Source organism: Mobula birostris, chromosome 11, assembly GCF_030028105.1.
Source record: "Mobula birostris isolate sMobBir1 chromosome 11, sMobBir1.hap1, whole genome shotgun sequence".
NCBI lineage: Eukaryota > Metazoa > Chordata > Chondrichthyes > Myliobatiformes > Myliobatidae > Mobula > Mobula birostris.
Genome location: NC_092380.1, coordinates 4,165,514 through 4,400,214, shown reverse-complemented (window position 1 = coordinate 4,400,214; position 234,701 = coordinate 4,165,514). Strand labels below are relative to the sequence as shown.

The 234,701-nt window shown below is 44.0% G+C and overlaps 3 protein-coding genes across 5 annotated transcripts; 1 reads left to right on the top strand and 2 right to left on the bottom strand.

Annotated features, from left to right (window-relative positions):
* Positions 1-7,599: 7,599 nt before the first annotated feature.
* On the bottom strand, positions 7,600-45,605 carry LOC140204758 (cathepsin D-like). The gene is made up of 9 exons (XM_072271518.1): positions 45,411-45,605; positions 27,788-27,938; positions 23,971-24,094; positions 22,467-22,585; positions 17,633-17,832; positions 17,383-17,505; positions 15,316-15,460; positions 12,699-12,797; positions 7,600-9,825 (listed from the first exon to the last, which is right to left on the bottom strand). Exons 1-9 carry the CDS (start codon positions 45,470-45,472, stop codon positions 9,664-9,666), a joined length of 1,185 nt encoding a protein of 394 aa, XP_072127619.1. The 5' UTR covers positions 45,473-45,605; the 3' UTR covers positions 7,600-9,663.
* A 13,159-nt stretch (positions 45,606-58,764) lies between these two features.
* On the top strand, positions 58,765-112,787 carry fuz (fuzzy planar cell polarity protein). 3 transcript variants are annotated; one of them, XR_011887700.1, is made up of 12 exons: positions 58,765-58,872; positions 68,091-68,212; positions 72,717-72,801; positions 77,287-77,355; positions 78,907-79,011; positions 85,538-85,735; positions 94,808-94,903; positions 95,838-95,944; positions 97,883-97,962; positions 100,785-100,886; positions 108,384-108,763; positions 112,478-112,787. XR_011887700.1 is itself a non-coding variant. In XM_072271515.1 (11 exons), exons 1-11 carry the CDS (start codon positions 58,789-58,791, stop codon positions 108,581-108,583), a joined length of 1,248 nt encoding a protein of 415 aa, XP_072127616.1. In that variant the 5' UTR covers positions 58,765-58,788; the 3' UTR covers positions 108,584-112,787. The 3 variants fall into 3 exon arrangements, 2 of the variants coding, with proteins under 2 accessions (XP_072127616.1, XP_072127617.1); XM_072271515.1 differs by having other exon boundaries at positions 108,384-112,787; XM_072271516.1 differs by lacking the exons at positions 68,091-68,212; positions 72,717-72,801 and having other exon boundaries at positions 108,384-112,787.
* Positions 112,788-120,913: 8,126 nt separating this feature from the next.
* Positions 120,914-223,021, bottom strand: ap2a1 (adaptor related protein complex 2 subunit alpha 1). Its single transcript, XM_072271514.1, has 22 exons — positions 222,820-223,021; positions 206,716-206,784; positions 200,801-200,943; positions 198,920-199,113; positions 196,989-197,118; positions 188,108-188,209; positions 179,754-179,862; positions 177,792-177,942; positions 176,460-176,628; positions 172,578-172,715; positions 168,195-168,377; positions 166,671-166,768; positions 159,065-159,296; positions 154,438-154,605; positions 150,638-150,777; positions 133,142-133,224; positions 132,298-132,387; positions 129,323-129,446; positions 126,477-126,593; positions 126,111-126,180; positions 122,849-122,983; positions 120,914-121,827 (listed from the first exon to the last, which is right to left on the bottom strand). Exons 1-22 carry the CDS (start codon positions 222,884-222,886, stop codon positions 121,750-121,752), a joined length of 2,790 nt encoding a protein of 929 aa, XP_072127615.1. The 5' UTR covers positions 222,887-223,021; the 3' UTR covers positions 120,914-121,749.
* Between the last annotated feature and the right edge of the window lie 11,680 nt (positions 223,022-234,701).

The window sequence follows — 234,701 nt, the reverse complement described above, 5'->3', positions numbered from 1 at the left end:
GAGTCACAAGCTTCAGTAGCTGAGATGGAAGAGACTGCGCATACAACAACTGTTGCCCGGGTGCTTCACCAGTCACAGCTTTTTGGGAGAGTGGCAAAGAGAAAGCCATTGTTGAAAAAAAACTTACATGAAATCTCACCTAGGAGTTTGTCAGAAGATTCTATGGATTGATGAAATCAAAAGTGAACTTTTTTTTTAAAACCATCAGATTAAATACAAATGCAAATACACATCACCCCTACTGTGAAGCATGGTGGTGGCTGCATCATGCTGTAGGGATGCTTCACTGCAGCGAGCTCTGAAAGACTTGTGAAGATAGAGGGTAAAATGAATGCAACAAAACACAGGGAAATCCTGGAGGAAAATCCACAAGAGAACTGTGACTTGGGAGAAGATTTGTTTTCCAGCAAGACAATGACCCCAAGCATAAAGCCAAAGCAACACAGGAATGGCTTAAAAACAACAAAGTTAATGTCCTGGAGTGGCCAAGTCAGAGTCCAGTCTACAATCCAACTTTGAATTTGTGGCTGGACTTGAAAAGAGCTGTTCACTCATGATCCCAATGCAATCTGACAGGGCTTGAGCAGTTTTGTAAAGAAGAATGGGGGGGGGGGGGAATTGCAGTCTCCAAATGTGCAAAGCAGATAGAGACCTACCCAACCAGACTCAAGGCTGTAATTGCTGCCAAAGTTGCATCTACTAAATACTGACTTGGTTTCTGAATATTGATGCATTTCTATCAACATTCTGTGTTTATAGATTGGATGATGGAATTTTTCAGTGTTTTGTTTTTTATATTTTTGCCTGTTCTTTCTTGTTTTTTTTGTGTGGGGAGAGGGGGATTTGGGGGTCAATGTTCTTGTGACATTTTGTGAGAGCAGATGGGGATTTGGGGTTTGGGGTGTTGATCATGTTGCATTTTTTTGTGGGAGGGGGTGTTGGGGGGGTTGGTGATCATGTTGCCTTTCTTTTTATGTGTGGGCGAGGGATGGGTTTGCTGTTTCTCTCTCAAATGGCTTCCTTAGTTTTCCTTTGTTTTGTGACTATCTGGAGAAGACAAATCTCAGAGTTATATACTCCATACATACTTTGATAATAAATAAACCTTTGAAACTATTACTAAAAGGAGGAAAATATCAATTCATGCTGTCCAATTCGCTCACCTAACACAGGAAATGTCACATGGAAAATGTATGGATTGGTACTGGGCAAACAAAGCAGCTACCGGCCTCCTAGAGTAATGGGATTGAGTTTGAAAGCTTAGCAATTAAGTTACTGGGCAACAGCCAGAATTCTGGACCATAGATCTATTTGTGTTTGAAGCCTAACCTGGGAACTGGGGAATTTGAATGCAAATAATTAAATCAGTTTTAAATTTTAATAGAATTAGTATTAGTAACAATGACGATGAAATTATTGGTTTACAATAAAAATGCATTTGGTTCACCAATGTTACTTAAGCCCATCACCCCTACTGGGCCACAGGCCACCGATAGCAACAAGAGTCTTCTGTCCTGGACCAGTCTTTCAAGTTGTCCCCTTGTTCGAAGATCCTTTCTCTCCTAGCATAACGTCTTTGGAACTTCTTGTAGCTTTGAGTTTTTACATGATGGGGTTGCTAGCCCCATGACCAACCCTTCTCCTTTTGCGGCTGGGCTTCTATATCATATATTTTTTTATATAAATAAAGTATATTTTTTTAAAAAAACAGATTAAGAGGAAGGTTGTGTGGACTCCAAACCCTAGAAATAGCCAGATGACCTATTATCAGCCCTTAAAGCGGAGAAGTAAGACTGTAGATATTGGAATCGAGCAAAAACTTTGAGGAACTCAGCAGATCAGGCTGCATCTGTGGATGGAAATATACAGTCAAGATTTCAGGTCCAGGAAATTTCATCTAGATTGTACAGTCCAGATTAAGAGTCTTGAATCATCGACTGCCCATTTCTCTCATTTGAGCTCCTGCCCTTAATAACACATATCAAAGGGCATTTAAGGGGTGTGGCTTAGCTGCTAAGCCTGGTGGATCTGTTTCTACTGACAGGAGAAGGGGCAAAGGCGGGTTACTGGTGCCTTAAAGCCGGTCACTTTGGACAGATGGAGCTGGTCGGCAGCTCATCTAGCAGAAGGGAAACTCTGATCTCAAACCTCCACTGCCTTGGGGAAAGCTTCAGGAGTAAGCCCTGAGGGAAAAATCCGGAGCTGGAGCCCCTAAGGCAGTCGCACGTTGACCAGCAGCTCCTGCAACGCCGTAGGTGCCAAACTGTATTGGTCCCTGCCGTTCCTTTGGGTTCATCGGCTGCATGGAGAGGGAAGCCTGCTACATGGACAACAGCTCGCTCTCTACATCATACTGTCCTGGCTTCCGTACTGGAGGACCACACCCAACCTCACAATTCACCTCATTATGATCTTGCACTTTATCATTTACCTGCATTGCATTTTCTCTGTAATTGTGACACTCTATTCTGTTACTGTTTTACCTTGTTCTACCTCAATGCACTGTGTAATGATCTGATCTGTGTGAACAGTATGCAAGGCAAGCTCTCCATTCAGCACGTGACAATGATAACCCAATACTAATACCAGGACCAAAACACTAAATGCCAAACCCCACTGCCTCAGTAAAGCAGCCAACATCATCAAAAACTCCAGCCATCCTGGGCATTTACTCTTCTTCCTTCCCCCAGTCAGGCAGAACATATGAAAGTCAGAAAGCACATATCACCAGGCTGAAGGACAGGTCCATCCCACTGATATCAAATGCTTGAACAGACCTCTTGTCCATTAAGATGAACTCTTGGCCTCACGATCTACCTCATTATGATTTTGCCCTTTATTATTTCACTGTACTCTTTTGATAGCTTTTACATCTTATGCTGTGTTGTCATGTGCAATCACAAGAGGCTGAACAAACTTGGGCTGTTTTTTCTGGAGCGGCAGAGGCTGAGTGGAGATCCGATCAAGGTTTATAAGATTATGCGAGGCAGAGAAAGAGTAGACAGGGAGCATCTTTTAGCCAGGGTAGAAGCATCTAATACCAGAGGGCATGCACTAGGTGTTCTTGTACATCAGTCACTGAAAGCAAGCATGCAAGTACAGCAGGCAATGAAGAAAGCTAATGGCATGCTGGCCTTCATAACAAGGGGAATTGAGTATAAGAGCAAAGAGGTCCTTCTGCAGCTGAACAGGGCCCTGGTGAGACCACTCCTGGAATACTGTGTGCAGTTTTGGTCTCCAAATTTGAGGAAGGACATTCTTACTATTGAGGGAGTGCAGCGTAGGTTCACAAGGTTAATTCCCAGGATGGTGGGACTGTCATATGTCGAAAGATTGGAGCAACTGGGCTTGTATACTCTGGAATTTAGAAGGATGAGAGGGGATCTGATTGAAACATATAAGATTATTAAGGGATTGGACACGCTAGAGGCAGGAAACATGTTCCCGATGTTGGGGGAGTCCAGAACCAGAGGCCACAGTTTAAGAATTAGGGGTAGGCCATTTAGAACAGAGTTGAGGAAAAACTTTTTCACCCAGAGAGTGGTGGATATATGGAATGCTCTGCCCCAGAAGGCTGTGGAGGCCAAGTCTCTGGATGCTTTCAAGAAAGAGATGGATAGAGCTCTTAAAGATAGCGGAATCAAAAGTTATGGGGATAAGGCAGGAACTGGATACTGATTGTGGATGATCAGCCATGATCACAGTGAATGGCGGTGCTGGCTCAAAGGGCCAAATGGCCTACTCCTGTACCTATTGTCTATTGAAGGTGAGGGAGGTAGGTTAGAGGGGAATGTGAGGGGGAAGTTGTTGTTTTTTTTAAAACTCAAGAGTGGTGGACGCCTGGAATGTTCTGCCTGGTATGGTGGTAGAGACAAATGCATTGGAGGCTTTTACAAGACATTGAGATAGACACATGAATATGAGAAAGATGGACATTGTGTAGGTCAGAGGGATTCGTTTTGGGGGTTTCCCCCCCAATTTATTTTTTTTTAGCTGGTTTGGTACAACATTGTGCGCCAAAGGGCCTGTCTTTGTGCTGTACTCTATGTTCTTATTTTACCTTATTCTAGCACAATACACTGTGTAAGTATTTGATCTGCATGACAGTATACAAGGCAACCTATTCACTGTATCTTGAGATATTTTACAGTAATAATCCAATACCAACAGATCTGTTTGGAGGCAGGATTGAACCTGCCCAACATGGCCACTCCGAGCCTGCAGATTTGGTGGATTTTGATATTGGGACTGAACATCTTGATTGTCACAGGCATGGCCTCCCCCAGAGTCAGGAGTCTGTATGTATCCAATATTGTGACAGGCATTGCCTCCCCCCGTGTCAGGAGTCTACGTGTGCCCAATATTGAGACAGGCACTGCCTCCCCCCGCATCAGGGGTCTGCACATAACTGAGATGCAGCCAGTCAATACACTCTCCACTACACATCTATGGACGTTTGTGAAAGCTGCATCTTTGCAGACTCTTAAGGAAGTAGAGATGCTGCCGTGTTTTCGTCGCAATAGTATTTACACGCTGGGTTCAGGACAAGTCGCTCAAAATAGTAACACCCAGGAGTCTGAAGTTGACTACCCTAATTTGCATTAAACAATATACAGGGATAAACATCGGTGTCACGGCAGTGGGAACTGAAATCAGTTTCAAACTCCTGGGAGTGCACATCACACACATGGTCCCTGAACACATCCTATACAGTCAGGAAAGCTCACCAATGTCTCTACTTTCTGAAGAGGCTGAAGGGAACTGGACTTTGCACATCATTCTACAGATGCACAGTAGAGAGCATTCTAACAAGCTGCGTCACTATATGGTGTGGAAACTGCATGGCAACAAACAGGAAGGTTCTACAACAGGAAGTGAAAACTGCCCAATGTATCACCGTCACCAGCCAACCCACCCCACCATCAAGGACATATGTACAGAAAGGTGCCGGAAAAGGGCCAGTAACACCATGAAGGATCCCACCCACCCTACTCACCAACTGTTTGCCCCACTCCCATCAGGGAGGAGACTACATAGCATCCACACCAGGACCACCAGACTCAAAGTTCCTTTCCCCAAGCAGTAAGGCTGATCAACACCTCCACCCACTGACCCACCCCTCCATACCCCCAACCGCCACTACTTTATCATTTCCTGTCAGTCACCTTATGCACAGACACACCTGTACCTAGCATCACTTTATCAATCTATGTATATAAGCTATCTTGTGTATTTAGATTTTTTATTATTATTTCTTTATCTTTAATGGGTTTTTTTTTGCGCTGTATCAGATCCAGAGTAACAATTATTTTGTTCACCTTACACTTGTGTACAGGAACCATTAAACAATCTTGAACTACTGTCTTTTCAATTCTGCAAGTGAAACAACAAGTCTTTGAGTGACAGTTTGGCTTTCAAAGAGACAAGATAGAGAAACTATTTCCCAATAAGACAATTACTACCCCTCAACCATCAGGCTCTTGAATGAGAGGGGACAACTACACTCAAATTCACTTGCCCCATCTTTGAGATGTTCCCACAACCAATGATCACACTTTTTAAGGACACTATCTCAGGTTCTTGTTATTTAGTGCTATTTATATCTGCATTTGCAGTTTGTTGTTGTCTGCGCTCTGGTTGATCTTTCAGTGATCCTGTTATAGTTACTATTCTCTAGCTTTGCTGAGTATGCCCACAGGAAAATTAATCTCAGGGCTGTATGTGGTGACATGTATACTTTGATAATAACATTTACTCTGAACTTATCCATGGATTCAGGTCCCATTGGGCATGGGTCAGGTATTCATGCTGTATCTGCAACATTTCAAGATCTTTGTTTTTCAAACTTTTTGCATTAGTAGATAATTTATCTGTATAGAAATTTTTATGCATTGTACCGTACAGGTGCTACAGCATATGCTAGTTGTAATAAAGCCGATTCTAATCACATGCACACTGCTGGCATTTCACAGCATCTTGGTACATGTGACACAATGAAACAATGGCAAATCACGTGAACTCGGGTCCAAAGTTCAATTGCACCACCAATGGACAGCACCATTGTCCGAGGTGTTGGACATCTTGATAAAGATGTTAAAATTAAACCCTTGAAGGGGTGAGGAGATGCCTTCGATTGGACTAATATTTATCCTTCTGTGTCACTGTAGGAGACACGTATCTGTTTTTGATCTGTATTGCATTTTGTGTTGCGCATTTAATATGGGTAGTTATTCACATGAGAAGGGGCGTAGAAGTGAAGAGTTTAGATTAGATTAGAGTTTGTTACGTTTTTTTAAATTTTTTTTTGAGATGCTGTGCAGAATAGACCCTTCCTGCCCTTTGAGCTGCCCAGCTGCCACCAATTTAACCGTAGCCAAACCACAGGACAATTTACAACGACCGATTAACCTACCAATCACCAGATCCTCGGACTGTGGGAGGAAACCAGAGCACCCAGAGGAAACCCACACGTTCACAGGGAGAAAGTACAAACTCCTAACAGACAGCGGCAGAAATTGAACCCAGGTCGCCCGTACTGTGAAGCGTCATGCTAACCACTACACTAGTGTGCCACCCTCCCATTCATGCTTTGAACTTTAGGGTAGTTTAGTTTTGTGGAGAGCTAAGGGACTGAGCTAGGGGGCGGTACCTTTTTTTTTTGTTGACCACTTAATTACATTTAAAATCAGTTAAGTCTGCTTAAATACATTGAAGAAAGCGCAAGTACTTCTATTATGCTAACACTATTTTGTTATATTGCTAATTTTAGTTTCATTAGCTTTTAATTGCTTCAAGACTATTGGTCTAGTTTCTTAATAAAAGATTGAACATATTTTTTGACTTTGTTGTTCCTCTCCGTGCCTCATGGCGCATCGGGCAGCAACCCTGCCGTTCCTTAGTATTTGTTTGTGTGTGTTTTTTTTAAAAAAAACAAGGCCAATTGCCAGCTCAACGCTCAACCCAGCACTGATGGAAAGCGTGCAAGGAACCGGCTGGATTCGAACTCAGGCCTACTTGCCTTGAGGTCCGGTGCAGATGCCACTACACCACGGGCCAGCTGATTCCTTGACTGTGGGATCTTGTTACTGGCTTGGATTGGAAACTGCATCACATAGGATCAATCCCGCCCCCCCCCGCAACCCCCACTGGTAGCTGCTACAATCACCATTAACTGATAAGTGTCACTGAACCACACGATCACACTTCCAACGTCATAGTGACCCACACCACAAAGGCCTGACAAGCGAAGGCAGCCCCAAAGGGATGAAACTTGCTGCCAATTTCATGAGGATATTTCTTCTCAAAAATATCAGCTGGTTTTGGGTAGAAGAGACACGAGCTCCAGCTTCCACCGGTACCAAGGATTCAGATCTTTACCGTAAATTCCTCTTTAGTGTCAGTGAATTCAAAAAGGTGGCAGGCACGAGAAAACAAGTTGCAGGGAAAATGGCAGAGATAGGATTGCCAGGATGGGTCAAACTGCCTCCTGAACCACAATAGGTTGCATCACATTCCAATGTATGCTGCATGTGCCAACTTACAAGAAACTACGCAGTTCTCACAAAATATTCTATATAAAATAGAAACTCAGAAATTCAGTAACTGAACACAAACTTCATTTTATTCTTAGTTTAAATACAAAGTTTCTTTTCATTGTTATTACCTTCAAGAGGACCACAACCTTGCCATGGTTTGGGAATGTGTGCCTCAATGACCCGGAGAACTAGTCAGGGCTTCATGCTTTGGCTCTTGGTCGGGTCACCCATGCCAAACAGGTCAAAGGGCAGAGGCCAGACTAAGAGTGGCCCACCGGTCCTCCGGGTTCAGCTCAGGGCTAACAACCCTGACTGGTCAAACAATTGTTATGGAAGCAGCAATGAAGAATTCTTATACATCTGAATACAATAGTATTCCTGAGTCCCCACTCTCAGCCACGCAAGGCCAGAATGAAAACTGAGAGGAAGCCACTGGCCCAATGAAGGAAGCCGTGGACACCGCCAGAGAAGGAGGACCTTCACTGCTGCCCTAAACACCAGCAGCGTAACATGAGAAGTAAGCAGTCTTTTGATTAAGTGAGAATATTATATCACAAGCTCTTTCTCTGTGGATGTTACAATCAACTCAGAGGGTTAAAACGATTACAGGCAAAGATATTACATGGTGGAGGAGTGATAGATGGCAGACCTAGGATCTAATTATATTAAAAAAAATCATTCTGAATTCCCATTGAGTGGCAAAATTGTGGAACTCACCCACTGCTCTAGATTCCAAAACCTGCAGTCTTGTGTGGTAGTCCGTGAATTTAAAGCAGAGGTCGTTAGGGTCTTGATGAGCAAGGGCAAAGATTACAGGGAGAAGGCAGGAAAATGGGGTTGACAGGGATAACAGGTCAGCTGTGATGAAATGGTGGAGCAAACCGATAGGCTGAATGGACAAATTCTGCTCGTGTCCGAGGGTCACTGGAGGGAATGGGGCAAAAGTAGATTTCGAAAGCTGGATAAGGATGCGAGGATGAGACAGTGAGTATACAGAGGGGTGGAAGGCAAAGTTTAAAACACCAGCAATGACTTGGGCTGCCCACGTTGAAGACTTCCAGCTTTTTTCTTCAACCAGCTTCAACCGGTACTACGATTATCTATTCCACAAGTGAAATGTTGTTAGTGCTTGTCCAAAACAAACAAGGTACTTAAATTAGATGAGAGCCCTTGAAAACTTCCCTCCAAACCCAAACAGAGGGTCAATGACAGGAAAAAAAGAAGATGCAGAAATGGTCCATTGACCCAGGGACAGAGGACAGCGCAGATTATTGCAAGTCCTGGATAATTTCAGATACAAAAAGGGAACTTACTGAGAAAGCTTCGTCTGCTTACATGCAGCCACAAATTGAGGTATAATTTATACATTCTTTGACAATAAATGTGTTTTGAATCTTTGACTTTTAAAAAATGAATTTTTCCCTCATCCTCGGGAGGAATTTTAATCATTCCCAAACCATGCACAGTGGACATCTGTACATCACTTCAACCCTTGTTTTGGAAGCCACATTGAGCAGTCTGCAGTAAACTTCAGAAAGTGTTACTCTACGAGACCAAACTGCTATGTCCATCTTGATCTTACCATTATGGTGCCTCACCCCAAAAATCCATTGCACCTAAGGAAGGATAAAGTGGGCATAGCTTGATACTGATAGAGGTGTCTGCAACCAACAGCTACACACAAGCTCAGCAGCCTAATATGTTCCAGGGATTCAAATGTCTGAGCTAGCCAGGGCAAGTGGGTGGGTGAGATTACCACCTTGCTTCATGAGGACTTGGGCAGAATGAGGAAGGTAGAGGTGTCGAATTCATCAACTCCAACTTAAACAAGTTCACCATGCTTCAAGGAGAAAGACACTCACTTCTAATAAAGCGGGAACAGGAAGTTAGGAGGGAGCAGGGGGTGTTTTATACAAGAGCAGGCAATCTATCCAGGAGTGCCTTCAACATCAAACCCAAGAATAACATGGCCGCCTGGAATCAGCTCTCTGACACTGGGTTTAGGTAGGGGTTCTAACCAGGGCGATAGGGCTCACGGAGGTGCGGGGTTAGGGTTGAGCTACAGACAGCCTGATAATCAGGGACACGCACGGAAAACAGCAAACAGTCTCAGATTCTGAAGAATGCTTTACACTGCTGTAGCGAAACCCACGCGGTTGTTGGCGCGGTCAAAGACGCTGTAATAGCGGCCAATGAAAACGTCGCCCAAGATCCAGACTGGTCCAGCGGGCGGTGGGATGTCTATGGCCATGAATCCACTGAGGCACATAGTCCTTCCAAACTTGCTGATCTAGGGAATGAAGAGATTAGAAGTTAACTATCTGTGTATACCACAGAGGTTCCCAACCTTTACATTGAACATAGAACAGTACAGCACAGTACAGGCCCTTCAGCCCACAATGTTGTGCCAACCCTCAAACCCTGCCTCCCATATAAGCCCCCACCTTAAATTCCTCCATATACCTGTCTAGTAGTCTCTTAAACTTCACTAGTGTATCTGCCTCCACCACTGACTCAGGCAGTGCATTCCACACACCAACCACTCTCTGAGTAAAAAACTTTCCCACCTCTTACCTTAAAGCTATGTCCTCTTGTATTGAGCAGTGGTGCCCTGGGGAAGAGGTGCTGGCTATCCACTCTATCTATTCCTCTTATTATCTTGTACACCTCTATCATGTCTCCTCTCATCCTCCTCCTCTCCAAAGAGTAAAGCCCTAGCTCCCTTAATCTCTGATCATAATGCATACTTTCTAAACCAGGCAGCATCCTGGTAAATCTCCTCTGTACCCTTTCCAATGTTTCCACATCCTTCCTATAGTGAGGTGACCAGAACTGGACACAGTACTCCAAGTGTGGCCTAACCAGAGTTTTATAGAGCTGCATCATTACATCGCGACTCTTAAACTCTATCCCTCGACTTATGAAAGCTAACACTCCATAAGCTTTCTTAACTACCCTATCCACCTGTGAGGCAACTTTTAGGGATCTGTGGACATGTACCCCCAGATTCCTCTGCTCCTCCACACTACCAAATATCCTGCCATTTAGTTTGTATTCTGCCTTGGAGTTTGTCCTTCCGAAGTGTACCACCTCACACTTCTCTGGGTTGAACTCCATCTGCCACTTCTCAGCCCATTTCTGCATCCTATTAATGTCTCTCTCAATCTTTGATAATCTTCTACACTATCTACAACACCACCAACCTTTGTGTCGTCTGCAAACTTGCCAACCCACCCTTCTACCCCCACATCCAGGTCGTTAATAAAAATCACGAAAAGTAGAGGTCCCAGAACAGATCCTCGTGGGACACCACTAGTCACAATCCTCCAATCTGAATGTACTCCCTCCACCACCACCCTCTGCCTTCTGCAGGCAAGCCAATTCTGAATCCACCTGGCCAAACTTCCCTGGATCCCATGCCTCCCAACTTACTGAATAAGCCTACCATGTGGAACCTTGTCAAATGCCTTACTAAAATCCATACAGATCACATCCACTGCACTACCCTCATTCACCCTTACCATTAACTGGAAACCCCTGGCCCAAAGCAAGTCCAAAACAAAGATTGTGGATATTAAAGAATTCAACCTCAGCTCAGAAGAGGTAGAAACCAAACGACCCACTGCTATATGACCCAACCTTTACAGGGATCTGCGTTTTATAATGCTAAAATGGACACAAAGACATCTCCACTTGAACTCTACTCATGCAGCAATTAATCCATTTCAAGAGCAGGTCACAAAATCCACTAAGGAGAACCACAGAACTTCGCTACCCAGCAAGAACCTGGGACTTGATCCCAAAGGGCACAATTCAAAGAGCATTTATAATGAAAGAGTGGGTATATTATACAATCTTGAGATTTGTTTACCTACAGGTCGCCACGAAGCAAGGAACCTGAAAGAATCCAATTTTAAAAGACCAACCCCTAACCCTCCCTGCACACAAAGAAAAAACAATAGAAGTGAACAACAGCATCCTGAACCAAATTGAGTCATTAGATCCAAATCCCCAGAGTAGGCCCAAAGCCTTGGTATTCATCATATTAGTGGGACAAAACGCTGCAAAGTTCGTAGGCACGAAGCGCAGCGGCTGGGGATGGTCTCCACGATGACAAGGCTGTGAGAGGCTGTGAGACTGCCCTTGGCTGCTGTGCTTTGTGTATTGGATTGAAAACAGGCAGATGTAGGTGGAAGCTGGACAAAACGGGGGTAAAAATTGGGCAATTAGGATGGGGGGGGTGGCAGAACACTTGAGCCCAGGTGGCTACTTGCTGAGCAGCAACACGAGCAGAAGGGTCAACATAACCCCTCCACAACAGATTAGAGTGCTCCACATCTGTACACAGATCTTACAGGGTGGGGCAATAGATTAAACCTCTGCTTCCCATCCACGGATTTTAGTCAGAACAACCTAACCTGGTAGCTAAACGCAAAGGCCCAGAGGACAACTTGTGAATCGCAGACCAATGATGTCATGGAAAATTTTATTGGTACTCGATATCAGAGAGATTGAGGGTTGGGTGGAGGTGGGCACAGGGTCACCCAGTCACAGCCTTCATTCACCTTCAAGTTCTGTGGCCCAGACAGATTCTCTCACCCTGGAGAAGGGCCTTTTGGCTCATTGGGTCCAAGTGATCAGCCACACACTCATACCAATCCTACACCAGTTCTATTAAATTCTCTCCTCCTTCCCATCACCTCCCTGCCCCCAGATTCCAGAACTAGTCGTAGTGCGATCACTCGAGTCGAGTACGATGACCTCCTAAGGGGTTGCCAGTTGGTGGGTCCTCAGATAGCCGTAGCTGGCCGGAGGGTCTAGTGGAATCAGCACTGGACTTTGATGCGAGTGGTCCCAGGTTCTAATCTGGCTGGCTCCTTGCACATGGCAAGAACAAGCCATTTTAAATGAAACAGCTGTTTTGTTTGGGGGATCTTGCTGTACAAAAATACCAACACAGGATTGTCGTCTCAAGTAGCGACTTGCTGGAGCTGAGGCACCTTGTACTTTAATAAGACAAGTTGGGAAATAACAGCTAGAAATGGAACGCGTCCCATTCCCAGAGCTATTTAGTGCTCATCTTAATCAGAACGGCAGAGAGAAAAAAAAGCAGCAAAAATTAAGCCACGTGGCCACAGGCAATTAACTGGCCAGCTGCCTCACCTTCAACACGTAATCCTCCCCAGTCAGCAAGAACTCCTTGCCTCCCAGCGTGAAGGTGATAGCGGGGAGAGTCGGAATCTTCGCGCAGTCGATCATGTACTGTCGATGGAAAGGGAACAAAACATCAGTGCAAACTTTTACAAAGAATTGTGTGCCGACAGTCAGCACCTCAGCACATCCCTTGTTCAATAAGACACTTGTTCTACCAGTCTCCGCTGCAGCCAAACCCAGCACCAACTTCCGAAAGCAGCAAGCAAGTAAAATTACTAAGTATGTACGCGTCACCATACACCATCCTGAGATGCATTTCCGTGCAGGCATTCACAGTAACATAATATAATCAATGAAAAACTTTCACATAATACAGACAGACATACAACCAATCTACAAATAAAAATTATGAAAGTAATGAATATTGAAAGCAAATCCATAGGTTGTACAATCAGTTCAGTGCTGAGGTGAGTGACGTTATCCTCTCTGATGACTGTAGGGTAATAATGGCTCCCAAACCTGGTGGTGTGGGACCCCGGCCCTGCCCACCCCAAGAGGCTCCTGAACTTCCTTCCCATTGACAGCACTAGGACTAGCCATTGAGTTGGAGACGACCCAAACACAATACAAGGGGTTGCTCCTCCACCCTGATGGTGCCCTCATCTGGGAGGTCATGGACTGACATCAAAATGGGAATACCCAGCAAGGCTCAGATAGTCATAGTCATACTTTATTAATCCCGGGGTAAATTGGTTTTCATTACAGTTGCACCATAAATAGTAATAAAACCATAAATAGTAATATGTAAATTATGCCAGTAAATTATGAAATAAGTCCAGGACCAGCCTATGGGCTCAGGGTGTCTGACCCTCCAAGGGAGGAGTTGTAAAGTTTGATGGCCACAGGCAGGAATGACTTCCTATGACACTCTGTGTTGCATCTCGGTGGAATGAGTCTCTGGCTGAATGTACTCCTGTGCCCAACCAGTACATTATGTAGTGGATGGGAGACATTGACCAAGATGGCATGCAACTTGGACAGCATCCTCTTTTCAGACACCACCACTGGAGAGTCCAGTTCCATCCCCACAACATCACTGGCCTTACGAATGAGTTTGTTGATTCTGTTGGTGCCTACCACCCTCAGCCTGCTGCCCCAGCACACAACAGCAAACGTGATAGCACTGGCCACCACAGACTCGTAGAACATCCTCAGCATTGTCTGGCAGATGTTAAAGGACCTCAGTCTCCTCAGGAAATAGAGACGGCTCTGGCCCTTCTTGTAGGCAGCCTCAGTGTTCTTTGACCAGTCCAGTTTATTCTCCAGGTATTTGTAATCCTCCACCATGTCTACACTGACCCCCTGGATGGAAACAGGGGTCACCCAGTACCTTAGCTCTCCTCAGGTCTACCACCAGCTCCTTAGTCTTTTTCACATTAAGCTGCAGATAATTCTGCTCACATCATGTGACAAAGTTTCCTACTGTAGCCCTGTACTCAGCCTCATCTCCCTTGCTGAAGAAACTGATAAAGAAACAGACAAAGATTTTAGCAACAGCTGAGGTGAGGCTGCAGTGGAACCTCAAGCCTTGCTGATTCTGGTACTAATCTGCACCACAGGAAACAGATCTTGCTCAATAACGTGGATGTGGAAGCTTTAGAGAGGGTACAGAGGAGACTTACCAGGATTGCTGCCTGGATTAGACACCAACAGAATCAACAAACTCATTCGTAAGGCCAGTGATGTTGTGGGGATGGAACTGGACTCCCTTACGGTGGTGTCTGAAAAAAGGATGCTGTCCAAGTTGCATGCCATCTTGGACAATGTCTCCCATCCACTACATAATGTACTGGGTGGGCACAGGAGTACATTCAGCCAGAGACTCATTCCACCGAGATGCAACACAGAGCGTCATAGGAGGTCATTCCTGCCTGTGGCCATCAAACTTTACAACTCCTCCCTTGGAGGGTCAGACACCCTGAGCCAATGGGCTGGTCCTGGACTTATTTCCTGACATAATTTACATATTACTATTTAATTATTTATGGTTTTATATTGCTATATTTATACTCTATTCTTGGTTGGTGCAACTGTAACAAAACCCAATTTCCCTCAGGATTAATAAAGTATGTCTGTCTGTCTATCAGAGAGCATGTCTTACAAGGATAGGTTGAAGAAGCTAGGGCTTCTCATTTCAGCAAGAGAGAATGAGAAATGACTTGAAAGATGTACACGATAAGATGCTCAGATAGGGTGGATAGCCAGGAGATTTGTTTTCCCCTAGGGCAGAAATTGCTAATACGAGGGGGCGTAGTTTTGAAGGCAATTGGAAGTATTGGAGAATTTCAGAGGCAAGTTCTTTACACAGAATGGTGAGTGCATGGACACCCTGCCAGGGGTAGTGGTAGAAGTAACATGAATGACTGAAAATGGGGGGTTATGTCAGAGCGAAGGGGTAGATTGAACTTAGTAAGCTAAAGGGTTGGCACAACATCGTGTGCCAAAGGGCCTGTATTGTGCTGTAGTGTTGTTCTAATGCTCCTGCAGATCATGATTCACTATAGCAAAGTTGCCAAGTAAACACAATTATTCATTGTCCAACTTAATGTAAGAGGGCTCCACGTACCTCTCCCCCAAAGATGGGCAGTGCACCAATGGCCTTCTGAAGGGCTTCGATCTCTTGCACAGGCCCAACAATGAGCGACGTTCCTGTGTCCACTATCGCCTGGCAGCCTCCCTTGCACAGGGTCAGCTGACTGCCTACGGATACCCTGCATGGAAACAGCAAAAAAAAAGTACAGGAATGAGAGATTTTCGTTCAACATGGCCAAAGAAATTTGCTTAAAATTTTCTCCAAGGCAACAAATTTTCCACTATCCAGCCATTTGGCAGTTTGGTCACAGGGAAGACATGCAAATTCCATGCAGCCAGCATCTGAAGTCAGGTTTGAACCAGAGTTGCCAGGGCAATGAGGCAGCAGCTGTATTACTTTAAGTCATAGGAGCAAGTTAGGCCATTTGGCCCATTGAGTCTGCTCTGGCATCCCATCATAGCTGATTCATTTTCCCACAGAACCCCATTCTCCCACCTTCTCCCTACAAATCTTTGATACCTTTATCAAGAAACCCAACTTCCCTTTTTAAACGTACCCAATGGCTTGGCCTCCACAGCCATCTATGGCAATGAATTCCACAGTTTCACCACCCTGTCCCTAAAGATATTCTTCATCTCTTCTAAAGGGACATTATTCTTTTCTGAAGCTGTGCCCTCTGGACTTAGACTCCCCCACCATAGGAAATACCCTCTCAACATCCACTATCTAGACTTTTCAATACTCAATAGGTTTCAATGATAATTTTCCCCACCCCCCTCCCCTAATTCCAATAAACTCTAGCAAGTTCAGGCCCAGGACCAGCAAAAACTTCTCATACATTAACCCTTTAATTCCCAGGATCATACTCAAGAACATCCTCTGAACCCTCCCAAATGCCAGCATATCCTTTCTCAGTCACGGGGCCTGAAGCTGCTCACAATACTCCAAGTGCAATCCAACCAATGCCTTATGAAGCCTCGGCATTACATCCTTGCTCTTTTATTCTAGTCCTCTCAAAATGAATGCCAACATTGCATTTGCCTTCCTCACCACCGACTCGACCTGCAAACTTACCTTTAGGGAACCCCACGAGGTTCCCTTGAGGCTTACTTAAAATTTACCGCACATGATGGCATAACTCCTTTAAAAGTGTTGGCCGTATCAATTGGAACAATATCCAACAGTCTGGAGAGGGTCTGCCAATTCAGCTCCACAAAATTTCCTGGCGTTGGATTAATGGAGGTGTACTGTGTATGAACTCTGAACTCCAAGATGACTTTGGCTTCTGAAGTGCCCCCAACCCTCAAGGCATGCCAAGGTCAAGATCAAGGTCCCTGCTCTGGCAAGCATTACAAGTCCAGTAGAAGTTCTGAGCATGTTTCCTACAAAGGTTGTGGAAGCTCCCATGACTGAATAACTGGCTTCTGCTATGAACGAACAAGATTTTAGGGGAAGCAGTGAGAGATAGTTCCGCCTTGGACAGTCCCAAGCTTGGCTGAGAAAGGAAGAGGGTTGGACATCAAGGCTAGCAACCCCATCCTGTAAAAACCCAAAGCTACAGAAACACCAAAAGCTGCAAGGACCTCACTCCTGGGACAGGAAAGATCTTAAGCTGAGCTACAGGGCCAAGCAACCTTCTATTCGGCCCAAGGCAGAGGTCTCTGGTGAGCTGCTGTTGGTGTCCTATGCCCCAGTAGTGATGGGCCCCAAGCATTGAGAAGCACCTACTGCACCTGCACATTTGTGAAACAAGACACTTTGCAGATGCTGGAATTCCGCACACAGACAATGCTGGAGGAGCTCAGCAGGTCAAGCAGCATCCATGGAGGGAAACAGTTGATGTTTTGGGACAAGACTCTTCATCAGGACTGGAAAGGAAGGGGAACAGAAGCCAGAATAAAGGTGGTGCGGGGGCAAGGAGGGGAGGAGCACAAGCTGGCAAGTGAGGGAGCAAGTGGGTAGGTGGGGGTGGTGATGGGCAGAGGCAAATTGCCGCCAAGTTCCTCCAGCATTCTGTGTGCGTTGCTCTGGATTTGTATCCAGGAGGCAAGAGCTCATGGAAAAAAGACCACACAAGGGCCAAAGCTGGCCTGAACTTACTTGTCAGCCTTTATCTGCCAGTAGGCCTGGCGTGTGATATTCAAATAGTGGAAGGTTCCAGTATAGTACTTGGGGTCAGTCCCTCCCAGCAACAGTTCACCTCCAGGCTGAGTAGTTGTGTTCCTGAAACCGAGAAACGGAAGGCAGCAGGGGCATTAGAAAATGGTAAAAGATTAACACAACAAGAAGATTCCGAGATTAGGGAAGGAGGAAAATGAACGGAGCAGGATACGCCACAGACAAAACCCACCTGTTCAGGTAAAAGGAGAAGACATCTTTTTCCAACAGCTTTTGTTTCATCATGTTATCAAAGACAGGCAGGACACCGTCAACAGAAATTTTTGGGTAGGCCATGCCAAGGATCCCATCGAACTTTGCAGAAATGAACATCAATCCCGGCTGCTTAACTGCCTCAGCAAAGATCTGCTTCGGAATTTTCAAGTCACCAATCTGGAAAATCAGAGTGAACCAACCATTATTACCCGATAACCATTAGGCTTTCGAACAAGCATGGATATCTCCACTCACCACACTGAACACAACCCATGGACTCACTTCCAAGGACTCTCCAACTCACGTTCTTGTATTGTTTACTTATCATTCATTTCGTATTTGCACAGTTTGTCTTCTGTGGCACACTGGATGCTTGACAGTCTGTATCACAAACACAAGAAAATCTGCAGACGCTGGAAATCCAGAGCAACACACCAAAATGCTGGAGGAACTCAGCAGGTCAGGTGGAAATGATCAAACAGTCGACATGTCGGGCAGAGACCCCTCATCCTGATGAAAGGCCCAAAACACCGACCGTTTATTCAATTCCACAGATGCTGCCTGACCTGCTGAGTTCCTCCAGCATTTTGTATGCATTGCCATAGTCTCTGCATGCAGCTTTTCCTCAATTCTATTCCATTTGTTCCACTGTGAATGTCCACAAGAAAATGAATCTCAGGGTAACATGGTGACATAATATACAAGCTTTGATAACAGAGTTACTTTGAAGATCAGGGCTTCTCACTGGCCAGCTAGGACAATTCGGCTCGTAACAGTAACTTCCTTTGTTCCGCTCTTCCCCTCCGACACAATCTTTAAAAGCTTGTTTCAGCTTACAAAACCTTTTCACCTTCCCCAACTGTGCAGCTTTCTTTCCAAGGGAGTGCCCCTCCATTTCTGGACCCTCAACTTATTCAGTTCATCTGTGGTCATGTCATTATCTGCCATGACCCCAGGTCTGGAAATCCTTCAAACCTCCCCCTCTTCGACCAAAAGTGGTTTCTTTTTTTGTTTACATAACATTTGGGTCAAATTTTGTTCAGCAGTCACTTGACTCCTTAGAAGAATTAGCTCCAAGAAACGCACTGCACATTTGCAGCCCATTTCATAGAAACATAGAAAATAGGTGGAGTAGGCCATTCGGCCCTTCCAGCCTGCACCGCCATTCAGTATCATCATGGCTGATCATCCAACTCAGAACCCTGTACCAGCCTTCCCCCCCATACACCCGATCCCTTTAGTCACAAGGGCCTTATCTAACTCCCTCTTAAATATAGCCAATGAACTGGCCTCAACTGTTTCCTGTGGCAGAGAATTCCACAGATTCACCACTCTCTGTGTGAAGAAGTTTTTCCTCATCTCGGTCCTAAAAGGCTTCCCCTTTATCCTCAAACTGTGACCCCTCGTTCTGGACTTCCCCAACATCGGGAACAATCTTCCTGCATCTAGCCTGTCCAATCCCTTTAGGATTTTGTGTGTTTCAATAAGATCCCCCCCCCCCTCAATCTTCTAAATTCCAACGAGTATAAGCCCATTTCATCCAGTCTTTCTTCATATGAAAGTCCTGCCATCCCAGGAATCAATCTGGTGAACCTTCTTTGTACTCCCTCTATGGCAAGGATGTCTTTCCTCAGATTAGGGGACCAAAACTGCAAACAATAATACATACATCCATACCTATTCCAAGTTAGGAGAAAGTCACCTGTGCTTTGTCTAGAAGGCAGAAAACCAAAGAGAACCACCTTCCGGGACACTCAAGTATCCTATACAGTGAAAGGGCCCACTAACTCCCTCTCCCCCACGGCATAGTGGGCATCAGCAATGTCGCCCTTCCCCTCCGGGCTACTGCCCTTCCAGTTTACTCTCCTGCAGCTACAGTGGAATGCATGAAGAGGGAGGGAAAACATAGAGCATTCTCCCACCACTTTCTCAGGAAGCTGAAGAAATTCAGCATGCCTCTGTCAACCAAACAATTTTTAAATCAATGCACCACAGAAAGCATCCTATCTGGATATATAATATTTCGTGTGCAAGAAAGAGAGTTGTGGACACAGCTCAGCACATCAGAGCAACCAGCCTCCCCTCCGTGGACTCTGATTCTGCTGGCTGCTTTACTGAGGCAGTGAAGTATCGATGAGAGCCCTACCCAGCCCAAACATCCTCTTGTCTCCCCTTGGGTGTTAAATACAAAAGCCTGAAAGCACGCATCACCAGGCTTGAGGACAGCTTCTACCCACTGATATTAGACTATGAACCACTCGTCTGATAAGAAGGACTCTTGGCCTCTCAATCTACCCAATATGATCTTATTGTTTACGTGCACTGCACCTTTTTGGTAACTTTTACACTTTATTCTGCATTCTGTTATTGTTTTGCCTTATACTAGCTCAATGCATCATATAATGATTTGATCTGTATGAACAGTATGCAAGCTTTAATTTATTATTGGGACACAGTGCAGAACAGGCCCTCTAACCTACAGCACCCAGCAACTGCCAATTTAACCCACAATGACCAATTAGCCTAGTACCCAGTACGTCTTTGGACTGTGGGAGGAAATCAGAGTACCAAGAGAAACCCCCACATTCAATAGGGAGAACGTACAGACATTGGAATTGAACTTTGACCCCGGCTGTAAGGAGGGGTTAGAGTTCAAAGTTCAATTCCAATTCACTTCTTGAGATCGCCTTGAGGCTCTTAGGCTACCCAAATGTTTTCCCAATTGTTCAGATGGTCTGCATGTGGATCTTCTTGGTGGCATGGTAGCCAACTATACACTTCTCACTCTACCTTGCCACGTGTGACAATAACCTAATACCAAGTGAATGCCAAAAGAACATTCAAGTCAGCGTACAGAGATCTTCTCATTGCCACTGGTTCATCTGCTAGAGTGTTTAGTTAGGGACTCTTCACCTCCTTTACTGGACCTACCTTGTGCTTATAGCAAGTATAACATGCCCATTTCAACAAATTGACTATAATAGCTTCAAACACTCCCGGGATTAGAAGCAGCATCCATCAACGATCCTCCATTCCCTGCGCGCCCCCACCACCCAGGCTATACCATCTTTGCTACAACCACTGGGAAGGTACTAGGAGCTTTAGCCCCGCACCATCAGGTTCAGGAACAGTCACTACCCGACCATTGGAACAGTTATTATTCTACAAGGGGTGATTGATAAGTTTGTGGCCTAAGATAGGAGGAGTCAATTTTAGAAAACCTAGCACACTTATTTTTCAACATAGTCCAGCGGTCATGGAGCATACGGATCCCTTCTTTGTAGAAGTGGTCCACAGCAGGGTTGAGTGGTAAGTTTGTGGCCCAAGATAGAAGGAGATGAGTTATTAAACTTCAAACTTTCTGCATTATCACTCAAAAAGTTGAACTGCACATGCATGTAACGAGAGCGTCTTGGACCTCCAGGTGGTCCACAGCAGGGGTGATTGAAAAGTTCGTGGCCTAGGGTAGAAGGAGATGAGTTACACAGCTCTCGTTACATGCATGTGCAGTTCAACTCCGAGTGAAAATGCAGAAGGTTTGATGTCAATAACTCACCTCCTTCTACCTTAGTCTACGAACTTATCACCCCTGGTGTGGACCACATTTTGGAGGTCCAAGACACTGACTTCTACCAAGAAGGGATCCGTATGCTCCATGACTGCTGGCCTAAGTGTGTAAATCTAGGAAAAATAAATCTGCTAGGTTTTCTAAAATTGACTCCTCCTATCTTAGGCCACGAACTTATCAATCACCCCTCATTCTTTTAGTCCCCTGAAGCAGTGTGGATAAAGCCAATGGCAAAGTAGACTTAATGGTCTGAATGGCCTAATTCTGCTCCTACATCATGTTCTTATGGGCTCTAGACAGCATTCATGCAGATGCAGGCATCTTAGGTCTCACTGCCCTGAGCTGCATTTTAAATCTAATCTGTAAACCACATTCAGATCTGAACATTGGTCGCTGATGAAATTAACATTTGCTAACTTCCAGTTAAGATTGCGCCACTAAACTCATGCAACAGCTTTCTGGTAGTTCAAAAGGCAAGAAATTCAACTAAAAACATCTTTTCTGAAGTAAATTGTGTTGTGTTAAATTATCAGTGAGTTCAGGGGACGAGCCATGCGGGTGTGTTGCAGAATTGAAGCCGATGAAACAAACCCTTCAAAGAAAAGTCAGAGCAGAGGAGCTCCAATGCCTTTGCAACTGGCTTTGGTGCGAGGTCGGTCAGATCACTCAGGGCGCCAAGCTGATCTGAAGAGTTTGAGAGTGGCTTTGGGCCGGGTGATGTGGTCTGGGCCCTGAGCCCTTTGCAACAGTGGCCCCAGGTCCTAATACGAGGTACAATCTGCTGTTTGGCCAATTTAAACACCAGCCCATATAGACTGGAAAGACAGGGCATCAGGATCAGAGGTGAGAGCCGATTTCTGCCTCACTGCTCTGCGACGTTTACTCCGCTCTTCCCTGCATTGAGACTGAGGGCTGCTCCAGGCCTCATGACTACGGACTTGCTTTTGTTCTGAATGCTGTGTGCTTGCATGATTTGTATTCCTCTCTGCACATTTGCTGTTTTATTTATTTAAATTGGTTCTTTTGTGTTTGTTTTGTGGCTGCCTGTAAGGAGATGAATCTCAAGGTTGCATAATGTATACATACTTTGATAATAAATGTACTTTGAACCAAAAACAGCTGATATAAGAAATGAAACCACACTATAGTATTCTATGAAATATTATCCACAGCTTTGTTACAAAACTCTTAAATGCTAACCAAGGAATGACTTAAACCAAGAGCACGAGACAGTTTTACTTACAGTTACAGTGTCCTGGCTGAGGAATCCACTGAGGCTCCCAGTTCCATAGCGAATAGCAAATGCTGTTCCATTCTTCACGTAGGTGCTGGATGCATCTGATTTATACTTGTGGTGAAACCCTAAGTGGAAAGGACTTCACTTAAAAAGAGCCAACTTAATCTTTATTCTTCTACTGACACTACCAAGTAATTTCAACAACTGTGACTTGTAGCCTCTGGTGTTCAAATCTTAACAGTACCTTCTTTAAAGAATCTTCTTTCCCCCAACCGCCAACCCCCCCGCCTCCCCTAGGGACCAAAACTGACATGAGTAACTTCCACACCATCCTAAACCACCAGGTTCAGGAACAGTTGTTCTTCTAACTACCAAACTCCTGGACCGATGAGGACGGCTTCACTCACCTCGTCACCAAACTGATTCCACAACCTGTAAACTCACTTTCAGGGACTTTGCAGCACATGATCTCAGTATTATTTATTTTATTTTTAATCACTTGCACGATTTGTGCTCTTTTGCATGTTTTAAGTCCTCATGGATTCTATTTTTTTTTAAATTTGGGCGTCTTGTAGGTGCCTGCAAGATAATGAATCCCAGGGTTGGATATTATATGGCAGCTGTCCGTCATAACTGACAATGATAGGAAATGTGTGTGGGAGAGGTTGTGTTTTAAAAAAGGTGAAAAAGATGTTGCAGCAGGGCAATTCCACTCTCAACAAGTCCAGGTCCAGTGGAACAAGTAGCTGTCACAACTGGGGTCTTCTGTGGGTGCAGTGGATGACCAGTGTTGCCTCTAACACACACATCTTTTGCTACTAGCCCACAAAGGAATTTAGACTGCACACAAAAGGTTGTTACCCTCTACCTTGTTGGCAAGTATTTCACGACTGTACACAATCACATTTCCTTTTCGGCTTGTGATGCCGTTTTATTTCTCTTAATGAACAAACTTGACTTGGTAATTTATTGTCTTTAGAATAGCTTCAGGTTTATTTCTAATTAAAATTTCGGATTGCCCATGTTGTCGCCAGTGGGCAAAAAGTTGCACAGCACAAGACCTTTGCTCACACTGGTCATTACAAATCAGATGGAACATTGTCGATGACCACAACTTCTGTGCCTTGTCACACCCTTTGTTCTCTGAGAAGTGTTGCAAAACAGCCTTCCTGACTGTTGGATCTCACCCTCCCGGTCCACCAGAGCTAATTTTGCATGTCAGGACAGCCATGTGCCAGTTATGTTCTACAAACTTTGATAATAAATTTACTGGAATGCTCCCAGGACAGGGAAGATCCTGGGAGATTTTGGGATGGTGTGGAAGGTAGACAAAGGTCCTTCTGCACTGACCTGGAATCGACTCCCAGGGCAGGACAGCGTACTCTACCTTCCCCAGTGAGGCAGCAATGATTCTAGTAGCTTCATGATGACTACGTAACAGACAATACCAACCTAGAACTATACCCAACCCAAAGATTTAAAACACCACAAGCACATTTGCTTCACTCACAACATGCAAAGTCCCAGAAGGAGCAGTGGGATGAAGGCACCCACAGGTTGGACGATCCAGTGTCAAAGACCACGGTGAAGAGCTGTGGTGGAGTGCCAATGCCAATCTGGCCGTAGTACTGGGCCTGAAAGACAGGAACACTAGTGAGCACCCTGGGAGAGTTAAAAATTGCTCAGAACAAGTTCTGAGGGAAAAACGGCAAGAAGCAACCATTCCCCTGTCCCTTTATCCTACCAGCCCCTCCATCTGCCCATCACACACACACTCCCACCCTTTATTCCATGGTCTGCTGCCCAATTAGATTTCACCTTCTTCAGACCCTTGTCACTTCCACCCATCACCTCCAAGCTTCTTACCTTTCCACTCTCCTTCCTTCCCATCAGTCCCCTCTCCATAAGACTTAGGAGCAGAATCAGGCCATCTGGCCCATTGCGTCTGCTCTGCCATTCTGATCCTTTTTTCTCCCCTTCTCAACCCCAGTTCCCAGCCTTCTTTCCATAACCTTTGATGCCATATCCAATCAAGAAGCTATCAATCTCTGCCTTAAATACAGCTGGCCTCCACAGCTGCATGTGGCAACAAATTCCACAAATCCACCACTCTCTGGCTGAAGAAATTTCTCTGCATCTGTTATGAAAAGGTGCCCTTCTATCCTGAGGCTGTGCCCTCTTGTCCTAGACTCTCCCACCATGGGAAACATCCTTTTCACATCTACTGTCTAGGCCTTTCAACATTCAAGAGGTTTCAATGAGATCCCCCCCCCCCACCCATCCTAAATTTCAGTGAGAACAGACCCAGAGTCATCCTTGTATGATAATCCTTTCATTCCTGGAATCATCCTTGTGAACCTCCTCTGGACCCTCTCCAATGCCAGCACATCTTTTCTAAGATGAGGGGCACAAAACTGTTCACAATACTCAACTGAGGCCTTACCAGTGCCTTATGAAGCCTCAGCATCACATCCTTGCTCTTGTATTCTAGACCTCTTGAAATAAATGCTAACATGGCATTTGCCTTCCTCACCAACTCAACCTGCAAGCTGATCTTTCTGTTCTGCACAAGGGCTCCAAGTCCTTTTGCATCTCAGATTTTTGGATTTTCTCCCAGTTTAGAAAATAGCTCACATTTTTACTACCAAAGTACATGACCATGCATTTTCCAACATTGTATTTCATGTGCCACTTTCTTGCCCATTCTCCTAATCTGTCCAAGTCCTTCTGTACTCTACCCATTTCCTCAACACTGCCTGCCTCTCCACCACTCTTCATATCATCTGCAAACCTGGCAACAAAACCAGCTACTCCATCATCTAAAATCATTTAAATACAGCATAAAAAGTGGCCCCCAACACCTGCAGAACACTAGTCACTGGCAGCCAACCAGAAAAGGATTCTTTGATCCCACTCGCTGCCTCCCACCAATCAGCCAATGCTCTCTGTTAGTAACTGTCCTGTAATACCACAGGTAAGCAGCCTCAGAACACTACAGCACAGAAAACAGGCCATTCGGCCCTTCTAGTCTGTGCCGAAACATTATTCCGCTAGTCCCATTGACCTGCATCCAGTCCATGATGTGTGGCACCTTGTCAAAGGCCTTCTAGAAGACCAAATATGCAACATCCACCACATCGCCTTCATCTATCCTACTTGTAATCTCCTCAAAGAATTCCAACAGGTTCGTCAGGCAGGATTTTTCCTGCAGGAAACCATGCTGACTTGGTACCATCTTGTCCTGTGTCACCAAATACTCCATCACCTCATCATTAACAATTGAGTAACATCTTCCAGCCACTGAGGTCCGACTAATTCATCTACAATTTCCTTTCTGCTGCCTTCCTCCTTTCTTAAAAGGAGTGAAGTGATATTTGCAGTTTTCCAGTCCTCTGGCGCTATGCCAGAATCCAATGATTTTTTTTTGAAACATCATTTCTAATGCCACCTCTTTCAGAACCCTAGGGTGCAGTTCATCTGGTCCGAGTGACTTGTGTACCTTTAGGTCTTTCAGCTTTTTGAGCACCTTCTCTTGTAACAGTAACTGCACCCACTTCTCTTCCTTCACACACTACAACATCAGGCTTACTGCTAGTGTCTTCCAGTGAAGACTGGTGCAAAATACTCATTTAGTTCATCAGCCATCTCCTTGTCCCCTGTTATTATTTCTCCTGCCTCATTTTCTAGTGGTCCCATGTCCACTCTCATTTCTCTTATTATTTTTTTTTTAAAAACATACTTGAAAAAAACTTGCTATCCACTCTGATAGTATTTGCTAGCTTGCTTTCATCCTTTGCCTAATGATATCTTTTTTTATATAAAAGTTGCTCTCTGTAGGTTTTTAAAACCTTCCCAATCCTCTAAATTCCCACTAATTTTTGCTTTGTTGCATACCATTTCTTTTGCTTTTACAAGAGCTTTGACTTCCCTCGTCAGTCACGGTTGTATTATACCATTTTACCATTTGAGTATTTCTTCATTTTTTAACACATATCCTGCACCTTCCTCATTTTTCCCCAGAAACACCTGTTAGGTCTTGCTCCAATGCTCCCCTAACCCCTTTAATACTGGCCCATCTCCTCTTTCCTTCCAGTCCTGATGAAGGCTCCGAAGATCAGCTGTTCACTTCTCTCCATGGGGAAGGCACAGTAGCATAGCTGTTAGCACAGCACTTTACAGTACCAGTGACCCAGGTTCAATTCCCGCCACTGCTGTAAGGAGTTTATACACTCTCCCCGTGACCATGAGGGTTTCCTCTGGGTGCTCCAGTTTCCTCCCACAGTCCAAAGACATACCGGTTCGTAGGATAATTGGCCACTGTAAACTGTCCCATGATTAGGCCAGGGATTTAAGAAAAAAAAACAACAGCATTGCTGAAAGGGCTGAGAGGGACAACTCCATGCAGTATTTCAGTACTAAAAAAAAATTCCCTGACCTGTTGACCGCCTCCATCTTTTTATGTTGCTCCAGATAAGAGAGCAAGGAGGGCGACATAAATCAGAAACAGCATAAAGTTAGGAAAGGAGTGTGTAGAAATGATAATCCAGAGACAGACCAAGACCACAAGATACAGGAGCAGAATTAGGCCATTTGGCCCATCAAGTCTGCTCTACCATTACACCATGGTTGGTCAGGGCATGAAATGATATGGGGAGAGGAAAACTGAATCAAGATTCTATCAACCTCCACCTTAAATATACATAAAGGCTTTGCCTCCACATTTGCCCATGGCAAGGAGCTCCACAGATTCACCACCCTGCTTATACGTGGGAGGGGGAGGCTTTAGGGTTCTAACATTTAACTGTCATTTATTCTTTGGGGCATTCCTATTTTTTGTGGATGTTTGCAAAGAAAAAGAATTTTAGGATGTATATTGTATACATTTGACATTAAATGTACCCATTGAAACCTTTGGATAAAGAAATTCCTCCATCTCCATTCTAAAGGGACACCCCTCTATTCTGAGTCTGTCCCCTCTGGTCTTAGACTCTCCCACCATAGGAAACATCCTCTCCACAGCCACCCTATCTAGGCCTTTCAACATTTGATAGGTTTCTATGAGATCATCCCTCATTCTTCTGAATTCTAATGAATACAGGCCCAGAGCAATCAGACACTCTTCATATGACAAGCCATTCAATCCTGGAATCATTTTTGTGAACCCCTTTTGAACACTCCAATTTCAGCACATCCTTTGGAAGATAAGGGGCCCCAAAGATGCTCACAATACTCCATGTGAGGCCTCACCAATGCTTTATAAAGTCTCAACATTACATCCTGCACAGACTGCAGTGGACAATCCTTGCTTAGCAAGCACCTGTACTCACATCCAGGTAGTTTGAGAGGATTTCCGGAGTATCTCCCGAGGACTCAGTGTACTTCCCATTCCCAAGCTGTCCGGCAGCAACAAGATTCTCAACAGAGACTGCAACATCCGTCAGCGAGTGGCGGATGGATTGGAATTTTGTCAGCGGAATTCTGTCAAACAGTGAAAGATGTTAAGTACTTTTCCCCTTAAGCACTGTCTTCACCCCCTTCATGTACTCCCCAATTCTAGTCTTCAACCACCCCTCCATGTTTTCCCCAATCCTTTCCCTACAGTCTCTTGCCAAAAAAAAAAACAACACAACTATATTGTCATTTACTTATATACTGTCAAACAAGACAATGTTTCTCCAGACCAGGGTGCAAAGCACAGTAGTACACACAACTTAGGAAAATAAGAATTAAATCTACAGATGAATTATGCACAAATTATTCTCAATCATTGAGAGCTGAGACGAGAAACTTCACTCAGGGGTAGTGTTACTAATCAGGGAAAATATCACAGCAGTGCTCTATCAGGACAGACTAGAGAACTCAACTAGTGAGGCTGCATGGGTAGAACTGAGGAATAAGAAAGGTATGACCACTTTAATGGGGCTATATTACAGATCATCCAAAAGTCCGTGAGATTTAGAAAAACAAACGTAAAGGGATCAGACTATTGCAAGAAACACAAAGTATTATAGTAGGTGATTTTAACTTTCCACATATTGACTGGAAATCTTACTGTAAAAGTATTAAATAGGATAGAGTTTGTCAAATGTTTTCAGGAAATTTTCCTTCATCAGTGCATTCAAGTCCCAATGAGAGAGTGTGTGATACTTGATCTGCTATTAGAGAATGAGACAGGGCAGGTGATAGAAGTTTGTGTAGGGGAACACTTTGCAGCCAGTGACCACAATACCATTAGTTTCAAAGTAAGTACGTAAAAGGATAGGTCTGGACCATGGTTTAAGATTCTAAACTGGAGAAAGGCCAATTTTGATGGTATCAGAATTGATCTGGTAAATATGGATTGGGACAGGCTGTTTTCTGGCAAAAGTGTACTTAGAAAGTGGAAGGCCTTCCAAAAAAAAAGTACAAAAGTTTGTCTGTGCCTGTCAGAATGAAAAGGTAAAGGTAACAGGTTTAGGGAGCCTTTGTTTTCAAGAGATATTGAGGCCCTGGATAAGAAACTAAAAAAAGGAGACGCCTAGCAGGTATAGGCAAGTAGGAACAAATGAGGTACTTGTGGAGTACAAGAAATGCAAGAGTACACTTAAAGAAATCAGGAGAGCTAAAAGGTGGCATGAAGTTGCACTAGCGGACAAGGAGAATCCCAAGGGAATTCTTCTGGCATGTCAAGAGCAATAGGATTGCAAGGAGCAAAACCGGCCCTCTGGAAGACCAAAATGGTAATCCATGTGTGGAGCCAAAACAGATGGGAAAAGATCTTAAATACGTTCTTTGCATTTTTATTTACTCGGGAGATGGATAGTGTCCATAGAATTGAAGCAAAAATCAGCATCAACTTTGTGGACCCCGTATAGTTTGCTACCCTGAGGCAAATCAGGGTGGATAAATCCCCGGGGCCTGACAAGGTGTTCTCTCAGACGTTACAGGAGGCAAGTACAGGAATTACTGAGGCCCTAGCAACGGAAGAGGTACCATAGGATTGGATGATAACTAACGTGGTTCTATTGTTTGGGGAAAAAAGGCTCTAAACATAAACCAGAAAATTATAGGCTGGAGAGTCCGACATCAGTTGTGGGAAAGTTATTGGAAGATATTCCAAGGGACCGGATATACAAGTACTTTGACAGACATGGACTGATTAAGGATAGTCAGCATGGCTTTGTGTGTGATAGATCATGTCTAACCAACTTAGAGTTTTGAAGAAGTTACCAGGAAAGTGGATGAAGGCAAGGCAGTAGCTGTTGTCTACATACACTTTGGAAGTTGGTCAAGAAGGTTCAGTCGCTTGGCATTCAGGAGGAGGTAATAAATTGAATCAGACATTGGGTTTATGGGAGAAGCTTGGGAGTTGCCTCTGACTGGAGACCTGTAACTAGTGGTGTGCTGCAGGGATCGGTATGGTCCTTTGTTGTTAATCTATTATCATCCAGTTAGATGATCATGTGGTTAACTGGATCAGCAAATTTGCTGACGACACCAATATTGCGATTTAGTGGACAGCGAGGAAGGCCATCATGGCTTGCAGAGGGATCTGCATCAGATGGGAAAATGGGCTGAAAAATGGCAGATGGAATTCAATACAGACAACTGGGAGGTGTTGCACCAATGAGTAGGTCTTACAGTAAATGGTAGGGGACTGAGGAGTGTGGTAGAACAGAGTGATCTGGGAATAATAGATCCTTAATTCATTGAAGGTGGCATCATAGGTAGATAAAGTCGTAAAGAAAACTTTTGGCACATTGCCATTTGTAAATGACAGTACCAAGTACAGAAAGTGGGATGTTACATTGAAGTTGTATATGATGTATGCAGTTTTGGTTACCTACCTACAGGAAAGATGCAAATAAGATTGAAAGAGTATACAGAAAATTTATAAGGATGTTGCTGGGACTGAGGACCTAAGTGATATGGAAGGATTGAATAGGTTAGGACTTTATTCCTTGGAACATAGAAGATCGAGGGGAGATTTGATAGAGGTATACAAAATTATAAAGGGTATAGATGGAGTAAGTGCAAGGAGAGTCCTCACCAACTAAGGTTGGGTGGGACTACAATCAGAGGCCATGGGTCAAGGGTGCAAGGTGAAGTGTTTAAGGAGAACAAGGGAAACTTCTTCAGTCAAAGGGTGGTGAGAGTGTGGAACGAGCTGCCCGCACAAGCAGTGGATGAAATTTTGATTTCAACATTCAAGAGAAGTTTGGGTATGTACATGGAATGGCAAGGGTATGTAGGGCTAAGGACTGGGTGCAGGTTCTTGGAACAAGGCAATTTAAATAGTTCAGCGCAGACTGGATGGGCCAAAGTGCCCATTTCACTGCTGTAGCTTTCCATGACTATTACCCATTGGACACAAGTCCAAGTTGTTAAAACATTTAGGGATATGATAGACACAAGAGATTCTACAGAGCTGGAAATCTTGAGCAACACACAAAGTGATAGAGGAACTCAGCAGGTCAGGAAGCATCCAAGGAGGGAAATGGATAGTCAACGTTTCCTGATGAAGGGTCTGGGCCCAAAACAGTGACCATTACCCTCCACAGATGCTGCCTGGCCTGCCGAATTCCTCCAGTATTTTGAGGGTATTGTAGGAAGGAGATGAGATAGATTTATATACCATTGAAGATATGCAATTTCATTGAAAGTTCAATATGGTTGATTTTGTTTTAAAAATAACCATGATGGGAATGCATGTCTGAACAATCTCAAAGGGTTGAAGGTACAGATGAACCATCCCCCTCTGCTCATACACAGCTCCTCTGTAGAGTTAACAGCACCGAGCCCCTGGGAGTTACAAAAGACCGCACTTTTGTTCCTCAATATCACCTCCCTGATTAAGGCCTAGCAGCACTCCACTTCCTAAGAAAATTGAAGCAAGTGAGGCTGCCCACCACCACTCCCCCAGTCATCTTAACCAAATTTTACAGGAACAACATTGACAGCATCCTGACAAGTTGCATCTCCACCTGTTACGGGAGCACTGGACGGAAGTCCCTACACAGGACTGAGAATGGCTGAGGGGATCACAGGGGTCACCCCACCATCCACCGGGGACATTTATCAGGAGTGTTACATACTCAGGGCCCTTGGTGTTCAAGGGTCCCACCCATCCAGCCAGCATCCTCTGACTTTCTACCATCAGGTAGGAGACCCCAATGCATAAAAGACAAGAATGGTCAGGATGGGAAACAATTTCTTTCCCCAGGCCAACAGGCTTCTGAACTCCCCACCGCATCCGAAATGTCACTAGATAATCTGTACTATCCCCCTACAATATTTAATTACAGCCATTAACATCAGGACAGATACCGGGAGCACCATTTCACCCTAATCCAAAAAGCAAATATTCACCTCTCTTCTATCTGCACAGCAAGATCAGCGTTTGATTCCTGCAGCTGTCTTTAAGGAGAAAGTACATTCTCTTCATGACCACGTGGCTTTCCTGAGCGTTCTAGTTTCTTCTCACTGTCCTGTACAGGTTAGGGTTAGCATGTTGTGGGCAAGCTAAGCTGGTGCTAGTAGCATTGTGACATTGCTGATTCACTGAGTTCAGGACTTGGATTTCTTTAGGATTATCTGACCCTAGATCAAAATCCACCAAGAATACAGACTCAGAGTGGATGTTCTGGGAAGATTCAATCCTGTCCAAGCAGACCTGATTTTGGTATATTAGCTCAAGTTTAATTATCATTCAACCATACACATTCACACAGCTAAATGAAACATCACTCCCCTGCGAGGGCCAAGGTGCAAAACACTACCACACAGCATATCTAGACACAAAAATATGAGCACCAATCCCCAAGCCGAATGGCCTGAAGATTGGATATTGGCCTGGAGCCACTTTTCTGCAAGAACAAGAATGTAGCAGTTGTTCTTCTTGCACTGATAAAGCAGATGGACAGAAAGCAGCATGTCTCGTGCTGGGTCAACCTCAAGCGTCCCAGCTTGTATTGCAAGCACCGAACACTAGAGGGCAGCATTGGCAAGGGGCCAGTCTCCAACCTGCTGTGACTCTGTTCTCTCCCACATGGCCTCCAGTACTTCCTCGCCTGGAAGGCTATAACAGCCACACCAGGGCACGAGGGTCTGGTCTGTACAACAACCCAGGACACACACACCTGCCCCGCCATTTTCACCAATGAACCAGTAGCAGTATTTTACATTACCAACATCCAACCAGGTCTTTAATCAGTAGCATTTAAGGCATATTATTGCCACAAGTAGCAATATGCAGTGAAAACTTTGTCTTGAATATTGCGCATATAGATCAATTCATTACACAGTGCATTGAGGTAGAACAAAGTAAAATAATAACAGAATGCAGAATAAAGTTTTAAAGCTCCTAAAAACAAAATGCAGTGCAATAAAGTAGAAGATCATAAACAAGACAGACTGAGGCCAAGAGTCTATCTTATCGTACAAGAGGTCCTCTCAAGTGTGATAACAGAAGCCCTGAGCCTGGTGACATCCTTTTAGGCTTTTATATCTTCAACCCAATTTTTTTTTGAGGGGGTAGAAGAGAAGAAAACAGGAGAGAATGTGCAGAGTCTTTGATTGTGCTGGCTGCTTTACTGAGGCAGTAAGTAATGACAGAATCCTATAGAGGGAAGACTGGTTTCTGTGATGTGCTGGGCTGTGCCTACAACTCAAAGATTCAACATGCATTATCAATGTATACAGTATACAACCAAGATTCATCTTCGCCACAGACAGCCATCAAACAAAGAAAACCATGGAACCTAATTCAAAGAATAAACAAACACCTACCCACACACATGCAAAACAGCAACAATTGAGTGAGAAACAATCAAATAGAATCCAGGCATATTCAGTCCAGCTCAGTGTTCGTTTTTGGTAGGCTGCCCCGATTCAAAACAAATGCCCAGGATAGCAACAAAAAACACATCATAATGTGAACTATAAGTCCAATCCACAAACTGCACCAATTAAACCTTGCCCTTGACCCAGGATTCCAGCATGATCCTCAGTCAGCATCGAGCGGGACAGAAAAACCATCTGAACGCAGGGACCTTCCTCAGTCAGCATCGAGCGGGAGAGAGAAACCATCTGAACGCAGGGACCTTCCTCAGTCAGCATCGAGCGTGAGAGAGAAACCATCTGAACGCAGGTATCTTCCTCAGTCAGCATCGAGCGGGAGAGAGAAACCATCTGAACGCAGGGACCTTCCTCAGTCAGCATCGAGCGGGAGAGAGAAACCATCTGAACGCAGGGACCTTCCTCAGTCAGCATCGAGCGGGAGACTCTCCAGTTTGAGGTCTTGAGCAAAGCAGTTGCTGTACATTATGCACCCCGGTAGAATGCTTTCTATGGTGCATCAATAAGAACTGGCAAGTGCCAACGGAGACGTGCTGAATTCCTTTAGCATCCTGACATAGTAGAGATATTGACGTGCTTTCTCCGCTGTGACAGCAACGCCTCATTAGAATTTAGAGTGGTGATGCAGAAGAGTGATGAACACTCAATGTCCCCCAGAAATTCCCCAAAGTAAAAACATTCCAGGGGACTGCCCCTCCCACACCAATTATATTTTTCATAGAACAAATATTTTTCATGGAGTGATTCACGCTTCCTGGCTCTTTACTCAAAGTGCCAAAAGGCCAGGATCAGGGGTGTCAGGGAGAGGGATGGGCCAGTTCAGCTCACTGCTCCATGACGTTCACTCTGTTCTGCACTGAACTGAGGCTGCGGCTTCGTATCTGTGGACAGACTTTTTCCATCAGCATCAGCTCCGAATGCAAATTTATTTGTTTCTATTGTTTTCTCTGCATGTCTAATGTTTGTCAGACTTGTTGTTTTAAAAAAAAGTCATTCTGGGTTTCTTTGTTTTGTCTACAAGGAGACGAATTTCAAAGTTGTATACACTATACAACTTTGAACATTGAAGATTTCCCCCCTTCAAGAATCCTATCAGATTCTCTTTTCAGTTACGCAGGAGCAAAGGAGTTAGGGTGACAGTAGTACAGGGCCAGTGACGCAGGCTCGATTCCACTGCTGTCCTTAAAAGGAGTTTCTACGTTCCCGCGTGGGCTTCCTCCCACATTCCAAAGGAGTTGGTAGGTTAATTGGTCACGTGTGTAACTGGGAGGCACAGGATAGCCCCCCCCATTTGTCACATGCACATGGTGAAAAAAATGAAATGTATCATTTGTGTCAAATCACATCAGCAAGGACTGAGCACTGCTGGTGCCAACATAACATGCCTACAACTTACTAACCTTAACCATACATCTTTGGAACATGGGAGGAAACTGGAGAAATGTGAGAGAGCCTGTGGCATGTCAAAGTGCTGGGTTATGGACTGTAGTGTTTTTTTTAAATGGACTTAAATCATGGTGCATTTGAGGATTTTTGCTATTGTTTGCATGGAAGTTGGTGGGGGTGGTTGATGCTTCCTACTGAAACAAACGGAGGGAAGGTTGATGGTGTACGCGTGTGGCTTTGAGGTTCCAGTGTTTTCCCGTCATTCAATCTTTGGAGCTTTTCTTCTGTTTCGTGGATGTCTGTGAAGAGCAAGAAATTCAGGTTGTATACGTTCTGAAATTAAATGGAACCACTCAATGTGGAAGGGTCTGTAAATGTGCAATATTTACAAATAAAAAATAAATACCCTTCCCCAATCACTCTCCTGCTTATCATTGTCCTTCAAGGGAGCCAGCCAAGTGAGTCATCTCAGTGATATAAGATTTGAGTAGAAGAGGGATAAAGTGAATGAGAGAGTGTGTGAGTAGCCTGCCAGTGCTTGTGACCACAAGCAACTCCTACACTTAATTGCCTCAATTATTCACCCTGCGTGCCCTCCACTAGGTGCAATTTACAGCAGCCGGTTAACCCAGCAGGCCACCCAGTACCCAGAGGAAACCCCACACAGTCCCAGGGGAAAAAATGCAAACGTCACACAGTTCCCAAAGTCAGGGTAGAACCCAGTTCACTTGACCCAAAGTGGTGAGCCACTGCCACCAATTGTAGGAAAGGGCATAGCTATTTATTAGAGGTTCCCCTTTTTGTCATCTGTAGTTCACAGCACAGCAAAATGCATTCCTTGCGTCAACCAACACAGCCCGAAGATGTTCAGGAGCTGCTCACGGGAGTCTCCACACTTCCAGTGCCAATATAGCATCCCCACAACTTAATAACTCTTGATCCTGTGTCTTTTAGAATGGGGGGGGGGGGAGGCAACCAGAGCACCCAGAGGAAACCCACAGTGGCAGGAAGAATGTACAAATTCCTTACAGAGTGGCAGGAATTGAACCCCGGTCTGTTAGTTGGTGCTGTAAAGTGTTACAGTAACTGCTATGACACGGCATTTCCAAAAAGTACTGCACGATTTCAAGGTATTCACAAAAAAGACCCACAAGTGAACACCAGAAATTCAGGAGAATTATTATTTTTAAATAAAGAGCACCGGGAAAGTGGAACTCACTCACAGAAGTTGTTGGGGGGCAAACAGCATCAATGCATTTACGGGAAGAAAGTAAGGGGGAAGGGAGTTGAGCCCAGACTCTTGTACTCCCTCCCATCCACAATTCTTACAAAAGGACAGTCAGTTCATCCAATCTACGTCAGCTCTGAGTAATCCTGCTCCTACCATCCACCTACACACTACAAGCAGATTACAGCAACCAACTGAATGGCCACTGGGACAAGAGGGGAAACTAGAGCACCCAGAGGGAGAAAGTGAAAACTCCACACAGACTGTACAGGTCAGGTTCAAAGTAAGGTCTAGAGAGATGACAACTCTACCATCTGTGACACCCACACACCAGAATCAGATTTAGTATTGTTAAAGCATATTCTGGACTTGGGAGTGTATAGCAAAATATTAACTTCAGCAACCAATCTTTTGAGCTGAACATGGACAGTACATTAAATTTAAAATGCAGCTCTGGACAATAGGCTCCAAGAGCTGTGAAGAACAGTCAATTGAAAAACCAGACAGGTGATTAACATTGTTTGGAATGTGGATGCAATGAAGATGGTGTGAAAGTTGTATGCAATTCAAAAAGTATTGCAGATACACAGTAAATATAGAACTGTCCTTTGATCTTTGGCATATAAAATGTCATGTAATGTTGGGTTTGACATTACAACAGGAGCCAGGAGCAGAGTGAAGACTTAAGGGCTTCGACTCAACGGGCTTAGGCTGAAACAGGCGAGGCGAGGGAGGTTTGGCATTCATTTTCTGTTGTTATTTGAGGAGAGGGGCAGTATGAGTGTGAGGGCAGTTTGCTGTTCTCGGTGTCGGATGTGGGAGGCCCTGGAGTCTCCAAGCCTCCCGGACGTCTGCATCTGCGCCAAGTGCATCGAGATGCAGCTCCTTAGGGACCGCGTTGCGGAACTGGAGCTGCAGCTCGATGACCTTCGTCTGGTCAGGGAGAGTGAGGAGGTGATAGAGAGGAGCTGCAGGCAGGTGGTCACGCCGGGGCCACGGGAGGCAGACAAGTGGGTCACGGTTAGGAGGGGGAAGGGGAAAGGTCAGGTAATAGGGAGTACCCCGGTGGCTGTGCCCCTTAACAATAGGTACTCCTGTTTGAGTACTGTTGGGGGGGACAGCTTACCCGGGAGAAGCGGCAGTGGCCGTGCCTCTGGCACAGAGTCCGGCCCTATAGCTCAGAAGGGTAGGGCAAGGAAGAGGAGGGCAGTTGTGATAGGGGACTCGATAGTAAGGGGGTCAGATAGGCGATTCTGTGGATGCAGTCCAGAGACCCGGATGGTAGTTTGCCTCCCTGGTGCCAGGGTCCAGGATATTTCTGATCGTGTCCAAGATATCCTGAAGTGGGAGGGTGAGGAGCCAGAGGTCGTGGTACATATAGGTACCAATGACATAGGTAGGAAAAGGGATGAGGTCCTGAAAGGAGAATATAGGAAGCTAGGACGGGAGTTGAGAAAAAGGACCGCAAAGGTAGTAATCTCGGGATTACTGCCTGTGCCACGCGACAGTGAGAGTAGGAATGCGATGAGGTGGAGGATAAATGCGTGGCTGAGGGATTGGAGCAGGGGGCAGGGATTCAAGTTTTTGGATCATTGGGACCTCTTTTGGCGCAGGCGTGACCTGTACAAAAAGGACGGGTTGCACTTGAATCCTAGGGGGACCAATATCCTGGCAGGGAGATTAGCGGGGGCTACTGAGGTGACTTTAAACTAGAATGGTTGGGGGGGTGGGAATCAAATTAAAGAGGCTAGGCGTGAGGAGGTTAGTTCACTACAGGGGGATGGGAACCAGTGCAGAGAGGCAGAGGGGTGTAAAGTGAGGGTAGAAACAAAAAGTACTATGGAGAAAAGTAAAAGTGGCAGGCCGACAAATCCAGGGCAAGCATTAAAAAGGGACACTTTTCAGCATAATTGTATAAGGGCTAAGAGAGTTGTAAAAGAGCGCCTGAAGGCTTTGTGTGTCAATGCAAGGAGCATTCGTAATAAGGTGGATGAATTGAAAGTGCAGATTGTTATTAATGATTATGATATAGTTGGGAATCACAGAGACATGGCTCCAGGGTGACCAGGGATGGGAGCTCAACGTTCCGGGATATTCAATATTCAGGAGGGATAGACATGAAGGAAGGGGAGGTGGGGTGGCGTTGCTCGTTAAAGAAGAGATTAACGCAATAGAAAGGAAGGACATAAACCGGGAAGATGTGGAATCGATATGGGTAGAGCTGCGTAACACTAAGGGGCAGAAGACGCTGGTGGGAGTTGTGTACAGGCCACCTAACAGTAGTAGTGAGGTCGGAGATGGTATTAAACAGGAAATTAGAAATGTGTGCAATAAAGAAACAGCAGTTATAATGGGTGACTTCAATCTACATGTAGATTGGGTGAACCAAATTGGTAAAGGTGCTGAGGAAGAGGATTTCTTGGAATGTATGCGGGATGGTTTTTTGAACCAACATGTCGGGGAACCAACTAGAGAGCAGGCTATTCTGGACTGGGTTTTGAGCAATGAGGAAGGGTTAATTAGCAATCTTGTCGTGAGAGGCTCCTTGGGTAAGAGTGACCATAATATGGTGGAATTCTTCACTAAGATGGAGTGTGACATAGTTAATTCAGAAACAAAGGTTCTGAACTTAAAGAGGGGTAACTTTGAAGGTATGAGACGTGAATTAGCTAAGATAGACTGGCAAATGACACTTAAAGGATTGACGGTGGATATGCAATGGCAAGCATTTAAAGGTTGCATGGATGAACTACAACAATTGTTCATCCCAGTTTGGCAAAAGAATAAATCAAGGAAGGTAGTGCACCCGTGGCTGACAAGAGAAATTAGGGATAGTATCAATTCCAAAGAAGAAGCATACAAATTAGCCAGAGAAAGTGGCTCACCTGAGGACTGGGAGAAATTCAGAGTTCAGCAGAGGAGGACAAAGGGCTTAATTAGGAAGGGGAAAAAAAGATTATGAGAGAAAACTGGCAGGCAACATAAAAACGGACTGTAAAAGCTTTTATAGATATGTAAAAAGGAAAAGACTGGTAAAGACAAATGTAGGTCCCCTGCAGGCAGAAACAGGTGAATTGATTATGGGGAGCAAGGACATGGCAGATCAATTGAATAATTACTTTGGTTCTGTCTTCACTAAGGAGGACATAAATAATCTTCCAGAAATAGTAGGGGACAGAGGGTCCAGTGAGATGGAGGAACTGAGCGAAATACATGTTAGTAGGGAAGTGGTAAATTGAAGGGATTGAAGGCAGATAAATCCCCAGGGCCAGATGGTCTGCATCCCAGGGTGCTTAAGGAAGTAGCCCAAGAAATAGTGGATGCATTAGTGATAATTTTTCAAAACTCGTTAGATTCTGGACTAGTTCCTGAGGATTGGAGGGTGGCTAATGTAACTCCACTTTTTAAAAAAGGGAGAGAGAAACCGGGGAATTATAGACCGGTTAGCCTAACGTCGGTGGTGGGGAAACTGCTGGAGTCCGTTATCAAGGATGTGATAACAGCACATTTGGAAAGTGGTGAAATGATCGGACAAAGTCCGCATGGATTTGTGAAAGGAAAATCATGTCTGACGAATCTCATAGAATTTTTTGAGGATGTAACTAGTAGAGTGGATAGGGGAGAACCAGTGGATGTGGTATATTTGGATTTTCAGAAGGCTTTTGACAAGGTCCCACACAGGAGATTAGTGTGCAAACTTAAAGCACACGATATTGGGGGTACGGTATTGGTGTGGGTGGAGAGTTGGTTAGCAGACAGGAAGCAAAGAGTGGGAATAAACAGGACCTTTTCAGAATGGCAGGCGGTGACTAGTGGGGTACCGCAAGGCTCAGTGCTGGGACCCTAGTTGTTTACAATATATATTAATGACTTGGATGAGGGAATTAAATGCAGCATCTCCAAGTTTGCGGATGACACGAAGCTGGGTGGCAGTGTTAGCTGTGAGGAGGATGCTAAGAGGATGCAGGGTGACTTGGATAGGTTGGGTGAGTGGGTAAATTCATGGCAGATGCAATTTAATGTGGATAAATGTGAAGTTATCAACTTTGGTGGCAAAAATAGGAAAACAGATTATTATCTGAATGGTGGCCGATTAGGAAAAGGGGAGGTGCAACGTGACCTGGGTGTCATTATACACCAGTCATTGAAAGTGGGCATGCAGGTACAGCAGGCGGTGAAAAAGACGAATGGTATGCTGGCATTTATAACGAGAGGATTTGAGTACAGGAGCAGGGAAGTACTACTGCAGTTGTACAAGGCCTTGGTGAGACCACACCTGGAGTATTGTGTGCAGTTTTGGTCCCCTAATCTGAGGAAAGACATCTTTGCCATAGAGGGAGTACGAAGAAGGTTCACCAGATTGATTCCTGGGATGGCAGGACTTTCATATGAAGAAAGACTGGATGAACTGGGCTTGTACTCGTTGGAATTTAGAAGATTGAGGGGGGATCTGATTGAAACATATAAAATCCTAAGGGGATTGGACAGGCTAGATGCAGGAAGATTGTTCCCAATGTTGGGGAAGTCCAGAACGAGGGGTCACAGTTTGAAGATAGAGGGGAAGCCTTTTAGGACCGAGATTAGGAAAAACTTCTTCACACAGAGAGTGGTGAATCTGTGGAATTCTCTGCCACAGGAAACAGTTGAGGCCAGTTCATTGGCTATATTTAAGAGGGAGTTAGATACGGCCCTTGTGGCTACGGGGGTCAGGGGGTATGGAGGGAAGGCTGGGGCGGTGTTCTGAGTTGGATGATCAGCCATGATCATAATAAATGGCGGTGCAGGTTCGAAGGGCCGAATGGCCTACTCCTGCACCTATTTTCTATGTTTCTATGTAATGAAGGGTTTGACCAACGCGCATCATTATTAGCGGGAGAACAAAGTGCTGCATTTCCTTAGTGGAGACATCACAACTGAAGGACTGGGATTAAGATCGACAGATCAGGAGGAAGTTAAAACAGATGCTCACCACCAGCATTACTCACTGGAACAAAATACATGAAAGACCAAAGGGAGGGAAGTACCTTCATTCTGAAGTACTGGATGTGATCTGTCATATTATAGAGAGCTGGTTTCATCTGAATACTTGGTTTTTGACTAGAATGGGTACAATGAGCAAAAAAATCCTCTATATTATAAATAGTAGATTCTGGTTAATTGGGATACATCAGGAATAGTACATTTTAAGCCTAATTTAGCAGCTACCCCAATTGGCCAAAGTTTCATGGTTAAATATACATATTTAAAAAAAAGACAAACTACAAATTAGGTTTTTAAATGAAAGACAGAACAAATTAGAATGCTACCAATACTACTACAGTACTATAAAACTATATTAGTTCCTAATTATCAACAGGGGAATTCATCTGGTGCCATGTTATTATTGTAAATCAAAGTAAATTATATTATCAAACTACTTGCAAGTCACCATACACAAACCTGAGACCCATTTTCCTGTGGACATACCCAACAAATCTATAGAATAGTAACTGTAAAGAGGATAAATGAAAAATCAAGAGCACAGAAAACTGTGCAAATGCAAATATAAATAGATAGCAATAACTAACGAGAACATGAGATAAGAGTCCTTAAAGTGAGATCATTGGTTGTGCAAATATCTCAATAGATGGGCAAGTGAATGTGGTTATCCCTTTTGTCCAAGAACCATCAGGCTCTTACAGCAAGGATAAAATCTATTGATGAATCACATAAATAACTAAAGTACATTAATACTATTGTAAGGTACAGAACAGATAATCAAGGAGACAGATGCTTAAAGCTTGCTTTTCTAAATAACATTGCCTGATAAAGAAAATCACTTTGCTCATTCAATATTTCAAATCAACATTTGCACTTTCAAAGAAACAAAAATTACCAGGATAATTTACACTGAACTTTGAACTCAGTCATTTATCAACTACTTTGCCAAGTTTGGTGACTATATAAAGCTGATTCAGTAGGCTGAACCTTTCACTGGCATCTTGATTTGCAGGAACTCAAGCCACAAGCTCCCCAGGAGCAGAATCCAATACATATAATGATTCTCTTATGTCACAGAAGATACTGAATATTAGGAATGGAGTTTTATTCATTAAATGCAAACAGGCCTTTGGGTACACAGGGCTCATCTGCTGTGGTTGGAGAAGGAAAACCCCGATCTCAAACATGTGCTGCCTTGCAGTTATACCCACTCATTGAAAAGGCCTCGGGAATAAGCCCCAAGGGGGGAAAAAATATCTGGACCTGGAGTTCCATGTTGAGCTCAATGCTGACTGGCAACTCCTGTGACAAGACTGGTTCCAATCTGCATTGGTCTCTGATGTTCCTTTGGATTCCTCAGCTGTGTGGAGAGGGGAAGCCTGCTTCATGGGTAACAACTTACTCTACATATCGTACTGCCCTGGCCTACATACTGACCTGCATATCACTAAGACAGCTGACACCCAAAATCCAAGGCTGACCATGACAATGGAAGGCCTCAACATACAGGCCATTCAGCCCATCACAACCATACTGACCAACAAATTTCAATCTACATAGCATGCCAATCAGTGCCAAGCCTATAATTTATAATACAGGCATAACATTTATCAATGCCAAGTCCAATATTAAGCAACCTTATGTATTTATCATCATGGTGTATGGCTCGGTCGAGTCATTCTCAGATCTCAGCAATTTACTCGCGAGCGTTTTGTCACCATGTGAAGAGACACTGTCAGGGCACTGGTGATTGTGGTGTGTCCTCCGAATGCTTGGCCTTTATATACTTTTCAATCAGCAGATTGTACATCATTTCAGAAACATAATTGTGACGTGGGGGAGGAAATCTTGTCGCCGATTGGCTGTGGGTCAGGAATGTTGTCCACATCAACTCATAGTAGGATAGAGATCCAAGTGGTTACAGAAAACCACCCTTTATGAATTCTCATGCATGACGCACATTTGCTCACATTATCACTCTCACCGATGCCTAGTCAAACTTGTTCCCTCTCGATCTGCACCGGTAGAGAATAGGGAGAGTTGGTCGTGCCACTTTACAGCCAGTTGATGTTCATGGATCCTCGTGGACAGACTGGCCAACATTTCCTGCAGTCCCCACATTGGATTTCGTAGACCACGTTGGTCTTGTCCAATAGCCTGGCTCATTCTTTTGTGAAGTAGTCACCTCAATGTTGCTGCTGGCTTGTGAGTGACTGAAATTCTATATTCTTAGAGCAGTCAGGCTGTCATCTGAGATATTTCAAAATGTATGAAAAGACAACCCACTTGGTCACTCCTTGGATGGTGCATTGTTGACCTCGCATGAAATTCTGTGGGTATCTGTTTCCTTCAAGTACTTTAAGATAGACGTCTCTCCTCTATTCTTTAGTTCCACCATGCTGCAGCGCGTCTTTGCTCTTCCGAACAAAGTTTTGATACAGCTCCTCTTGTGTGCGTTTGGACGGTTGCTGTGGCATGCTTTTTTAATTACTTTCTTATGGTTTTTTCCAGATACTAAGATCCAGAGTAACAATTATTTCATTCTCCTTAGTTGTGTACAGGAAATGACATTAAACAATCTTGAAAACAAGCTTTTTTATGCCTTGGTGATTCAAGTACCAATCTAGATACTTAATGTTAAAACCACAAGACAATCAAGTCTGTTTCACCAATTCATCCTTGCTGATTTATTATACCTCTTAACCCCATTCTCCAGACTTCTCCCAGTATCCTTTGACACTGACTAATCAAGAACCCATCAACCTATCCCAATGAGTTGGCCTCCACAGCCATCTATCACAATTTCCACAGATTTCTCACTCGCTAGCTACAGAAATTCCTCATCTCTGTTCACTCCTTTCTGGCAGTGGTTTCCAGATCCCAATGCATGCCCTGGGTGAGAAGATTCGTCCTTACACCTACTCTACGCTCAACACTTCTGTACTCTCTCAGGTGCCCCACCCTCCAACTTCAGTCTCTTGCATAACAGGGAGGAAAAGGCTTCCTCCAATGCAAATAAGTCCTTCCTGCAAGGCAGTGACCAAAACTACACTGTGCTCCAGCTGTGTCCAAACCTGTGTTTTATAGTGTGGAGACAAAAAATATGTAGAAGCTGGAAACTGGAGCAGCAAAAAAATAAAACCTTGCAGAAACTCAAGGGTCATCTGGCAACATCTCTAGAGCAAAATGGGCAGTGAAGACCAGATGTAAGGTCTCAACTCAAAACATGTACCGGTATTTCAATGCAACACACACACACATGCGCTGGAGGAACTCAGCAGGCACCTTCAACATTTTGTATGTGCTGCCCAGATTTCCAGCATCTGCAGATTTTCTCTTGCTTGCTACTGGTCATTTTCCTCCATGGATGATGCCTGGACCAGAGTTCCTCCAGCTTTCTGAGTCTTTTTTTAATATAAAACTGTACTGAAAAATTCTCTACTGTCTCTTTATTCCCCACTCTGGCATCTTGCCTCTTCTCAACTGCTAGCAACCTCTTCCTGATGCCCCTCCCTCCCAAGTTGTACATTACATACATACTTTTCTGCCAGTCCACTCGACTCTCCAATCAGATTCTTTCTCCAGCCCTTTATCTTTCCCACCTACTTATCACCTCCTAGCTAGTCTTCCCTTACCACCACCCCACCCTTTTATTCTGGTCTCTTCCACCCTTCCTTCTCATTGAAGAGCCTCAGCCAAACCGTCAACAGTTTATTCCCTGTCATAGATGCTGCCTGACCAGCTGAGTTCCTCCAACAGAGTGTCTGTCTGTGGAATACCAGCAACTGCAGAATTTCTTGTGTCCGTGCAGCTGTGAATGAACTATTAAGAAGGCCATAAATGAAAGAATTAAATGAAAAGGGACACGAGTTTAAAAAATAAACTAAAAGCTTAGAACCTGTTGCCCAAGAGGCACGGGAAACAACACCTGGATCAGCAATTGAACTGGACTACCTAATTCTCCTCAAAGAACAGGAATTCTGCAGATGCTGGAAATTCAAGCAACACACATCAAAGTCACTGGTGAGTCCTGACGAAGGGTCTAGGCCTGAAACGTCGACTGTACCTCCTCCTAGAGATGCTGCCTGCGCTGCTGCGTTTACCAGCAACTTTCATTTGTGTTACCTAATTCTCCTTCACGTTTGTATTTGCATACTATGTTTACTTACATAACGTACTGGAAATGATTAAGCAATCTTCAACAGGCTTAAGCAGAAAGCAAGCTCCATTTCAAAGACCACAGTAGGCCAAGAGGTCTTTTGCTCCTTTCACTTCAGTGAGTTTAGAAATGTTAGAATTTTACATGTCGAACCCTGCCATGGAGCTCAAAGATGTTAACCCCGCCCAGCACTGACCAACCGTGCCAAGAATTAAACATTTTACTAGAAGCCCATAAACCCCGTGACTCCTCCACCCTCAAGCCCCAATACAAAGCACCACCTTACAAAAAAAGAGTACCTCAAAGTCGCTTGCAACACCTTAAGGTGCCCAAATTAATAATAAACCGCCCGGCTGCTCACCTGACAATGGCATCAGCAGTTAGCCATAATTTGCAAAGTAACAGCAGCTGGGCCCAGTTCATAGCTACTACACTTTATTTTGCAAAGCTCCACCCGGGCTCCTTCCTTCGCTCTGCACCTCCCGCCAGGACACGAACCCCGACCGGAGCTCCGCGACTCGACTCGACGAGCCGCCACCAGACCCCGCTCCGCAACGCCGATTGGCCCGTTCCTGCTGCCAATCATCTCGGGTCATATGACATCGCCCGCCTGCCGCGGTCACGTGACACGCGCGGTCATATGCCGGATCAGGCGACCGTGCTGAAGGTCGTTCCGAGCCGGGCGATGAATTCTGATGAGCGCAGATGTGCTGACACGGCGTGTTTCCACCAGTGTCCTGAAAAACCTCTCTGGAAGGAGTTGTCGTCTTTCTAACTTCCTTGATCACTGGTGCAGGGCGGAGGTTTAAAATGAAAAAAAATATAGGCTAGGGCGTAGTCTTTTATAGTGAGCTCCCGTCCTGTTTTAAGGCGTAGGAATCAGAATTATATATATATTATAAATAATATATAATAGTTATGTACTTACTACAAAAATAGAAATAAGAAAAGTAGTGAGTTAGTGTTCATGTCCATTCCGGAAATCTGATGTCAGCGGGGAAGAAGCTATTCGTGATTGTTGAATGTGTGCCTTCGGGCTTCTATACCTTTTTCTGATGGTAGCAATGAAAACAAGGCATGGGTGATGGGGGTTCCTTAATAATGGACGCCGCCTTTTGGAGGCATCGCTCCTTAAGATGTCCTACTGTGGAGGCTGGTGCCCATGATGGAGCTGACTGAGTTTACGAGTCTCTGCAGCTTACTTCAATCCTGTGCGGTAGACCGCACCCCCCCCCAACACACACACACACACACACACACACACACACACACACACACACACACACACACACACACACACACACACACACACACACACACACACACACACACACACACACACACACACACACACACACGCACACGCAGTTAGAATGCTCTCCGTGGAACATCTGTAGCAATTTGCGCGTCATTGGTGATAAACCAAATCTCCTTAAACTCCTAATGAAATATTGCTGCTGTCGTGCCTTCTTTGTAACTGCATCCATACGTTACGTCCAGGTTAGATCCTCAGAGATATTGACACCCAGGAACTTGAAATTGCTCACTCTCTCCACTTCTTGATCCCTCTATGAGGACTGGTGTGACTTCCCTCGACTTACACTTCCTGAAGTCCACAATCAGTTCTTTGGTCTTACTGACATTGAGTGTAAAGTTATTAAATTTCATGACACATTTTGTTTTGACCAATGTGTTTAAAACCGTCTTTGGAAGGAGCCGTCTTGCTTCTAATTCCTGGGTCACCGGTGCAGGGCAGAGGTTCAAAATGGGGAAAAAAATATACAGACTAGTGCGTTATGATATGCACGCAGTCTTTGTTACTGGGAGTTCCCGCCCCGTTTTCAGTTGTGAGACATCGCGTGGCAAAGGTTTCAAAGATCATTAGCGATGATCTTTTTCCCCCAGTGGCCCTTCTGGTGGTGGTGGTTGTCCGAAACCTGTGCCGGAGAGAGGAAAAGCTGTTGTACTGAGGCAGTTCCGCTCTCTCGACCTCGGAAGTCCGGGTCCAGTGAGTACAACTGGGGTCTTCCTTAGTTGCAATGGATGACCATGACTTCTTCTGTGCATCGTCATGCTCTTGGTCATTGTAAATTGTCCTGTGATTAGGCTAGGGTTAAATCGGAGGGTTGCTGGGAGGCACGGCCAATCAATCAATCAATAAATAAGTTGGTCACGTGGGTATAATTGGACAGCACGGGCTCGTTGGGCCTGTTGCCACGCTGTATCTCTAAATAGTAAAATTAATAAAATCAGGCAGCCTGTTTAACACGTGGGTCCCCCAGCTTCTGTCTACTCTTTGTCTTCCTCCTCCGCTGGGACAACACAAGGTCCAGCACCACCAATGGTAGCTGCAGCGGCCAAAGATTTTCTTCTGATCCTAACTTTGGGAAGAGTGCAGAGTCCGTGTCATCTGCCGAAGTGCCACACAGTGAAAGCGCACTGAAAGTGTTTGAACTAGTGATAATATTTACTGCGGGCCGGCACAGCAGCATCGCCACTGAACACCTACTCGCCTCCCGCTCTTGTCCTCCCTGATTTCAATCTTGCTCGACGCTTTAATCAGGTGGGAAATGAGGTCAATCACGGGCTCGCGGTCTGTCTCCAGGCTGCACACTCCAATCCAAACCTCACCTAACTACGCGTGCATGTGACAAATAAATCTAATTGTTCTTTCTTTAAATAGCTAATGTGGGCATAAACAGTTCTGGATCAGTTCCCGTTTTCCATCTCTCAGGTCACTGTTGCTTCAGTCAAAGATGCACTGAAGCTTTTGTCTGATTCCAGATAGATGACTTTGTTCTGGACATATATTTTACGGTAAAGACATTTTAAAACTTTAATTATATCTGAGTCTATTGAATAATGGATGTTGAATTGGTGGAAAAAAGTAGCAATCAAATGGATCATATCCTTTGGACACCAGTCATAGTACCTTACTCTCAGTGGCCACTTTATTAGGTACAGTTTTGGTCCCCTAGTCTGAGGAAAGACGTTCTTGCCATAGAGGGAGTACAAAGAAGGTTCACCAGATTGATTCCTGGGATGGCAGGACTTTCATATGATGAAAGACTGGATCGACTAGGCTTATACTCACTGGAATTTAGAAGATTGAGGGGGGATCTGATTGAAATGTACAAAATCCTAAAGGGATTGACAGGCTAGGTGCAGAAAGATTGTTCCCGATGTTGGGGAAGTCCAGAACGAGGGGTCACAGTTTGAGGATAAAGTTTAGGACCGAGATGAGGAAAAACTTCTTCACACAGAGAGTGCTGAATCTGTGGAATTCTCTGCCACAGGAAATAGTTGAGGCCAGTTCATTGGCTATATTTAAGAGGGAGTTAGATATGGCCCTTGTGGCTAAAGGGATCCGGGGGTATGGAGGGAAGGCTGGTACAGAGTTCTGAGTTGGATGATCAGCCGTGATCATACTGAATGGCGGTGCAGGCTCGAAGGGTCGAATGGCCTACTCCTGCACCTATTTTCTATGTTTCTATGTACCTCCTGTATCCAATAAAGTGGCCACTAAGTGCATGTTCATGGTCTTCTGTTGCTGTAGCCTTCAAGGTGCGATGTGTTGTGCATTCAGAGATTCTCTCCTGCACACCACTGTTGTAACGTGGTTATTTGAGTTGCAGTCGCCTTACTGTCAGCTTGAACCAGTCCGAGCATTCTCCTCTGACCTCCCTCATTAACAAGTAACACATACAAAATGCTGGAGGAACTCAGCAGGCCTGGCAGCATCTCTGAAAAAGAGTCGACATTTTGGGCCAAGATCCTACAGCAGGACTCCAGCATCTTGTGTGTGTGTTACTTGGATTTCCAGCATCTGCAGATTTTCTCCTGTTTTTCTCTCATTAACCAGGCATTTTTGTCTACAGAGCTGCTGCTCACTGGATAAGTTATTTTTTTTTGTGTGTTGCACCATTCTCTGTAAACTCTAGGGACTGTTGTGCATGAAAATCCCAAGTGATCAGCAGTTTCTGAGATACTCAAACCACCCTGTCTGGCACCAAGAATCATCCCACAGTCAAAGTCACTTCGATCACATTTCTTCCCCATTCTGATGTCTGGTCTTCACAACAACTGAACCTCTTGACCATGTCTGCATGCTTTTATGCATTGAGATGATGCCATATGTTTGGTTGATTAGATATTTGTATTAATGAGCACCTAATAAGTGTATATTTCTGGAACTGTGGGCAGTGATCGAGTTGCTGAACCCATTGAGGTCCAGATCTTTAGGTTTGTTGTATGACTGGCTGACAAATGGTTGGCATGATGAAAGCATCCTGGCTCATTGAAAGTGCTGATGACTAACAGACTGTGCTTCTCAATTCCCAACTTGTCTGAGGCAACAGAAACTGACTTTTCATTGCTTACTACCAACTGCAGCTTGGCCTTTGGCCCGGTACGTTTTAACTCAGAAATTTCTACAGATATACCATGGAGAGTACTCTGACCAGCTGTATCGCCATCTGGTATGGGGAGGGGCTACTACACGGGTTTGAAGTCAGCTGCAGAGAGCTGAAAAATTAGTCAGCTCCATCATGGCCACTAGCCTCTGCAGAGTCCAGGACACCTTCAAGGAGGAGCAGTGCCTCAGAAAGGCAGCGTCCATCATTAAGGACCCACCATCACCCAATACATGCCCTCTTCTCATTGTTACCATTAGGGAGGAGGTGCAGAAGCCTGAAGGAACCCACACAATGATTCAGGAACAGCTTCTTTCCCCTGTCATCCGGTTTCTGAATGGACTTTGAACCCATGGACACTTTCTCACTACCTAATATTTATGTTTTCTGTGAAGGGTGAGGATGTCCAGTTGTATACTCTGTACAATCTCTGATACTTTATACTTTATTGTCGCCAAACAATTGATACTAGAGCGTACAATCATCACAGCAATATTTGATTCTGCGCTTCGCGCTCCCTGGAGTACAAATCGATTAAAAATTTAAATTATAAATCACAAATAGAAAATAGAAAAGGGAAAGTAAGGTAGTGCAAAAAAACCAAGAGGCAGGTCCGGATATTTGGAGGGTACGGCCCAGATCCGGGTCAGGATCCGTTCAGCAGTCTTATCACAGTTGGAAAGAAGCTGTTCCCAAATCTGGCCGTACGAGTCTTCAAGCTCCTGAGCCTTCTCCCAGAGGGAAGAGGGACGAAAAGTGTGTTGGCTGACATTAATCTGACCACTGATTAAGCTTTCTTAGTTGTTTACTACTGTAATTCATTACGGGTTATATGTAAAATGGTATACATCATTACGCCTGCATGTCAGAAGTGTGCACCTCACTAAAGTATAAACTACAAATAAACGATGTACATGAGCTATCTGTGTTTTCCTTTCAATTAGCTTTATGCTTTGGAATTACAAAATGTAACTCAGACTTCCGAGATCGAGAGAGTGGAACTGCCCCAGAACAACGGCTTTTCCACTTTAAAAACTCTCCTCCACACACCTCTTGCCCTGGGTACAAGAGACAGAGAGACTTGTAGAAGAATGGCATTTTCATTTACATCCAAGTTATAATCGTAGAGTTACAGCACTGAACTGGGTCCACGTCAAGTCAAGTCAAATCAAGTTATGTTGGCTGCCACATGCACAAGTACAGTGAGATGCAGGTAGAATGAAATAGCTGTTTGCAACTGCATTACAATTCTGCAGGAGATTCTGCAGATGCTGGAAATCCAGAGCAGCACACACAAAATGCTGGAGGAGCCAGCTGTAACAGGCTGGGTTGATCAGACCCAAAAGACTCAAACTGCTTCGAGTGTGCAGGGAAATGTGGTAATAAGCAACAAGCACAACAAAGTAACTTAAACATAACTTAATATCAGAAAACAGAAAGCTCAAATAAACCACACTGAATACTACGTAGTCAGTTACAGAGATTCCTGGGCTCACGATCTTTGGTCTCCACTTAATTGTTGCCATCGTCAGGGGACTTGATTGTCTCTGTTGTTGGGGGAGCTCTGAATTCTGATTTGTGAAATCACCCTTGGTCCGTCCTAGGCACCAATTGATCGTGATTCCTCAATCTAGATGAGGTCCCAAGAACTGAGCGAAAGGTGCCTCAATAAACAGGTGTTCAATCCACAAGCATAGCGAGACACACAGAGGCAGGCAAACTATTTGATGTTCTGTTCTCATGCCACTAACCCAGCATGGTTTCATTCATTCAAACAACTCATGCATTCATTGACAGACATCCTGATGCCACTGCGCCTGAGGCCAAGGAAGACTCCAGCCGCTATCAGCAAACATTTAACAAACCTACAGTATTTAACTTGTATAGACACCTTACATGCTGCGAGCCCACAAAGGGTTAAAGTGTCACTTGAAACTGTTTGGATTTTCATCTAATATTTTTACAAAATTTAATACACCACAACAACAGCATCTATGGTTCACTAGGTACATTCAATGTCAGAGAAATGTATACAATATACATCCTGAAATTCTTTTTCTTTGCAAATATCCACGAAAGCAGAGGAGTGCCCCAAAGAATGAATGACAGTTAAATGTTAGAACCCCGAAGCCCCCCCAGCTCCCCCCCATGCACAAGCAGCAGCAAAGCAACGACCCCCCCCCCAACTCCTCCAGTAAAAAAGCATTGGCGCTCTCCATCGAGCACTCAAGCGTGCAGCAAGACTACTCATTCACCCAGTAATTCGACATACCACAGGCTCTCTCTCTCCCCAATAAGGGAAAAAGGGGAGTCACTGTTTCACAGCGAGAGGGGAGACATAACAAACAACTCACTGACTTATGATATTAAAAGTCTGTTGCGTCACTTTTTCCGAGCTCTGCACCCAGAGAATCGGCCCCGGAAAGGCTCAGGTCTCTGGACACACAATCAGCAGCTAACCCGCTGCTCTCGATGTTCCGCGTTCTCCCGTGATGCCTCGGTCGGGAGCACCAGCCTTGAATCAGCCCGTCTCCAGAGCCACGAAAATCCGGCATCCTGAAGACACACTGGTCTTCCAGGTCACGCCCTTTGGATATCACAAAGCAGCCGGTCACGAGCTCCCGAGAGTGGGTCCCATTCCCACAAAGAACCAAAGTCAGAATGCAACTCCATGTCAGGGTCTTCAAAAGAACCTTGAAACGGAAAAAAAGAGATATCAAAGATGGAAATAGAGCAGTTTCCGAAGATGCAAGCAGAGGAGTTGCCGTTTAGCGCCATCTTGACTTTGCTTTGCCCCGCACCAGGAAAGGAATAAACAGTCAATGTTTTAGGCCAACATCAACTGCATATTCCCCTGCATAGATGCTGCCTGACCTGCTGAGTTCCTCAGAATTTTGTGTGTGTTGCAGCAGCATTACGTGCACGTCCAATCAGACAACACACAGGAAATAAATTAAGATTCAAGATTCAGAATACAACCTTATTTATCACAGTTACATCAAAACATACAGAGAGATGCGTCATTTGTGTTAGTAGCCCACACACCTGAGGGCGTGCTGGAGGCAGTCCGCAAGTCATAGAACATAGCGTCAAAGAAAAGTACAGCACAGAAACAGGTCCTTTGGCCCATCTAGTCCATGCTGAGTTATTTAAGCTGCCTACTCCCATCAACCTGCACTGGGACCACAGCCCCCCATACTCCTACCATCCGTGTAGCCATCCAACCTTCTCTTCAACGTTGAAATTGAGCTTGCATGCACCACTTGTGCTGGCAGTTCATTCCACACTTACAGGACCCTCTGAAGGACGAGAACAGCAGATACCTGGGAACACCACCACTTGGAAATCCCCCTCCAAGACACACACTGTCCTGACTTGGAAACATATCACCGTTCCTTCATTGTTGCTGGGTCCAAATCATGGAATTCCCTCCCTAATAGCACTGTGGGTGTACCCACACCTCAGGGACTGCAGTGGTTCAAGTAGACAGCTCATCTGCACCTTCTCAAGGGATATGCAATAAATGGGTTTCAGATGCTATCAACATTGAAATGTTCCCACAACTAAGCACCGTCCATTATTAATGACCCCCATCACCCAGGATATGCCCTCTTCTTATTTTTACCATCAGAAAGGAGGTACAAGAGCCTGAAGGCACACACTCAATGATTCAGGAACAGCTATGTCTGCTCTGCCATTGGAATTCCAAATGGACACTGAACCCATAGACACTACCTCACTTTTTTATTATTTCTGTTTTTGCACTATTTTTAATTTAACTATTTTATATTTATTTATTTAGTTACTGTGATTGATTTATTTTTCTATATTTATTGTCACGTGATTGGCAACAATGAATATATCGATTCAGGATTTATAAACAAACAAGCATTTATTAAACCCTGATAAACAATGAAGAAAAAACAAACGAAACCCCTAAACGGAAGTAAACGGCTATGCGGCCATTCAGTAAACCGCTACTCAATACTAGCTCTTAAAGTGATAAATGTGAAACCAGTTCTTAAAGCAATAAATTCAAACACAGTTCTTCGAATGATAAATTTTATAGTCCAAGAGATTTATATAGTCAATTGGGAGAGACTTTCATGAAGTAACGAATTCCTCGAAGACATGACGTCACTGCCACTCCCAGCCAGATCCTGCCTCGTCCGCAGGATTCACGATGACGGAAATAAAACGGTTTTAAAGGCACTGACCTTCCTTCTCCATAGACTAGATCCTGCACAGCCTTTTCTGCTTCCTTTTAGCAGAGGCTATCTCATGCAGATCACTCTTTCTTGAACGAATTCAATAAGGGTCGATCCTTTCCAAACCCATTGAACGTCTCCTTCAGGGTCCGGTCTTCACTCTCCAATGTTACTGAAAAGATACATTAACAAACTTGGCAGTGATTGGTCAAACTGCCAGCCCAGACTTCTGTACCTTACAATAGAACATAAAACTCAGTTTAAAATCAAAACTGCGTCATAATGCAAATATGCAGCGGAGCAGAGTATCGCGTTGACGTTCTAATTGGAAAACTAACTGCGTCACCAGGGGTCTTCCCTTTTATACCCGTGGTGAACATGTCATCACGTGACCTCACATTGGCGGGAAAATTACATCAAGTGACAACCAAAAGACCATTACATCATTCTCACAACAAAGTCACAAGATCTCCATGAGTTATGTAACATTATCATGTATTGCATTGTACTGCTGTTGCTAAGTTAACACATTTCACAACATGATTTGATTTGTGTGCTTTGACCTTTACCCTACTTGCTTTATACCCATGACTGTGAGGCTCCAATGCCACCCTTACGTTTGCTGAAGACACCACTGGTGTTGGCCCAATCAAAGGCAGTGACAAATCAGCATTTAGGAGGGAGATTGAAAGTCTGGTTGAATGAAGTCAAAACAACAAACTCTCACTCAACGTCAGCAAAACCGAAGAGATAGATGACTGTCGACTACAGGAGGAAGAAACCAGAGGTCCATGAGTCATTTCTCTTGAAGGGATCATAGGTGGAGAGGGTTGGAATCTTTCATATCAGGGGGTTTGTCCTGGTACCAGCAAGTAAGTGTCATCACAAAGAAGGCTTGACAGCACCTCTGCTTTTTCAGAGGTTTGCGTAGGTTCTGCAGGACATCTGTAACTTTGACAAACTTCTATAGATGCTCTGTGGAGAGCATCTGACTGGTTGTATCACTTCCTGGTATGGAAACATAAATGACCAGGAATGGAAAACTCTCTCTTTCATTCTTTCTCTCTCTCACTTTCCTTCTCTCTCTTTTTCTATCTCTCTTTCCTTCTCTCTCTTTTCATCTCCCTCTCTCTTTCTTCCTATCTTCCTTCCTTTCTCTCTTTCTTTCTTTCCCTCTCTCTTACTTTCTCCCTCTTTCTTTCTCCTTTTCTCTCTCTCCCTCTTTTTGACCATCTGCCTTTCTTGCTTTCTCTCTCTCTCTCTTTATTTATATATTTTTTCTTTCTTTCCTTTTTCCTTCCTTCCTTCTATTTTTCTCCCCTTCCTATATAAATATAAACTGTTAGTTTATTGGAGTTTTTCTGGCCAATACACCACGATCAGTTAAACAGATAATCTGCAAGATGAAAATCAGATTTATACAGGTTCAGTCAATGTTATGTGATCCCCTGTGTCACTCTATGTGTGACAGAGCAGGTTGGGGAGTAATTGGAGGAGGGATTTGGGTGTAATTCATTTCCGGTGTTATGAATCCACAGTCCCTCAGGATCTCTTCATTATAATTCATAATTTGTATATTCAGAGTTCAAAAGGTATTGTCTGTGAAGTATAGAATTTAAGTACAGGCAGGTTATACTGGAGCTACATTCATAAAACATAACTTAAGCTTGAATAACTTACATAATTCATACACCACTTTAAAAAAGAGATATGATTGTCTGGGGAGACTGCAGAGATCTCCATTATGTCACCAGCACCTGAAATCTAGATGAACTGATGTGGTTTTTGTTAGATTTTTTTTGTTTGAAGAGGGAGGTGGGGTTTGGGGACTGAAGGTCTTGTTGTCTTCCATGTGGGGGGAAGGGGATTTGGGGGTCGATGTTCTTGTGTTCATGTGGGGGAGCTCGGGGGGGGTGTGGTTTGAAGATTGTGATGCCATTCTTTTTTTTTCCATGGAGGGGGTGGGTTTGCTGTTTCTCTTTGAACTGACTTCCATGGTTTTCTTTGTTTCATGGCTATCTGGAGAAGAATAATCTCAGAGTTGTAAATTGCATACATACTTTGATAATGAGTAAATAAATGAACCTTTGAAGCAGAGGAGGCCGAAGGGAGCGTGGATACACGTATATCAGATTATGGAGGGTTTATATAAAATAAATAGCCCTAGTAGAGGGGTTAAAATACAGTGTGATTGCATTAAAAATAACTTAACTCAAGATATTAAAGGAATTATTTTCTGCTAGGTGTTATTGGGAGTCTGCCTGAAAAAGGAGCGGAGGCAGAGAAGTTCACATCATATTTAAGCGTACTTGGTTGTGCGCATAGAGTCATAGAGCAGGCCCTTCAACCCATCTAGTCCATGCTGGACTGTTATTCTGCCTAGTCCCATCGACCCGCAGCTGGGCATAATAAACTGTGACATGCCTCCCAGTGACTGAAGATTGGAACTTGACCAACATAGATATCTAGGCCAAATAGCCTCCTGCCTGTATAGTTTCCACTATTCTGTTCCACCTGCAAGTAATAACAACACAGTGCTCTTATGAGGCACAATTAAGTGTAACATCTTTATATCAAGTCAAGTTTATTGTCATTTAACTATATACATGTCTACCATCAATCGAGACATTTCTCTGGACCAGAGTGTAAAGTACAGTAGTATATATAACACACAATAACTTGGTAAAGTAAGAATTAAATCTACAAATGAATTACAGTACACCTAAATAAACAAAGTAAAGTGCATAAATTAAATATTATAGGGTGAAGTACAATTTATTCTGTGACACATTGAATGCGATATGGCAGGGAGTTCAGAAGCCTCCTGGCCTGAGGGAAGAAGCTGTTTCCCATCCTGACCGTTCTTGTCTTTATGCATCGGAGTCTCCTGCCTGATGTTAGAAAGTCATAGAGGATGCTGGATGGATGGGTGGGAGCCTTGATAATACTTAGGGCCCTGTGTACACAGTGCTCCTGATAAAAGTCCCTAATGAATGGTAGAGAGACCCCTATGATCCTCTTGGCCATTCTCACAGTCCTTTGTAGGGACTTCCAGTCCGATGCTTGACTGCTCCCATACCAGATGGAGAGGCAGCTTGTCAGGAAGCTCTCAATGGTGCTCCTGTAAAACTCAGTTAAGATGGGGGGGGGCAGGCGCTGGGCAGAACTGCTTGCCTCAGTCTCTTCAGAGAGTGGAGGCGCTGCTGGGCTTTCTTAGTCAGGAAGGTGATATTAAGAGACCAGGTAAGCTTGTCCATGATGTGAACTCCCAGGAACCTGGTGCACTTAACTCTTTCTATGGAGGAGCCATGTATGTGCAGAGGAGGATGATTCACCTGCACCTTCCTAAAGCATGCAGAGTTATTATTTCACTCTTTCATATTAAGGACTCCAACCATCTGGGCCATGCCCTCTTCTTGTTGCTGCCACTTGGCAGAAGGTACAGGAGCCTGAAGACCTGGTGGTGGCATCCGTTAGTCTCGCGAGACCATGGATCTGCGCCTGGAAAGTCTTGCTTCAGTCTGTGTTAGAGCAGCATCTGTTGTGGCTGTAGAGGCCCACACAGGAGTGACAGTCTCGGCTGCAGCGACTGCACTTGAAGGCGCTGTCCTCCAGTGTTGTCTTGGTGCTGTTTTTCCGACTAGTGCGCTTTTCTTCAGCAGCAAGCCTCAGCTTCTCTTCTCCTCTTTTTAGACCTCTGCGTTGTTCCAGCCTCCAGTGAGAGAGATCGCTTGCAATGTCCTCCCACCTCTCGACGTTCCTGTTCAGTGAATTCATGTCTCTCTTGTAGACATCTTTGAAATGAGGATGGGGCCGCCCTTGTGCTCTCTTGCCGGAGGCCAGTTCCCCGTACAGCAGGTCTTTCGGGATCCTCCTGTCTGACATGCGGTGTACATGGCCCAGCCAGCGGAGATGGTGTTGTTGGAGCAGGGTGAAGAGGCTGGGTATCTGGGCGCGGGCCAGGATCTCATTGCTGGTGACTCGGTCAGCCCACTTGATGTCCAGGATACATCTCAGGCTGCGAAGGTGGAAGGCGTTGAGACGCCACTCTTGTCTGGAGTAGAGGCTCCAGGTCTCGCTGCTGTAAAGCGGTGTGCTGAGGACGCAGGCCCTGTAGACTGCAGCCTTGGTGTGCATCGTCAGCTTTCTGAAGACCTACACCTAGGCATTCGACAACAGCTTCTTCCCCCATTGCCATTCTTAAACTCGATAAAGAGATCACGGAAGACTGTGGATCCATAAAATGAAGAGGGAATTATACCAGAAGCCCTTCCATCTTGAACAGCCCTGAAAAAGCTCAAATTGACCTTGAACTGTATTTTCCCCAACTTGCCCAACATGTCATTATGTTTATATGTGTTTTGTTGTGAAAAATTATGTTAATTAAATATTGTGCAAATTATGTTTGTCCTGTGGTAAGGTTAGGGTTAGGGCAAAAAGCTAGTTTTCATGACATTGATATGGATATGTATGCTTGACAATAAGCTTGAATTTTTGTTTAAATGTTAAAGTTAACAAGAACATAACAGCAAGGTTTTTAATGTATTATTTCCCATCATACTTTTATTGATTTACTAACCAAAGAATCACTTTAATTGATTTCAAAGCACTGGCCAAACTTTGAATTCACGACCTTTCATCTGAAATTTCACTCTTAATAGTCAATCAAATCTATATTGCTGGCGATTGTTTTAATAACTTGTTCAATTTTCTAACTTTCTAAAACCTTTGTTGTCAAATTGATAGAATATTTGCTCGAAGGGGTTTACATTTATTACCTTTAACTTTCTTCCATGCACGCCCAGGGAGAAAACTTCAAATGACATTATGCTTTCGTTTCAGTTTGCTTTGTTCATCAGTTGAAGTTTATTATTTGTGCATCCTTAAAAACAAAAGTAGGGGCAATTCCATTAATTTGAGCCTGGATCGATCTCGTGGCAATCGAACTTGACCGCACAGGAGAATGCCCATTCCATTTTGCACAACTACGCGTGCGCGGGGAGTTGTCAGGCGGGCCTGGCGGTTGCCAGGGCAATCGGGTGACGCCGGTTGCCGGGCGACGTTCGGTTTGATTTCCCGGCTTGCACCGGGAAAGGGAAGGCGGCATTGGCCGAACAAGATGGCGGGTAGTGTCCAGTTACTTTGCTTGGCAACCAGCAGTGGCGTGCCTCTGTACTGCAGGAGCAAGGGGGAGAGCAGGCAGGTACAGTAACTCACTCACTCAAGTTTCACAAAGCCTGTCGGTTTAAAATGATCTTTTATTTACAATTCTGTTGATCATTAAATATTGCACAGCTAAATTGCACGCTCTGTCCGCCAGAGAAAGCAGGATCTCCCAGTGGCCACACATTTTAATTCCACATCCCATTCCCATTCTGACATGTCTGTCCACGGCCTCCTCTACTGTAAAGATGAAGCCACACTCAGGTTGGAGGAACAACACCTTATATTCCGTCTGGGTAGCCTCCAACCTGATGGCATGAACATCGACTTCTCTAACTTCTGCTAATGCCCCACCTCCCCCTCGTTCCCCATCCGTTATTTATTTTTATACACACATTCTTTCTCTCTCTCTCCTTTTTCTCCCTCTGTCCCTCTGAATATACCTCTTGCCCATCCTCTGGGTCCCTCCCCACCTCCTTGTCTTTCTTCCCGGACCTCCTGTCCCATGATCCTCTCATATCCCTTTTGCCAATCACCTGTCCAGCTCTTGGCTCCATCCCTCCCCCTCCTGTCTTCTCCTATCATTTTGGATCTCCCCCTCCCCCTCCAACTTTCAAATCCCTTACTCACTCTTCCTTCAGTTAGTCCTGACGAAGGGTCTCAGCCTGAATCGTCGACTGCACTTCTTCCTAGAGATGCTGCCTGGTGAACAACTTTGATGTGTGTTTCTTGAATTTCCAGCATCTGCAGAATTCCTCGTGTGCACAGCTAACTTTGTTTGTAATGATGGCCAGTGTAGGGATTGGATAATTATGTCTGCGGGCAGGAGCAAGCATGAACAAATTAGGATATAAACACCTACAATGGTTGATACATAGGCTTATATACAACATTTTGGACCAGTGGAAATGGTCCAGAAGGGTTATATGGAAACTGTTATTACCATTTTTCTTAACAACTATTTCCATTATTTAGCCTAATAGGTTAGATTTACCACAGTACATAATTATCTATTTAAATGTTTATTTTCCTTTTATATCATCTCAATGTGTACTTAAGAATGTATAAATAATTGTAGTTTTATACATATAAAAAAATGGAAAAGGTTATATGTGTGAAAAAAGTACATGATATTTGTGAATTCCTTATCCAAATAAAAATAAAATTTAAAAAAAAGTTTATCAGTTATGTAGACGTTTATAATCATGCAGGACGATAAGTGAGAGTCCTCTACATAATTAGAATGAAAGTAGAAGATATGATATCTACTGGAATTACCATGTCTGATTCTCTTGGTCTGGCTAATCACTCAATTATGATTATGAGGACACACAGTCCCCTTTTATTGTCATTTAGTAATGTATGCATTAAGAAATGATAAAAATGTTTTTCCAGAATGATATCACGAAAATACATGACAAACCGACTTAAAAACTAACAAAAACCACATAATTATAACGGATAGTTACAACAGTGCAAAGCAATACTGTAATTTGATAATGCAGTGGGCACGTGGCCAAGTGGTTAAGGCATTGGACTAGCGACCTGAAGGTCGTGAGTTCGAGCCCCAGCCAAGGGAACGTGTTGTGTCCTCTGGCACTTAATCACACATTGCTCTGCGATGACACTGATGCCAAGCTGTATGCCCTTCCCTTGGACAACACTGGTATCGTGGAGGAGAGGGGAGACTTGCAGCATGGGCAACTGCTGGTCTTCCATACAACCTTTCCATACAACCTGGAAAGTGAAGACTTTCCAGGCGCAGATCCATGGTCTCACAAGACTAACGAATGCCTTTATTTTGATAATTGAATCAAATCAGTAATTGAATCAAAAATAGTCTTATTTAAAAAAAGAAGCTATTTCATCTACGGTTGACATGATAGAAAGACTGGTGTTAATTACTGAACCCAAACTACCCTGGGGGGAAAAAGTGGTCATGAGTTGTCCCCTCAGGTACTTGTGAAGGTCCTCCAAAAGTGTGTAGGAAGTTATAGGATTTAGATCCAGTGGTGAATAAGAGAACAGGGATATGCTTCTAGATCAAGTTGGTTTGTGACTTGGAGTGGGACCTGAAGATAATGGTTATACAGACTTCTCCGTGGCACATGAATTGGATTCAGAGAGGCAAGATTGAGTAGCCTCTGTCAGTTGTCTATTGCATCTTGTATATGTTACAACCAATATTCATTCTAATTTGTAATGACCAGTGTGCACAAAAATCTTTTTGCCCAGTGACAACATGTGTGCACTGAATAATTTCCCCAGTAAAAAGAGTATAAATAAGCCAGTTCTAAAATCTTCAGACAAATCATCGCAAACTCCACCTTCCGCATCAGAAACCAGAAAAGGAAATGTGATGTGTACAATAGTGAAATATGCTTAACGTGCCAATGAGGTAGGGGGTGACAACCTTTTGTGTGCAGTTTAAATTCCTCTGTGTGCCAATAGTAAATGATGCGTGAACGCACACACGCCTTAGCGGGAGCATTGGTTACAACCATTGTCTGCTGATAGGGAGGGATGTGGGTGTCAAGGTTATGGTTCAATTGCTGATTGAGCTGGATTGGTATATAAGTTGTGAGTCATCCAGTCTCAATGTAGCTACCTGTACATTGATGAGATGGCCAAGCACAGAAGGCCTTGCCAAACACCTGTGCTCTCTGTCTGTCATAGCCATCTGGAGTTCCTGGTTGCAAGCCATGTTAATTTGCCCCTGCGTTCTCACAATATCTGTCCTCAACCTCCTCCACTCAGTGAAGCCAAATGCAAACTAGATATTCTCTGCCTGGGTAGTCTTTATAACCTGATTGTATGAGCATTGAATTCTCCAATTTCAGGTAACCTGATCCCTCTTCTGTCACTTTCCCTCTTTTTCTGATCCACCTAGGTCCCCATCAACCAATTTCTTTCCATTTCCACCAACTGCTCCATCTGCTCATCTTCCATTGTTCTCACCTGCCCACCCTACCTCCTCTATTTGGGTTCACACTCCTCCTTCCTTTCTTATCAGTTTTCACCTCCAGCTTGTTTCCTCCGTCTCGTAATATCTCCAGCTCCCAAGGTCTTGTTGATATTCCCACTCTTTCCTTCCCCCACCAGATCCGATCTGCAAATCGGCCCTCTTCACCTGGATCTAACCGTCCTTTGGCACCTTTCACTTCGATGGTTCAATTTAATTCCAGAGAATGTGTACAGTATACAACCTGAAATTTGTACTCTTCCCAGATATCCATGAAACGGAGAGAAAAAACTCAAAGAAAGAATGACAGAAAACCATTAGAACCCCGAAGTCCCCCTCCCCCTCCCATACACAAGCAGCAACAAAGCATCAACCCTCCACACTCTCCCTCCCCCCACTTGTTGCAGCAAAAAGCATCAACCCCTCCCACCACCAACCATTAAAAGCTATTGTCCATCCCAACACTTCGACATTTGAGCGGGCCCACTCTCTCCTGCCACAGCGAGTGGGGAGGCCATCAGCTCGCTGTCTTGATGTGACAGTTTGCAGCGTTGCTTATTTTGAGCTCCCTGACTTGAGAATCAGCAAACTCTCTCACTGTCGAGAGAGCGAGCGAGGGCGGTTGCTGGAGTGCAGAGCCCCCCGACAGCCATACCCACTGACTTGAAATTTTGATCTCCTGTGATGCTTGAGTGGGCAACATCGGCGAGGAATTGTGTCGTCCAAGGTCACACCCAAAGACGCATGTCTTCCAAGCTACTCCTGGAGATTCTGAAGTGCCAGTTGCCCGGCAAGTTCCGAAGAGCGAGAACCCACTGTTCATGAAGAATGCAATTTGAGTGCAGCTGTAGATCACGGACTCTGACAGGACCCCAGCCACCTTGAAAAGGGAAGAAGAAACATGAGAATGGAAGATGTAAACAGCTTCGTGGATGAGCTGGAGGAAGTAACCCAGGTCCGCAAAAACCTCCGGCGCCCTCTTTAGCTCCTCCCACTCTAAAATTTACTATCTCAATCCGGATTAAAGATTAGCATCATCCGTCACCTGAATATCCAAACATCAAAACGTACAATGAAGTGCATGTGCTGCTTCAACGACCAACACGTTCTGAGGATTTGCTGGGAGCAGCCAGCAAGTGTTGCCGTGCCTCTGAAGCAACGTAGCATGCCCAGTACTCACTGACCCTAACCAGGATGTCTTTGGAATGTGGGAGGGATCCCATGGGCAGAATATACAAACTCCTCACAGACAGTGGATTTCAGAATTCAGGATCAGGTTTAGTATCAGGGGCATATGTCATAAAGTTTGCAGCAGTAGCACAATGCAGTACATAATAATAGAGAGAAAAACTGTGTATAGTATGTGTATATATTTAACTTAAGTAGTGCAGAAATATAGAATAAAGAAAGTAGTGAGGTAGTGTTCATGGGTTCAATGTCCATTCAGAAATCTGAGAGGGGAAAGAAACTGTTCCTAAATTGTTGAGTGTGCATCTTCAGGCTTTTGTACCTCCTTCCTGATGGTAAGAATGAGAAGAGGGCATGCCCTGGGTGATGGGGTCCTTAGTGATGGCCACCACCCTTTAGAGGCATCACTACTTGAAGATGGCTAGCACCCATGATAGAGCTGACAAAGTTTACAGCTCTCTGCAGCTGATTTCAATCCTGTGCAGTAGCCCCCCCACCTGCCCGTACCAGCAGGACGTGCAGCCAGTCAGAATGCTCTCCACAGTACATCTGTAGAAATTTGCTAGTGCCTTTGGTGACATAGCAAATCTGAAACTCCTGATGAAATATAGCCATTGTCGTACCTCCTTTGCAACCATATCAATATGCTGGGCCCAGGATCCTCAGAGATGTTGACACCTAGGAACTTGAAATTCTTCATTCTTTCCATTTCTGATCCCTCTATGAGGACTGGTATGTGTCCCTTGTCTTGCCCCTTCTGAAGTGCACAATCAGTTCTTTGGTCTTACTGAGGTTGTTGCTGCAACACCACTCAACTATCTGATATATCTGAACGTGAATCTACTTATACTGGTGGTGTGAAGCGTTACACTAACCACAACACTACCATGATGCCCTAGATGAAGAGTCTCTACCCAAAACATCAACTGCCCATTTCCCTCTACAGATGGTGCCTAACCCACTGAGTTCCTTTCTTGCTCATTCTAACACTGCTTGCTAATAACAGGAGTAGTCCATCCAGTTAGATTGTCACTGATCTTTGTCTTAAATCTATAAGTCTTGGCTTTTGTCTCTAAAAAGATTGTCAGTTTTAAAAATTTGCCCTTTGTCCCAAGTTTTTTATATATGGAGGGAGAGGTTCCTATATTTTCTCTGCTCTGTGTATGAAGAAGAGTTTCCCAATAGTTTACATCTTGAAGTGACTCCTATAGCTGTCCCTGTCCCTCCCCCTACCTTAATTTGGATTCTCCCTCCAGAAGAAACTCCCCCACTGCTGCAACTCGTCTGAAAATGAAGCAATCCATGCCCACATCGAACATGACCTTGGCCATATTTGTGCATGGGCTGGAAGTGCAAACACTGCTGTTGGCATGCAGTCAGCAGGCATTAACTTCCAGCAAGTGATCTCACCTGGACACTCAACAGCATTTCACTGAATCCCAGACCATCAACATCCTGAGGGTCACCACTGAATAGTGCCTAAAGTGGACTTAACAAATGCTTTTGCTACAGGAGATTAGATCTGGGCGGTACTGTAACGTTTAGCATAATGCTGTACCGTGCCAAATGACCATGGTTCAATTCCTGCCGCTGTCAGTAAGGAGTTTGTACATTCTCCCCGTGACCGCATGGGTTTCCTCCCATATTCCAAAGATGTATGTGTTAGTAGGACTAATGGGTGTTATCGGATGGCGTGGCAGAAGGGCCTGCTACTGTATTGTATAAAAACATAGAAAACCTACAGCACCATACAGGCCCTTCGGCCCACAAAGCTGTGCTGAACATGTCCTTACCTCAGAAATTACCTAGGGTTACCCATAGCCCTCTATTTTACTAAGCTCCAATTAAATTAAAATAGACAGCATCTGTGAGGGATTCAAAGTACATTTATTTTCAAAGTATGTATGTAGTTTACAACCCTGAGATTTGTCTTCCCAGAGACAGCCATGAAACAAAGAAACACCATGGGACCTGCTCAAAGAAAACAACAAACACCAAATGCACAAAAAAAGAACAAATGTAACAAATGACAAAAAAAAGAGTGAAAAACACACAGAAGATAAAACATCAAACCACAGAGTCCTTGAACCAGTTTAGGAGTTCAGCTCAGTTCAGTCTCGCGCTGTGTCATTCGTTAACTGCCGGCCACAGAGCCAGTCCACTCTGATCAAAATCTCACAAAATAGCTTTTAAAAAAAGAGTAACCAGACACACATAATACATGAACGACAGAGTCCAACCCACAAACCGTGTTGATTAAACCTTGCCCAAGACCCAAGACTCCGCGAGAGAGAGAGAGAGGCACGGTTAAATGTAGGCATGCGATGCTGAACACCCACTCACCTTCTCTCATCCTCATTGATTTCAATCTTGCTTGATGCTTTAATCAGCGAGATCAGAGAGAAGCAACGGAGTCCACCACGGGCTTGCGCCTCGTCCCCCAAGTTTCTTGGCCTCCAGGCTGCACACTCTACTTCAAACCTCACCAAACTCCCTTGGAGACAGAAAAGCACCAGATTGCATAACTGACCCCAAATGAAAATCACACGTTCCAATCGCACACGGCTCAGTAGTGGAATCATACTTGAAAGTAGGAAGTAAAAGTAGTAGTTTTGTGAATGGCCTGCGGGATGTCGCGATTGGTCATGTTGTGTGCTGGCATCATCTTTTTCAGTATGAGGGGAACAATGTTAACTCTTAAAGTTGGTCATCTCCTCCCTCACCTCCATTCGGGGCCCCAGGTGAGGCAACACTTCACCATGAATCTGCTGGGGTCATCTATTGTGTCCGCTGCTCCTGATGTAGCCTCCTCTACATTCAGAGACCTGTTGTAAATTGGGGGTCTGCTTCGTTGAGCACCTCTGCACAATCCACCACAAGGGGGCTGTCCCGGTGGCCAAACATTTTAATTCCGATTCCCATCTCCATTCCAAAGCGTCGGTCCATGGCCTCCTCTTGTGCCAAGATGAGGCCACCCTCAGGGTGGAGCAACGTCTTATATTCTGTCTGGGTAGCCTCGAACTTGATGGCATGAATATAGATTTCTCCTTCCGGTCAGCAAATTCTCCCCCACACTCCTCTATTCCCTCCCCCTGACCTTTTACCTCTCCTCACCTGCCTATTACTTCTCCCTGGATCCCCTCCTCCTCCTTTCTCCTACAGTCCACTATCCTTTCCTATCAGATCCTTCCTTCTCCAGCCCTTGACTCTCCTGTCTTCAGCTATCACCTTCCAGCTAGCCTCCTTCCCCTACCATCTGCTCTCAGGATGAGGCTTTTCATTCTAGGACGAGGGAGATGTCTTCCTTTTTTAAAGAAAGGGGCTTCCCTTCCTCCACTATCAACTCTGCTCTTAAATGCATCTCCCCCATTTCACGTACATCTGCTCTCACTCCATCCTCCCACCACGAATAGGGTTTCCCTGGTCCTCACCTACCACCCCACCAGCCTCCGGGTCCAACATATTATTCTCCGTAACTTCCGCGATCTCCAACGTGATCCCACCACTAAGCACATCTTTCCCTCTCCCCCTCCTGCATTCCGCAGGGATCGCTCCCTACGCAACTCCCTTGTCCATTCGTCCCCCCCCATCCCTCCCCACTGATCTCCCTCCTGGCACTTATGCGTGTAAGCAGAACAATTGCTACACATGCCCTTACACTTCCTCCCTTACCACCATTCAGGGCCCCAAACAGTCCTTCCAGGTGAGGCAACACTTCACCTGTGAGTTGGCTGGGGTGATATACTGCGTCCGGTGCTCCCGATGTGGCCTTTTATATATTGGCGAGACCCGACGCAGACTGGGAGACTGCTTTGCTGAACATCTACGCTCTGTTCGCCAGAGAAAGCAGGATCTCCCAGTGGCCACACATTTTAATTCCACGTCCCATTCTGATATGTCTATCCATGGCCTCCTCTACTGTAAAGATGAAGCCACACTCAGGTTGGAGGAACAACACCTTATATTCCGTCTGGGTAGCCTCCAACCTGATGGCATGAACGTTGACTTCTCTAACTTCCACTAATGCTCCACCTCCCCCTCGTACCCCATCTGTTACTTATTTTTATACACACATTCTTTCTCTCACTCTCCTTTTTCTCCCTCTGTCCCTCTGAATATACCCCTTGCCCAACCTCTGGGTCCCCCCCCACCCCCGTCTTTCTTCCCGGACCTCCTGTCCCATGATCCTCTCTTATCCCTTTTGCCTATCACCTGTCCAGCTCTTGACTCCATCCCTCCCCCTCCTGTCTTCTCTTATCATTTTGGATATCCCCCTCCCCCTCCAACTTTCAAATCCCTTACTCACTCTTCCTTCAGTTAGTCCTGACGAAGGGTCTCGGCCTGAAACGTCGGCTGCACCTCTTCCTAGAGATGCTGCCTGGCCTGCTGCGTTCACCAGCAACTTTTATGTGTGTTGCTCCTTCCCCTACCCCCTCCTTTTAATTCTGACATCTTACCCCTTCCTTCTCAGTCCTGATGAAGGATCTCAGCCCGAAAAGTTAACTGTTTATTCATTTCCATCGATGCTGCCTGATCAGCTGAGTTCCCACAGCATCTTGTGTGTGCTCCTCAAAATAGTTTTTGTTTCTGATGAACAGAAGTGTCAACCCTTGCTTCTCCCTTCATAAATGCTGCTGATACTTCTAGCACTTTCCGTGTCTCCATTTGCAGTTTTCTGATTTTTAAATAAGATTTTGCTGAGTATCCTACGATTTGCCTCAGAATTGTCCCACCGTCTGTAAGGCAGGAGTTGGAGATTTTAAACACTCATAGTGGAATGAAGTGAACCAGTTCAATGTTCCATTGGAGTTTACTGCATTAATTCTGTGAAAGTTAGATGTGAGGGGAAAGATTTTTACACAGAGAATGATGGGTGCCTGTAACGCACTACCTGCATCGGTGGTACATTAGGGATTTTTAAGAGATGTTTAGATAGGTACATGAACGTGAGGTAAGTGGAAGGATATTGACATCGTGTAGGCATTAGGGATTAGTTTAGTTGGCCATTTGATTGCTAATTTAACTGGTTTGGCACAACATTATGGGCCGAAGGGCCTGTTCCTGTGCTGTACTGTTCTATGTGCTAAAATTGCCCATTTGACTTTCAGCTCCCGTTCTCTGTGATTGGTTCTCTAAATGGAGTGCACATGTTTGGCAGTAACCAGGATGTTCTGCTGACTAGTACCTGCACTGACAACACCAGGGTCTGTTGGAGAGTCTTCCGGGACAGGTGAGGTGTGAGGACGATCACTGGCCTTGGCTCATCCTCTTCAGATTTTAAATATAAGATTATGTTGTGCAGGGAGGTGTGACAAGAGCATCTCAGTTAAGCATGTTGAGTCAAAATATATGGGAGGTGGCAAGGGGGAGCTAGATTTTGTTTTGTTCCCTGAACATTTAACATTTTTAGTGGAAAAAAATTATTTTAGTAACTGTCCCTGGATTTAGATTTAGTCTATGCATGGTGCCCTCCCTGCCTAATTTTGACTTTTACACCCTACCTGCTCCACTCATGGCCTTCACATCGCTGGCACAGTAGTAGAAACTGCGAGAAGTTTCAGACTCCTGAGAGTGCACATCTCTCACGGTCCCAGAACACATCCTCCACAGTCAAGAAAGCTAATCAACTCCTCTACTTTCCGAGGAGGCTGAAGAGAGCTGCACTGTGCCATTAATACTCACGATCTTCTACAGGTGCGCAGTGGAGATCGCCTTAATGTGCTGCATCGCGGTGCGGTATGGAAACTACACCACAGCCAACAGGAGGGCTCTGCAACGGGCAGTTCAGAACTGTCCAATGCATACCCGGCACCAGCCTCCCTGCCATCAAGAATATATATACTTAAAAGTGCCGGAGAAAGATCAGCAGTATCATGAAGGATCCCACCAACCCTGCTCATGGATTGTTTGTTCCACTTTGATCAGGGACATACACATTAGCCACTCCTCTCCACAGCCCCTCAGCACCCTGCATGCCACCATACACTGCAACTTTATGGTTACTTATACTTGGTGTTTCATAGGATTGCTTTTATATTTATTGTCTTTTTTTTTATGCTGTATCGGATCCAGAGTAACTATCATTTAATTCTCCTTTACACTTGCGTGCTGAAGAATGACAATAAGCAATCTTGAATTATTTTAGCAGAACATTCTATCTGATACCATAGCTCCTTTCCCTCTCTGGAAATGCATGTGAAGCTCAAAGAACTTAAAATATTTTTAAAAATCCCAATTATTGACCATTATTATTAACTTAAAAAGCAAAACAACTGCTCAGTTACTTAGCCCCATCACTCCTACTGGTGCCACCAACAGCTGCTCGCCAGAGTCCTCTATATCCTGGGCCAAGTTATTCCAGGTGTAGCCTATCTTCCCCTTCTTCTCCCTTTGGAGCTCCTGTTGGTGTTTCTGTATGGGTTTTTTACAGAACGGGATTGCTAGCCCTATGCCCAACCCTCCTCCTTTTGCAGCCGGGCTAGGGACCGTCCATGGAGGAGTTAAAAAAAACTGCAGACGCTGGAAATACTGAGCATATTGAGCAGCAGACGATCTTCCATCAGCAACAAGAAGTTAGAAGCCAAACACTTCAAGTTCTAGAGAAAAAGGGGAGGTGTGGAGAGAACAAAAGGAATGTGTGAATAGTGTAGGGACCGAGTGGTGGCAGTGGATTGTTAACTGTAGCTAATTTGTCTGAAGAAAATCAGAATCAGTAATGTCACTGGCATACGTCATGAAACGTGTTGTCTTTGCAGCAGTAGTACAATACATTACATAATGATGGTGAAAAAATTGTGAGTTATAGTAAGTATATGTAGTGCAAAAATAAAGTAGTGAGGTAGTGTTCATGGATTCAATGTCCATTCAGAAATTGGATGACAGAGGGGTAGAAGTTGTTGCTGAATCACTGAGTGTATGCCTTCAGACTTCTGTACCTTCTTCCTGACGGTAGCATTGAAAACAGGGCGTGTCCTGGGTGATGAGGGTCCTTCATAATGGATGCCGCCTTTTTGAGGCATTGCCTCTTGAAGATTTCCTGGATAGTACAGAGGCTAGAGCCCATTATGGAGTTGACTAAGTTTATAACTCTCTGCAGCTTATTTCGATCCTGTGCAGTGAACCCCCCCACCCCCTTACCAGAGATGAATGTGAATGAAGGAAAGATGGGAGGAAATGCTAGATCTGTGAGATACAGAATATTGATACTGGAAATGTGAAAAAAGGAGAATGCTGGAAATACTTAATAGATCAGGCAGCATCTATGGAGAAAGAAAATGAAGGTAACATTACTTTTGGTCTTTCATCAGACCTGGACGATCCTGATACAAAGCAGAAAGTCTGGATACCTGTAATGATCAAATTCAACACTTGATTTTTGAGGGCTACAAAAAGTGGAGTCGGAAGATGAGATGCTATGCCTCTAAACTTTTTGGACTTTGTTGGAACAATGAATTGGAATGGAGAGTTAAATTGCTAAGCACCTGGAAGTTCACACTTGTGGGTTGAATAGAACTGTTGTAAGTTATGGGTGTCAGTAAATGCTCAGTGGTTGACTGTCCTTTGCCTCTGTGTTGGGAGGTGTGACTTTAACTCCCGCTTCAGAAACATGAGCGGCCTCTTCTACTGCCATGATGAGGCCAAACTCAGGTTGGAAGAGCAACATCTCATATTCCATCTGGGTAGCATCCATGTTGATGGCTCCACAAGGCAGTTCTCTCAATCTGGTGCGACCTCCTCTGCATCGGTGAAACCTGACACGGATTGAGAGAGCTGCCTTGTGGAGCACCTTTATTCTGTCTTTTACAAAAGGCAGGATATCCAGTGGCTATCCATTTGAATTTGACTTAACTTTCTCATTCTGACATTTCTGTCCGCAGCCTCTTCTACTGCCATGATGAGGCCAAACTCAGGTTGGAAGAGCAACACCTCATATTCCATCTGGGTAGCATCCATGTTGATGGCATAAACATCAATTTCTCTAACTCCAGAAATTTCGACCCTCTTCCATCCTTACTTTGCATTCCTCATTCTGGGTACCTTCTCACCCTTTCTCCTCACCTGCTCATCACCTCTCTCTGGTTCAGCTCCTCCTTCCTTTTCTTCCATGGTCTACTATCCTATCCTATTAGATATCTTCTTCTTCAGCCCTTTACCTTTTCCACCTATCACCTCCCAGCTTCTCACTTCATCCCCCTGTTATGTTCAGTAGGTCTTCTAAGTCTACAGTAACAGATTACAACAAACTCAGAGTGGATCAAATTATAAGCATGTTTATTCCTTGCAAAGAAAAGTCTACCTCTGTTCATTACGTCCATTACTTGGTAAGTGGCTTCAATCATACAACTCAAAACAGATTTTTTATATGCTTACAGAATCCAGTAATTCATCAACTTCATGTCTTTGAGGTTGTTTCATCAGTTAATTGCAATCCTTCCTTATTTACGTTCGTCTTAAATGAGTCGCATTTGTCTTTGAAGCTTCTTCTCTCCCCCGCCATAAATCACACCCCCTCTTGTAAGCTTCCTATCAACGAACCAGCAAAGCACGTTGGGATCACACAAGTTCCATTTTGGCACATTACACTTTACAGAAGTTATAAATTCATAAAGACTTCAGGGTTACAGATATTTTTCTACCGCCCCCCCCCCACCCACCTTTCCCCTCACCTGGTCTAACCCATGATCTGTCAGCTTGTATTCCTTCCCCTCTCTCCACCTTCTTATTCTGGCTTCTGTCTCCCTCAATTTCTAGTCCTGTTGAAGGGTCACAGCTGAAACGTCGATTGTTTATTTCCCTCCGTAGATATTGTGTGACTTGCTGAGTTCCACCAGTATTTTGTGTGTCTTGCTCAAGTTTTCCAGCATCTGCAGAATCTCTTCAGTTTATGTCCAGTAATGATACCCAGTTTACCACAGGACATGTATAGTCAGATTCACACTTGTCTCCCTTTCTTTAAAAAAAAAGATGTGCATTTCAGCAAACCCTATTAATAGACATTCTTGGTAGTTACAAAGCTCTTCACAGTCAAATAAGTCCTTTTTTTGGTAAGTGTCTACTGATGTTATGGAGATGTTGTGGTCACTTTGCTCAGAGCAAATCCAGCATTGTGCTGATGACCTAGTCCATCTTAATGACCTCAGCTGTAGCATAAGTAATGGCCGGGATACTAGGGATAACTCTCTGACTCTCGAGAATATCGCTATGGGGCCCAGTAGAAAGGGAAGAGGCATGTTTGAACATCATGTCCTAAGCTCAGTACATAATATTGCAACCTAGATTTATATGTTTATGTCTTGAACCCACAAATTTTTGACTAGTGCCAATGGCCATGGGCACAGTGGTCAGTATACATCTCAGTGCCCCTATGGGGAGAAGAGTCAAGAACTGCTGCTGTTCCCTATTGCTGACTACTGACTCTGCTGCAGCCTGTGTCTCCTACGTGAACTTGGCTTTGCACTCTCCCACAGGTGTTCACGTGAAGGTCTGGTTTCTGGGGGGGTGGGGGTGTAGGTGGAGGAAAGGTGATTGTGTCTTGAGAAGTGGGGAGGAAGGTGATATTTTTAAGTTGTTAATAATTATGCTGTTAAAACGTATTTTATTTTCACACAGCACTCAGTGATTGCATTCCAGATACACAATAGTGACCCCTCGGTGTGGCTGTGCTTATGCTTTAAAAATATACCTGGAAAAGTTAGTCCATACTGTGCTAACAGCTTGTTTCCATGGTTACGCAGCATCACACTCATCGTCATGAGCTCTGAGGAAGATGCCAGTGACCTTTACCTCAGCCGCCTGTTAGACAACGTGTTCAGTGCCATGGTGAGTCTGCAAAGCAACACGTTAGTTAGATTAGCAGTATTTTTATTAGCCACACGTGCAGGTGCTACTGTCGCAATCACAGGCAGGTAAGAAGCGGTCCTCTAGTCACAACCTTCTGTCAGGTGCCAGCTTCCACTTGGCTGATCTGTCAGATGGACAATAGCGTTGCCATTAGTTCCAGAGCTGTGGAAAATCAGGGGGCTGCTGCACTGTGGGCTCAATTGGCAGAGCTCTCTTTGTTTTCCCCCATACACCCAACTACAGCCCCTCATATTTTACCACTCATCCACAAACTAGGGACAATTGCAGTGAGTAAATGCCAATCCACCTCCTTTGGGACGTAGGAGAAAACTTCTGTGGTCACAGGGAGAACATACAAACTCCACACAGTCAGTACTGGAGGTTAGTATTGAACCCAGATCTCTGGAGCGGTGAGTTAGTAGCTTCACCAGCTGCGTTAATCAGTATTGACGCTCCCAGTGCACTCCTGAGGCAATGCTGCAAGATCAAACCGAAGTTCAAATTTATTGTCAATCAACCAAATGAGACAACGTTCCTCTGGACCAAGGTACATATAACTCTCACACTTAACATATAAAGTAATATTACCACAAATAACTTAACAAATAAGATGCACATACGATACAAATGGAAAAGTAACCAGTGTAACACTACTGGATCTTCATACATGATGAGACCTGAGTGGTGGCAGAGAGTTCAGTGTCTTAACAACCTGGGGGCAGAAGCTGTTTCCCATCTGATGTGTCCAAGATATTTCAAGGTCTTCCCTCTCAGGTGGGTGGGAAAGATCCCATGGCACATTTGTGAAGAGAGCAAGAAATTCACCAAGAACCTATACCCATCCTTCGACCACAGAACTAAGAAATAATTTTCTAATCATCCTTATTTTGCTGTCTGTGAGAGCTGTGTGCAAATTGCCTTTCCTATATCACCACTGCGATCGCAGTTTATTGGCTGTAAAGTGCTTTGGGGTGACTTGAGGTAGCAAAGTTAAAGAAAAAACACTCCTTCCCTTACTTTGAGTGTGGGATAATGACGTTTGTATGCACAGATCTGCCAGTTCTGTAATGCCAACACCAGATGCCAGAAGTAGAAGGTGGTCTCTTTCACACCATAAACAACATTCACTCAGCAAAGGTCAAACATTAAACAGAAAATAATATTTGATGGGTGAGTTGATCCTCACAGGGTGTGGGTGATTGCTTCGACTGCCAGCATATTAATTTTCTGTCCCAATTCTCTCTTGATAGTCAAAAATGCCGTGCTTGTGTTCATACCTTTTCAAGACTTCACCCTTTCCATCCTGTGGATTCTGTCCCAAATGTACTGTGTGTAATTTAAATGGTACAAAGGTAAAATATTATCATGCTGAAAATTGGAAATAAATAGAAAAATGCTGGATTATCGAGCAAGTCAGACAGCAATAGACCTGATGTTTTTTTACAGCCTTTCATCAGAACTGTTCTAATTATAAATCAGTAACCTGAGGTTTCAGCTCTGTTTCTCTCTCTGTGGATGCTGTCTGACCTTTTGTCTGTTTCCAGGATTTGTTGATATTTATTTTATTTAATAGGTATTGAGTTGGAAGATGGACCAAATAGTCATGGGGATGCATTTTCCCTTTTATTTTAAGAGTAAGTAGATGAGGCCGTAAAGAAAAGTTCCCAGGACAGATAGTTATTTTAATTTTATTTTAAGTTTATACTTTATACTTTATTGTCGCCAAACAATTGATACTAGAACGTACAATCATCACAGCGATATTTGATTCTGCGCTTCGCGCTCCCTGGATTACAAATCGATAGTAAATATTAAAAATTTAAATTATAAATCATAAATAGAAAATAGAAAAATGGAAAGTAAGGTAGTGCAAAAAAACCAAGATGCAGGTCCAGATATTTGGAGGGTACGGCCCAGATCCGGGTCCGGATCCGTTCAGCAGTCTTATCACAGTTGGAAAGAAGCTGTTCCCAAATCTGGCCATACTAGTCTTCAAGCTCCTGAGCCTTCTCCCGGAGGGAAGAGGGACGAAAACTGTGTTGGCTGGGTGGGTCGTGTCCTTGATTATCCAGGCAGCACTGCTCCGACAGCGTGCGGTGTAGAGTGAATCCACGGACGGAAGATTGGTTTGTGTGATGTGCTGGGCCGTGTTCACGATCTGCAGCTTCTTCCAGTCTTGGACAGGACAACTTCCATACCAGGTTGTGATGCACCCTAGAAGAATGCTTTCTACGGTGCATCTATAAAAATTAGTGAGGGTTTTAGGGGACAGGCCAAATTTCTTTTTGATTTAAATTTAATTTGAAGTTTATTTAGAGATATACCACAGTAGAAGGACCTTCTGGCCCAATAAGCCTACGCTGTCCAGTTACCCCAATGTAGCCAACTAACCTACTAGCCTGTACATATTTGGACTGTGGGAGGAAACCAGAGCACCCGGACGAAACCCATGCAGTCATGGGGAAAAAATACAATCTCCCTACTGACAGCAGCAGAATTGAACCCTGGTCACTGGCACAGTAATAGTGTCACGCTACCTGGTCACTAGCACAGTCATAGTGTTACGCTACCATGCTGCCCCACTAGTTGGATTTATAACCAAAGAAAATAGTGGATTCTTCACTTAGATGTTCCTGGATTATGCATTAGGAAAGATGATGTGGTCATGGGGTCTGCTGCCTTGGGCCAGTTACTTCAGTTAAGTGGTGAGATTGGAGAAGACAGTATTGTTCATAGATGAGAAAGTTAGTGGGATCTGGGATGGGGGAGACCCAGTGGACAGAGACTGATGAAGCATGTGGAAATAAGCTGTTTCCGGTGACCCTGGGTTAATAATCCGAAAACAGAGATTAAATTAAAGGCATCCGTTAGTCTTGCGAGACCATGGATCTGCGCCTGGAAAGTCTTCACTCTCCAGGGCGCAGGCCTGGGCGAGGTTGTATGGAAGACCAGCAGTTGCCCATGCTGCAAGTCTCCCCTCTCCATGACACCGATGTTGTCCAAGGGAAGGGCATTAGGACCCATACAGTTTGGCACCAGTGTCGTCGCAGAGCAATGTGTGATTAAGTGCCTTGCTCAAGGGCACAACACATGTTGCCTCGGCTGGGGCTTGAACTCACGACCTTCAGGTCGCTAGTCCAATGCCTTAACCACTTGGCCTCCGAAAACAGAGATACAAACTATAAAAATGAAAATATATATACAAAGGAAAAACGGGAAGGAATTTTCAGAAGATTAATTTGAAAACCCATTTCCTTTGACCTCTTTAACCACAATTGATGGTGAATTTGAAGAGGTCTTTAAAGGACAGCTGTTGGAACAAGCATTAGAAATTCATTGAAAGATTAACTAGTTTAATCCTGAGGAGAGAGTATGAGCCTCTGGAACATTTCTGTCAAAATTGTATCCAGGCTGGAGTGTTGTAATGTGATTCATAGTTTAATCATATTCTGCAGAGTCATTTGTGTATCACATGACACAATGGCTGTTCCTCATTAGGGCTCAATTTGGAATTTTGCAAGAAGCTTATTGTCAGGTATATTTATGCTGGTTAGTAGTTTCATTCCACGGTTTAGTTCAAAGTGGAATGGGAATAAACTGCCGAATAAAACTTGGGGCTTGCCCTCGGAAGTTTCGAGGAGACTGAACAGAGAAGGAGAAGGTTTATTAAATTGTAGTGGTGGAAGATTAATCTTAAGGATTTTGCAGCAAATATCTGGGATACGCAGCTTTTTACCAATAGTTGGACAGTCTGTGATGTCTGAATGGTCCCCTTCTGCAGGATTCAGTTCCAGTCATCACTCATCTCTGTGACAGTTTGTGTACTGTCCGTTCTTTTCAACATTAGAGATGGTGCATACAGCAGCTTACACTGAGGAACTTCTGCCTAGTTCCTCTCTCAGCCTCTTTGATTCATGACCTCTTCTGCTATGTTATGCTAAAGCTGCTGACAGTGACTGCATTCAGAAGTGCCTCTTTGACTAAAGGTTGCTTTTTTTATTAGATGTTTCTTTAAAAATACAAAAATAGATTTCCTCCATATGTTTGAGAAGGTTATTGAGGTAGAAAAGTAGAAGTTAATTCTCTTAGTAGGGAATATGTAACAAAAGAATATAATCTTAGAATAAGAATAATATCATGAAGTACTTTAACACACAAAATAAACCAGATTTCAGCAATCTGATGGTTTTGAAAGCATATTAGAGTTGCTAAGATTCTTGCAAGGTGTTTCCAGACTAGTGGAATTTTTAACTTTCTATTTAATTGTCTGGTTAAGGGTCTGAAAGGCATCCTGTTAATCTTTACTTCCTTTCCAAGAATTAATGCCATAAAACTGGCTGACTACAGAGTGGCACTGAAGACAATTTTGCACTGTCTGAGCTACAAATTGCACACTGAATTCCTGGTGGTTTATGAGTTTATTGGTTCACCCTGACCCTGTGCTCCTAATTTTTTTTTTTGAAGGTACTGGTGATTGGCTTGGATGACCTGGTGAACCTCAAGAACGTGGAGCGATTGAAGCGAGAACTCCGGGTAAGTGGAGCTGTGAAATGACAAGACTCTTTGTTGTCATCAGCGAGATTCAGTGGGCAGCATTGTTGCCTGCAAGACTGAAGTTTGACACCCAAACCAAAAAAGAAATGATATCTGAAACACCAGTATTTCACCTTTAAATTAGATGGTAAACCCAAGGGATGTAAAAGCTTACATAGCCTCTCTTCTGAATATAAGCAGTGTAACGCTCCTCAGGATCTTTGCCAAAATCTTTCCTTAATCTGGCACTGACAAAACATTAATTTTATCACAAATCAACACACACAAAATGCTGGAGGAACTCAGCAGGTCAGACAGCATTGATGGAAAAGAATAAAGAGTCGACGTTTTGGGCAGGGGAAACTTCCACACGTAGAACAAGTGATGTAGTCATAGAGCACAGAAACAAGCCCTTCTGCCCATCGTATCTGTGCTGATCATCAAGTACTCCTATACTAATCCTGTTTACTAGCTCTTGGTCCATGACCTACTGTGCCTTGGTAATCCAAGAGTTCATCTGGTTGCTTCTTGCATGCAGTGAGGTGATCTCACTCACTCAGGCAGTGTGTTCCAGACTGCAATCAATCACCCTCTGGGTGGGGGGAAAAAAATCTTTCTCAGACTTCCAAAGTTTAGAACTTGCTTCCACAATCAGAATCAGGTTTAATATCACTGACGTTTGTCATGAACTTTGTTGTTTTGCAGCCACAGTACATTGCGATACATAATAATGAAAACTATAAATTACAATAAATACAATCATGTGGCAACAATTTGATTCACAGCCTGTTAGTCATCAGATGTTTCAATAAGCCAGGATGCATTCACCATGTTAACCATTTGTCAGCCAGTCATGCAACAAACCTAAAGATCTGGATCTCAATGAGTTCAGCAACTCGATCACTGCCCACAGTTGCAGAAATATACACTTATTAGGTGCACCTGGATACCTGCTCATTAATACAAATATCTAATCAACCAATCATGTGACAGCATTTCGATGCATAAAAGCATACAGACATGGTCAAGAGGTTCAGTTGTCATTCAGACCAAATGTCAGAATGGGGAAGAAATGTGATCTAAGTGACTTTGACCATGGAATGATTGTTGGTGCCTGACAGGGTGGTTTGAGTTTCTCAGAAATTGCTGATCTCCTGGGATTTTCATGCACAGCAGCCTCTAGAGTTTCCAGAGAATAGTGCAGGAAACAAAAACCATCCAGTGAGAGGCAGTTCTGTGGGCAGAAACACCTTGTTAATGAGAGAAGTCAGAGGAGAATGACTAGACTGGCTCAAGCTGACAGGAAGGTGGTGTGCAAAAGAGCACGTCAAACCTTGAAGTTCATAGGCTACAGCAGCTAAAGACCACAGATGCTTCCACTTATATAGCTAATAAAGTGTCCACTGAGTATAATGTTCTGCACTCAACATTCAAGTTCCGCTGCCAAAAGGCATTGCAACTTGACTCCTAAATTATTTAACAGTAGATTTTCATTCAAATGTTTGTTTACAATCTACTTGTATGAGCTGTAAGTTCTTGCTGTTTCCCCAGGCTTGTTATAAGTTGATTGACAGTTTGCTGGCTGCGTCGGATTGGATCGGGGACCTGACGCTGTGCGTGGATTGCGTGGTGTCTCCTGATGCTGCAATACTGCAGGTTGGTGGTGATGTGAGAATGTGCAAAATTCTGATGAACGATTGATACAGAGCACCTTGGTGCCTTAACCGGAAAATAAGACAGTAAAGCAGAATTAGGCCATTTGGCCCATCAATTCTGCTGTGCCATTCCATAATGGCTGATTTATTATCCCAGCTCAACCCCATTCCCCTGCCGTCTCCCTGTAACCTTTGACGCTGACTAATCAAGAATCCATCAATCTCTGTTTTAAACAACCTCCACAGCCAACTGTGACAGTGAATTCCACAGATTCACCATCCTCTGGCTAAAGAAAGTCCTACTTAACTCTGTGCTAAATCTGAGACTCTACCCTTTGACAATAGACAATAGGTGCAGGAGTAGGCCATTCGGCCCTTTGAGCCAGCACCGCCATTCACTGTGATCATGGCTGATCATCCACAATCAGTACCCCGTTCCTGCCTTCTCCCCATATCCCTTCACTCCGCTATCTTTATAGAAACATAGAAACATAGAAAATAGGTGCAGGAGTAGGCCATTCGGCCCTTCGAGCCTGCACCGCCATTCAGTATCATCATGGCTGATCATCCAACTCAGAACCCTGTACCTGCCTTCTCTCCATACCCCCTGATCCCTTTAGCCACAAGGGCCATATCTAACTCCCTCTTAAATATAGCCAATGAACTGGCCTCAACTGTTTCCTGTGGCAGAGAATTCCACAGATTCACAACACTCTGCGTGAAGAAGTTTTTCCTCATCTTGGTCCTAAGAGGCTTCCCCTTTATCCTCAAACTGTGACCCCTTGTTCTGGACTTCTCCAACATCGGGAACAATCTTCCTGCATCTAGCCTGTCCAATCCCTTTAGGATTTTATACGTTTCAATAAGATCCCCCCTCAATCTTCTAAATTCCAACGAGTATAAGCCTAGTCGATCCAGTCTTTCATCATATGAAAGTCCTGCCATCCCAGGAATCAATCTGGTGAACCTTCTTTGTACTCCCTCTATGGCAAGAATGCCTTTCCTCAGGTTAGGGGACCAAAACTGCACACAATACTCCAGGTGTGGTCTCACCAAGGCCTTGTATAACTGCAGTAGTACCTCCCTGCTCCTGTACTCAAATCCTCTTGCTATGAATGCCAGTATACCATTCGCCTTTTTCACCGCCTGCTGTACCTGCATGCCCACTTTCAATGACCGGTATATAATGACACCCAGGTCTCGTTGCACCTCCCCTTTTCCTAATCGGCCACCATTCAGATAATAATCTGTTTTCCTATTTTTGCCACCAAAGTGGATAACCTCACATTTATCCACATTAAATTGCATCTGCCATGAATTTGCCCACTCACCTAACCTATCCAAGTCACCCTGCATCCTCGTAGCGTCCTCCTCACAGCTAACACTGCCACCCAGCTTCGTGTCATCCGCAAACTTGGAGATGCTGCATTTAATTCCCTCATCTAAGTCATTAATATATATTGTAAACAACTGGGGTCCCAGCACTGAGCCTTGCGGTACCCCACTAGTCACTGCCTGCCATTCTGAAAAGGTCCCGTTTATTCCCACTCTTTGCTTCCTGTCTGCCAACCAATTCTCTATCCACATCAATACCTTACCCCCAATACCGTGTGCTTTATGAACTCTAACTAACTCTTTCTTGAAAGAATCCAGAGAATTGGCCTCCACTGCCTTCTGAGGCACAGCATTCCACAGATCCACAACCTTCTGTGTGAAAAAGTTTTTCCTCAACTCTGTTCTAAATGGTCTACCCCTTATTCTTAAACTGTAGCCTCTGGTTCTGGACTCCCCCAACATCGGGAACATGTTTCCTGCTTCTAGCGTGTCCAATCCCTTAATAATCTTATATGTTTCAATCAGATCCCCTCTCATCCTTCTAAATTCCAGTGTATACAAGCCCAGTTGCTCCAATCTTTCAACATATGACATTCCCACCATCTCTGGAATTAACCCAGTGAACCTAAGCTGCCCTCCCTCCATAGCAAGAGTGTCCTTCCTCAAATTTGGAGACCAAAACTGCACACAATACTCCAGGTGGGGTCTCACCAGGGCCTTGTACAACTGCTGAAGGATCTCTTTGCTCCTATACTCAGCTCCCCTTGTTATGAAGGCCAACATATCATTAGCTTTCTTCACTGCCTGCTGTACCTGTATGCTTGCTTTCAGTGACTGATGAACAAGGAAACCCAGATCTCATTGTACTTCCCCTTTTCCTAACTTGACACCATTCAGATAGTAATCTGCCTTCCTGTTCTTGCCATCAAAGTGGATAACCTGACATTTAGCCACATTAAACTGCATCTGCCATGCATCTGCCCACTCACCCAGCCTGTCCAAGTCACCCTGCATTCTCATAACATCCCCCTAACATTTCACACTGTCACCCAGCTTTGTGTCATCTGCAAATTTGGTAATGTTACTTTTAAACCCTTCATCTAAATCATTAATGTATATTGTAAATAGCTGCAGTCCCAGCACCGAGCCTTGCGGTACCCCACTAGTCACTGCCTGCCATTCTGAAAAGGACCAGTTAATCCCTACTCTTTGTTTCCTGTCTGCCAACCAATTTTCTATCCATGTCAGTACCCTACCCCCAATACCATGTGCTCTTATTTTGCCCACTAACCTCCTATGTGGGACTTTATCAAAGGCTTTCTGAAAGTCCAGGTATACTACATCCACTGGCTTTCCCATATCCATTTTCATAGTTACATCCTCAAAAAATTCCAGAAGATTAGAAAAGCATGATTTCCCCTTCGTAAATCCATGCTGACTTGGAGCTATCCTGCTACTGCTATCCAAGTATGCCGCTATTTCATCTTTTATAATTGACTCCAGTATCCTCCCCACCACTGATGTCAGACTAACTGGTCTATAATTGCCTCTTCCTCCTTTCTTAAAAAGTGGGATAACATTAGCTACCCTCCAATCCGCAGGAACTGATCCTGAATCTATAGAACATTGGAAAATGATTACCAATGTGTCCACGATTTCTAGACCCACCTCCTTAAGTACCCTGGGATGCAGACCATTAGGCCCTGGGGATTTATCAGCCTTTTGTCCCATCAGCTTACCCAACACCATTTTCTGCCTCATGCGAATTTCCTTCAGTTCCTCCGTTACCCTGGGTCCTCTGGCCTCTATTACATCTGGGAGATTGATTTGGTGCTAGACTCACGCACATCCTCTCCAGATCCACTCTATCTAGGTCTTTCAGTATTCTATATAGTTCATTGAGATCCCCTTCATTCTTTTCAGTTCCAGCTCGTAGAGGCCCAGAGTCATCAAAAGTACCACATACATTAACCCTTTCCTTCCTGTAATCATTCTCATGAATCTCCTCTGGACCCTCAAGTTAAAGTTTGATTGTCATTCAACCATAGAAGATTTTAGCCAAATGAAACAGCAGTACTCTGGGGCCAAGGTGCAAAGCACAGTACACTGAACAAGGCACATATAGCATATATAGGGTAGCAGTAAAATAGTCAAATACAATCAGTGATTCAAAGAGCAACAATGATTTAACATTTTGTCTTTATTTACAGAAGAGTTCCTTAGCGAATATTGGAAGTGTGAAAAGTGCTTGGGTTGAAGCCTAGATGGAGAGTCCTGGAGAATTAAACTAGTTTTGTTAGTCTCGATTAAGTTGTAGTCAGAGAAAATCTAACCTGTACATTCTCCCATCAGTCCCAGGGCAGGAAAAGGGATGGATTTTAAATTTAGTTAAGTCTCTTTGCACTGTCCCATTGTAATTCCCAAAGCAGTCGCTTTCTTCGGAAACTCTCCTGCTGTCGGAGGATGTTATTGAAATTCTGAGATTTATGTGATTATTGGTGTGGACTGTAGTTCAAACTGACCATAGTTCGTATAGATCTGCTTCAGTTTTCTGTGTTTTCTTTCTTGTTGCTGATTGGCATATTGGGGGTTGCTGTTCTTGTTGCTGTTTCTCTGTGTGGATGATATGTTAGGGTTTTTTTTGCAAGGGAGGGAGCTGGGGATTTGAGGTTTGATGTAGTAGGTGCTGATTTTCTGTTAGTTTTTGTGCAGGGGGGTGGGGGTTTTGGGGTTTGTGAATTTTTCCTGTGACGATATCCTGAGTTATTCATTATGGACCGTGCTTTTAAAAAGAGAGCGAGAGCGTGCAGCTGTACAGCACAAACAACTTGTTATTGAGAGAGAGAGAGAGGCGCGAAGTTTGGATTTCTGTAAGGACGCTGCCAGCTTCTGAGTTCCTACAGAGAGAGAAGGGAGGAGCTACTTGATGGACAGCTGGTGTTCAGCACAACAGTATTTAAAGTAGTGTAATTGCTTGTTTCGTGGCCGTTTCTACTGACAGGAGAAGGGGCAAAGATGAGTTTCTGGCACCTTAAAACCAGTCACTTTGGGCAGATGGCGCTTGTCAGCTCATCTCAGAGAAGGAAAACTCTGATCTCAAACCTCCGCTGCCTTGTGACTACACCCACTCATGGGGAAGGCTTCAGGAGTAAACCCCGAGGGGGAGAAGTCCGGAGCTGGAGTCCCTAAGGCTGTCCTACTTTGAACTCAACGTTGACTGGCAGCTCCTGTGGCACTGCTGGTGCCAAACTTTGTCAGTCTCTGCTGTTCCTTTGGGTTCATGGAGAGGGGGAGTCTGCTGCATGGGGAACAACCCTCTCTCAATATCATACTGCCCTGGTTTGCGTATTACAGCTGGGACACAATGTCCGTGGTCACTATCGACCTATGGAGGGCCTTCTCCAAGAAGGAATGTGCTGGCATTGGAGAGGGTCATGAGAATGATCCCAGGAATGAAAGGGTTAAGGCTATGAGGAGTGTTTGGCTTTGGGCCTGTATTTGCTGGAGTTTAGAAGAATGGTGGGGGGGGGTGGAATCTCATTGAAATATATCGAATATTGAAAGGCCTAGATAGAGTAGATGTTTCCTATGGTGGTTGAGTCTCGGACCAGAGGGCTCAACCTCAGAAGAAAGGGACGTCCATTTAGAACAGAGGTGAAGAGGAATTTCTTTAGCCAGAGGGTGGTGAGTCTGTGGAATTCATTACCACAGGCAGCTGTGGAGGCCAAGTCATTAGATTTATTTAAAGTGGAGGTTGATAGGTTCCTGATTAGGAACGATGTCAAAGGTTACAGGGCAAAGGCAGGAGAATGGGGTTGAAAGGAATAATAAAACAGTCATGATGGAATGGCGGGCCAGACTCGATGATCCGTACGGCCTAATTCTGCTCCTATTGTATGTCTTGTAGCCTGAATGGCAAACCTACCATCCCTGGAAACGGGTTAATGAATCTTTCTTGCACTCCCTCTACAGTAAGTATATCCTTTTTTTAGGTAAGGAGACCAAAATTATCCACAATTCTCCAGATGCAGTGTCATCAAGGCATGATATAATTGTAATGTGACATCTTTAATCCTGTATTCAAATCCTCTCATAATAAGGGCCAACAGACCATTTGCTTTTCTAATTGCTTGTGGTGTATTGGTTCTTCGGTGACTTGGCAACAGGGACAGTCAGGCTCCTTTGAATTTCCCAGTCACTCACATTTAAAAGTATTCTGTGTTTTATTCTACCTCGTGTTTTGCGATATTACATCTTGTCAGCCAGTCATAGCCCTCTACAGCACAGAAACATCTAGTCTGTGCCGAACTATTATTCTCCCTTGTCCTATCGACCTGCACATGGACCATAGCCCACCACACCCCTCACATCCATGTATTTATCCAAACTTCCTTTCAATGTTAAAATCAAAACCGCATCCGTCACTTATGTTGTAGCGTGGATGAAATCACTGGAGAGACGGTCACTGGTAGATACAAAGCACTTCTTTATTCGACACAACAAAGTACAGCAGGCATCTCGAGACGCTTTCCGCAGAAAGTTCTGCTAGCTAAATGTGGGCTCGGTATTTATATGCTAAACACAAAGGCAATCACTACTTTAAAAAGTTACAGACAATGCTTAGACAACGCTTCCTTTTGAAGTTACATACAAAAATCACACCTTCGGATTTCATCCTTTCCTTCTGACGCCAACATGTCTGGGTTGGTATCCACAGCCTTTATTCAATCCACAATACATTTATTTGGAATTTTACATGCTAACATAGAAGACAATTAGTATTTATAATGTATAGATAAGACTGTCTTCGAAACGACAGCATCAGGCACCAGAAGCATCTGGTATTTACACCTTTTAGGAAGCCCATTGTGGTGGACTCAATCCACAGTCCTTTGTCAAACAGTTAAGATAGGAATCTGGCGGCCAAAGTCATTTAAGTGTTAACAAATCATCTACCCAAAAAGAAATCCACTCTAACAACTTACACTGGCAGCTTGTTCCACAGTCTCAACATCCTCTGAGTCAATAAGTTCCCCTCACGTTCTCCTTAAACGTTTCACCTTTCACCCTTAACCCACAATCTCAAGTATTTCATCAGCTGTAAACTGCTTTGGGAAAGAGGTCACTAGCGATTATAGAAATGTGAGCCCTGGTGCTTTTTTAAATGGTCCATTATTTCTCGTCTGCTTCAGGAAGTGCTGGAAGTGTTTGTGGCTGCTGCGGAGAGCAACTTTGGCTGTCTCTTGGTCATGGGCAAAGTAGTTGTGGCCACGGAGAAGTGGTGGCGGCTGGCTGCCCAGGAGGTGGTGCTGTTGGCATGGCTGGTTGGATCACTGGCACCCAGTTCATCCCGGGACTACCCCATCTACTTACCACATGGCAGCCCAACCGTAAGTAACAGACAACCATCAATAAACTGGATGCAGCCTCCCTTTCTTGTTTTGTGGGTGTGTGCATTATTGTCAAGATTGGCATTAAATCCCAGTTCCCATTCATCCCTCAGCACTTTGGGTGGCACAGTGGTAGAGCTCCTGACCACTCTGGAGATCCAAGTTCAAACCTGCCCTTCGGTGCTGGCCATATGACTTTGCATGTTCCCACTGTAGCTGTGAGGGTTTCCTCGGGGTGCTCAGTTTCCTCCCACGTTGTAGATATATGTACCTTGGTGGGTTAATAGCATAGAGCAGTGGTAGAATTTTGGGCAATTGATGGGAATGTGGGAGAGAATAAAATTTGTGCAAATAGGTGCTTGATGGTTAGCATGAGAATGGGCTGAAGGGTCTTTTCTGTTCTCCATGACTCTCTGTCTGTATAATGGAAACATAGAGATTAAACTGAGGCCTCCATTGGTTGGGGGCGACCATGTATCCTAGCTGTCGATGTAACACAAACCAGGGCTATATGATATGGAGAGCAAAGTGTTGCCTGTGTAACAGGCTCCCTCTCTCCAAGCAGCTGATGAATCGAAAGGAATGGCAGAGATCGATACAGTTTGGCATCAGCAGTGTCACAGAATTTGCCGGTCAGCGTTGAACTGAATGTAGGACAGCCTTAGGGACTCCAGCTTTGGATTTTTCCCTTGGGGTTTACTCCCAAAGCCTTCCCCATGAGTGTGTGCAGCCACAAGGCAGCGGAGGTTCAGATCAGAGTTGTCCTTCTAGATGAGCTGCTTACCATGACTGACAAGCCCCCTCTGCCCGGAGAGACTGGTTTTAAGGTGCCAGTAACCTGCCTTTGCCCTTTCTTCCTTCAGTAGAAATGGTTTTGCTGGGCTTAGTAGCTAAGCCACTCGTGAAGGCCTGGAGCTGGATTTGGTTGTCAGAGGTAATTTGAGATTCACACCATTGGGAGCATTTAATAGGTAGTGGGAGTTTATCTCCAGAACCTCCTTCAGCTGTAACAACCTTAAGGAACCAAGGTTAAACTGCTACATTCACAGTACAGAGACTCAATTAATAATGTTCAGATCCCACTGCATGGAATTTAAATAAATCTGTATAAAAATGCCAGAATTCATAATGCAACGTTGAAACTCGGATTGTTGTAAAAATCTACTTGGATTATGGATATCCTTTGATGAAGAAAATGTGCTGCTCTTGTCCGGATTGGTCCAGACTTGCAACACACACAAAATGCTGGAGGAACTCAGCAGACTAGGCAGCATCTATGGAAAAGAGTAAGCAGTCGACATTTCGGACTGAGACCGTCCTAATGAAGGGTCTCGGCCCGAAACATCAACTGTTTACTTTTTTCCATAGATGCTGCCCGGCCTGCTGAGTTCCTGAAGCATTTTGTGTACGTTGCTTAGGTTTCCAGCATCTGCAGATTTTCTCTTGTTTGTGACCAGTCTTGCTGCAATTTGCTTGACTCATAATCATCTGTTGAAGTAGCCTAGCAAGCTATTCAGATGAAGGCATGTTTAGTGGGCAAAATTAGGGCACATGGTACTGGGGGCAGAGTGGATTTAAAATTGGCTGGCTGACAGAAAACAAAGAGTAGCGATTAACGGGTCCCTTTCGGAATGGCAGGCGGTGACCAGTGGGGTACCGAAGGGTTCAGTGCTGGGACCGCAGATGTTTGCAATATATATTAATGATTTAGATGAGGGAATTAAAAGTAACATTAGCAAATTTGCTGATGATACAAAGCTGGGAGGCAGTGTGAAATGTGATGAGGATGTTATGAGAATGCAGGGTGACTTGGACAGGCTGGGTGAGTGGGCAGATGCATGGCAGATGCAATTTAATGTGGATAAATGTGAGGTTATCCACTTTGGTGGTAAGAACGGGAAGGCAGATTATTATCTAAATGGAGTCAAGTTAGGAAAAGAGGAAGCACAATGAGATCGAGGTGTTCTTGTACATCAGTCACTGAAAGCAAGCATGCAAGTACAGCAGACAGTGAAAAAAGCTAATGGCATGCTGGCCTTCATAACAAGGGGAATTGAGTACAAGAGCAAAGAGGTCCTTCTGCAGCTGTACAGGGCCCTGGTGAGACCACACCTGGAGTACTGTGTGCAGCTTTGGTCTCCAAATTTGAGGAAGGACATTCTTGCTACTGAGGGAGTGCAGCGTAGGTTCACAAGGTTAATTCCCGGGATGGCGGGACTGTCATATGTCGAAAGACTGGAGCGACTGGGCTTGTATACTCTGGAATTTAGAAGGCTGAGAGGGGATCTTATTGAAACATGTAAGATTATTAAGGGATTGGACATGCTGCAGGCAGGAAGCATGTTCCCACTGATGGGTGAGTCCAGAACCACAGTTTAAGTATTAGGGGTAGGCCATTTAGAACGGAGTTGAGGAAAAACTTTTTCACCCAGAGAGTGGTGGATATATGGAATGCTCTGCCCCAGAAGGCTGTGGAGGCCAAGTCTCTGGATGCTTTCAAGAAAGAGATGGATAGAGCTCTTAAAGATAGCAGAATCAAAGGTTATGGGGATAAGGCAGGAACTGGATACTGATTGTGGATGATCAGCCATGATCACAGTGAATGGCGGTGCCGCCTCGAAGGGCCGAATGGCCTACTCCTGCACCTATTGTCTATTGTCTGTTGTCTAAAGGCTGGCCACAGATTCTGGATTGTCAATGATAGCCACATTCAGTAAATAATTAATGAAAAATTAGTGGCATGATCTGTGGTATCAGTACATGTAGCAAGGAAAGCTGCAAAACCCCAAATTGTTGTCCTTTAGAGAGAAGGGAAGCTGTCAAATCCATGCCCTAGTCTGATCTCCGTGTGGCACTGGCCACCAAGCTACAAGGTTGGCTTTTGATGTACTAAGAAGTATCCTCGCCATCACCCTCTGTTCATAAGGAGCGGGCAATTTGTGTAGCCTTCCCATTGTTACTTCATTAACGAGGAGGATAAGAACCTACAAACATTCAGTGGCTACTTTAGTAAGTAAAGCTGTACACCTTGTTAATGCAAGTATCTAATCTGTCAATCATGTGGCAGGAACTCAGTGCATAAAAGCATGCAGACATGGTCAAGAGGTTCAGTTGTTGTTCAGATCATACTTCAGAATGGGGAAGAAATGTGATGTAAGTGACTGACTGGAACGGTTGTTGGTCTGGGTATCTCAGCAGTGGCTGATCTGGGATTTTCACGCACAGCAGGGTTTCCCAACCTGGGGTTCAAAGACCTCTCGGTAAATTAATGGTAGGAGTCCATTGCAGAGAAAGGGTTGGGAACCCCTGGTCTAGAGATTGCAGAGAATGGTGCAAAAAAAAACCTTTCACTGAGCAGCAGTTTTATGGGCAAAAATGACTTGATAATGAGAGAGGCAAGGGGAAGGTGGATAGATTGGATCAAGCTTACAGGAAGGCAACAGTGACTCAAATAACCGCACATTAACACTGGTGTGCAGAAGAGCATCAAACCGTGAAGTGGACGGGCTACAGCAGCAGAAGACTACACCGGCTTACACTCTTGTACCTAATAAATTGGTCACTGAGTGTAAACTTTCTGGTGGAGAATTGGTTCTTTTTATTTTAAATGTGTTTCTGGTACTGTTAGAGACTGTGATCTACAGTTTGGAGATCAATTGAGTGATCTGGCACTTTGCAGTCTGAGAAGATTCCAGAAGGTGAGTGGCCTCGAGGCGAAGAAGCCAATAATCAACACCATTTTTCACTGATTAAAGCATTGAGGAAGATTGAAATAATCAAGGCATGTCCGGAAGGTGAGTAAGTGTTCAGCGCCGTCCACCAGTCTCTCACTTGCTACTGCCGGAGGAAGGGGTCTGCGTGTGACGGTCCCTCCCTGTCCCCTGTCCCCCTCCCTCTCCCCCTCCCCCTCTCCCGCTGCTGCCGGAGGAAGGTGTCCGTGGGTGATTCCCCCTCCCCCTCCCCTCTCCCCCTCTCCCCTTCCCTCCCCCCTCTCCCCCCTCTCCCTCTCTCCCCTCCTCTCCCCTCCTCTCCCCCCCACTGGAGGAAGGTCTCTGCGAGTGGCGGTCTCCTGTTTGCTGCTCCCAAAGGAGTGTACCTGCATTTGAACGGTCACGCTCTCCCTCAGTGCATATGGGTCTTCCCAATGAGCCAGAGAACGAACCAGACTTGCAGTGTACCAATGTCCAACTGGTTCTTGCAATCACAATAAAAACACAGAAGACGATCACTCACACTTTTTTTTGGACCAGCACCATCTTGGCACAACAGTGCGCAACAAGACCAGGCGACAACACAATAACGATACCTGTTTTGTGGATCAAAAACCAGGGACATGGATCTAAAGTAACTAGAGACATTCTAGGCTGCAAATGTTGGAATCTGAAGCGAAAAAAAAACTTCCTGAGGAACTCAGCAGCTGGCATCTCTAGAGGGAAATGGATAGTTGACATTCCAGGTCGAGATTCTGCCTCAGGACATCAAATAATTGGTGTCTTCTTTGAGGGACCAGGGAAGATGTTTTTTTGCCCAGAGACTGGAAGAGGTCTGGAATTCTCTGTCTGAAAGCAGGGTGGAAGCTGAAACCTTCTTTCCATTTGCAAAGTACTTGGATATGTAGTTGAACTATGGTGGCATAGAATGTAACAGTCCTAGTGTTGCTGATTAACTGGACTCTGACAACTTGCATGCCTTCCTCAATAACACTTCGCTTGTGCACAAGGAGAATAGCATGGCCCCTGTCACCAAACTGTTCTGAAGTTTGAACAAAGGAATTCCATCCTTGTACAGAAATTGACACCAGTTATATATATATATTTATCCAATAGAAACTTTGTGTACTTCTGAATCCCATCATTTGCATTTTTAAGTACCAATCATAATACATATTTCAGGTGTTAATATACAATTAAATCTGCGTGTTAAAGGACAATAACACTTGTGAGTTAATAAATCACTGAGCTTTAGTAAGTCTGCTCAGTGACCTTGGTTCCCAGGCTTGAACAGAAATACTCTACAAGAAATAGGGTTTCGAGGACTATGTTCAGCCTGGATGACTACACTATGTCTGCATACTGCCTTTCTCAGCTTATCTTCTTGACTGTCACCTTAGTAAACTTTCACACATAGAACAGCTGTACAAAGTTTGATGTTGTGGTGTTCGCTGAGCTTGGCAATTAACTTGCAGACGTTTCATCATCAGTCGAGGTGACATCTTCAGTGCACAGTTGTTGGTGTTTCTGTCTGGGAGTGCTAACATTTACATAGGCCTCTGTTCACTTGCCTCGGCTCTGATTGGTTACCCTTTCAGTTGACCTTTGAATTCTATTGGCTCGCGTTTCTTTGGCTCTTTGGGGTTCATAGATGAGTCTATTTCGATATATTTGTTTACAGAGTAATCAGAAGAGAGTCTGTACTTCAGTCCCAACCTCCAACCCATCCCTATGTAACTCTCATTTTTATTCTATCCAGAAACTTGCAGTGGGCGTCACGGCAGCATAGCGGTTAGCACAGTTCGGGGCAACAAAGTTTGGAGTTCAATTCTGATATCATCTGTAAGGAGTCTCTATATGCTCCCTGTGGAACGTGTGGGTTTTCTCTGCGAGCTTCGGTTTCCTCCCACATTCCAAAGACATAGGTTAATTGGTCATTGTGAATTGTCCTGTGATTAGGCTGCAGTTAACTTGGGATTCCTGGGCGGCACGGCTCAGAGGGCTGGAAGGGTCTATTCCATGCTGTATCTCAATAAATAAGTAAATGTTTTATTGCACAAATGGATTTAATTGCTGTCAGTGTAACAGACAAGACTTCAGCAGGGAATGACTCATTTCTTGATTGCTCAGTTAGATTCTTCACAACATGTCCAAATACTGCGCTGCAAAAAGTGAAGTTGCACGTTGCAAAATAATTCACTGAATTTGTCAATCGGATGAGACCACAGATGTGATCTGAGTTGAACTTTTTCCATTGTCTATATTTTCGTTCCGGCTGAAGTGTGAAGAGGCACTGGCTTTTTCAAAGCCTTTTATATACCTGCTGCCCAAAACCAAATGGCCATTCTACATTTTCTTCTTTTGCCCGTTACGCTGCTGGCGTTTAGGACAGCAATGAAGGTCCTTCATCTCTAGTGACATTCACGGCTTCTTTCTTCGTGTTGGTTCCTCTTGGCTTACTGTCAGTTATGCAAGTCCTGAGTGGAGACTCAGGTACACCATCGCACTCAGATGTAGAAGGATTCTTCACTGCTGTTTTTGTAACAATTTTGTTTTACAGTCAGGGTTGTTGGCCTTGAACTGAACCCTTGAACCTGGAGGACCAGTGGACCACTCTTAGTCTGGCCTTTACCCTTTGACCTGTTTGGCATGGGTGACCCTACCAAGAGCCAAAGCACAAAGCCCTAACTCCAGCCAGCATAGCTCACTGGGTCATTGAGGCACGCAAGCCTCCAAACCCAGTGACAAGCTTGTGGTCCTTTTGGAGGTATTCTACATGTGCAGGCCTCAATAGTGGCCAACTGTTCAACTTTAGTTTGCAGTCAAAACTCATGCCCTCTCTCCAACTCACTTAACAGGCAATAGCAGCAGCCCGAGTAAGGTGCACCAAAAGGCTCTGGAGGTTAGATGGCAGTTCATTTTGTTTGAAGAAATTGAATAGAACAGTAAGAAAATTAGCTTCAGTCATGTAGGGCGTTAATGAGACCTCGTGTGCGCGCCCATGATAGACTCCATCTCTTGCTAATTTCACTGATTAAAGCACTAAGGAAGAATGAAATCATTAAGGTAGTTGCGGAAGGCAGCTGTGTTCTCAGCATAGTCTATCTGCCTCTCACCAGCTGTGCCAGAGAAGGTGTCTGCGTGTGGTAGTCTCTCCCTCTGTCACTCGCTGCTCCCAAGGGAAGGCCCTTGAGTCCGAATGAGCTCTCTCTCTCTCCTCCTCGATGCTGTTGTGGGATGGTGCGGTAGCAAGGTTTAATTGGCGCTAATTCGGACTCTCAGGTTTATGATGCGTTCTAGTTCAAATCGCTGTTGTCACTACCTCTGGGCGGTTTTTGAATCTTCGCGACAGCCTGCAGATAATGAACACAGCTGAACTGAACTGAAATATGCCTTTTGCTTCTGTTTTGTTGCTGTTTGCACGTTTTTTTTTGCACAGGGTGAAGCGGGGGGATTTGATGGTTGATGTTTTTCTTTGGGCAGGTTGGTTCCATGGTTCTTGTTTCGTGACTGTCTGTGAGGAAGACAAATCTCAGGGTGGTATACTACATACATACTTCGATGAGAAATGCACTTTGAACGTCAAGAATTCTGTGTATGGCATTGATCTTATGTAAGGCTGGATGTTTGGCAAAGGTTTACCTGGCAGATACCTGCAAAGGGCAGGTTCTCTTATGAGGAAAGGTTGGACAGGCTTGTATCTGCTGGAGTCTGGAAAAGTGAGAGGTGACTTGATTAAAATGTAGAAGATGCTGAGGAGCTTTGACATGGTGCATGTGGATAAGAGGTTTCATCTTGTGGGGAAAAATCTAAAACTGAGGCACTTCGGGCTCATCCATTTAAGGCAGAGATGAAGAGGAGGAGACATAGGAGAGTGCAGATGGTGGAATCTGGAACAATAAATAACTGGCTGGTAGAACTGAGCAGGTCGAGTCGCGTAAAGTGGCCACTTAATGTATGTTCGTGGTCTTCTGTTGCTGTAGCCCTTCCACTTCAAGGTTCAATACAGTATGTTGTGTGTTCAAAGATGCTTTTCTGCACACCACTGTTGTAGCGTGTGGTTATTTGTTACTGTCACCTTCCTGTCAGCTTGAACCAGTCTGTCCATTCTTCTGTGAACTCTCTCATTAACAAGGGGTTTTTGCTCTCAGAATTGCCATTCACTAGATGTTTTTTTTTGCATCATTCTCTGTATACTGTAGAGTGTGTTGTGCATGAAAATCCCAGGTGATCAGCAGTTTCTGAAATACTCAAACCTCCCCATCTGCCACCATGATCAAAGTCACTTGGATCACATTTCTTCCCCATTCTGATGTTTGGCCTGAACAACAACAGAACCTTTTGACCACGTCTGTGTGTTTTTTATGCATGGAGTTGCCGCCACATGATTGGCAGTTTAGATCTGCATTAACGAGCAGGGGTACCTAATAAAGTGGCCACTGAGTGTACATGCTATTCAAGTGAGTGATACTTCGGATGGATAAGATTACATCCAGTCATCTGTGGTTTGTGAAATGGCAGCACGGGCTTTACGGACCGAATGGCCTCCTCCTACTCCTCACTCATGGTTGGTAAAGAAGTTAGAATACTGCAGACGCTGGAAACCTGAAACTAAAACACAATGGAAAATTCTGCAAATGCTCAGCAAGTTGAGCAGCATTTGTGGAAAGGTCGTTGACCTGAACTGTCATCTCTCCTTCAAGTGATGCCTGACTTCACGAATACTTGCGGCATTTTGGTTTTGCTGATTCATCAGTTGCTGTCAGTGCCTCTTTTCCAATATGTGATTGTTGGTAATGTTCCCATCAGTTCAGTTCTGACTTGGTGCTTTGAATTCAATTGAGACAAGCCAATCAATGTGACACAGCATGTGTGTCACACAGAATTTGTACTGAGCTTGTCTTAAAGTGGGTATTAGACTGTAAGACATAGGAGCAGAATTAGGCCATTCAGCCCATCGAGTCTGCTCTGCCATTACATCATTTCTGATTTATTATCCCTCTCAATCCTATTCTCCCCATAACCTTAAACACCCTGACTAATCAAGAACCTATCAACTCCATTTTAAATATATCCAATGATTTGATCTCCACAGCTGTTTGTGAAAATGAATTCCACAGATTCCTTACCCCCTGCCTACAAACTTCCTCAGCTCTGTTTTAAATGGATGTCCCTCTGCTCTGGTCCTCTACTCCCCTGCTATAAGTGCAGATGCACTCTATCTAGGCCTTTCAGTATTCTATAGGTTTCAATGAGATCTCCCCCTCTTTCTTCTTGACGGTCTCTGATGTACCCGAGCAAAAGACAAGTCTGATTGTTTAGGCAGGAGAATCATCTGTTTTCTTTCTGCCTCTCGTACCAGGTACCCCACAGACTGCTGACCTTCCAGCTGGTCCCTGGTGTGGACGTGTGCTTACTGTGTGGACCAACTCCATCTCTGCAACAGGTTCAGTCAGAGGTGAGGCAGAAGTCCTTCCGCTCTTTGTAGCTGTACTATTCAACACTTCTTCTGCATAGTCTTGTTGCTTCCACTAGAGGGTATCATTGTGGTTCCCCTCAATCCTCCTGTACATCTTTTAACCAAAAGTTACTGCATTGAGATCAGAAGCCATAGCTCTTATTCTAACCTGGCCCTTTGCTCCCTTCTCTTTTATGCTTGTTCCCATTGATGCTTCCTTGCCCTTACTCATTTTTTTCCCTTTAGCTGCTTTCTATTTCTGTAACCCCCCACCCTTACCAGCTGCAGTCACAGAACAGTGTCAGAATCAGGTTTAATATCACCGGCATACAGTATGTTGTGAAATATGTTAACTTTGCAGCAGCAGTACAATGCAGTACATGATTATGTGTAGTTACAGTATGTGTCTATAGATGTACACTGTAAATTACAGTAAGTATATTAAATTGTTAAGTAAGTAGTGCAAAAACAGAAGCAAAAAGTAGTGAGGTTATGTTCATGGGTTTAATGTCCATTCAGAAATCAGATGGCAGAGGGGAAGGTGTTCCTGAATCATTGAGTGTGTGCCTTCTGGCTCCTGTACCTGCTTCCTGATGGCAACAGTGACAAGGGGGCATTTTCTGGGTGGTGGGGGTCCTTAATGATGGACGCTGCCTTTTTTGGGCACTGTTCCATGACGATGTCCACGTGGTAACCAACAGTGCTTCATTCTAGGTTTGAGCAAGCAACCCTGAGGAATGATTTCTGTGACAGTATTGATTATCACTCGTTTTGCAGGTGTGTAAAGGAGGCGAGCGAGCTGTTCTGCTCAGTTGTGTGTCCAGTGAAAGTGATCACTAAGAGGGTTGGTCACCTGGGTTAACGTGGTATGAAGTTGTATGTAAATTGTTTCTGGAACATTTAACAAAATGTATTTATTTTTTCCTGCCACCAGTTAGTTGAACGATTCTGGAGTCCATTGCTTGAACCTTTAAAAACCTGCTTCGGGTTGCATCACTGCTCTTTCCCTGCCTGCAGTCCTTTACACCATAGCATAGTTGGGTAAGTTGTTTCATAATATGTACAATGGAATGTCAATATCAATCAGCCAAAGAGAATATGTGCAAGGTAGAGGCCACAAGCACTTGTTCCCTAAACAGCAGTCCTTTACCTGAGTCCTTCACTCGTTACCTGTGTAACTTTCAAAGTTCAAAGTAAATTTATTAAGACCATAAGAGACAGGAGTAGAATTATGCTATTTGATCGGTCGAGTCTGCTCTGCTGTTTTATCATGGCTGATCCATTTCCCACTCAGCCCCAATCACCTGCCTTCTCCCTATAACCCTTGATGCCCTGACCACCCAACAACCACCTGCGGCAATTCCACAGATTCACTATCCTTTGGCTAAAGAAATTCCTCCTCATCTCTGTTCTAGATGAACGTTCCTCTGCTCTGAGACCGTAGGAAATGTACTCTCTATATCCATTCTATCGAGGCCTTTCAAAATTCGATAATTTTCAATGAGATCCTCCCTCATTCTTGTGAATTTCAGCGAGTACAGGCCCAGAACCTTCAATCAGTCCTTATATGGTAACTCTTACATTCCCGGAATTATCCTTGTGAACCTCTTCTGAACCCTCTCAAATGTCAGCACATAAGAGGCCCAAAACTGCTCACAATTCTCCAAGTGAGGCCTTACCAGTGCCTCAACATTATATCCTTGTTTTTATATTTTAGTCCTCTTGAAATTAATGCTAATATTGCATTTGCCTTCCTCACCACCGACTTAATCTGCAAATTAATCTTTAGGGAATCTTGCATGAAGATACCCAAGTCCCCTTACACCTCAGATTTTTGAAATTTCTCTCCAGTTAGAAAATAATCTCCACTTTTATTTCTTCTACCAAAGTCCATGGCCATACTCTTCCCTACACTGTATTCCATTTGCCACTTCTTTGCCCATCTTCCTAGTCCATCTTAAGTCCTTCTGCAGCCTCCCTGTTTCCTCAACACTATTTACCCCTCCATCTTACTTCGTATTGTCCGCAAGCTTGGCCACAAAGCCATCAATTCCATCATCCACATCATTGACATATAACAGTAAAAGAGTCAGTTCCACACTGACCCCTGTGAAAATGCTCTATCCATGCTTGTGTCTTTCCTGTAATGCCATGGGCTCCTAACTCATTAAACAGCCTCATGTGTGGCACTTTGTCAAAGGCCTTCTGAAAATCCAAGTACATAACATCCACTAATTGTCCTTTGTCTATCCTGCTTATTATCTGTTCAAAGAATTCCAACAGATTCGTCAGGCAAGATTTTTCTTTAAGAAAATTATACTGAACTCGGCCTATTTTATCATATGGCTCCAGATACCCCGAAATCACACCCTTAACAATCAACTCCAACATCTTCCCAACCACTGAGGTTAGACGAACTGGCCTATAATTTGGTGGTGATGAAGGCATTTTTTTTAGGGGTGGTGGGAGATTAAGATTTTTTAACGGAGGAGTAATGGATGGGATTTCAGTTCCTTTGAACTCTGTAAGTTCGAAGAACTGGAGAAGAGTTTGGTGCATTGGGATTTCGATCAGGAGAAATGATGAATTGATCTTTCTATTAAAAGTGTGGTGTGGCCTGCTGGAGGGCAAATGGTGTGTGTCACTTTAATACATTGTGAGCAATGGAGAATTCTGAATCTGCTGGGAATTCTATCCTGTGGTGACAGGATACTGTTTCAACAAATGGATCCTGATCCAAGTGTTAAAGATTGCTAATTATTGAATGTTTGCATTTTCTTGCAGGCAGAGATTGTGCATTTAATTTAATTTGCTGAATGTGTGCTTTATTTGGGCTAAGGGGACTGCAGATTGTTAATTGTTGACAGAAATACCAATCCAAGCAATTCTCGGGAAGCTGTTTACCATATCTCTCCATTCAGCTGTTTTTGTATCGGCCGGTGTTGCATTCTGATCCACGGTTTGGTCTTGTTTCTTCAGTCTGCTGCTGATAAACAGGGAACAGAACAAGAACTTATTCACCTTGCAGCCCCATGGGGTTGAGAACACCCAGCAGCAGGGTAAGCATCTAGCTGAGCTGTGTTACGGTAGCTTTTAAATGTTGGTAAAATTCTAGTAGTGTGGAAGTGACACCATAAGATATAGGGGCAGAATTAGGCCATTCGGCCCATTGAGTCTACCCTGCCATTCCATCATGGCTGATTCATTATCCCTCTCAACCCCATTCTCCTGCCTTCTCCCTGTAACCTTTGACACCCTTACTCATCAAGAAACTATCAACCTCTGAATTAAATATACCCAATGATTTGGCCTCCACAGCCGTCTGTCTGTGGCAATGAATTCCACAGATTCAATTCCTCGAAGAGGCCAGAAAATAACTCAAACTGATACTCCCCAGAATATTAGAAACTATAGTCCCAAACACACATGAATCAAGTTAGCAACTTCTGTGAAACAGTTCTGAAAAGTTGGCATCTCACTACTCTGGGGCTGCAACTTATGTCTCAGTTAAAAAGTATAATTACACTGTGGTTCTGCACTCCCCGACCTACTGGTACATCTTTGCATCACCTAGTTGGTCCTATTCCATCCATGTTTCAATGAAGTGCTTAGTTCTTCCAATATCCCACTGAATACAAGTCAAGGTTGTCCCAATCTGCCTTCATTCATCCAGCCATATCTAGCCCAACTAGATGAGGGATCACCCTGGTGAATATCCGCTCCACTCCCCCCACAGCAACAAAATGGCAAAAAACTCATCAACCATAAACCGCACATTAATATAAACACGTTAAACTGTTTTGACATGATCAGTACATTGTAAAGAAGGCAAACTCACTACTTCTGTCAGCATTCAGTGGCTACTTTATTAGGTACAGGTGCTCGTTAATGTAAATATCTAATCAGCCAATCATGTGGCAGCAACTCGATGAATAAAAGCATGCCAACATGGTCAAGAGGTTCAGTTGTTATTCACACTAAACATCAGAATGGGGAAGAAATGTGATCCATGTGACTTTTATCATGGAATGAATGATTGGTGCCAAACGGGATGGTTTGAGTATCTCAGAAACTGCCTTGGGATTTTCACGCACAGCAGCCTCTAGAATTTACAGAGTGATGCGGAAAACAAAAAAAAAATCCAGTGAATGGCAATCCTGTGGGTGAAAGCGCCTCGTTAATGAAAGGCCAGACTGGTTCAAGCTGGCAGAAAGGTGACAGTAACTCAAATAACCACACGTTACGACAGTGGTGTGCAGAAGAGCATCTCTGAAAGCACAACACATCGAACCTTTCAGTGGATAGGCTACAGCAGCAGAAGACCACACCAGGTTCCCCTCCTGTACCTAATAAAGCAGTAACTGAGTGTCTTTCATATAAGGCTAAGTGGAGGAAAAGGAGCAGCAAGCTTCCGATGTCAGAGCTATTCCCAAATCTATCACCCAAAAGGGAAACCTAACCATGCACAATCTTAATTTAGACACCTTTGCTAGAGTTAAAATTCTCAAATTCCCTGCTTCATTGCATACCTTCACCCTCAGCCAATTAAGAGTCTGCTCGGCCTGAGTGATCTGCTCAGCCAGTTAAGAGTTAACCACTTGGTCTGTGGATGAGGGAAAGACAGCAGCTTCCACACCCCCGCCCCCCCCGCAAGGGCATTGGTGAGCCAAAGGGTTTTTACCGCAATCCACACATCAAAGTTGCTGGTGAACGCAGCAGGCCAGGCAGCATCTGTAGGAAGAGGTGCAGTCGACGTTTCAGGCCGAGACCCTTCGTCAGGACTAACTGAAGGAAGAGTGAGTAAGGGATTTGAAAGTTGGAGGGGGAGGGGGAGATCCAAAATGATAGGAGAAGACAGGAGGGGGAGGGATGGGGCCAAGAGCTGCACAGGTGATTGGCAAAAGGGATATGAGAGGATCATGGGACAGGAGGCCCAGGAAGAAAGACAAGGGGAGGGGACCCAGAGGATGGGCAAGAGGTATATTCAGAGGGACAGAGGGTGAAAAAGGAGAGTGAGAGAAAGAATGTGTGCATAAAAATGAGTAACAGATGGGGTACAAGGGGGAGGTGGGGCCTTAGCGGAAGTTAGAGAAGTCGATGTTCATGCCATCAGGTTGGAGGCTACCCAGACGGAATATAAGGTGTTGTTCCTCCAACCTGAGTGTGGCTTCATCTTTACAGTAGAGGAGGCCGTGGATGGACATGTCAGAATGGGAATGGGATGTGGAATTAAAATGTGTGGCCACTGGGAGATCCTGCTTTCTCTGGCAGACAGAGCGTAGATGTTCTGCCATCCTGTAGTTTTGTGGTCAGCTTTACTCGTGATCCTTAAGCGTCACAGATTAGGATTTGAATTTGGATCTCCCTGAATTATTAGCCCAGGTCTTTGAATAATCCAGTAATTTAATCATGACCACCACCACTGCCCTGCATTCATTCAAGAAGATGACTCACCTCTTTCTCAAGGGCCTTGATACCAATTGCACAAAGGAATGTAGAATCACAGAAACAGACCCTTCGGTCCTACTCGTCGCTGCTGACCACTGCATTTGGTTCCATATCCCTCTAAACCAGGGTTTCCCAGACTGGGGTCTAGGGACCCTTCTGTTAATGGTGGGAGTCCGTGGCACAATAAAGGTGGAAAACCCGGCTCTAAACCTCTCCTATCCGTGTATCGGTCCACATCTCAAGAATAAACAATTGGGACACTCCAGGACTACTCTTTTGTGCAGGAAAGCATTGATAGAGTCCCTAATGAAGCGATTCAGTCTCAGTATTTCTTCCATTTCACAACCAGGCAGATGCTGAGCGCAGAACAGCTTTAATTATAATGTGTCAAGAAAGACATTAATTGCAATTTATTTTAATGAAAATATTACAGGAGCAATACTTCCTCCTGAGAGACGTAGATCAGTTCTGCGACAGTTTTACACCCTGGCTGTCTCGGCATACTTCCCAGCAGATACAACTGAAGACAAGCCTGGTAGGTGAATATAACTTAAATGCATGGCCAACTATAGAAGTAGACCTGTTTTCTACTGAGCCCTCCAGTGAGTTGCGTTGATTAAGTGTCAGTGGGCAGTTTCACATTTGAAATATAGTATTGTGCAAAAGTCTTAGGTACTTGTATAGCTGGGGTGCCTAAGACATTCACACAGTAGTATTGTAATTTTATGTATTGCACTGTACTGATGCTGCTGCTGCAGCAAAAAAAAAACAAATTTTATGACGTGATGATAAATCTGATTCTGATAAGGGTCTCTATTGTGGACTGAAAGTGGGAAGGGGCATGGAGAGGGGAATCATGGATGGGGAGAGGGGAGAGTATGGGTTCTGTTGTGGACTGAGATTGGGAAAGGAGCAGGAAGAAGGGAATCATGGTTGTGAAGAGGGAAGAGAGTGGGAAGCACCAGCGAGAGATTCTGTAATGATCAATGAACTGATCGTTTGGAATCTAATGAACTTGCCTGGTGTGAGTCTGTATACTATTCCTCCCCTGCCCACACCCCCCCCCACCATCCCTGGCACTCCTTCTCCGCCGCCTATCCCACACCCCTCCTACGGCACTCCACCCTCACCATTCCCAATATCCATTGATCTCACCAGATCTACAAATTCACACTCTGCTCCACGTTGACAGATACAGTACTGTGCAAAAGTCCTAGGCACCCTTGCTATATATATATGTGCCTAAGACTTTTGCACAGCGCTGTAGATTGGGAGGAATCCCCTTCCAGCCTACACAGAAACCATCATTGGTCAGGAATTGTCCAGTGCAAGCTGGGAATCAAACTCAAAACCTCTGAGGCTGCACGTTAGAAATGATCACAGGGGTAGATCTAGGACTGCAGATGCAGAAATAGGGGGCAAAAAAACAGACTGCTAGAGGAACCTGGTGAGTTGGAGGGAACTGGCCAGTTGATGTTTGGGGTCAGACACTTTATATCGGCTGAAAGCCAGTTAAAGAGTTGAGCCATTTAAGGGGGTGAGGGGAAGATGCGGAGCTAAGGTAGTAAGTGAAAGGCAGATTGGGGGGGTGGTGGTGAAGAGGAGAGAGACAGAGAGAGAGATTTTATTTATATATATGTAAGACAAGGGGAGCAGGTCACCTGAAATTGGAGAACTCAGAGCTGATGCCATCAGGTTGCAAACTACCCAGTCAGACATTGAGGTGCTATTCCTCTAGAGCAGGGGGTTCCCAAGCTGTTTTATGCCATGGACCTCTACCATAAACCGAAGGGTCTGTGGACCCCTGCTCTAGATTCAGTGATGCTCCAGTTCGTGTGGTATGCTTGAAAATGGATCCATGACTTTTATACTTTTCCCCTTGCCACTTGGAGAGTTCTTTGACATTCCTACTTTGCCCCTTACTGTTTTACCATTCATAGCTGCTAAACTCGGGATGTTCCTCCTGCATAAAAAATAATTGTAAAGCTACTCACTGGTTGATTATCTGAGTATCAAGTATCCTACACACAAACAGGCAGGTCCCCGTACTGTATGAGCCTCCCCCTCGTCCCATCCATTGGCTTATCTGTTATATTCCTTTCTTTCTCACGTTAATCTAGCTCAGGGATTCCCATCCTTTTTTATGCCATGGACCAATACCATCAAGCAAAGAGTTTGTGGACTCCAGGTTGGGAACCCCTATTCTAGCTTTGCTTATATTGATGCTAACCTCAGTTACTGTGCTAAGAGTGTGAGGACGGCATTCTCATCACTCTGTGAGTAAGATATTTTTGCTGTTTGAATTTAATTTGTGATTATATGATTTGCAAGAACGAAGTGCTGAAAATATTTATCAGACCAGCCAGAGATTGTGGAGGGAGAAAGTCATTGGCCTGAAATGTTAACTCTTGTCGCTTCTCTGATGAAGTTTCCTGACCAGTTGACTAATTCAAGTATTTTGTACCTCTAACTTCACGTGTATGGAAACCATAGAAAGAAACCATAGAACACTACAGCACAGAAACAGGTCTTTTGGCCCTTCTTGGCTGTGCTGAACCATTTTCTGCCTAGTCCCACTGACCTGCACACGGACCATATCCCTCCATACACCTCCCATCCATGTATCTGTCCAATTTATTCTTAAATGTTAAAAAAGAACCCGCATTTACCACCTCGTCTGGCAGCTCATTCCATACTCCCACCACCCTCTGTGTGAAGAAGCCCCCCCTAATGTTCCCTTTAAACTTTTCCCCCCTCACCCTTAACCCATGTCCTCTGGTTTTTTTCTCCCATTGCCTCAGTGGAAAAAGCCTGCTTGCATTCACTCTATCTATACCCATCATAATTTTATATACCTCTATCAAATCTCCCCTCATTCATCTACGGTCCAGGGAATAAAGTCCTAACCTATTCACCCTTTCTCTGTAACTGAGTTTCTCAAGTCCTGGCAACATCCTTGTAAACCTTCTCTGCACTCTTTCAACCTTAATTATATCCTTCCTGTAATTTGGTGACCAAAACTGAACACAATACTCCAGATTCGGTCTCACCAATGCCTTATACAACCTCATTATAACATTCCAGCTCTTATACTCAATACTTTGATTAATAAAGGCCAATGTACCAAAAGCTCTCTTTACGACCCTATCTACTTGTGACGCCAATTTTAGGGAATTTTGTATCTGTATTCCCAGATCCCTCTGTTCTACTGCACTCCTCAGTGCCTTACCATTAATCCTGTATGTTCTACCTTGGTTTGTCCTTCCAACGTGCAATACCTCACATTTGTCTGTATTAAACTCCATCTGCCATTTTTCGGCCCATTTTTCCAGCTGGTCCAAGTCCCTGTGCAGGCTCTGAAAACCTTCCTCACTGTCTACTACACCTCCAATCTTTGTATCATCAGCAAATTTGCTGATCCAATTTACCACATTATCATCCAGATCATTGATATAGATGACAAATAACAATGGACCCAGCACTGATCCCTGTGGCACACCACTAGTCACAGGCCTCCACTCAGAGAAGCAATTCTCTACCACCACTCTTTGGCTTCTTCCATCGAGCCAATGTCTAATCCAATTTACCACCTCTCCATGTATACCTAGCGACTGAATTTTCCTAACTAACCTCCCATGCGGGACCTTGTCAAAGGCCTTACTGAAATCCATGTAGACAATATTCACTGCCTTCCCTTCATCCACTTTCCTGGTAAGCTCCTCGAAAAACTCCAATAGATTGGTCAAAAATGACCTACCATGCACAAAGCCATGTTGACTCTCCCGAATAAGTCCCTGTCTATCCAAATGCTTGAAGATTCTGTCTCTTAGTACTCCCTCCAATAACTTACCTACTACCGATGTTAAACTTACCCGCCTATAATTTCCCGGATTACTTTTCAATCCTTTTTTAAACAACGGAACAACATGAGCCACTCTCCAATCCTCCGGCACCTCACCCGTAGACAGCGACATTTTAAATATTTCTGCCAGGGCCTCCGCAATTTCAACACTAGTCTCCTTCAAGGTCCGAGGGAAAACTCTGTCAGGTCCCGGGAATTTATCCACTTTAATTTTCCTCAAGACAGCAAGCACCTCCTCCTTTTCAATCTGTACAGTTTCCATGATCTCACTACTTGATTCCCTCAATTCCATAGATTTCATGCCAGTTTCCTTAGTAAATACAGACGCAAAAAACCTATTTAAGATCTCCCCCATTTCCTTTGGTTCCACACATAGCCAACCACTCTGATCTTCAAGAGGACCAATTTTATCCCTTACAATCCTTTTGCTCTTAATATACCTGGGAAGAGAGAGTGAGGCTGACGCTGCGCAACTCTCCTTCACTTAAATCCAAATCACGCGCTAGTCTCGACACCATCATTATGGTGTCGAGGTCCTCATCGACGTCAACGATGGACGAACAACAATATACCTGTAAAAGCTCTTTGGATTATTCTTCACTTTGACTGCCAAGGCAACCTCATGTCTTCTTTTAGCCCTCCTGATTTCTTTCTTAAGTATTTCCTGCACTTCTTATACCCCTCAAGCACCTGATTTACTCCCTGTTTCCTATACATTTCATACAACTCCCTCTTCTTCTTTATCAGAGTTGCAATATCCCTTGAGAACCAAGATCCCTTATTCCTATTCAATTTGCCTTTAATCCTGACAGGAACATACAAACTCTGCACTCTCAAAATTTCCCCTTCGAAGGCTTCCCACCTACCAATCAGATCTTTGCCAGAGAACAACCTGTCCCAATCCACGCTTTTTAGATTCTTTCTCATTTCTTCAAATTTGGCCTTCTTCCAGTTCAGAAGCTCAACCCTAGGACCAGATCTATCCTTGTCCATGATCAAATTGAAACTAATGGTGTTATGATCACTGGAACCAAAGTGCTCCCCTACACAGACTTCCGTCACTTGTCCTAACTCGTTTCCTAACAGGAGATCCAATATTGCATCCCCTCTAGTTGGTCCCTCTATATATTGATTTAGAAAACTTTCCTGAACACATTTTACAAACTCTAAACCATCTAGACCCCTAACAGTATGGGAGTCCCAATCAATGTATGGAAAATTAAAATCCCCTACCACCACAACTTTATGTTTCCTGCAGTTGCCTGCTATCTCTCTGCAGATTTGCTCTTCCAAGTCTCATTGACTATTGGGTGGTCTGTAATACAATCCCACTAATGTGGCCATACCTTTCCTGTTTCTCAGCTCCACCCATGGGGACTCAGTAGACAAGCCCTCTAATCTGTCCTGCCTGAGCACTGCTGTAATATTTTCCCTAACAAGCAATGCTACTCCCCCACCTTTCATTCCTCTGCCTCGATCACATCTGAAACATCGGAACCCTGGAATATTAAGCTGCCAGTCCTGCCCCTCCTGTAGCCAAGTTTCACTAATTGCTATAACGTCATAATTCCACGTGTCAATCCACGCCCTCAACTCATCTGCCTTCCCCGCAATACTCCTAGCATTGAAATATATATACCTCAGAAGATTTTTACCACCACTCACAACCTTTCTATCAGCGGATTTGCTTGAACTTTTAACATCATTTATTTTCCCCCCAGCCACACTGTCAGCTCTGGCACTCTGGTTCCCATCCCCCTGCAAATCTAGTTTAAAGCCTCCCCAATAGCACCAACAAACCTCCCTGAAAGGATATTGGTCCCCCGGTAGTTCAAGTGTAACCCGTCTCTCTTGTACAGGTCCCACCTGCCCCAGAAGAGGTCCCAATTATCCTGAAATCTGAAACCCTGCCCCCTACACCAGTTCCTCAGCCACTTGTTCATCCTCCAGAGCATCCTATTCCTACTCTCACTGGCACGTAGCACAGGTAGCAATCCTGAGATTACCACCCTCGAGGTCCTGCTTTTCAACTTCCTACCAAGCTCTCTATACTCGCTCTCCAGGACCTCCTCACTCTTCCTTGCTATGTCATTGGTACCGATGTGCACCACGACATCTAGCTGATCACCCTCCCACTTCAGAATGTCATGCAATTGTTCAGATACGTCCTTGACCCTGGCACCCGGGAGGCAACAAACCATCCTGGATTCTCTGTCACGACCACAGAACCTCCTATCTGCACCTCTAACTATCGAGTCCCCTATCACTACCGCTCTCCTCTTTTTTCCCCCTCCCTTCTGCACTGCAGAGCCAGACTCAGTGCCAGAGATCCGGCTACTGCAGCTAGTCCCAGGTAAGTCATCCCCCCCAACAGTATCCAATGCGGTATACTTGTTGTTGAGGGGAATGGCCACAGGGGAACCCTGCTCTGCCTGCCCTTTCCTCTTCCCTCGCCTGACAGTGACCCAATTTCCTGTTCTCTGCTCCTTTGGCGTAACTACCTCCCTGTAGCTACGATCTATAATCTCCTCATTCTCCCAAATGATCCGCAGGTCATCCAGCTCCTGCTCCAGTTCCCTAACACGGTTTGTCAGGAGCTGCAGCTGGATGCACTTCTTGCAGGTGTCGTTGTCCTGCAAGAGGAGCATTCCACCATCCTGACTGGCATTCTCTCTACTCTAAACAATCTGAACAAAAAACTTACCGGAACCTACCCTGGCCCCTGCCTGTTCTTGCCGAAGCCTGTTTGAGCCAAAGCCATCCCACTCTGCTCCCTCTCACTCCGCTGCCCACTCACAACGCTGCCCGATGTATATGGTGGTCTGTTTTTAAACCTTGGCGCGCTACGTCACGCGCCTGCGCAGTGCAGACCCTTCTCCCCGAGCAGTGTTTACAAAAAAAATGACTTTTTCTACCCGATTTCTTCACTCCCTTCTTCTCAGCTGCTTGCTTCAATGGCTGTAGTTTTGGATTCTTTGTAGGTTAAAACAATCTGCAGCATCACTTTGCTCAAATACTTTCATTGTCCTGACGACCTCAAACAATTAAAGACTATAAGACATGGGAACAGTGGTGAGGAAGGTAAGCGCAATGTTAGTATTCATTTTGAGAGGACTAGAATATGAAAGCAAGGGTGTACTGTCGCGGCTTTACAAGACATTGGTACGGCCTCACTTGGAGTATTGTGAGCAGTTTTGGGCCCCTTATCCGAGAAAGGTTTGGAGAGGGTTCACAGGATGTTCACAAGAATGATTCCGGGTATGAAAGAGTTACCTTATAAGGAGCGTTTGATGACTCTGGGTCTGTACTCACTGGAATTTAGAAGAATGAGGGAGGATCTCATTGAAACTTACTGAATGTTGAACAGCCCAGATAGAGTGAATGTGGAGAGGATGTTTCCTACGACGGGCTAGGATCAGAGAATTGAGAGAGGTCCATTTAGAACAGAGATGAGAAGGAGTTTCTTTAGCCAGAGTGTGGTGACTTTGGAATCTGTTGCCACAGGCAGCAGTGGAGACCAAGTCATTTGGTATATTTAAGGCAGAGGTTGATCGATTCTTGATAAGTTGGGTCGTGAAGGGATATGTGGGGGTGGGTGGGTGGAGGCAGGAGATTGGGGTTGAGAGGGAAATGGATCAGCCATGATGTAATGATGCAGCAGACTCGATGGGCCAAATGGCCTAATTTTGCTCCTGTACCTTATGGTTGTATGGTTTAGTTCAGCCCAGTCTGGTGTCTTATCAGCAAGATCCACTCCCCCCGCTCCATTCTTTGACTTCATACTTTTAAGGGTGAAGATCTCCAGCCTCTCACTTCTGGTATCATCCCTGTGAATCTTTTCAGTACTACACCACTGTACCCACTTCCTTTAATGATTTGGAGACCACAGCTGTGTTCTACTGCAGTTACAGTCTAATCTAAGTTTACTGTGTTTTCAATTCTAGTCCCACCCTCACCCCCCAAAAAAAAACAAACCCTGATATTATGGTCCTGAATCCAAAGACCTGTTGAAGGGTCTGGGCCCAAAACTTCAGCTCTTTATTCCTTTTCATAGATGCTACTTGACCTGTTGAGCACCTCCACCATTTTGCGAGTGTTATCCTAGTGTTGCAGATTTCCTAGATCGTCTCTGAGAAACCACAACCCTTTCCGACTTTCTCTTCACACCAGCTCTCCATGAAGAATTCCACGCCGGGTTCACCCACTCGCCATCGGAGTGCTACATCGTCGCTGAGGACCACAAGTGCTACGGTGTCCAGACCCAGCAACACCAGCTGCTCCTGACCTTCACGGCAGACACCCCAACCTTTGCTCTGCGGAACATTGCAACCAAAACGCTCAACCTGCTGACGAAAGAAGTGCCTTTCTGATCTCCCTGAGATGGGGGTGAAGCAGAATGATGCCTGTTTGTAGCTCACTCCACACCTTCCCCCTCAGCAAAGTAGACCACCCACTCGTGTGGCATGGTCATCGGGGTTGCTGAGCTGGCTCACACGGTCAGTGCTCCGTGTGGAAGAGGAGGATGTTTGCCGGGCCCGGAAGTGGCCACAGTAAGTACTGTCAGTGATGACCGTGTTTTAGTCTAACCAGGTGTGCTGTACTGCTCTTTGGACTGGCTGCAGGGACAGGGCAGCCCTGAGAGTGAAGTGCTGGAATAAAGAACTGACAGATTGTGGAAAGGGTACAAAATACAATGTGACTGTGCTTACTGTAAGAACTAGAGGCCCAATGTTCGATTGCCACCCCCCAAGCCTGTTCTACCATCCACCAACATAGTGACTGGATTTTCATGTGTGTAGGGGTAGTAACTGTCTAGGCATCTGTGTGTGTTTGTATGGGGTTATTATTTGCACGTGTGTGTAGGGGTGGTGTGTCTAGGCATCTGTGTGTGTATGGGGTTATTGTTTGCATGTGTGTGCACGTGGGGTTAGTGACTGTCTAGGGATCTGTGTGTACTTGTATGGGATTATTGTTTGCACGTGTGTGCACGTGGGGTTAGTGACTGTCTAGGGATCTGTGTTTGTATGGGGACATTATTTGTCTAGGGGGTTCATGTGTCTGTCTTTAACACTAATCAATATATACACAAAACCTGAATGTTTTAATCTATTTCAAATTAATTGTAATCTGTGTCACTTTTTTTGGGGGCCTGACCTTGCAGAAACCAAATTATCTGAAGCCAAGGCCCAACTATCAAGTTTAAACAGCAGAATTCAGTGCTGTTAGTAAACTATAACAATTTGGAGGAGCTGCCGTTTGTCACTACCCATCATGTTCTTTCTAGGATAGAAATCTAAATGCTGTCTGTCACTTTCAAGGTTCTGAGGAAATCATCCAGACAATCGGTGTCTTGCCTTGTCAATCTCCTCAGCACAGAAATACACAAAATTCATCGTTGTATGTATGAATAGGTTTTGTCTACGCAAGCTTTTTGTAGAGGAACCCATTCACCCCATTTCCCCACTTTCTCCTTCCAAATAATTTTTTCCGTCTTAGTTCATTTCCCATGAATCTTTAGTGAAATGTTGCACTTCATGGTTTTGTTTGCTTGAAGCATGTCAACCAGCTGCATGTAGTTTGGTGTTCTGTAGATGCCGAGAAAACTTAACATGTTTGAATGCCTTCCTGTGATTTTCTCCAGTCCTCCTAGAAATTCTTTGAATTGCCCATCAGTGACGACCTGTTTGATTTGTGTACCAACAAAAAACACCTTCCTTAATCTTGGCATCAGTTATTCTGACTTGAATTATGAATTGAAATAACACATACAGGCAATTTAAAAAGGTGCATGAAAGGGGAATTTCATGGTGATTTTCATGATCGGCAGTCCAAAATCCATAATATACACCAAAGAGTATTCAAGAGTAATCTCTGTTACCTAGTGTATTCACTTATAGTTCTGCATTGGTTCAGTTTTGGGCAAATAAACAAAATCAAATGCTGAAAGAACTCAGCCAGTCAAGCAGTGACTGTCAAAAGAGAAACCTGTTTAATGCTTCCCATCAAAGGGCCTTCATCAGGACTGCTGTGTCACTGAGTTGTCACAGTATTTCTGCTGTTTCTCCATTGTTCTTTGCCTCGGATAACAGCTTTCATACTGTTGTTCAAAGATCAAGAGCTTTTGCTCTACACCATGATCACATTCACTCCCCTGTGAGTAGTCTGCTCCCTTGTTCACTACCTCCCTGCAATACGTGCAGGGGATGAACTATTAACTATTTAACAATTATAAACAAGGTCATGCTACTGGGGCTGAACAACGATCCCTCTGTCACTAATTGGCAGAAACCTAGCTGTCCTTCTCAAAAGCCACAAGCTTTTAAAATAGAACATACTTGGATCTAACTATTGAATTTTCAGTAGCACTGGGAATGCAAAAAAAGGTGCATTACAGATGGGATGTTTTAAATTCTATGCTGCATCCATAATCAATGAGAAACTGATGAAAAAGATTTATTCCCTTAATTTATTTTTTTTTAAACTTAGTTGTCTTTTTCTTCTTCTTGTTGAAATGTGTTGGTTAGCTAGTAATGTGGTGGAGGATATTAAATGCAATCCCAGTTCTGCTCCAGTAACTCCTCTGGCCTGTGCCTCACACCACTCATTGTTCTGAATCAGTCTTCATACATTCTCTGGGTATGAACAATCCAACTGCAGCAAAATAAATGAGCAGAGACAGAGGTCGATCATAATGTCAATGTTTTATCTAAATACTGTTCTTCATTTTACATCTCTTCAGTTAAACATTTGTCATTTAACACTGATGAGGATCACATCTCAGGTGTACACGGCTGCGTACACAACACCCATACGCAATGTTACAAGCCACTCCTCTAAAGCACGTAATTGCATAGTAACAGAATATTTCACTATGTATTCAGCTGTACTGGTACTCGGGTGATCTCTAGATCAGATGGACCTATCTCCTCTTAATTTTATCCAGCCTTCTCTCCCAAACTACATGACCCTTGAGGTACAGGCACTACTAAACCACCACTGTTACATTTTTAAATTATTTATTGAGATACAGCACAGAATCATCCCCTCAAGCTGCACTGCCCCACAATCCCCTGATTTAATCCTAGCCTAATCACAGGACAATTTCCAGTGACCAATTAACCTACCAACCGTTGTGATTTTGGTCTGTTGGAGGAAAGCTGAGCAGCTGAAGGAAACCCACAGGGAGATCGTACAAACTTCTTACAGGCAGCGGTGGGAAGTGATCGCAGGTCACTGGTACTGTGAAGTGTTGTACTAACCATTACACTACCCCGCTCTCCCATGTATGGATACTTAAACTGTGGCCACAGTTACAGTAGGAAATGAATTACCTGATGCACAGCCCTGGGGGGGAAGAAAGCACTCACTTCTGCCTTCACTCAACATGCATCTTGGATGGGAGGCAGAAACAAATGATGCTGATTGGCTCCATTTTCTACCTGGCCAGTTGCAGAACCTCCTCTTGGTCTGCTGCAAACCCCAGCCCACATTCAATCCAGTCCCTGATAATCATCCCCATTCCCTGCCCCATCCTGTCCCAAACCCTTGCACCCCGAGCAGCTCTCCCATCTCCAAGTGCACTTTCCTTCCACTCTAATTCCAGTGCCCTCTTCTCGGTCCATTTTCTCTCTTGTTCAGGGAACCAGTACCCCTCTACAACTGTAGAAAATGTGATAAGGATCAGCATGGGGGTGATGTGGAGTTTGCAGGTTAGCCACAAAATAGTTCATGCCAGCTCATTGTGACAATAATTCCCATTGTAATGCTGCCATTATCGTATCAATCACCGTAGCGTCCCACCCTACACATCCATCACAATGAGGATTTCAAAGGTTTCCTGTCAATGAAATACGGTGCAGGGTATTCTCCAGTCAATGGGTGTGTTGGTTGTTAACACATAATGTTTCACAGTAGGTTTCAAAGTAAATGTGAAAAGTGAACCGGAACCTTGAATCCACCGCTCCAACATCAACCTTGGCATGCTGTTGACTAGACAATATACACATTTGTGTTCTCTCCGAGCGGGCTGATTCCTCAAGGATCATGGAAGGACATCACAATACAATTGAACATCAGGCAAGGTTAAATGCAGCCGGTAACTACCTGGCTTTTCATCGCAATTGTATAATGATTGCAAAAACAAGTACGAGATTGGCTGGAGAAATTAAGAACTTCCCGGGGTGGACTCTGGGAGTATAATGTATGCAGAACTATGACAAAAGGAGCCTGACTATCCTCATGTGTCTACTGGTTTTCCCTGACAGGATGAAACAGGTAACCCACATTAAAGAATTGTGATGTGCTGTTAATGAGAAATCAGCTCCACTGGTGGCAGAGTCAGAGCTCGAGGGCACAAAGTCAATGACCCAGAGAATGATGCTGATAAACACTGCCTGATGGACTGGGGGGTGGATTACTCCTCTAATACCAACTTTCAGAAGAGTCAAATAGATGAGAAAGCAAATATGGACAGTACCCTAATGTGGGTCTGATTTACAGGTAACATGGGAAGCGTGATCCCCTATGATTCTGGATTCATTACTGTTTCTTTTTAAACTCTAAAAATAAAATCACTGCTGACCAGTTTCCAAACTGTATTTACTTATTTCAAAAAGTTGTCCACACAGATATCTTCCAAATCATTTTACGTGAAACCACGATCACCATAGGGCAGTTACTGTGGTCCCTAGCAAGTACTAAAGAAGCTAATTTATACACAGAAAGATCCCACCCTACAGCTATAAGGTTAATAATCAGAAACTGTCTTCTGGTGATGCTCTGCTTGTAGGTGGATACTGGGAAAGTTCAAGTGAGAACCGTAACTATCAGAACTTTGCGATTGATAGAAAGGGCCACGGTCGAAATAAATCATGGGAGCTTATACCATATCACAAGTAATTTTTGATTGGTGTGTGGGTTGAAGTATTTTGCTCCCATCTGTACCTGGTAGTGCCTGGGTGAGATGAGAATGTTTATAACAATCAGTGATCTGGAATGCGGAGGAAATTTACCTAAACTCTGACAATTCACAATTTGCACTCACTGCAATCCAGGGCAGGGCTCCCGATCCAAGGACAGAAATTACAAGGGGCAGAATTAGGCAATTTTTCACACTATACTGCCCAGCTTCAACACTTAACCAAAGCTGTCTAGTAACAAACAGTTTGGGATTGTTTAATTCTACCTTACCCATTCCTGAAAGTACTCTGAAAAATATAAATAAAACCTTCACTTGTGATTACTGACAATCCTAAACATCAAGGAGAGTTTTTGCTTTTCACATACTCATGGCAGCCAATTGGACACCACAAACAGCATTGTTGTAATTGAGCTAACGATTTAACGATCTTCTCTATTGAGATAAAATTGGTCCACAACAGGGAGAATCTCCCTGCTTTTCTCAGGGCAAGGTAAAGATCCCCCTTGCATGTGTGCAGACGGGTCACTGATTCAGCAGAAACCAGCAAGAGGCTGGGTTACATGCACCCATAACAGAAAAGGCAGTATAGTACAGAAAAAAAGGGGTTTTGCATCCCAACAAAGAGTTCTGCGAGGGAGCTGTGGGTCCAGATTGACTGAACATTGGGTAAATACTTGCTGGCCGGGTGATGTCCTCAGGCTGAATGGTAAAGCTGGCAGAGATGATCCACACAGAAGCTTTGACCAGAACGATGACACATTTAATACCAACTGGAAGCAGGAACATCAGCTTGTTTCCCTAGAAAAGGCACTGAAGCAAGTGTGGCCAAGATCAGTATGGTGTGGTGTGACATACTCCCTATACCCACAGCTCAGTGCCTTGAGGTGATATTTGGTGGAGCTAGAGGGTCAAAGTTTTGACAAAGTTTAAACTGCTTTTTGGGGCATGGATGTTGTAGAAGAGGCAAATGTTATTCTTCCCTTAAAATAGTGGCAAGCTGGGGTGATATGGTGAAGGTTCTCCCATAGTTGTTGGGGAATTCTAGGTCCCTTCCACAGTGAAGGAATGGAGATGTGTAGGTGATACAAGTTATGGTGATGCACTTGGTGTTTCCATTCTCCAAATGTTCTAGCTGATTTGATGGTAGAGGTCAAACAATTGGAAACTATTGTTAGAACAGTCTTGTTCATAATGCACCTACAGGGTACCATGGTTGTCAGCAATATTTAAGGTGATGAAAAGTTTGCCAAAATCTGGTGAACTGCTTGGTCTTGGACGTTGTCACTATCAGAGATGGATCAAAGCCCATTTGATCCAAAACCCCGATACTCTCTCCATAGATAGTGCATGAGTGTTTACAGCATTTTGATTTAAATCTCCTAAGTGAGGAACACATCTTTTGATCTGCAAGAAAGAGGCAGTTGTGGGGGGGTGGGTGTAAACTTTGTCCATGGAATATTTCACCCAAGGACCAATAATAAATATACTCTCTACAGGACACAAATTAAAAGGAAGCTCAGTAATAAGGAAGATCAGGGTTTGTGTTAAGGTTATAAGCACCAAGAATTGGATACCACACACAGAATACTCTTATAATAACCACGCCTAATGAGTACCTCAGCTTCAGAACAAAATGTAAATATGCACGTGTTCAATCTCCTACCACGTTGACTGCAAAACTACCAGTATAGCTGCTTACACAGAACAAAAGCCAGAGGCACACGGACAAAATACTATATTGTTGGCCACACAATATTATACACTTATCCTTTGATTAAAGTGCTTCACATCACTAAGTTAATTGCTTTGATACAGAATGAGCCCCATTTGTTACCTGTAAATATGTTGCATTTAAACAAGGCATACTAGTTTATTGTTGCTGAATAGCTTCCCTGCTAGACATCCAATTAGGTGGCTTTTCCATCTCACTGCTCCCAGAAGGGAATGCAGCCCTCCCCTCGTACAGATCACCAGAACATGCAGATAATCAAGACTATGCCAAAGAGAATACAAAATATTCATCTACTGCCTGTTGAAAATGGTAAAAAGGCTTGATCTACATGGGAAGACTGACACCATCACTCACAGGAATCCTGTCTGGTAGGTAGACTACATGGACTATTTTGAGACCTGAAACTTTTCTCATTCCAAACTGTTGTTGAAAACACACAGAAGATTAACAGAAATATTCATTTCTGTAAAATACTCCTGAAGGTGTTGACTATCCCTGCACTATGTCTTCACAGGTTGCTCTGCCGTACTGGGAATGCTATCAGGCTTTTCCCCACGAGAATTTTACAGTCGCTTGTAGAGAGTGCTGCACAATAATCAGAAGGAGAAGAGATCTGGTTGGTGGGTCTCCTTCCCTGTCCACTGACAAGGTGTCACTTGTCATCAGTCCTACCTGGGCACTTCCTTGCCTTTGCATCTACATCTTGAAAAGTGCCTTTGACCAGTTGACACACTGCTTGCAAAGACTCAGAGGGCTAGTTTAACAATCAAGTCACTGCAACAGAAAGAAAACAATTAAGAATAAGAGCAGACGTGTTGAAAATCATGAGCTGCAATAACAAGGTCAACTGACTGGAAGTTCGCCCACTGACAACTGCAATTTGCAAACTGTTTACACTACAACCAACCCCACATGATATTCTGATATGAAAGGCAGATTGTTACATCTATTATCAAGGGTAAAGTGTGATAGTGGAGGACTAAAAATAGATATATTAAAAAATCTTTCAATGGAAGCATCTCATTTTAAAATGAGCAATAAATTGCATCCCATGTTCACATTTAGAATGGAAACTACCCATGTAAACATCAGTGTAGTTACCCCTGCTTAATAGTAGTTGCTTTCAGTAATGTTTACACAAGTTTGAACATTCATAAGAAATATTAAGGACAATGTATAATACTGAAATGTGCACCAAATTTATTCCCTTTAATCCTGTTTCGCAGGTACTGTCCTAGGTCCCAGTTCTCTCGCCACCCCGCTTCTTAAACCTGTTGACAAGAGTTAGGGAAAATTCTTCACATATTGAAACTAGCTTGAATGCTAACTATACAACATCCCTCCGACAGACGCGTGTTGAAAGTGCTGCTATTGATGTTAGATTAATATTACTTTATTTTTTATTTAGAGATAGATACTGCACAGTAACAGGCCCTTCTGGCCCAACCAGCCTGTGCTGCCCATTTGACCATTAACCTACTAACCTGTATACTGAATAAACAGAGAGCAGGAGGAACACTGTAGTTTTCAGTAACAAGTGGTTTTGCCTCCTCCAGATATCAAGCGTATTGAGGATAGCTAAGGAGGAAGGTTTAAAATCTGTATTTTAAAGTTAGTAAAATTATGAAAATGGAGAGTACAAGAAGCTCTTAAAAACTTACATTTAGAGGGGAAATGGTCAGTGTGATTTCCATCTTCCTATCAGTGGTGCTATTAAAGAGTCACTAAACCTAAACACGAGGAAATCTGCAGGTGCTGGAATTTCAAGCAACACACATCAAAGTTGCTGGTGAACGCAGCAGGCCAGGCAGCATCTCTAGGAAGAGGTACAGTCGACGTTTCAGGCCGAGACCCTTCGTCAGGACTAACTCGGGTCTCGGCCCGAAACGTTGACTGTACCTCTTTCTAGAGATGCTGCCTGGCCTGCTGCGTTCACCAGCAACTTTCATGTGAGTGACTAAACCTATCTGGATTTCCTGTAGCGGGCTGGTGTGCATGGAAGAAGTATTTCTTCCTCCATGTTGCTGAGGATACCAGGAGAATAAATTCGGAATTTCAAATTGTGAATTGAGGGAGGGGAAATGGGTAGATCCACTACGATCTCATTAAATCTCTCAAGGGCGCGGAGCTAAAAGGCCAACTCCTGGCCTGAAACTTAGATTTTGGTCGAAAGAAACTAAGCAGATGATTTCCAACATCTGCAGATCTTTTACCTTCCTTTACCGTCTAGCAATTGTAGACCGTATGATATAGGAGCAGAATTGGGCCGTTTGGTCTGCCAGGTCTGCTCCCCAATCTTGCTTTGGTGCCAGTGTCTTTCCAGGGGGGTCAGTTTGTTTAATGTTGAGTAATTGTCACAGGGCAGGGGGGGGGGGGAAGAGAAATTCCTTACAAAATGTTTTGAGGGATAAGGTGGGCAACTGAGATGCAGCACAGAGCATCATAGGAAGTCATTCCTGCCTGTGGCCATCAAACTTTACAACTCCTCCCTTGGAGGGTCAGACACCCTGAGCCAATAGGCTGGTCCTGGATTTATTTTATAATTTACTGGCATAATTTACATATTACTATTTAACTATCTATGGTTCTATTACTATTATTTATGGTGCAACTGTAACGAAAACCAATTTCCCCCGGGATCAATAAAGTATGACTCTGAAATGAAGCGGTTGTACTATAGATCAGAATCCAGTTACAGTGGAACTGCTTCTATGGTGATGGCATTACGTTCAGTGCTCTTCATATTTCTTGACAGATTAGTCCAGTTTACGGAGGAGGAAATCATTCTTCAAGCACTGAAAGACTGGCTGCCCTAATGTCCATTATATAGCTTGTCTGTTCACCTTACCGAGAACACAAAAAAACTGTTGTGTCCCATTGATCCTGCTTCACCATTCAATGAGATCTTGGCTTAATGACACCAACTCTGCCTTCCCCAATGGTGGATAGGGTTGCATAATGTTAATTTCCTTGTAGTTTCACTTTCTTAAGCTTGTTCGTATTTTTATATAATCACCTATATCCACGTGATTGTTCAGTGAGTTTTTCCAGTAGTTATAGTTGCTTCTGTACTTTTCTGGAAACTTCTTGGATTCAGTGACCGGTGTCACATTATTTAAATGGTTAACTGTTATCGGTTGGAATTTCTATGGAATCAGTATCTGATACAAGAAGTTGAAACCATTTTTGTTCACTCTTTTCCCTGGGCTCTCTTCCTCTGCTCTTCTCTTCTCTCTCTCACACACTATATTTCTCCCATTTCCTTTAAGGCTCAGCAAAACTATCTTAGGCAACAAGTTCCATGCCTCATTGTTAATTTTCATAACAAACGCATCGGGATCCAATACCACCTGAGTATCGAAGAATCTATCAACCTGTCATGACTTGTACTTGGCCATATCCTCTGGGGTGGAGAACTCAGAGACTATTTCTCTTAAAGGCCATTTGGCCCATCAAGTCTAAGTGAGCTCCTGGAACAATCCCTCAATCCCAATCCTCTACTCACTTACCTGTCATATTTTCTCTTGCATGCTGATCAACTCGCCACTCAGCAATGCTGGGGTTAATTTACCAGTGGTCAATCAACCTATCAGCATCTCCTTGGAAGGAAATTGGAGCACTGGGGGGGGGGAGGTGTGGGGGTGCAGTGGGACCCACGCTATAAGGGGGATCTCATTGAAACCTATCGAATATTGAAAGGCCGAGATAGAGTGGACACTCTCCTATCGTGGGAGAGACTAGGACCAGAGGGCACAGCCTCAGAATAGAAGGATATTCCTCTAGAATAGAGATGAGGAAGAAATACTTTAGCCAGAAGGTGGTGAATCTGTGGAATTCATTGCCACAGACTGCAAGTCTTTGGGTATATTTAAAGCGACGTTGATAGGTCCTTGATTAGTAAGAGGGCTAAGAGTTATGGGGAAAAGGCAGGGGAAGGGGTTGAGAGGAATAATCAGCCATGATGGAATGGTGGAGCAGACTCAATGGGCCAGATGGCCTAATTCTACTCCCATGTCTTGTGGAAAGAACATAGCCTTTGTTGACAACACCAGATGTCTGGATTGAACAGGTCTGCTGGAGCTGAAGGGCAGTAAACTGCACTACCTGGCGCTCTACCGAAAGTATTCGGAACTCACCAATCAGATGATTCTGGGACAAGATGGGGGGGGGGGTGTGTGTGTGTGTGTGTGGCCGGTTTACTAAAATAAAATCAAGACAATTTAGAAGTAATTCTAAAGTTACCTCATGCAGTCACTACTGTAAATTCCACCATCAGGGTACCTCTGCAGTTTGTCCTGTGATGCCTGTGCTTGTAGAACGTTAATTGTATTTAGTTAGAGATACAGTGCAGAACAGGCCCTTCCGACTCTTAAAGCCACGCTGACCAACAAGCGACCCATTTAAACCTGGCCTTATCATGGAACAATTTACAATGATTAACTAATCTACTAATTTGTAGATCTTTAGACTTGTGGGAGGAAGCCAGACGTTCCCTGGGGAGAATGTACAAACCCCTTAAAAAGGATGCCCTGTGCTGTGACAGTCACGCTAACCGCTATGTTAACAAAGAATGGTTAGCCTCGGTTTTGTTTTCATGATCAGATCTGATCCCAGTAAAGGACAATATTAGTTAACTGGGAGTATGCTACAGGAGCTTCGAGGGAAGGCCGAGTCGCAAGTAACAGGAAATGCATCTTTCCCCCCCAGATGTTCTTCCACTTTCTGCAGGTTTAATGCTAAACATGCTGAGATCAGGTTCTTGCTGCTGAGGCGAGAGGCTTAAATTAACAATCCTTTGATTAGCTTTCAGCTGCGCAACAAGCAACCTAGAGCACACACTGAGAATTTTGCCTGGAGTGGTGTGGTGCATGTTTCACAGTAATGACAAGGCTGGAGTTTTTTTCACATCCTTTGTTCTCTTGTATTTCCCTTGCAGGTTACATTTTGACAAGCATTTGTTTCCAAGGTCACAGCAACTCCATTAGTTATTGGTCCAAAGCACTTGACAGTGAACATTCAACATGGTTTCCCTACACCCCCCACCCACCCCCCAGGAGCGTACTGGTGCTATCATTAGAAATCAGTCTTTGCAAAGGAATAAGCTTCCTCCATTTTGCACAGCACCCACTAAGAAGCCCCACTGCCACGTTATCCAGTTGCTCGAGTTAGTTTTATGTACAGGCATTAGGCAGATGGGATCCTCTTTATTAGCAGAGAAGTTAAAGCTAATCTAGGGTTGCACAGCACAAGTTTGCCCATCATTTACAAGACAATGCCACTGAAGTAGCAAGCTGAAAGAAGTGGAGGCAGGGGTTAACGAGCAAGCCAATCCTAATGTCCCCAAAAAATGTAGGAAATGTCAAGTAGAGCCAGGAGCAGAGAGGGATGAGAAGTTAGAAACTTAGCCTTTTAAATGGGGGAATTGTTCATTGTGCATTTTGCCTTCCTGCTCCATCTCCCTCTGTCAAAGACACTATATTAGATTAATTTTATCTAGTGCGAATCCAAGTGTTGTGCCTGGGATCTTTCAGACTCTGAACTGTTTCAAAAATGATCGCTGGTAATAAAAGCAGGTTTAGTGAGGGAAAAAAGAACAACTCAGTCCATTGTCACATTTCATTCCCATAATATTAAGTATTCATGCACAACAGCAAGCACTGTGGAACTCATGCTGGCTGCCAGTAGAGAGAAAGAGAGAGAGACAGAGAGAGAGGGGGGGCAAAAAAGTGTAAGAGTCTGTAGAATGGGATTTGCGGGTGACGACGACAAGGGGCAGTAGTTGCATAGAGCAGAGTGTTTTCAAAAACTACTAACGGATGATGCGCGTTTCAGAGGGAGGAGCAGAAGGGAACAGTTTCAGGAAGTTCCAGTCTTTTTGCATGTACAATACCTTAAGCAAAAGGTTAAATAAAAAAAATGCCCACCCATTAACTTTCGATGGTGACATTGAAACAGCAAATTTAACATAAGAGACCACTGACTAACTTGGTCGTACAGGTATTTCTATCCAGCTCTAAAGAAAGAGTTATATACAGATACATTTTACAATTACTTCATACATTTTTTTTAATATAAGAAATGACTATATCGATTAACAGCGAGATGGGACATCAAGTCTTTTGGTATTCGGGCATCACCTCCTTTTGAGGTCTGTAAAGACAGCGAGAAAGTGAAAATGGTGAGGCACCCTGCATCTACTGGACATCGTCTGCTCAGAATCCTCCCCTTCTCTGACAGCAGTCACTCCCCACAGGAGATTAGGCATTAGGCAGTATAGCCTGCCTATATCCCCATTGACAGCCTTGTTAGGACATTCAGCTGTGGGGTAGTGGGAGTCACCAAGCACTTCAAAAGGGGCACACTGCCCAATCCCCATTTCTGAAGGGAGCTGCCATCTTGTCACATCCTGGTCTGTACCTGGGTCGCCGCAGTACGGTGTGCATACAGGAGCAGGGAGGAGCCATCATTCTCACTCTGAGATTAATGATCATCTGACACTCCCTGCTTCAGCAAAGATTTACAATCTTTAAATGCCCCTCATCACCTTGACTGAGATGTACCACAGGACGCAGTTATGCCAGGGGGTCATGTCGACTTCACTGTAGCCTGACGCCAACTCTGCCCACCACTGCACAGTCTGATGCCTCGTGTACCAAAGAACTTTCCAAATCCCTCCACAATAGCAACAGAAGGAAAACCTCCACAAAACAATCACGTAAACATATACTGTAGTTAAGAGGACGTCACATGATACTTGAAGATTTCACTGGACGTTGCATGGATATAAGACCTTCATGCACCCGTGCACACACACGTACGCACACTCACTCCCAGACTCACACAGACACAGTATAGTGTAAGAGATCGATTACATGGAGGAGACTTTAGAACTGTTGAGACAGTAAACCACATAGTCGTTTCGACACAGTCTCCTTGCTTGTGCGTAGTGTGAGGCGGTACATCTGTGGATGAAGAGAGAGAAAGAGAGAGAAGCGAGAGGTTACAGAGCAAAGCAGTTCCAGCCAGCAACTCCTAACCATGGGGGAACAGGACAAAGGTGGTCGTGCAGTATAAACCCACTAAAAATATGTCAGGGCAATGGGCACCCCTCACCCACTGAAACCCATCCACTGGGGTCCTCATTTTTACCCAACACCTATTCTAACATAAAGATAAACAGTCTCTCAATCTACCTCATCACGGGCTTTGCATTTTGTTACTTTCTCCGCAACTATAAAACTATTAGCTTCTCTTTCTATTCCCGCTTTGGTTCTAGCTCAGCGTATTTCAAAATGGAACGATTTGTCTTGTCTTAAAGACAACATTAGCTTCATTTGTTACATGTGCATCGAAAGAGTGAAATGCTCCATTTGCATCAACAGCCACGGCCTGGGGGCAGCCAGCAGGCATCGCCACACTTCCAGCACCAACAGAGCATGCCCACAACTCACTAACCCCTATGTGTACGTCTTGGGAACGTAGAAGGATACTGGAACATCCGGAGGAAACTTGCACAGTCACAGGGAGAACACACGACAGCGGTGGGAATCGAGCCTGGGTCATCGGCACTGTAATGCATTACACTAACCGCTATCTCTCAATCTAGCTCGTCATGGCTTTTGTATTTTGTCTACCTGCACTGCACTCTCTCTGTAATTATAACACTGCATTCTTCCTTTGGTTCTACCTCAATGCACTTCAGCATCAAACAAAAGCTTTTCACTATATTTTGGTCCACGTGACAGTAACGAACCAGTTTCCAGCTCCACTGCATGCTCTGCTAATGCAGAGGAAGCAGCCGAGAACCACTTCGGGCACCACCACTGGACACCTGCAGGCTGTCCTCTGATCGGGCCCAAGTGTCTGCTCAAACTCAGACAACAGAGGTCACCTACTGAGTTCTCATTCTCAAATGACGCACAGGCGGTAAGCTGATCCGAAGCAGCCGCGGCTCTAAATAACTCAGCGCTAAATGTCACAAACCTGTGCCTGACTGTTGGGTTCCAGCCGCAACAAGCACCCAACCTGGATGGATTTTGTGTGAATGATTCCTGCACCAACGAAGTTGTCATGGTTGGGGTCGACGTCCTGCAGCAGAGCTGTGCCGAACCCTATCAACTACAGAAAGAATGGAAAAAGCAGAAAATAAACTGAGAGAAGTGCCCCAGCAGAGTTCACTCACTGAGCTTATCCCACAGGCTCCCATTTACTGAGTGTCTGAGGTGGTTTCAGGCTGTGGGCTGCTGTCTGGTGTTTATTTATCTATCTACAGGCACAGTGTGGAATAGGTCCTTTCAGCCCTTTGAGCCACGCCACCAAGCAACCCCCGATTTAACCCTGGCCTAATCCCGGGACAACTTACAATGACCAATTAACCTGCTAACCTGTACATCTTTGTGCCGGGGAAGGAAACCCACGCATTCCACGAGGAGGGTGTATAAACTCCTTACAGAGGACGCTGGGATTGAACTCTGAAGCCCCGAGCTGTAATAGCGTTGCACTAACCGTTACGCTACCATGGTGACCAAACTACCAATGTTACAACACAACCTTATGATGCTACCCACCTTGCTAACTCCTTTCCCTAAAACTCCCTTCTAGAAAGTGCTATAGGCTATGAAAAAAAAAATCCAGCTTAAATGATTCCTCCCTCAGGTAGTTAATTTGATCAGCCATTCACTTTAGACCCCCCCCCCCCCACATCTATCTATAACCTCAAGTCACTGCACTTTACAGAACGATAAATCACTTTTTCTAAAGCTGTTTACACCGTAAATAAATGCTGGTATTTATCTATTACCATGTCCATACTTTAACCTCTATATTTTATATAAATGTTTATTCTTTATAATTACAGAATGTTGGCGACTTTTTGTTGCATATTGGGCCAACACATCACAGCAAGTTCCGAGTTCAGTGGATTCTGGTTAATTAGGACAACTCTTAAAGAATAAAAACTAACCGAGGAAATAGCTGAGATTTCCTTCATTTATTTGGGACAGGAGATCGTTACTGAACAGTTTCTAACCAGCATCAGTTGCGTGCACTTGTGTGGTCGTTAGACACTACTTAAAACACTTTGTAAAAAGCGTGATTTGCTTTTGCTTGTGTTATGTCATCCATTTGGGCGGACGGAAGCAGATTTAAAAAAAAGCAGTGATTTTTGATCATTTTGTTTTTCTTATTCTGACTTAAAAAAATTTCAGACCCTTCCAAGATGCCGCAAAAAGATTTGACTCTAGCCAAAAAAATTAACTTACTGGACCACATTAAAAGCCAGGTACGTGTGCTGATTTTGTTCATTTACAGTCAAACAAAAGAACATGACAGTGTACAATGGATGAATTCCTCTGTCGATAACTATTAGGAACTAATACAGTTTTATAGTACTCTGGTAATATTGGTAGTGTTCTAATTTGTTCTGTATTTAATTAAATTTGTTACTTAGTTAAATGGTAGTTTGTCTTTTTTTAAAAAATATACATTTTAAGCTATTTCCATGAAACTTTGGCTAATTGGTACAGCCACTTAATTGGGCCAAAATTTATTTATTTACTGAGACACAGTGCGGAATAGGCCTTGGTCCCTTCAAGCTGCATCACCCAACAATCCTGATTTAATCCTAGCCCCATCACAGGACAATTTACGATGGTGAGTTAACCTACTAACCAGTATGCCTTTGGACTGTGGGAGGATGCCAGAGCACACAGAGGAATGCCACAGTCACAGGGGAGAACGTACATACAAGTCCCATTGTGTCCCAAGTTAACCCACATCACTGTACACATAGATGTAAATGGCGAATAAAGTTGATCCTCGATTGAAAAATAAGACCTGGCTGGTTCATTCCACTGGAAGGTGGGAGTGTTTTAGGAACACCTTAGAGAATAATAGGGCTTTATTCTGCACTTTATAGGTTTACCAAACAAATCACGTTAACACCTTTGCACCCCTTGAAAGAGAATTAGACATCAATCTACAAATAGGAACAACAGAAACGCAGAAAGGAAGTGGTGAATATGGCTTTAGTTGCAGTATTTAAGAGGTGTTTGTAGAAGTACATGGATGAAGGGGTATGGAGGGTTATGGTCCAGGTGCAGGTCACCGGCACTAGGCAGAATCACAGTTCAGCACGGACTAGCTGGGCTGAAGGGCCTGTTTCCGTGCTGTTTTGTTTTATGTAGCGATACAGCACAGAGTAGGCCTTTCCAGCCCTTTGTGCTATGTCGCTATCAATCCCGATTTAACCCAAACCTAATCACAGGACAATTTACAATCACCAATTAACCTACTAACCAGTACGTCTTTGGACTGTGGGAGGAAACTGGAGCACCCAGAGAAAACCCCCGGAGTCACGGGGAGAACGTACAAACTTTTTAAAGAGGATGTCAGGATTGAACTCCGAGCTCTGATAAATGAAGCTGTAACAGCGTCACGCCTGTGGCTGCGCTACCATGGCGCCCTGAACTACTGACTCGGAAAGCTTGGAAGAATTAATACTGAAATAATTTGGCTCAGGGGAGGAGGCATTGAGATTCTCCAGATTTTAAGGACCGCGGAACACCACAAAACCACTAGACGTATCCACAAACTAATTAGTGAGCACAGCCGTAGGATTACATTAGAACAGGGTTACTTGCTATTTTACATTCAGAACACCATGAAGGAATAAGATATCATACGATCAAGGGTGCCGCTACATTTTTATTTGCAGGGATTTGGGGACATGGAAGAAATTTAGAGATTGGAGAAGCAGGAAAGGCTGAGGCATCTTCGTCTTGGATAAAGAAGCTTGAGATCACACCCATGAAGTGAAAACGAATATACAGGTGTTGTGAAACTCTGACATGGATGGTCCCAAGCCTGGCTTCAACAGGGGGAGGGTTGGGTATGGGGCCAGCAACTTCTTCTGTAAAAACACAGAGCTACAGAAATGCCAAAGCAGCTCCAAGGACCTCACTCCTGGGAGAGGGAGGATCTTTGCCTGGAAGATGTACTAAGTGGTGTGGCGAAAGCCGATCACCACTATTCTTCCATACACACTGCTGCCTAGGAGGATAGGAGACTTAAGGAGTCATTGAGCACCACCCTGTCTGTGCCAACCATAGACTACCAATCCCTTTCACCTGCATTTGGTCTGTCACCTTCCACGACTTTCCTGGTTGGCACAGTTTGTTCTCTTAGTCTGCCTGCAAAGATGAGGAATTTTTTTTTTGGATTCATGGATGGAGAGAAGAAATCTTACCTTGGCCTTGGTGACCTCTGTGTCCATGGGGTGATTAGCTTTGAAGATCTTCTGAGCTTCCTGCTGGGGACTAAGCGACAAAATGTTCTATAAGTAACACAGGCTGCCTGCAACACTGTGGGCTGAAGGCCCCTACTTTGCCATACTGTTCTATGTCCTTGCCAATATTGAATTGTTTATTCAGGTCAGAGCAGTAACAATGTAAAAGAGCCATGCCATCTAAAAACATTTCCCACGCACAAACTCTCCATACCTGCTATATATAAAATAACAACATTTCATGATGACACATGCCAGTGATATTAAACTTGATTCTGTTTCTGAATAGATATAAACTAATTTGAATCCAAATGATTCTTTCTGTACCTGCTGAGCTGTCTCCAACGCTGAAAGAAATCTTCGGACGCCATCTCTGTTGGCTGGAAAAACTTGTTGACAGTTATGGGCAGTTTTAGGGTGATATTTTGCAAGGTTCCACCATATCTACCAAAGGAAAAGGATTTCAACAATGACAATAATGTATAAATTAGTGTCATGAAAGACTTCAGGGAAATGGAAGTGTCGTCATTCTCCTCTCAGGCCTGGGTTCAAGGTCTGTTGCAGAGAACTTTACACCTTCTTACAGGGGTGAAATGTGAGAGCCAAGCTAAATAAAGTGAACAGATAAGGGAACCAGAAAGGAAAATAACAAGGAAAGGAAAAGAGAAGTGAACAGCTGTTAGCATAAAAACAAATTCTGATAAGCATTTAAGGCAAAGATCAGGAGCAGGTACTAGTGAAGAAATAGCAGATGGCATTTAACCAGGACACATGTGAAGTGTTGCACTTTGGTCAGGTCAAACATAAAGTGACAGTACACTGTTAAGGGCAAAATCCTTAGTAAGTGTTGATGAACAGAGGGATCTTGGGGTCCAAGTTCATAGTGACTACACAGGTTGATAGGATGTTCCATAAGGCATGTTGCCTCTATTAATCAAGGCACTGAGTTCAAAGGTCAGGAGGTTATATTGTAGCTTTATAAAACTCTGGTTGGGCCACATCTGGAACATTGTGTACAAGTCTAGTCGCCTCATTCCAGGAAGGATGTTGAGGCTTTGGACAGCGGGCAGAAGAGGTTTACCAAGGTGCTGCCTGGTTTAGAGGGCGTATGCTGGATAAACCTGGGTTGTTTTCTTTGGAGCGGCAGAGCCTGAGGGGAGATCTGATAGAGGTTTACAAGATTACAAGGGATATAGGAGTAGAGAGTATCTTTTTCCCAGGGTTGAAATCTCTAATACCAGATTCACAGAAGGCTACGGAGCAAGTGCAGGTAAATGGGGTTAGTGCAGATGGATACTTGATGTTTGCAATGCATGAGGTGTGTTTCTATGCGTACAACTGTGTCTTCTAGTCATACAAGTAGTGTGTAGTAAGAGGAGCAGGGCTGGCTGAGTGCAAAGGAGGTGTTGCTAGCATAGCTGCAATACTAACTGAGTTCTTTGTCTTTACCAAGGAGGAAAATTGTGGCAAAACATCATGATCAGGGGAGGTAGGAGAATTAATGGGCAATTGAAACTTGAGACACGAGAGACACACACAAAATGCTGGAGGAACTCAACAGGTTAGGCAGCATCTATGGAGAGGAATAAACAGCTGGATGAAGGGTCTTTACCTGAAACGCAGACTGTATATTTCCCTCAGCAACCCCAGATGCTGCCTGACCTGCATTTTGTGTTGATAAGGAGAGAAAACAAAAGGGCGGCTGCAATTAAGAATGAAAGAAGTCATCAAGTACAGAAGGGTTTTATCCCAGATTGGTTGGAGATGTGTGGCTGGATGTTGCTGCTGGCTCTCCTTGGTGCTCCAATGCTCGTCCACACAGGGGACAAACCTTAAGCTCTCTTTCAGAGAAAGTTCAGCAGGAACTCAGGGGTTCACAGACAAACCGATATTTATTGCCCACTGCCAATTCCCCTGAGAAGGCACCTGTTTGAACTCTGCAGACAACTGATGGGAGTATACCATCAATACTGGTGGGCAAGTGATTAATGGATGGAGACCTAGTGATCACGAAGGACCAGAGGTACTTTCCCCAAATTGGGATGGTGTGGGACGAAGAGGAACCTGCAAGTGGTGGTGCCTGAACCGTATCAGATCGATTGTGAGATCGTGGCAAGTACACATGGGGTTGATTGATTGTGCAGTGAATCGACTGGGGTTCCTACTCTCTCTTTTTGTGTGGGGTTTCCTGCATGCACATTTTCGTTTCAGTGGGCCTGGTTGCTGCCCAGCATGTACAGTGGACAACAGGACTCACTAAAATTATTTAAACCTACAGGTCTGTTTGTCATTCATGCTCTGCACTTGTATAACAGTGACCCCATTAGGCAGCAGGCATCCACAGGCTAGTAAATTCAAACTTCAGGTGAAACTCACAGAAGGAAATAATAAGGAAAAAACATGAAAAGGGTCCGAAGAACTTGGGCTGATAAAGATGAGCCGGCAGGGATTGCTCCACAAAGACAAGGGCACCACTGTAGCGTAGCAGTTAGTGTGACGCTATTACAGTGGTTGGAGTTCAGAAGTTCAATTCCACACCGTTGGTAAGCAGTTTGTATGTCCTCCCCAAACAAACCTTGTGTGTTTTCTCCAGCTGCTCCAGTATCCTCCCACAGTCAAAGACGTACCAGTTAGTGGGTTAATTGGTCATTGTAGATTGTCCTGTGATTAGTCTAGGGTTAAACAGGTGGGTTGCTGGACAGTGTGGCTCATTGGGCCTGTTCCGTGCTGTATCTCTAAACAAATAAATAATGATTCAAACAGGCTGAATGGCATTCAATGAACTAACAGCTCTATAATTGTAATGAGGAAAGTGCTACAGTAACAGTGGAAATGACCCACATATGCTTTGCTAATCCAGTGAACACCTTGATGGGAACTTACAGAGCACAATTAGTTTTATTCTGGGTCATTAGAATATTCTACCTTGTTCAATTTCCAATTTGTTTGCTGCCCAATTGAATAGCAAATATGGCACAAGGCTGTGGAAAGCTTGACTACGCCTGAATGATTCTTGTCGTGGAGAGAGGGAATGTCATCCACTAGGTTGCAGAGTGTGGTGGGTGCATGGGTGGAACAGAGTGAGGAGAGCAGGGGAGGAAGCAGCAGAGGGAAAGAGAAAGCAAGAGGTTTTACACAGCAGTGAGAAGTTGGTAACGTGAAGAACCCAGTACCTGAACTGAATGTTGAGCAATGGAGCTTCGGTGAAATCAGATAAGCACTCGATGTTAATCACTTGCTGAACCTGTGCTCCACCTTCCACAATGGGCTCCACGGGTTTAGCCTGAAGATTCAGCTGTGACAAGTGTTAAGGAACATATCGTGGCATCTACAATGAAGCATGCACTCGCTGTATCTTCTCCCAATTCATTTCTAAGAGGACTCAATGGATATAGTTCAAACATTAAGGACCCTCAGCGTCTAGAAGATTTAGTCTTCTCATTGCTACTATCAGGGAGAAGAAGCCTGAAGAGACACCCAACGTTTTAGGAACAGATAAACTGTTTATGGGAACACAAATTGGTAGTATGGAGACATGATCCACTGCTGCTGATCTGGGTACCCGAAGACTGAGAAGGACGCCACTTTAACTGGGGCAGCGCAGCAGTTCTGGCGCAAGCATACGTGAAGCAGGCACGAGAATTTTTAGAAGTGTGGTTCTCTTCTGATAACTCCATAAACAAACATATCGATATAGACGCCATCTATGAAAGGGCTAAAGTAACACGAGCCAATAGAATTCAAAACGTCAACTGACGGGATAGCCAGTCAGGATAGAGACAAGTGAGCAGGGGTCTATATAAACACGAGCACTCCCAGAGAGAAACAACAACAACTGTGCACAGAGGATGCCACCTCGACTGGGGGTGAAACGTCTGCAAGCTAATTGCCGCAACGTCAAACAGCTTCATCCCCTCCATCAGATTTCCAAAAAGTCCATGAGCCAATGAACACTACCTCATTATTTTTGCTTTCTTTTTGTACTAATTTTTTGTATTTCTTATTGTGACTTAGAGCATTTTTAAGTACTGCACTGCTGCTACAAAAGTTCATGACACATATCAGTGATAATAAACTTGATTCTGATTAGACTCCTGACACTACATGACTGTATAAAGAGCATCACTGATCACCACAGCTAGACTCCGAGTCCACGAATGCCACGGAAATCTACAGTCAACCATAATAGAGCTTGTCTTCTGCCGAGCAAACACTGGGGCAGCATCAACTCCAACCTGGACACTGTGCCACACTGCCCCGGTGGAGCACAGCGGCTCTGCCACCTCTCCCCTGGCAGTTGTAAGTAGGCGACACTGCGGCTTCAGACCTACATTTTGCTACAAGCAAGGCTATGCAGCTCCCCGCCATCTGCCCCTGCTGTCTGCCAAAAAAGCAGTGAATCGGGCTTGCAGCATTCTACATTAACAACGTCAAAAAGGGTCTTGCGATGACAAGAAAAGCGACTAAGACGGTTACTCGTTATTGGAATGCACGCCTCCTTCGCTCACCGACTCCTCTGAAGCCTCACTGATGCGTGCAGTAGCACGATCTGCACCGTCCACCCTCTTCAGTTTCTCCACCAATGAGCAACTCTGCTGCGGTAGACCTGCAGTACTTTAAGTTTTTGCATATTGCATATTATTTGAAGGCGGTGACAATTGTCCTTGCTTTTCAGTGTGGAAATTGTCCTGTTGGTTGGTTTAAACCAATAGCCGTCATTTCTATTATGCTTCAAACATGAGTTGCAACAACCGTTTCAGGCAATACATTCAGAATTAAAACTTCTTCTGAAGCCCATCACGCCCCCTGGGGCATAGGCTGTTGACAGCAGCCCGCCGGAGTCCTCTGACCTGGGCCGGTAGAAGGCTGATTAGCCGCTGCGGCTTCTGCTTTCACCACACGACTTCATACATCTCCTAGGCAAAGATTCTTCCTCTCCCAGCGATGAGGCCTTTGGAGCTTATGTTGGCATTTCTGTAGTTCTGCGTCTTTACAGGATAGCCCTAGGCCCAGAAATGAAACTTGCTGAATTATAACGCAAACACGAGGAAATCTGCAGAAGCTGGAATTTCAAGCAACACACATAAAAGTTGCTGGTGAACGCAGCAGGCCAGGCAGTATCTCTAGGAAGAGGTACAGTCAACGTTTTCAGGACTAACTGAAAGAAGAACTAGTAAGGTCCTGACGAAGGGTCTCGGCCCGAAACGTCGACTGTACCTCTTCCTAGTGATGCTGCCTGGCCTGCTGCGTTCACCAGCAACTTTTATGTGTGTTGCTGATTTATAAATTAATTTTTCCTCCTTTGGTAAATTATATTCAACTCGACTCTAGTAACTCACCAACTTAACAGTGGGAGCAATTTCTTATCAATTACCTGCTGGAGGAACTCAGCAGGTTGAGGAGTATCAGTAGGAGGAAAGGAATTATTGACTTTTCAGGTTAAAATTCTGCTTCAGGACCAATGAATTTCTTATCCTGACAAATCCCACCAAATACATGGGAGCCTCTTCAGTGTCCCCTTACCTCATCTGCTCTAGATTCTCCCTACTCTCCACCCAAGAATCTCTTAACTAATCGCAGATATTTCTGCCAGTCTTTGTTGATGCATCCATGAGGTAATATACACTTTTTGTAAATCTTCTTTTTGATCCTTTCACACCCTCTCGGAATAAAAAAGTGATGCAGCAGACTGCAACATGGTAACAGCGACTGCTTGTTGGTCTCCCCGCTTGCTGCGTAATGGGCGACATCTCTCTGTCCCTTGTTAATGAGAGAGGGAGCCTGTGGCACATCAAATTATCGGGTAAACAATGGTTTTTGTTGGACTGCAGATCATGGTCTCTCTTTGGAGGCTTTGCTGTTGCTTGTTTGGTGGGTGGTGGGAGCTGCTGAAATGGGTGGGGAGGGGGAGGTTGATGCTTTGTTGCTCCCTGTGTATGTGGGGGGGGGGAGAGACGGGGCTTAATCTTTTTCTTTCTGTCATTAATTCTGTGGGGTTCCCTTCTGTTTTTGTGGATGTCTGTGAGGAGTAAGAATTTCAAGTTGTACACTGTATACATTCTCTGATATTAAATGGAACCATTGAATCACCTCAAGTTGAAAACAAATGTACTCCCCTTCGTTTGCCAAACAAAATCAAAAAGGATATCATTCTGCAGCTCTCCAGGACAGCTAACATTCACTGCGAAGTTGAGGAACTGGACGGATGTCTTGTTCCCAAAAAACAGGTACATTCGACCTAGATGCATAGATACAAGAAAGTAACAGTGCTTTTGATGACCATGTTGCCAAGTAAAGTTGGTTCAGAAATAAAAAAAACCTGTTCATGAAGAAATTTGATCTTCAAAACTACAAGCAAGCAACCCACTCAGAGCCAAAATATTGTTTTATTTTAAACAGACCTCAAATGGCTTTATTAAAGTGACGTTGTGACATCTCAGGAAGATGTACCCTGTGATGGAGATTTGGGGTACTACTCCCACACTCTGTGAATGACCTGATACTCTTCAAGTGATATTGGTGCAACATGATCAGACTAGCACTAACCCGGTTCAATTCCTGCTGCTGTCTGTAAGAATTTGAATGTTCTCCTCATGAATGTGTGGGTTTCCTCCCACAGTCCAAAGACATTCGAGCTAGGAAGTTAATTGGTCACATGGGTGCAACTGGGCAGTAGAGGTTTGTTGAGGTGGAAAGACCTGTTACCGTGCTGTAAAGCAAAATAAATATTGGGTGCCATATGTACAGTACTCTGCCAAAGTCTTATTTGTATACAATGGCTTTTAGAAGCATGCTGCAGGAGGGCAGTGCTTTCAGGAAAATGGAGGGAAAAAAGCCTGGGGGAGAAGGAATAAAAAGACTTGAATGAATGTTTTCAAACACAAAAGGGATTTTTACATTGCAAGTAAGCTGCAAGAGCAAATCCCCGAAACTGCAGTAGTCTATCCCAACCAAGGGCCGTTAAGCTGAAGGAAAGGGTCCCAGTCACTCACCCAGGTTTTGTCTGTATTCTGATTTTATTCCAATCTGGAGAAGCTGGTTTTCAAATAGGACCCCATTGTTCTTGCAGACAAACCTACATTGGGAAGAGGAGTGGACAGACAGCAAGTAAAGAGTCAGTAATGTTGGCAAGTTACTGTTACCAGCTACAGCTAAGGGAACACACTGATAGAAATAGCAGTCACCAAACCCCATCCCAAAGCAGAAGTGCCAACACCCCAGAAAAAAAAAGGAAAATCCATTGTTTATATTCATTTACCCCCAAGGCTTGCTCCAAATGTCAAGGGTGATTCTGACACCATCTGGGTCCCACTGTTACAACTCTAAGTGCTCTCTTCAAATCTAACACCAGCCGGGAAAGGCAGAATTGAAATGGGTAACTTCCAAAAATTCAAGAGTAAAAGTGTGGCAATTTCAAAAGTAAAATCTTATTGAACCCCAATGAGACTTCATCCTGTATTATCCCAGTTTTTGTTTTTAAGTCACAAATAAAAGAGTCCCATTTGTAAGACATCTGGTGACTGTTCACTGCACAGTAGGACTCTAGGCAGAGGCCACCTCACCTTGCAGTCAAAATCGAGGCCCCTCAATTCAAAACCTCTCACAAACTGCACCCCCCCCCACCCCGTTCAATAAGCATCTGCCTCTCCACACACATTTACACTCCAACGAGTGACTGGCTGAGCTGCAGCCTAGCTAATATTTAACTTGGTTGACAAATCCCAATTTTCAGGCCATCAGAAAGTTCAGCAATCTGATGTAAGTTAGCCTTGGCCAGCACAGGGTCATAGAAAAGTACAGCAGCTCAGCTCTAGACTGTGCCTACGCCCATTGACCTGCACTGGGACAATAGCCCTCTGTAACCCTACCATCCATGTACCGATCCAAACCTCCCTTAAATGTTGAAATCAAGCTCGCATACACCTCTTGTGCTGGCAGCTCATTCCACACTCTCACCACCCTCTGAGTGAAGAATTTCCCCCTGATGTTCCCCTTAAATGTTTCCACTTTCACCCTTACCTTAACCCATGACCTCGTTTTAGTCCCACCCAACCTCAGTGGAAAAAGCCTGCATGCATTTACCCTATCTACTCCCTTTATAATTTTATATACCTCTATCAAATCTCCCCTCAATCTTCTACGTTCCAAGGAATAAAGCCCTAACTTATTCAACCTTACTTTATAACTCAAATTAGGCTTCACCAACGTCTCATACAACTTCAACATAATATCCCACCTCCTGTCCTCAATACTTTGATTTATGAAGGCCAATGTGCCAAAAGCGTCCTTTACAATCCTATCTACCTGTGACGCCACCTTCACTGAATTATGTACCTGTATTCCCAGATCCCTTTGTTCTATCACATTCTTCAGTGCCCTAATATAATCTGTGTAAGACCGACCATGGTTGGTCCTACTGAAGTGCAGCTTCCACTCTAATACTACTCTCATGTATTTAATTCAGTCTCAAATGCTGAAGATAAACTTGGCTTTTGTGTTAATGTGTTCCATGCTCGTGTGGTTAAAACTGTAATTTCCCCCCGTACATACTTGGTATCAATAATACATTTACTCTTTCCTGATGCACGGGTTAATTTATCTGTGTTAGTGAACTAACTTTGTTGAGATGTACAAAAATAAACTTTTTCATCTTCTCCAATAATATACCGAATTTTAATGCATGCATTTCTAAACAACAATAAACGAGGACTGAGTGTCCTCATAATCTAATCACTTCCCTCTTCCAGCTTTTCCCAAACTCTATATCCCAGTACCTTCCTAAAGAATTGACATTGAATGGATCCAACACTCATCTCTACAATTGACTGACCCTTACTGTATCTTACAGTTGGAGTCGTAGAGAAGTACACCACAGAAACAGGCCAAAACCATTCAAGCTGCCATCAACCTGCACCAGGACCACAGACTACCATGCTCCTACCAGCCACATACCAGTTTCTACAGTCACAGGATTAAAAGATGGTAAAAAAAAAAAAAATCAAATTTCTAAAAGCTATAGGAAGCAAAATTTAAAGTCAAAATTAATTACATCTAAAGAGAATTTTTTTCCATACAATGATGCCTTTTGTCAGAAGAGGCACTCCCGCTACTGTCCAGTAGGTGGTAGTGGCGTACCATGCAGAGTGGCAGAAGTACTCCATCTCCTCAGCTCCCCACTGGGGAGAGATTTCCTCAGATCACTGGCCTATCAAACTGCCCAGAAACTTCAATGAACACTTGTCTTTGCTTGTATCAAGATTCTCCAGCTCTGCTTAACTATCAGGCTAGCGATACACAGTCACCTACCTGAGTGAGACAACAGTGTATCTCATAACAGGCATCAGTTTCTGCCAAATCAAATACGAACACATTGCGATGTGACACCACGTGAACAGGTACTCAACTGCACTACCCAGTCCATTCAGCCCATCGTACTGTTCTATTTGATCATTGCTGACCCAATTTACACATCTTTATTTGATGCCACTCAAATCCCTTTCCCAAAAACAACCTTACCAAAATAAAAATACTCCCTCAAAAAGAACTGTTAGGGGGAAAAAAAGAGCACCAGATATCCAGCACACTTTGTGTAAAGAAATGCTTTCTGACTTGGCTTCAGAACATCCCGACGGTACTTTTGTGTGACCTCTTTATTCTGGACTTCTGCGCAAGAGGAAATAATTTCTCTCCACATCATGCCCTTAATTAACTTGAACAAGTTGATGAGAATAGTTTGTAATCTGCAATAATCAAGAGAATACGTTGAGCGCTTTACCACATCTTTTTAGCCCTGGTAACATTCCTGTGAATTCTGACTCGGACAGCATGGAAATAGGCATTCAGCCTAACTCACACCGACTGCATTTAGCCCATAGCCCTCTAAACCTTTCCTATTCGTTTACTTAACTAGATGGCTTTTAAATATTGCTAATGTGCCTGCCCCAACCGCTATTTCTGGCAGCTCCTTCCAAACTTGCAGCATCTTTTGGTTGAAGTAGCTGCCCGATGTTCCTTTTTGAATCTGCCTCCGATCTGAAACACACGACTGTTTTTAACACCTCCTCCTTGGGAAAACAACTTTGCACTTCAACCTCGTCCATGCCCCTTATCAATTTGTATGCCCATAAAGCATGGGAGCACAATTAAGCCATTCGGCCCAACAAGTCTACTCTACTGATTTACTTTCCCTCTCAATTCCATTCTCCTGACTTCTCCCCATAATCTTTGACGCCTTGTCACCCCCTCAGTATCCCATGTTCCAGGTTACAAGCTCTCATCTTCACAGCCTCTGCTTGCAACTCAGGTGTACCCAATTCCAGGCAACATCCTGATAGATCTTTTCGACACTAAATGCCCCAAGGAAAATATACCCCATGAAAAAAGTGGCACAAAAATTCCCCAGGTGAAAGACCTTCATGTTGGAAACATTAAAGCAAGCCACTGGATTAAAATTAACTCGGAGCATCAGGCCCAAAAAATATCAATTCTGGATAAACAAAGAGTGATCACTTAAAGTTGCTGAACTTTCCTCATCTGTAGTGGAGGGAGAAAGGGGTGTCGTCCAGCAGAACACCAGCAGCCACAACACTGCTTTTATAAAAGGCATCTCAGCATTCTTGTATGAAAAGAAAGCACCTGAAACAGAGAGAAGTAATCTCCTTACTTGTTGAGGAGATCGTCAGCATCAGGCACAGGCAAAGAAGCATCCTCAGAGCCAGCAGTAGGCACAGTCGCGACAGCACTGAGGTAGAGCGAGAGGAAAAACAGAGAGAGGGAGAGAGAAAAAAATGACAGAGAAAGAGGCAGAGAGAGAAATTATTAGAGAGAAATGATGGAGTATAAAGCACAATTCTGTTAACAAGCATCAAATCGTTCGTAGCGTATAATTTAAGGTTGAAACTTTAATTGAAGAAGTAGAACTGTTAATGGTACCAGGAGAAGATTGTTCAAATCAGGTTTAAAAATAAATAAATCCATGCTGGACTATGTTTAATCATATTCCTCAGGATAATTACACACAGGATTGACTCTTCTCCTGAGTTTTACTCCCCTCCCCCCCCCGCATCCCCAAAGGTGACGACTCTTCCTGCTCCTAAAGCACATCTTCCTCTGTTAGCTCAACCAGCAACTTGGCGACCAGAGACATCAGGACCATGTACAGTGCTGCCCTCGGTACACACAGGTTACTGGGATGCCTTAGATCCCACATCACCAGGTTCAGGAACAGTTATTACACTTCAACCACTAGGCACCTGGACCAGTGTGGATACCTTCACTCACCTCAACAATCAGCCAATTCTACAATCTATAAGACTCACTTTCAAGGAGTTTCAACAAGTTCAATATTATTTATTGATAATTTTTGTATTTGCAACAATTTGTCTTCTTTTGTACATCGGTTGTCAGTCTGTGTGTGTAGCTTTTTATTGATTCTATTGTATTTATTTGTACCAACTGTGAATGCCTGCAAGAAAATGAATCTCAGGGTAGAGTATGGTGACATACATGTCCTTACAAAGGACTGTGAGAATAGCCGAGAGGATCACAGGGGCTTCCCGGCTAACCATCGGGGACGTACATCAGGAGCACTGTGTACGCAGGGCCCTTAGTATTATCAAGGATCCCACCCATCCATCCAGCATCGTCTTTGACTTTCTACCATCAGGCAGGAGACTCCGATGCATATAGACAAGAACGGTCAGGATGGGAAACAGTTTCTTCCCTCAGGCCATTAGGCTTCTGAACTCCAAGCATTCAAAGTGTCACTGGTTAATCTACCATAGCTTACAATATTAATTTATGCACTTCAGTTTGTTATTTATGCGTGATTTATCTGTAGATTTTATCCCTACCTTCATAAGTTATAGTATGTTGTGTACTACTGTGCTTTACACCCTGGTTCAGAGAAACATTGTCTCATTTCCATATACATTGTATGATTACGTACTTCATATACATGTATATAGTTAAATAACTTGACTAATGAATTTACTTTGAACTTTGAAGTGGTTAGAAACTATGAACCGGGTTGTACCAGGATAAAGGTGCAACTCTAATGACTGATATGCTCCTGTTGTGAAGAATGGACTGAGTTATTTCTATAGACTCGTCTGGACAATGCAGTGCAGCGTCCCGTGCCAGTCTGCCGCACTCCTCACTCTTTCCCATTTTCTCACCTCATTGTGCATGCCTGCTGACGTGAGACAAACTGACTACGCTAAGCCTCTCTGGTGACTGCGCGGGCCGCTGGCGTGGTCATTACCCAGGGCATGCTTGTGCGAAAAGCCTCACGGAGCGTGCAGGGTTAAACCAGGCAGGCATAGCAGTACATTCCACATGGGAGAGCTGGAGGAAAAGCCCGTTACCGCATGCCAAGCCATTCTGTGCCCAAAGTCGGAAAGGTAAGGTGGAAGCATAGGCTTCTGTCTTGATACATATTGCACCGCATCTTCTGATTGTCAGCCATAGGCAGGATTGGTAGCAGGGCAGATGGGGTCAGAATAATGCTTCTAATAGTTAGGTTACTGACAACAGGTACCAGGTATCAGTGTGTTCTGTGCTACCATGCAAAACAACTACAATCACAACAGTCTCAAAGCCCAATGGGCACAGAAACATCGAACTGAATGAAATAAAAAGCTCAACGCAGAGCCAAGTGACTCTGTCTGACAATCAACAAGTTTAGCTCCATCACAGAGCCTCAGGTGTAAGACAATGTTCATCGGTGATGAGACATCACTTGTCCAGAACTGGAGCTCAGTTTCATTCAGACAAAAGGCAATCCACACAAAGTGCTGGAGAAACTCAGCAGGTCAGGCAGCATCTACGGACATGAACAAACAGTTGATGTTTCAGGCCGAGACCCTTCTTCAGGGCTGAGAAGGAAGGGAGAAGATGCCAGAATAAAAAGGTGGGGAGAGGGGAAGGTGACAGGTGAAGCCAGGTGGGTGGGAAAGCTCAAGGCCTGGAGAAGGCGGAATCTGATAGAAGATGACAGTGGACTGTGGGAGATAGGGAAGGAGGGGACCCATGGGGGAAGAAATAGGCAGGTGTGAAGTAGTAAGAGGTCAGATTGGAGAATTTGGGGGGGGAGGGGAGAGAGAGAGAAGAGAAATTAGTTTTCCAGAAGGAGAAATCAATATTTATGCCATCAGGCTACACAAACAGAATACAAGATGTTTCTCCTCCACCCTGAGAGTGGCCTTGTCTCGGCACAAGAGGAGGCCACGGATCGACATGTTGGAATGGGAACGAGAACTGGAAGTGAGAAAAGAAAAGGCAGGCGGCATCAAACTGAAAATTACTTGGGCAACATTGAAGCATGCAAATCCCCGATGCACTGTATTCCATTTAATATTGGTTTGGATTAAACCCTCCCCACACAGAGCCACAGAGAAGCTGGCTTCATTCAAGCCACCTAAAAACATTAGTTCGGTTTGAGCATGTAACAGGACAGGCAAAGAACATTCCCTAGTTGATGCACACAAACTAACACGTGACAGATGCGGGAAGCATTACGTGAATCGATGCAAGTTACCCTTTATGTCACCCTGTCAACCTCCAGGCAGCGTCACTCAGAGAGTTGAACTAATTTTACTTTGTGTCTGTACGTGCTGGATGGTAACTATGTGTGCTGTGTGTGACTGTATGTACTGTGTTTTACACCTTGGCAGCAGAGGTACGATGTTTTGTTTAGCTGTATACATGTGTTTGGCTGAATGACAATTAAACTTGGACTTGGACTTTAGTTGGCCTATCTCCCTACTTCATGCTACCTATCTACTTCAGATTCAGCGACTGGCTTCATAAATCTCACTGCATAATATATAAATCACGTTTATTTTTACTAATTCACTGGCAAGTATTGCCCATCCCTAGGCATAGAAGAACATCTTGTAGCCGCTCCAGAGGACAGTTAAGAGGCACGAGCATTACCGTGGGCATCAGAGGCAAGGACAACCATTTCCCTCCCTGAACAATTTTATAACTTTGCGCAAAAAGACTCGGATAATCTGGCATCCACTGTTTGGACACCCTCTGGTTCACTTGCTAGCCAAGAACATGAACCAGAGGTCCAAGAGAGCAACTGGGAATGTGCAGCAAGAGCTGGAGCCAGGTCCAGACAGTGGACCAGGAGTTGGGAACCAGGAACACGAAAGGGGTTGCAGCAGGATCTGAGATCCGGAGCGCTTGCACACCTCCCACTCTGTAAAATGTTACAATGTCTATAGAATATGCAAAACAGAAAGTGAAATAATGTAAATGAGTGATTGGGCATTAGTAACAGTTACAGCCAACAGAACAGGAAATCAGCTTGCACTATCAAAGTCTTACTTAACCACTGACATTTAAAAAAAAAATTCCAGGTTTATTTAATTTCCTGAATTTAAATTCCTCAGCTCCTGTGGTAGCTCAGGCTTTGTATACCTGTAACTTGCTTTCTAAGCCTACACAGAGTGGATGTGGAGAGGATGTTTCCTATGGTAGGGCAGTCTAAGACCAGATGGTACAGCCTCAGAATAGAGGGACGTCCTTTTAGAATGGAGAGGAGGATGAATTTCTTTAGCCAGATGGTGGTGAATCTGTGCAATTCATTGCTACAGTTGACTGTCGAGGACAAGTGATTGGACATGTTTAAAGCGGAGGTTGAAAGGTTCTTAATTAGAAAGGACATCAAGAGTTAAGGGGAAAGTTAAGAAGGCAGGAGAATGAGGCTGAGAAGGATAACAAATCAGCCATGGAATGGCAGAACAAACTTGACGGGCTGAATGGGCTAATTCTGCTCCTATGTCTTATGCCACCATACCCGAACATATCCCGACTGTACTTGGTTGGCAGCTCACCCCTCTCTGCTCACCATTAAACCACAGGTGTATTTTTTTGTTCCTTGGATTATCACTACACGTAACTGACTCAAAAGGAACATATTAACATGTTCCTGTGAGATTCATTTGCCTGAAATCTTGACAAAAGCTTCGAACTTGAAAGTGATAAATTTTCAAGATATGATTGTGGCGTTGTGGGCAGTGATATGTTCTAGTAATTAAGCACTCTAAGCAAGAGCAGTTTCTGGATCCTTCCTACCTACTTGTAACTGCAACAGCCTAAATAAAATACAGTAATTTATTATTTTTAATTTAGAAAAACAGTGCATAGGCCCTTCTGGCCCTTCGAGCTGCAAACCCCGACAACCCAGATTTACCCCTAAATGAATCACGGGATAATTTACAATGACCAATTAACTTACTGACCGGTATGGCATTGGACTGTGGGAGGAAACAGGAGCACAAGGAGCAAACCCATGCATTCCACAGGGAGGACGTACAGAGACTCCTTACAGAGAATGTCAGGACTGAACTCTGACACCTCCACTGTAATAGCATTGCGCTAACCACCATGTTATTGTGGCGCTCGTGGTATAAAGTCACTCGGGAGTAAACAATATTTCAATTTGGGGGCCTGGACACAGCTTCAGAGCGGATTGTTTGGGGGGTGGGGTGGGGTGAGCGGGGATAGAGGGATCTGAACAGTCCAGGCTTATTCAGCATTACGTAGCTTACTCTGCACACAGGGCTGCATCCACCAACGAGGCAGGGCTCTCACCCGGCAGATCCAGGCTTCTGCTCCATCCCAAAGCAGAGGCAAGCGTGCAGAGGAACAGAGGGAACAAAAGGAGAGACCAAATCAATGCAACCACCATAGAACTACGCAAAATAAACATCGAGTCACAAGGCTTCTCCTTTAAATTTATGGATTTAAAAACTAACATTATAAGACATTTTGTAGACATACTCTCAGTGGCCACTTTATTAAGTACACCTGCTCATAAATGCAAATATCTAATCAGTTAATCATGTGGCAGCAACTCAATGCACAAGAGCATGCAAGCATGATCAAGAGGTTCAGTTGTTGTTCAGACCAAATATCAGAATTGGGAAGAAATGTAATCTAAGTGACTTTGATCGTAGAGTGATTGTTAGTGCCAGATGGGGTGGTTTGAGTACCTCAGAAACTGCTGATCTCCTGGGATTTTCACGCACAACAGTCTTGTTCAAACACAAGAAAATTTGCAGATGCTGGAATTCCAAAGCAACACACACAAAATGCTGGAGGAACCCTGTAGGCCAGGCAGCATCTATGGAAAAGAGTAAACAGTCGACGTTGTGGGCCGAGAAGTCCTGAAAAGGGGTTTCGGCCTGAAACATCGACAGTTTACTCTTCTCCGTAGATACTGCCTAGCTTGCTGTGTCTACAGAGTTTACAGAAAATGGTACGAATAACAAAAAAAAAATCTAGTGAGCAATAGCTCTGTGGCAAAAACATCTTGTTAATGACACACACACAAAATGCTGGAAGAGCTCAGCAGACCACGCAGCATCTATGGAAAAGACAGAACAGTCAACGTTTCGCGCCAAGAACCTTCTTGTTAATGACAGAGAGGTCAGAGGACAATGGCCAGATGGGTTCAAGCTGATAGGAAGGTGATAGTAACTCAAATAACCATGCCTTACAACAGTGCAGAAGACCACACCAGGTTCCACTCCTGTTGCCACTTCATTAGGCACACTCCTGTACCTAATAAAATGGCCACCGAGTGTACACGAGAGATGTTTGTGCAGGAAGGGTGATCTCATTTCAGACACTTGACATCAGGCACTGCATTGACCAGACCTGGAATAAAGCACAAATATGACCCCATTCCACTCTCGGATAGCAGAGAGCTTTCTGTAACCAGTTCACATGTTCAGAAGATGAAGACCTATAGCAAAAGAAGGGCATTTTCACTCTTAGTTATCACTCTGCATTCATAGCTGTGGACAACAGATCTAGGTAGACACAAGTGTTGGAATCAGTTTTTAAAAAATTTTTTTTTATAGGATGCTGGTTGAATTAATGCAAGACTAAAATCATAGTTTTATTCGTAGTTTGTTTCTTCCTGACATAATTTGTATTTTTAACTATTTGTATCTTTAACGAACATGTATTTTTCACAGTATGTGGTGGTTCGTCCCCACTTACTGGCAGAGGGTGGTATAGCAGTTACACAACTGTTTACCACCCTTTTTCACTTTTAATTTGCACATTAACACGTGTTATAATTGTGTAGTCTTTTAATTGGTTTATCTTCATCTAAGGAATTTCTGTTATCTGGAGTATATGGGTAATAGGTTTTTCAAAAGCGCCATACCGAATCTCTTTAAACTGTTTTGTTTCTCAGCTCCTTACTTTGTTTCAAGTGCTCTGTTTAAACTTTAAAATAAACAATCATGAAGAATCAGTTTCTCGCTCATTCCTGAACTAAAAGAACGTAGGGATCGAAAATAACCAGGATCTGACACTGGCTACAACTGGTTCACTTCTAAATGAGAGATGACACCAATCGTGTTTGGTCTGTGCTACAAATCGGCTCTGGTCCTTGGGGTGAAAAGAGTGCTGGTATCCTTTCGACATAGACCAATTTGATTGAATTTGGAGATAGAATGTGAGACGGGCTCCACCATCCACAGTAGCTGCACCACCCAGCAGCCCACTTCTTTAATCCCAGCCTAATTTACAATGACCAATTGGCTGGTACATCTTTGGAATGTCGGAGGGAACCAGAGCACACTGAGGAAACCCATGTGCTCACAGGAAGGACGTACAAACTTCTCACGGATGGAGCTGCAATAGGGTTTCGCTAGGTGCTAGACTACCGTGGCACCACAAAAGGTGTTTAAAAGAACTAAGCAGGTGTGGAGGAAGGAAAAACATAGGCTACCATGTTCAGGTGTTGCTGTTGTTACAGGAGTTATTGCTGATGTCAGGGAAAAGCAACTCAAACAGTAATTTGCATCTTTTGGACACAAGTTTAAATCCAATACAGACTGCCAACAGGTAAAACAGCATCAATGTTCAAGACAAGGTGAAATTAGTGAGTCTTGTTGTAGGTATTATTTGTACTAGGGGATCTTGGCCTTACAGAAGTGCATTGTAAACTCCAGAAAAGTGTGTGAAGAGGAAAACTTTGCTGTGTGACTAAAAGGCATCTGAATAAAACTATTAGAAACACCTCAATACTTCTATACTTCTGCTATTATAACAACACACAAAACGCTGCAGGAACTCAGCAGGTAAGGCAGCATCGATGGAGGACACAGACAGTCAAGGGCTGAGGCCCTTCTTCAGGACTCAGTTCTTCAGCACAAAAATTGTTGTGGAGCACCTCAGAGGCAGAGAAACCACGAACAATATTGAAGATACCGGAGTTTAGCAGTTCAACAGTACACCCTCAATAGCATGTTTATGTAAGGGGGTTTCGTCTCTTATGTTACTGCGTAGGTTCATTAAAATGGCTTCTTTGCTATGTTAACTTGGGAATGCTTCTTTGTTATGTTAAGCGCTGAGAAAGTTTTTGTGCTAGCAGCTTGTTTTGGTTTAGAGTGTGATAAGAATATGTTCCGAACCAATTGGGATAGTTGTTATGTTTTTGGTGTATTTGAAGATACTGTATGCGCGGGGTTTTGGGGCAGAAGGCGGGAGAGACAGACAGAGGATGGACCAGGTGCTGTGATGTCCGCTAACGGGGTTGGACCCCGAGCAGGGCATTCGGCGAGGAGAGGAGACAGGGACGGACCAGTGTGGAGCGTCTGGTCGACCACCATTGTTGGTCCCAGGCGGCGGGTCGAGGTGGTCCGAGAGGTCGCAGGGTGAAGAAGGGTCCTGAGCTCCAACTGTTTGTGCACGAAGAGATTGAACTTTGATAAGTGTGGTGCCTTTTATTTTCCTTTTATATTTTATTCTCTATTAATTATATAGTTCCAGTAATATCTATAAACTGTAAATCATTTAATCGTATCTGGTGTATTGTCTGTTATTTGGGCGGGGTGGGGTACCTCACACAGCATCCACACAAACGAATTACCCAGTTTGGCGGGGCCAAGGCTGTTTCCCTAAACGACAGCGAGCCGAGCGACCCTGAGGGTGGCCAGGGGGGCTACTTTTAGATTACACGTTCAAAATCAAAAATATTCTGTTGTGAGAGATGAGATAGAATCTATCCAAGGCAAACCAACAACTCGTGTGTGTTGCACTGAGTGATATCAGCAACAATATGATGTACCTGGCTGGAGAAAACTTGAACTGCAGTATCTCCCTTTTGGATTGTGTACAGTTGCTGGATTTTGTATTTCATACAAACTCAAATATCAGGGACTCAGCATTTGTGGTTATCTGTGCAGTGCTCTGTATGGGGTAGGACACGCCTAACAAAACTGATGAGAGTTTTTTTTTGAGGAGGTGACAGAGGAGCTTGAGGATGAGGCACAGGACATTGTCCATATGGAGACAATTTGATAAGCTCCCTCAGAGTCAGTTGGATGGCATCCGTTAGTCTCGCGAGACCATGGATCTGCGCCTGGAAAGTCTTGCTTCAGTCTTTCCAGGGCGTAGGCCTGGGCAAGGTTGTATGGAAGACTGGCAGTTGCCCATGCTGCAAGTCTCCCCTCTCCACGCCACCGATGTTGTCCAAGGGAAGGGCAAGGGCCGATACAGCTTGGCACCAGTGTCGTCGCAGGAGTTGCCAGAATGAGGTTGAAAGCAACATCGGACTGCCTTAGGGACTCCAGCTCCGGATTTGTCCTCGGGGCTTACTCCTGAAGCCAAATCCAAGGTTGTCAAGCTGAGGAGTGGTAGTGGGGCCAAGCTCTCACTACCTATAAGTGCTCCTCACGGCATGTGCTTCAAATAGCTTCTGACAACCAAGTCCAACTCCTGGCCTTCTCGTGTGGCTTAGCCTCTAAGCCCGGTCGAACTCTTTCTACTGACAGAAGGGGCGAAGGCAGGTCCTGGTGCCTTAAAACCAGTGCTTTGGGTAGATGGAGCTCATCAACCTGGGAAGGCAGTCCATCTAAGAGAGGGAAAACTCTCATTTTAAACCTCCGCTGCCTTGCAGTCATACCCACTCATGGGAAAGGCTTCAGGAGTAAACCCTGAGGACAGTCAGTTAATTCAAAAGATAAAGGTGCAGGGGATCTAGGGTGAATTGTAAACATGGATTGAGAACAGGCTTCTGCATAGAAGATGGAACGCCGTTTGCTCTGGCTGGAGGTCTGTGACCGGCGATGTTCTACAAGGACTGGTGCTGGTACTTCGTTGTTTGCAATATATACTCAGTGGCCATTTGATAAGCCTGCTCATTATTGCAAATATCTAATCAATGTGGCAGCATCTCGATGCATAAAAGCATGCAGACATGGTCAAGAGGTTCTGTTGTTCAGACCAAACATCACAATGGGGAAGAAATGTGATCTAAGTGACCTTGGCGGGGTGGTTTGAGTATCTCAAACTCCTGATCTCCTGGGATTTTCACGCACAACATTCACTGGAGTTTAGAGGATGGAGTGAGAAACATAAAACAGCAAGCGAGAGGCAGTTGTGTGGGTGAAAAAGCCTTAATAATGAGAGAGAATGGCCAGACTGGTTCAAGCTGACAGGAGGGCAACAGAAACTCAAATAACCACACACTACAACAGTGGTGTGCCCAAGAGCATCTCTGAACGGACTACGTGACAAAACTTGAGTGGATGGGCTACAGCAGCAAAAGACCACACCAGGTTCCATTCCTTTACCCAACATATTGGCCACTGAGTGTACAGCACAAAATGTAGAAGGGTGGATCAGTAAGTTTGTAGATGACAGTAAGATTGATGGAGTTGTGGACAATGTAAGAGACTACCAAAGAACATGGCACGGTACAGATCAGTTACAGATATGGGCAGAGAAGTGGCAGATAGAATTTAATTTAGACAAGTGTGAGGCATTGCACTTTGTGAGGTCAAATGAAAGGACAAAGTATACAGATAATGATAGACCCCTTAATAGCTTTAAGGCACAGAAGGTTCTTGGGAGGCAGATTGATAGTTTACTGAAGTGGTTTTGCAAGAGGATAAGGTGAAATTGGCAGGTCTGGTATGGCTGCCTTTGTTGGTAGGGATGTTGAGTATAAAAACACAGGATTCATATTGTAATGATACAAAATTTCAGTCAGACCGCACTTGTCTGCAGCTCTGGTCACCCCATCACGGGACAGATGTGGAGATGAAGAGACCATGGAGAGGGCGCAGAAGTAGTTTACCAGGACACTACCCAGATCGGAGGTTATGAGCTAAAAGATCGGACAAACTTGAGTTGTTCTCTCTAGAGCAGGGGTTTCCAGCCTAGGGTCCATGGCCCCCTCAGTTAATGGTAGGGGTCTGTGGCATAAAAAAGGTTGGAAACTCCTGCTCCAGAGCATTGAAGACTGAGAGAAGAACTGATAAAGGTTTCCAAAATTCCGACAGGCATAAAGAGGGTCAGCAGTCAGAATCTTTTCCCCCAGGGTAGAAATATCAAATACTACAGGACAAGCTTGAGGCTGGATTGGGGGATTGGACACTTAAAGGCAACATGAAGAACAAAGTTTTTTTTTTAAAAAAAGCACAATAATAGATGCCTGGAATGGGTTACCAGAAAGTAGTAGAAACAGACAGTTTGGTGGTGCTTTAAGTGACTTTTAGATAGGCACATAAAAATACAAGGAATGGAGAGACAAGCAACACACATCAAAGTTGCTGGTGAACGCAGCAGGCCAGGCAGCATCTCTAGGAAGAGGTACAGTCGACGTTTCAGGCCGAGACCCTTCGTCAGGACTAACTGAAGGAAGAGTTAGCAAGAGGTTTGAAAGTGGAATGGAGAGATACGGATGATTACCAGAAGAAAGACCCGTGTCTGTACTTGCTGTATTTTAAATGAATGCGGGGGCGGGGGAGGAGAGGGAGGGGGGGGGGGAAGGGTCTCATTGAAACCCATCCAATATTGAAAGGCCTGGATAGAGTTGACGTGGAAAGGATGTTTCCTATGGGGGGGCTCTAGGGTTAGAGGACACAGCCTCAGAATAGACGGATGTCCCTTTAGAACAGAGATGAGGTGGAATTTCTTCAGTCAGAGGGTGGCAAAACTGTAGAATTCATTACCACAGATGACCGTGGAAGCCAAGTCATTGAGTACATTTAAAACAGAGGTTGATAAGTTCTTGATTAGTCAGGGCATCAAGGTTTACAAGGAGAAGGCAGGAGAATAGGGTTGAGATGGATAATAAATCAGCCATGATGAAATGGCAGAGCAGGCTCAATGGGCTGAATGGCCTAATTCTGCTCCTGTCTTATGGTTTTATTTAGTACACACCGGCATCAAGATCAGCACAACATAGTGGACCTATGGCCTGTCTTGTGCTATAATGCTCTATGCTTTAAATTGCATTGTCTGAATCCATTAACGTCTTGTTCAAGAAATGCTCCCAACCTAAGAGATTCACCCCCATCATGTCAGCTTTCCAAACTACAAAAAAGGTTGCCATGGCAACAGTACAATGTAAAAGACCGTGTCAGCGTTGTTACTCCATCCTTTGCGACAAGGGTGCAATACCAGCCAAGGGACATTACCTGTCTGGGTCTGAGACTGGATGACCAAACATTAACAGTTCTCACTCTGGCCACAGGGTGGGGCACTTTGTGGTAAAACTACTACACAAAGGTGCAGACAAAACCTGCCCTGTGCACAGCTACACCAGGAATTCTGCAGATGCTGGAAGTTCAAGCAACACACATCAAAGTTGCTGGTGAACGCAGCAGGCCAGACAGCATCTCTAGGAAGAGGTACAGTCGACGTTTTGGGCCGAGCCTGGCCTGCTGCGTTCACCCAGCAGCTTTGATGTGTGTTACCTGTGCACAGCTAACCATTTTAACTGGAGAGTGAAGCAGAGTTTTGCCAGCAATGAAAGGTTTGAAACAGGTTAAAAAAAAAACGCAGAGCTCTCTTTAATTCTCACTTGTTGTTTATATAGAAAATTTTTTAAAAAATTAATTCTGATCATGTCCATATCTCTGCTTTGCAAACGTCTACAGAGACTGGAAATTTATTTATTTATGGAGATACTGCATGAAACAGGCCCTTTGAGCCATGACCCCCAGCAACCCCCAATTTAACCCTAGCCTAAACACAGGACAATTTACAATGACCAATTGACCCAGTAATTGGTATGTCTTTGGACTGTGGAGGAAACCAGAGCACCTGGAGAAAACCCACAGTCCATGGGGAGAACAGAGACTCCTTATAGATGACATTGGAATTGTACTCCAAACGCCGACGCCCTGAGCTGTAATAGTATTGCGCTAACCGCCACGCTACAGTGGCCCCCGTGAAAATCTTGAGCAACACACACTAAAATGCTGGAGGAACTCAGTGGGTCAGACAGCATTCGAACTGAGAACTTTCATCATGACCTATCCCGATGAAGGGTCTCGGCACAAAACATCAACTGTTTGTTTCCCTCAGTACATGGTACCTGCCTGCTAAGTTCCCCCAGTATTTTGTGTGTATTAGCCTACTGTGGTGGTGGTGCAGTAGTATCTGCACTGGACTTCAGAGCAAGAGGTCCCGGGTTCAAATCCGGCTGGCTCTGTGCAGAAGTTCCACTCGTGCTGGGTTGTGCGTTGAGCTAGCAACTTGGCCTCGTGAAATAGACAAGTGCTAAAGAAACACCAAGGTTGCCACCCAATGTGCCTAATGGTGCAGGGAGGAACTTTACCTTTACCTTGTCTAAAACTAACACACAGGAAGGGTGCCCAAATATCACAGCAGCGCTACAAAGACTGAAATGTGAACCAAGGAACCTTAGTGGGCATAAGTAAAAGTTTAAAAAAACCTCACAGAATATTTACAATGTACTGTATGTCAACAAATCCACTCTTGCCAACCAGTACAACCCTCATCACTACAGTATAGCAACATAATGATCACTTTCTACTTTGTTTTGTTCTAATTGTGTTCTTTCTTGTAAAAATGTGCATCGTTTATGTTCCGTTCATGTCTTTCTTTGAACGCTGCCGATCTAATGCTGTGTTTGTGATGCTGCTCCAAGGTCCTGCACCTGTGCACACGTGTAGCTTTGCTTCCGCCCCGGCTGCGTGTCTGCGGGCTCCGCGACAGTTACTTCGCTCTTCACTGCAGTGAGGCCCAGTCTGTGGGCCTGCCCCGGACTTCGTGTCTCAGGGCTCTGTGACATTCAGTACATAGCGGAGTGAACTGAGGCTGAGGCTGTGGGCCTGATCCTGGCCTCATGCCTGAGGACTCACTTTCATTCTAAATGCCATTTGATTACTTTTATTGTTTGCACAATTTGTTGTTTTCCCTCTTTCTCTTTGCACATTGGGTATTTGTCTTTTTATTTTAAATGGGTTCTTCTGGGTTTCCTGTTTTGTGGCTGCCTGTAAGGAGACGAATCTCAAGGTTGTACTTTGAACTCTGACAGTAAACTTAACTTTGACGTATGCATACGCTGATCTAACAGCCCGAAATTGGCTTTGTACAGATTCATAGTTACACTGGCTGGATTGAAATTAAGTAACACCAGTGGCAAAAGCCCCTCCCAAACCAACAAGAGATTGGAAATTGACTGCATGCTCTGTACTTACCGGGAGAAATTGTCCTCAGCTCCTGGTGCCAGAGTCCCAGTGGTGGGCACAGTATCGGAAAATACATCCACCAGCAGACTGCCTCCACCAGCAGGAGCACTCTTCAAGCCAAGCAAGTCAGCAGAAGGGGAAGGCGTGGACTACAGGAGACAGGAGATCCGGTTATAGAACAGCCAAATAAATAAATAAATCACAGCACCGAATTGCGATTTATTTATACTAAATGGGCAGGTTCATCTATTTTTCCTCACCTGTAATTGCACAACTAGGTAGCCTGTGGTTGAAAAGTGGCTCAATAAGATTTGTGGGAATGCTGTTTCAGTGAGTGAATGGTTATTCTGTAGGAAAGGCTTTCTGAGGATTTACTGGAAGGAGTTGGTATCAAAGAAGTTTTGTAAGACTTTGGTCAGACCGCACAGAGTATTGTTAGCAGTTCTGGCGCCCCTCAGAAGAAAGAATGTGCTGGCATTGGAGAGGGTCCAGAGGAGGTTCACGAGAATGATCCCGGGAATGAAAGGGTTAATGTACAAGGAGCATTTTGTGGCTCTGGACCTATACTCACTGGAGTTTAGAAGGTTGAGAGGGGAATCTCACCGAAACTTACCAAATATTGGAAATCCTAGATACAGTGGACTTGGAGAGGATGTTTCCGATAGTGGGGAGTCTAAGACCAGAGGGCACAGCCTCAGAGTAAGAGGATGTCCCTTTAGAACAGAGATGAGGAGGAATTTCTTTAGCCAGAGGGTGGTGAATCTGTGGAATTCATTACCACAGACAGCTGTGGAGGCCAAGTCATTGGGTATATTTAAAGTGTAGGTTGATAGATTCCTGTTTAGCTAGGGTTTCAAAGTTTATGAGAAGACGGGACAGTGGGATTGAATGGGTTAATAAATCGCTGTGATGGAATAGCAGACGCGATGGGCCAAATGTCCCAATTCTGCTCCTATGCTTGATGGTCTTTAACAGAAATTGGGTCATTCACTTACATTCCAAAAAAGGTTGCTTTTGTAACTTTTGTTTTCAATACAACTACTGTTGGCAGAATTTCAGACGGTGATGAGAGGGCGTACTGGAGTGAGAAATATCAGCTAGTTGAGTGGTGTCCCAGCAACAACCTTCCACTCAGCGTCAGTAAGACTAAAGAACTGATTATGTTCTCTTGGCTACCATCAGGAAGGAATACAGAAGCCTGAAAACACACTCAACGATTCAGGAACAGCTTGTTGCCCTCTGCCATCAGAGTTATGAATGGACACTGAATCCATGAACAATACGTCACTACTTTTTTCTATTTTTGCACTGCTTACTTAACTATTTAATGTATATACACTTCCATTCACATTTTTTTTTCTATTATTATGTACTGCATTGCACTGCTGCCAGCAAAGACGACAAATTTCACGGCACATCAGTGATATTAAATCTGATTCTGATGATACAGAACATCAGCTCAACAATAATTGGGAGGAGTTACACAGGAAACTGGGACTTGTACAGACTGGCACGATTTGTACAGACTCAGGCCAGAAAGGCCTGTTACCATGCTGTACAACTTTCCACCTGTTATAGTTTTTCATGCAAACTCTAAAAGGGATGTGGATTTAGTGACTTATATCTGCAGTTGGCCAGCAACATCAGTATTAATTACTTCTATTTATTTTTTATTTTGAGAAGATAAGCTGTATTGTGGCGGACTGCAGATTTCTGTGACATTCATGCACTCCGGGTCTCGGCGCGACCGTATTTTACTGATATCTTACATGTGCTCACTCTCTTGTATGTGCTTTGTGCCGTGCGTGATGGTTGGTATTGTGTTTTGCACCTTGGCCCCGGTGTTTTGCATTTCGCTGTATTCATGTATGATTGAATGACAAGTAAACCTGAATTGAATGTAGCACAGAACACTGAGCCACGCTGCCCAGCAGCCCACCAATTTAACCCTAGCCTAATCACAGGACAATTTACAATAACCAACTAACCTACCCAGTACGCCTTTGGATTGTGGGAGGAAACTGGAACATCCGGAGGAAACCCACTTGCTTATGGGAAGGATGTACAAACTTTCTCACAGAGGACACCAGAATTAAACTAAAAACTCCAATGTCCCAAGCTGTAATACTGTCACACTAACCACTATGCTACTGTGGTGCCCAATTATGTTTCAGGAAGGTTAAAGGTCAATTATCTCCAGCACCAGATTCCTATGGTACGGTGAAGTAATTCATGGATTCTCATACGAGCAATCAGTTGGTGCTCCCATTGGTTCTGACATTCATTGTGTCGGAAGAGCGACGCAAAGGACATATTTCAGTTTAGTCTCCTCTGGGTTTCTGAAGTTTGTTTTTCTGCACCAATTTACCTCTTCCCTTCTGGAAGTAGATGGAAGAGGCAGCTCCCAGCCTACTGTAATTAAGACACTATCTCTGACAGTGCAGTGTTTTCTCTATTCAGCACTGAACAACTGCTTGAATTTTGTGCTCAAGTCCCTGAAATGCAACTACAGCCTTCTGAATTGGAGGTAGGTGGTGCAATGATAGTACCAAGTATGACACGTGGTCAGAATTATATATACTCAATGGCCACTTTATTACGTACACCTGCACAAACACCTAATCAGCCAATCATGTGGCAGCAACTCAATGCACAAAAGCTGCAGACTTGGTCAGTTGTTGTTCAGACCAAGCATCAGAATAGGGAAGAAGTGTTATCTAAGTGACTTTGACTGTGGAACGATTGTGGCTGCCGGATAGGGTGGTTTGAGCACCTCAGAAACTGCTGATCTCCTGGGATTTTCACGCTCAGTCTCTAAAGCTTAGAGAGAATGGTATGAAAAAGAATCCAGTGAACAGCAATTCTGTGGGTGAAAACACCTCGCTAATGAAAGAGGTCAGAGGAGAATGGTCAAACTGGTTCAAGCTGACAGGAAGGTGACAGTAGTTCAGATAACCATGCCTGACAACAGTGGTGTGCAGAAGAGCATCTCTAAACGCACAACACATTGAATCTTGAAGTAGGGGCGACAGCAGCAGAAGACCACGAACATACACATTGGGTGGCATCGTAGTGTGGCGCTTTTACAGCGCCAGCAATTAGAAGCCCAGTGTTCAATCCCGACACTACCTGTAAAGAGTTTGTACATTCCCTCCGCGATGACAAGAGCTTCCTCTGGTTGCTCCGGTTTCCTCCCACATTCCAAAAGCTATGTATTAGGGTGAGTAAATTGTGGGCACACTATGTTGGCACGGGAAGCATGGCAACACTGGCAGGCTGCCCCCAGCACATCCTCGGAATGGGTTGGCCATTAATGCAAATAACACATTTCATTGTATGTTTCAATGTGCATGTGACAAATAAAGATAATCTTTATCCTTATATGGTTCTGAACAGATCAAAGAATAGTCATACTTTATTAATCCTGGGGGGAAATTGGTTTTCGTTACAGTTGCACCATAAATAATTAAATAGTAATATGTAAATTATGCCAGGAAATGTCCAGGACCAGCCTATTGGCTCAGGGTGTCTGACCCTCCAAGGGAGGAGTTGTAAAGTTTGATGGTCACAGGCAGGAATGACTTCCTATGACGCTCTGTGTTGCATCTCGGTGGAATGAGTCTCTGGCTGAATGTACTCCTGTGCCCACCCAGTACATTATGTAGTGGATGGGAGACATTGTCCAAGATTGCATGCAACTTGGACAGCATCCTCTTTTCAGACACCACCATCAGAGAGTCCAGTTCCATCCCCACAACATCACTGGCCTTACGAATGGAATATAGGCATTCCGCCAAAGTCACACTCACCACTGTGCTGGCATTCACAACAGGTTCGACACCACCGTTCACCTCTGTTTGTTCCTTCTTCCCTTCTTCCAAGTCAGTCATGGTGCCTGGTCCCTTCTTCTTCTTCAGCTTGGCAAGGATGGAGGATTCCCGCTCAGGGAATGGAGGCATTTCTTCCAGGACGGTGGCCTATACGGTGGGGTGGGGGGTGGGGGGGGAGTGGAGTAGAGATGAGGAGAGCAAAAATGAGAGAGCCCAAACAGAAACACACAGAAGTGGAGGGGAAAAAGTCAAAAGAGAAGTCAGTTGCTAGGCTGGAGCTGATATGACTACACATCGTACCCAGCAGTTTCCCCTCCCCTCTGGGAAATCACATCAACAAAAAATGGCTGAAATGCTTCCACTTTAAAATTCTTGCCCTCACTTTCAAGTCTTTTTATGTCCTCCCATGCCTCCCTTCCTGCAACTGAGTGATTCAGATCTCTCTGCCCCAGCAATCATCCTTTTGATCATCACGGAATTTAACTGCTCTACTTACTGCTGCCTCCTTGAGCTACTCTCTGAAATCCTCTCCCTGAACATCTCCTTCCTCAAGGTGTCCTTAAAACCTGCAGCTTTTGCTTACCCATGATTCCCTTACCTGAAACGCTATCATATGTAATGCTCCCATGGGGTGCTTTGATAAGCTTTTGCCACATTAAGGGTCCTACATAAAGAGAAGCCACTGTTATTGATGATTTTACCAGTGATGACCATAGGACTCGGGGGCAGAATCAGGCCATTTGGCCTATCATGTTTTCTCCACCATTCCATCATGACTGACTTAATGTCTCTCTCAACCCCTTTCTCCCTGTAACCTTTGACATTCTTACAAATCAAGAACCTATCAACCTCTGCTTTAAATATGCCCAATCTCTTAGCTTCCACAGCTGTTTGTGGCAATGAATTCCAGATTCACCGCCCTCTGGTTAAAAAATTTCCTCATCTCTGCAGTTTGTGTGTGTATAACATGACATTGTGAGTGATGATAAACCCAATTCTGACATATGGGTCTCTGTTGTGGACAGAGAGTGGGAAGGGGGCAGGGAGAGGGGAATCATGGATGGGACAAGGGGAAGGAGTGGGAAGCACCAGACAGACATTCTGCAATGATCAATAAACCACAATTGTTTGGAATCAAATGACTTTGCCTGGTGTCTCAAGATTGGATGCGTCTGCATCTGCTCCACCAACCTCTGGCACTCCTCCTCTGCCATCTGTCCCACACCCCTCCCACAGCGCTCTACACTCCTCTTTCCCCAACATCCGTTGCTCCTGGCAGCAGATTTACAAGCTTACACTCAGCTCCACTGACAAATACAGTGCTTTACAAAGGTCTTAGGCACCCCATATGTACTGTAAGCTTAGACTAAGAGTCGGTCTTGGGCAATCCTAGTTTGTCTGCCTCATCTACAAAACTTCCAACTATTTAGGAAATAAATAGGTGATGGAGGGGAAAGAACAGTGAGGGTTAGTAATGAGTAAATAGGGATGAGGTTTGTGCTAACGTGGTAACCGGGAACCGTAGACAAAGCTTCTAAGTGGAGACCTTGAATGCAGTAGTGATGATGTCCAAGGTTCAGGAGTTTCATTGATTACGTAATAGAGTGCACCCAATGTTTTAATAGAAAATTGGATTTACTGTTAGACCTATGGATAATCATTTTACTTTGTAGTCAGAACCTTGTCCATTACTTAAAGTCTTCCTGTAGCCACCATTCTGTTATCAAAAGATAATTTTACTGGTAATCTTGTCAACTGAATGTAATAGCTCTATTTGTGTGATGTATTTCTTATATGAAAATGTAGATGAGTGGTTTAGTAAGTTGCAAATGATATCAAGAGTGGTGGAGCTGTGGATAGTGTAGAAGACTGGCAAAGATTCAACATGATGTAGACCAGTTGCAGATATGGGCAAAGAAATGGCAGATGTAGTTCAACCCAGATAAATGGAAGGTGTTGCACCCTGTGAGGGCAAATGCAAGGAGACAGTACAGTGTTGCTGAGCAGAGAGATCTTAGGGTCTAAGTTCATAGCTCCATCAAAATGGCTACACGGGTAAATAGGGTGGTTAACGCAGCTTATGGAATGCTTGCTTTTATTAATCGAGACATTGAGTTAAAAAATCAAGAGATTATGTTGCAACTTTATAGAACTCTGGTTAGGGCATGTCTGAGTATTGCAAACAGTTTTGGTTACCCCACTGTAGGAAGGATATTGAGGCTTTGGAGAGGGTGCAGAAGAGGTTTACCAGGATGCTGCATGGTTTAGAGGGCATGTGCTATCATGAGAAGCTGGACAAACTTGAGCTGTTTTCTTTGGCGTGGCGGAGATCTGATAGAGGTTTATAAGATTATGAGAGGCAGAGACAGAGTAGACAGGGAGTATCTGTTTCCCAGGGTAGAAATGTCTAATACCAAAGGGCATGCATTGAAGGTGAAACAGGGGTAGGTTCAAAGGGGATGTGAGGGGTAATTTATTTAAAAATTTACTTATGTTTTTTTTTATACTCAGAGTGGTGGATGCCTGGACTGCGCTGCCTGTTACAGTGGTAGAGGCAAATACATTAGAGGCTTTTAAGACACATTTATATAGGCACATGGATGTGAGGAAGACAGAGGGATATGGACGTGGTGTAGGCAGGAGGGGTTAGTTTTCGGGAATTTTTGATTTACTTTTTTTTAGCTGGTTTGGCACTACACTGTGGATCAAAGGGCCTGTTCCTGTCCTGTCCTGAACTGTTCCATGTTCTAACCTGCAGGGATATGCATCTTGAATAAAAGAAATTGCAGTCAATACTCGTTGTTAGCCTGTACATAGTTAAGGTGTAAGACGAAGAATATTTCTCTCCTCGGGTGAATGAGGAAGCAAAGACCAAAGCCTGAAAGTGTCCAGACTGAAAGAGGTCCGTGGGTCTGAGCATAAAAGCTGTTTCAAAGTGTCTGCTCCAGAGCAGAGCAGATTCCTTCTGTGCTCTGTAATTTACTCAAAGTTACATTAAGTTTTTATTAGAAAACCCAAATAGGAAAGGTGAAGGTCGATATTTTCTCAGCATTGCACTATAATTGAGGTCTCTCACAGGAACAGGGCCAGGCCATTCGGCTCTTACAGCTACTTTACATTCTAATGTCATGGCTGATCTGCAACCCAGCTTCGCCTAACTGCCATTTGCTTCTGCTTACTGCATCATTTTGAAGTTATTACCAAAATCTCATCCAACGGTTATAACCGCAAACAACAGTCAATAACGCATTGGAATTTGTTAGGTTTAGCTGTGTGGGGACAGGTTCCCATCTGCAAAGGCAGCAAGCACTACCAACAACATACCACTTCTCAAGTACGGGTCATCCAGCTGTAAAATGGTAGTTAAGTCCCTAAAAAAAAAACCTTCTGTTATAGAAAGTCACATTATGACAGAGCAGGCTGCAATTGCCTACGGAGCACAGATTTAAAAGGGTTTTCCTGATCCCGGAGAGCTATGTTGGCTGGAGTCAGGGCTTCTTGCTTTAGTTCTACCTACGGTCACCCATGCCAAACAAGTCAAAGGGTTCTGATATGTTGAAGGAAATCCTGAACACCACCAGAAATGGAGGATCTTCCTTGCTGCCCTAAATGACCAGTGGCGTAATAGGGTGTAAGTAACCAGCACTGTGTCGTCTGAGTACCGTACCTTATTCATATTGAATTGACTTTATTTCCTACATCCTTAAATACGTGAGGAGTAAAAATCTTTACGTTACATCTGTCTGAATGTGCAAATTAGTTATTTGTAATAAATAGCTCATACAGTAAGTATACAACAGAACAGTTAATATAGATTAGAAATACAGTTGTGTCAGCATGAATTAATCAGTCTGACGGCCTGGTGGAAGAAGCTGTCCCGGAGTCTGTTGGTCCTGGCTTTAATGCTGCGGTACTGTTTCCCGGAGTTAACAGCTGGAACAGTTTGGGGTTGGGGTGACTCGAGTCCCCAATGATCCTGGATACTGTCTGGTTTAGAAAGCATGTAGGCTGAGTGAGCTGGGGCTTTCTTCTTTGGAGAGGAGGAGGACGAGAGGAGACTTACTACAGATGTACACAAAGCATAGGTCAAGTGGACAGCCAGATAATTTTTCCCAGGGTGGAAATAGTCAATACAAGGAGACACAACTATCAAGGGGGTGCAAGAAAAGTATGGGGAGGGCTTCAGAGGCAAGCTCTTTATAAAAACAACACATTGGAATGTGCTGTCAGGGATTGTGTAGAGACAGAAACATTAGGGACATTTAAGAGACTCAGATAAGCACAAAGGTGAAAGTAAAATGGAAAGCTACATAGGAGGGAAGGGCCAGATTGATCTTGTAGCAGTAGGTTAAAGGGTCAGAACAACACTGTGGGCTGAAGGGCCTGCACTGTACAGTTGTACATTTTATCTTTTAATCCATCAATTGAATTATAACAAATTTACATTAAGAAAACACAGGTTCTTACAGAACTACCTGCCCTTGGGCCACAGACACCAGCCTAAAGCATTCATTAGAACACTTGCAAATACTACTCCATTATATATAGACCCTGTATGCAGCAACAGGAAACAGAAATGAAATGAGGGCGCTGGTGTTTTACATACCAGAACATCAGTGCTGGCAATGGAGCTGAGCTTCAGGTACTCCACAGCCCGCTGCTGTAGCTCCACGTCAGAGTTCCGGAGCTGGCTGTCACTGCGCAGCACATCCTGGATGGTGGCCTTGGTCTCGGGGAAGAGGTTGACAAACTTGATGTACGAGGAGAGCAGAAGGGCACGAGTCGGCACACTGCACAAGTGGAACTTGGAATGAAGCAAGTTGAACTGAACCAAGGGGCTGAAAGATCGGGAAAGAAAGGGGAGAGAATAAATTAAATACGTCACAATAATCATACACAGTGACTTAGACATCGATTTCTTGAACTTCAGGTAACTGCCCCTCTTCTCTTCCCATTTCCCCTTACTCACCTTATCTGCCCACTACCTCCATCGAGTGCTCCTCCCCTTTCTTTTATTCCATGGCCTTCTGTCCTCTATCAGATTCCCCCTTCTGCAGCCCTTTATCTCTTTCACCAATCAACTTCCCAGCTCTTTACCTCACCCCTACCTCAGTTTCACCTGTCACCTTGTACTACTTCCTCCCCTCCCCCCACCTTCTTATTCTGACTTCTCGTCTCTTTTTTCCAGACCTGATGAAGTGTCTCAGCCCGAAATCCTGACTGTTTACTCTTTTCATAAATGCTGCCTGGCCTGCTGAGATCCTCCAGCATTTTGTGTGTGTCACAGTGACGAGTCAGGAAAGGACTTGCTGGTGAACTATACATCTCTGACACCTTGAGTGTCTTCACCCTTGACAAGGCCTTGACCAAGAGCATGTGCCTCCCAAATTGTAGACCACCAGTCTCAAAACTCCTCCATCATTCAGAATTGAAAATAAAGTGCTGTCCCTTTGTGGTCACTGGGGTAAAGTCCTGGAATTCCCTAGCCAAAAGGGACTGAGGTTGCTCAAGGTGACAGCATTCTGCCACCTTCAAGGAGCTAACTTGTGAATGGGCCATATAGGGTGATATGGTGGCACAGTAGTCTGTGTAATGCTACTACAGCGTCAGTGACCCGGGTTCAAATCTGCCACTGTCTGTAAGGAGTTTGCACATTCTCCCCGTGACCACGTGGGTTTCCTCGGGTATTCCAGTCTCCTCCCACTGTCCAAAGATGTACGGCTCTGGGCCTCTACTCACTGGAATCAAGAAAAATGAGGGGTGACCCCATTGAAATCTATTGAATGTTGAAAGGCCTCGATAGAGTGCATGCAGAGAGGGGGTTTCCTACGGTGGGAGAGTCTAAGACCAGAGGACACTGCATGGAATGGAGATGAGGATGAATTTCTTCAGGTATATAAGTGTAAAAGAGGCAAGGGAGGACTCTGGACTGTTGGAAAATGATGCTGGAGAGGTAGTAATGGGCAACAACGAAATGGTGGATGAACTGACTAAGTATTTTGCATCAGTCTTCACTGTGGAAGATGCTAGCAGTATGGTGGAAGTTCCAGGTGTCAGGGGGCATGAAGTGTGTGAAGTTACCATAGAGAGAAGGTTCTTGGGAAACTGAAAGGTCTGAAGGTAGATAAGTCACCTGGACCAGATGATGTACACCCCAGGGTTCTGAAAGAGGTGGCTAAAGAGATCGTGGAGGCATTAGTAACGATCTTTCAAGAATCACTAGATTCTGGAATGGTTCCAGAAGACTGGAAAATTGCAAATGTCACTCCATTCTTCCAGAAGGGAAAAAGACAGAAGGAAGGAAACTATAGGCCGGATAGTCTGACCTCTGTGGTTGGAATAATGTTGGGAGTTGATTATTAAGGATGGAATCTCAGGGTACTTAGAGGCACATGATAAAATAGGCCGCAGTCAGCGCTGTTTCCTCAAGGGACAATTTTGCCCGACAAATCTGTTAGAACAAGCGGGATAGACAAAGGAGAATCGGTTGATACTGTGCAATTGGATTTTCAGAAGTGCCACACATGAGACCGCTTAACAAACTACGAGCCGATGGTGTTACAGGAAAGTTTCTAGCATGAATAAAGCAGTAGCTGAGTGGCAGGAGGCGAAGAGTGGGAATAAAGGGGGCCTTTTCTGGTTGGCTGCTGGTGACTATTGGTGTTCCACAGGGGTCTGCACTGGGACAGCCTCTTTTTTACATTATATGCCAATGATTTGGATGATGGAATTATGACTTTGTTGCAAAGTTTGTAGATGATATGAAGATAGGTAGGGGGCAGGTAGTTTTGAGGAAGTAGAGAGGTTACAGAAGGACTCAGACAGATTAGGAGAATGGGCAAGGAAATGGCCGATGAAATACAGTGTCGGGAAGTGCATGGTCATGCACTTTGGTAGAAGGAATTAAAGGGTTGACTATTTTCTAGATGGAGAGAAAACACAAGAACTGAGACATTAAGGGACTTGGGAATTCTTGCGCAGGATTTCCTAAAAGTTAATTTGCAGGTCGAGTCTGTGGTGAGAAAGGCAAATACATATGTTAGCATTTATTTCAAGAGGACTAGAATATCAAAAGCTAGGATGTAATATTGAAACTTTATAAAACACTAGTGAGGCCTCACTTGGAGTATTGCGAGCAAGTCTGGGCCCCTTATCTTGGAAAGGATGTGCTAAAACTGGATGGTTCAAGGGAGGTTCAGAAAAATGATTCCAGGATTGAACGGCTTGTCCGAAAAGAGCATCTGATTGCTCCAGCCCTGTATTCACTAGAATTCAGAAGAATGAGGGGTGACCTCATTGAAATCTATCAAATTAGGCAAGGCCTCAATAGAGTGGATGTGGACAGGACACTTCCTTTGGTGGGAGAGTTTAAGACCAGAGGACACAGCCTCAGAAGAGGGGAGTCTTTTTAGAATGGAGACGAGGGGGAATTTCTTTAGCCAGAGGGTGGTGAATCTGTGGAATTCTTTGCCCTAGGCAACTGTGGATGGCCAAGCCATTGGGTATATTTAAGGCAAAGGTTGATAGATTCTTGATTTGTCAGGGCATGAAGGGATATGCGGAGAGGCGGGAGATTAGGGCAGAGGGGTGAAATATATTAGCAATGATGAAATGGCGATAGGCCAAATGGCTTAATTCTGCTCCTATATCTTATGGCATTTTAGATTAGTAGGTTAATTGGTCACATGGGTGTAACTGGGTAGTGCAGGCTCTTTGGTTTGGAGGGGTCTGTTACCGTCCTGTGTCTCTAAAATAAAAAATAAATAAGCTGCTAGCAACTGCCATAAGCACAAAATGATGTTATAAAAATCAGAATGGTATGGCAAAGAAACGAGTCCTTCAGCCCAGCATATCTATGCCGACCTTTATGTCTACCTAGAGAATTGGAATTTGGTATTATTGTCAGATGTACTGAGATACAGTGAAAAGTTTGTCTTGCTTACTGTTCGTACAGATCAGGTCATTACACAGTGCATTGAGGTAGAACAAGGTAAAACAGTAACAACGCAGACACTAGAGTCTGTAGATACTGAAATCTGGAGCAACACTCAAAATGGTGTGAGGAACCCAGCAGATCAGGCAGCATCTATGCAAGGAAATGGACTGAAGAAGGGTCTCGTCCTGAAAACTCAATGATCTATTTCCTTTTGTCGATATTGCCTGATCTACTAAGTTCCTCTAGCATTTTGGAGAATTTTGCCGATCTTCATAAGTCTTATTTCAAAGGGCATGTGGTTGTGCAGTTGACGGGTAAATGTGCAAGGCAGCTGGAGTGACAGTAATCCCAGGACTCAGTCAGGGGTAGCTGATCGAGAAGCAATCGCTAGGAAGTGTTAAAGGGCCACTGCACACATTATTCCCACAGGATGCATTTGCCAGGGGTGAGGTCAGCTCGATCATGGGCACTAGCCTCCCCAACATCCAGAACATCTTCCAGGGAGTGATGCCTCAATAAAAGTGGCCACCATCATGAAAGACGCTCATCACCCAGGCCATACCCCTCTCTTCTCATTGCTACCAGCAGGGAGAAGGTGCAGAAGCCTGAAGGCACACACTCAACAATTCAGGAACAGCCTCTTCCCTTCTGCCATCAGATTTCTGAATGGACATTGAACCTGTGAATATTGCCTCACTACTTCCCCTCCCACTTTTGGCAATACTTATTTAACTTTGTTAATATATATATTGACTGTAATTCAGTTTTTGTTATGAATTGCATTGTACTGTTGCCGCTGAACAACAAATTTCACAAAATTAAATCGTTCACGATCGAAGAAGGGTTCTGCCTGATACACAGGACAATGGGAACTGGCAGTACAGCATCAACATAGTAACACTGGACCAGAACTTTCTGTTAATCAGACCATAAGACATGGGAGCACAATTAGGCCATTTGGCCCATCAGGTGTGCTCCGCATTCTAGCATGACTGATTTATTACCCATCTCAGCCCCATTCTCCTGCCTTCTCCCTGTAACCTTTGACACCCTTACTAATCAAGAATCTCTCAATCTCCGCTTTAAATATACCCAATGACTTGGCCTCCACAGCCAAGTTCACCTACGATCTCTTTCTGTTTCATAGGTGAACATGTATACTGGGTGAGGACAAAACGCCACCAATGTCTCTCTAGGTGCTGTGTAAAGCAACACAATATTATCACAATCGTTAATTAGCCACTCCTCCAACAGGACCACAACCTCGTCACTGGGTTTGGAGGCTTGTGTGCCTCAATGACCCAGACAGCTATGCTGACTAGAGTCAGGGCTTTGTGCTTTGACTCTTGGTGGGGTCACCCATGCCAAACAGGTCAAAGGGTAGAGGCCAGACTAAGAGTGGAGCATCCGTCCCCCAATTCTGGGGGTTCAGCTCAGGGCTAACAACCCTGATAGGCAAAACAAAATTGTTACGGAAACGGCAATGAAGCACCCTTCTACATTGGAATGTGGCAGTATTCCTGACTCTCCACCCGGGACTTGCATGACCAACAGCAGTAAAAACCGAGAGGAAGCTACTGGCACGATGAAGAAATCAGAATCAGGTTTAATATCACGGGCACACTCGTGAGATTTGTTGTCTTTGTGACAGCAGTATGTTGCAATACACAAGAGAAAAATGGAATTATCATATATTATATTTAATATATACAGTAAATATATATATATTAAATAATTAAATTAAAAAGTAGCGCAAAAATAGAAATAAAAGAAAGTAGTGAGGTAGTGTTCATGGGTTCAATGGCAGAGGGGAAGAAGCTGTTCCTGAATCGCTGAGTGTGTGCCTTCAGGCTTCTGCACCTCCTTCCTGATGGTAGCAATGGGAAGAGGGCATGTCCTGAGTGATGGGGGTCCTTAACGATAGACACCACCTTTTTGAGGTGTTGCTCCTTGATGTCCTGGATACTACAGACATGCCCACAGTGCCCATGATGGAGCTGACCAAGTTTACAACTCTGCAGTTTATTTTGATCCTGTGCAATAGCCCTCCCCTGCCCTCCATACCAGCTGGCGATGCAGCCAGTTAGAATGCTCTCTACTGTACACTGGTAGAAGCCCTGAACTAGAGATGGAGAACCTTCACTGCTGTCCTAAATGCCACCGGCGTAATGGGCAGCAAGTTAGTTAGCCAATATAATCTGAACTAGGGAAAAATCTAAACAACTTGCACGTCAGCCATTACACTCTTTGTGTGGTGATCACTGGCGATAGGAAAAAAACCAATCGCTCAGTGATGTTGTGGCAATAGGCTTCCCACATAAAAACAAAAACAATACAATGATGTGGGGAAACAAAATACAGATGAGTCACCATCACTAGAGAAATTTTGCAGCATGTACCCTTGTTCACAATAAGGAGAAAGAGATGCAAAATGATTGACTGCCAAAGTGGAAACCAGAGTGGACAATCTAGCTATGGGACACAGATCATGACTTGGGTTTGGAAGCAAAGCACCGCAGATGCTGGAAATCTGAAATAAAAACAAAAACTCACGACAGAAACTCGAGAGAAGTAAGAGCACTTAAGATAATTTGAAGGGTAGTACTAACACCCCCAAGTCCTGTATAACAGCTGTGGCTCAGATGTACAAATCATTATTTTCATTTCAGAAAGCCATATCAACTATCAAAAATAATGGTATTTTTTGTTAACTTTTATCTTTAAAAGATGGATTCTAACATTTATCTGGAAGCAACTGATCTAGAGCACCCATTTTCCCTCTCTCCTTTAGATGCTGCCTTCCATTCTATTGGGAACGCTCCAGAACCTGGAGGCTTCATTAGTCGGGGGGGGGGGCGGGGGCGGGGATTGAATTCAACAGCATGAAGTAAAGTTGCAGCTTTATAAAATGCTGGTTAGACCACACTTGGAATACTGTGCTCAGTTCTGGTCGCCTCATTATAGGAAGGATGTGGAAGCTTTAGGGAGGGTGCAGAGATTTACCAGGATGCTGCCTGCATTAGAAAGCATGTCTTATGAGGACAAGTTGAACGAGCTAGGGCTTTTCACTAAGGAGTGAGAGGTGGACTTGATAGAGGTGTATGAGATAATTAAGATGTATTGATCACCTGGATAGCCAGATACATTTTCCAAGGGCAAAAATGGCTAATAAAAAAAGGCATAATTTTTAAGATGGTTGGAGGAAGATACAAGGGGATGTCAGAGATGTTCTTTACACAAAATGTGGTGATACTTTATTTATTTTTTATTGAGATACAGCATGGTACAGGCCTTTCCAGCCCTCTGAACCGCACTGCCCAGCAATCCCACCATTTAATCCTAGCCTAATCAAGGGACAATTTACACTGACCGATTAACCTACTGTACATCTTTGGACTGTGGGAGGAAACCAGAGCATCCAAAGGAATCTCACTCATTCCACAGGAAGGACGTACTGACTTCTCAGAGGGGTCAGAATTGAAATCTAAACTCTCGACGCCTCGAGCTGCAATAGCATCGCGCTAACTGCTACACCACTGTGTGTGGGAGAGATTATACCTTTCATGCAAATCCAACTCGAGAAGCTAAAAGGAAATTCGTCTTTTTCCAATAAGCATATCTAGTTTAAAACATGGTGGATACCATCATATTACAGAAAGAGTAAAATAGCAACTCAATTTGTACATAGTCCGAAAGGAAGGCAGAAGGTGTTCTTAGAGCTGAGGACGAAGGGGATATTATTCTTTCAAATATGTCACACATTGTGCAGAATGAGACGTACAACTCACCAGTAATGAGCAAGGTTTCTGGCACAGATACAGAGAGTGGGTCACAGAACTCAGTGAGGGAAACAATCAGCTTTTGACAGGATATTGACAACACTCTAATGATGACTTTATGCCAAGTCACAGTGCTGCAGAGAAACAGCAAGACAAGCCCTGGCTAACTTCAAAACAGTGCTAATAACCACATTCTCAGAAGGATATGCTCATCTTAATACAAGTGACTGGCCAGCTCTTTTAAACACAAGAGATTCTGCAGATGCTGGAAATCCAGATCAACACACTTGCAAAATGCTGGAGGAACTCAGCAGGTCAGGCAGCATCCTGGAGTGGAATAAACAGTTGGCATTTAATATCAGGATGAACTGTCCTAATGGAAGGTCTTGGTTTGAAACATTGACATTTATTCCTCCCCACAGATGCTGCCTGACCTGCTGAGCTCCTCTGGCATTTTGTGTGTTACTCTGGCCATCTGCTTTACCTTGTTTGCTCACCTGGATCGTGGATCACCAGCAATCAGATTTCCAAATTCTCCTAGAATATATCCACCAACTTTCACCATGTTCTCATGACAGGCTGGGGCCTGGAGTGCCTTAAAAACAAAATGCAAAGTAGATTAATATAGAAAGAATAGGAGGAAGCAGTTTTCAAAACACTCCTTCCCACTTTTACTAAATTTGGGACAGCACAATGGTACAATCGCAGAGCTATTGCCTCAACTTCTGCAGTCTGGGTTCAATTCTGACCTCCAGTGCTGTCAATGTGGAGTTTGCATGATGCCCTCCCCAAAACAGATGCCCTCAGATTTGTGTGGGTGTCCTTCTCAAATGTAGGCACTCCCAAATTTCCACGGCTGCTCTTCCCAAATGTGGGTACTCCCAGATTTATCCATCCCAGTTCCTTGGATGCCATGGGGTTTTAGATTTTCTGATCAGTCTGCCATGAAGGATTGCATGATTCTTAGTAAACTTATTTTTAACTATTTACAGAGAGAGAGAGAGAGAGACACACAGACAGACAGAGAGACAGAGAGACGCCCTTCAACTACGCAGTTGTTGATGTTCATCTCTGGGAGTGCTCGTGTTCACAATAGGCCCTTTGTCCACACGTCTCGGTCCTGATTGGCACTGAGGCTGTCACTTCAACTGGTGATGAAACGTCTGCAAGCTCAGCATATACCACAACATCAAATGCCTCAACCAGAGCTACCAATATTCACTACCATCCCAAAACTCTATACTCAGTACTATAAACTACCAGGTTAATATACTTGATGTACCATAACACAAGCAATCGAATAATTGTGCAAAGTCTTAATATTAAAAATTATTTATGCAGCAAAAAGGGAAAATGTTAACTAATTCATTAACTAATATTCATTAACATAACACTTTCCAAGCCACTTTACATATTGTCTTGTAGACAGATGTTATAACATTTAGACAGAAAGCAGGCTTCAGAAGATGAAGTTTATTGTCATCTGACTGTACACATATATAATCAAACAAAACAATGTTCCTCCGGACCATGATGCACACACAAAGCACATATCACACGTACCTTCATAGACACTTCCTGAGTAGGAGTGGACTATGTTGAACCAGATCATTTTAGTCAAGTGTGACTGACTAGGTTTGCTTTTAGAAGTTAAATATAAGTAAAATTAGGAGGGGCCTAGTTGGATTTCCCTTTGTGATGTGGTCAATAATTACAGGCAGATTTAAAGTAGTTAGTTGAAATAATAGATGAGAGTTGAGGACTATTTTCCCACCACCTCAAGAGTGGTGGGGCATCTGGAATTCAGTGACTGAGAGGATGTGAAGGCAGAAGCCCTTCTCATACATCTAGATGGACACCCAAAGTGCCAAAACTTAAAAGCTAAGGACAAGGAATTAGGAGGAAGAGATGGTCCAAATTCATAAATATGACATGTATGATGTGGAAAATGGTTTATTTTGGTGTTATTAACAACTCAAAGAGTTGTTGATTTCTTTCAGAATTTCAGGTCAGATACTTACCTCAAACACAGTCTTTGCGGCATAGCCTTGGACGTCGTCACGGTTAATAACAATCTGAATAACTCGGTACCACACCTCCTCGCTGACATAGTCCCCTGCAATGCGGATGAGGTTCAGGATGGTGTCGACGTACCATGTGTAATCCACGGCATACTTTTCTGCTAGGATTGCCACCTTCAACACCTGATACAAACAGAGCAAGTGGTTATTTTCTCAAACTCCAGAGGGTGTACCGAGCACACGAAGCACGACCATCATTTCTGTGGTCCATTCCAAAACCAAGCAAGTCAATAGTTCGGTGCCTCTGCTACTTAATGCAGAGTCTGCATTGTTCTATCAGTGTGCTTGACCCAGATGCACTGCAGCCACTTGCCGGCACTGTACAATCCCATTACCAATCCTTCATTTTGCCCAGGTGCTTTCTTGCCTCCTTCCCTCATACCTGCTAGCTGGCTCTTTCTCAGGTAAACCAAAGACATGTTTAACTGATAACTTGGCTTGGTAATCAAGTTTGTGCATCACATAAAGATAAGGTTGAAAAGTTTAAGGGGAACATGAGGTGAAACTTCTTCACTCAGAGGGTTGAGAGAGTCTGGAATGAGCTGCCAGCAGGAGTGGTGCATACAAGATCAATTTCAACATTTAAGAGTAGGCTTAATAGGTACATGGATGGTAGGGGTATGGAGGAGGGCTATGGTCCCAGTGCAGATCGATGGGAGTAGGCAGCTAAATTGGTTCGGTACGGACTAGATGGACCAAAGGGCCTGTTTCTGCACTGTACTTTTCTAGGACTATGACTCCAAGTGGAGTATGCAGAAGGACATCGAAAGATGCGGCACGGTATTGGTTAGCACAACACTTTACGATACAGGCAACCTGGGTTCAATTCCTACCGTTGCCTGTCTCCCCACGACTGCGTCCAGGTTTCTTCCGGGTGCTCTAGTTTCCTACCACAGTCCAAAAACGTGCTGGTTGATAGGTTAATTGACCATTGTAAATTGTCCTGAGATGAGGCTAGTATTAAATCAGGGATTGCTGAGCAGTGTGGCTCGATGGGCCAACTCCACACAGTAGATCAATCAATAAATAAATAAACTAGAAGAGAGTGGGGAAATAAGCTGCAGATAGAATACTATATAGAAACATAGAAAATAGGTGCAGGAGTAGGCTATTTGGCCCTTCGAGCCTGCACCGCCATTCAGTATGATCATGGCTGATCATCCAACTCAGAACCCTGTACTTGCCTTCTCTCCATACCCCCGATCCCTTTAGCCACAAGGGCCTTATCTAACTCCCTCTTAAATATAGCCAATGAACTGGCCTCAACTGTTTCCTGTGGCAGAGAATTCCACAGATTCACCACTCTCTGTGTGAAGAAGTTTTTCCTCCTCTCAGTCCTAAAAGGCTTCCCTTCTATCCTTAAACTGTGACCCCTCGTTCTGGACTTCCCCAACATCGGGAACAATCTTCCTGCATCTAGCCTGTCCAATCCTTTTAGGATTTTATACGTTTCAATAACAGCCCCCCTCAATCTTCTAAATTCCAGAGAGTATAAAAGTCTAATGGAAGTCATATGAAAGTCCTGCCATCCCAGGAATCAATCTGGTGAACCTTCTTTGTACTCCCTCTATGGCAAGGATATCTTTCCTCAGATTAGGGGACCAAAATTGCACACGATACTCCAGGTGTGGTCTCACCAAGGCCTTGTACAACTGCAGTAGTACCTCTCTGCTCCTGTACTCAAACCCTCTTGCTATGAATGCCAGCATACCATTCACCTTTTTCAGTGCCTGCTGTACCTGCATGCCCACTTTCAATGACTGGTGTATAATGACACCCAGATCTCATTGCACCTCCCCTTTTCCTAATCAGCCACCATTCAGATAATAATCTGTTTTCCTGTTCACGCCACCAAAGTGGATAACTTCACATTTATCCACATTAAATTGCATCTGCCATGAATTTGCCCACACACCTAACCTATCTAAGTCACCCTGCATCCTCTTAGCATCCTCCTCACAGCTAACACTGCCGCCCAGCTTCGTGTCATCCGCAAACTTGGAGATGCTGCATTTAATCCCCTCATCCAAGTCATTAATATATATTGTAAACAACTGGGGTCCCAGCACTGAGCCTTGTGGTACCCCACTAGTCACTGCCTGCCATTCTGAAAAGGTCCCATTTATTCCCACTCTTTGCTTCCTGTCTGACAACCAGTTCTCTATCTACATCAATACCATACCCCTAATACTGTGTGCTTTAAGTTTGCACACTAATCTCCTGTGTGGGACCTTGTCAAGAGCCTTTTGAAAATCCAAATATACCACATCCACTGGTTCTCCCCTATCCACTCTACTAGTTACATCCTCAAAAAATTCTATGAGATTCGCCAGACATGATTTTCCTTTCACAAATCCATGCTGACTTTGTCCGATGATTTCACCGCTTTCCAAATGTGCTGTTATCACATCTTTCATAACTGACTCCAGCAGTTTCCCCACCACCGATGTCAGGCTTACCAGTCTATAATTCCCCGGTTTCTCTCTCCCTCCTTTTTTAAAAAGTGGGGTTACATTAGCCACCCTCCAATCCTCAGGAACTAATCCAGAATCTAAAGAGTTTTGAAAAATTATCACTAATGCATCCACTATTTCTTGGGCTACTTCCTTAAGCACGCTGGGATGCAGACCATCTGGCCCTGGGGATTTATCTGCCTTTAATCCCTTCAATTTACCTAACACCACCTCCCTACTAACATGTATTTCCCCTCAGTTCCTCCATCTCACTGGGCCCTCGGTCCCCTACTACTTCCGGAAGATTTTTTAAATATAGGGACGTGTACGGTCATGCACTTTGGTAGAAGGAATAAAGATGTAGACCATTTTCTAGATGGGGAGCAAATTCAGAAATCAGAGGTGCAGTGTAAAGGGACTTAGGAGTAATCGTGCAGTAATCCCTAGTTTGCAGTTTGACTAGGTAGTGAGGAAGGCAAATGCAATGTTAACATTCATTTTGAGAGAAATGGAATACCGAAGCAAGAATGTGATGCTGAGGCTTTATAAGGGATTGGTCAGATTGCACTCGAAGTACTGAGGGCAGTTTTGGGCCCCTTATCTCAGAAGGAATGTGCTGGCATTGGAGAGGGTCCACAGGAGGTTCATGAGAATGATCACAGGAATGAAAGGGTTAATGTACGAGTAGCATTTGATGACTCTGGGCCTGTGTTTAGGAGAATGAGGAGTTGAGAGATCTCACTGAAACCTATTAAATATTGAGGGGCCTAAATAGAGTGGATGTGGCAAGGATGTTTTCTGTAGTGGGAGGGTCTAGGACCAGACGGCACAGCCTTAGAATACTATATGTCCAGTTGGAACAGAGATGAGGAGGAATTTCTTAAGGCAGAGGGTGGTGAATCTGTGGAATTCACTGCCACAGACGACTGTGGAAGCCAAGTCACTGGGTGTATTTAAAGTGGAGGCTGATAGGTTCTTGAATAGTAAGAACATCAAAGGTTACGGGGAGAAGGTAGGGTTTGAGACTGATAATAAATCAGCCATAATGGCCTAACTTTGCTCCTAGCATGTCTTATGGCCCAAATACAGGAAACTTCTGCAGTCTATACAAGCAACACAACAGTAAGCTTAAAAAAAAAATGGAAACCCACTCTTTCACATCTCCAAACAGCTGCAGGACGGGGAAAATAGTGGAGATCAGGTCAGAAAATACCCCTCAAAGTCCCAAAGTCAGCACACATGAAGGCTGCTGATTTCAGGATGCAAGGCCAAAGGAGTAAATAGCCATTTATATGAAGAATTTAGTGAGGTAAAGTAGGGGGAAGAATGATCCTTCTTTGCAAAGGTAAACAGTATTCATTCTAACCACCACTTGGAGAGGACGTTTCCTATGGTGGGAGAGTCTAGGACCAGAGAACACAGCCTCAGAATAGAGGAGCATCTTTTTAGGACAGAGGTGAGGAGGAATTTCTTTAGCCAGAGAGTGGTGAATCTGTGGAATTTGTTACCACATGTGGCTGTGGAAGCTAAGTCATTGAGTATATTTAAGGCAGAGTTTGATAGATTCTTGATTGGTCAGGGCATTAAGGGATATGGGGAGAAGGCAGGGGACTGGGGCTGAGAGGGAAAATGGATCACCCATGATGAAATGGTGATAGGCCAAATGGCCTAATCCTGCTCCTATATCTTACGGTCTTATTCAATGAAGAGAGTTTCACAGAAGTATATTAATGCACAAAGTTAATCAAAAAGAATCAGTTCATCTTCCCTACTCCCACTACACCAATGAGGGGACAGGACAGAAGAGAGCTTCTACGTGCTAGTTATTGATGTAGACGACTTTTGAAAGAGACAAGAGAGCAAAACTCACAATTTCTTCTCGAATGGAATAGTCAGCAGTCTCCAGGTAGCTTAACATTTCAGCCACAATCTGCGGTGCGTTTGTTCGATCACACATGGCATAAAGAAGGTCTGCAGCTCGCTGGCGCACACTCACATCCCGCTCAGTCTGTTCAATGTAATGAACAAAAACTTAATCAGCAAGCAACTGCATCACAATACATGTCTCTGGGTGCTTGGTTCTCTGTAATATCATTAAATAGATTATGGCACCTAGAAAGTGCAAAGAGAGAAAATTATTGTTGCATATATTGAATTTGTCCTCCAAGAGGACCACATTCTTGTTGTGGTTTGGAGGCTTGTGTGCCTCAGCTATGTTGGTTGGAGTCCGGGCTTTGAGCTTTACCCTTTGACCTGTTCGGCATGGATGACCTTATCAAAAGCCAGAGGCCAGACTAGAGAAGTCCACTGATCCTCCAGGTTCGGGGGTTCAGCTCAAGGCTAACCACCCTGACTGGTAGAACAAGATCGTTATGGAAACAGCAATGAAGAATCCTTCTACGTCTGACTGCAACGGTATTGCAAAGTCTCTGCATGGGACTTGCATGACTGCCAGTAGTGAAAACCAAAAGGAAGCTACTGACATGATAAACACAAGAGATAGAGGGCCTTCATTGCTGCCTTAAATGCCAGCAGCACGATGGGCAGTAAGTATATTGAATTTGTACTTGGAGAGAATTTATTCAAACCTCTACACGTGATCATTGGTACTAAGGGCATAGAGATCACACCCGTCCTTTTTCAGGCAGATTGTCAATACCTTGCCTAAAGTCACAATGCTTCACTTTTTTGAACCTACAGCCACGTGAGACACCACAGCCAAATGAAAAATTACTTCAACAGGGCAACACAGTAGCCTCGCGGTTCGCACAATGCTTCACAATGCCTGCTGTGAGATCAGGGCTCTATGTCCGTCACCATCCGTAAGGAGCTTGTACGTTCTCCCTGTGACCGTGTGGGCTTTCTCCCACATTCCAAAGATGTGCAATTAGGATTAGTGAGTTGTGAGCATACTAAATTGGCACGGGAAACGTGGCGTCGCTTGCAGACTGCCAAGCGCTATTCCTGCTGATTTGATACAAATGACGCATTTCTGAAACTGTATGTTTTGATGTACATGTGACAAATAAAGCTAATCTCTTGCATCTTTTACCAGACAGCTTATTCACATGCCCTAAAAAGAATTGAGAATGGAAATTAGAAGGTGATGTCAGGGCCAACACTCCTTTCTTTGTGGCATCAAAGTTAATTCCATCCTCCAACTACACAGGATCAGACAGTCACAACCACATATGAATCAGGGTTTTGGGGGGTTATGTCACTATCCAGACACAGAATGACAAACACCTAGGCTTGCATTTCAGTGCTGAGTGTTCACTGTCACAAGTGCCATCGTTCGGATGGGATATTAAACAGAGATCCTGTCTGCTATTCTAACAACTTTCTACAGGAGCACCATTGGGAGTGGCCTGTCTGGCTGCATCACTGTGTGGTGCAAAAGCTGCAAGGTCTGCATGACCCAGAGGATAGTAGCAACTGCAGAGCAGATCACTGGGGTCCCCCTCCCCACTACTTGTGACATTTACTGGGAACGTTGCAAAAAAAGGCCCAAAGCATTGTAGAGGATTCCTACCGCCCAATCCCAGTCTCTTTCAACCAGTACTGTCAGGGAGGAGGTACAGGACTATCAGGATTAGGACTGCGACTGCCAGCTTCTTCCCTCAGGCTGCGTCACTAGGACAGCGAGCTATTTACCTGTGCTCAGAATTACATGCATTTTGAATTGTATTTTATTAACTTATTTGACGTAATAATTTGTTTTATGTACTAATTTAATTTAACTATTAAATTAGCACAAGTAGTGCAAAAATAAAAAAATTAGTGAGGTGGTGTTCATGGGTTCAATGTCCATTCAGAAATTGGATGGCAGAGGGGAAAAAGATGTTCCTGAGTCATCATCGAGTGTATGCCTTCAGGCTTCTGTACCTCCTTCCTGATGGAAATGACCAAGGTGATGAGAGTCCCTAATGATAGATGCCTTGAAGATGTCCTGGATACAATGGAGGCTAGCTGGAGCTGACTAATCTTCACAGCTTTCTGCAGCTTCTTTTGATCCTGTACAGTAGCACCCCGCCCCCCAAATACCAGAAAGCGATGCAGCCAGTTTTGTGGTTGCATCGTGGTCTAGAGGAATGATGCTTCGTTCGTTTGGTGCATGTATGCACAGTCTGAAGACAATAAATTTGACCTTGAACTTGACAATTTGAAACAAGGGCTGCAAAGTAGTTTTCTGGCATCCTGCCCATTGTGTCTCACACAATAAGCATCACAAAATAGATATCTGGCATTCATCACATTATTATTTGTGGGATCCAGCAAAGTACCAATTTGTTGCCACATTTACTTTGACAGAATAGCAACTGTACTTCATAAAGCATGCCGACAGCAGCAAAGCATCTTGGAACACCTAAAGGGGATTTCAAAAGGTTTTACAGTGGTGCTAGGAAGTTTACGAACCCTGTAGAATTTTCACTATTTCTGCATAAAAATGACCTAAAATGTGATCATGCAAGTCCTCAAAGTAGATAAAGAGAACCCAATTAAATAAATAACACAGAAATAGAGAAAATTGTACAGGGTTTACAAACTTTCTAGCACCACTGTACTTAAGTACATACCTTAAGCCTATAAATCCCATTTGATGGTCATTTGGGACAGAATGACCATCCAATGCATCCATTCCTTAATGGTCTGTGCTAATGACCATTTCAGCCTTGGGATAATGACTTCAATAGGGTCTTGGGCAACAGTGAAAAATCAGTGCCAGTTGTTTTTGAGGTTGAAAAAATGCTAGCCAGCACTGAGAGGGAGGAATCACATTGTCAAGTTCACCAATGGCAAGACAGCAGTGGGGCTCATCACCATCAACGATAAGACAACCTACAGAGAGGAGGTGGAAAAGCTCAAGGCCTGGTGCCAGCCAGAGAGACTCTTCCTTAATGTCAATATGACTAAGGTCATGGTTATTGACTCCAGGAGAACTTGCACCACTCATACCCTTCTTTACATCTGCGGCACAGCAGTGGAAACTGCAAGCAGTTTCAGACTTCTTGGGAGTGCACATCTCCCACAGCCTCTCATGGTCCCAGAACACATCCTACACAGTCAGGAAAGCTCACCAACACTTCTGCTTCCTGAGAAGACTGAAGAGAGCTGGAATGTGCATATATATACACTCACGTCATTCTACAGAAACACACGAGGGAGTATCCTACCAAGCTGCATCACTGCTTGGTATGGAAAGCGCACTGCAGCAGACAGGAAGGCTCCTTAATGGATGGGCAAATCTGCCCAAAGCTTTACCTGCACCAGCCTACCCATCAAGAACATATCTACAGAAAGGTGCCGGGAAAAAGGCCAGAAACATCATGAAGGATCCCACACACCCTGCTCGTGGACTGTTTGTCCCACTCCCACCAGGGAAGAGGCTATGTAGCATCCATGCCAGGATGATCAGACTCAAAAACAGTTACTTTCCCCAAGGAGCAAGACCGATCAACACCTCCACCCACTAACTCCACCACTACTTTATAATTTCCTGTCAGTCACCTTATGTACAGACACTCCTGTGCCTAGCATCACTTTATAGATACACAACCTAAAAGCTATCTTATGTACTTATATTTATTGCCTGTTTTTTTACTATTGTGTTTCTTCACCTCAAGTCTTTCTCGTGCCGCAATGGATCCAGAGTAACATTTCGTTCTCATACTTGAGTACAGGAAATAACTAAACAATCTTAAAGCTTAAAAACAAAACACTTCGGTTCCTGCAAAAACAAAATGCAGCTTACCTTCAGTGCGTTGATGACTGTTTCAATGTGGGTTTTGACAGCCTCGTGGGAGAATTCAGAGCCTGCCAGCAGACACATGCTTTCCAGGGCTAGGTACCGGAGGTTAGTCTCGCGGTGTTGCAGGAATTGGCCAAGCTGGTTACACGCACGCACCAACAGGTTAGGTTCGCTGCCAGGAAATTTTAAAAAGCTATTAAAAGATTACATTCTCAAAACAAGCCACTATTTCCTCCCTCCAACAGAAGCAGTCAGCAGATTGCATAAAAACAGCAGTGAAAATAAAGAAAGTACCTTGGCCTTTTAGCCGATCACAGGATCCAGAAAATAATTCCATATCTATTTCAGAAAAAAGTTTGTGCAGAAGCTGGAAATTTTGAGCAATAAACACAAAATGCTGGAGGAACTCAGCAAGACAAGCAGCATCTATGAAGGGGAATAAACAGTCAATGTTTTGGGCCAAGATGTCGCTTTTATTCCCCTCCATAGATGTTGCCTGACTTGCTGAGTTCCTCCAGCTTTTTCAGTATATCAATTTCTCATACTTTCCCTCAATGCTCCACTTTCACACAGCTAAAATCAAAAGTCTCATTTAGTTAAAGTTGCAGTGCACCCATTATTTTATTTTATTTACTTATTTTTTGAAATGCAGTGCGGAACAGACTCTTCTGGCCTTTCGAGCCACACCACCCAGCAATACCCCTATTTTAATTCCAAGCTAATCACGGGACAATTTACAATGACTAATTAACCTACCAACCGGTACGTCTTTGGACTGTGGGAGGAAATTGGAGCACCCGAAAGAAACCCATATAGTCATGGGGAGAACATATAAACTCCTTACAGGCAGCGGAGGGAATTGAACCTGGGCACCTGTACTGTAAGGCATTGTACTCTCCACCACGGTACCGTGCTGCCCTACCATTATCCCACATCCTGGTCTTCCATTTACAGACCATAAGACTTGGGAGTAATACAAGGCCATTCGGCCCATTGAGTCTGCTCCACCATTCCCTCATGGCTGGCTTATTATCACTAGCAACTCTATTCTCCTGTCTTCTCCCCGTAACCTTTGATGCCATTACTAATCAAGAACCTATCAGACTGGTATATATCCAGCTGGGAGATGAGATTCAACCTTTCGTACCATGCGCACCTCCAGGTTACAGTTCTGGATGTCATTCGCTTTCACTCAACTGGCCGCATTCTAGGTGGGCCAATGTATGCGCATTAGTGGACAATGAGCACGAAATAAAAAATCAAAACCATCTCGTGCAATCAATGCCCAAGCTACACCAATTCTATCACATCATTTATAAGCAGCAGATCACATACCTGTCATAATGTATAATAAGGCTGATTGCTTCGAAAAGAATTGCATTCTTAGCATTGGAGTGTTGTACCTTCTTGGATTTAGGTGGCTCTTGAGCTTTGTTCAGAATAGTCTCCATACATTCAATCAGGCGACCTTTCACAGCAGTGTCCTCTGCAAGAGAATGAAATAGAAGTGTAGTAAAACAATCAAATCACACCCACTGATCAATTTAACAAGTGTTAATGATACAGCAAGGAGCAAACAATCTGACCTAAGTCTGTACTACTTGGTTCACTAGCCACTAAATATCAAACCACTCTTCTTGATAGAGATGTACGGGTAGTGACCGGGTTGGCAGCCAGAGACCATTTTTCCCCAGAGCAGAAATTACTAGTCCAAGGGGGCATGACTTTATGTATTACACACCAAATGCTGGAGGAACTCAGTAGGCCAGGCAGCATCTATGGAAAAGAGTAAACAGTCAACATTTTGGGCCAAGACCCTCCATGAGTCCTGATGAAAGGTTTTGGCCCGAAACATTGACTGTATATTCTTTTCCAGACACTGCCTGGCCTGCTGAGTTCTTCCAGCATTTGTGTATATTACTTTGACTTCCAGCATCTGCAGATTTTCTCTTGTTTTTTTGGGCATAACTTTAAGGTGTTTTGAGGAAAATATAGGGGAGACGTCAAAAGGGAGTTTTTTAAAAAAATTACACAGACAGTAGGTGCATGGAACATGCTACCAGGGCTGGTTAGGGACACTTACACAGGCACATGGATGAAAGAAAAATGGAGGGCTACGTGGGGAGGGAAGGGCTAGATCAGTCTTGGAGTCAGTTAAAAGGTCGCACAACAATGTGGGCCAAAGGGCCTGTACTGTGCTGTTTAAACCTATTTCAGGATCTGTACATCAGCAATTAATGTTCATTCCTAATGGCTCTTGAACAGAGTGCGTTCTAAGCCACTTCAACAACCACTTTGGTAAGCCAGATTTCCTCTCCTGAAGAATATTTATGAACCCAATGGGTTTGATCCTTTAATATTTTAACAGCTTTGTGGGTCATCATTACCATCAGTATTTTAAATATATTAATTCCAAATAATTAACCTACTTTTAATTTCGAGGATTACAGGACGTGATTTGAACCTGTGGTTCTAGATTGTACAGAGTTCAAAGAAAACTTATTATCAAGGTATTTAGATAAAAATGCAATAGAATCAATGAAAAACTACACACATAGATGGACAAACGACCACAGTGCAAAAGGCAAATTCTGCAAATACAAAAAAAAAAAATCAAATAATAAATAAATAATATTGAGAATACGAGTTGTCGAGTCCTTGAAAGTCTATAGGTTGTGAAATCAGTTCAGTGTTGAGGTGGGTGATGTTACCCACACTAGTTCAAGACCCTGATGGTGGAGGGTGACTAACTGTTCCTGAGCCTGGTGGTGTGGGGCCTGAGGCTCCCGTACCTCCTGCCTGATGGCAGCAGTGAGAGAGCACGGCTGAACGGTGGGAGTCCACGATGGTGGATGCTACTTTCATGTGCAGCGCTCCATGTAGATGTGCTCAATGGTGGGGGAGGGCTTTGCCTGAGATAGACTGTGACGAGATTATAGCCTTCAGATAAATAGTCTGCCGATTTAACCACTGATGTATCCTTATCTATATTTTTTTAGAAACTTGCATTTGTGTAACATTTATCTTTGGTTGACAATTTCAGGATCATACTGTTAATACTGCAATTTGTTTTACTAATACTTCTTTATTCCGTTGGTGGTATGTCCATTAAATATCGCATTGCAGCGACACACAGGAGCGGCAAACCGTTCTGTCGTTGCACGGCCATCTTCTGTTTCACTATTATATCTGTGTGTGAACCAATTCACTGGCGACGCTGCGGGTAATTCGGTGGAGACAGATGTTTCCGATCACAACAGTGCAGGACACAGTCATTAGGTGATGCAAGAGCCTTACCAGGTGGAGGATAGCACTGCAGGAGCCGCAGCAGTTTGACGGAAAGCCAGGGCGCTGGAACAAAGTAATACGTGTAATCCTGCAGGTCTGTGGAGGCTGAGGACACAATCTGAAAATGTCAAGGAACAAGCACTGTACAAACTATCTCATTAAATGCGAATCAAACCTCTTCTGAATCGGGCTCAGGAACATAGAGCATCAGAGTCAGGTGTATTATTGAGTTATAGAGAACCACAGCACAGAAACAGACCCTTCAGCCCATCTAGTCTGTGGCAGACTGTTATACTGCCTCGTCTCATTGATCAGAACATGGACCATAGACCTCCATGTCCCTCCAATCCATGTACCTAGTCACGCTTTAATTAAACATTGCAACCAAACCCACATCCACCACTTGTGCTGGCAGCTTGTTCCACACTTGCACCATCCTGAGTGAGGAAGATTCCCCTCTGGTTCCCCTTAAATATTTCACCTTTCACCCTTAACATATGGTCTAGTTCTAGTCTCATCCAACACGGACTGAAAAAGCCTGCTTGCATTTACCCTATCTATACCCCTCCATCAAATCTCTCCTCATTTGCCGATGTTCCAGGGAACAAAGTTCAAACCTACTGATGCTTTGCTGCACGCTTGAGTGCTTAGTGGGGGAGTGCCGATTTTTTTTTGCGCTGGTTGGGGGGTGGGGGGAGGGGAGGACCGATACTTTGCTGCTGCTTATGTGTGGGAAGAAGGGGCTGGGAGGAGTTTTGGGGAATCTAACATTTAACTATCATTCATTGTTTGGGGCACACCTCTGTTTTCGTGGATGTTTGCGAAGAAGAATTTCAGGATGTATATTGCATACACTTCTCTGACATTAAATATACCTACTGAACTATTGAAACCTATTCAACCTTTCCCTACAACTCAGGTCCTCAAGTCCAGGCAATGTCCCTGGAAATAATCTCTGCACTCCTTCAATCCCACTACTATCCTTTCTGCAGGTAGGTGACCACAACTGCACATCGCACTCCAACTCCGGCCTAACCAATGTCTCACACAACGTAACATCACTGACATATGTTGTGAAATCTGCTGTCTTGCAGCAGTACAGTGCAAGGTATAAAAATTACGATAAACTGCAGCAAGTAGGCCATATAATCTCTTGAATTAGTATTACACACAGTATCATAGTTAATCTGATCTTTGGCTTCAATACTTTACTCTCACCCTCATAACCGCCAATTCTCCAACAGTTCAAAACTCTCTCTCAACCTCAGCTAAAAATAAACTCAAGTGACTCATCACTTATCATTTTCTGATTCCAAAGACTGCCTTGAGTTTCAGAAAACAGATTCCTCCCCATCTCTGCCTTGTAATCAAATAATTTTTCTGAGACTACTCAGAAGCAGAGATGCTTACTAAGATGTATACCTTCTTCAGCACACATCTAGTTTTTATATGTATTTGATATTCAAAAAATACTTTATGCTAATTTATATTCAAAAAGGAAAAGTTTTATGCAAATTTTATATTCAAAAGAGTAAAAAATATTTACTCCATTCCCCAGTATTCTCTTCACCCAGTGCAATCTGTTAACCATACCAGGATCAGCCACATCATGTCTGCTACTGTGTTCCAACCCAACCTCAGAACAAGGCAGTCTATTGAATTGGGCAATATTTTACCATTTTGAAAATGTGCAAGACTAATTCAGTTAGTTTGGTGACAATCTGCAAGTTGGTAGTTTTACACAGAGGTCAACATACCCCCCACTCAAAGGCTGACATCTCATTTCACCTGGAATGCAAGCCTCAATGTCCGATTGCAGGGACCTCAATATTTCAGGCAGGATGCAAAGCAAACACCCATAGATGAAGAACAAGCATCTAACCCACTGCACATTTTGGTTTCAATTTATGAAACTGTCCCTAGGGAAGCAGAATTTTTGATTGAGAATATTGGAAAAGAAATGTGGGGCATGTGGCTCCAAATGATGGATGATGAAGGGTCTTGTCCCAAAAGGTCGACTGTTTATTCTTTTCTACAGACGCTGCCTAACCTGCATCTTATGTGGCCTGCTGAGTTCCTCCAGAATTTTGTGAGTTACCCTCCTGCTCTACTTCACCATTCCCATTTCCCGCTCTCACCTCATCTCCTTACCCACCCATCACCTCCCTCTGGTGCTCCTTCCCCCTTCCCTCTCTTCCACAGCCTTCTGTCCTCTATCGGATTCCCCCTTCTCCAGTCCTTTATCTCTTTCATCAATCGACTTCTCAGCCCTTTACTTCACCCTTGCCCCTCTCTCGGTTTCACCTATCGCCTACTACCTTGTAGTTCTTCCTCCCCCCCCTCCACCTTCTTACACAGACTTATCTCTTTTTCCAGTCCTGAAGAAGCATCTCAGCCCGGAAGGTCAACTGTTTACTCTTTCCCACAGATGCTGCCTGGCCTCTTGTGTCCTCCAGCATTTTGTATGAGTGTTGCTATGACACATGATCTTGTTCTATTTTCCTTAACATCTGCCGGACGATGCTGAGGATGTTCTACGAGTCTGTGGTGGCCAGTGCGATCATGTTTGCTGTTGTGTGCTGGGGCAGCAGGCTGAGGGTAACAGACACCAACAGAATCAACAAACTCATTCGTAAGGCCAGTGATGTTGTGGGGATGGAACTGGACCCCCTGACGGTGGTGTCTGAAAAGAGGATGCTGTCCAAATTGCATGCCATCTTGGACAATGTCTCCCATCCACTACATAATGTACTGGGTGGGCACAGGAGCACATTCAGCCAGAGACTCATTCCACCGAGATGCAACACAGAGCGTCATAGGAAGTCATTCCTGCCTGTGGCCATCAAACTTTACAACTCCTCCCTTGGAGGGTCAGACACCCTGAGCCAATAGGCTGGTCCTGGACTTATTTCCTGGCATAATTTACATATTACTATTTAACTATTTATGGTTTTATTACTATTTAATTATTTATGGTGCAACTGTAACAGAAACCAATTTCCCCCGGGATCAATAAAGTATGACTATGACTAAGAAGTGAGTGGAAAATAAACCTTCAGTAGGCATTTTATCCTCCAAGTGGACCAAATTGTTATGATTTGGAGGCTTGTATGCTTCAATGACATGGAGAGATATGTTGGCTGGAGTCACGGCTTTATCCTTTGGCTCTTGGTGGGGTCACCTACGCCAAACAGGTCAAAGGGTAGAGGCCAGACTAAGAGTGGAGCATCCATCCTCCAGTTTTGGGGGTTCAGCTCAGGGCCAACAACCCTGACTGATAAAATAAATTGGTTACAGAAACAGCAATGAAGAATCCTTCCACATCTGAGTCTCCACCCCAGACTTGCATGACTGACAGTGGTGAAAACAGAGAGGAAGTTACTGGTATAATGAAGGAAGCCCTGAGCATCCCCAGAGATGGAGGACCTTCACTGCTGCCCTAAACGACAGCAGCATAACCAGTAGTAAGTAAGCATCTAATCCCTCCATAAGGAATGATGAAAAGGTGATCCTGATTAAATTGCAATCATGATCCCTGCCACATTACAGAAGTATTTTACATTGCCCATTTCTTCCCTCACCAGCCCATCCATCATTTGTCCTACTAAAAGAACTTTCACTGGGACAGCACATCCTCTGACACGCTGCCAAAGAGGCCAGGTGCAAGTCTATTTGTGAGTTTCTTGTGCTACGTGGAGTGTATGGCACAGCAAAAGGCAATTCAGCTCTAGATGTTGCTGACATTCATATTCTATTCCAACTTCCTGCAATATTTTCACATTTATCACTACAGTCCTCTACTCCCTTTTCCTGTTTCCCTTTAGATGTGTCTATTCAATCGCAACCTTTCTTTGTGATAGCAAATCCCACCACTCCTTAGATAAATAACTTCCCATATGGCTTCCAAGTGAATATTTTATCCTGAGGCTCTGGTTTGCTCTATCCCACAGTGGAAATATCCTCTGATCTCAAAAAGAAACATTGTAATTCCAAATAATTTTGAAAAGGCATATGTGGACAGCTATTATAAAACAGGCACGCTGATAGGCAACCATCCTTTGAATACTTGTTCTTCTTCTTTATCAAAGGTCTCTGTATCCTTTCCTTTATATAGTAGCCAATGATACACACAGCATTTCAAGTGCCATCTATTTCACGCTTGATGTAAATTTAGCACAACTTCAGTAGGGTTTCTGGCTCTATGCTACTAGTAATAAATGTTGAGAAGTTGGTTTGCTTTCTACGTCCTGTGCCAATAACCTGATCAGTCCATACTTTTAAGACCATAAGGTACAGGAGCAGAATTAGACCATATGGCCCATCGAGTCTGCTCCACCATTTCATCATAGCTGATCTATTTTCCCTCTCAGCCCCAATCTCCTGCCTTCTCCCCATATCCCTTCATGCCCTGACTAATCAAGAGACTATCAACCTCTCCCTTAAATATACTCAATCACTTAGCGTCCACAGCCACCTGTGGCAATGAATTCCACAAATTCACCACTCTCCAGCTAGAGAAATTCTTCCTCATCTCTGTTCTAAAGGGACAACCCTCTATTCTGAGGCTGATTCCCCTAGTCTTAGACTCCCCCTCAGAATAGAGGATCGTCCCTTTAGAACAGAGAATATACTTCGATTGTGCCTGAGGTATTAAACATTTCAGGTTATTTGGACTTTATAGACAACCTCCCCACATCCACTCTATCAAGGCCTTTCAACATTCAATAGATCTCAATGAGATCAACCCTTATTCTTCTGAGTTCCAGTGAGAATAGGCCCAGAGACATCAAACATTCCTCAAATGACAAGCTTTTCAATCCCAGAATCATTTTCATGCACCTCCTTTGAACCGTCTCCAACGACAGCACATCCTTTCCAAACTTTTGTTTATATTTTCCATATACTGTACATTTTATTTTTTAAAACCATGAAAATGTGATGTATAATTGGTATTCAAATTCATTTGCCAGTGAGCTGTCCATTGTTGTTGGTTTGTACTCCACCCTAGAGCTAATAATGACCAACTGCATCACCCTATGCATACAGTTCAGTGTAATCCAAAAATATTCTTGTCTAACCTTTAAATAAATCAATTATATAAAGCTGACTTTCAGTTCTGTTTAATGCAGCAGAAGCAGCTGCACTATAGTGAGAAGGCAAAGCAGAGCAGCAATCTACTCACTGGCATTGATATCATCGCTATTAAACAAATATATTTTGGTTCATTACTGGCTTAGTTCAGGAATGTTTACTACCAAGGTGAAGCCACCCTCAGGGTATATTCTGTCAGGGTAGTCTCCAACCTGATGGCATTATTATCGATTTCACCTTCTCGTAAAAAACCTTTTCCCTTCCCCTCCCCCTCTTCTATTCCCCACTCTCTGGCCTTTTACCTCTTCTCACTTGCCTATCATTTCCCCCTGGGTCATCTCCTCCTTCCTATTCTCCTATGCCCTCAAGCTTGTCATAGTCATAGTCATACTTTATTGATCCCAGGGGAAATTGGTTTTCATTACAGTTGCACCATAAATAATAAATAGTAATAAAACCATAAATAGTTAAATAGTAATATGTAAATTATGCCAGTAAATTATGAAATAAGTCCAGGACCAGCCTATTGGCTCAGGGTGTCTGACCCTCCAAGGGAGGAGTTGTAAAGTTTGATGGCCACAGGCAGGAATGACTTCCTATGATGCTCTGTGTTGCATCTTGGTGGAATGAGTCTCTGGCTGAATGTACTCCTGTGCCCAACCAGCACATTATGTAGTGGATGGGAGACATTGTCCAAGATGGCATGCAACTTGGACAGCATCCTCTTTTCAGACACCACCGTCAGAGAGTCCAGTTCCATCCCCACAACATCACTGGCCTCTGTTGGTGTCTGCTACCCTCAGCCTGCTGCCCCAGCACACAACAGCAAACATGATAACACTGGCCACCACAGACTCGTAGATCATCCTCAGCATCGTCCGGCAGATGTTAAAGGACCTCAGTCTCCTCAGGAAATAGAGACGGCTCTGACCCTTCTTGTAGACAGCCTCAGTGTCCTCAAGTCCTCCTTCCCCTTCTCCCCCCACCCCCACCCAGGTTCACCTATCACCTTCTAGCTAGCCTCCTTCCCTTTCCTCTCCACCTCCTTTTCCTTCACACTTCCTTCTCGTTCCTGATGAAGGGTCTCAGCCCAAAACGTCGACTGTTTATTCATTTCCATAGATGCTGCCTGACCTACTGAGCTTCTCCAGTGTTTTGTCTGCATTGCTCAGTGTTACACAAAAATTGGGCATATATGATTATTTTTTTTGTAAATCAAGATACAAAGTTTGGTCTATAAAATCCAAATAACCTGAAATGTTTAATACCTCAGGCACAATTCTCTTGTTAAAGTTTACCACCAACACCAAAGACTTATAGGTCCAATCAGTAGTTACAAGTTCCTTTTGAAAACTACATGTAACTTTTAAGAATATTGCATGTACAGTGCCTTGTAAAAGTATTCAACCCCCAATCCTTTGGTTGTAATACTCATTTATGTGACAAGGGATTTTGATCAATTTAACTGAGAATTTTTATTTGTGAATCACGTTCCGTTTCTCACAGTAGAGCCCCAAAAAACTGGGAAAATTGTAAAGTATGACAAATTAAAAATTCAAAATCTGAAATGTCAGAAGTTCAAAAGTATTCATCCTCCTTTCCTCAGTACTTAGTTGAACTACCTCTTACAGCTATTACAGCCAGTTGTCTTTTTGGACAAGTCTCTATTAGCTTCGCTAGATTTGCCCATCTCTCCTTGCAAACTTGCTCAAGCGGCAGTGGACAGCAAACGCGGTCTTGCCAGGGTTGTTCAATTGGGTTAAGGTCAGGACCTCGACTGGGCCACTCAAGGATATTAATTTTCTTCATTTGAAGCCACTCTATGGTTGCTCTGGCAGTGTGCTTTGGGTCGTTAATCTGCTGAAAGACGAACTTCCTCCCCAGTTTAAGCTTTCCGGCAGAGGCTTGCAGGTATTTATCCAGGATCTCTCTGTATTTAGCAGCATTCATCTTCCCATCAATCTTGACCAGATTTCCAATTCTGCTGTTAAAAAGCATCCCCATAGCATGAAGCTACTTCCACGTACTTTACATTAGGGATGGAGTTACTAGGCTGATGCACAGTATTCGATTTACACTATATGTACCACTTACTGTTCAGGCCATAAAGGACAACTTTAGTTTCATCTGATCAAGACTTTCTTCCACATCTTTACAGTATCTTCTAAGTGATGCTTTGCAAACTCCTTACAGGAAGGACATGCCACTCTTCCACAAATATCCTTTTGGTGCAGGGCCTTAAAGATTTTGGAGCCATGAACTTCATCTCTAGTTGCAGCCACTGACTTCTGCAGCTCTTTCAGAGTGACTGCTGGAGCCTCTCTTACAAGTGCAATTCTTCTCCGGCGATGAAGTTTAGGGGGCGGCCTTCCTAGGCATTGTGGCTCTAGTTTTTCCCCATTTTTCACAATGGACTACACTGAGCTCTAGGGTAGGTAGTCTTCCCCAGATTTGTGCTGCTCTATTACCATTTGCCTGATTTGTCTTGAATGTTCTTTCCTCTTCATTTTGGTTTGGCCTGTTGAAAATCTACCATACTGTTGGACCTTGCAGAGAGAGGGGGTATTTATTCAGGTGATCCTCCAAATTTCTACATCAACAAATCAGGCGAGTTGGCAAGGTAGTGTACGGTATTGAACCTGAGGAAAATTAGCGTAGTAATTACAAAAGGGATGAATACTTTTTCAGCCTGACAATTTTGGTTTTTAATTTTGAACACATTGTTGATGTTTTGATTTGAAATAATGCACAATGTTTTGCCAGTGGTGTAGCGGCATCCACACCAAACTTCAAGGCGAGTGGTCCCGGGTTCGAATCCGACCAGCTCCTTGCAACTTTTCATCCGTGCCGGGTTGAGCGCCGAGCTAGCAACTTAGTCTCGTTAAAAAACAGACAAAAATGGTAAATGGCAAGGTTGCTGCCCGATGTGCCAGAAGGCGTGGAGAGGAATAACAATGTGTTGCAAATTAGCTCAAAATAATTTTTAATGTAGAAGTAAAATGTGAATACCTTTTCAATGCACTGTATAAAAGTATGACATTTATATAGTTGAAATTTAATACCATCATGTTCTATGGTGAAAACTTTGAAACATTTTCCAGGTTTTATTCACGGGGACATGCAAGAGAACCTTCATCCACCAGGCTTTGGGAAGGACCCAGTCGGAACAGTAAACAAATTTTTACAAAATTATCAGTTAACAGGAATCAATTTGCACAAAAGGAGGGAATGCTTCAATGATGAAAAGATGGAGCGCCCCCATGATCACTTACCCGGCTCAGTCTGGAAACAGCCAACGAGACGCACGTCTTGAATTCATCTGGGTTCTTCTTGCTCAGACAAGTGATAAGACTGGTAGCAGCTGTCACTACACCCTGCAAGGAATGCAAAGAATGAACAAAGGTTTCTGTGAAACAGGTTCAATGCATGTAGATGCTCCAAGATTTGGAGAGTTAACTTGTGTTTGGACCAGCAAGCTTTGGCCTAGTGCACAATACTTCTTGGTCGAAGTCAATCCAAATGGGAGCAGAATTTGGCCACTTGGTCCACTAAGTGTGCAACACCATTCCATCATGGTTGATTTATTGCTCCTCTCCCAAAATTAGCAGCTCTTTAGCATCGCAAACATGAGGAAATCTGCAGATGCTGGAAAGTCAAGCCACACACATAAAAGTTGCTGGTGAACGCAGCAGACCAGGCAGCATCCCTAGGAAGAGGTACAGTCGACGTTTCGGGCCAAGACCCTTCGTCCGCCAGAGAAAGCAGGATCTCCTAGTGGCCACACATTTTAATTCCACGTCCCATTCTGACATGTCTATCCATGGCCTCCTCTACTATAAAGATGAAGCCACACTCAGGTTGGAGGAACAACACCTTATATTCCGTCTGGGTAGCCTCCAACCTGATGGCATGAACATTGACTTCTCAAACTTCCGCTAATGCCCCACCTTCCCCTCGTACCCCATCCGTTATTTATATACACATTCTTTCTCTTTTTCTCCCTCTGCCCCTCACTATACCCCTTGCCCATCCTCTGGGTTTCCCCCCCCCTCCCTGGGCCTCCTGTCCCATGATCCTCTCATATCCCTTTTGCCAATCAACTGCCCAGCTCTTGGCTCCATCCCTCCCCCTCCTGTCTTCTCCTATCATTTTGGATCTCCCCTTCCCCCTCCCACTTTCAAATCTCTTACTAGCTCTTCTTTCAGTTAGTCCTGACGAAGGGTCTCGGCCCGAAACATCGACTGTACCTCTTCCTAGAGATGCTGCCTGGCCTGCTGCGTTCACCAGCAACTTTGATGAGTGTTGCAGCTCTTTAGCATATTGTTTGTTCCTGAGTGTCACATTAAACCCCATTTTTTTTCTATTCCAGTTATTCAGGAAGCAACTGAATGATTGCATGATACTATTTTATCAGGCAGTTTGAAGTCTTGTTCAAACTTCAACCAAATGCCCTATGAGAGATGTTAACAAAGGAAAACTCATTATAATACTCTTGCAAATTTCTACAGATGTACCATGGAGATCATTCGGCTGGTTGCATCACTGTCCGGTATGGAGGTGCCATTGGACAGGATCAGAAGAAGCTGCAGAAAGTTGTAAACCCAGCCAGCTCCACCACAGGCGCGAGCCTCCCCAGCATCGAGGACATTTTCAAAAAGGTGCTGCCTCAAAAAGGCAGCATCTGTCATTAAGGACATTCCTTCTTCCCATTGCTACCATCAAGGTGGTGGTCCAGGAGCCTGACAACACACTCAACATTTTCGGAACAGTTTCTTCACCACCACCATCAGATTTCAAAGGTTTAATGTACATTTACACAGTATAAAACCCTGGGATTCATCTTCCACAGACAACCACAAAGAACACCATGAATAGGCAATGAACCCATGTACACTACCTTGCTCTTTCTGCACCAATTTAGTATTACAATTTATAATTTTAGAATATACCAGTGATGTTAAACTCAATTCTGATTTTGCCTGCAGAACAATGTTATCCCTTCGATGCAAGTGATACCAAAAGAATTGCAACTTAGAAAAGGTCAATATTCATTTAATTTTTCTCCATCAGTATTTCCTCAATTTAAGCAGAGAAGAACTATTTAATTATGGAATTTCACTTTATGACACCACTATGGTCAACCAAAATTCCAATGACAAACGTGCATCTGAATCCAGAGAAAATATTCCTTAATGCTTTTAGAACATGGTCACAAGAGGTAACCAAAGACTAAATTATTGTCACCTACACCAACTTGTTCGTGTTATTCCTCTTGGCTCCTTGTGGCGCATTGGGCAGCCGTTTCTTTAGCATTTGTCCTTTTTTTTTTTAAAACGAGGCCGAGTTGCTAGCTCGAAACTCAGCACAGGACAGATGGAAATCATGCAAGGAGCCAGCCGAATTCAAACCCAGGACCGCTCGCCTTGAAGTCTAATGCCGATGCCATTGCACTACCGACTGACTTATACATCACGGTGCAATGAAATTCCTTGTTTGTGTGAAGCTTACAAAGATAACACAAAACAAGGCAATAACAAACACAATTATGAGTACCGATTAGCAGAAGGCTGCAAAGATTGTAGTGCAGTCTGAAGTAGTGCAAATCAAAAATTGTCGAAATGACAACAGTGGAATAACAGAGGTAGGGTTGAGAGAACGAGAATGTGGCAGCACCATCAGGAAGTGGGTGTGAAAGACGTTCAGGAGTCTGATAGCTGTGGGAAGGCAACTATTCTAGATCTCTAGGCTTTCTTGCAGAAAGCAGACCGTAAGACATAGGAGCAGATTTAGGCCACTCAGCCCAGAGTCTGCTCCACCATTCCATCAGGGCTGATTTATTATCCCTCTCAAACCTATTCTCCTGCCTTCTCCCCATAACCTTTGAAACCCCGAATAAACAGGAACCTATCCACCTCCACTTCAAATATACTCAATGACTTGGCCTCCACGGCTATCCGTGGTAATGAATTCCACACATTCACCACCCTCTGGCTAAAGAAATTCCTCTTCATCTCTAAATGGATGTTCTACATGAATATCCCTCTATTCTGAGGCTGTGCCCTCTGGTCCTAGATTCACCCATTATAGGAAACATCCTCTCCATATTCACTCTAACTTGGCCTTTCAATATTCGATAGGTTTCAATGCGAGCCCCCCCCCCCCACCATTCTTCTAAACTCCAGCAAGTACAGGTACAGAGCCAAATGCTTCTCATATGTTAACCCTTTCATTCCTGGAATCATTCCCATGAATTTCCTCTGGACCCTCTCCAATACCCAGCACACAGAAGAGAGAAAAAGAGAATGTCCAGGATGGTAGTTGTCCTTGACAAGCTTTCCCGAGCAATGCACTGTGAAGATGAAGTAGGTGGAATGAAGCAATGAGCCCGTGATGGACTGGGCCGTGTTTACTACATGCTCACATCAGGCTGGGACATAACCCATCACAAAACTTTCTACAGCATGTCTCTAGGAGCTCCACAGAATTGTCACTGACATGCCAAGCATTCTCAGACACCCAAGGAAATGAATATGTCAACCCATTAGTGTGAAGGGACCAGGTGAGGTTGATGGCAACATCTATGCCAAGCAAACTGAAGCATTTGGCCATTTCTACAGTAGCTCTGTTGGTGAGGAAATGGCTTTATTCGCACCCAGCTTCCTTAGGTCAACCACCGACTCTTTCACCTTGCTGATGTTAAGGGTTAGGATACTGTTCCAACACCATCATCATCTCTACAACACTCCATTACTAAATGACAATAAACGAGGACCGAGTGTCCTCATAATCTAATCTAATCTCCGTTGAAAAGGACAAGGTTTTATTCACCAGCCCACTTCCTTATGTCAACAACTGACTCTTTCAACCCATGACATGAGGCTACAAAACAAGAGCCCATGATTTTACAGCAAAGGTACCAACGTGGATAGAAGATTGGCTGACTGGCAGGAGGCAAAGAGTGGGAATAAAGGGTCCCTCTCTGCTTGGCTGCTGGTGACTAGTGGTATTCTGCAAGGGTCAGTTTTGGGACCGCTTCCTTTTCATGTTATATGTCAATGATTTTAATGGCAGAATTAATGGCTTTATGGCCGATTTTATGGATTGTACGAAGATAGGCGGAAGGGCTGGTAGAGCTGAGGAAGCAAAGAGTCTGCAGATGGACTTACACAAAATAGGAGAATGGTCAAAGAAATAGCAGCTAGAATACAGTGTCGGGAAGTGTATGGTCATGCACTTTAGTAGAAGGAATAAAGGCACAGGGAGAAAATTTGGAAATAAGAGTTGCAAAGGGACTTGGGATTACTTGTGCAGGACTCCTGAAAGGTTAACTTGTAGGCTGAGTCAGTAGTAAGGAAGGTAAATGCATTGTTAGCATTCATTTCAAGGGGACTAGAACATAAAAGCAAGGATGCAAGGTTGAGAATAAAGCACTGGTGAGGCCTCACTTGGAGTATTGTAAGCAGTTCTGGGCCACGTCTAAGAAAGGATATACTGAAACTGGAGAGGTTTCAAAGAAGGTTCACAAAAATGATTCCACGATTGAACGCCTTGGCATATGAAGAATGTTTGATGGCTCTGGGCCTGTATTCATTAGAATTCAGAAGAATGAAGGCTGACCTTATTGAAACCTATCAAATGGTGAAAGGCCTTGATATAGCACATGTGGAGAGGATGTTTCCTATTGTGGAAGAGTCTAACATCAGAGGACACAGCCTCAGAATAGAGGGGCATCCTTTTAGAACAGAGATGCGGAGGAATATCTTTTGCCAGAGGGTGGTGACTCTGTGGAATTCATTGTCACAGGTGGCTATGGAAGCCAAGTCATTGGGTATATAAAAGGAGGGGGTTGATAGGTTCTTGATTAGTCAAGGCATGAAGGGATATGGGAAGAAGGCAAGAGATTGGGGCTGAAAGGAAAAAAGGATCGCTGTGATGAAATGGCAGAGTAGACTCAATGGGCCAAATGGGCAAATTCTGTTCCTATGTCTCATGGATGTAATGCTGAGGCTTTACAAGTCATTTGTCAGGCTGCACTTAAGAACATTGAGAGTAGTTTTGGATCGTTTATCTAAGGAAGGATGTACTGGCATTGGAGATGGTCAGTGTAAGTTCACAAGAATGACCCTAGGAACAAAGAGTGAACATTTGAGGTGCATTTGATAGCCCTGACCTGTACTCACTGGAGTTTAGAAGAATGGTGGGGGAGGAGGAAGGAAGGGGAATCTTATTAAAACCTATTATATATTGAAAGGCCTAGACAGAGTCGATGTTTCCTATATTGGGTGAGACTAGGACCAGAGCCCTTTAGAACAGAGATGAGGAGGAATTTCTTTAGGGAAAGGGTGGTGAATCTGTGGAATTCATTGTCACAGGTGGCTACGGAGGCCAAGTCGCTGGGTATACTTAAAGCGGAGGTTGATAGGTTCTGATTAGTAAGGGCGTCAAAGGTTCAGGAGAATGGAGTTAGAAGGATAATAAATCAGCTCTAATGGAAGGGCAGTCTTATGATCATAAGGTTTCCTGTACCCCATCTCATCATTATTGTTGATGTGGCCAATAACTATGGTTTTATTGGCAAACTTGCAGATTAAGTTTGCACTGTACCTGGCCTTACAGTCAAGTATATATAAAAGGAACACTCCACTGCAGCTTGTGGCATTACTTTATGATAAATAGAACTGCAACAGATCTAGCAGCTCAAATCTCGACATCCATGAGCCTTTAAAGCCCATCAACACCAAGCGAAATGCAATCCACAACCTGAAATTCCAAAAGTCTACTGTTAGGGCAGGAGATCCCAACCTGAGGTCCATAGACCCCTTGCTTAATGGTATTGGTCCATGGCATAAAAAAGGTTGGGATCCCCTGTGTTAGGGAATCAATCCTCATTCAATCAGGGCAGAATGGTATGCCAGGAGATAGAAATATATAGCTAAAATTGAGCTCCCAATCCAATAGAATACTTGCATGCCAAGCAATAAAAAAACCCAGCACATAGTACAGGTTACCACACTATGTCACAGCATGTTACTAAGGTTCAGTGTTTATGGATTTGGACTACGTACTTTTTCAGTCTTATGGTTCTATATTCTGTGTTTTCACCCATTCTTTTTCTTTGTGCGGGGGTGGGGCAGGGGGCTTTAGGTGGGGGGTGCCCATGTTCTTGGTAGTGTTGTGTGTGGAGGGAGCGGGATTCGGAGGATTTGATGTTTGCACTGCCGTTGTTTTTGTGCAGAGGGGTGGGTGGGTTTGTTGTTTCTCTGACCTTTCTTTGGTTCATCTGGAGAATAAGAATCTCAGAGTTGGATACTGTGTTCATACCTAGACAATAAACGAACCTTTCGAGCAAGCCAAATGATCACACCATCAGCAGGTTAGATCAGAATTCTAAATTCCTGACATGACCAATTTGAAGAGTGGAAAACCATTAAAATAAGTTTTGGGCATGCTATGTTGGTATCGGACACACGGTGACACTTGCAGGCCGCCCGAAGCACGTATTCGGACTTCATTGGTTGTTGACGCAAACAACACACTTCACTGTATGTTTCAATCACAAACAAAAGAAAATCTGCAGATGCCAGAAATCCAAGCAACAAAGAATGCTGAAGGAACTCAGCAGGCAGCATCTACAGAAAAAAGTACAGTCAATGTTTCGGGCCACGACCCTTCATCAGGACTGGGAAGAAAAGATGAGTCAGAGTAAGAAAGTGGGAGGAGAGGAGAGAAAACCACAAGGTGGTAGGTGAAACTTGGGGGGGGGGGGAGGGAGAAGTAAAGAGCTGGAAAGTTGATTGGTGAAAGAGATGAGAGATACAGGGCTGGAACAAGGCTGCCCTGCTCATTCCACCGAGATGCAACACAGAGCACCACAGGAAGTCATTCCTGCCTGTGGCCATCAAACTTTACAACTCCTCCCTTGGAGGGTCAGACACCCTGAGCCAATAGGCTGGTCCTGGACTTATTTCCTGGCGTAATTTACATATTATTATTTAATTACTTATGGTGCAACTGTAACGAAAACCAATTTCCCCCGGGATCAATAAAGTATGACTATGACTATGACAATGGCATTGATTTCTTGAAGTTCCGGTAATGCACCCCGCCTTCACCATTCCCCCCTCTCACCTTATCTCCTTACCTGCCCACCACCTCCCTTCTGGTGCTCCTCCGCCTTTTCTTTCTTCCATGGTCTCTTGTCCTCTGCCATCAGACTCTCCCTTCTCTAGCCCTGTATCTCCTTCACCAATCAACTTCCCAGTTCTTTACTTCAATCCTCACCCCCTGTTTCACCCATCACCTTGTGGGTCTTCCTCCCCTTCCCCCCCCACCTTCTTATTCTGCCTCATCTTTTTTTCTCACCAGCCCTGATGAAGGGTCTTGGCCCAAAACATTGACTCATAGATGCTGCCTGCCCTGCTGTGTTCCTCCAGCATTGTGTGTGTGCCAATGTGTGTCGATGTACATATGACAAGTAAAGCTAATTTTAGCATTCTACCTTTCTCAAACAGTTATGAGGAGAAAGCTCCAAGAATACCTCCACCCTCAACGAAAGAGGCCCAATATGAGGTCTCAAGTGCAAGGTTAAAGCATTCACAACTGCACTTAACTCAGAGTTTGGAGTGGATAACCCATCTTGGCTTCCTCATGAGTTGTCTTGTCTTCAGTCAATGTAATGCTCCATAGTGTCAAGAATAGTGACAGTATGGGATGCAAAAAAGGTTATAAAGGCACACATCAATGCTTGTACAACAGAACTAGCTACAACTCTTGACAATTACAACACTGGCATCTACCCGATCAGGTAGAAAACTTTGCAGGCACATCTTGTCCATGGAGAGCAGCCAAAATCTAATCAGGTGAAATACTACCAGGTCTGTAGTTAATCATTACCAAATTAATGAAAGCTGCAGCAATTAGTCACAAATAACCAGTTTACTGATACCCTGTTTAGGTTCTGCCAAGAAGATAGGCCTAAAATACATCACAGATTCACACAAACATGATCCAGGTATCAGATTTATTTATCACATGTACATTGAAACATACAATGAAATGCATCGTTTGTGTTAATAACCAACACGCCCAAGGATGTGCTGGAGGCAGCCCGTAAGTTTTGTCATATATTCTGGCATCAAAATAACATGTTTACAATAGGGGAAATTCCAGGGGCAATGTGAATGAGCTGACTGTGGCATGAGGGACTTGGGTAAAAATGTAGCCAGTGAGTATCAAGTGAGAACACAAAGGAGGACAATTTTGGCTGATGGAGGGCAGTCACTCTACCTACAGGACAAAGACGCAGTTCAGTCCAAGTCGAGGCTACTATAGTGATGAGAGTCTCTCCACAAAGTCATAAATGCAGACATCTAATCATTGCACAACAGATAATTCCATTTGCATCTCCTCAGAAAATGCAGCAACTCATGCCTGGATGCCACTAAACCTAGATTATGTTCAGGCATGGGTGATAAGTGACAAGTAACATCTGTGTTACAAAACTGGCATTTCTTATCTCTAGTAACAGAAGGTCTAACCACCCATCATCGTCCTTCAGCACATAACAATTGTTCGATTCCCCGCCTTCAACTTCCTGAGGTCAACACTGAAAACTTTAGCTATAACAGCTGATCAGAAATGGGATATCCTGCAGCAAATGTCACCCCTCCACCCACATTTCTGATGCCCAAAAATCTACAAGATGCATCCAGATGTGCTGAAATGCTCTGGATTGGCCCAACTCCAACAACAGAAGACTCTAAAACAACATGACAACGTCACTGGCTATCCATCCACCGCCCTTAATGTTCTTTCCATCACAAATGCAATGCATAGATACCCTACTGTAAAAAATATTTAAAATAGATCACAAGATATAGAATTCCAGTGGGTATGTCAACTGGAGATACAGCATTGACTATGGACCCATTGAATACTGAAGCAAAAATGGTCTAAGGTTCTGCTTAGCAGTTGAGAATGAGACCCTTCAATGATATTTCTCTCCTTCAAATGTTTGGGTAATTACAGCTCCTGACTGAAGAACCACTAATTTCTTGGCCTTACTGTTTGTACACTGGAAGGAGAAAAGACCAAATAAGCTTAAATTAATCAATTTATACAGAAGAAAAGAAACAGAGGTAACATGTTGCTTACCAGATGCTGATCATTCAGTAAATGCACAACCCGGGATGTCCACTCTCCCATGGGTACCAAATCCGGGGAAGTCTTGTAGAGACGCAGTAGACATAAGGCAGCACTCTGTTTCACACTATCCATTGTATCACTGACAACACGGCATCAAAAAGTTCAATGTCAGTAATGAACCAGAAATCAACATAAAAGTACAGGTGTTGTAAATCTAAAACTAACAAATGTGAGGAACATTCAGCATGTCAGACAGTATCTAATTAGTTTCAGGTCAAAAAGTCTTTGTCAAAACCATAAAAGGGCTGATAAAATGGTATTTAAGTAGCAGGGTAGATGTCAGAAGAGGTGGACATAAAGAGAATATCTGTGATAGGGCAAGACTCGGTTGCCACATGTATGTAGGGGTTGTCCAATTAAATAGATTGTTGGAGCTGCTATCAAATGGATCATTGGATGCTGCCATCAAAAAAACTAAAGGTACTTCAAGGTGAAACGTTAACTCAGCTTCTTTCCATGAATGCTACCTGATCTGCAGTGTGTTACTAGCATTTTGTTTATGCTGCATTTGAAAGTCTTTGCACATGATCTGATATTATTAAATTGTAGTATTTGGTTTAATGCAAAGTTACATCAAGCACTCCAAGGGCTGTCCCAGCATTGGTTAGTCACTGGATTTTAACTGTCCCTTTCTTAAATAGAAGCCATATTTGTGCACGCAGTTAAAAAATAGAGCCCCAGTACACCCCAGCAGATACCCAATGACATGCAGGTTGCTTCTTTTTAATGAGTTAAAGTTGCCCCAGGTTGCTGAAAGTGCCAGGTCCAATATCACCTCCCCGAACAAGGCACAGCAGCGCCTCCACTTCCGAAGAAGACTGAGGCAAGCAAGGCTCCCACCCATCTTAACTACGATTACAAGAACGTCACCGAGAATGTCCTGACAAGTTGCTTCTCCATCTGGTACGGGAGCATCACACCAGAAGTCCCTACAAAGGACTGAAGGACTGTGAGAACAACTGAAAGGATTATTGGGGGGGGGGGTAAGGTCTCCATCCCATCCAACAGGGACATTTATGCTATACCACCAAACACTGACAAGGCAATTCATTCATTTTTACCAGTTTCTGAAGACCACGTCAGCATTAACATGCCATCTACCCCATGTTGGAAACCACTGTCTTTTTAAAATGATTTTTTAATATATAAGATTTGTACTTTTAACAAACATGTATTTTTCACAATCATTGGCAGAAAGCTGCATAGTCATAGTCATACTTTATTGATCCCGGGGGAAACTGGTCTTCATTACAGTTGCACCATAAATAATAAATAGTAATAAAACCATAAGTAGTTAAATAGTAATATGTAAATTATGCCAGGAAATAAGTCCAGGACCAGCCTATTGGCTCTGTTTATCAACTTTCTCATTCTTCGTTGGCCAAGTACCTGCACAATACCCAAATGATACAATTGTTTTAATTATTTAGCCTATTAATTTATCTCTATCCAAGGAATTTCTCTCATCTTATCCATAAAAGTTTGATTTCTCAAAAGTGCCATCTTTTATTCCTTTGTCTTAAACCCCTTAACTACAATCCCCCTCAGCATTGTTTCTCAACTCTATTTAATTTGCTTAATACTTGCATGTTTGTTTGAATTCTAAAATAATGAAATCTTGGAATTAAGACCGCTCGCTGTTTTTGGCTCCCCGAAAAACCCAAAGGATCAGAAATTAAACAGTGATCCTACACCCATAACACAAATCACCCCTCTTCTCAGGTGGAAATGCCTAATGAGGGACAGATGGAGAATCATTTATGACCAGAAAAAAAAAGGTTGAAATACTCCACTTCATTTTCTGTAGCACATTGGACAGAGAAAAATCTTTTATCCTAACAAAAAATGCCAACAGCAGACGCAGTTGAGGACATACATACCCAGCTACCAGGATTTTGGGAATCTCAGAAGCGAATGCCTCGGCCATTTCTCTGCTGCCGACATTTGCAATGCAGTGCAGAGCGAGGCACATGAAGATAGGGTTACGGCTGGCCAAGTCGTTCTTGATGGCATTGTTAATCAGACGGATCAGCTCACTGTTAGAATTTACCAGCACAGAGATGAAAAGGTAACCCTGAAAAACACAAAAACACATATTCAAGGCTGGATTTGTAAAGGACAGCCATGGTATAACTGACCAATTTTGTGGCCTCAGAAGCTCTGGTAGCTGACATGACAGGGGAATTGCAAATAAACCACAAAGCTCTAGTTAAAAGGCACAATACAATTTAGGTTCTCTTAACACAGGAGTTCCTGACCTTCCTTATGCCATGGACCCAAGGTTGAGAACTCTTGTTCTAAAACAAGATTTGGTGCTCTCTGTCAATCTCTGTCAATGCTTAAGTGACCGGAACAAATTGTTGGCATCTTGATAGTTTTACCAAACTGCTAGTCAGCTGATGTTAAGATATGAAACATTGATTTATTTAGAGATACAGTGAGGAATAGCCCCTTCAGAGCCACGCCGCCCAGCAACCTCCAACAGCCCCAATTTAACCCCAACCTAATCACGGGACAATTTACAATGACCAATTAACCTGCCAACTAATACATCCTTGGAAACTGGAGCACCTGGAGGAAACCCATGCATTCCTTGAGGAGGACGTACAGAGCATGCCAGGATTGAACTCCGAACTCCAACACCCCAAGCCGTAATAGCGTCGCACTAACTGCTAAACTATCATGGATGTATGGTCAATAATAATAATCTGGAATATTATTTTATGTCAAGCCATAGTATAAAAGCTGGTACTTATGGAATCAAGATAAATACACACTGGATGCAAAGGAGAAAACTCTGACATATTCAGCACGTTGCACACATCAATGTCAGATTGTCATAATACACCCCAGCTAAACCAAGGGAGTCAAATCTCAAAAATTCACAGACATCAATAAATTAGTAGCTCGACTTGTGAATAGATAAACTGAGGAATAATTTGAAACAGCTTTTCCTGCTATCTTGGCCAATATTTCGCTCTCAAACTTAAAAAGTTGCCTCTGATCATTATCTCAGCTCTACGCAAGACTGCACTATGTACAACATGGTTTTAACCTCTCCTTGTACACAGCAGTGAGTACACAAGTGTTTTGCAATATGAAGGAAATTACGTAAAGGGAAGATTTGTCTTTAGGAAGTCTGTGTGCAGCCTAATTATAAGAACAGATTAACTGTGCTATCCTTTTCAGTTGAAGAATATGTGACCCCTATGTTTTGAGTTAAGACATTAAGCAGAAATACTCTATTGAGACAAGCACTTGCTTTTAAATTTTATTTAGCTCTACAACGCGGAATACGCCCTTTCAGCCCTTTAAGCCACGGTGACCCAGCAACCCCTGACAAATCCGATTAACCCTACCCTAATCACGGGACAATTTACAATGACCAATTAACCTGCCTAGTATGTCTTTAAACCCACACATTCCATGGGGAGGATGTAGAGACTCCTTACAGAACGGCACCAGAATCAAACTCCAAACTCTGGAACGTCCCAAGTTCTCATAACATCGCGCTAACCACCAAGCTATGTTGCCAACCCCAGATTTTTTTTGGAAAGACAATTGCTAATCAGAAATCTTGCTCAGTCTCAAGCTTCCAATTCTGATTAGTGAACTGAATAAAATGGGTGTGCAAGGGGAATGAATTTGATTGGCTGGCATCACCAGACAACCACTTTCCTTGAGATCTAACTTTCTGTCTAAAACAATCACACTACAATAACCCTCCCCACAGGTTTAATCAATCATAAACAAATACTCACAATCTGCTTCTCGGTGTATTTATTAGAACTGAGCAGATTGACAGCCTCCATGTGGCCAAAATCAATGTCATGGCCGAGCAGGAAGATGAAGAGCAGCTTGCAGACATACTTTTTCTTACTGTAACCATCCAGTGCCTTATCTCCTATAAATCAGAAAAGAGAATTTCTCAGAAAGGTACGCAATGTGCAGCAGAGCCAAAGGACAATACCTCATTTACTTATTTAGAACAGTCTCTTCAAGCCACGCCATCCTACAGCCCCCAATTTAACCCTAGCCTAATCCCTGGACAACTTACAATGAACAATTCACCTACTAATTGGTAGGTCCTTGGAATGTGGGAGGAAACAAAAGCACTTGGAGGAAGCCCACACATTCTACGCGGAGGACATACAAACTCCTTACGGAAGACACCAGGATTGAACTCTGACACCCTAAGCTGTAATAACATCATGCTAACAGCTACTCGACCGTGGCAGTCATATCAGAGGGATAGTAGGTGAGAAGGCTGATTACCCCAAATTCCCAATTCTGATTCGGCCCAGTACATCACGGGTAAAGCCCTCCCAACCACTGAGCACATCTACATGAACGCTGTCAGAGGAAAGCAGCGTCCATTAGCAAAGATCCTCACTACTCAGGTCAGGCTCTTTTCTCACTGCTGCCATCAGGCAGAAAGTACAAGAGCTGCAAGGCTCACACCACCAGATCAAGAACAGTTACTACCGTCCAACCATCAGGCTCACGAATAAAAGAGGATAATTACACTCATCTATTGAGGTGTTCCCACAACCAATGATCTCACTTTAAGGGCTATTTATCTTGTTATTTCCTGCTTCTGTTATTTATTGCTATTTATTTATAGTTGCATTTGCAGAGTTTGTTCTTGCTCTTTCATTGATCCTGTTTACAGTTACTATTCTATAGATTTGCTGGGTATGCCTGAGTACAAAAGAGCCTAATAAACCAACAACTGCCGCCAAGGGTCATAGTTGAGAAAACAGTCAATTAGGCAAGAACCATCTTCAGCCCCTTCATTACAAATAGATAAGTTTATTCAGATTTCTGTATTTTTTCCTTCCTCCTCCCCCCACACCTTGCCCTGAATCCTAGTCACACTATCTAGAGTCTAGTAGAAAGTCAGGCTCTAGTCAAATAGTTTACCCAAATAGAGACTTTTTTTTGAAAACAGCTGACTCATGACTAAAACAGGAAGCCCAAATGTGAAGGGAAATTGCTGTTTTCTCTCAGTTCCATGAATTGACCGCACTTAAATCTTAGGTGGACAGGATAAAGAACAATATAGGAAACTAAAAATTGTGCTGACCCACTGTGTTTGGAGGAGGGAGCCAGTCCCACGTTTACTAGTAAACTGCAGCAATTATGAGCTTGCTTCTACTGCAGTGGTGAGAATTACAACACCAGCTTAGTTCCTTGATTTTAATATCTTAAATAATTTCCCAATTCTGTCTTCTGCTACGTTCTAGAATAGTACAACACTGAAAACTACTCTCCCTTCAGCAAAAGAAGGTAGATAAAGAAATAAAAAAAATTTTAAAAACTTAAATTTTTCAGTAGATACTTCTTGGAAACTTTTTAGTTTCCTCAGGTATCTTGCCTCCACTGAACCACAACCTTCCTCAGTCTTTGTCAATCCCCACTGGCAGGTTATCCCATTACAGAAATAAAACCGAAAACACTTGTCAGGCTGGAGAGAGAAACAAACGTTCTACGTTCAAGATTGTTTACCATCTTTTCCTGTACACAAGTGTAAAGGAGAATTAAGTAATCGTTATTCTGGATCTGATGCAGCACAAAAGATAAAGAATAACAATTTTAAAAAAACACAATAAATATAAATACATAAGCTAGCTTCTATACCTACATTGACTATATATCCATAAAGTGACGCTAGCTGTACGTAAGGTGACTGACAGGAAATAAAGTTATGGTGGTGTAGGTGGGTGGAAGTGCTGATCAGCCTTACTGCTTGGTGAAAGGAACTGTTTTTGAGTCTGGTGGTCTTGGTGTGGATGCTACATAGCCTCCTCTCTAATGGGAGTGGGTCAAACAGTCCATGAGTAGGGTGGGTGGGATCTTTCATGATGATGTTGGTCCTTTTTTCCGGCACCTTATAGTATGGTTGAAGACTAGTCCTATGCACATTTAGACTGGTTTAGCTGTAATGGGCCCTTTTATTTCCCCCCCTTTCTTTTCTTTCTCTTAATAACTGTTTGATAAAATTGAAATTGGTAGATATGCTTTCTTTATAACTTTATGCTGGTGTATGATTTGTCATTTCTTGGCAGTACTCCCACAGCATTCGCTCCAATTGAGGTTCTGTTAATCTGAACATCCCAACTTTCCTGTTTGGTTGAAACACTAAATCATGCAGAACCTAGATGTATAAAGGTGGTGTTCTCATCGCTGAGTCATGTGACTGTTAGCAGAGATAGCTATCGCGCCAAGTTTGCATATGAGCCTGATGAGAGGGTTTCATAAATTTTTATATTCCTTTACAAAATCCAGTTATTTCTTTGACAGCACCCAGGTAAATCCTCTACCCATCTCACTTGTCTTCCCCAACCCAAGGAAGCAGTAAAACAGGCCAACACCCTGGACGCCACAAAAATAGAAGTGGTGGAACATGATGCAGGGTTTGAGTTGAAACATCAACTATTCCTTACTTTTCCTCCCACCCCTCCCACGTACGCTGGCTGACACTCCAACAGATTTAGTCAGGGAACATCTGCAGAAAGAGAAAAAAAATTCACATTTTTCAGAACACCTTAACTACCACCTCAGAAAAGACGCGCTATGTGGGGAGCCTTTGATTTATGTTCCTTGGTGTCAGTTTTGGCAATCTTTTACCAGCTAAGCCACCAGGAAGCACTCAGTTTTCCTCTTCCTAAAGTTCATTCAGTTCTGTTACACGCTCCTAGAAGACAGCGGCGCGGCTAATGTAGATGAACTGGACACACTGACAAGGGGAGGGAGAAGTGGAGAGTCCATCATCGTGCCCGACACCGGCTCCCTAGGCCTGAGTCGATGTCGTAGCAGTAGTAGTAGTGCTACAACCAACCTAATGAGCAAGAGCACACATTCATAAGATTGGGAAGTGTTACTATGTAAAGAGGTAGTTGAGAAGCAAGAGAGTTGCTTGCTTAGGATTTGAAAGGGCTGGAAAATGTAAAGCAAACTAAAAGTTTCAACCATTGAAATGAAGTGTCACTTCCTGTCATGACAGTATGAATATCAATATCTCCTTCCGGTGCTTTTCCCTTCCCTTTTCTATTCTCAACTTCAGCCTCTTACCTCTTCTCCTCACCTGCCTATCATTTCCCCTTAGTGCCCCTCTCCCCCCCCCTTTCTCCCATGGTCCACTCCTCCCCCATCAGATTCATTCTTCTCCAACCCTTTACTTTTCCCATCTGCCCGGCTTCACCTATCACCTTCTAGCTAGTCCTCTTTCCCCTGCCCACAGCTTTTTATTCTGGCCTCTTTCCCCTTCCTTGCTAGTCCTAATGAAGAGTCTCTGCCTGAAATGTCCACTGTTTATTCAGTTCCACAGGTATTGCCTGATCTGCCAAGTTCCTTCAGGAAGTTGCTCTGAATTTCCAGCATCTGCAGAATTGTTTGTGTTCATCGCTTTTTTTAATCTCTTTCATAGATTCTGCTGTGCCTGTTATGTGCTTCCAGTAGCTTTATTTTCACTTTTCCCAGAACAGGAGAAACATTAGACACAGACTACACTAGAAATGGACAAATTTAAAATTAATTTGATTTGATTTGATAGCAGTATACCTGATAAGAGGCACAGATGGAGCGGACAGTCAGAGACTTTTTCCCAGGGCTGAAGTGACTAATGTTAGCGAGGTGGAAGTACATCTCTAGCAAAGAAGGTGTAAGGTGCTCCTTCCCTCTGCTAGCTTACAGGTCACACTTGAGCAAGGTGCAACACCTACTTAGCACCCCCCCCCCCCCAAGATCAGGATCACAGGAAACCATAGGAGCAGGTGGTAAATCACCATAAGGGCAGCTGGCACATATCAGGGAGCGTTGGGTATGGGGCTAGCAAACGCATCCTGTAAAAACCCAGAGTTACAAAATTGCCAACAGAAGTTCCAAAAGCCTCAACCCTGAGACAGGAAGGACCTTCAAAGAGAGCTGCACTTAGGGACAACTCTAAAGACTGGCCCAGGACAAAGGACTCTGGCAAGCTGCTGTCAGTGGCCTATGCCCAGTAGGACCAGTGGGCTTAAAACAAGAACAATCTCAGGCACATGGATGAAAGAAAAATGGAGGGTGATAGGAGACGGAAAGGTTAGATTGATTTTCAAGAGTATTTTAAAAGATCGACACAACATCGTGCTCCCAAGGGTCTAATGTGCTGAATAATTCTATGTTCTAATCTGCAGAAACATTAGTTCAAGTCTGCAATCCAAGGGATACCTCCTGTGGAAAACAATGAAATTTCCATTGTGGATTCAAATGCATATCAGATGGGCTTTTTCCCCCACAAGAGATTATAAAATATTAGCAACTGGTGACAGGAAGTATGTTGAGTGCAAATTGGCTTGGGAGAAATGCTTGACACAGGGTCCATGGTTCTCAAAATGGCCACTTCCCTCAGGGTCATTTCTAGGTTTTGAGGCAGACTAATTGACAGATAATGGATGGCCATAATTTCACAACAATTCCATTATCACTAGGATAAAAGGCAAGGTAGTTGACCTTAATCTATTTTGTTTTGCTGCATGGTTCAATTGGAAGGAGGTTAGAATGCAATTAATTTCCCAATGAAGCACATTACCTTCTATTTGACATTGCTAATCAGATGAGATGTTCCAGTTTCAGATTTCAGGCAAGGGGACAGGGATAGTCTAGTATATATTAACATTGTTAAAAAGAAAGGATATTATGTGGAGGAACTCAATAGGCCAGGCAGCATCCATGGAAAAGAGTGAACAGTCGATGTTTCAGGCTGAGTCCCTCCATCAGGAACCACAATGGGTTTCACTCCTGCATCTAATAAAGTGGCTATTGAGTACATATTCCTACAGAAACTAATAGCTTTAACTAATATTACTATTGCTTAAAATGTCCAATATAGACACGGGCCATGGAAACGGTTTACATCAACACCTACACTTCACAAACCTGCCCCCACCCCATTTCATCCAGCCTTATCAACTTATTCTTCTGTTCTCTGCTGCACAACATGTTTATCTAGCTTCCCCTTAAAGGTATTTGACTCAACAACAGCTGTGGTAACGAGTTCCACTTGAGGAAATAAATACAGACATGGTATTTTTTTTATTTGTCAGTTTGTTTTTTATTTTCTGAATGTACTGTTCTTTCCATTAATTTCCAAGACAATGGCAATTCGTAAGGAGACCTTCCTCATCATTTTCCAATCAAGAGTCTTTGTCTGTCCACACACTATCAGGAGATGCATAAATGTGAACAGTGGATCCCTGTGCTTAGAGAAGATGGTGTCATAGTTAATCGAGAATAGCAAATAGCCTTCACCTTGTAGCTCACTAGATAGTATGATTGCAATTACTACCTGAGGCAAGGAAGAATACAATTTCCACAGAAGTGCTAGTGTGCGCCTTTTGCAATAGATTTTACACCATCCAGTGTCACTGCCAGATAAGACCAAGTACTTCGGCCAAGAGCTGCAACACGGGATCCCAACCTGGGGCACGCGGACCCCTTCCATAACGGCATTAAAAAAAGATTGGGAACCCAAGCTACAGGGACCCAAGAATCACACATCCTTTTACACTCTATTGATGCTGCTTCTGTAAGTAGTGAAGTTGTGGAGTTCTTGCCAGGTTTGTGATCAGTCACCAAATTCGATCAACTTAATCCGTTCTAAAAGAGCATCCAATCGACAAATGGGTACTCATACCTTTGAACTTTGATCGGATGTTAGCCAGTTCCTTGTTAATGCGTTTAATTTCAGCTTCTTTACTTTTACCTGGAAAGAAAGGAGAAAACAATGAGCAATCAGGATAAACAACCACTCCTCCCTCCCCATTATCCTCAAGACAGGTGACCCCCAGGGCTGTGTGCCGAGCCCAATGCTATACATACTGCTCACACACGAGTGCAGAGTCAAACACCCAAGTAATCACAATGTCAAGCTCACTGATAACACAACAGTGGTGGGGCTCAATACTAACAATGAGGTCTACAGAGAAGAGGAGGAAGAGTTTGAAGCCTGCTGCCAGGCAAACCAATGTCAACAAGATAAAAGAGACGGTTACTGACTTCAGGAGAACTCACACCACTCACACTCCTCTTTACATCAGTGGCGCAGCAGTGGAAACCGCGAGTAGTTTCAAACTTCGGGGAGTGCACATTTCGCACAACCTCTCATAGTCCCAGAACACGTCCTCCAGAGTCAGGAAAGTTCAACAACGCCTCTCATTTCTGAAGAGGCCAAAGAGAACTGACTATGCACATCTATACTCATTTCTACAGATGCACAGTAGAGAGCATCCCAACAAGCTGGATCACTGCGCGGTATGGAGACTGCACTGCGGTGGACATGAAGGCTCTATAATGAGTAGTCGAAAATGCACAATGGACCACCGGCACCAGCCTACCTGCCAGCAAGAACATATATACAGAAAAGGACCAGTAACATCATGAAGGATCCCACTCACCCTGCTCATGGACTGTTTGTTCCACTCCCATCTGGGAGAAGGCCAGGTAGCATCCATGCCAGAACTACCAGGCTCGAAACAGTTACTTCCCACAAACAGTAAGGCTCCACCCACTAACCCACTTCTCCAACACCACTACTGTATCATTTCCTGTCAGTCATCTTCTGCACGGACACTCCACTATCTACTGTCACTCTATAGACGTACAATCAATATAAATAAGCTACCTTACATAACTATATATTTAAAACACGAGAGAGAGTCTGCAGATGCTGGAAATCCAAAGCAAAACACACAAAATGTTTGAGGAACTGAGGTGGTCATGCAGTATCTATGGAAAAGGGTAAACAATCGACATTCCGGGCCAAGGCCCTTTATCAGGCTGAGAATGAAAGGGGAAAGATGCCAAAACTTTCCTTCACAGTCCTGATGAAGGACCTGGCCCAAAAAGTCAACTGATTACTCTTTTCCATAGAGGCTGCCTGACCTGCTGAGTATTTATATTTAAATAGTTTCTTAATTATTATTATGTTCTTTATCTTACTATGGTTTTTGTGCTGCATCAGATCCGAAGTAACAATTATTTTGTTCTACTTTACACTTGTGTCCTGGAAATGACATTAAATAATCTTGAATCTTGACGTACTTAGAGCAGTGTGGTGATAATAGTAAGAGGTGAAAATCATGAGCTGTTTTGATAAGCAGGGTGAATGAATTTCTACGAGCAAGATGATTATGCAGCTAACATGGATTAACTTTATTGGAAAAAAATGTAACAATCAAAAGTGCACAGCCTGAACCATTATCTCTTAAACAATATGCTTCAATTATGTCATATCCACTTCTTAAGGATCTAACAAATTAGTCTATACAGCAATACAGGGTTTTATAAATTACAAGAGAAAATAGCAGGTATTGGTATGTATTGGTGCGACAAGGCCCCGAGTCCTAGTGCAAAGAACGACCCAATGTTTGTACGATTTTAACACCAGGCCAGTGGTTTGAAAAGGTAGGGTGGTGGGACCAGAGGCGGGGGTCAGGCTGGATCAGCTCACTGTTCTGCAACATTTGCTCCGCTCTTCGCTTCAGTGGGGCTGAGGCTCTGGGACGTGTTGCGCGGAGGCGGAGGGCCTGCTCCATCTGCGTGTCTGCAGGCTCTGCAACATTTGCTCTGCTACGTGATGAACTGAAGCTGGGGCTGTGGGCCTACTCTGGGCTTCATGTCTGTGGGCTCTGCGACATTTACTCGGCTATGTACTGAACTGAGGTTGAGGGTTTCGTGTCGGAGGACTCGATTTCGTTCTAAATGTTATTGGTTTACTTTTATTGTTTGCATGACTTATTATTTGTTTCCTCTCTCTGTGTATTGGGTGTTTGTTGTGTTTTTTTATAAAATGGATTCTTTGGGGCTTCTTGTTTCATGGCTGTCTGTAAGGAGAAAAATCTTAAGGTTGTATAATGTATACATAGATAATAAATGTACTTTGAACTTTCAGGTAAGAAATTCTACAGGTTTCAAATTTTTTAATTGTGCAAACATTGACACAATACATGAGGGAGTAGAAAGTCTACACATCAGCTTAGGATGTATGGCAAGATCTCATAACTAAAGACTATTACCTACATAGACAACAGCTCTTCGCACCTATAATTATATATATTTTTAAAAGATCAGAGGTACCCAGATATTGGAAATCACTGACCAGAGTGATATTAAGAAACATCTTGTGCCCCAGGTAAAATTTGACACCACTTTCAAGAAATTATGTGTTTACATGTAAATTTTAATTACATCACAAAAGGGGCTCAAGTATAATAGATTACTGTGAAATGAAAAGCTTGACTCAGGATTCAAGTTTATTTATCAACTGCATCTTGAAACATACGGTGAAATGCATCGTTTGCTTTACCAACCGACATACCCAAGGATGTGTTGGAGGCAGCCCGCAAGTGTTGCCACACATTCCAGCACCAATGTAGCATGCCCACAATGCTCGGCACAACAACATGACCACACAACCAAACACAGCAAGCATTAAAACAACAGCAAAACAAGCTCTGTTCCTCCCACCCACCCATATACACAGTTATCGAACCCCAGGACAAGCCATCTTCCTTGGCCTCCAGTGGACGAGTCACCAGTTTCGCAAATCCGGGTCTGTGGGCATCTTGGTTGAAGAAATTAATCAAGGTGAAAGCAAAATTCCTTGTTTTCTCCAGATGACAATGATGTTGCGGTGTTCACTGAACTTGGCAATTAGCTTGTAGACATTTCATCATCAGTCGAGATGACATCCTCAGTGCGCAGTTGTTGTTGTTGTTTCTCTCTGGGAGTGCTCACATTTAAACAGCCCCCCCCCACCCCATTTGCTACCCCTTCAATTGACCTTTGAATTCTATTGGCTTGCATTTCTCTGGCTTTTAGGGGTTTGTCAAATTCAATGTGTTTCTTAACAGAGTTATTAGAAGAGAACCACGCTTTTAAAACTTTCCGTGCCTGCCTCGTGTGTTTGCCTGCGCCAGAACCTCTGGTGTGTCCTTCGCGGCCTTCACATACCCAGATGAGCGACAGTAGGCTGTGTCTCCGCACGGCCAGTTTATGCTCCTTAAAAGAGTTGAGAGCTTAAGTCCTGTCTGGATAACATAGTTCTCGTTGCAGTCTGCACAGGTGATCCTGTTAGAACTTTCTGCTCCCTATGTGAACCAACATATGGGTCAGAATTTGATATTCTATAGTACAATAGAACATTTCTTTCCTCAATGCATACATCTCAACCTAGTTACCAGCTGAATCTCTTGGTTTAATAGATATGGAAAGACAAGATTTAAAAATTCTTTGTGCATTTAAATGAGGAATTTTACATTTAAAATAGATCCAGATTTCCCAAAGACTACCTTGTAAAAGCCTCTTGCAGTGTAGATTGGAGTGAAGTTTCCCAGGTAGAATTTCCATCTAAGCTGATATCGTTGCACACGTGCAATACATAAAAACCAAAATACTTCCAGCTGTATTACAGTGGTGGACCCGTATCAGGAGGCCCAGGAGGGGTGCCACGGTACCACATAGTTGGTGTGACAATATTACAGCTCAGGTCTCTGGGCAAGGAAATAAAGCATCAGCCATGGTACTCAGCGATGACCTGGTCGATAACACATCCGTGGATGCCGATTGGCGACCAACATTTAACAAATGAAATGCCGCCAACACTCTTGACCTGCACTGAACCGTGAAATTGGGCACTGGAGAGCCGTATTAGAATTATGCCAGAGCAAGTCACTGCTTGCAGGAAAGGGGGAAGAGAGAGTAAAGAAGGAGGAAAAACTAAAAAAAAACGAGGAGAGGGCAAAAAAGTTATTAACCTTTATTTTCGCAAGCAATTTTTCTTTTAGAGAAAAACAACTCAATGCAGCAGAATCCACCAAATTCCAGCAATAACTCACCCTCCCCCAAGACTTTCACATCAAGCATCTCAATCACTACATCCTCCTTACTCAGTGAGCTGAAGGAAATGGAGTGGGCCTTTTAGCCTCTATTAGGATGTACTACATCACCTCCACCTCCAGAATAAATAACAGCACTGAAAACAAGCTTGCCGACATATTCCAGACAACCGTCCCCCTGTAGAGCTCCTCTTTGATTCCCAAGGGTAGCTTTGTTCCTGGGAGGCGAAATCTCGAAGGATACATCCTAAGCTCAACACACTGATGCAATCACGAGGAAGGCACGCCAGTATACTTCATTAGGAGTTTGAGGAGATGTGGTATGGAATTGCCAGCAATTAACACCATCATTCCCACAGTCCTGATTGAAAAGCTACAGAACCTAGGCCTCTGTACCTCTCTCTGCAACTAGACCCTAACTGGAAGACCACATTCTGTGCAGAATGTCAATAACATCTCTGCCTCACTCCTTGCTGACAATCAACACTGGCGCACCACAGGAATGTGTGCTTAGCCCACTGCTCTACCCTTTCTACACCCCATGGGTGGCTAGGCATAGCTCAAATGGCATCTATAAATTACAACCATTATTGGCAGAATTTCAGATGGTGGCAAAAGGGCGTACCGGAGTGAGATATACCAGTTATCTGAGAGTGGTGTCGCAACAACAACCTTGCACGCAACGTTAGTGAGATCAAAGAGCTGGTTATTGACATCAGGAAGGGGAAGTCAGGGGAACACAAACCAATCCTCAGAGGGATCTGAAGATCTAACCTGGATGAAACATATTGATGCAGCTATAAAGGAGGCAAGAACATGGGTGCATTTCATTAGGGGTTTGAGGAGACTTGGTGTGTCAACTAAAACATGCGAAAACTTCTACAAATATACCGTGGCGAGCATTCTGACTGGCTGCACCACCGTCTGGTATGGGGTGGGGGGGGGGCCTAATGCATAAGATTGAAATAGGTTGAAGAAACTTGTAAAATTAGTCAGCTTCGTCATGGATACCGACTCTCCATAGTATCCAAGACATCTTCATGGAGCGGTGCCTCAAAAAGACAGCATCCATCATTAAGGATATCCACCACCCAGGACGTACCCTCTTCACACTGTTACTGTCAGGAAGGAGGTACAGAAGCCCAAAGGCACACACTCAGTGATTCAGGAACAGCTTCTTCCCCTCTGCCATCCAATTTCTAAATGGACACTGAACTCACAAACACTACCTGACTACTTTTTTTTAAATTTCTGTTTCTTTGCACTGATTATTTTAACTTAACTATTTAATAGACATGTATGTACTTACTATAACTCAGTTTTTTTCCCTATATTTATCACGTATTTCATAGTACTGCTGCCATAAAGTTAACAAATTAAGACATATGCCAGTGTTATTAAATCTAATTACGATTCTAATTGATGGCTTTGTGGTCAAGTTTGTGAATGATACGAAAATGAGTGGAGGGGTAGGTAGTTTTGAGGAAGCAGAGGTGCTACAGAAGGACTTAGACAGATTAGGAGAATGGGCAGAGAAATGGCAGATGGCATACAGTGCTGGGAAGTGTATGGTCATGCCCTTTGGTAGAAAGAATAGCAAGAATAAGTGAAAAACTTAAAAATCTTAGGTGTAAAGGGACTTGGGAGTCCTCAGGCAGGATTCCCTAAAGGTTAATTTGCAGGTTGAGACAGTGGCAAGGAAGGCAAATGCAATGTTAGCATTCATTTCAACAGGACTAGAATATAAAAGCAAGGATGTAATGTTGAAGCTCTACAAGGCACTGGTGAGGCCTCACTTGGAGTATCGTGAGCAGTCTTGTGCCCCTTATCTAAGAAGGGACGTGCTGATGTTGGAGAGGTTTCAAAGGAGGTTCACAAACATGATTCTGGAATTGAAATGCTTATCTTATGAGGAGCGTTTAATGTCTCTGAGCCTGCACTGGGGGAGGAGGGTAAATCTTACTGAAACTTAACAAATGTTGAAAGGCCTCTATAGAGTGGACATGGAGAGGATGTTTCCTATGGTGGGGAAATCTAAGATTAAAGGACATAGCCTCAGAAAAGAGGGATGTCCATTTAGAAAAGAGATGAGCAGGAATTTCTTTAGCTGGAGTGGTGAATCTGTAGAATTCATTGCCACAGACTGCTGTGGAGGCCAAGTCTCTAAGTATATTTAAGGAAGAGGTTGATAGATTCTTGATTAGTCAGGGCATCAAGTGATACAGGAAGAAGGCAGGAGATTGGGGCCGAGAGGGAAATAGTTCATCCATGATGAAATGCCGGGGCAGACTCGATGGGCCAAATAGCCTAATTCTGCTCCTACATCTTACGGTCTTATGCTCAAAGACTCCAGCAAATCCCTCCAGATGCACAATGAAGAGCTCTCTGACTGGTTGCATCACTGTTTGGTATGGAGGCTCCAAAGCAAAAGATCGAAAGAGACTGTAAAGGGTTGTAGATTCAGCCAGCTCCATCATGGGCACAACTCTCCCCGTTATTAAGAAAAATCTTCAAAAGCTTGTGCATCAAATAGGAAGTATTCATCATTAAGGACCCTCACCATCTGGGACATGCCCTCTTCTTATTACTGCCATCAGGGAGGTGGTACAGGAATCTGAAGACACACTCAATGGTTTAGGAACAGCTTCTTCCTGTCTGCCATCAGATTTCTAAAAGTCCTATGAATAGATCACTGAGTCCCCTTTTGCACTAATGTCGTAATTTTTGTCTTGTACTGCTGCCACAAAACAATAAATTTGTGAGTATATGTCAGTAATAATAAATCCGATTCTGATCCTGATCTGAAACAACAGAAGCATCCTAATCAAACAGCTTTTCATCACTACCTAACCAGATTAAGTCTTACTGTGTCAACTTACGTCATTACAAGCATTTACTTGGCCAATGTAATCTATTTAGACTATGGCTGGACTTTACCAGCCTGTGACATATCAAAATTATATCATCCTCTGTAGAAACCACCTGTTCCAATCAATGCTATTATTTTGTATTCCAAATTGTTCCATTTAACACTTAGATTGCACTCTTTTGGCTCACCATCTTAGAATTGATAACTGAATCCCTTATCCCCAGAATCAATTACCTACTGCACACCATCCATACTAGCTCTGACACAGACGGTCCCAAACCCATCTGCGAAAGGAGGAGTGTTGGGCATGAGGCTCACAACCCCATCCCATGAAAACCCAGCGCAAAAGAAACACCAGAAGCTCTGGAGAGAGGAAGTGTACACCAGGATAGGCTACACCTGGGGACAACGTGAAAGACTGGCCCAGGACAGAGGATTTTGGTGAACTGCTGCGACCTACAGCCATAGATGTGATGGGTTGAAGTACGTACTCTCTCCGCACTAAGCTTATCACTACAGCGGATCCAACATAGATATTCAAATAAACCACACTAAGTGCTGGAGGATCTCAGCAGGCCAAGCAGTAATTAGAAATAAACAAACAAACAGTCAACATTTTGGGCTAAGACCTCCTTAAGTCCTGAACAGGAGGCTCGGCCCAAAACATTGACTGCTTATTCATTTCCATAGATGCTGCCTGACCTCCTGAGATCCTCCAGCATTTTGTGTTGCTTTGGATTTCCAGCACCTGTAGACTTATTGTATTTTGATATTCAAGTTTTTCTTTAAAATCTCCATCTCATAATCTCATCTTTGATCTTTGCCTACCCCAATGTTATCTCTTAAACTATGGATTTCCTCATACTTTACTCCTAAAACTCTTCAGATTGAACATATAAAATACAATTCTGATATGAACTAACTGTGGTACAGTTGCAACAGTTAGCGCAATGTTGTACAAGATCGAGCTTCAATTCATGCCGTTGTCTCTGAGCAGCTTGTATTTTCTCCCCCTGACGTCATGGATTTCCTCCAGGTCCTCCGACATTCCAAAGATGCACGGTTACGGCTAGTAAGTTGTGGCGATGCTAGGTTAGCACCAGAAGCGTGGCGACACTTGCAGGCAGCCCAGCACAATCCTCACTGATTTGACTTGATACAAACAATACATTTCTCTGTTTTGAAGTATTCGTGACAAAGCTGATCTCTATTTTATCTTTTAAGATGCAGGCATTCTCTCATTTCTCAAGCAATGGGATTTTCAGTTTAAGAGCTGAAGCTTAATTTCCCAGCTCCCATGGCAACACCCAAGAATTTCATCTGTCTCCCCTGGTATGGTCACCATATAAAGCTTTTCTTCCCCCTATTTTCCGACACAGACAAAACCCCCTCATGGATGGCTGTGAAAACAGAACACTTTTACCAGAGGAGGGGCTTCATTCTCCCTCAATCCTGCAAGTTGTTGTCTCTTTGTCCATTGATTCTTTCGCCACGTACCCATACTATAAGGACAATTTATGGTCCGGTGCTCCCAACACGGCTTCCTCTACACTGGCGATACCCATTGTAAATTGGTGGACCACTTAGTCGAGCACCACTCCACCATACATCACAAGTGAGACTTCCTGGCGGCAAAACATATTAATTTCAATTCCTATTCTGACATGGCAGCCCATGGTGTCCTCTTGTGCCAAGATGAGGCCACCCTCAGGGTGGAGGAACAGTACCTTATATTCCACTGGGTAGCCTCCAACCTGACGGCACCAATATCGATTTCTCTTTCCGGTAAACAAATCCTACCACCCCCCCCCCATTCCTCACTGACCTCTTGCTTCTTCTCAGCTGCCTATTACTTACCCCAGGTCACCTCCTCCTTCCCTTTCTCCGATGGTCCATTCTCCCCTCTTATTAGATTCCTTCCTCTCCAGCCCTCGACCTTTCTCACCGACATGATTTCACCTATCACCTTCCATCTAGCCTCCTCACCCCCCCCCCCACTTTTTTTTATTGCGGCATCTTCCCCCTTCCTTCTCAGTCCGGAAGAACGGTCTGAGCCCAAAACATCAACTGCTTATTCATTTTCATAGATGCTGCCCGACCTGCCGAGTTCCTCCAGCATTTTGTGTGTGTTGCTTTGGATCTCCAGCATCTGCAGACTCCCTCATGTTTACAATTAATGGTAGTCTGTCTTTGGGATGTGGGAGTTAACTGGAATATTGAGGTGGGGAATAACCTACATGGTTACGGGGTGTAGGAGCTACGTATCTACTTTCTGTCTGTATTGTGTGGTGTAATCTGTCATGTGGGTTGGGGTGTGGTAGAAGCAAATGAGTATAGTTACACTATTTCAGTTCAGCCGCTAATTACACTTAGTACTATCGCTAATTAGAATGCTTAGTTATGCTGAGATTACTATATTTATAATTTAGTTTCGTTAGTTTTCAACTGATGCAAGGTCGTTAGCTTTTGCTGGTTTCTTAATAAGGGATCGAACTTACTTTTTCGGTTTGGAATTTCATTATTGGGAAGTGCGTTATACAGAGTCAAGTACCCTGGTTTAGTCTTTCAGTGGTTTTAAGTTGTCTTACCAAGTACCTGCTACCCAGGGAGAATGTGAGAACTCCGTACAGCACATATCACACACCTGACTCACGATGGTGCAAACCAGCAGCCCAAACTGCTGCCATTGCCTTGACTACTATTTATAGTTCAACTGACAGAAAAAGATAATGAGATTATTATAATATTGCTGTTTGTAAGGGCTTGATGTGAAAAAATACTGGTCTCCATTTCTAACAGCGATTCAGATAAAACTTAAGGGAACTCTGACAAGACATTTTAGTAATGAGACAAGGGCAGGTCAATGTTTCTTTTGAACAAAGGTGATTTAGAATTTAAATTTTAGAGCACAGTGTACAAAATTATGCAAGGACTAGTCTAGGCAAGCAAGAAGGACCCACATCTCATATCAGAGAATTCAATAGCTACAGGTCATAGATATAAAGTAAATGGCAAAAGGTTGGATATCAAGGAAAGGCGGGGGGTTGAGAATCCCCTCCCCCCAAAAGGTATGGGGCTCTGGATCTCTCTGCCTGAATGAGTGACAACATTCTTTTTCACACTTGCAGACTGACAGCTGACAATAAGGTACACTGAATCTGGAATCTGAAGAAGCTGAAGAGCAGCAGTTCCCAATCTGGGGTCCAAGGACCACTCAGTTAACGATAGGGGTTCACAGTATAAAAATGGTTGGGAACTCCTGCTCTAGAAAACAGAACAGGATAACACAAGAACGGGTCCTTCAGCCCACAATATTGTACAGAACCAGCAAAGTAGTAAATCAATCCCTCCCCCAAAAAAAACTAATTCCTCCTACCTACATAATGTCCATGTCTCCCCATCTTCCCCACATCCATGTGCCTCTCTAAACGTCTCTTAAAAGCCTCCAATGTATTTGCCTCTACCACCATACCAGGCAGCACATTTCAGGCAAACACGACTCTGAGTAAAATAACTTACCCCTCACATTCCCCTCTGAAACTAACCCCCCTCCTCACCTTCAATGCACACCCCCTGGTATTAGACATTTCTACCCTAGGAAAAAGATACTCCTTATCTACTCTATCTCCGCCTCTCAATCTTATATACCTCTACCTTAAAGAGGCAGATTCCCTCATATATTTAATGTAGCTTGATGGGCTGTAACCAGAGGCTATGGGAAGGTGGGAAGGATCAATAATTTTTTTTTGGCCTGCAAAGCTGAGAGGCAGAATAGATTCCATGTTCTAAATCTCACTGATTTAAAGTCTAAAGATCAAAGCAAATTTACTATCAAAGTATATATACCATCCTGACATTCATTTCCTTGCGGGCATTCACAGAACAAAGAAATACAATAGAATCAATGATAAAACTGCACATAAAGACTGACAAACAACCAATGTGCAAAAGACAAACTGCACAAACAAAAAAAATCATAATAACAGATAAACAGATTGATAACTAACTAAACTAACACTGAAAACATGAGTTGTAGAGACCTTGAAAGTGAGTCCATAGGATGTGGGATCAGATCAGTGTTGAGTTGAGTGACGTCTCCCACACTGGTTCAGGAGCCTGATACTTGACGGGTAGTAACTGTTCCTGAACCTGGTGTATGGGACCTAAAGCTCAAGGCGTGCACACACTGCCGTCCGTCTGCACTCACAACTGTGCAAGTGAACTCCCACCAGCTTAATAATAGCACCCAGAATTAGTGACACAGCTGATGTGCCAATGAGTCTTCAACAATGGATGCAGCTTGGGATCTTTGATCTTTAATTAGAGTTTTGATCAAAAGATTTGCTATTCTCCTCAGGAAATTGGTTTCCATCCATATAAACCAGGGCAGCTGCAGTCACAATCCTCAGTGACTAGTGTGCAAACATATGCAGTGAATTCATGGACTGATGTACTGCCACATTTTAAACAGACCCAATGAAAAATCGACAGAGACACCAATCTATATGCTGCAGAAGTAGAACAGTTGACCACTTTCTGGCTTTTTCCTACAAATTCGGTCCCAAACTTCCAGTTATTTTCTGACACTCTTTCACATTTCAATATTGAGCCAGAACAGATAGTGCCAGGGGTTTTTTTTTGCAGACCCAGGCAACTTCTTCCAGTTTGCCTACAAAACAGCTTATTCTTCCTTTATCATGCCTTTCCTTTCTTTTCAAGGTGGCTGGGGTCCTGTCGGGAGTCCGTGATCTACAGCTGCAGCTCAAACTAGACTTCTCCACAGGCAGTGGGTTCTTGCAGCCTGGAAGACGTGTGCCTTTGGGGTGCGGCCCTGTGGACATCCCAGTTCCTCGCCAAGTGAAGTGTCACAGGAGACCGAAACATCGGGGTAGCAGGCGGTGTGCGCTGCTGTCGAAGGCCCCTGCACCAGCGATCCTCTCGCTCTCTCTCAAGGGCAAATGAGAGGCTGCTGGCCACTCGCATTTGTTGCGGGAGCAACCTCTCTCCCCCTCGCTAGTGAGAGAGCGCCTGTCTGAGATACCGAAGTGTTGGGATGGACTGTAGTTTTCTGACAGTTTCTTCGGGGGCTTTGCTATTGCTTGCATGGTGGGGGGAGTGGCTCGATACTTTTGTTAGAGGGAGTCGGGGGTAGGGGAAGGGGGAGGATCAATGCTTTTGCTGCAGCTTGTACATGGGAGGGGAGAGGTGGGGCTTTGGGGTTCTGACATTTTTGTCCTTCATTCTTTGGGGATTTATTTCTGTTTCGTAGATGTCTGCAAAGAGTAAGAATTTCAGCTTTTATGCTGTATATATTCTCTGACATCAAACTGAACCAGTGAACCACTTTAAAGCCCTCAGAAATAGTAAGGAATATTATTGGCACATTTGAAATAGAAAGATTAGCTTTATTTGTCACACGTGCATCAAAACATACAGTGAAGTGTGTTGTTTTGCCTCAGCGATCAACACTGTCTGAGGATGTGCTGGATTGCAGATGTTGCCACACTTCTGGCGAAAGCAGAACATGCCCACAGCTTACCAATCCTAACCTGAATATCTGTGCAACGTCTCTGGAGCAACCGGAGGAAACCCTCACGTCCATGGGGAGGACAGAGTAGAAAAGGCAGATCTCAATACTGGTAGTGGCTCTGTAGATGATCTGCCATATTCCTCAACTTATTCAGAGATACAACACGGTAACAGGTCCTTCTGCATTGGCACTGCTCAATTACATCCATAGGGGCAACTAACCTACTAACCGGTAAGTCTTTGGAACATGGAGGGAAACCGGCACACCCAGAGGAAACCCATATGGTCAAGGGGGAGAATGTACAAACTCCTTACACGCCATGGTGGAAAATGAACCCAGGTCGTTGGCACTGTAGTAATGTTACACTACCATCAGCAGCCCACAATACTGAGCTGAACATCAGATTCAGGTTTAATATCACCAGCATATGTCAGAAATTTGCAGCAGCATTACAATGCAATACATAATAATAGGGAAAAAAATATATATTTTTTAAACTTGTTAAAATAAATAGAAATAATAAAGTAGTGAGGTAGTGTGCATGGGTTCAATGTCCATTCAGAAATCAGATGGCAGAGGGGAAGAAGCTGTTCCTGAATCACTGAGTGTGTCTCTTTAGGCTTCTGTACCTCCTTCCTGATGTAGCAATGAGAAGAGGGCATGTTCTGGGTGGTGGGGGTCCTTAAAGATGGATAATCCCTTTTTGAGGTGCCATTCCTTGAAGATGCCCTCGATACTATGGAGGTTAGTACCCATGATGGAGCCGACCGAGTTTACAAATCCCTGTAGCTCATTTCAATCCTATGGAGTAGTCCCCCTCCATACCAGACAGTAATGCATATTCCCACCTTCACCCCTCCTTCTCTGCGGTAAGCTTGCCAAGCTTGCACAGACGGGGGAGTCTTTGAGCAAATATAGTGCCCCGATCTACAAAGTGAAAGATGGAATGTCATGATTTACCAGTGGGCTTACAATGAAGCAAGGTGGAAGAAATGTGAAGAGATCATATAGCTCAGTTGAAGATCCATTTTATTCAGAAAGGGCAAGACGAGGGAACACACACCAATCCTCACTGAGGGATCAGAAGTGGAGAAAGGGAGCAATTTCAAGTTCCTGGGTGTCAATATCTCTTGAGGATCTATCCTGGTCCCAACATATCGATGCAGCTACAAAGAAAGCACAACAGTGGCTATGTTTCATCAGGAGTTTGAGGAGATTTGGTTTGTCACCTCAAACACTCGAAAACTTCTATTAATGTACCTTGGGAGAGCATTCTGACTGGCTACATCATTGTCTGGTCCAGGAGGTGAGGGGGGAGGGGAGAACAACTGCACAGGATTGAAGTCAACTGCACAGAGTTGTAAACTTAGTCTGCTCCATCATGAGAATCAGCCTCCATAGTGTCCAAGACATCTTCAAGGAGCAATACATCAAAAAAGATGGTGTCCGTCATTAAGAACCCCCACCACCCAGGCCCCCTTCTCAGTGCTATCATCAGGAAGGAGGTACAGAAGCCCGAAGGCACACACTCAATGACTCAGGAACAGCTTTGTCCCCTCAGCCATCCTATTTTTGAATGGACACTGAATCCACGAACTCTACCTCACTACTTTTTTTATGGCTATTTTTCATTACTTATTTAACTATTTGATTTACATATATACTTACTGTAATTCACAGTTTTTCCCCCTCTCTATTATATATTGTATTGTACTGCTGCCACAAAGACAACAAATTTCACGACATACGCTGGTGATATTAAACCCGAATCTGATTACACGTTTCTAAATGCAGAATATTCACTGAAGGTGTATTTTGGTAGCTAATGAAACAAATCAAAACAGCAAACTTGTGCAGACTTACAGGAAACTAACAAAAGCACACATAGCAGATCTGAACAAACAACCTCCAAAGGACTTTGGCTCAGCAACTTTGCTAAATGAAAACACTAATGCAGACAGTGGGATGTCCCAATAACAAGTTTGTGATTACTCTTGGGGAACTCGGAACAACTGTTAAATGCTGGCATAGATGTCCCTGCTAACCTGGAATCACTCAAATCATAAAACTGTTTAAGGTGCCCTCTTTTCATCGTTACCATCAGGAAGGAGATACAGGAGCCTGAAGGTACACACTCAGTGATTCAGGAACAGCTTCTTCCCCCTTCTGCCATCTGATTTCTGAATGGACATTGAACCCCTGAGCACTACTCACTACTTTATTATGCTTCTGTTTTGCACTATTTTTAATTTAACTATTTAATACACATATACACTTACTGTCATTGATTTTTTCCCTATGTTTATCATGTATTGCCACTAAGTTAACAAATTTCACCAGTGATACTAAGCCTGATTCTGGCCCCTTTTAATACACACTGACGCAGGCCATCAATAAAGTATTGCTGGGAGCTTGCAATCTGCACCATTGCAAAATAAATAGGGTACAGTTCTAAAACACAAAAGGAAGTAAACGTTATGGCAGAACTGGAGAAGTGTACAGTCATTATCATTTTTGAGTGGTCTCAGTGAAGAGCTGCACTTGTAACTCTGATGCTGATGGTCAAGGTTCAATACTATTGAGAAATAAGGAAGGGCACGCTCTACATCAGGATTGCAGTCGCTTCCAGTGCATTAACCACAGATTTTTTGACGAATGCAGTCAACAACCTCATAACATCCTGACCGATTTGATTTTACTAGATTATCAGACGTTCTACAGCATTAACCAGAGTGAGCAATCTCACTGTTTTGTACAAAGCACTCAAGGGGACTGAAAACCTCGCTTTTGCCCTTGTGGCAGTCTCCCTACATCAATTCAGCTTTTGGCACCTTATTCAGTGACAGATCCTGCATTTTGGGCATCAGTTCTCGTTTATCTGCACATCTCCAGGCCTGCTCTAAATTCCTGGTTCAGGGAAGATATACAACGAACAAATGTAAGAATTAGATAAGACTGTCATGAGGAGAGGGAGAAGGGAGGAGAGAGGCAAGAGGCAACCGCACTCGATCTTCTGCCCTAAATAGCGCATCCCTCATCCCTGGTCCTTCTAAAATGGAAGTGCTGTGCCCACAACAAGGGGCATGCCACCAAAACCCTCCCAACAGGGCACGATTGTCCACATTTGTTGAGCACAACAGGGACCTCCTGGGCAAGGAGGAGGGAGCAGGAGTGGAGATTGCCCTCAATGTACTCCACCTCCAGCCTCCACTCTCTCTCCCTCACACAGAGGGAGTGAAGTCAGTCCAAGGAAACGCTCCAGAGCACTACCAGCACCATGGGGTGTGACGGCACTCCGAGGCATCACCGTGGAAACCGTGCAACCCCCCAACCCAAACCCAACCCCTTGTAATGCCCCAATAAAAATATATGATGCACAGATTAATACTGGTTAATTAAAAGGGAAGGGACTGATCAACATCAAGGAGAGGGCAGATGAATTATAAATGAGCTGAAGGACGCCCCCACCCACTCCCCCCAAAAAATATATCTGTAGGCACTCACAGTTCCTAATGTCAGAGATAAACACCGCCAGCCCCCTCATCCCATCGCCTTTAGACACCGCGGGCATCTTCTCGGGTTACAATCTACCGCCTCAGCCAAGAGAATCGGGCGGAAGGCAGCGAGCGAGCGGGCGGCCGCGGTCTCTTACAATGAGAATTTCACACCAGGCCTCGGTCTGCCTGTCACTGGGCGCCTGGATCAGCAGGCCGGAACTGGGTGGAAACCAAGCCGCCCAACCTTCATCCCCTTCCGCCGGCCTTGTTGGGCAATATAAACGTCAATCATAGATTTCTGTTGTCTAATTAGTTAAAATCAACGTCACTCACTGTAAATCACAAATACTATTGGTTTATCAAACTTGAGTGTACTGTCAACCCTCCTTCACAGCTCATTGGTTAAATGGTACGTCAATGCGTATGTTCTAAATTTTTATTGGACTGTTTCAGCATCAATCAACACGGGCTCTGGAATCTATTTGCTAAAAAGGGATTGTACCACTTGGTGGGTGGGATCTACTCATACTTTCTTCCGTGAGTGAGCAAAACAATTGTCTGTCAAAATATTCGCAACTCTAATTGGCTGGTATGATGATCGTGGGGTGGGTGTAATGTTGGAGCCGTGAAGTCGGGAATGAGGCGCGGAGGCGGGAAGACAGGATGGAGCTTGATATCACTGGACGAATTATCAATTTGAACAAAAAGTTAACATCGCGTTTGTTTTTAAACATATGGTAAATAATATTTTCCATGCAGCGGCCATTACAAATACGATGCATTTGATTGGACGACAAACGACATCGTAACGGAAGTACCGCCCTCCTAAAATCGCTGAATGGTTAGTAAATCTGCCAATAACTGAAGTCGTGCTTGATGATTGTGCGGGAGGCCTGTCAATCAATCATGCGGCGGCCCCTTGACAATGGGAGGACTGGAATTAATATAATGAAACTTTCTTCATTCTCAGGAGGTTCGGAGTTGTTGCAGTGACAGTATTATTCCCAGACCAACATTAACTGGTGCAAAAGGGGTCATGAATTGGTTCGAATACGAGCCCCATGTACTGAATTAACAGTGTAGAAACTAGCCATTTGGCCTAATGCTCAAATTATGTAGAGTATGGAAACCCAGTTTCCTCATTCATTCAAACAACATTTGACTAGTGCATTTGAGTGCACAAACCTTGTGCATTTGACTAGTTTCTCTTTAAATATGTCTATGCCATTCACATCGATTGTGAGAGGGCTTTCTACGTGCTCACTTCTCTGGATAAAGCTTTCTCAGGAATCTTATTGGCTTCATTAAGGACTACAGAGTCACAGAACAGTACAGGACAGAAACAGGCCATTGGGTCCATCTATTCCATGCCAAACCGTTTAAGCTGCCTACTCCCATCAATCTGCAGCAGGACCATAGACCTCCATACCCCTACCACGCGTGTACCTTCTCTTAAAGGTTGAAATCAAGCTCGCATGCACCAGTTGTGCTGGCAGCTCATTCCACACTCTCACAACCCTCTGAGTGAAGGAGTTTCCCCTCATGTTCCCCTTAAACCATGACTTTTGGTAGTAGTCCCACCCAACCTCAGCGGGAAAAGCCTGCTTGCACTTACCCTATCTATATCCTTCATAATTTTGTATACCACTGTCAAATCTCCTCTCAATCTTCTGCTTTCCAAGGAATAAGGTCCTAACCTATTCAATCTTATAATTCAGGTCCTTCAAACCTTGCAACATCCTTGTAAATTTTCTCTGTACTCTTTCAACCTTATTTACATCTTTTCTGTGAGTAGGTAACCAAAACTGCACACGATACTCCAAACTAGGCTTCACCAGTATCTAATGTTGAAGTTGTATAACATCCCATCTCCTGTACGCAATACTTTGAATGTGCCAAAAGCTTTCTTTACGACCCTATCTGTGACGCCACTTTCAACAAATTATGGACCTGTATTCCTAGGTTAGTTGGCTGGTGGTGCAGTGAGATCAGTGCCAGGCTCGAGAACGGAGGTTCCCGAGTACGATCTGGTGACAGACCGCCCCCGTGCGTGCTCTCCATCCGCGCTGGGTTGATGTCGAGCTCGCAACTCCGCCTCGTAAAATAATACTGCAAAATGTCTGTGCGAGGAGTGGCGCCCCACACAGCCTTTCGAACTGTGCCTTGTAAGGCATGAAAATGCCCGACGCTGGCCTCTAAGGTCTGAGTCGATATCGTCATTATCATCATCATTCCTAGATACCGCACTCCTCAGTGCCCTACCGTTCACTGTGTAAGCCCGACCCTAGTTGGTCCTATCAAAGTGCAACAACAAGCAAGGCTTCTACTCTAATACTACTCTCACGTATTTAATTCAGTCCCAAATGACCAGTTCTCGTCAAAATAACAATTGAATGCATGTTTTTGTATGTTTATCTCATCAAAAATAGATTCAAAAGATTCTAAGGTTCAAAGGTTGAAAGTACATTTATTATCAAATAATGGATGAATTATACAGCCTTGAGATTTGTCTGCTTACTGGCAGCCACAAAGCAAGAAACCCGAAGAACCCAATTAAAGAAAAAAAAGACCAACACCCAATGTGTAAGAGAAAGAAAAAGATGACAAATCATGCAAACAATTGAAGCGAACAGCTACATTCCGAACCAAACTGAGTCCTCAGATCGGAACCCCAGAGTAGGCCCAAAGCCTCACTTATCAGTTCATCATTTTAGTGGGCATGGTGCACAGCAGTCGGGGCAGTCATCATACCCTCAACACCATGGAGAAAGGAGTGCTCATCATGGAGAATGAGCGAAATCGGCTCCTGCCCCGGATCTTGTCACTCTTGTCTTTTCAATCTATCTGGGCCAGTGTTTAAACTGACCAAACGATGGAAAAGTAAAAGTCTCTGGTGCCCAGGAGAGAGGAGTGAACATCGTGGAGAGCAAGCAAAATCATTCTCACCTCTGATCTGGGGCGGCGGTTACATAGTCTAAACAGCGGATCGTACCTCGCACTAGGATCTAGCTACGGCAAAGGAACTGGGATCTTCTAACTGATTCCTCATTTTTTTTCCTCCAGTCCTGCTGAAGGTTCTCAGCCCGAAACGTCGACTGTACTCTTTTCTCTAGATGGTGCCTGGCCTACTGAGTTCCCCTAGCAGTGTAGATGTCTTGGCTACTATGGAGGCTAGTACCCATGATGGAGCTGACTAATTTTATAACTCTCTGCAGCTTACTTTGATCCTGTGCAGTAGATCCACCCCTCGCCCCCAATACCAGACGGCAATGCAGGGGGATTAACAAGCAAAAAACTAAATAGAACTAAGGTACAGTTTTGACAAGGTCTATTTGAATGGTGGGACAGGGCTTGAGGAATGGTAGGTCAAGACACATCTGAGGAAGACAATAGTCAACATTTCAGGTCAAGCACCTTCATATACATTCAAGTTCACATATATCCTAAATATATTCAATGACTAAAAATCCACGTTTCATTACCCCTCAAAACTAATCAATAAGCTTCAAGGGCTTGGCCTCAATACCTCCTTGTGAAAATTGGATCCTTCAATTCCTCACTTGCAGACCCCAGTCAGTTCAGATTGGCAACAACATCTCCACATTCTCCATCAGCACAGGAGCTCCCTGCTCTACTGTCAGGGCACAGGAGCACCACAAGGCTGTGTGCTTCGCTCCCTGCTCTACTGTCAGGGCGCTGGAGCAGGGATCCAATCGCAGTCCCAGTACTGCGCACACAGTGATATTAATTGAGTAACAAATCCCAAGGTGCAAACCAGGTCAGCGTCAAAGTTCAGGCAGAGATCAGAACATCCATAGAAATTCAAAAACCAGAATCGGGAAACGGGCAGAGTCGATATTCAGACAGACAGAGTACAGGTACAAATACTGGAAAGGCTCAGGAAAACTCACTGGCACAATCTGGCAACAAACAGGTGAAAACACAGGACGGAAATACACTGACAATAAACAGAGAGGCAGATGATAGGTGGAGCACAATGAGACACAGGTGGCGGCAATACAGGTAATAATGAGAAACCGATGAGAGACGGAGTAATACAGGGGCCAACACAGAGCGTCATAGGAGGTCATTCCTGCCTGTGGCGATCAAACTTTACAACTCCTCCCTTGGAGGGTCAGACACCCTGAGCCAATAGGCTGGTCCTGGACTTATTTCCTGGCATAATTTACATATTATTATTTAATTATTTATGGTTTTATATTGCTATATCTATACTCTATTCTTGGTTGGTGCAACTGTAACGAAACCCAATTTCCCTCGGAATCAATAAAGTATGACTATGAGTAGAACAGGAGCGGGGACAGAAGCACATGACAATACAAAACCACAGACTGACAGCTAGGGGGAAAACACACAAAAAGACAGAGTTCAACTGGAGGTACAGACATCTACTGGTTTTACACTTATGACTATGTGGGCTAAGCACAGCCATATTCACGTTCGATGACGACACCACTGTTGTCGGACAAATTAAAGATGGTGACGAATCAGCGTATAGGAGAGAGATTGAAAATCTGGCTCAGTGGTGCCACGACAACAAGCTTTCACTCAACGTCAAGGAGCTGATTATTGATTTCAGGGAACCAGATATCCATCAACCAGTACTCACTGGAGGATCAGAGATGGAGAAGATCAGCAACTTTAAATTCCTTGGTGCTATTATTGTGGAGGACCTGTCCTGGGCCCAGCACGTAAGTACAATTATGAAGAAAACATGGCAGCACCTCTACTTCCTTAGGATTTTGTGAAGATTTGGAATGACGTCTAAAACTTTGATGAATTTCTATAGATGTGTAGCGGAGAGTGTATTGATTAGCTGCATTACACCTATATGGAAACACCAATGCCTTGAACGCCAAAGCCTACAAAAAGAAGTGGGCACAGCTCAGTCCATCGCAGGTAAAGACCTCCCCACATCTACGTGCAGCGTTGTCGCAGGAAACAGCACCAACCATCAGGGACCCCACCACCCAGGTCACACTCTCTTCTCACTGCTGTCATCAGGAAGAAGGTACAGGAGCCTCAGGACCCACAACACCAGGTTCAGAAACAGTTATTACCTCTCAACCATCAGGCTTTTGAACCGAAGGGGATAACTTCACTCGCTCTCTCACTGAAATGTTCCCACAGCCAATGGACTTACTTTCAAAACACAAAATAATCTGCAGATGCTGGGATCAAAGCAACACTCACAACACGCTGGAGGAACTCAGCAGGTCGGGCAGCATCCGTGGAAATGATGAGTCGACTTTTCGGGCCGGAACCCTTCGTCAGGACCCCTTCCCTCTTCAGTCCTGACGAAGGGTTCTGGCCCGAAACGTTGACTCATCGTTTCCACGGATGCTGCCCGACCTGCTGAGTTCCTCCAGCGTGTTGTGAGTGTGACTTACTTTCAAAGACTCTTCAGCTCATATTCTTGATATTTATTGCTTACTTATCTATTTTTTTTCTTTTTATATTTGCACAGTTTGTTGTCTTTTGAACACTGGTTGAACGCCCAGTTGATGTGGTCTTTCATTGATTCTAATATTGTTATTATTCCATTATGGATTTATTGAGATTGCCTGCCAAAAAATGAATCTCAGGGTTGTACGTGGCGACGTGTACGTACTTTGATAATAAATTAACTTTGACTTGACTTTGACTTTTGAGCCTCCTATGGGGAAAAGACCTTCAAAGATTTACAATCCACTGATTGACCCGATTGCCCTTACAAGCACACCTGTTTTCCTCATGTTCTTCAGGGATGAAAAATGTTGCTGTTGAGCCCTTAACAGTGGAGCATAGGCCATTGTTAACCTCCCATCCCCATTGTCCTCGGTTCTGAGCCAGTTTCTTGAGGGTGGACTAGGAGCTCATCTGTTTTTCTGATATTCTTCAGGGGATGAAAAATGGCTTTGCTACAAATGCCTCTGCGTTGACTCATAACTATCTTTGAAAATGACCCAGCAAATGAGTCAAATCAGAATCGGAATCAGGCTTATAATTACCAACATATGTGTTGTCTTGTGGCAGCAGTACAGTGCAAGAAATTTTTAAAAATATCTGTAATTGCAATCATTAACTAAATAGTGGGAAGGTGGGATAGTGAGGTCATGTTCATGGGTTTATGGACTGTTCAGAAATCTGATGGCAGAGGGGGAGGAGCCATCCTTAAAGGTCAGGTGGGGATCTTCAGGCTCCTGTACCTCCGACTCAACATGTTGACACCCAGGAACTTGAAGCAGCTCACCTCTTCCACCTCTGACCTTTCAATGAGGTCTGGTGTGCGTTCTCCCACCTTCCCCTTCCTGAAGAGCACAATCAGTTCCCTTGGCCTTGCTGACTTTGAGTGTGAGATTGTTATTGCAACACCACTCGACCAGCTGATCTAGCTCCACCTGGACACCTCCCTGTTTGCACTTGAGACTCTGCCAGCAGCAGAGGTGTCATCAGTGAACGTTCAGATGGTGTTTGAGCTGTGCCTAGACACAGCCGTGAGTGTTGTGACTATTAATCATGGTTGGCACCGAAATATGTGGCGACACTTATGAGCTGCACCCGGGGCGTATCCTTAGATTGCATTAACTGTCAGTGCAAACAACGGCTTTCACTGTATGTTTCGATGTCTTCGTCTTCTTAACCCCATCACCCCTTCTGGGACCTAGGCTGCCAATATCAGCTCTCTTTGTTCTGGGTAAGTCTTTCATTTTGCCCTAGGTATCTCCTTGGTGAGGATCCTTCCTCTCCTAGGGATGAGATCTTTGCAGCTTCTTCTGGCATTTCTGTAGCTCTGGGTTTTTACAGGATGGGTTTGCTAGCCCCATCCCCAACCGTCCACCTTTCACACTCGGGCTTGGGACTGTCCAAGGCAGGGTTACATTTCCATTTACACGTGATAAATAAAATGAATCTGAGTCTGGATAAAATGGTGCTCAACTCCTTCAGTGCCAGCTTGACGCTTGCCAGTGGTGGATTGTAGACTGCATCCAAGATGATGGTGGAGAACTCCCTCGGCCAATAGAATGGAGGCCACTTGAATGCCAAGTGTTCCAGATAGTAATGCTAGCATTGCCAGTGTGTTCAAATCCTGTGAGAAAGCAGAATCAAAGAGAAGAATCTCATGATTTGTTGGATACTGGAAAGAACATTTCCTTTTCAGAAGAGATTGACAACCTCCCCACCACTGAGCACATCCACAAGGAACGCTGCCTCAAGAAAGCAGCATCTATCATTGGGGATCTCCACTCCCTGGACCATGTTCTCTTCTCGCCTCTGCCATCAGGAAGGAAGTACATGAGCCTTTGGTCCCACTCTACCAGGTTCATTCACCTCTGCTGTTACATACCTTGTGACTGTCTTATGAGGATGATGTAATGGTCTTGTGCAGGTCACATGATGTAATTTTCCCGCCGATGTGAGGTCACGTGATGACCTGTTCTCACCAGGTATATAAAAAGGGAGACCCTTGGTGTGACGCAGTTAGTTTTTCAGTTCAGTATTGTGTTAGTTCGTCAGTTACCCTGTATTGCTGCGTATTTGTTTTATGACACAGTTTCGTTTTAAAACTGAGTTTTTCTGTCTATTTTAAGGTGCAAAGATTGTGCCGGCAATCTCACAAATCGCTGCCAGCTTTGTTGGTATATCTTTGATTTTCCTTTTCAGTAGTATGGGAGGGTGAAGACTTTATCAAAGTATGGGACCTGAAGGATTGAAAAAGGTTGGTGTCGTTCGGCAGTTTAATAAAGGATCAACGTTATTGAGCCTTCGGTAAAGAAGTAATGACCTGCATCGGAGGTAACTCCTGCCAAAAGAGCAAGGAACTTCGTGCAGGGTTCGCTTGCCAGAAAAAGGTCAGTTCCTTTTAAGCTGTTTATTTCCTTGGTCGTGAATCCTTTGGACAGAACCAGCAGATACGTCGCGTCCATGAAGAAATCTTTCTCCAGAAAAGTCTCTCCTCATTGACTGTGTAATTCACTTGGACTTTCGAATTTACCACTTTAAGAACTGTTTTTGAATTTACCCTTTTAAGAACTGTTCCAGAGTTGCCGTGTAGCAGTTAACTTCTGGTTAAATTAGTCGTTTGAATATTTTTCACTATTGTTGATCAGAGTTTAATAAATGTTTGTTTGTTTTTATAAAACCTGACTCAATTGATATACTCATTGTTGCCGGTCACATGGCACTGCTAATTAAATTTTTTAGGCTGGCTGGTGGCGCAGTGACATCAGCGCCGGACTCCGGGGCGAAGGTTCCCGAGTTCGAATCCAGTCGGGCCGCTCCCGGGCACGCTTTCCATCCGTGCCGGGTTGAGTGTCGAGCTCACAACTCGGCCTCGTAAAAAAAAACTGCGTTGTGAGAAGGAAGTGGGGGACCTCTCATAGAATCTTTCCTCCAAGACAACCACTTGGAAAAGTGGTCGCCGAGGCTCTGGTAGAGTATGGCACACAAAAAAGTAATTAAATTTGCTGATGACACTAATTGATAGGCCTAATCTCAAATAATAAGGAGGCAACCTACAGAGAGGAAGCCATCACCCTGACACAGTGGTGTCAAGAAAACAACCTCTCCCTCAATGTCACAAAAACAAAGGAGCTGGTTGTGGACTACAGGAGGAATGGAGACAGGCTAACCCCTATTATATCAATGGATCTGGGGTTGCGAGGGTGAACAGCTTTAAGTTCCTCGGCATAAGCAACACCGAGGATCTCATATGGTCTGTACACACCAGCTGTGTGGTGATAAAGGCACAACAGCCCCTCTTTCACCTCAGACGGTTGGAGAAGTTTGGTATGGGCCCCCAAATTCTATGAACTTTCTACAGGGGCACAACTGAGAGCATCCTGACTGGCTGCATCACTGCCTGGTATGGGAGCTGTACTTCCCTCAATTGCAGGACTTTGCAGAGAGTGGTGCGGACAGCCCAGCTCATCTGTAGGTGTGAGCTTCCCACTATTCAGGACATTTATAGAGACAGGTGTGTAAAAAGGGCCCAAAGGATCATTGGGGACCCGAGTCATCCCAACCACAAACTGTTCCAGCTGCTACCATCCGGGAAGTGGTACCGCAGCATAAAAGCCAGGACCAACAGGCTCCGGGACAGCTTCTTCCAACAGACCATCAGACTGATGAACTCATGCTGACACAACTGTATTTCAATGTTATATTGACTATTCTGTTGTACATAATATTTATTATAAATTATAAATTGCACATTTAGATGGCGATGTAATGTAAAGATTCTTACTCCTGAATGATTAAGCAATAAAGTCAATTCAATACAAATCTAAACCAACTAATTTATTTTATAGCTGCATGGACCAACCATTGCTCTGAGCAGGAAATTTTAGCACAGTCTGAAAACTGCGCAGCACTTTAAATGTTTGTTTTAGTAATATACATAGCATGAAAATTGAAAAATCACATACTTTTGATTTTATTTATTAATTGAAAGGTATAATGAAATACAGTGCAACAAAGAAAATCTTACACATTTCATAAACTTTTTCTAGCCGCATCCAATTTCAGCAGCGTGGCAACAAAGGCTATGTGTGTGGGAGCATTTCAGTTACTGTGCGGCCACGCCCCCATGCAGTTTAGAGAGAACAGTAGTTATTACCCTACATCCATCAGGCTCCTGAACCAGCATAGATAACTTCACTCATCTCAACAATGAAATGATGCCACAACCTATGGACTCTACAACTCAAGTTCTCAGTACCATTTATTTGATTACTTAGTTATTACACGGACAGCAATTTTTTCAGAAGTGTTGTTTACTCAGAATTTTTTTGTTCATGATAGACTGCTTGAAGCTGAGTACAAATATAATTTCAGTCTACTTGTAAATGTAGGGATTTGGAGGAGAAACAAGAAATTAACTTTTGTAGAATGTAATGTGTTTAATTGCAATAGTTCAACTAAGCTAAAAATGTTTTATTGATGATTTTCATTTGTACTCAGTGTCTGATGCTTCTCACTTAAGTGCCCAGCAATGATGGAGTCCAGTTGCCCTGATACCGTTTCTCCATAACCGGAATATCCTGGTGAAACCTTTCACCGTGCTCCTCACTGACAGCACCAAGATTTACAAGGAAGAAGTCTAAATGGGAATGTAGAAAATGAACCTTTATTGACATGTACTTCATGGTCTTGTATGCTTGAAGCATGATGTCAACCAGCTTGTTGTTTGGTTGGTGCTCTGTAGTTGCCAAGGAAATTTTCAACAACATCCTTGAATTCTTTCCATGTGATTTTCTCCACTCCCATTAGAAGTTCTTAGAATTGCCTGTCAGTGATGACCTGCTTGATTTGTGGACGAACAAAAAATGCTTTCAGATTGATTTATCACATATACATGTTAACATTCAGAGAAATGCATCACTTTGCATTAACACCCAGCACAATCTAAAGATGAGGTGGGGAAAGCCTGCAGAAGAGCCGCACTTTCTGGCACCAACAGAGCATTCACACAATGCTCAGCAGCACAACACATCTAAGCAGAATCAAACAACACACATCAAGTTTGCTGGTGAACGCAGCAGGCCAGACAGCATCTCTTGGAAGAGGTACAGTCGACGTTTCAGGCCGAGACCCTTCGTCAGGACTAACTGAAGGAAGAGCTAGTAAGAGATTTGAAAGTGGGAGGGGGAGGGGGAGATCCAAAATGATAGGAGAAGACAGGAGGGGGAGGGATGGAGCCAAGAGCTGGACAGGTGATTGCCAAAAGGGATATGAGAGGATCATGGGACAGGAGGCCCAGGGAGAAGGAAAAGGGGGAGGGGGGAAAAGCCCAGAGGATGGGCAAGGGGTATAGTCAGAGGGACAGAGGGAGAAAAAGGAGAGAGAGAAAAAGAATGTGTGTATATAAATAAATAATGGATGGGGTACGAGGGGGAGGTGGGGCATTAGCGGAAGTTAGAGAAGTCAATGTTCATGCAGGGTCTCGGCCCAAAACGTCAACTGTACCTCTTCCTAGAGATGCTGCCTGACCTGCTGCGTTCACCAGCCAACTTGATGTGTGTTGCTTGAACTTCCAGCATCTGCAGAATTCCTCGTGTAAGCAGAATCAAAGGTGTGGATGAATTAGCATACAGGAGGGAGATTGAAAACTTGGCTGACATTTGTCATAACAACAGCCTCTCACTCAATGTCAGCAAGACCAAAGAATTTATTGTAGGCTTCAGGGGAGGGAAACCAGAGGTCCACGAGCCAGTCCTCATTGGAGGATCAGAGGTGGAGAGGATCAGCAAATTTAAATTCCTCGGTGTTTTTATTTCGGAGAACCTGTCCTGGACCCAGCACAACAGCACCTCTCCTTCCTTAGTAGTTTTGGAGATTCGGCATGACATCTAAAGCTTTGACAAACTTCTATAGATGTCTAGTGGAGGGTATATTGACTGGCTACATCATGGTCTGGTATGGAAACAATAATGTTTTTGAATGGAAAACCCCTGCTAAAAGGTAGTGAATTCGGCCCAGTACATCAGGGGCAAAACCCTCCCAACCAATGAGCACATCTGCATGAAACACTGTCATAGGAAAGCAGCATCCATCACCAGAGACCCCCACCACCCAGGCCGTGCCCTCTTCTTGTTGCTGCCATTAGTTAGAAGGTATGAGAGCCTCAGGACTCGCACCACCAGGTTCAAGAACAGTTACTAGCCCTCAACCATCAGGCTCTCGAACAAAAGGGGACAACTACACTCACTTGTCCATCCACAACCAGTGATCTCACTTTAAGGACTCTTTATCTTGTGTTCTCATTATTTATTTCTATTTATTTACATTTGCATTTGCACAGTGTGTTGTCTTCTGCACTCTGGTTGATCTTTCATTGATCCTGTTATAGTTACTATTCTATAGATTTGCTGAGAATGTCCATAGGAA

Excerpts from the sequence above, each read along its gene's own strand:
- LOC140204758 (XM_072271518.1), bottom strand. The coding sequence starts at position 45,472 with ATGAACTGGGCCCAGCTGCTGTTACTTTGCAAATTATGGCTAACTGCT. Across the intron at positions 17,833-22,466 it reads TCAGCCAGGACACTGTAACT|ATTGGTGACTTGAAAATTCC; the intron begins GTAAGTAAAACT and ends CTGATTTTCCAG. Across the intron at positions 12,798-15,315 it reads TGCCCATCTTTGGGGGAGAG|TACATGATCGACTGCGCGAA; the intron begins GTACGTGGAGCC and ends TTCCATCGACAG.
- fuz (XM_072271515.1), top strand. The coding sequence starts at position 58,789 with ATGGCGGGTAGTGTCCAGTTACTTTGCTTGGCAACCAGCAGTGGCGTG. Across the intron at positions 58,873-68,090 it reads GCAAGGGGGAGAGCAGGCAG|CTCCCGTTCTCTGTGATTGG; the intron begins GTACAGTAACTC and ends TTTGACTTTCAG. Across the intron at positions 77,356-78,906 it reads GATTGAAGCGAGAACTCCGG|GCTTGTTATAAGTTGATTGA; the intron begins GTAAGTGGAGCT and ends CTGTTTCCCCAG.
- ap2a1 (XM_072271514.1), bottom strand. The coding sequence starts at position 222,886 with ATGCCCGCGGTGTCTAAAGGCGATGGGATGAGGGGGCTGGCGGTGTTT. Across the intron at positions 166,769-168,194 it reads CCGCAAAGACTGTGTTTGAG|GCACTCCAGGCCCCAGCCTG; the intron begins GTAAGTATCTGA and ends TTTGTTTTTAAG. Across the intron at positions 122,984-126,110 it reads CAGAGGTCACCAAGGCCAAG|TTGATAGGGTTCGGCACAGC; the intron begins GTAAGATTTCTT and ends TTCTTTCTGTAG.